This window comes from Spermophilus citellus (assembly GCF_964194105.1).
Source record: "Spermophilus citellus genome assembly, chromosome: 15".
Lineage (NCBI taxonomy): Eukaryota > Metazoa > Chordata > Mammalia > Rodentia > Sciuridae > Spermophilus > Spermophilus citellus.
In genome coordinates this window covers 19021121-19284796 of record NC_138195.1, presented here as the reverse complement: position 1 = coordinate 19284796, position 263676 = coordinate 19021121, and the positions used below count along the sequence as shown (strand labels likewise).

Genomic DNA, 263676 nt, shown 5'->3' with positions numbered 1-263676 from the left:
TAGCTACAGCCCAGATCTCCAATTCCAGTTCCATATTTTTGACACCTCCCACCCCTGCAAACTGTCTTCTCTCACAATCATATGGAGCTCCTTGTAGGATCCTTGCCACACTGTCTCATCCTCCTTCTACTCTGTGCTTGAGATACCCACACAGCATAGTTTCCTTTCTCCATTTGATTAATATCTACTCATGCTTTAATAAATGGCTTTAGTGCTTTAGCCAGTAGCATGGTTATTATCCATAGTCCAAAAGGATTTAAAGATAAGGAGTCCAGGAGTAGAATATCCCTTTGAAAAGAGTAATTGGAATGCCATGGCATTTCTCCTTCTACATCTGTTTCCTCTCCTTGAGGAGGAGAGGGGAATAAGGTATTTCTGTTTCATCTCTAGCCATGTGAGAAAGACTTTGAGAAAATAATGTATAAGGCTTGACATGTATTTTCTGCAAGGACTTGGCGTTTGGCATGTTGCCTGAGTAACCTAATGGTGAGAGGTGATGGCTGAAACCATGGGTCTGGTGGGAGAGCAAAGAAAAGGAGAACAGCCCCAGGACACTGCCAGTCTCCAGTTCTGGACAAGGGTGCAGAAGTCCTTCTTAGTTTATTCCTGCTGCTGTGAAAATATACATTAGACAAAGAATTCATAAACAACAGAAATTTATTTTTTCACAGTTCTGGAAGCTGGGAAGTCTAAGAGGAGAGTTGGTGTCTGCTCAGGGCCTGTTTCTTATTGATGGCATCTTTTATGTGTCTTCACATGGTGGAAAGCATGAACATGGTGACATCACATGGCAGAAGAAGGAAACAGTTCCCAACTACATATATATATATATATGTATATACATACATATATATGTATAATACATATACATATATATACACACATGTGTATATATATATATATATATATATATATATATACACATATATTTATATTTAAGGAAATAGAAGACTTTAAAAAAATCTTTTATTTTTGTTGTTGTCAATGGACCTTTATTTTATATTTATTTTATTTATTTATATGAGGTGCTGAGAATTGAACCCAGTACCTCATACATGCCTCTGAGCCACAACCCCAGCCCCCCCCTACATGTTTAATAAGGTCACTAATTCCTTTCTTGAGGGCTCTGCCATCATGACTTAATTATTCCTGAAAGCCCCGTCTCTTAAAACACACTGGGGTGACATGCACCAAAATTGGAGAGAGAGCCAGATCCCCAGTTCTTACAGTGGATGCTCTGGTGAAGGTCACAAAAGGCACCTTCCTGTGACTCACAAATTACACAAAGGTGTCCCTTTCTCCCCTTGAGCTGCCCTCATTGGGCACAAAGCTATGCCCATAGTTCAGCCTCCAGTTACCCATTTGATGGTACAATGGCATCATTCATAACACTTTGATAGCCCTGGAAGGGTGAGGAGAAGGGTTTTAAGCAGCTGTCCAGAGATAGGATGGCCCCAATGGAGTTGTACTTGGAGATTTCCTTCAGGGGAATTCCTGAGAAACTACAAGAGTGTCTTTCAGGAGAAACAGTTCAAAACATCTGCCCAGAGCCCATTGTGGATTATTCAAGCTGCAGATGTGTCAGATCCTGAGTCGGGAGAGTGGATATGAAGTTGGGTGAGAAAGGAGAAGACCATGGTGACCTTTTCCCAGGTTTGGAAGCCAAGGAAGCATAGAAATTAGATGAACCAGAGGGAGTCTTACATTGAAATGAGACTGTTCTGGCTGCTCGATGTGATAGACCAGTCCAAGATTTTGCATGCAAAGGCTCAGGTGATAAAATACTATAGGCAGTAAGTTCAAATGACATAAGAAGCAGACAAAGAAGTTGACTTTTGCATGCACTCTATTAAGTCCAGTTAATAAGATATAATAGCATGGCAGCATATGTATTCTTGCTATAAAGCACAAGGCTTGGCAACACCAAACAGTAATACGTAAGCATTTAAAGCATAAATTCAGCTCTCTCTAGAATTTGGCAGTATTTGTACTTTGCTTTCTGCCACATCATTATTTTACAGTTAATAAGTAGAACTGGAAGTGGAAGACAGGGCATTTATGTGTAAGAGTTTATGGCAGACTCTCTTGCCAACTTAGCAACTCTCTCCAGTGAAAGCCTATGGATCCTCTCTTCTTATGATATATGTAAACAGACTGATAGACGGGTTGAAGCTACAAATGGGCGAGTGGCCAACTAACGGATCAATCAATTCATATTTGTTGGGCATTAGACATGCAAGAGACTCAGGAACTAGGAAGCCAGAAATTCACAATGAGATAAATGTATGTCGTCGTCTTCGTCGTCCTCCTCCACCTCCCACCTCCCACCTCCCCCTCCCCCTCCCCTCCTCCTCCTCCTCCTCCTCCTCCTCCTCCTCCTCCTCCTCCTCCTCCTCCTCCTCCTCCTCCTCTTCTTCTTCTTCTTCTTCTTCTTCTTCTTCTTCTTCTTCTCTCTTAATATTTTTTTTAGTTGTAAATAAACACACAATATCTTTATTTATTTTTATGTGGTGCGAGGATTAAACACATGTAAGGCAAGCACTTTACCACTGAGCTACAGCCCCAGCCTCCTTCTTCTCTTAAATAAAATTATTTTCAGACTCCACTGGGATTTTTTTTGGCATTGGGATTTGCACAACTTATTTTTATAGAGTCTTTTATGGAAAGTGTCTTAAAGTTGGGTAGTAGGAAAGAAACCTACAGAGAGGCTGCACAGCTTACTCCAAATTCACAGTCCTCATATACTCATACTTAGGGCTGGGAGTGAAGAACTCCATCCCAAAACAACCAGGGAAACCAAGCAGAGCTCTTTACCAGGGGGTGCTGTGGAAGGGTAATGTCGCTGAAGTGATCGTTTTTCTTTGTCAATGGTTCTTGTTCTTTGTTATCTGCTCTTTCTAGATTCCACGACTGGATTAGAAAACTGAACTTGAGCATGGGCTTTGGGGACTGTGAAGAAACAACTTAGGCTCCTGAAGTCCCAGGTCCAAGCTGCCCAGTGAGGTCCTCATTGACTGTGTCTAGAGACCCATGTCTTGGGATGAGAGGCCATTGTGGCAACCAGTTCTTGCACTTGTAAGAGGTAGATGGGTCCCACTTCAGTAAAGAGCAGACATTTTCTTGGACTTCAGTGTCCATTCCCAAGGGATTTTGCATCCCAAAACCAGAGGCAGAGACTACAAAGATTGTGAGTCTACAGAACCAGCATTACTTCTCTGAAATGGTCACTAATGCTCCCCCAGCTGAGTTTCTCTGGTGCTATGATTTAAATGCCTGACCCTTCCAGATAATATGTTAAAATTTAGTTGACATCGTGGCTATATTAGGAGTTAGGGCTTCCAGGAGGTGATAGAGCCATGAGTGTTCTGTCCTCATGGGTTGAATCAATGCTGCTATCAAAGGGGCAGTTTGGCTTCCTTTCCCTCTTTGCTCTTCTGCTCTCTGCCATGTGAGAACACAGTGTTATTCTCTTCTGGAGGAATGCAGCAAGAAGGACCCTGCTAGATACTGGTACTTTGATTTTGGGCTTCCAAGTCTTTAGAACTATTAGAAAATAAATTTACATTCTTCATAAATTATATTATTTTCCCTATCCATAGTTTTGGTTTCTGCAGTTTTAGTTACTTATGGTCAATCAAAATCCAAAAATATTTAATGGAAAATGCCAGAAATGAATAATTTGCAAGTTTAAAATTATAGTTCTGAGTAGTGTAATGAAGTCTCAAGCTGTCCCTCTCTGTGCTGCCTAGGATATAAACCATCTTTTTGTTCAGTGTTTCTATGTGGTATATGCTACTCACCCATTAGTCACTTAATAACTTTCTTGGTTATTAAATCGACTGCCATGATATTCCAGTGCTTGTGTTCAAATAACCCATATTTTACTTAATAATGGGCTCAAAGTTCAAGAGTAGTGATTATTACAGTATATTGTTATAATGGACAATTTCATTAATCTCTTACTGTGCCTTATTTATAAATTAAATTTTATCATAGGTATGTATGTATAAGAAAAAGTGTATATACAAAGTTTGTCAGTATCTCTGGTTTCAGGCATCCACAGGGGGCCTTGGAACACTGCATCCCTACAGACAGGGAGACTACTATACTCAGTCTTAAAATGGACCAGAACACCCAGGAATCACCAGGTGGTATCTGGAGACAGCAGAGAGGGGTAAGCCAAGAGACTCCTCAGTCAGGCTAGAAAGGGGACCTGGGGGGAGGGACTAGGAGAACAACTAGGAATAGGTTGGTGGAACTGGTAGTGGGACTGATACTGGTCTTGGAAATCAGGATTGGGTCTTTGTTCCCTTGGTGTTGAATGCTGAGGCAAGCATAGAAAACATGTTTTATTTAAGAGACAGAACAGAGATAGTAGACTTCTCTGGAAAGGAGTTAGAACCCACAGCTGGTGCTCATTGGAGTGGGGTTATCTTCCCTTTTTTACTAACCCCCACTTCCCTTCTTTCCTGTGGGTATGCCCAAAAGCAGGAAAAGACCAGCCCCAGTGGGTAATTGCTTGTGTTGAAAGTGCATCCTAACCCTCTCCTGGAAGTGTTAAAAGTGTTGAGAGGGGAAGTGCTATCTGGATATTAGCAGTTAGCAACCCATTTCCTTTTCTTTGAATAATTAACTATCTGTACTTTCCTCCATCTCAGGAACTGCATGGAGGAGTGAGGGTCTGGGACTATAGCGGTAAGCCCAGTGAGCTTGATTCCTGGGGCCATGAACAGAGAGAATATTAGCAACAATGTCTTGGGCCTATGATTTTAGAATTACTGTCTGGTGTTTAAATGTGTTTGGCTAGTAGGAATCCAGCATTACTCCCAACAGGACAGAGAAGGAGATTGTGCAGGGTCCCTTGCTCAGAAATAGAGAGGATGGGCACAGAAACCCTGGGAGGGTGTCTACCCTAGAGAAGTGTAAGAATCAAACTTCCTGGGAAAGGAAAGCAGTATTTACTGCCAGGCATAGTACAGGATGTTTCCATCCTCTGTCTTATTAAACATTCACAATCCTATGTTCTCTTTTTAAGAAAAGGAAAATTAAGACAGAGGTCAGGAAATAGCTTACTTGAAATTACCAGTTATTTAGTAGTAAAGCAGGGACTTATGGCCAGGCCTACACTAATGGTAACTGGCAAAGGACAAGAGTTTTAAAAGGTCTCAGATGAATGGTAGTAATTGTGAAGGACACCTAAACTATATAGTTCTTGGAATCTTCACTGGTTAAAAAAAAGTAGAAAGCCAAGAAGAGCCTTCTGGGTCAGTGGCCTCTGGGGCTAATGTGTGGTCTCACAGGTAGTGTTGGAGAGATGGGATGAAACCTTAGAGTTGTACCCAGGGTTCATTTAGTCGCCATTCAGGGATTTTCTGATGCTATAAGAGGAAATACTTCCCTTCATGTGTCCCTGCAGCAGCTGTGTATATAGGAACACCTCCATCTATAACATTTTGATTTGTTCATGTTACTCATTTTGTCAAATGTGCAGAATCCTAATGTTATGAACTATGAGGAAACATAGGACCATTACACATGCGGGCCATCTTTAAAAAACTTATTGATGCATTACAATTATACATCATAGTGGGTTTCATTGTGACATAGTCCTCTATGCACATAATGTAATTTTATCAATTTAATTCCCCAGTACCTCCTCTTGCCCTTCCCTTCCCTCCCACTCCCTGCTACTCTACTGGTTGGTCTCCTTCTATTTTCATGAGATGCCCCCCTTTTTTTCCTGCTTGTTTGTTTGTTTATTTATTTATCTATCTAGTGTCCACATAGGAATGAGAGAAAACAGAACACTGGGGACATTTTTAAGGGGGGGATCCTATCCTGGCAACAGCATAGCTCTTCTGCAGGGAGCCCTGGTTGTGGCAGGCAGAGAGGCCTAGGATGGAGAGAAATTATCTACCATAGTGAGTTCGGGAACTCTTAAGAAGCTGGCTGCTCTGTACCTGGACAGAGGGTGGCCATTGCTACTCCAGTTCAGCTTGAGCCTGTGGCTCTCTGCTTGAACCAGTATAGAAGGCGGCCACTAACTGCAGCACATCTTGTCATATCTTCAAGGGAACTGGACCCCAAACATGGCATGATCAGGAACAAATGAATAGAGAGGTGTGTTCATCAAAATAAAAGATTCTGTCTTCACGTTTTTCAGCAATGTCTACACCTTGAATTTCCTGTACTCTGACCACTCTAACTTGAAACCATCTCAAGTTGCATTGTAGTCAAATGACTTCATATTTTGGCACAGGTTAGTGACTCCTTTTGCAACAGTCTGCCCTGCTCTGATACTGCAAAGGGACTCTCCACCCCAGTCCCTCAGGGACTCAGTAGGCATTTGGGTGACTATCCTTGGATAACAAAGTTCTCAGTGCTTGGGGTGGCGGGAACGCCTCACAGAGCCATTAGTCTTTTGAGTCCAGCCTGGGTCCCAGGGCATGCGCAGTGTGCACTGCTTGGTGGGTGCTGCGTGGCCTCGGAGGACCAGCAGGGGGAAGCCCTGACTGCGCAGGCTCCGGGGCTTCGCCCGGATTGGACGTCGTGCCTGGAACTGTGCCGGCCATCGTAACTGTCGGTGCCTCAGGCCCAGGTGAGGGGCGATGGCTGGGGCAGGAGGGCGGAGAACAACCTGTGAGGCTGGAGGGCGGACTTGAGCTCCTCTCACGCTGCACAAGGGACTTAAGTATGTGGTCTGGGCCCCGGGAGGCCTGCATATGGGTTCGGTGCACCATGGCAGAGAGAGGCCAGAGCCTGTGTCTTCCTGCTGCCAGGGGAGGACTCACCTCTGCAGCGTGAGGCCTGGCCGCGCCATCTGGTCGAGTGTTGTGTGGGACAGGTTTGGGACAGCAAACACGCTGGCTCTGTGGTAGAGAAAGGTTCCGGACTCTGGCCCAGGAGGAACGTGGATCTGATTAGACTGCTAAGAAACCCTAGTTTCTCCTCTGAGCAGAGGCCGGGGTTGGTTTGCAGGCGGAGGGCTCCATTTTGACTCTAGTGCCAGTAAGGAGCATGACTTAATCAGTTGAGTCAGCAACAATTTTTGAACATCTCTTGTGTGCCAGGCACTGTTCTAGAAGCTGGGAATATCGAGAGACAGGCAAGGGCCCCTGCCTTCGTGGAGTTACAGTCCAAGTGGGAGATACCCAGGCAAGGATGAGCCCTTGACCCAAGGAAAACTACAGAGATAGGTTTCAATTTTGGAAGTTATGATATTTTGATATTTTGAATGTTAGGTTTGACATACCTGTTAGGTGGTTTTAAAATATGCAGAAGAGTCTTACTGTCAACTCTGTACACCCACCACCTAGAGCCTACCATTTAGCTGCACTTGCTTTTTCACATTTTCTGTTTCTCTCTCCATCTTTGAATCACATGGTAGATCTATTTGTGTGTGTGTGTGTGTGTGTGTGTGTGTGTGTGGTAAAATACACACAAATCATCTAGCAGTTTTTTAAATTGAAATGACAGATAGGGTTTAGTAATCTGAATCTGAAGTCCTGGATGGGAGTGTTGGGCAGTAGTGGATATAACTAGAGTTAACTTTTGAAATCATCACCATATCTTCTCCATTGCCATTCATTTACCTGAAAATGCCATGGTTTTATTCTCTTTTATTGCTGAGTAAAATTCCATTGTGTATATATGCCACATTTTTTATATCCATTCATCCACTGAAGGGCATCTAGTTTGGCTCCACAGTTTAACTATTGTGAATTGTGCTGTTATTAACATTGATGTGGCTGTGTGGCTGTAGTATGCTGTTTTTAAGTCTTTAGGGTATAGTCTGAGGAGAGGGATAGCTTGGTCAAATTGTGGTTCCATTCCCAGATTCCCACTCCATTCTGCTTTTTATATTGGCTGCACCAATTTGCAGTCCCACCAGCAATGTATGAGTGTACCTTTTCCCCCACATCCTCGCTAATCCTTATTGTTGTTTATCTTCATAATAGCTGCCATTCTGACTGGAGTGAGATGGTATCTTAAGTGAAGTTAGCCAATCCCCCCAAAACAAATGGTGAATATTTTCTCTGATATAAGGAGACTGACTCATAGTGGGGTAGGGAGGGGGAGCATGGGAGGAATTGATGAATTCCAGATAGGGCAGAGGGATGGGAGGGAAAGAAATTGGGCAGGGGATTAGCAAGGATGGTGGAATGTGATGGACATCATCATCCAAAGTACATGTGTGAAGACATGAATTGGTGTCAACATACTTATATACAATCAGAGATATGAAAAATTGTGCTGTATACATGTAATAAGAATTGTAATGCATTCCACTGTCATTTTTTAAAAATCATTTAAAAATTCAATAAAAAAGAAATCATCACCATATAGATAGTATTGAAACTTAGGGACTGGATGAAACTGTCTGAGAGATCCATAAAGAGGAGTAGCAGAAAAAAAAAAAAAGGAAGGGGAAAGTGTGGTGGTCACCTGGACGGAACACTACTGTATAAAATGTTTTGACAATTTGGAGGATTTTAATCAGTTTAATAAGAATGATTTTAGTGGAAGAGGGGCCTTTAGGAAATTGTATTTTTTTAAACAGGAGAAACTAGAATATGTTTGTATGCCAATATGATAGAACTATAGGAAGAGGAAAATGATGCAGATGAAAGAGGGGAACATTTATCTTTGAACATTTGAGAGGGGAAAAGACCTCAGAACCATTGGGTCCTTGATTTTGAATTGTTTGGGACACATTCTGTTTAGATAGAGAGAAGCCCAGACAACAGTTGTGAGTCAGGTGGGTGGTAGAGGGAGGTCTTTCTGTGGGGAGTCCTAGATTATGAGTGAGGGATAACATGGGACAGGAGAAGTGTTGCTGGAGGAGAGACCAGTAATGTAATCCTTTTGGAGAGTGGGAAAATTAACTAGGGAAATGGAATTTTGTGTGTGTGTGTGTGTGTGTGTGTGTGTGTGTGTATGTTTATATATATATATGAAGAGACAGGAAGAAACCCTTTCTAGAACCTTCAGAGAGAGCATGGCTCCTCTGTTGCCATGATTTAAGACTTATAGCTTCCAGAATGGTGAGAGAATACATTTCTTTTAAGCCACCCATCTATGGTACTGTAGCAGTCTGTGGATACTGATATAGTTATATTTTTTAAAAGTTTTATAATAAGTTTTTGTGCTACACCTTTAGGTCTGTGATCCATTTTGAGTTAGTTTTTTTTTATAAGAAATATGATGAGAGTCTGCGGCGCGCGCTGGGAAGCGGCGAGGTGCTGGAGCGGGAGTGCAGCGATGTGGATTCTGGGGGCTCCTGCCAGTGGTGCAATGGCCGTGCTTAGTGCTGAGCTGCAGCTTTGAGACAGAAGAGAGAAGCGGTCCAGTTCGATTCTCGACACCGGTCGGACCACGGAGGAGGACAGCAGCCGCCATCTTGGAGAGCTGATGTAACCATCCCTGTTTTCTACTGATCTCAGCTCATTCAGCTACAGAACAGGTGATTTCAGGCTGGTACTTGCCTGCGTCTTGCAGACAGATCGCTCAGGCTCGGGGCTGGAGAACCTGTGGAGAATACTCCTTGGGGCTCGCTCCTGGCAAGGCATGCACCGGGCTTTGAGCGGCCGGATTCTGGTTCCCTGGGCTGCTTTGGCCCAGGGCTGGGGAACCTGCGGAGACTGCGTGTTGAGGCCAGCTCCAAGTGGAGCGTGCGCTGAGCTCGGGGCGGCTGGGCTCTGACTCCCGGAACAGTTTTGGCCCGGGGTTGGGGAGCCCGCGGGGATTGCGTCTTTGAGCCTGCTCCCAGCAGAGCGTGCACCGGGCTCTGGCTCCCGGGGCTGCTTTGGCCTGGGGATGGGGAACCCGCGGGGGTCGCTCCGTGGAGCCTGCTCCTAGAGGAGCATGGCCGGGATCAGAGAGGCCGGGTTCCGGCTCCCGAAGCTGCTTTGGCCCAGGGCTGGGGAACCTGCGGTGACTGCTTCTCGGTCCGGGTCCTGCTGGGTGCTGTGGGGGCCAGGGGGGCAGAGTGGAGCTGCCGCCTGAGCCCAGAGCAGGCCAAGTGACCCGCCGGCGTGGTATCACGACACCCCAACTGCAGCTGGGGCCGAAGAGAGTAGCCGCCCACTCCTAGAACAGGACCAGCGACCCGACAGCGCGGTAGCCAAGTCACCCCATTTGGAGTAGGGGCTGTGCAGAGCCGCCGTCTGAGCCTGCTGGGTAGGCAGACCTGCGACCCACTGGCAGGACAGGCCTGGTAGCCTTCCAGCGTGGTGGACAGGTAGCACCGAGGCAGTCACGTCACACTGGTTGGAGTGGGGGTGGAGCAGAGCCGGCGCCCGTGTCCGGAAAAGGCCCAGCGACCCGTTGGAGAGGCAGTCAGGTAACCCCACTGGGAGTGGGGGCTGAGCAGAACTGCCGCCCGAGCCCGCAAGGTAGGCAGACCTGCGACCCACCGGCGGAACAGGCCTAGAGGCCTGCCAGCGTGGTAGACACGTCACACCAATTGGAGTAGGGGCCGAGCAGACCGCCGCCCACATCCGGATCAGGACCAACGACCCGAGGGCATGGTAGTTAGGTCACCACAATTGGAGTGGGGGCAGAGCAGAGCCGCCACCCACGCCCGCAGGGTGGGCAGACCTGCGACCAACCAGCGTGGTAGACAGATCACCCTAATTAGAGGAGGAGCACAGCCACTACCCGCCCTGCAAGGGAGATTTCCCAACTATACAAGAGCAATATAAATAAATAGGGGGAAAATTTCAAAAACACAACAGTTTCACCAAGCAGAAAGAAACGCGAACAGTATGAAAAGACAAGGAAAGAAAGGACCACAAGCAATGCAGGTCAACTCAACTTTAGAAGAGGTAATAGCTGCAACAGATGGAATGTCTGATAAAGAGTTCAGGATATACATGCTTCAGATGATCTGGAGTCTCAAGGAAGACATGAGACAGCAAAACCAGACAATGAAAGATCACTTTGACAAGGAACTACATAAACAAATCCAGGAAGTAAAAGACCAATTTCACAGGGAGATAGAGGTAATAAAAAACAAACAAATAGAAATCCCAGAAATGCAGGAAGCAATAAACCAACTTAAAACCTCAATTGACAATACTACCAGCAGAGTAGATCACTTAGAAGATAGAACATCAGACAATGAAGACAAAGTATTTCAACTTGAAAAGAACATAGACAGCTCAGCAAGTCTGCTAAGAAACCATGAGCAGAACATCCAAGAAATATGGGATAACATTAAAAGACCAAACTTAAGAGTCATTGGGATACAGGAAGGCACAGAGCTCCAAACCAAAGGAATAAACAATCTATTCAACGAAATAATATGAGAAAACTTCCCAGACTTGAAGAATGAAACAGAATCCCAAATCCTAGAAGCCTACAGGACGCCGAATGTGCAAAATCATAAGAGATCCACACCTAGACACATTATAATGAAGATGTCCAACATACAGAATAAAGAGAGAATTTTAAAAGCTACAAGAGAAAGCAGATTACATTTAGGGGTAAACCAATCAGGGTAACAGCTGATCTCTCAACACAGACTCTGAAAGCTAGAAGATCCTGGAATAATATATTTCAAACACTGAAAGAAAATGGGTTCCAACCAAGAATCGTGTATCTGGCGAAATTAAGCTTCAGGATGGAAGATGAAATTAAAACCTTCCATGTTAAACAAAAGTTAAAAGAATTCGCAGCTAAAAAACCATCTCTTCAAAAAATCCTTGGCAAAACATTACAGGAAGAGGAAATGGAAAATACCATTGAAAACCAACAGTGGGAGGTAGGACAGTAAAGGGGGGAAAGTAATCAAAGAGGAAAACAAATCAGGTTTAGTAACATTAATAAACAAATATGGCTGGAAGAACAAACCATATCTCAATAATAACCCTAAATGTTAATGGCTTAAACTCACCAATTAAGAGACACAGGCTAGTTGAATGGATCACAAAACAAGACCCAACAATATGCTGCCTACAGGAGACGCATTTGATAGGAAAAGATATACATAGACTGAAGGTGAAAGGCTGGGAAAAATCATACCACTCATATGGACTGCGGAAACAAGCAGGAGTGTCCATACTCATATCTAATAAAATAGATTTCAAGCCAAAGTTAATCAAAAGGGATAAAGAGGGACACTACATACTGCTCAAGGGAACCATACACCAACAAGACATAACAATCATAAATATATATGCCCCAAACAATGGTGCAGCTATGTTCATCAAGCAAACTCTTCCCAAGTTCAAGAGTCTAATAGACCACCATACAATAATCATGGGAGACTTCAACACACCTCTCTCACCACTGGACAGATCTTCCAAACAAAAGTTAAATAAGGAAACTATAGAACTCAATAACACAATTAACAACCTAGACTTAATTGACATATATAGAATATACCACCCAACATCAAGTAGTTACACTTTTTTCTCAGCAGCACATGGATCCTTCTCAAAAATAGATCATATATTATGTCACAGGGCAACTCTTAGACAATATAAAGGAGTAGAGATAATACCATGCATCTTATCTGATCATAATGGAATGAAACTGAAAATCAACGATAAAAGAAGGAAGGAAAAATCATGCATCACTTGGAGAATGAACAATAGGTTACTGAATGATCAATGGGTTTTAGAAGACATCAAGGAGGAATTTAAAAACTTCTTAGAGTTAAATGAAAACACAGACACAACATATCGGAATCTATGGGACACATTGAAAGCAGTTCTAAGAGGAAAATTCATTGCTTGGAGCTCATTCCTTAAAAAAAGAAAAAACCAACAAATAAATGATCTTATACTTCATCTCAAAATCCTAGAAAAAGAAGAGCAAAACAATAGCAAAAGAAGTAGAAGGCAAGAAATAATTAAAATCAGAGTGGAAATTAATGAAATCGAAACAAAAGAAACAATTGAAAAAATTGACAAAACTAAAAGTTGGTTCTTTGAAAAAATAAATAAAATTGACAGACCCTTAGCCATGCTAACGAAGAGAAGAAGAGAGAGAACCCAAATTACTAGCATATGGGATGAAGAAGGCAATATCACAACAGACACTTCAGAAATGCAGAAGATAATCAGAAATTATTTTGAATCCTTATACTCCAATAAAATAGAAGATAGTGAAGGCATAGATAAATTTCTTAAGTCATATGATCTGCCCAGATTGAGTCAGGAGGATATAGACAACCTAAACAGACCAATAACAATAGAGGAAATAGAAGAAACCATCAAAAGACTACCAACTAAGAAAAGCCCAGGACTGGATGGGTATACAGCAGAGTTTTACAAAACCTTTAAAGAGGAACTACCACCAATACTTTTCAAGCTATTTCAGGAAATAGAAAAAGGGAGAACTTCCAAATACATTCTACGAGGCCAACATCACCCTGATGCCTAAACCAGACAGAGACACTTCAAAGAAAGAAAACTACAGACCAATATCTCTAATGCACCTAGATGCAAAAATCCTCAATAAAATTGTGGCGAATCGGATTTAAAAACATATCAAAAAAATTATACACCATGATCAAGTAGGATTCATCCCTGGGATGCAAGGCTGGTTCAATATACGGAAATCAATAAATGTTATTCACCACATCAATAGACTTAAAAATAAGAACCATATGATCATCTCGATAGATGCAGAAAAAGCATTCGACGAAGTACAGCATCCCTTTATGTTCAAAACTCTAGAAAAATTAGGGATAACAGGATCATACCTCAACATTGTAAAAGCAATCTATGATAAGCCACAGGCCAGCATCATTCTGAATGGAGAAAAATTGAAGGCATTCCCTCTAAGATCTGGTACAAGACAGGGATGCCCTCTCTCACCACTTCTGTTCAACAGAGTCCTCAAACACTGGCCAGAGCAATTAGACAGAGGAAAGAAATTAAAGGCATAAAAATAGGAAAAGAAGAACTTAAATTATCACTACTTGCAGATGACATGATTCTATACCTAGCAGACCCAAAAGGGTCTACAAAGAAACTATTAGAGCTAATAAATGAATTCAGCAAAGTGGCAGGATATAAAATCAACACGCATGAATCAAATGCATTCCTGTATTTCAGCGACAAATCCTCTGAAACGGAAATGAGGACAACTACTCCATTCACAATATCCCCCCAAAAAATAAAATACTTGGGAATCAACCTAACAAAAGAGGTGAAAGACTTATACAATGAAAACTACAGAACCCTAAAGAGAGATATAGAAGAAGACCTCAGAAGATGGCAAAATATACCCTGTTCATGGATAGGCAGAACTAACATTATCAAAATGGCGATATTACCAAAAGTTCTCTATAAGTTCAATGCAATGCCAATCAAAATCCCAAGAGCATTTCTTGTTGAAATAGATAAAACAATCATGAAATTCATATGGAATAATAAAAGACCCAGAATAGCAAAAACAATGCTAAGCAGGAAGTGTGAATCAGGCGGTATAGCGATACCAGACTTCAAACTATACTACAGAGCAATAGTAACAAAAACAGCATGGTACTGGTACCAAAACAGGCGGGTGGACCAATGGTATAGAATAGAGGACACAGTAACCAATCCACAAAACTACAACTATCTTTTATTTGATAAAGGGGCTAAAAGCATGCAATGGAGGAAGGATAGCATCTTCAACAAATGGTGCTGGGAAAACTGGAAATCCATTTGCATCAAAATGAAACTGAATCCCTTTCTCTCGCCATGAACAAAAGTTAACTCAAAATGGATCAAGGAGCTTGATATTATATCAGAGACACGGCGTCTGATAGAAGAAAAAGTTGGCTATGATCTACATACTGTGGGGTCGGGCTCCAAATTCCTCAATAGGACACCCATAGCACAAGAGTTAACAACTAGAATCAACAAATGGGACTTACTCAAACTAAAAAGTTTTTTCTCAGCAAAAGAAACAATAAGAGAGATAAACAGGGAGCCTACATCCTGGGAACAAATCTTTACTCCACACACTTCAGATAGAGCCCTAATATGCAGAGTATACAAAGAACTCAAAAAATTAGACAATAAGATAACAAATAACCCAATCAACAAATAGGCCAAGGACCTGAACAGACACTTCTCAGAGGAGGACATGCAATCAATCAACAAGTACATGAAAAAATGCTCACCATCTCTAGCAGTCAGAGAAATGCAAATCAAAACCACCCTAAGATACCATCTCACTCCAGTAAGATTGGCAGCCATTATGAAGTCCAACAACAACAAGTGCTGGAGAGGATGCGGGGAAAAGGGTACACTTGTTCATTGTTGGTGGGACTGAAAATTGGTGCAGCCAATTTGGAAAGCAGTGTGGAGATTTCTTGGAAAGCTGGGAATGGAACCACCATTTGACCCAGCTATTCCCCTTCTCTGTCTATTCCCTAAAGACCTAATAAGAGCATGCTACAGGGACACTGCTACATCGATGTTCATAGCAGCACAATTCACGATAGCAAGATTGTGGAACCAACCTAGATGCCCTTCAATTGATGAATGGATAAAAAAAATGTGGCATTTATACACAATGGAGTATTACTCTGCATTAAAAAAGGACAAAATCATAGAATTTGGAGGGAAATGGATGGCATTAGAGCAGATTATGCTAAGTGAAGCTAGCCAATCCTTAAAAAACAAATGCCAAATGACTTCTTTGATATAAGGGGAGTAACCAAGGACAGGGTAGGGACGAAGAGCTTGAGAAGAAGATTAACATTAAACAGGGATGAGAGGTGGGAGGGAAAGGGAGTGAGAAGGGAAATCGCATGGAAATGGAAGGTGATCCTCAGGGTTATACAAAATTACATATAAGGAAAGGAGGGGTAAGAGAAGAATAATACAAGTGGAAGAAATGATTTACAGTAGAGGGGGTAGAGAGAGAAAAGGGGAGGGGAGGGGAGGGGGGGATAGTAGAGAATAGGATAGACAGCAGAATACATCAGACACTAGAATGGCAATATGTAAATCAATGGAAGTGTAACTGATGTGATACAGCAATCTGTATACGGGGTAAAAATGGGAGTTCATAACCCACTTGAATCAAACTGTGAAATATGATATATTAAGAACTATGTAATGTTTTGAACAACCAACAATAAAAAAAAAGAAATATGATGATTTTTTTTGCAAGTAGATGTCTAATTATTCCACTACTATTTGTTGGAAAGGAATATTCACTCCCCTTTGAATTGCTTTGCTTCCTTATTAAAGATCAGTTGACCATGTTTGTGAAAGTTTCTTAAGGGCCTCTATAATTCTGTTCCATTGATCTGTCTATTTTTTCAATTGTAATATGTGGTCTTTATTATTGTAACTTTATAGTAAGTATTGAAATCATATTATAGTAAGTATTGAAAACAGTCTTACATTTTTTTTTTGTTTTGTATTTTGTTGGTTCTGGGTCTTTTACGTTTCCTTATAAACTTTTGAATGAGTTTGTGATATCTATGAGAGAACTAGCTAGGGTGTTTGGGAGGATTGCATTGACTCTATAGATCACATTGAAAAGAATTGAGATCTTAATTATTTTGAATGTCTATCCATGAATATGATATAGTATCCCTGATATCCATCTACTTTGCTTTTTCTTCATCATTAGAGTTTCCCATATAGATCCTGTATATATGTTACATATTTAGCTATGCATTTCATTTTAGGGGAAGCTAATGTAAGTGATATTTTGTTTTTAATTTCCAAAGTTAGTTAATTACTGTTTTATAGGAAAGGAATTAACTTTTATTTATTAACTTTGTATTCTAAAGCCTTATTACCATTGGTTAGTAGTTACAGGAGTTTTTATTGTTGCTTATTCTTTGGGACATTTTATACAAATAATCAAGTCATGTGAGAAATAAGATAGTTTCCTTTTTTCCTTCCAGATCCATATTATTTTCTTTTTCTTGTTTTATTGCAATATCTAGAACTTCTAATATGATGTTGAACAGGAGTAGTAAGAGAGAGGACATCCTTGCCTTAAACTCTAGTTTCCCCTCTATTCGTTTACTTTTTTTTTTTTTTTTAGATATTCTTTAATAAGTTGAGGAGATTCCCCTTTAGTCCAGTTTTTTGAGCTTTTTTTTAATAAAGAATGGGATTTGTCAAATGCTTTTCTCTGCATCTGTTGATATTATACGAATCATTAAGAATCAGTGAGCTGCTTTGCCACGTATCCATGAAACAGAGATCCTTGGAGGCAAAGGATATTGCATTCATCTCTGTGTCTTCATCTCTAACACAAAGCTGGCTAAATTGATGTAAGATTTTACTGTTCATAGCTAAGAGCTGTGATCACACTTCTGAAAGACATATATTGTAACTCAGTGCATGGAAGGTGCTAGGCAACTATGTTCATCCTTGGTTGTTGGTGACTGAATAAAATATTGGGATTGGAAGCCATTATCTTTGAGACTTCCTAATTACTTTTTAAGAACTATCTGATTGAGGCTGATGCTTGCCTCCTCATCTTCATCTTTGATGTTTTTTTCCTTTTCTTTGTCTCTGATTTAGTCACTGGGCAACTTTAGTCACTTCCTAATAATGCAAGACACCCCAAAGTGTGAGTTCATTTGTCATCTTTTAAAGAAACAGCTTTGTTTTAAGAAGTGGGAGGCTGAGCCATCACTACCTCATCATAGGGCAGCAGTTTTCCATTTTTGACCTCATACCTGACTATGAGAGACCACAGAGGAGGGAGGAGGTGGGAAGAGGAGCTAGAGAGGGAACAGTTTAAAATATGAAGAATTTTCTTTCTTGACTAGTCTGCATAAGCTCAGAGTTTAAACCATTAGTTATGTTGAAAGCCATCTTGGGTCTCTCTTTTCCCTGTGAACTTCTTACAAAAAGATGTCTAATAAGGATAGGGGAGTAGAAACGTGCCTTTTTTTTCCTCTTTTTGTGTCAGAGATTATTTTTTTTAAAGAAATTTTTTAGTTGTAGATGGGCACAATACTTTTATTTTATTTATTTATTTATTTTATGTGGTACTCAAGATTGAACCAGTGCCTCACACATGCTAGGCAAGTGCTCTTCCACTGAGCCACAACCCCAGCCCTTGAGTCAGAGCTTTTTAAAGGAGCTGACTATAGTTATCATTTCAGAGAAGAGCATTATAACTACAGCAAGTGATCTTTGGTGTTTTAAGGAGATGGCTTAAAAATTTCCTATCTGAAAAAGATCCACTTTGTTAATAGTCCTGTTTTAAATATTTTATTTTACATATTAGGTGACTAAAGAAAAAGGTGAATTTTTTTTAATCTGTTGGAGGAAATATGCTAACGCAATTTATGTCATGAATGGAACAGACAATAGAAGATTACTTACCTTGCCACCTAAATAAAAGAAGCCTCCAGATTATGAGGTCACTTTAAAAGATGTTTAATGTGATTAGTTAGTTTCTTTACTTTTATAGTCTAGTAAGTCCTACTTTTAAGAATATCTGGATGTCATATGAGTGAGGTCCTTTATGGGATTACTGTGAGCAGGTTTATATCTCAGAGGAGTCAGAGTCTTGGGGGAATAAGCAGTATAGGCATGGTGGAAAGAGATAAGTCTCAGGTAAAAGAGACAATGATGCTTTACTTGGGGTCTGCCCTGACTTATGATCTTTTATTGAGTCTTTTATTTTATACCTTAATTACATATACTGATTGGTTGTACAACATGGGGTATATGACTGGAGTTCCTCTCTTCATAATAGCAGAATAAGTTGAATTTTGTTGGAAATTTTTATATAAAGAAAATATTAGCTTTTTACTTCTTAAAACATTTTTTTTCATAAAAGTGGTTAGTGTAGTCAGGTTTTTTTGCAAAATTATTACGAACATTTTTTTTTTTTTGCAGAGATAGTTGTTCTGTAATGGCTCAGGGATGATGTGCAGGCAATGCTGTGCAGGCTTTTTATCCTCTGGGAAGAATGAGATAACTAAGTACAGTCTGTTCATGAAGATATCCTCTCCTCTGAGAGGTGAAAACTTACTCTGTCAAGGCTCTCTAGGACAATCCCAGTTTCAGTGATTGGCTAGGAATACTCATTGAACTCACCATACAGTTCTTTTCATGGCTAAGATTTATTATAGTAAAAGGTTAAGCAAAGTCAGCAAAGGGAAACCAGACACAAGATTTCCAGGGTCTTTTCTTGGTGGGGTCATTTGTGACTCAATAAATTCCCCTAGCAACAAGCTGTGGAAACTTATGTGAAGTGTTGTCTGCCAAGGAATATCACTTGAGCCTGGGAGTCCAGGGTTAAAATCAGAGGTTAGTCATGTAAGCATAGAGTGCTAGTGTAACTGAGATTTTGCATACTCAGAAGAAAAGCAGGTGTTTAGCATAAACCACATTGTTTATAGAGTCTAGGCACAGTGACCAACTCCTAACATTTTGAGAAAGTTTTATATCAGGATAGGTGACTGGTTCCTGGCTGTCAACCAAGGGCTCTATTTGCAAGTGGGCCTTTATAAAGAGAACAATAATTGTCCTGTTATGTGTACTTTTTAAAAAAATAAATTTATTTATTTTACTTAGATATATATGACAGCAGAAATGCATTTTGATCCATTGTACACAATTACAGCACAACTTTTCATTTCTCTGATTGTACACAATGTAGCTGTAGCATTGCACTATATGTGCAGTCATACATGTACCTAGGGTAATAATGTCCATTGCATTCCACCATCTTTTCTGCCCACATACCTGTCTGTTATGTGTACTTTTGTCTGCACATGTGATACTTGTACATTCCTGACTGACATGATCTCAGTTACAGGAATGGTTTAGCTGTACCTTATAAATCAGTAGTTCTTTGGGTTATGAAGTCAAGGTCTACTGATTGGATGTATACACTGTGTATTTTGAAATTAAGCCCTTATGTAATTACTGGCATACTTCTGTAGGAGAGAGAAATATAGTGAGGGAGGGAAGAAAGGCCTTAGGGACAGACAGAGAAATTAAGAGACGGAGATGGACTTGAGATTCAGGTGGTTGGAGGGACTATGCCAAATATACTAAAATTATATCATGCATTAAATGAACAGTAGAAGATTATTTGTCGGCACTTAAATTCCAGATTATGGAATCACTTTAAAAATATGTTTTAATTGATTTTTTTAAAAGTATTTTCTCAGAGTGTGTCTCATAGTAACTGTGTCAGTCCCTGGATTGTAAGTTGACTAAGCATTGTTGATATGAGGTTCTGATGCTTTTGGAACCTTAGATCATCTACTGTTCAAAAGGATGGTTATAGCAATCCTTGCTGCTAATACATGAGGAGTAGCAGGTTGCTCTCATCTTTGATTTGTGGGTACAACTAATTAATTTTGAAACTTTCATTAATAACTCATTGTTGATTTTATACCACTTTTTCTGTGTATTTAATTTTACTGAAGTTTATTTTTTATGGCTTAAAAATCAACTGTATTGAGTTTTTCTTGTATTATTCCTAATCCCTTTATTTCTTTTTCTTTTTACCTGATTGTATTGCACAGAACTGTCAGTGGCTTTGGAGGTAGCATCTCAACCCTTTACTCCCCTGAATTCCTTGGCAACCCCAACCTTCTTGCATCCATTGTTACAGAGAATGATTAATAAACAACTGAATAAAATTTACTAATGATAACTTTACTTTTACTATAGATATTGATTATCTTTATAATTGGAAAAAGCAACATTATTCTTTTTAAAAACCAACTAAACTATAAGCAATTCTTAAAAAGCATAATATATGCCAAATAATTAATATAGTCCAAGAAGCTTGTACTGGGAGTTTGGTCATAGAAATATAGATTTTACAAGAAGAAACCCTAGTGTGACTGCAGGTAAGGCAGCAGGATATCATTTTTAAACATTTGGGGCTTCTTGCATTCTTTTCTTTCTAGGCGGGTATACATCTCTGAGAATTGGTCAGGATAGCATTTTCACAAGTACTTGAAGTAGTCTTAGTCCTGGAGATAAGAATTGCCAGGGCAAGGGGCTGAGTGAGTCATTTTCAATTCAATGTTTTGGCATCTTATACTCAAAAACTAAAGTCCACTATGATGAGTTAGTCTTTGTTAGCATTTGCTTTAGTTTTGAGAGAGGGAAACGGACTGAAAATGGCACCCCAGCTGAGAATCTGCAAATATGTATAGTATCCATTAATTCTTTTTTAAGGCATTCTAACTCTTTTATTTTATTTTTTAATTCTTACATACATGACAATAGTGGAGTACATTACAATCATAATTGCATTCTAACTCTTGAAAAAAATATTTTTCTTTTGTTGCCTGTACAAACTAAACACTTGTGTTTTTGTCCTTCTAATCAATTGGGATCACTGTGTGCCTTGTTGGAGCTTTTTTTCCCTTATCCTGAGCTGTATCATAGAACAAGTATCATGTATGTGTGTGTGTGTGTGTGTATGTGTGTGTGTGTGTGCGTATGTGTGTGTGTGTGCGTATGTGTGTGTGTGTGTGTGTGTGTGTGTGTGTGTTTATGGGCATACATACACATTTTTTAAAGTTTTACTTTTCTTACAGTTAATTCCTTAATTTTCTGTGCCATATCATCTTCCCTAGGAGTTGGAGGAAAACTTTTGTCTTAAGGACTTGATCACAGGTCTCCAAATGTCATTTATAATCTTTCCCTCAGGGACCAAGTTCATATCATGTAACTAATACTCATGTGACTTCCCAGTCTTGATAATAGGTGTGAAGATTACCTGGTGATGTCTACATATTTTTCATGGAATTAATGAATTAATCAACCTGTTAAACATTTCTTGAATGTCTTCTATTATTCACTATAGATATAAAAGCGAAAGAGTAATGTCTTCAAAATGCTTATGGTCCCACTTAAGAGTCCAGAGATCATATAAAACATGGACATTATAGGGGAATCACTTATGGATGTTTATTTAGTCAAGCTTGGAGGGAGGTGGGAAAAAGTTTTTACTTTATTTCCTGAAAAGTTTTATCTTGCTTCATAATAAATGAAGATGTTTTTATTGTATATTTTACTTTTGTAGACTTTATAGACACTGAGGCTTTCAGTACATAAATACTTATGGTGAATTGTGTGATTGTATATAGCTTCAACCCCAAAATTGAATTAATTGTTAATCAGCTTAACATTGATTTTTTGATCTATTTTAAGATATACTTAATAATAAAGGAAGAGAAATTCATCCAGTTCAATTCTTGTGTTTCTGTAGGGTTATCTCTGACTCACTGCACTGCTGTTTGTGAAAATGCCATAAATGTGCATATATTTCTGATCAAAGCTGTTTGCTCTGGAAGTGTTGCTGACTTTTATGGAAGATTTGAAACTGGCCTCTGTTGGTACGGATTGATAAGAATTTAAGTCTATTCAACTATGTGCTACAGAAATCTTATTAATGTGTGTGTATGTATGTGTATATTTATATAAAAAGTACAAATCATTAGAATCAGGGGTCATTCACATATTTATTTAGTGGAAGGCAGGTATTGCATATTTAAACCTTGGTATTTCTGTAAATAAGCATATCTCCAGTCTTGAAGGAGTATCTTAAAATTATTTGATGGAATTTCAAAATCTTTTTGCCTTACTTTCATATTTTAAGTAAATTTTCTTAATATCCTATTTCTGCAAGTTTTAAAATATACCTATTTTAAGACATTAACTTTAGATTCAGTTTGTAGTAATCCCACTTCATTTTTAGGTGGCTAATGAAAAGGTCTTTAGACAAAAATATTTTGAATTTTACAAGAGCAATGTAACATGTTCTATTATAAGCCAATTATGGCAAATATTAGAAAATAAAACTCCTTAGCCTATGTGAGGATTGAATGAACATGAATTCCTTGAAGACAGGCTTTGCAAGTAATTTTTATTTATTCAGTATTGAATTTTCAGCATCTAATTCAGCATAGATAGGTGTGACATTTAAAGAATTGAGTGCCCGTTGAATGACATTGACTGAATTAATGGGTAATAATATGTCAAAGCCGTGAAAATTCCAGTTGTGTAATAGAAAATCCTTTGTTTTGTGTATTTGATCAGGTGAACAACAATTGTGTGCTGGCCCCTGGATGCTAATTAGACGTTCTGCCTGATTCACAGGACACTTAAGGCTCAGTATCTACATAAGCCTTTTACCTATCTTGTTTGGGCTGTGGTGACATGTCTTCACCAACCGAGGTTAGAAAAAAATCTGGTAGGTTCTGATGCATCATCTACTTTGGGGGATATAGGAATAGAAGGAGCTGGATCAGTGCCTCTCAGATTGTAGCTGTGTAGGACCAGGCTTTGTTAACTAGCCCAAGACTGCATTTCTAATAAGCTGTCAAATGTAGAGCACCAAGGATTAGTAGTCTTTGACTACTGTTTTTAAGTAACATTTTTTTCCTGATTATAGTAGTAATATAGGTTCATTTTGAAGAATTTGGGAAGTACAATAAAAACACAAAGAGGACAATAAGATTTGTAATCTGCCACAACGCTCTGATTATTTCTGTAATTTTCATAGGTATGAACTGAGGGCACAGAGATTTCTAAGGCTTTTGGTTCATAATACAAATGGAGTACTTAGTTACAATAAAGCTGTCCTTCAAATGACCTAAGTTGTCATTGTGTTGTTCCAAACATTAGTAGCTTGAAATCATTTTTCAATATTCCTTTCTTTATTCCTTCCATGTCCACTTAGGAGTTTTCTTTTCTACTCCATCTCCTTGTTATCAATGCTGCTCTCTCTCCGTGGAAGTAATCCCCCCCCCCCCCCCGCCAGCTTTATTGAAGATGTACAACTTGATGTTTTCTTATTTATTCTAATTTGTTATATATGACAGCAGAATGCATTATAATTCATATTATACATATAGAGCACAAATTTCATATCTCTGGTTGTACACAAAGTAGAGTCACATCCTTCGTGTCTTCATACATTTTCTTAGGGTAATGATGTCCATCTCATTCCACCCTCATTTCTACCCCTTGTGCCCCTCCCTTTCCCTCCTACCTCTTTGTCCTATCTAGAGTTCATCTAATTCTCCATGCTCCCCATCCCACTATGAATCAGCCTCCTTATATCAGAGAACACATTTGGCATTTGTTTTTTTGGGATTGGCTTATTTCACTTAGCATTCAATTCTCCAACTCCATTCATTTATCTGCAAATGCCATGACTTTATTTTCTTTTAATGCTGAGTAATATTCCATTATATGTATATGTGCCACATTTTCTTTATCCATTCATTTACTGAGGGGCATCTCAGTTGGTTCCACAGTTTAGCTGTTTTGAATTGGGCTGCTATAAACATCGATGTGGCTCCACGTAGTATGTCGTTTTTAAGTCCTTTGGGTATAAACCAAGGAATGGGATAGCTGGGTCCAATGGTGGTTCCATTACCATTTTTCCAAGGAATCTCCATACTGCTTTCCAAATTGGCTGCACCAATTTTCAGTCCCACCAGCAATGTGTGAAGATGCCTTTTCCCCCCACATCCTTGCCAAAACTTATTGTTGTTTGTATCCTTAACAGCTGCCATTCTGACTGGAGTGAGATGAAATCTTAGAGTAGTTTTAATTTGCATCTCTCCAATTTCTAGAGATGCTGAATATTTTTTAATATATTTGTTGATTGATTGTATATCCTCTTCTGAGAAGTGTCTGTTAAGTTCCTTGGTCCCATTTATTGATTGGGTTATTTGTTTTTTGGGTGTTAAGATTTTTGAGTTCTTTATATATCCTAGAGATTAGTGCTCTATCTGATGTGTATATAGTAAAATTTGCTCCCATTCTGTAGGCTCTCTGTTCACTTCACTAATTGTTTCTTTTGCTAAGAAGAAGCTTTTTAGTTTGAATCCATCCCATTTATTGATTTTTGATTTTAATTCTTACACTAAAGGAGTCCTATTAAGGAAGTCAGAGCCTAAACTGACATGATGGAGATTTGGGCCTACTTTTTCTTTTATTAGGTATGGTGTCTTTGATTTAGGTCCTTAATCCACTAGGTCCTTAATCCACTTTGAGTTGAGTTTTGTATATGGTGAGAGATAGGGGTTTAATTTCATTTTTTTTGCATATGGATTTCTAGTTTTCCAAGCACCATTTGTTGAAGATGCTATCTTTTCTCCGCTGTATATTTTTGATGCTTTTGCCTAATGTAAGATAATTGTAATAATGTAGGTTAGTCTCTGTGTACTCTATTCTGTACCATTGGTCTATAAGTCTGTTTTGGTGCCAATACCATGCTGTTTTTATTACTATTGCTCTTTAATATAGTTTAAGGTCTGGTATAGTGATGTTATCGCTTTACTCTTTTTGCTAAGGATTGCTTTAGCTATTCTGAGTCTCTTATTTTTCCAGATGAATTTCATGACTGCTTTTTCTATTTCTATGAGGAATGCCATTGGGATTTTGATTGGAATTGCTTTAAATCTGTATAGGGAGTTTGGTAGTATGGTCATTTTGATAATATTTATTCTTCCTATCCAAGAACAAGGTAGATCTTTCCATTTTCTAAGATCCTTTTTAATAATTTTTATCTTTAGTGTTCTGTGTTTCATTGTAGAGGTCTTTCACCTCTTTCTTTTAGTTGATTCCAGAGTACTTTATTTCTTTATTTTTTTAGGCTATTGTAAATAGGGTAGTTTTCCTCGTTTCCTTTTCAGAGGATTTGTCAGTGATATACAGAAATGCCTTTGATTTGTGGTTGTTAATTTTATGTCTTTCTACTTTGCTAAAATTAATTTATTAGTTCTAGAAGTTTTCTGGTGGAATTTTTTGGGTCTTCTAGGTATAGAATCATATCCTTGGCAAATAATGCTAATTTGAGTTCTTCTTTTCCTATCTGTATCCGTTTAACTTTTTTGTCTAATTGCTCTGGCCAGTGTTGCAAGAACTATGTTAAATAGAAGTGGTGAAAGAGGGCATCCCTGTTTTGTTCCAGTTTTTAGAGGGAATGCTTTCAGGTTTTTCTCCATTTAGAATGATGTTGGCCTGGGGCTTAGCATAGATAGCTTTGATAACATTGAGATATGCTTCTGTTATCTCAAGTTTTTCTAATGTTTTGAACATGAAAGTGTGCTATATTTTGTTGAATGCTTTTTCTGCATCTGTTGAGATGATTGTATGATTCTCATCTTTAAGTTTATTGATGTGATGAATTGCATTTATTGATTTCTATATGTTGAACCAGCCTTGCATCCTTTGGGATGAACCCCACTTGATTGTGGTGCACTGTTTTTGGTATGTTTTTGTATTTGATTTGCCAGAATTTTATTGAGGATTTTTGCATCTAGGTTCATTAGAGATATTGGTCTGAAGTTTTCTTTCTTTGATGTGTCTTTGCCTGATTTTTGAATCAGGGTGATATTGGCCTCATGAAATGAATTTGGAAGTGCTCCCTCTTTTTCTACTCATGACCTGATTTGAAGAATATTGGTATTAGTTCTTTTTAAAGGTCTTGTAGAATTTAGCTGTGTATCCATCTGGTCCTGGGCTTTTCTTGGTTGGTAGGCTTATGATGGCCTCTTCTGTTTCATTGCTTAAAATTGATCTGTTTAAATTGTGTATATCATTCTGATTCAGTTTGGGCAAATCATATAACTCTAAAAATTTGTTGATGCCTTCAATATTTTCTATTTTATTGGAGTACAAATTTCCAAAATAATTTCTAATTATCTCCTGTATTTCTGTAGCGTCTGTTGTGATATTTCCTTTTTTTCATGGATTTTAGTAATTTGAGTTTTCTCTCTCCTTCTCTTCATTAGCATGGCTAAGGGTTTATAAATTTTATTTATTTTTTTCAAAGAACCAACATTTTGTTTTGTCAATTTTTTCAATTGTTTCTTTTGTTTCAATTTCATTGAATTCAGCTCTGATTTTAATTATTTCTTCTACTGCTTTTGGTGTTGATTTGCTCTTCTTTTTCTAGGGCTTTGAGATGTAATGTTAGTTCATTTATTTGTTGACTTTTTCTTCTTTTAAATAATAAAATCCATGCAGTGAACTTTCCTCTTAGTACTGCCACAATAGTGTCCAGAGATTTTGATATGTTGTATTAGTGTTCTCATTTACCTCTAAGAATTTTTTAATCTCCTCCTTGATGTGTTTTGCAACCCATTGTTCATTCAGTAGCATATTATTAGGCTTCAGGCGTTGAAGTAGCTTTTATTTTATTTTTAATTTTTTTTGTCTAAGAATTTTATTATCTTAAATCTCTTTTTGTTCTTCTTCAACCTCTTATACAAGGGATCTATTTACAACACTCAGGCTTATAACAGAAAAATTCAGACATGCCGATCTCAGTCTCAGACAGGTACTTCCCAGTCTCTGGTTGAGCTGGTTTCTCTTCCCATAGAGAATGGTTTGCTAATCCACCATTATCAGCCTTATCTCTTGGGTGGATGCATCCCAGAAGAAGCTATGGGGCGATGCCCATTTGTACTCCTCCTTTGTAAACCCCAGTCATAAAATCAGAGGAAACTGGAAACAGCACATCTGCCACTCATTCATTTACACTCCAAATTTTTAAACCTGAAGATGCTACAAGAAACATAAAGGCAATGAAAACCCTACGTGTGTTTATATGACTATTTCCCCGGAATTGAAAGTGCTGGCCTTTGTGAATCTGAGGATTGTTTTTTAAATATCATATTCTTTTAATTTAATCACTAAACACTTACTGAACTCCTTCCATGAGCAAACACAGTAGCCTTTTTTCATGTCTCCAAAATAGAAAGCAAAGGAGGTCTTTATGCTGTGGGCTACAGCCACAGATGGGCATGACAATTTACACTTGAGTTTTTAACTCAGTTTTAAAGTAATATGTTCCACAGAAGAGAAAATGACAGAAAGTTGGGAAGGGAGGGGAGACAGGAGTCAGCACCTACTTCATGCCAGTCCTGGACCAAGAACTACAAGTGGGTATAAGCCGTAGAGGTCTTGAGCCTCTTAAGAACTGTAGGAGGCACTGTATTTATCTCTCCCATTTTATGAACAAGGGAAAAGAAGCTTTAGTAATGTCCTCACCATTCAAGATCCTTTCCCAAGCTACACTACAGCTTAGGCTCTTAACAGGTTCATCATGGGAAAACACCATTAGGAAAACTCTAGAATCTGAACTGAGATCTGAGTAACTCCAAAGTGAAAACTCAATGCCTCCTGTGTTCACATCACAGCTGCAACATGCAGGAGATTTCTCTAGACTGAGAAAAAACCTGAGTTCTCTGAATGGAGAAACTACTTTTGCTGCTATACATCCAGTTTTCCCAAGATTATTGGTTCAGCTCTCCCTCTGGTGAGGAAAGAGCCCTTAAACATATGTGTCCCTATACCAAGAAATATTTTTTTTAAAAATTTATTTTTATTTCTTGTATACATGACAATAGTGGAATGCATTACAATCATGATTTTCCATTCACAGCACAATTTTTCATAACTCTGTATATAAAGTATGTTCACCCCAAATTATGCCATTTTACATGAGCATTACAATTCTTAATACACCTTTATACCACAATTTATCATATCTCTATTTGTATATAAGGTATGTTGACACCAAATTCACATCTTCATACATGTATTTTGTATAATGATGTGGGTCTCCTTCCACCATCCATGCTATTCCCCTTCTCTCTCCCTTTCCCTCCCATTCCTATTCCCTATCTAGAGGTAATCTTCCTCCCATGCTCTCCCTCCCTACCCTACTTTGAATCACCCCCCTTATATCAGAGAAGACATTCAGCATTTGTTTTTTTGGGATTGGCTAACTTCACTTAGCACAATCTTCTCTAATGCCATCCATTTCCCTGCAAATGCCATAATCTTATTCTTTTTTAGTGCTGAGTAATATTCCATTATGTATAAATGCCACATTTTTTAATTCATTCATCCACTGAAGGACATCTAGGTTGGCTCCACAGTTTAGCTATTGTGAATTGTGCTGCTATAAACATTGATGTGGCCGTGTCCCTGTAGCATGCTGTTTTTGGGTCCTTTGGGTATAGTCCAAGAAGAGAAATAGCTGGGTCAAATGGTGGTTCCATTCCCAGATTTCCAAGGAATATCCATACTACCTTCAAAATTGGCTGCACCAATTTGCAGTCCTACCAGCAGTGTGTGAGCGTACCTTTTTCCCCAGCATTTGTTATTTGTCTTCCTATATGCTAGGCATATATGTTGTTATTTGTCTTCATGTATGCTAGGCATTTTCATTCTAATGGCCTTGGTGTGGATCTGTTGTGATTTTGTACATTTGGTGTTCTGTAACCCTCTTGTATTTGGTTTTCCAATTCATTCTTCATGTTTGGAAAATTTTCTGATATTATGTCATTGAATAGATTGTTCATTCCTTTGGTTTGGAACTCTGTGTCTTCCTCTACCCAAACTCTTAAATTTGGTCTTTTTATGCTATCCCATATTTCTTGAATGTTCTGATCATGGTTTCTTACCATCTTCACTGTGTGGTCTACATTATTTCCAAGATTGTATATTATGTTTTCATTGTCTGAGGTCCTGTCTTCCAAGTGGTCTAATCTGTTAGTGATGTTTTCAGTTGAACTTTTAATTTGGTTCATTGTTTCTTTCACTTGAAGGATTTTTTTAAGAACCTCTATCTCCCTATTGAAGTAATCTTTTGCTTCTTGTATTTGCTTATGTAGCTCTTTATCAAATGATCTTTTGCTCCCTGTATTTGCTCTCTTATATCATCCTTTAATTCACATAACATTTTAATTATATTCATCCTGAACTCCTTCTCTGTAATTTCTTCTGCTGTGCTGGCCATGGATTCTAATAATGTAGTATCTTGATTTGTTTGGGGCACTTTATTCCCTTGTCTTTTTATGTTATTTGTGTGTCTTCCTTTCTAGCTCTATGGATCTTAGGCATTACCGTTTTACCCTATAGGCTTATAGTGCCCCTGCAGGGTTCCAATACATCTCCTTTGAGGGGAAGGACAATGTTAACAGATCCCAATACAAACAATATACAACCTTAAACCAAATAGTTGCTATTGAGACATTTACAGTTTGGTCACAATATATAGAAATGGTGAGTTCAATTATTATCTATAATATAAACACTAGGTTTGCAAAAGGGTTTACAGTTTCTGATATGGACAAAGAACCAGGGGTTAGGTGTAGGATGAAATGATTAATGGGTAGGAGGTGAGGATATAGAGTTATTATATCTTAGGAAGTGTGAAAGAGGAATCCAAAGAAGAAGGTTAGTAGCAGAAAAGAGCGGTAGTAATTTTGGGAAGACAAGTAAGTGGGAAGAACATAGGGTAGATAACACATAAATACTAAGAAAAAAGAAAAAAAATGTTAAAATAGGATATAGAAGAATATACAAAACAACTGTAATATACTATTCAGATATCCCAGTCCTCAGTATCCTAAATCATGGAAAATACTTGGTTTCATATATGTTGGGGATATGAGGGCAAGAGAATGGAGAGGGAGAAGAAAACAAAATCTTGAAGGAAGAAACAAGGATTGTTTTGGTTGGGAATCAGTATTTTTCCTGCTTCCCTTCTCATCCAACAGGTGGAGTTGTCTGTTATTAGCTGGTATCTCCACCCTCAGGAATGGTGAAGGTTACCAGGGTAGGAGGGTTGGGCTTGGGTGCAAGGCATCTGGAAGTGGGGTATGGCATCTGCTGTCCCTGATGGAGACTACACCCCAAGGATCTCCTTTGGGGCCTGTTTGTAAGATGTGAGCACCTTGTCTTACCACCTTATCTCGCTTGTAGACCTCACAGTTCCTGGTCTCTAAATTAGTCTCTAAACTGGATCTCACTCATCCTCTCTCTTTATATTACCTAATCAGGGACTTTGGGGACTGCGCATCTATCTTGGAGAGCTGTTTTATATTGGACAGTCACTGTGCTGTGTTAGTGGCTGTTGTGGAGAGGGGGAAGTTGGGAACTATGGTACCTGCCAAGCCAGTGTTCCAAACTGGGAGTTGCCTCAACTAAAGATGGAGATGAAGGTGATTCAAAGTGGAAGAGACTTCTCTCAGCAGTGGGGTCTTGGGTCAGGTGGGGTAGCTGGGCGATGGCATTGGGTGATATGTTTAGAGATGAGTCTGTGACATGCAGTGTTGTGGCTGTTGGCTGTCTTCAGAGCCTGTTCAACATTCCCCAGTGCAAGCAGGCTACCGTGTGTAGGGAACTATGGCAGTAGCTGCAGAGTCCCAAGATGGAGGCAATTTTTGGGAGCTCCACATTAGTAGGTGGGGGTCCACACAGGACTGGTGGCCGGAGTTCCTGTGTATGGGTAGCAGCTGGGTATCCTGTGTGGGAGTGGCATCCAGGACTTCTGCACAGGTGGGTGGTCAGGAGCACTGTGCAGGTGCTGATGCCAGTGGTCCTGCTTGGGTATCTGGGAGTCCTGTGTGGGTAAGTAGTCAGGAGTCCTGTTCTGATGCTGAGGCCTGGAGCCCTGCACAGGCACAGTGGTTGTGATTTCTGTGTGGGAGCAGCTGTAGGGGGTGGTCCTCTATCACTCACAGCGAAGCAGTATTTCCACTACTTGAGTCCCCAGTCAGTAATGACACAGAATGCTGCCTCCCTCTGGCCTGCCATCTTGGATCCCTACGACTTGATGTTTTCATATGCCTATACATTATGAAATGATCACTACAGTCAAGCTAATTAACATATTTAACACCTCACACAGTTACCATTTTATTTTTTTCATTTTTTATGATGAGAACACTTAAGATCTACACTTTTAGCAAAATTTAATCATACCAATAACAGTATTATTAACTAAGTATCATGCTGTATTATCAGAGCTTTAGAATTTAATTCATCTGTATAACTGATACTTTGTATCATTTGACCAACAACTCCCCATATCCCCCTCACCATGGCAATCACCATTCTACAGTGCTTGTATGAGCTTGATTATTTTATTTTTTGGGTACTGGGGATTGAACTCAGGGGCATTTGACTACTGAGCCACATACCCAGCCCTATTTTGTATTTTATTTAGAGACAGGGTCTCAGTGAGTTGCTTATCACCTCACTTTTGTTGAGGCTGGCTTTGAACCCATGATCCTGCCTCAGCCTCCTAAGACACTGGGATTACAGGCATGCACCACCATGCCTGGCTAGTTTGATTATTTTAAATTCCACATATAATCGAAATCTTTCTGGGTATAGATTATTTCATTTAACATAAAGTCCTCTAGGTTCATCCATATTATAATAAATTGCAGGATTTTATTCTTTTATGTGACTGAATACTATTCCATTGAATACATGTACAACAGATTTTTTTTCATTTGCTCATTGACAGATATTTAGGTTGATTCCATATTCTGGCTATTTCATAATAACATGAGAGTATAGATACCTCTTTGGGACATTCATTTCATTTCCTTTGGATATATACCCAGAAGTGGGTATATAAAAATTCTGTTTTAAATTTTTTGAGGAAATTCTTTCTTATTTAAATTCTTTATTATTTACCATAATGGTTGTACCAGTGTATGTCCCCACCAACAGGTGCAAGTCTTCCATTTTCTCAACATCTTTGTCAACCACTATACTATATTTTCTATATTTAATACCATATTTTATAAGGGTTTGAGATGATAAGCCCATGTTTTTGATTTGCATTTTCCTGAAGATTATTGATGTTAGCACCTTTTCATATACCTGGTGGCTATTTGTCTTCTTTGAAGAATGTCTATTTAGGTTATTTATTTTACTTGCTTTGGATTTGAATATTTCCTTATATATTTTGAATATTCATTTCTTATCAGATAGATGGCTTGGAAATGTTTCCTCCCATCCTATAGGTTTTGTTTTCATCCTGTTGTTTCCTTTGCTGTTCAGAGTGGCTTTATTGTTTGATGCAATCTGTTGATTATTTATTTTTACTTTTGTTTCTTGTGCATTTATTCCTTTCTGCTTTTTTCATGTACAAAAAAATCATTACCCAGGCCAATTCTAAGAAACTTTCCCTGTTTTATTCTAGTAGTGTTATAGTTTTATATCTTATGTTTAATACATTTTGACTTGATTTTTTCTTATTGTATGAGGTAAGGGCCATATTTATTCTGCATGTGGATATCCAGTTTTTATGATACCATTTATTAAAGAGAGTGTCCTTCCTTCATTTGTGTATTCTTGGAATCTTGTTGAAGATCAGTATACAGTAAATATGTGGATTTTTTTGGGGAGGTTCTCTATTCTCTTCTGTTGGTTTATGCATGTGTTTCTATTGCTAGTACCAAACCATTTTGATTACTGTGGCTTTGTAATATAGTTTGAAATTAGAAATGTTATACCTCCAGCTTTAATCTCCTTGCTCAAGATAGCCTTGACTACTCTACTTTTTGTGGTTCCTGTTCCAGAATTATAAGCCAGGTTTTCTGTGGAGCAGGGATTTCTTGACCTTGCAGCTCTGACTACAGAAGTCCTCTTAGTCTTTTTAAAGTCTTTCTACACTTTAAAACTTTTTAAGATAAGAGGCAGCTTTTTTTCTCATTGTGATATTACTTATCCATAGCAATATGTTGTTCCCAGTTTTTTCTTTTTGTTGTTGATACATTATTGACCGTAAATTAATAATTATAGCCTCTATTTTTTGGCTGAATAATTTTATTCCTTAATTAAATAAATTCTCTGGATTGGGATAATTGAAGTAATGGGTCTGAATTTTGCTTTTTTCTTTGTATGTCATATCATTTTCCCAAAGAGGTTAAGCACCTTACCCAAAGTATACCACTTACACTGTAACCTACCAGCATTTGTATTATCATACCAAAAAGAAATGTTACTAATTTAATTGTCATGAAATGATGTTTGAACTTTTTTGATTTTCATTTCTCAGATTACTATCCAAGATTATTTATCTCCTTTTGTTATAGTTTTGTTATAGATTATTTATCTCCTTTTGTTATAGTTTATACCACTTAATATTTTTTTTCTTTTTGAGTTAAGTTTCATCAATTAATGGTTGATCTATTCTGTTTTGTTCAAGACTCTGATGAAATGATCAGATTTTCTAGAATCTTTTAAATGTAATTTTGAGTCAATTTCTTTTTGATTTTACATGTTAACACTTCTTGCCTATGTTTTAGATTCCTTAAAAGGGACAAAAGAAGCAATAGTTGAATAATTGAGGTACCTGCTTATTTAAAACATTTGCAAATTAATGTCACCAGCCCAACTGGGTAGATTTCTTGATAGGAGAAATTCTGATGATATTCTGTTGGAAGAAATTTTAAGATTATAATTACATTTTTACATTAAAAAGTATTGTATTATATAATGGTGATTTTAAAAAATTGTTTATTACTACCTGGTAATGGTATCTTTTCTCAATGAAAGAAATGGTTTGGAAAATTGAAAGGTTGAATGTATAAATGAATTTGAAGTCCAAAATGAGAACACAAAGTTACTTTATTATTATTATTATTATTTTTAAGATGGCATCTTAACATTCAAGGCCCAGATTGGACTTGAACTCATGATTCTGCTGCCTCAGCCTTCTGAATAGCTGAGATGATATGTGCATGTCACAATACCCAGCTGAAAAACATTTTTTTTTTTTGCAGTGCTTGAGATTGAACCCTTGAAGATGCTAGGCAAATGTTCTTCCACTGATTTACAAGTTTCTTTATAATTCTTAACCTGACACAAGTTCCAAAATTACTTATTAAAACTATTGATGATATTAGTACGATTTGTATTCTTTCTGTGTTCTCATAGGTTTTATTTATATCCCTATTAAGGGATATATTGTTTTATTGTCAAATATTATAGATATTTTCCTATTTCTCTACTGAAGTGTTTAAGTTCCCTGTGGATAAAATTTGAGTCTTTTTCTTCTTTGCTTAAGCAAACTCAGTATTTTGTATATTTTAGGTGTTTAATAAATGTTTGTTGAATTGAATATTACGTTAGAACTGCTCTTGAATATAGAATAAAGCAGAGAACAAAAGAGGTGCTTCTTACTAATTATAATTTCTGTACTATGATGCCCCTTAAGAAATGACAGTTTAGCCATCTTGATTTATGTTATGTTTCTATTAACAAATAGATGGTTTGTGAGCCCTTAAGAAAGAAAGGAGTGATCTTTAGGAACTGATTTTCACTAAGAACAAGGCAGGTTAAACCAGATTTTAATGAGAGTAGTGTAGGGCACCCCTGAATCAAAAGCTTAATCAAGGGGAAGCTCTTCTGATGCTGATGAGGTAAATGCTTTTCCCCACTCCTCCCCACCCCTGTCACTTGTAATAGTTCTATGATTAGATGACTCAAACTGCCAAACCCCAGGAAATTTGCTTGGGGTATTAGTAATCCTAATCCTGGCTTTCTGTTTTAAGACTAGATAAATAAATGCTTGAGTCTACCAATACTTGTACAATAAAAAGTCATCCTTTATGATATGGACAAATGATAGAATGCACATATTTATTTAGTATTTATTTGCTTTGATGATCCATTGGTAAAATCTATGTAAGGATCCTCAGCCTTCTTCGTGTTTTATAATCCCTCAAAACCTAACTATGATGACCTAAGATTTCTGGTGATTTTTCCCATCAGGTCAATATTCTAAAGTATGCAGAACCATGTACATATGGCCCATGTCAACTGGCCCAGGGTTTACGCTTCTCACTTTCCATTCCTGATTGTCCTGGAAGAGTAATCCTGTAACTGTTACATAATTCTTGTGGTGGTAAATATTTTTGCCAAAACAGACCACTTTTTTCTTTGTGCTGGTTCATCTTTGGTGCTTTATATTTGCTTAAGAGGCAATTCTTTTTGGCCTTCCCACTTGTGTATTTGAGAGAGGGTCACATTTGTATCTTGTACTTTGTAAGACCCTCCAAATTCATGTCTACCTGTTAATAAACTTAATGTAGTCACTAGAGGTATTTGAAGGAGTCTTTGGGAAGTCTGTTTTGTACCATGTCTTGTGTGAATAAAATGACAAGCTACATAGCTCCCAAATGCTATATTACTATCCAACAAGTAGTTACATCATTGCATACATCTTTCATAGTAATTATATCTCTTACTCCTTATGCTATATAAATCTGTGTAGAGCCATTCCAACTCTTACTTTTTGCCAGGGAGTCAGAGTCTTCCTGATTCTGGTCATTGCTCAAGTCATCTTAGTCCACAAGAAGGATTTATATGGGACCACACCAATGAATACTACTACTACTTCAAATGATACAGCATGGCTCATGAAGATATTCTTTTGTATTTTACTCTAAAACTTTATTGCATAATCTTTCAATTTTAAATCTATGATCCTTCTAGAGTTGAATTTTGAATATGGATATCCAATTGAATTAGCATCAAGAATTAAAAGATTGCTTTTTTGATATGTTTATGAAGGATATTGATATGCTTTTCTTGTATTATTTTTGTATGTTTTTTGATAACAGGGTAATTTTGATGTCATAAAATGTTTTGAGAAGTTCTCCATCTTTCTTTATTTTCTAAAACAGTTTGTGTAGAATTGGTATTATTTGTTTCCAAAATGTTTAGTAGAAGTGAAGTCGTACAGGCCTGAGGTGGTTTGACTTTCTTTTACAAGGTTTTTAAAATGCAAATTCAATCTGTTGTTCAGATTTTCTATTTTTATTGTGTCTGGGTTTGTAATTTATTTTAAAAGAAATGTATTTTCCTAAATGATCAATTCCATTAACATAAAGTTTTAATAATATTTTCTTATCTGCTTATGTCTTTAGGATATATAGTGATATACCATCTTTTATCAACCACCAGGCAGGCAATGCAGGCCTCAGTACCTTTTACTTTATTTTCTTTGCCCATTCTTCCAACTTACATGCCATGTACATATCCTATTTTAATTCCATATACTTCTTATCATCATATTATCATTAATTTAGATAGTAATTAGTTTTATCTATGTCTTTACAATTTCTTTCATATACATTTACTGTTTCTTTCATGTACAAGCCTTTTCACATCTTTGTTCATGTGAGATTTTTTTCCTTTTATTTGAAAATAGCCTTTAGTATTTATATTAGAGCACATCTGCTACATATGGGTTTTTCAGTTTTGATAGATCTTCAAATATATATGTTTTAATCTTTGTTCTTGTAAGACATTTTCCCTGGCACAAATTCTAATTTGGCAGTTACTTTATTTCAACAGTGTTTTTATTCTTGCTGTTGAGAAGTTAGCTTTAGCCTGATTATTGCTTCTTTAAAGATGATTTGTCTTTTTACAATCGTGTTATTTGTTTCTCATTGTTTCTCCCCTCTCCTTCTAATATTCCAGTGTTACCTAGTTAGACCTTTCCTCTCCATCTTTCCCTCTCTTCTGTATTTTTCATTTCTCACTCCATGTTTCTTCTGACTTTTTCTAGTTCATTAATTCTCTCTTTAGTTATATCTGTTCTGCTTTTAAGCACACAATTTATATCTTAGTTTCAATTGTTACATTGTTTAGTATTAGTCTTTCTATTGGATTCCTTTCAACCACTGAACTTTCATTCTGTTCCTTTATAACATTTTCATTTTGTCTTTTATGTCTTAAGTAAAATTAAAAAATCTTTTAATATTTAGAATTCTTTTCTATTTCTTCTGTCTCTTCTTTCTCTACCTCTCTGTTGATAATATATTGAATGGATAGCAAGAGTACAAATAGAGAGGCTTGTTAAGAGACTGTGGCATTAATCAAAGGACAAATGTTGGATAGTAGTAGGAACATTAAGAGTGAAAATGATATTTAGGAGGTCAAAACAAGATCAGGGGCAGATTGCACATTGGAGTTAAATTATATGTGTTAAGGATTTCTAAGTTCTTAAGTTGTATAACTTGATGCATACTGGCATATCTTTCATTGAGGAAAAAACAATGGAAAGGTTAGTTGTTGGTGCTGATGGTTATTGTGTGGTAGAAATCGTTAGTTCAGATTTAGACATATCAATTTGATGTTTATGAGACATCTAAGTGGAGCAATGTAGTAAGGAGTTTTCTATGCAGAAGATAGTTGACATGTCTGTTCCAGAGATAGAATTTGTGATTCATGTAATTATGTCAGTATAATTAAAGATGAGTAAAGATCAAACAGACCATCCAAGGAGATACTGAACAACTTGAGATGAGAGGAGTTCTTAGAATTACATCTTTTAATGCCTAGGTAGAAGAAAATATGGCAAAGGTGATAGACAATGAGCTATAGTGGGATGACAGGAAAATCAGATGTGGTATTCCACAAAAGCCAAGGTAAGATATATTTTAATAGGGAGGTATTGTTCAACAATTTGATATACTGCTGAGAATACTTTAAAAAGCCATTTGTTCAAAAATTTTGAAGCAAGATAGTAACATAACTGAGATTATTGGTAACTTAACAGAGAACTATTTTAGTAGTATATTTAGACTGAATGTAGGTTACAGTGGGATGAGGACTAAGTGGGAGGTGATAAAATAAATAGTTGAGACAACTCTCAGGAAATGAGGGGGGGAGAGAGAGCGAGAGGGAGAGGGAGAGGAAGAGGGAGAGAGAAGAAATGGGTTGATATCTAGAGGATGTTGTGGGGTTGAAGGAACATTTTTTGTGAGAAGGAGAGTTTATGTAGGAAGAAATGAAAAAGGCAGAATATGGAGAGGGATCTGAATCCCAGATTGGAGGAGTGGTTGTTGTGTTATTTTATTAGAAAAGGAAGATAAGGTGTTTGCAGAGATGGTGGATTGGTCTGTTGTGTAGCAATAAATAAGGGAATAGCTTTATTTAATTTGTAAAGTATAGACGAATCATCTGCTGATAATGAGGAGGAGATATGGGGGTGTTTAAAGGCTTAGGCAAGTAGGAAAGAGTTGAAATTATTTTCAAAAGTAGGAGAATAAATTAATTTCTGAAATCCTCTAGACCACTTTGAAAGCCCATTGGAAGTGTGTGTGTGTGTGTGTGTGTGTGTGTGTGTGTGGTGTGTTGGGATTAAATACAGGTGTGAATAGTAGAACTAAAATATTAGTGGCTTTATAGAATGTTAAGTTTATTCATTTCCCACATAGAAGCTTCAGGTAGGTAGAACAAGCCTAGAATGCTGGTTTTGCTCCAAGAAGTATAGGGACACAGGCTGTGTCTGGCTTTCTACTTTCTTGTTTTAGTTAGCTGTTTAGGCCAAAAGACAATATTACAAGTAAAGTTTATTTGGTGCTCATGGTTTCAGAGGTCTCAGTCCATAAATAGCTGACTCCCTTGCTGTAGGCCCAAGGTGAGGCAGAACATCATGGTGGAAGGGTGAGGAGAGACTCTGTACACTAGGATACCAGGAAGGAGAGAGAGACTTTGTACCAGACACAGAGAGAAACTCTGTAGATAAGGGACAAAATATAAACCCCAAAGGTATATATATTTTATATATGCATACATATATAAACAAACCCTAATGGCTCACTTCCTTTAGCCACACCCTACCTACCTAGTTACCACCCAATTAAACCCCATTCAAATAGCTTAATGCACTGATTAGGTTAAGGCTCTCCCAACTCAATCATTTCACCTCTGAACTTGAATTATGCGTTTCACACATGGACTTTTGAGGTACACCTCATATCTCAGCCATAACATTTGTATATTTATTTACTTGTTCATAATGCTTATAATTTCTTTCTTTTTTAACTTTTAATTTGCCTTATTAGCATTTGTAGCTTCTTTATAGGGTTACAGGATCTCCCATCCTCTTAATTTTGGCATGAAGCAATAGTGGTAAATGACCTTCAATGTCAAGAGCTATGAAGGGTAACTTGCAGTTTTAGTGCCCAGCATCAGGGATGTTAGATGTGTACTTGAAACATTCAAAAGATCCACGTCTTATTTCTCAGCCTTTTTGAGGTTATGGGAGCTGCCCAGGGGACATGTGGTAAATTGTATTCATTCTCAAATTGGCAAAAGTTGTTTTTTATAACTTGCAGTTAAGATGATAACCAATTTTATGACCTTTGATCATTTTTTTGTATTGGCTTGTTTGAAGTTTAAGATTTTTAAAAGATATATTCCATTGTTTATTCTATTACTTTTTCATGGTGATTTAAAAAAAATTATTGATAGGTTGGATACAGTGGTGCACTCCTGCAATCCCAGTTACTCTGTAATCCCAGCTCTACTGGGCAAGCTGAGGCAGAAGGCACACAAGGTTGAGGCCTGGACAATTTAGTGATATCCTGTCTCAGAGTAAAAATGAAAAAGGGTTAGGGATGTATCTTAGTGGTAGAGCACTTGCTCAGCAAGTGTAAAACCCTGGGTTCAATCCCTAGTAACACCCCCACAAAAAAATTGTTGGTGTTTTTTGAATGTTCACATTTATCAGTATTTTCTTGTGTAAGTAATACTTTCATAACTCTGAATTCATTCCTACATTGAGATATTAAAATGGTTTCTTTTATTTTAATATTTTGATCTTGTTATACATGAATTAGGGATAAATTTGTGTGGAGGGTAGGAGAACCAATCATCCTACTCCCATTTATTTTGTATTTTCCCTATTGATGTGCAGTGCCACCTCTATAATATGGCAAGTGCCTTATGTGCTTGAGTCTGTTTTTGTATTGCTTTCCTCTTTAGTTATCTGTCTATCCTATGCAAGTTCACATGGTTTGATTAATTTAAATATAATACACATTGCTGTTTGGTAGAGAAAATGCCCTCAGCCAGTTTTTCTTTTATAAAATTATCTTTATTATTCTCAGATTTGTATTTTCTAGATTTTCAACATACACATATGTATACTCAACATATACATACACATATCCTTCTCCAATTTTATTGGATTTGTGCTAAATTTGTGGATTGACTTGAAAGATAGTTGCCATTAGTATGACATTGAGCTTTCTCCTATAAGAATATGGGTTCTTTAAGTTTTATATTCTTCAATAAGATTGTACAATTTTCACTATATAGTGAAATATATAAAAATGTATTTTTGATTCAATTTATTTCAGGATTCCTTTTCTGTTGATATTATGAATGACATCTTTCCTTCTTTTGCAATGTCCAGTTGGTTGTTGTTGATATATGGAATATGGAATTTATTGATGCTTATATTAGCTTTCCTATTATACTATTATTTGTAATAGTTTAACTGTAGTTTGATTTTTCTATACAGACAATTACAATATTGTAAATAATAGTTTACTTTCTTTGTTACCAATCCTAGGGTTTTTTTTCTCCTTTTTCTCTATTACTTAGATGCTATATCATATATGTTAGATAAGAATAGAGATAGCACGCATTCTTTTATTTTGCTTAAATAATGAGACAATATTTAAAGTCTTACCATTATGTATAATGTTAGCTTGATATTTTGGATAAACTTTATTATAAATTAAAGCAGTTTCTTCCTTTTATTTCCAGTTTGATAGACTATTGAATTTTTAAAATGATTTTAAGTGTTTAGAAGATAATATTATTTGTCCTTTATTTTGTTAACATTTGTTAACATGCTAAGTTCATAGAAATAGATTTTTTTTTCTGACATTGAGCGTACTTTGAATTCTTGAGATAGATCCACTTAATCTGGACGCATTTTTCCCCATTGCAGCACTTAGTATTGTTTTATTTAGGTATTTTGAATCTGTTTGTTATTGAGTTTGGTTTATCATTTTTCTTACATGTATTTTATATTTTGTTTTCATGTCAGGATTTTATTAACTTAATATAAGTTAATAAACTTTTAAAGAAAAATTCTCTAAATCAATTTGCATAACAAAAGGGTTTTGTTCATTAAAAGTGTGGTAAAATTTTATGTGGAAACCTGTTTGGGCCCAGATGCTTTTTCCCTTGGAATTGATATTTTTGATTATTGTTTTAACTTTTTAAGTGGTTATTATACTAGTTAGCCTTTCTGCATCTTCTTGAGTAAATTTTTATAATTACAATTCTTTTATAAAGGTTTCTATTTCATCAAAATTGTTTAAAGTACTGATAGTATTTGCTTATTGCTTTTTAAAAAATTATAGTTGCATTTTTAGCTGTGTTTCTTTTTCTTTTTGATATTATTTATTTTCTACCCATGGATTAGTAGTGAAAGAAGTTTGTATATTTTTAATTCCTTTTCAAATAAATAATTTTATTTAGTTGATTATTCCTTTTTTACCTTATTTTTTATTTATTATTTTTATTTATGGCTTGTTCTTTTCTACTTACTTTGAGTTTCCTGAAATTTTATGTTTGTTTGGATCTGTGACTAAATGTGAATCTAAGTTTTGTCAGTATTTTCTGTCTTTTTTTATAAATGCATTTAAAACCTACCTAAACACTGCTTTGGCTATTTCATGTAAGTTTTGATCTGTTGTCCTTTCATTGGTATTTAATATTCTATATTTATTTTCAAAAATTAACTCATGTTATAATAGTTCTTAATTTCTTTTCTTTTTTCTTTTTAACACATTCAGTGATTCACTTTTTAGTTTCCAAAGTACTAGCTCACTATATTTTTACTTAGTTTTAAATATGCTATATCACAAAATTTCTAAATCATTTTTAAGGCTATCATGATATGGGAAACAGTCCCTTGAGTGCTTCATTCTGAGATCAGAGAATAATTTCTACTTTGGCTTCTTATCTGAAAGGTTCTGTGCAGTGAAATTAACAAAGCAATTAGCAATAATCATAGAATAAATTCAGGAGTGAGTTTTCTTAAGATGATTCATATTTTGTTCGGTCAATAAATCCTGAAACAACAATGAACATATAACTGATTTTTGAATCATAAATACTACAAGGTGTTAAGGTGAGAAGAATTGTGTTCACAATGCACAGGTTCTGCGAGTTGCATAATTTATAATTTACCAGAATAGTACTTTCTTGGATATTTTGGTAATTAGGAACAAAGGAACTGGTCAAAAATCAACTCTTTGGGTATGAAAAGATGCAGGTTCTTCTTTGCTACTGTTTTTTTCAAAGCAGGAGGAAAAGAGATTATTAATATAGGAGATAAAGATGAGGTGATTTGAAAAATAGAAAATGTAGGTGAAAACCACTCCCCTCATATAGCTAGATTTTTTTGCACTAAGACTTCAGCTTCTGTGTAGTGGTTTACATTTGATTGATTCTTTTCTTTTCTTGTTCAGGAAATGGTAAGGAAGAAAATGAGCCTGATTCAGAACAACTGAATTTTGGTAAGAATTTGCCTTCATCAAGTACGAGAAAGACAACTAGATCAAAGGTAAAATCTAAAAGGAGATAACTGTCAGCTAATTGATGGTAGCTTATAATGAAATCATTGACTTCACTCTCTAGGGAATTGATATCTATTTTATTGTTCTCACCACAATGATCTCTCTCTCTCTCTCTCTCTCTCTCTCTCTCTCTCTCTCTCTCTCAGTACTGGGGATTGAACTCAAGGGCACTTAACCACTGAGCAACATCCCTGGCCCTTTTTGTATTATATTTAGAAACAGGGTCTCGCTGAGCATTGAGTTGCATAGGGCCTTGATAAGTTGTTGAGGCTGGCTTTGAACTTGAGATTCTCCTGCCTCAGCCTCCTGAGCTGCTTGGATTACATGAGTGCACCACCACACCCGGCACCAGAATGATTTCTTAGTTTTTTTGTCACTCTGATGTTGAAGGTGACCAAAGTAGGGATTTGAAAGAGTGAGGCTTTTTGAAACTCTGAAGAAAACTCCTTTTAATGCTGCTCTGTGAAAGTGTTGTGCACGCTGTTCCACTCCACCCTACTCCCATTTTGGGTGGGAGGCAGGGCATTTCCATCTACAGAGTTTACTCTGCTGGTCCCCACTTCAAAACCATTCTCTATGATGCTGTAAACTGCTATCTCTAGGGTAGATGTAGGTGTAGAGACTTAATTGTTTCTTAAGCTGTTAGCTTAGACATGAACTTTGCAAAAATGATTGCCACCACAATTCTCTGCCAGTAGATTGAAAAAACTGGAGCCTTTATCATTGACCAGGTGGTTTTGTACCTTCAGTCCAGCTTAACTTATCTTTTCTTCTGTTTTTTTGAAGTAAGCTTGATAGGACGGTTTGCTAATTTAATGGTACTGGGTATAATTTATTATTTCAGCAGGGAAAATAAAACTTATTGTCATCTGAAAGTAAAAGTTAACAAAACATTTTTTGTCTTTTTGAGAAAATAATTTTGTGCTAGTTTTATAACCCCCCATTTCCTTAGAACCAGATGAAAATAGAATATCAACTGTGTTGCCAGGCAGTATTAGTTATGGTAAAATGACTCTTGTACTGGAAGGATTGTGACAAGGGATGATAAGTGTCTTCTTCAAAGTACAGATGGGCTCTTGCCTGAATGTGGGCAGGTAATACTGGTTTTTTTGTAACATGAGGCTTCTAAGCCAAGGTGACTCTTGTATTCATCCATATAATCTCACTGTCTGACACCAAAATGAAACTAGATTACTCTTAGGACATTTGATGCTTCTGCCTAAGACTGTCCATGGTTCCTTTCCTGTGCCCTGCAAAGATCCCCTGGTACTTTGAGTGGACTTTCAGATCTTGTGAATGTCCAGGTGAATGGAAGATAACTATTGGTGATTTAGCAGGGTGGGAAAATTATACTGTACCCTGAAATTTATTCAAGGTGGATTAAATCCCCAAATGTGAAAAACAAAACTTAGAAAAATATATAGTAGAATAGTATTTTTCTTAATTAGCTAAGGAAGCATTTTTAAAAATTTGCATTCTATGTATTATTCAAACTGGCAATTACTCAGTGTATTAGAATTTAATAAATCTATAATGGTCATGTTATTGCTAAAATATATATTTATATGTCAGGAAATGTTTCTTCATGTTAGGATGAAAACTCAATTTATATATTTTAACCTGTTCAACAAAATTAATATATTTGATAAAAGTGCCAGATGGTTGTTTACATGTATTAATGTCTTATTTTTAAAAATAATTGTTTTGGGGGTCAGTGTTCTGGAATGATGACTGTATTAATGTCTTCTAGGATTAGGACACATACATACAACACACACTATCAGGAGAGGAAAAAATTAATAAAGTTTACAAATAAAAATTATGAAAGATATTTACAAAAAGATGAAAAGAAAACCCAGATTGTAACTGGAGATATTGTATGAGAAATAGGCATGAATTAAAGAGTAGAAAATTAGGCAGAAGCCAGAGGTATTTGTGTATGTGCACATGTGTATGTTTTTCCTCAGAGTGCTTTCTTGTTCCTTTGTTCAGCCTCTTCTTTTTCATTTTTTATATATACAACAGTTACCTGTTACCATACTCTGTTACTATATTAACACAACATTGGCTACAATTATTTTTATGTCTACTTGTTTTGTATCTGTCCATGAGAATATACCCTTCATAATGTCAGAACATATGCTTCTCTTGTTCACCATCTGTCCTATCAGGACATGTTTTTCTTGTTCACTGTTTTGTTCTAACACTTATAATAGTATCTGTACATACTGTGTCCCCCCAAAAGAATTGTCAAATTAATAAATTTTGAGCTTTAGGGAGGGGAAAGGAGGGGGTAGGAATGATGGTAGAATGAGTTAGACATCATTACCCTAAGTAAATGTATGAAGACACGAATGTTGTGAAAATACTTTGTGTACAATCAGTGACTTGAGAAATTGTGCCCTATATGTGTAATATGAAATGAATTGCATTCTGCCATCATGTATAACAAATTAGAATAAATAATAATTTAATAAAAAAATAAATAAAAATTAAAACAAAACAAAAAAATTAAGAAATGAAGCAAGGGCTGGGGCTGTAGCTGAGGGGTAGGGCATTTGAGACACTGGATTACATCCTTAGCACCGCATAAAAATAAACAAATAAAACAAAGACATTCTGTCCATATACAAGTACAAAAAATTTTTAAAAAAAGAAATGAGGCAGAGTCAAGGCCTAAAATGCTAATTACTGAATCTCTATTTTTTAAATAATTTATTTGTTTTTATTTTAATTTAACTCATGGATGCTTTACTACTGAACCCCAGACCCTTTTATATTTTATTTTTGAGACAAGGTCTCACTAAGTTGCTGAGGCTGGTCTTGAACTTGTGATTATCCTGCCTCAGGCTTCCAAGTTGCCCAGTCTCTGAATATTTATTTTAATGTGATTTTCTTCCTCTAATTAAATTTGATGTAGTCTACCATAGAGCCAGGTACTATGGAAAATGTTTAGTCAAAGAGGACTAAAATCTTTCCATTGGATATTACAAAATCTTGTGGGAAGGACATATGTAGAATTACTGGATTAGATGTTGCAAATACTGAAGTAAAGATAATCTAGTGTTAAGGATTTTATTTTCATAGTAAATTAAATGTCATAAGAACTTATAGTAATCTATTCCGGGCTGCAATAAAAAGCAATCTGTTTCAAATTAAGTTTTTTTATTAATGAGTAACTCAATATGAATCACTTGTATTTACATAAAGTACTCTATGCTTTGTTTTGACCCATTGGAAAATATTAACTAGGTAGATATACATTTCAAGAGATTTTCTAGGAGTATAAATAACATCATTATTATGTTTTAATTCCATCATAGAAAATCTTAAGAAGCTATAGAAATCATATTTCATTTAACTATATTTCTTAAAATCACAAGGTTTGTTTTCTTTCTCATGCCTATAGGTTTTACAAAATAAAGTTAACTCAGAGAAGATGAAACCTTCTAAGAAATTCTCACTCAGAAGTAGTGCTGCTGAGGATCTTTTTCAAGAGCCTTCAGAAAGGTATAACTAATGTACTTATTTAGTGAATTTTGTTTATCCTATTCATATTCACACTTTATTCATATCCCTTCATCTGAATGGGAACAGTGAATAATGACCCTCAAATGTTGGGTTATTTACATTTCTTTGTAAGGCTGATTTAGTTTTCTTGGAAATATGTTGCATTTAGGATCTCATAAATACAATATTAACACAAGGAAAAGATATTATCAAAGATTCAACTTCTCTATCTTTTCAATAGTTACACAGCCTCCAAGCCTTTGGAAATGTGCCTGGAACTGTTAGAGGTGACAGTGTACTGAAGGTAGCATAAAACTCAGGATAGCTTTAAATTTTACTGGGAATTCAATCTTTCCAGAAAGAAAATTATGTACTAAAAACAATAAAACTGTTAATGTGGTGAATTCTCTGGTCTATATATGAAATAAAAATTTAAAGAAACAAGAAAGCAAATTTTTATAAGGAAAATGAAAGAAACAATAGTTGTTATGTTTATAAAATGTTCAAATTTAGGCATTACATGTAAAAAAGCGATTAATAAGGAAACATTTTGTAAAATCATGTTTCCTTAGAAATTTGTTAGTAATAGTTATAGTCACTGAAATAGTACTGCATAATAATGTGCATATTGTTTATATTGTATGTATTGTGTTTATATACATACATATATGTATACATATATCTGTATATATGTATATGTATGTAGGTTGCCCTTTAAGAAGCTCATTAAATGAACAAATAATAGTAATTCCAAGGCATTTTGAGATTATATACTAAGCACTGTACTCAAATACAAAATATCACAGTTTGCTCTTTGAATCACAATTTAATTGGGAAATAGATATGTAAGAGAAATTTAAATACAATGGTATAAGCATTGTTATAGAATCAAAATCCAAAGATTTGGGTATAGAAGACAGAATATTTGCCAGAGAAGTTTATCACAGCCTTTTTTGACGTAAAGATATTTTGGTTGGGTTTAGAATTTAAATAAATAGAAACCTAGCAGATGAAAAGGGAGGGAAGAAAATTTTAGGCTGAGGGAAGAAGTTTGAGCAAAGGTAAGGACTTGTGGAAATACCTCATTGGTGGTGAGAAATAAGTGTCAAAGATGATAGGAATTGGAGAAGATATCATTTGGGCCTGTTGTGTGAAGGAACTCAATATAAGTAAAGCCAAGTATACATTTTATTAGTTTATTGACTTGAAAATGAAGCATAGGTAGGGTCTGTCTATATTTCTAGAACTAGGATTTCTGTTAACAAAGGCAGGATAAAAGTGGTAGGAAATGAATGTCAAGTAGATGATTGCAGTAGTCAAATAATAGTGAGGAGAAAAGAGAAAGAAATGTAAGATTATTCACAGAATAAAAATAAAAAGGTAATTATTTTTGCATAAAGTGCATGTAGGAAATTAGTAGAGATGAGATGAAAAAGTAGGCAGGGGCTTGTTTGCCAGCATCCTTAAAAGGAGCCTTAATTTATTCCAAAGTTGACTTGCAGTTATAATTAAATTTGTGTTTTAGGAATAATTTTATCTAGACATTGGTTATTAGATCCAGAAATCAAATTAGGAGACTTTTGCTAAGTGAAGTTGAAATAAAAGTACAAGAGCCTAGCAGATAGAAGAGGTGAGTAAATTGAACAGTGAGAGGTTGGAAAAGAAACAGAAAGTGAATATGGTTAGTGTTTAAAAAATCTTTTAGCAATTATTAGCATGACAGAGGTAGTTTAAAGGGTTTCCTGTATTTATTGGTATGTTATAATTATGCATAATACGGGATTCATTATATTATATTCATACATGTACATAATTTGATCAGTCTTATTCCCCAGTGCCTTTCTGTCCCTCCCCTTTTTCTTCCCCTGGTAAGCTTACTCTACTGATCCTCCTCCTCATTATTATCATCATTATTTTATTATAATTTTGTTTGTAAACATATACATGGGACTCATTGTGGTATGTTTATTCATAGATGTAGCATAATTTGGTAGATTTTGCCAATGTCTTGGCTGGGCACAAGATCACGAGCCACTCACAGCTTTGTCGATTCAAACAGCAATTCTTTATTCCTGAACTCACACCGGCCTCTACACACGAACTGGGCAATCCCAGTTCTCCTCCGCCAAATTCACCTACTCCACGAGGCTTTTTTCCAAAAACTTTCTGAATCTCACGAGAACTCAACGGGAGCTCAGGCAGCAGGAACGCCCTAATCCCAGCAGCAATAATCTTCAACCTCCAACTTCCCTAAAACCCCTATTGTCTAAAACCAGGAACGCCCTAAACCCAAGGACCGGGATACTTCCTCAAACCTGATCAGCTCTAAACCCGGATCCGCCTTGGTCCTTGAGCAAGGTCACCTTACATGCAATGTCAACAGCGAAATCCATTTAACATGGGGTATGCTAGCAAGGAAATTTTGATGCGTCATTCCTACTTGGCAATGGCCCTCAGCAAGATTTCATTTCCCAATACTTCCCCATTTTTAAGATGAGAGAAAGTTGAATTTTTTTATGTGAAATAATCTATAGATAATAAGAAAAGATGAGTTGTAAGAAAAAATTTTTTCAAATGTATGGGATTAAGAAAGTGGAAGGATTAATTCTAAACAGGGAAAAAGTAAAGAGTAATGAAGAATGTTGATGCGTTTGAGTGTATGTTTTAAAATAGTGAATTTTGTCTTGCATTGTCTAGGAGGGACTACTTTTTTACTAAGGCAGAGGATTAAGATAAGGACCATGTGAGGGTAGAGGCTTGGAGATAGCTGCAGTGGACAAATTTTAGAGGAAATTGACCAGAGGCATACCAGTGTTTTCCAAGTGGCTCTTTGCTAGTGTCAGAAATCCCAGTGACTCCAGTATTTCTCTTTCACTGCCAAGGTAAGGAGGAGAGAAGGTGAGTAGATATAGATTGAGACAAGATGATTAGTTTGCAAGCCAGGTAAAAGTGATAGGAGATGAAGTTTGTAATCAGACATACAATTTTAAAATTATCTCAGAAGGCATCAGTCCAGTTGATGACAATGGAGCAGGTGGTTGAACTGAAATAGATGTGACTCTTTATTGAATAATGAATATAGATATTAGAGATACATATATTAGACATAATGTGTGTATATATTCTTTGAACCACATACACATTTTTTTTTCTAGTGAGAGTGATCACAATGTGTGGAATGCCAGTGCCGCCTTAAAAAGAGACAGGTGGAACAGTGATGATGAAGAGTCTGCAGGGACATCAAAGACTGACTCTCCTGAATTTGCTGGTATGATGTAATACTATTTGTAGTAATAAGCTCTGGAAGGGGCTCTACTTCAGACCAATTGGAGGTCTGTGAGATTGTGTCTGTGAGTATGTGTCAACTTTCTTTGTGTCTTGGGGTTATGTACTGTTGTACTGACCTACATTTTCTTTTAGCAATATGTTGCTTATGTCTAAATACTTTTTTAGCACTTGTGCTGTTCCTGACACCTCTTTCTGTCATTGACTACAAGTGAGCCAGTGTTATGTGCTGTCACTCTTTAAATGGACCTGTTCTTACCTTAGATTTCAGACTATTTGGTTACCTTCTAATCTCAGCTCTCTAATGTGTTCAACAAAATCATAGCTTAGTATTTTTTTCAACTTGGATGTAGGTAGTGGTGCTCATACTAGGTTTGTACATGTTAGGCAGAAATGGCATTTTTAATCTAGATACATTTTGAAAATAAGAACACATTCCTTTATAAATATGTCTTTTTAACAAATGTACATTTACCCTATAACTTTTAAAAGCCAAATGTAATGCTCAATTGTATGACTGTACCATAATGTGTATATGTGATCTTGTTGGACATGTAGATGTTATATTAAAACTTCCATGGAGTCACGTCTTTGGGAGTATTATTAGCTTGAGTTGAAAAAAAGAAGGAAGCTTTATTTACATTGCTACCACTGCAGCAACAACAGGAAATCCCGAGCTCTCAGATCAATTCCTAGCCAAGCAGATGGGTTTTAAAGGAAAAAGGGTTGTGTTCTGAGCCATAGAAGAACTAGTAACTCACAGTCAGTATTTTTGGAGTTGTTCTTAGTTCTGCCAATGTTCAGACATGATGACTAGATGGTTTGTTTTTGTTTCACTTTATGATGGTCTCTATGAGCAACAAATAATGTTGGTGCTATATGAAGTTTGTTTATTTTCAATAGTGAGTACTATGACCTAGCTGTTAGAGTAGTGCATTTCTCAGGGAAAGACAATCCTTTCTCAATACTCTCCTTTTCAGTTTCAGTTTAGGACTAAAGTTAGACTCCTCTTGGGATCTGTTATTTAAGTCTATAATAGCAAAATATTAATACCCAGAAAATATAAAACTGCATTTTGTTAAAATAAAAGAACCAAATAGAAAAATGATCAAAAGCCATTAACAGGTACTTCACAGAAGAAGTATAAAAACGTGTTTCAACTTAAGTTTGAATCAGATAATGAAAAATCAAATCACAGTGAGATAACAATATACACTGATTAGATTGTTTAAAAAGTATTATAGTCAATATTGGTGAGTTTTTGGCATGATGGAAACCATTTTCTGTTACACACAGGGTAGTCCTATTCCTTCCCTAAAAGAGGATATAACATCTTTGTGTTTTTCTTTTTTTCTGTCTTCTCCAACTTTTTCCCTTTAATATTTTACAAAAGAAAACAAATGTTTAGTTAATTTATTATATCAAATGTTCATATCAAAAAAAGAAGAATCCTGCATTTGGATTTGATACAAATTCTTGATTTGTATCAAGTATGTTTTTGTGATATTTTATAAAAATGGAACTTATGAAAATATTTTAACTCCATTGTTGTTAATATGTAAACATATAATTGATTTTTGTATATTGTCCTTGTATCTTATTTATTTATTTATTTATTTATTTATTTGGTACCAGGAAATGAACTCAGGGGCACTCAACCACTGAGCCACATCCTTAGCCCTGTTTTGTATTTTATTTAGAGACAGGGTCTCACTGAGTTACTTAGTGACTTGCTAAGTTGCTGAGGCTGGCCTTGAACTCAGGATCCTCCTGTCTCAGCCTTCCGAGCCTCTGGGATTAGAAGTGTGTGCCAGCATGCCTGGCTGTCCTTGTATCTTTCAAAAACCTTCTTGAACTTATTAATTGAGAAGCTCTTTTCAATGTAAATATTTTTGTTGTCAGACAGTTTTATTTTTTTTACCTTTCCCTGTGTGTTTACCTATTGCATCTTTTACTTGACCTAATGTACTAGCTTGGAACTTTGTTACGATGTTAAAGCCATTTATTAGGTTGAGGAAGTGCCTTCTAATTCAAGTTTGCTGAAGAGTTATCATGAATGGCTTTTGAATTTTGTTATATGAATTGAGATGATCATGTAATTTTTCAGAATGAGATACCTATGTGATTTTTAAAATGTTGAGCCTGTTTTACGTTCCTAGGAGAGGTCCAACTAGGTCTTGGTGTATTATTGTTTTTTATGCTATTTGATTTGCTAGTATTTTCCTGAGGATATTCATTTGTTGTTGTTGTTGTTGTTGTTGTTGTGTGTGTGTGTGTGTGTGTGTGATATTTCCCTGGTTTTAGTGTCAGGTTTTATTGCCGACCCTACATATTCAGATGGGAAGTATTCTCTACTCTCTATGTTCTGGAAGATTTTACATAAAATCGATATTATTGCTTCTTCATATGTTTGGTAGAATTCATTTAAGCCATCTGGGACTGGAATTTATTTGCTTGTGATGTTTTAAAATACATAGTTTTAGATTTCTAGGGTTTTCATAGAAAAATATCCCAGACTAGGTGGCTTGAACAACAGAAATTTATTTTCTGACAGTTCTGGAGGCTGGAAGTTAAGGTGTCATAAGGGTTGGTTTCTCCTGAGGCCCTGTCTGTGGCTTGTAGAGGTTGCCTTCCTTCTGACTTCACATTATCTTCCACTTATGTATGTCCGATTCTTGTTATCTTCCTTTAAGGACCTTATTTTCACTTAGTTACATCTTCAGAGATCCTATCTCCAAATAAAGTAACATTTTGAATTACTGGAGATTAGAACTTCAACATGAATTAGGGAGGGGGCAGACATAATTCAGTCCATAACAACATTCTGTTTCTTTGTTACAGTACAGTATAGTTTTAGGTTCTCTTTCTTGCTTTAATGAGGCTTTACAGTTTGAATTTGTTCCACGTTCAATGAATTTGTTCCATCCATGTAAATTGCTTAATTTATGGTAATAGAGTTGTTCATAATATTACCATATTAGTTTTTTAATATCTGTAATGTCTTACTTGATCACTGTTTTAGTCAGCTCTTTCACTGCTGTGACTAAAAGGCCCATTCAGAACAGCTGTAGAGGAGGAAAAGTTTATTTGAGAGCTCATGGTTTCAGCTTTATTCCCTGGGGCTTGAGGTGAGGCAGAACATCATGGTGGGAGAGTGTGGCGGAGGAAAGGAGAGAGAGAAAGTCTCCACTTGCTTTAATCTGTGGAGTTAGGAGAAATTGATCCTGGGTGAGGCTTTGTACCTTTCCTGTAGAAGCTGCTACATCCTAATGCACTCATGTACTATGAGGGAGAATATTTTTAGTTCCTAATTCTGTCTCTAGTTGTTCTCCTAAGCCTCTCATTAGGTCCTCGTAAAGTATTTTTCTGTTTTTTCCCCTTTCTATTAATTTATGTACACATGCATCTGTCCCATCAATAAGTTTATTTTTAGCCATCTGCTTTGTTTCTTGAAGTGTTTAATTATAAATTAATTTAGCAACAGTTTCTCTTTAGGTGAGCAGACTATTGCTCACCTCATGATATTGTTTTATTATCTTATTTTAAACTCTTTTAAAAAAGTAATTCATTTTTTTTTCTTTTCTTTTTTTTATGGGGTATGAATTCTTATTTTTCCCACGTGTACAGACTGCAGGATCACATTGGTTATACGGCCACATTTATACATACTGCCATACTAGTGTCTGTTGTATTCTGCTGCCCTTCCTATCCCCTTCCTATCCTCTCCCTCCCCTCTCCTCCCCTCCTATCACCTCTCTCTACCCCATCTACTGTAACACATTTCCCTCTCTTTTTTCCCCCTTCTTCCTCACACTATCTTATATGTAATTTTGTATAGCAATGAGGGTCTCCTTCCGTCTTCCCTGCAATTCCCCTTCTCTCTCCCATTCCCTCCCACCTCTTGTCCCTGTTTAATGGTAATCTTCTTCTCATGCTCTTCCTCCCTGCTCTGTTTTGAGTCGCCCCCCCCCTTATATCAAAGAAGACATTCGGCCTTTGTTTTTTAGGGATTGGCTAACTTCACTTAGCATAATCTGCTCTAATGCTATCCATTTCCCTGAAAATGCCATGATTTTGTTATTTTTTAGTGCTGAGTAATATTCCATTGTGTATAAATGCCACATTTTTTTATCCATTCATCTATTGAAGGGCATCTAGGTTGATTCCACAGTCTAGCTATTGTGAATTGTGCTGCTATGAACATTGTTGTAGCTGTATCCCTGTAGTATGCTCTTTTTAGGTCTTTTGGGAATAGTCAGAGAAGGGAAATAGCTGGGTCGAATGGTGGTTCCATTCCCAGCTTTCCCAGGAATCTCCATACTGCTTTCCAAATTGGCCCCACCAATTTGCAGTCCCACCAGCAATGTACAAGTGTACCATTTCCCCCACATCCTCGCGAGCACTTGTTGTTGTTTGACTTCATAATGGCTGCCATTCTTACTGGAGTGAGATGGTATCTTAGAGTGGTTTTAATTTGCATTTCTGTGATTGATAGAGATGGTGAGCATTTTTTTGTGTACTTGTTGATTGATTGTATGTCCTCCTCTGGGAAGTATCTTTTCAGGTCCTTGGCCCATTTGTTGATTGGATTATTTGTTTTCTTTTTTTTTTGTAAAGCAAAAAGCTTATTTAGCTAACAGTTTTTTTTAATCGGTTGTTCACAACATTACAAAGCTCTTGACATATCATATTTCATACATTAGATTGAAGTGGGTTATGAACTCCCAATTTTACCCCAAATGCAGATTGCAGAATCACGTCGGTTACACATCCACAATTTTACATAATGCCCTATTAGTAACTGTTGTATTCTGCTACCTTTCCTATCCCCTACTATCCCCCCTCCCCTTCCCTCCCATCTTCTCTCTCTACCCCATCTACTATAATTCATTTCTCTCCTTGTTTATTTTCCCATTCCCCTCACAACCTCTTATATGTAATTTTGTATAGCAATGAGGGTCTCCCTTCATTTCCATGCAATTTCCCTTTTCTCTCTCTTTCCCTCCCATCTCATGTCTCTGTTTAAAGTTAATCTTTTCTTCGTGCTCTTCCTCCCTACTCTGTTCATAGTTGCTCTCATTATATCAAAGAAGACATTTGGTATTTGTTTTTTAGGGATTGGCTAGCTTCACTAAGCATAATCTGCTCTAGTGCCATCCATTTCCCTGCAAATTCCATGATTTTGTCATTTTTTAGTGCTGCGTAATATTCCATGGTGTATAAATGCCACATTTTTTTTTATCCATTCATCTATTGAAGGGCATCTGGGTTGGTTCCACAGTCTAGCTATTGTGAATTGTGCTGCTATGAACATTGTTGTAGCTGTATCCCTGTAGTATGCTCTTTTTAGGTCTTTTGGGAATAGTCAGAGAAGGGAAATAGCTGGGTCGAATGGTGGTTCCATTCCCAGCTTTCCCAGGAATCTCCATACTGCTTTCCAAATTGGCCCCACCAATTTGCAGTCCCACCAGCAATGTACAAGTGTACCCTTTTCTCCACATCCTCGCCAGCACTTGTTGTTGTTTGACTTCATAGTGGCTGCCAATCTTACTGGAGTGAGATGGTATCTTAGGGTGGTTTTGATTTGCATGTCTCTGACTGCTAGAGATGGTGAGCATTTTTTCATGTACTTGTTGATTGATTGTATGTCCTCCTCTGAGAAGTGTCTGTTCAGGTCCGTGGCCCTTTTGTTGATTGGGTTATTTGTTATCTTATTGTCTAATTTTTTGAGTTCTTTGTATACTCTGGATATTAGGGCTCTATCTGAAGTGTGAGGAGTAAAAATTTGTTCCCAGGATGTAGGCTCCCTATTTACCTCTCTTATTGTTTCTCTTGCTGAGAAAAAACTTTTTAGTTTAAGTAAGTCCCATTTGTTGATTCTTGTTATTAACTCTTGTGCTATGGGTGTCCTATTAAGGAATTTGAAGCCCGACCCCACAATATGTAGATCTGAGCCGACTTTTTCTTCTATCAGACGCAGAGTCTCTGATTTGATATCAAGCTCCTTGATCCATTTTGAGTTAACTTTTGTGCATGGCAAGAGAAAGGGATTCAGTTTCATTTTGTTGCATATGGATTTCCAGTTTTCCCAACACCATTTGTTGAAGATGCTATCCTTCCTCCATTGCATGCTTTTAGCCCCTTTATCAAATATAAGATAGTTGTAACTTTGTGGATTAGTCTCTGTGTCCTCTATTCTATACCATTGGTCCACCCGCCTGTTTTGGTACCAGTACCATGCTGTTTTTGTCACTATTGCTCTGTAATATAGTTTGAAATCTGGTATCGCTATACCGCCTGATTCACACTTCCTGCTTAGAATTGCTTTTGCTATTCTGGGTCTTTTATTTTTCCATATGAATTTCATGATTGCTTTATCTATTTCTACAAGAAATGCCGTTGGGATTTTGATTGGCATTGCATTAAACCTATAGAGAACTTTTGGTAATATCGCCATTTTGATAATGTTAGTTCTGCCTATCCGTGAACAGGGTATATTTTTCCATCTTCTAAGATCTTCTTCTACTTCTCTCTTTAGGGTTCTGTAGTTTTCATTGTATAAATCTTTCACCTCTTTTGTTAGGTTGATTCCCAAGTATTTTATTGTTTTTGAGGATATTGTGAATAGAGTGTTTTTCCTCATTTCCTTTTCAGAAGTTTTGTCGCTGATATACAGAAATGCCTTTGATTTATGCGTGTTGATTTTATATCCTGCCACTTTGCTGAATTCATTTATTAGTTCTAGTAGTTTCTTTGTAGATCCTTTTGGGTCTTCTAGGTATAGAATCATGTCGTCCGCAAATAGTGATAATTTAAGTTCTTCTTTTCCTGTTTTTATGCCTTTAATTTCTTTTGTCTGTCTAATTGCTCTGGCCAGTGTTTCGAGAACTATGTTGAACAGAAGTGGTGAGAGAGGGCATCCCTGTCTTGTTCCAGATTTTAGAGGGAATGCCTTCAACTTTTGTCCATTCAGAATGATGCTAGCCTGAGGCTTAGCATAGATAGCTTTTACAATGTCAAGGTAACTTCCTGTTATCCCTAGTTTTTCTAATGTTTTGAACATAAAGGGATGCTCTACTCTGTCGAATGCTTTCTCTGCATCTATCAAGATAATCATATGGTTCTTATCTTTAAGTCTATTGATGTGGTGAATAACATTTATTGATTTCCGTATATTGAACCATCCTTGCATCCCAGGGATGAATCCTACTTGATCATGGTGCACAATTTTTTTGATGTGTTTTTGTATTCGATCCGCCAGAATTTTATTGAGGATTTTTGCATCTAGGTTCATTATAGATATTGGTCTGTAGTTTTCTTTCTTTGAGGTGTCTTTGTCTGGTTTCGGAATTAGGGTGATGTTGGCCTCATAGAATGAATTTGGAAGAGCTCCCTCTTTTTCTATTTCCTGAAATAACTTGAAAAGTATTGGTACTAATTCTTCTTTAAAGGTTTTGTAAAACTCTTAGATAAGATGCATGGTATTATCTCTACTCCTTTATAATTTCTAAGAGTTGCCCTATGGCATAATATATGGCCTATTTTTGAGAAGGATTCCATGTGCTGCTGAGAAAAAAGTATATCTAGTTGATGATGGTTGATATATTCTATATATGTCAGTTAAGTATAGGTTATTAATTGTGTTATTGAGTTCTATAGTTTCTTTACTCCACTTTTGTTTGGAAGATCTGTCCAATGGTGAGAGAGGTGTCTTGAAGTCATCCATAATTATTGTGTTGTGTTGTATTTGTCTCTTGAACTTGAGGAAGCTTTGTTTTATGAATGTAGCAGCACCATTGTTTGGGGCATAAATATTGATAATTGTTATGTCTTATTGGTGAATGGTTCCCTTTAACAGTATATAGTGTCCTTCTTTATCCCTTTTGATTTACTTAGGCTTGAAGTCGATTTTATTTGATATGAGTATGGCCACTCCTGCTTGCTTCAGAGGACCATGTGAGAGGTATGATTTTTCCCAACCTTTCACCTTCAGCTTGTATATGTCTTTTCCTATCAGATGAGTCTGCTGAATGAAGCATATTGTTAGATCTTTTTTTTTTTAAATCCAGGTTACCAGCCTATGTTGCTTAATTGGTGAGTTTAAGCCATTAATGTTTAGGGTTACTATTGATATATAATTTGTACTTCCGGTCATGTTTGTTTGTTTGTTTGTTTGTTTGTTTATTTATTTATTTTTAATTTGGTTTGTTTTTCCCTCTTTGATTAGTTTTTTCCACCCCTTTACTGAGGTACTTCCCACTTTTGGTTTTGTTTGTTGTTTTTCATTTCCTCTTCATGTAGTGTTTTGCCCAAAATGCTTTGCAGTGCCGGTTTTCTGGCTGTGAATTCTTTTAACTTTTATTTATAGTGAAAGATTTTTATTTCGTTGTCAAACCTGAAGCTTAATTTTGCTGGATACAATATTCTTGGTTGGCACCCGTTATCTTTCAGTGTTTGAAATACATTGTTCTAGGATCTTCTTGCTTTCAGCGTCTGTGATGAAAAATCAGCCTTTAACCTAATTGGTTTACTCTTGAATGTAATCTGCCTCCTTTGTCTTGTACCTTTTAATATTCTATCCTTGTTCTGTATGTTGGATATCTTCATAATAATGTGTCTTGGAGTTGGTGTATTGTGATTTTGTAAGTTTGGCATCCTGTAGGCTTGTAGGATTTGGACATCCGTTTCATTTTTCATGTCTGGAAAGTTTTCTAAAATTATTTCATTTAACAGATTGCTCATTCCTTTGGTTTGGACCTCTATACCTTCCTCTAACCCTCCGTGTGCAAGGTGGCCTGGATTCGAGCACACTGCAGCCTTTGAGAAGCTCAAACTCCTCCCTTAGGTTTCATCTCAGCCCAACTTTGCTGGATGTTCCTGACCAGACAGCATCCAGTTGTTCTGAAGTCACTGAATGCCAGCGTAGCGGAGTAGGTTATGGGAGTGCTACCTCCTCACCCGCGGCCATGTTCTGAACCCAAATTCATTTTCTTATTAGTTCTCTCTATAGCTGATGCACATGTGATGCATTTTATTTATTTGATTATCTTCCATTTCAGAATAGATTTTTAAAAAATTTTGTGTGCTGTATTGCATTACTAATTTTCTTCTCCATTTTAATTTCTACCTTGTCCATGAACATATATAGCTCTAGATGTCTCTTACTGATTAAGCATGAATGAGTTCTTCTTGATTTCCATTCTATTTTATTTGAATCTTATTATCATTCACTGCAAACTACACTTTATTTTAAAGCCTGCATTTTGCTTGAGAATAATGCCAAGTATTCTGATGGGATAAGGAGAATGAACAGAAATCTGAAAGAGTATGGAAAAAACAATATATGGCTGATATAAAGACATCTTTCTCAGCACTGATCATATTCTTCTTCTGGTGTACCTTCCTATGACCTAGGAAGGAAAACTAAAAATTACATTTCCAAGACTTCCTCCTATTCATTGTGATTGGCTTGACTTATTATATTTACTCAATCAAGACATAAATGTTCAATGAGTCATTCACCCGACAGAAGGCATGGCACTCCTGGTCCTTATTATATCTCAGGTGATATATTACTAGAGCCAACAGTTTTGGTGATGACTTTATAATTCCTTCACTGTTGCTTAGGTGGCATTATCTGGGAACTAGTAGTTAGAATACTGGTCTCCATCTTCTTCAGTTTATCATTGTGGCAAAGACAGCACTTCTCTTGGCAGGTCACTCTATGGTATTCTTGAATCATACTGAGGAAAGCACCTGCTCTTCAAGTTACTCAACCATGATGCCAGCACCAAATACCTAAGTCAAGTCCCTTTCTATAAGCTGACTGGATGGTTGACATTATTTATAGCCAAAGCATGACCTATATACTTTGATAGAAATTCTTGGACCAGACTGCAAGAAAAAGAAACAAAATTTAAAATGATGTTAATGATTAAATACATTTCAAGTCCAAAGGTTGAAAGGATTCCAGGTTTGATATGATTAGCTACATAGTAATATCATTCAGAACATGATTCTTTTTACATTTTTCATTTCTGCTTTATGCAACTCTTTTTTTATGGTTTCCTGAGGATTACCTGTGATAATTAGGACCTTATGCTTCTTTATGTCTGGACAGTAGGATGGGGTGGGAGATAGCCTTACTTTTCTTACCTATAAGACCTGAATAAACGTCTCCTTGCTTGTCCTTGCCCAAATCACTACATGCCTATTTCTGAATTATTTACTGACAAGCATGTTAGTGCGGAATAAACATGAGTGGCTTTAACTAACAATTAGGGTAGAATCAGTGTTGGGGAGTTGACAGCAGTGTCCTACCTCCTCCTTTCTTTGTGTATTTCTCTCAGCTTTTTTTCCCCAGCAAAACTGGAACCCTTTGGAAGCTTTAAGGGTTTTGTTTTATTTTGGTTTGGGGGCTCAAAGATGATTGAAATAGCTTCTACTCTTGTGGTAATTTTATGAATTTAATCTTCCCTTATGGACTGCTTAGAATTTGTCTCACACTAAGGCTAGAAATATTTATGAGGATTTAGAATTTTTGTGACTATTGGTCCCAGTCAACAGTTCTTATCCTATCCTTACAAAGGGCTTCTGGATATAGTGTGGTTGTAAGACAAGATGAGATGCCTGGTGCTGTGCAGATTCTTATAGATACGGATACCTTTTTCTTTGTTTCATTAATTGTTGTTGTATATTTTTGCTGATGTTAACATGATATTTTTGGCTCACATTATTTATCATTGGAAAGAAATTTTTGAGAACTGGCTTCATGTAAAATATTTTACCTCAAAATTCTGAATCTTTTAAGGCATTATTTTATTATTGGTTTCTGGATTACTGCATTTTGACCTGGGGATGCGCTGTGTAAGATTTCAGATATTTGGAGCCTAGATTACCAATATGACCTAAAAGATCATCATGAAACAAAAATTCTGCATGTGTAATTTAGTAGAATGTATTCACTTATCATTGGTTAAAAGCATTAATATGTATATATCATTTAGTCTTGTTAATTGCATAGAATAGATCTTGTCTATCCTTGAAGGGGAGTGTGTGTGTGTGTGTGTGTGTGTGTGTGTGTGTGTGTGTGTTTGTGAATATTAGACCTGTTTTAGTAGAATATAACATGTGTTGGACTCTCCATATCTTCTCATCTCAAACTCCACGAACTTCTGAATACTTGGTTCCAGGAAGGCAAAACATTATTTTTTTATTAATCCAAAGTCTTATATATTCTTTCCTTGACATAATTGTCAATCCTATACCCTATTCACATTGTAAAACAGAATACTTTCTGTTATGTTTACAACTGAATGGTTTTCTCCAAGAAAAAGGAATTTTATGTAATTTCAAGATACATAGCATGTTTTTTTCAAAACAAAGGTAGTCTCTTTCAAGGCGATAGGCCCTTTGCCTTTTGGAAGAATTAATTTTCATTGACCCTTAATTTCAATGGAAATTAATTTTCCCTTCATACACATATAAGGAACTTAGATGTGAACTTCCCTTGATACACATATAAGGAACTTACAAATGTGAAATTTTTCCTTTTTTAGATACAACAGACATTGTTTCTGAAGAAGAGCTAGCTCAGTTGGCTCAAATTCAACCACTGATATTCAATTTTAACGAGCGATTAGCCATCAAAAATTGTTTGAAAATGCTTGCAAATAAAGTAGCAGAAAATGGTACCACTGAGGAATTTATGGTAAATATTTTTTTATTAACAAAAGTCTATGTTTAATATTTTTTTTTGTATTATAACCAGAGATTTTTCTTTACTTTTCTTCTGCCTTTTTTTTAATTGAGTACAGTATATTGAGTACATTGTTTTTATTTTTAAATACTACATTTTAAAAAGTAAAATATGTACATGGTAAAAAATGTCAAATAGCATAAAAGAGTATAAAATATGTAGAAAGTTTTGCTGCCTCTGTGTCTCTATCAATTACCTAGGGCCCTCTTCTACTATTAAGATTGTCATGTAAACTTTCAGAAAATTTTTTGGCATGTACTTTATTCATGATACCAGCCTTTAATTTTTTTTCCATAAAACAAAATTTTCAGACATATTGTCAGCATATATAGCTTATCTTTTAAGTATTGTATGGCAGTTAATGATATGGATAAATATCTTATTTTCTTTAAAAAGTTGCATATGTTGGGCATTTATTTTATTTTAATATGTTAGTTCATTTTTTTAAATTGATTTAAAAAAAATGACAGTGGAATGCATTACAATTCTTAGTACATGTATACAGCACAATTTTTCATATCTCTGGTTGTATATAAAGTATGCTAACACCAATTCGTGTCTTCATACATGTACTTTGGATAATGATGTCTATCACATTCCACCATCATTGCTAATCTCCTGCCCCCTCCCTTTCCCTCCCACCCCTCCACCTAACTAGAATTTATCTATTCCTCCTATGCTCCCCCTCCCTACCCTACTATGAGTCAGCCTCCTTTTTACAGAGAAAATATTCAGCATTTTTTGGGGGGTAATGGCTAACTTCACTTAGCATTATCTTCTCCAATGCCATCCATTTACCTGCAAATGCCATGATTTTATTCTCTTTTATTGCTGAGTAAAATTCCATTGTGTATATATGCCACATTTTTTATATCCATTCATCCACTGAAGGGCATCTAGGTTGGCTTCACAGTTTAACTATTGTGAATTGTGCTGCTATAAACATTGATGTGGCTGTGTCCCTGTAATATGCTGTTTTTAAGTCCTTTGAGTATAGTCCCAGGAGAGGGATAGCTGGGTCAGATGGTGGTTCCATTTCCAGATTTTCAAGGAACCTCCATACTGCTTTCCATAATGGCTGTACCAATTTGCAGTCCCATCAGCAAAGTTTGAGTATACATTTCCCCCCACATCCTTGCCAACACTTATTGTTGTTTGTCTTCATAATCGCTGCCATTCTGACTGGAGTGAGATGATATATTAGACTAGTTTTGATTTGCATTTCTCTAATTGCTAGAGATGATGAACATTGTTTCATATATTTGTTGTTGGATTGTATATTCGTTTCTTTTTTTAAATATTTATTTCTTTATTTATTTTAGTTTTCGGTGGACACAACATCTTTATTTGTATGTGGTGCTGAGGATGGAACCCAGCACTGCACGCATGCCAGGCGAGCGTGCTACTGCTTGAGCCACATCCCTAGCTCTGTATATTCGTTTCTGAGAAGTGTCTGTTTAGGTCCCTGGCCCATTTATTGATTGGGTTATTTGTATTTTTAGTTGCTTAGCTTTTTGAGTTCTTTATATACCCTAGAGATTAGTTCTCTATCTGATGTGTGAGGGGTAAAAATTTGCTTCCAGGATGTAGGCTCTCTGTTCACCTCACAGATTATTTCTTTTGCTGAGAAGAAACTTTTCAGTTTGAATCCATCCTATTTATTGATTCTTGGTTTTAATTATTAAACTCTAGGAGTCTTATTAAGGAAGTTGGGGCCTAATCCCACATGATGAAGATTAGGGCCTACTTTTTTTTCTATTAGATACAGAGTCTCTGGTTTAATTCCTAGGTCCTTGATCCACTTTGAGTTGAGTTTTGTGCATGGTGAGAGATAGGGGTTTAATTTCATTTTGTTGCATATGGATTTCCAGTTTTCCCAGCACTATTTGTTGAAGAGGCTATCTTTTCTCTATTGCATATTTTAGGCACCTTTGTCAAATATAAGATAATTGTAGTTTTGTGGATTAGTCTCTGTGTCCTCTGTTCTGTACCATTGGTCTACCAGTCTGTTTTTGTACCAATACCATGCTGTTTTTTTACTATTGCTCTGTAGTACAGTTTAAGGTCTCGTGTAGTGATGCTACCTGCTTCACTCTTCCTGCTAAGGATTGCTTTAGCTAATCTGGACCTCTTATTTTTCCAGATGAATTTCATGATTGCTTTTTCTATCTCTATGAGGAATGCCATATCATTAATGCAATAATCGGATTTGCATTAAATCTGTATAGTGCTTTTGGTAGTATGGTCATTTTGATAATATTAATTCTGCCTATCCAAGATCAAGGTAAATTGTTCTTGGCTTTGCTATTATAAACAGCAATCGTCCTTCTTCATATACCTGTGTATATGTGTCATTTTTAGAACAAATTTTTAGAAAGACAGTCTGTATTTTGGGTTATCAAAGGGTTAATTCTTTGCCCATCTCTAAATGACAAATGTTTTTTGTTGATGATATAAATGTCTTTACTTTATTTAATAACAAAGGAGTATCTATCTTTCCATATGTTTTTGAACATTTTGTGTTCATTTTCAGTGAACTGCTACTTCCAATTATTTGCCAAAATTTTCATTGTTTTTAGTACCAGAAATTGAACCCATAGTTTCTTAACCATAACCCCAGCCCTTTTTATTTTTTATTTTGAGACAGTCTTGCTAAGTTGCTGAGGCTGGCTCTGCGCTTGTGATCCTCCTGCCTCAACTTCCTGAGCAACTGGAATTATAGGCATGTGCCACTGTGTCCTGCCTATTTATTCTTTAACAATTCTTTGTATAATGAAGAAATTATCTCCATGTGTGTATTACCTATGTTAATAATCTCTGCTGTTCATGTTATACAAGTGCACATACACCTATTTATCACGAAGAAAGAGCTCATTTTTAATAAGCTATTAATACTCAATATGTTAATCTTAGGGCTTCTGACTTTTCATGTTCTTTAGCAAAACCCCTTTCAGTCCCACATCAGAATATTTACTTCATGCTTTTTTCTAATGCTTTTTTGAATTTTTTTTAGCATTTTAATCTTAAATCAAGCTAGAATTTACCTTGAGTTATTTGATAATGACTACCATTGTGTATCTCTTCAGTTCTCTAAAGACTCTCCAGAGACTTTGATATAAGATTGGGCTTTTTTTTTCTTTCTTTCTTTCTTTTATTTTTTTTTGGTACTGGGGACTGAACTGAGAGGTATTTTACTACAAAGCTATATCCCCAGCCCCTTTTATTTAGAGACAGGGACTCACTGAGTTGCTTAGTGCCTCGCCATTGCTGAGGCTGGCTTTGAACTCTCAATTCTCCTGTCTCAGCCTACTGAGCCGCTGGGATTACAGGCATGTGCTACTGTGCCTGGCAAACTGAAGAACTTTTAAAAAAGTATAGTGTCAGGCTGGAGTTGTAGCTTGGTGGTAGAGCACTTACCTAGCATGTGTGAGGCACTGGGTTCGATCCCTAGCATCACATAAAAATTAAAAGTATAGTCTCAGACTTTGTCCACTAATATTCTAATTGTGTCAGATTTGATAACTCCCAATTTCTTTTTTGTTTTTGTTTCTTTCAAGATTTTGGACAGCCATCCTTAGTTTATTTCACAAACCAGGATATAGCTACTCACAAATATAGTCAGAATATGTTCTTAGGTTATATGAGGCAGATCTTATATTTTTTTCATTCATTAAATTTTTTATTGTATATTATTTATAGAGAATGGTGGATTTCATGGAAGGTTATTATTGTGTACATAAAAACATAATTCCTGTTTCTTTTTTATAGTTGACTGTGGTGGGTTCCTCATTCATGTATTCAACCAACTACAGATCAAAAGTATTAGAAAATGTACATCTCTACTAAATATGTACAGACTTTTTTCCTGTCATTATTCCTTAAGCAGTACAATATAATAACTATATAGCATTTACATTATGTTAGGTGTAAGTAATGTACAGATGATTTAAAGTACATGAGATGATGCACATAGATTATATATAAACACTACACCGTTTTATATAAGGAACTTGAGAATTCACAAATTTTGATATCCATGTGCATCCATGGGGGTTTCCAGAACTGATTTTAGTAGATACTGAGGAGTGACTGTGTATAGAACAAGGTTTTTCCTACTTTTAGTCTACCTCTGTCAAAGACCATCTGCTCTGTGCTCTTGTTACTATGGTGTTTATTCTTTCCCCAAGGGGATATATATGTCTTCATGGCTTCTACCTGAAATGACATCCCTTCACTATCCTTCTTTGCTTCCACACACTCACTGACTTTAATATGGCTGACTTTTGATGACTCACTCAGGTCCAATTCAAGTTATATGAAGAAGTTCAGGCATAAATCTGATGCTGTCATTAGTACTATTGGTTCTGTATACTGGTCCTATGTATTTGATTTATGTGTTCTCTGCCTACATATTCTCTCTTCAAGGTTGAAGCCATTTTCTGCTTCATGATTGAATTCCAATATCTAAATCAGTGCCAGAAGCATACTAAATACTTGATAAATGTTTGTGGAATTTACACTTGGTGAAGTAATTTTTTTGAAATAAGACTATTTGAATTATTGTCCAAGCTTCAAGAAATAAATTTTAAGACTTTATATCTTAAGAGCAGATATTTTGTTATTTGTTTATGAAATAATAGATTTATGGTTAAGCCCTAAGAAATTAACATTTAATGTTTCCTTGGGTTATGAAAAAGGAAAACCATGAAGTTCAGGGAGAAAGTATATTAAAAAAATGTAACTTTTTTTTTTTTATCAAGGAACTCATTGGTTAGCATCTCCAACTTAGGATATTATATAGAGTACTTTTTAAATTAGGTTCTAATTTATCTGCTTTATTAAATAATGAATTACATAGCAAGTCATATCATAAAAGGGTTAAAGGATCACAAACACTAAACAAAGATGATATTTTTTCTTTTTTTTGTTATAGTAAATCAAGACTTTCTCTTGTTTTACTTTTAAAGGATTTGGAACTTAAGAATCTACCTGGTGAGTTCAACTATGGGAATGAACCATTGAACAGAGAAAAAAACAGATACAGAGATATTCTTCCATGTAAGCTAAAAATGTTTTGATTGCTTTCCTGTTTACCTTGGAAAAGGTTACGAGGGTTGGATGACTTTCTATATGAGTGAGTTTGATCTGTGACCATGACAAAGAGCTCTAGTAGCTAGCAGCATTTTACCTGGCCATATTCTAGGAAAAATGCTAGAAATTGGTGAGAATAAAAGCCTCTATTTCTGGTATGCTTTCTAGCCACTGTCAAAAGGTTATTTATCACAATTGTGGCCTTACTCTCCTGAATTGCTACTTCTCAGTTCATGAGCCATTGAACTTCTCAGTTCAAAGATCTGAGACATCTGCCACCTTGGGTAACATTTGAATTTGGATCACTTTTCTTGACCATTTTATTTAGACACACATATGTAATGGGGACTATTTATATACTTGTTCCTGGAAAAAACCTATCTATTTATCTACCTTCCAATAGCTGCCCCTTTAAAAAATTTTTATTGGTGCATTATAATTATACATAATAATAAGATTCATTATGCCATATCCGGGTGTGCATATAACATAATTTGATCATTCTTATTCTCTAGTATTGGCTGCTTTTTGATTGTTTCCAACTGACCTACTAATTCCTTCCCTGTGTTGGGTGGACTGTAGTACCATCCTCTGTCTTCTAGCCCAATCCCAGTTTTACTTATAGGATTTATCTGTCTCGGACATCCAAAGGGGAGAAACACAAATAAAACAACACAGTTTTAATCTTAGGCAATAAATATCATTCCATGACTCACATCCCTTTAAAAAATTTTTTTTGACTAAATTTACCCTTTTTCTTCTAAATTTACCCTCTCCCTTGTATCCTATTTCTTAATTAATGTAGTCCTCTGTTAACAGTTTAAATATGAGGTGTCCCTAAACGTTCATGTGAGACAATGCAAGAAATTTAGAGGTAAAGTGATTGGGTTTTGAAAGCCTAAACCTACTCAGTTCATTAATCCTCTGGTAGAGGATTAACTGGGTGGTAACTGTAGGCAGGTAGGGTATGGTTGGAAGAGGTATTTCATTAAGGATGTCCCTTTGGGTCTTATGTCCTGGTGAGGACAGCCACCGTTCTCTGCTTCCTGGTACCATGTCCTGAGCTGCTTTTCTCCACCACACTCTTCTGCCATGATTTTCGGTCTCATTTCACTCCCCAACAAATGGAACTAGACATTTGTGGACTAAGGTCTCTGAGACTGTGAACTCAAAAATAAAATTTTTCTCCTCTAAAATTGTTCTTGTCAGGTCTTTTAGTCACAGTGAAAAAGTTGACTAACTTATAAATTGATACTGAGAAGTGGGGTAATTAGTGTGATTAACCTGACCATGTGGTTCTGAAGCCTTTAGAGCTTTTTGGAATTTGTGGGAGGAATTTTTGGAAAGTTTAGCTATGTAAGCTTGAAAAACTTTAGAATGTTGTAAGCAGAGCTTAAGGTTTGATTCTGATGGACGCGCAGAAGACCAGAGTGCTTATCTGACTGTGGAAAGTAAAGAGTGGGCTCATGAGATTTCAGAGTGTGAGAAATAGAAAGTCTGATGGCCCATTTTCAGAATATAGTATTTATCTTTAATTGGGGTGTAAGATCCAATTGTAGCCATTTTAACTATAGCCCTTCCCATTGCGTTCCCCAATTTTAAATGAGCCAGTTGCATAGATTGTGACCTTAAAAGCTCCTCCTATCAGAGAAAGGGGCAGTGCTGTGTTAGGGTTATCCCCAACACAGAATGGGCAGACTGCCTGCCCAAGGGTGCTTATTTGCCAGAATTTGTTCAGTAACACCATGTTTGCAGAAGTAAAGTTTGTCTTGCTGAGCTACTTCTGAGCACATTTGATTTCCTTGTGGCACCTTGGTATTTCTAGCAATTTTGGCACTTAACATGAGGCTATGTGTCATCTAAGGGGTTTTGAGGACTCCCTCTGAGGAGGGAGTCCTCAAAACTTGTTGTGCCTTGTTGTGGTGGCTTAAGAATGAGGGAGGAAACTTGCTATCCTTGAGACCAAAAACAGACCCAAAATCAAAAGTGGATTGGCAACATGGGGAAAGCTCAGTGGCAACCAGGTAACTTTGTGCACAGACCAATGTAGGAGAATTTATTCTTGAGAAAGAAGTACTTCCTTGGTAGTTTTGTGTGACTGAGAATCTCTATTCAGAAACACAAGACCACACTCATGGTGGGTGTGAAAGAAATACTGAATAAGGGGAGTTGAGCACATGAAGAACCCAGGGTGTATAAGAAACCTCCAATATGGGGATAAATAAGTATTCATAAATTTAATGAATGGATCCAAATGCATTTCAATTCATGTGGCTTAAATAAAACTTTAACAAAAAGGGTCAATCTAAATTGGTAAGACTAAATGTGCTTTTGAAATTTTTAACCGCATGATTTTCTAGGTGACCTGCCAATCAAAAATCAGACTCTTGTTTTCTATAAAACATTTAAAGTGTAATTTCCATTGCTTCTAAAGATTTTTCTTTGGCACAAATAACTGACTTAAAGTAATAACTAGACTTATTTGATATCTTGGTTTTCATGAACCTAGGTTAGAAATGGGTAAATTGGTTTTAACATTAATCTTCATAAATGTGTTGTTAGAAGAGACATCTGATTAATTTGCAAAATTAAAATACTAAAAAAGTCAGCTAGGATGAATTCAAATACTCGTAGCTCCTTGAATTCTATGAGGTAACATATATTTGGGTCTAATAAATATGTCTTTATACATTAATAAATGAAAAAAGGAAAAGATTTAATTTCCTTAAACTCAGTATCAGGAGTCCCAGCACTCTTTCTCAGCCTGGCCCCATGCAATTGCAAATCATCTCGCTATGGGGCCAGGGATACCATCCCTGGGCTGGGGAAAAAAGTTCCATGAAGGTTTCCTGGGCTATAAAGAAATGGGCAAAGAAGATCCAGTCTTGGCTCTGCCTTCCAGCCCCTTTTTGAGAAGGGTTGTCAGTTCACCACTTTTGCTGGTGGGTGGGGTCCACATGGGCTGTAAGCTTCATTGATTTCTTTCTGGGTTCCTGACTCATGGGTTCATCCACAGATGCTAGCAGAGGACAAAAATGAAAGGAGTAAGATTTATTTGAATGAGAGAAGATAGAGATCCTGTGATGTGAGAGGGATCATACAGAGGGCTGTGTCTACTGGTATACTAGTCTCAGGTCTTATGGCTTCTGGATAATGCTAAATAGATATTGAAAAAAATATTGAGGCTATAAATATACAGGCATTGGGAGGTACCAAGGCTATTGGCTTGGCCCATGACTTTCTAATTGATTACTCCCTTTTAGTCTTTGAATTTGAATTTTTCTGTAACCTGCATTTGGGTCCACCCCCACTTCCATTTCCCTTTGCTGCTCTGGGACAAAGGAGTTGACTAGAATGTTTAACCTCTAGGGGTGGTCTTTACATTTGAAAAAAGCCTTAATAGGGGACCTTGAGTGCCTGGTGGTTAACTCTTCTATCTCATTCAGGGGGTGAAAGCTGCCAGTCATAAAGGATATAAAGGATATAGCAGTGGGTTCCAGTGCTATTAGATTATAACCTGGGGACAAACATGGTCTGCCCTTTTAATTCCTAATAGGGTACCCATTTGGTCAGGGGATACCCTTGGATGGAATCCTGCCTGTTGTCTGCAAGATAAAATGGGCCTCCTGGAGTTTGGCTTGGACATTACAATTTCTGTATAGAGAGGTCCCTAACAGTCTCTACAGACAATGTGACTTTCAATGGACAGAGGGAGGAAACTGACACAAACCCTCACAACTAGTTGATAGTGCATTTATGATGTATAAAGCCTTGGAAGAACAGAAACAAAGACCAAACTATGTTTTGTTGACAGCCTACATAAAGGGATCTTTAAGGAAACCTAAAGAAAGGAATGGAAAGGGCCTCCTCCACTGAGTATCAATATGCTTAGTGTAAGAAAAAGAGTCAAAAAAGACCTTCTGGATATAGTTGACAGGGAGAACTCACTTAAAGTTGATGGCATTATGATAATAATAAGGAATGCAGGTCAGGCTCAATAATATCCTGTGCTCCAACCCCTTGAATGCAACCTGGTAGGGAAAAGATTAAGGCACAGTATCTTTTTTATATATGCCAGATTGTTCAATCCCTCTCCTGAGATAAAATTTGTTGTGGTAAGTGTACAGATAACATTCCCACCCCAAAGGTAACAACTTCATTTGCAAGTTCCTCCCAGGAAAAGGAAACAAAGCCTGCTTTATGGAGTACTGGAGATTTACTAAAAGTGAGTAAGGCCATTTGGACCAAAGGGACCTTGAGAACAGTGGTCAGTGTTATTTTGACCAAGATTTTGTTTAAGGAGGAAAAAAAAAAGGGAAGCATTAGTGGGGATTCATTCTCTTCTGGACAAATTTATTATTATTATTATTATTATTATTATTATTTTAATTTTTTATCTGTTTTAATTAGTTATAAATGACACTAGAATATATTTATGCACTTTGATATATCATACATAGATGGGATATAAATTCTCATTTTTCTGAGTATACAGTTGTAGAATCACATTGGTCATGTAGTCTGTCTATATATATATAGTCTGTTTCATTCTGCTATCCTTCCTATTTCTACATCCCGTCCCCTGCCCTCCCTTCACTTCCCTCTACTTAATCTAAGGTGATACTATTCTTCTCTAGTGGCCCCCCATCTTATTGTGAATTAGCATCCGAATATTAGAGAAAACATTCAGCCTTTGGTTTTTTTGAATTGGCTTATTTTTCTTAGCATGATATTCTACATCTCTATCAATTTACTGACAAATGCCATAATTTCATTTTCTTTAAAGCTGAGTAGTATTACTATATATATCTCTCACATTTTCTTTATCCATTCATCTATTGAAGGACACCTAGATTGGTTCCATGTTTAGCTATTGTGAATTGAGCTGCTATAAACATTGATGTGGCTGCATCACTGTAGTATGCTGATTTGAAGTCCTCTGGGTATAAACTGAGGAGTGGGATAACTGGGTCAAATGGTGGTTCCATTCCCAATGTTTTGATGAATCTCCATACTGCTTTCCTTAGTGCTTGCACCAGTTTGCAGTCCTGTCAGCAATGTGTGAGTGTACCTTTTCCCCCAAATCTTGACCAACATTTATTGTTGTCTGTATTCTTGATGGTTACCATTCTGACTGGAGTGAGATGAAATCTCAGTATAGTTTTGGACAGATTTTTAAAACATGAATTGAGTCAGCTTTGCTAGACACCCTGAATATATGTGACTAGAGAAATGTGTACATTATATATATATCTGAAAGCTTAGGAGAACAGTTTACCAACCTGGTGTTCTCAAAACTAAACTTGTCTTTAGTGGTAATCTCTTTTAGACTTATATAAAAATGGCAAATTTAATTAATTGGTGATTTATGTATATTATTATGTTCTATATTTGGATAAATCTGACCTTTATCAATAAGCTCTATATAGAATTATCTCTTTACACTAGAATTGGAAGTTAAATGTATTTTGTGTATCAGGAGTGCTTATAAATATCACAAAAGTCTGTCACACGTTTGTTTTGAGTCAATTTGAGATCCATATTTCTTCCCCACCCCCCTCCCTTCTGGCATGATTACTCTGAGCCGTTGTTCAGACTCCTATTCTGGAGTTTTCAGTTCTTCACTTGCAGCCTGGCAACTTGATTTTAATCAAGACCTGGAAAGAAGGAAAGCTTCAGCTGAACTGGAAAGGACCTTACCAAGTGGTCCTAATCACTGGGATGGCGATCGATTGTAAATGGGGAGAACTCATTACCATGGGTTCCACCTCAAAAAGTTAATGTATCTAGGATGGTTGGAAATACCAAAGCATACAAGAACAAAAATGAAAATGACATAAAAATGTATAAAAAGAAAAGGGCAGGATTACTGAGAAATAGAAAGCCTGATGGTCCATTTTAGAAAATAGTATTTTGCCTTAATTGAGATATAAGATCCAATCGTAGCCACTTTCCCTTTGCTCTCACCAGTTTTAAAATTAGCCAGTTGGACCCTGAGCTCCTCCTATCAGATCAGTGCTGATTTAGGGATTAAAAACAGGTGGACTGCCTGCCCAAATGTGCTTGCTTATCAGACTTTGTTCAGTAGCACACATTTCTACAGAAATAAAGTTTTCCTTGCTGAGCTACTTCTGAACACATGTTTGATTCTTTGTGGTACCCTGGTATTGATAGACCCAACCTGATCTTTTCTTAAAATTGGGAGCCATCTCGCCACAAAGCCATGAAAAGCTAATTTCGGCTTTACTATAAATTACTGCAAATTCTGAACCTGCTTGGAATGCCTGCCGTGCCTTGAACTCACCCATGCTGGCTCTCTGACCAGATAGCAGCCCTCTCTGAAACCTTAGTGACACCCCACAAATCTTGGCCTTCCCTGGCCAGACAATGACCTCTCTGAGGCTCTAATGACCTTCATAAATTCTGATGTCGGGGCCAGCAAAAATGTAAACTACCATTAGTGTGATGCTCGTCAGAGTTCTGTCATCTGTAACCCCCCTTTGTGTAACTTTCTGGGCTATAAACTGGGCTGCAGGAAAGCTGCTGCTGCTGTCTTGTTCCCGCGGTTTTGGGAGGGAGAGGCAGCCCGGCCGGTTGGAATAATAAGCTTGCTTTAATTTGATTTTAATTGGAGTCAGTGGCTTTTCTTGCGTCCTGGTCTAACAGTATTTCTAACAAGAGGAGGAAGACTCTGTTGGAAATTGGACTAGAGGCCATTCGTGCTATAGTCTGGCCAAGAAGTTGTCTACATTTTGCCCATGTCTTGAGACTTTCAGTGAAGTTGAATTTAAAGGTGTTGAACTTCTTAATCTGGTAGAAGAAATTTCTAGGCAGCGTAGCATTCAGGCAGTGTCATGGGTATTGCTGCAGTTTAGCCGTTTATTGTGAAAATTGTGAACAAGAACCAAAGCAGAAAGATTTGAAAAATTAACAGTTTGGCCAGAAAACTATGAGTATGTTTGGGGCTAAGGAAGGTTGGTTGTTAAAACAATACAGCCATGAAAGACATGCTAAATACTTTCAACAGAGACAATAGGAAAGATAGCTTGAGGGCATCTCAGGAATTGGCAAGACCACTCCCACTTTAGGATTTAGGGTATAAAAGTAAAAATTTTCTTGAGAAGAGTTCAGTGGGATGTTCTGCTTGCATAGGGCACCTCAGAAGTTGTTTCACCATGCTTAGCCACCCAGGCACTCAAAGGCTGCTGGAGGCTTGATTACTTCTTGAGATGGGTGCAGACCTTGGCATCAAAAACCAGGTGCTAGTTCTGCAGGAATGCAATCCTTTTGGGCAATCCAGGAACTATTAAGACTATGGGGACTTGAGAGCCACAGCCAAAGGGGCCCCAGCAAACTTCCAGCTGCCAGCAAACTTCCAGCTGCCAGCTGATGATTGGCTCACAGCAGCCCCAGCAACATCTAGCTGATTGGCTCCTCTGCAGTGATGTTCATTGGGCTGTTTCCCTGCCCTTCAGACTGCCAGCTGATGATTGGCTCACAGCGGCCCCAGCAACATCTAGCTGATTGGCTCCTCCACGGAGCTGCTCATTGGGGGACTTCTTTGGCTCTGCCCTCACGACCCAGCCAATCAGCTTCAAGAGCAGGAGGATTGTGGGAGGTGGTGAGGTTTGTGTGGGGGTGAGAGGCTTGTGGGAAGCCGGTGGTGGCAGTTGGGCTCTGAGGGTTTTTTCCTGAGGAGCTGTTTTGTTTGGCATTTGTAGTTCTAAAAATAAAGTTAGTTTCTTTTGACAAGTGGCTCCTGAATTGTGCCCAGCCAGACAGCGGCAGGGACTCTTGGAAATGAACTAAATGTATTTTGCATGTGAGATAATCCTGAGCTTTTGGGGGCTAGGGGCAGATTGTTATGGTTGAGATATGAGGTGTCCCCAAGTAGATCATGTGTGAGATAGTGCAAGAAAGTTTAGAGGTGAAATGAACAGGTTATGAGAGCCTTAACCTAATTAATGTATTAATCCTCTGATAGGGATTAACTGGGTGGTAACTATAAGTAGGTAAGTCCGATGTGGCTGGAGGAAGTGTGTCATTGGGGGCATCGCTTTGGGTTTATATTCTGTCCTGGTGAGGAGAGCTCCCTCTGTCTGTTTGCTGGTGCCATATCCTGAGCTACTTTCATATACCACATTCTTCTGCCATATGTTCTGCTTCATTTTGGGCCTCAAACAGTGGAGTTGGCTATCTATGAATTAAGACCTCTGAAACCATGTGCTCTAAATTTTTCTTCTAAAATTGTTCTTGTCAGATCTTTTGGTCACAGCAGTGAAAAATCTGACTAAAACATCTATTTGTTCAAGCCAGAAAACTTAAGTCACCTGTAATAACCAAAAAGTTGTTGCAAATTCCTTTGATTTTACTTCCTTAAGACCTCTATATTCTGCCTCTATCTCTTGATTCCAATTGCTGGCAATTTTAGATTGAGCCCATTTTTATCTGTCAGCTGCTTGTTTTACTGCCTCCCTTTCCCATCCGTTCACAGTAGCTACTGAAGACTTTTCTCCAATGCAAATCAGAGTATGCTGCTCTTCTCATAAAGCTTTTTCTTGGCTCTTTGTTATTGTCATGGTAATGTTCTTTTGCATGGCACAATAATTTTAATTCTCATTGCCTCTGTAACCACTGCAATTCTTCAGAACTTCTTTTGGTTTCTGAAATTTATTTTTTTCTTTTTCTTACCTCCATATTTTTGAACCCATGGTTCATGCAAGAACCACCCATCCTCCCTTCTTTGCTGTGGTAATTCTTTCTTTCATAGCCTCTTCTTCTTGCCCCCCTTTTTTTTCCTCAGCTAAGTTTTGTGTTTTTCCAAGTTTCGAAGTATCTTGTAACCGCCCCCCTCTAATTACCAAACTCTATTTTGATTTTTTTGTGTATGTGTTTTGCCCACTAGACTTGAGGTAGTTGTGTGGAACACAATGACCACCATCATTTGATAACTTCATATTTAGTTGGTTCATTCAGATTAAAAATAGATTATGATTATAAAAATGAAGAGTACCTTCCCAGGATAGTTAATTTATTCTGCTACAATCAATGGGAGAGTGTGAAAAAGTGCATTGATGAGTAAAAATCTGGGTAATAAACCATTATGAGATATTGTAATAGTTAATGCCAACAATTTGGTACTCTTCTGAGAAGCAAAAGGTCTTTTGTTCAATTATATAATTTCTATTCCTATGTGTGGTGGCTTGAACTCTATTCTGGTACAAAGAATGAAGAGTAAAGAGATGTGAATATACAAAAATGTGAAATTAGTTTATTGAAACTAAGGGAAATCAGGAAAAAATTTGAACCAAATTGTTTTAAGGGTCACTAATTTATCTTCTTAGTAACATAAAATAATCTATCCTGAAAATCTTTTTACTTAATGGAAATCATCGAAAATTTTTTGATTTCTTCACACATTTTTTGGATTTATAGAGGTTCCTGAAGATTCCATCAAGGAAGCCAGAGAACTGGGCATAGTGACACATGCTTATAAGCAACTCAGGAGGCTGAGGCAGGAGGATTGCAAATTCAAGGTCAACCTTAGCCACTTAGTGAGACCCTCAGCAGGTTAGCAAGACCTTGTCTCAAAATAAAATAAATAAATAAATAAAAAGGGCTGGGAATGTAGCTCAGTAGTAAAGTGCCTTGGATTCAATTCCTAGTACCACAAATAAAAATAATAAAAGGAAAGAAAAGAAAGAAAGCCAGAAAAATAATTTATTTGCCCTCAACACATAGAGTCTTCACTTTGTGTGGCACAATATGGACAAATATATTGGTTACTGTATTCAATTAAAGAAACAGCCATACTGCTTTAATTATCATGATATATTAAATAATTAGTTGCATAAAATAACAAACATCTTTGCTAGCCCCTTAGTCCACAAATCACTATTTAAATAAGAGATTTGCATCGTGACCAGGGACTAATCATGTCCTTTCTTTCACAATCTATTGCCAGTTGGCCACCGTGTGTCTGTTATTCCATTTATGCACAGACAGCAAAGTGTATAGTTGTGTTACTTCCTTTTCTTTCAGTGATAAATCCACATAACATTTTGTAAAAATGTGTCATCAAAAGTTAATTTACTGACAAAGATGAAGCTATAGTAAGGGCATGAAAATTGATAATTTTTGGAATGAAATTCATATTGCACATAAATGGAGTTATAGAAGAAATGGCTGATGAGGAACATGTAACACTGCCACTATTCAAGAGACCTTAGAGGCACAGTCAGAGGAAGTTTTTAAAGGAAGAATTATTAACATTAATGTCATAGAAAGTGTGAAAACCCTGTAGGGAAAGCAATGCCAGCAAAAACTTTTATATTAAAGGGACGTAGCAGCTTTTTTACAAAAATGAAAGTACAAAGTCCAAAACAATAGAGAGTGATCCAAATTTAGAAGGGAGTATGACAACCAAAACATAGAAAAAATGCTCATTCTGTAAGTTATATGATGAAAGGAGAAAGCAAATACTGTTTCAGCTACTCAATGATAATTTAACAAATTAAATGCTTTAATTCTAAAGTTTTATAGTGTTTGAGGTAAATATTAATATTACTACTTTTTACTTTTCTCTATGTTTATAATCAGAAATAAAGGGGTTTTAAGTGTTTTGACAACAATTTTAGGCCTATGAAACAATCATAGGTTTTCCTACTGATTATTAAATATTAAATGTTAAAGTATTTTTGCATAGATTGAATTTGCACACTCATATTTATGGCTCTGTACTACCAAATCAAGAAAGGCTTTTGTTAAATAGCTCAGCTATTTTCAGGACTACAGAAAGACAGGATTTTACATTTATTTAGCATTTTTTCAACCAACAAAGCATTTTAAAAGCTAATAAGGGAGTTAGATACCCTATATGTAAGATCTTTGGCTTTTAGCATGATACAATGTTTTGTTACTTGTCTCTGGATCAGGATCTACTAAACCAATAATTGTGGTGACTTAGATTTCTGTGATTGCTCTCTATAATATGAGGAGGGCAGGGAAGATGATGATATCTGAATTTACTGATGCAGGAAAATGAGGAAAGAATAATCTTTTAACAAATGGTTTGAACAATTGCATGTTTTTATACTAAAAATTAACTTTGATTCTTACCTTAAACCTTCTATAAAAATTTACTCAAAATGGATCATAGAGAAAAGATGGCGGCGATGGGAGTGCATCACCCCAGTGCACCGCGTCACTGTACAGGAGAAAGACGAGGTGAAACGGCTGAAGGCTACCTTGTTGGGAATTTCCAGTGAAATCGAGGTGCTCCAGAATCTAAAGGACGGATTTCCAGTGTGCGGGATTCGACTGCGGGGGCTCGCTCGCGGGCAATTTCTCCGCACGGAGGGTAGCAGAACCTGCTCGGCGGACCGCCCCGCGGATGGAGTCTGGGGCGCGCGCTGAGTAGCGGCGAGGTACCGAAGCGGGAGTACAGCGATGCGGATTCTGGGGGCTCCTGCCAGCGGTGCACTGGCCGTGCTTAGTGCTGAGTTCCGGCTTTGAGACAGAGGAGAGAAGCGGTCCAGTTCGATTCTCGACACCGGTCGGACCACGGAGGAGGACAGCAGCCGCCATCTTGGAGAGCTGGTGTAATGATCCCTGTTTTCTACTGATCTCAGCTCATTCAACTACGGAACAGGTGATTCCAGGCTGGTATTTGCCTGCGTCTCGCAGACAGATCGCTCAGGCTCAGGACAGGAGAACCTGAGGAGAATACTCTTCGGGGCTCGCTCTTGGCAAGGCGGGCGCCAGACTTTGAGCGGCCGGATTCTGGTTCCCCGGGCTGCTTTAGCCCAGGGTGGGGGAACCTGCAGGGACTGCGTGCCGACGCCAGCTCCAAGTGGAACGTGCGCTGAGGGGCAGCGGGGCTCTGACTCCCGGAACAGTTTTGGCCCGGGGCTGGGGAGCCCGCGGGGACTGCGTCTTTGACCCTGCTCCTAGCGGAGCGTGCACCGAGCTGGGAGAGTTTGGAGCGACCGGGCTCGGTCTCCCGGGGCTGCTTTGGCCTGGGGCTTGGGAATCCGTGGCGGTTGCTCTGTGGAGCCTGCTCCTAGAAGAGCGTGGCTGGGATCGGAGAGGCAGGTTTCTGGCTCCCGAAACTGCTTTAGCCCAGGGCTAGGGAACCTGCGGGGACTGCGAGCTGACGCCAGCTCCAGGTGGAACGTGCGCTGAGGGGCGGCGGTGCTCTGACTCCCGGAACAGTTTTGGCCCGGGGCTGGGGAGCCCGCGGGGACTGCGTCTTTGACCCTGCTCCTAGTGGAGCGTGTACCGAGCCGGGAGAGTTTGGAGCGACCGGGCTCGGTCTCCCGGGGCTGCTTTGGCCTGGGGCTTGGGAATCCGTGGCGGATGCTCTGTGGAGCCTGCTCCTAGCAGAGCGTGGCTGGGGTCGGAAAGGCCGGGTTCTGGCTCCCGAAGCTGCTTTGGCCCAGGGCTGGGGAACCTACAGGGTCTGCTTCTCGGTCCGGGTCCTGCTGGGTGCTGTGGAGGCCTGGGGGGCAGAGTGGAACTGCCACCTGCGCCCAGAGCAGGCCAAGTGACCCGCCGGCGTGGTATCATGACACCCCAACTGCAGCTGGGGCCGAGGAGAGTAGCCGCCCACGCCTGGAACAGGACCAGCGACCCGACTGCGCGGTAGCCAAGTCACCCCATTTGGAGTGGGGGCTGTGCAGAGCCGCCGTCTGAGCCTGCAAGGTAAGCAAACCTGCGACCCACTGGCAGGACAGGCCCGGCAGCCTGCCAGTGTGGTGGACAAGTAGCATCGAGGCAGTCACATCACACTGGTTGGAGTGGGAGTTGAGCAGAGCCGCCGTCCGTATCCGGAAAAGGCCCAGCGACCCATTGGAGAGGCAGTTAGGTACCCCCACTGGGAGTGGGGGTTGAGCAGAACTGCCGCCCGAGCCCGCAAGGTAGGCAGATCTGCGACCCACCGGCGGAACAGGCTTAGAGGCCGACCAGCGTGGTAGACACGTCACACCAATTGGAGTAGGGGCGGAGCAGAGCTGCCGCCCACATCCAGATCAGGTCCAACGACCCGAGGGCGTGGTAGTTAGGTCACCACAATTGGAGTGGGGGCAAAGTAGAGCCGCCACCCGCGCCCGCAGGATGGGCAGACCTGCGACCAACCAGCGTGGTAGATAGATCACCCTAATTAGAGGAGGAGCATAGCCAACTACCCGCCCTGCAAGAGAGATCTCCCAACTATACAAGAGCAATATAAATAAATAGGGGGAAAATTTCAAAAACACAACAGTTTCACCAAGCAGAAAGAAACGCGAACAGTATGAAACGACAAGGAAAGAAAGGACCACAAGCAATGCAGGTCAACTCAACTCTAGAAGAGGTAATAGCTGCAACAGATGGAATGTCTGATAAAGAGTTCAGGATATACATGCTTCAGATGATCTGGAGTCTCAAGGAAGACATGAGACAGCAAAACCAGACAATGAAAGATCACTTTGACAAGGAACTACATAAACAAATCCAGGAAGTAAAAGACCAATTTCACAGGGAGATAGAGGTAATAAAAAACAAACAAATAGAAATCCCAGAAATGCAGGAAGCAATAAACCAACTTAAAACCTCAATTGACAATACTACCAGCAGAGTAGATCACTTAGAAGATAGAACATCAGACAATGAAGACAAAGTATTTCAACTTGAAAAGAACATAGACAGCTCAGCAAGTCTGCTAAGAAACCATGAGCAGAACATCCAAGAAATATGGGATAACATTAAAAGACCAAACTTAAGAGTGATTGGGATACAGGAAGGCACAGAGCTCCAAACCAAAGGAATAAACAATCTATTCAATGAAATAATACGAGAAAACTTCCCAGACTTGAAGAATGAAACAGAATCCCAAATCCTAGAAGCCTACAGGACGCCAAAAGTGCAAAATCATAAGAGATCCACACCTAGACACATTATAATGAAGATGTCCAACATACAGAATAAGGAGAGAATTTTAAAAGCTACAAGAGAAAGCAGATTACATTTAGGGGTAAACCAATCAGGATAACAGCTGATCTCTCAACACAGACTCTGAAAGCAAGAAGATCCTGGAATAACATATTTCAAACACTGAAAGAAAATGGGTTCCAACCAAGAATCATGTATCCGGCGAAATTAAGCTTCAGGATGGAAGATGAAATTAAAACCTTCCACGATAAACAAAAGTTAAAAGAATTCGCAGCTAGAAAACCATCTCTTCAAAAAATCCTTGGCAAAACATTACAGGAAGAGGAAATCGAAAACAACATTGAAAACCATCAGTGGGAGGTAGGACAGTAAAGGGGGGAAAGTAATCAAAGAGGAAAACAAATCAGGTTTAGTAACATTAATAAACAAATATGGCTGGAGGAACAAACCATATCTCAATAATAACCCTAAATGTTAATGGCTTAAACTCACCAATTAAGAGACACAGGCTAGTTGAATGGATCACAAAACAAGACCCAACAATATGTTGCCTACAGGAGACACATTTGATAGGAAAAGATATACATAGACTGAAGGTGAAAGGCTGGGAAAAATCATTCCACTCATATGGACTGCGGAAACAAGCAGGAGTGTCCATACTCATATCAAACAAAATAGATTTCAAGCCAAAGTTAATCAAAAGGGATAAAGAAGGACACTGCATACTGCTCAAGGGAACCATACACCAACAAGACATAACAATCATAAATATATATGCCCCAAACAATGGTGCAGCTATGTTCATCAAGCAAACTCTTCTCAAGTTCAAGAGTCTAATAGACCACCATACAATAATCATGGGAGACTTCAACACACCTCTCTCACCACTGGACAGATCTTCCAAACAAAAGTTAAATAAGGAAACTATAGAACTCAATAACACAATTAACAACCTAGACTTAATTGACATATATAGAATATACCACCCAACATCAAGTAGTTACACTTTTTTCTCAGCAGCACATGGATCCTTCTCAAAAATAGATCATATATTATGTCACAGGGCAACTCTTAGACAATATAAAGGAGTAGAGATAATACCATGCATCTTATTTGATCATAATGGAATGAAACTGAAAATCAACGATAAAAGAAGGAAGGAAAAATCATGCATCACTTGGAGAATGAACAATAGGTTACTGAGTGATCAATGGGTTATAGAAGACATCAAGGAGGAAATTAAAAACTTCTTAGAGTTAAATGAAAACACAGACACAACATATCGGAATCTATGGGACATATTGAAAGCAGTTCTAAGAGGAAAATTCATTGCTTGGAGCTCATTCCTTAAAAAAAGAAAAAACCAACAAATAAATGATCTTATACTTCATCTCAAAATCCTAGAAAAAGAAGAGCAAAACAATAGCAAAAGAAGTAGAAGGCAAGAAATAATTAAAATCAGAGCGGAAATTAATGAGATCGAAATGAAAGAAACAATTGAAAAAATTGACAAAACCAAAAGTTGGTTCTTTGAAAAAATAAATAAAATCGATAGACCCTTAGCCATGCTAACGAAGAGAAGAAGAGAGAGAACCCAAATTACTAGCATATGGGATGAAAAAGGCAATATCACAACAGACACTTCAGAAATACAGAAGATAATCAGAAATTATTTTGAGTCCTTATACTCCAATAAAATAGAAGATAGTGAAGGCATAGATAAATTTCTTAAGTCATATGATCTGCCCAGATTGAGTCAGGAAGATATAGACGACCTAACAGACCAATAACAATAGAGGAAATAGAAGAAACCATCAAAAGACTACCAACTAAGAAAAGCCCAGGACCGGATGGGTATACAGCAGAGTTTTACAAAACCTTTAAAGAGGAACTAACACCAATACTTTTCAAGCTATTCCAGGAAGTAGAAAAAGAGGGAGAACTTCCAAATACATTCTAAGAGGCCAACATCACCCTGATGCCTAAACCAGACAGAGACACTTCAAAGAAAGAAAACTACAGACCAATAATCTCTAATGAACCTAGATGCAAAAATCCTCAATAAAATTCTGGCGAATCGGATTCAAAATCATTTCAAAAAAATTATACACCATGATCAAGTAGGATTCATCCCTGGGATGCAAGGCTGGTTCAATATATGGAAATCAATAAATGTTATCCACCACATCAATAGACTTAAAAATAAGAACCATATGATCATCTCGATAGATGCAGAAAAAGCATTCGACAAAGTACAGCATCCCTTTATGTTCAAAACTCTAGAAAAATTAGGGATAACAGGATCATACCTCAACATTGTTAAAGCAATCTATGATAAGCCACAGGCCAGCATCATTCTGAATGGAGAAAAATTGAAGGCATTCCCTCTAAGATCTGGTACAAGACAGGGATGCCCTCTCTCACCACTTCTGTTCAACATAGTCCTCGAAACACTGGCCAGAGCAATTAGACAGAGGAAAGAAATTAAAGGCATAAAAATAGGAAAAGAAGAACTTAAATTATCACTATTTGCAGATGATATGATTCTATACCTAAAAGACCCAAAAGAGTCTACAAAGAAACTATTAGAGCTAATAAATGAATTTAGCAAAGTGGCAGGATATAAAATCAACACGCATAAATCAAATGCATTCTTGTATATTAGCGACAAATCCTCTGAAATGGAAATGAGGACAACTACCCCATTCACAATATCCCCCCCAAAAATAAAATACTTGGGAATTAACCTAACAAAAGAGGTGAAAAACGTATACAATGAAAACTACAGAACCCTAAAGAGAGATATAGAAGAAGACCTCAGAATATGGAAAAATATTCCTTGTTCATGGATAGGCAGAACTAACATCATCAAAATGGCGATATTACCAAAAGTTCTCTATAAGTTCAATGCTATCCCAGTCAAAATCCCAACAGCATTTCTTGTAGAAATAGATAAAACAATCATGAAATTCATATGGAATAATAAAAGACCTAGAATAGCAAAAACAATGCTAAGCAGGAAGTGTGAATCAGGCGGTATAGCGATACCAGACTTCAAACTATCCTACAGAGCAGTAGTAACAAAAACAGCATGGTACTGGTACCAAAACAGGCGGGTGGACCAATGGTATAGAATAGAGGACACAGTAACCAATCCACAGAACTACAACTATCTTATATTTGATAAAGGGGCTAAAAGCATGCAATGGAGGAAAGATAGCATCTTCAACAAATGGTGCTGGGAAAACTGGAAATCCATTTGCATCAAAATGAAACTGAATCCCTTTCTCTTGCCATGCACAAAAGTTAACTCAAAATGGATTAAGGAGCTCGATATTAAATCAGAGACACGGCGTCTGATAGAAGAAAAAGTTGGGTATGATCTACATACTGTGGGGTCGGGCTCCAAATTCCTCAATAGGACACCCATAGCGCAAGAGTTAACAACTAGAATCAATAAATGGGACTTACTCAAACTAAAAAGTTTTTTCTCAGCAAAAGAAACAATAAGAGGGATAAACAGGGAGCCTACATCCTGGGAGCAAATCTTTACTCCACACACTTCAGATAGAGCCCTAATATCCAGAGTATACAAGGAACTCAAAAAATTAGATAATAAGATAACAAACAACCCAATCAACAAATGGGCCAAGGACCTGAACAGACACTTCTCAGAGGAGGACATACAATCAATTAACAAGTACATGAAAAAATGCTCACCATCGCTAGCAGTCAGAGAAATGCAAATCAAAACCACCCTAAGATACCATCTCACTCCAGTAAGATTGGCAGCCATTAGGAAGTCCAACAACAACAAGTGCTGGAGAGGATGCGGGGAAAAGGGTACACTTGTTCATTGTTGGTGGGACTGCAAATTGGTGCGGCCAATTTGGAAAGCAGTATGGAGATTTCTTGGAAAGCTGGGAATGGATCTACCATTTGACCCAGCTATTCCCCTTCTCGGTCTATTCCCTAAAGACCTAATAAGAGCATGCTACAGGGACACTGCTACATCGATGTTCATAGCAGCACAATTCACGATAGCAAGATTGTGGAACCAACCTAGATGCCCTTCAATAGATGAATGGATAAAAAAATGTGGCATTTATACACAATGGAGTATTACTCTGCATTAAGAAATGACAAAATCATAGAATTTGGAGGGAAATGGATGGCATTAAAGCAGATTATGCTAAGCGAAGCTAGCCAATCCTTAAAAAACAAATGCCAAATGACTGCTTTGATATAAGGGGAGTAACCAAGGACAGGGTAGGGACAAAGAGCTTGAGAAGAAGATTAACATTAAACAGGGATGATAGGTGGGAGGGAAAGGGAGAGAGAAGGGAAATTGCATGGAATTGGAAGGTGAGCCTCAGGGTCATACTCAATTACATATAAGAGGAAAGGAGGGGTAAGAGAAAAATAATACAAGTGAAGAAATGATTTACAGTAGAGGGGGTAGAGAGAGTAAAGGGGAGGGGAGGGGGGGGAAGGGGGACAGTAGAGAATAGGATAAACAGCAGAATACATCAGTCACTAGAATGGCAATATGTAAATCAACGGAAGTGTAACTGATGTGATACAGCAATCGGTATACGGGGTAAAAATGGGAGTTCATAACCCACTTGAATCAAATTGTGAAATATGATATATTAAGAACTTTGTAATGTTTTGAATGACCAACAATAAATTAAAAAAAAACCAAAATGGATCATAGACAAAAATATAAAAACTTCTGGAAGAAAATCTAAGAAAAAATTATAGCTTCATTGAGTTTTGCAAAGTTTTTCCCAATACACATGAAAGTTTTACTTTTAAAGTGCTAATTAAGATAAAACAAGATTCTTTGTATATGCCCTTATCCAATTCATCTGGTGTCCGTATAAGAAAATGACAATAAAACACAAAGAGATACTAGGAATTCAAAAGCACAGAGAAAAGACCATGTGAGGGTACAGCAAGAAAGTAGCTATCTGCCAGCCACAAAGAGTGACCTCAGAAGAAATCAAACCTGCTGCCATCTTTATCTTAGACTTTTAGTATTCCAGAACTATGAGAATAAATTTGCCTTATTTAAGCCACCCAGTTGATTCATTTTATCATACCATAATTAGAATACAAATAGCACTATGTGCTTCAATGTATATAAAATTTTAGCTAATCTGCATTGACATAAAGTATATGAGTGGTTGCCTTGTGACAGGATTGGAGTAAGAAGGCTAGATTATAATATGAGATTTTTTTGTAGTGATGGAAATATTCAATTATCTTTATTGTTGTGGTGAGTTCATGGGTGTACATGTATGACAATTATATCTCATTAAACTGTTAAAAAGTTGATTTGGAACTCAGTGCAAAAGGTATATTACACTTTTATAAATACTTTGTACAGTTTTCTACTATAGTTTAGATAGCTGGAAAAGCATTAGCTTTTTAAGACAGAGATTAAACTAGCATTTATACCTTAGTGTGGACACTGTATGTTTATTTCCATTACTAGCACTAGTAATATTAATAATAATAGCAGTATAGCTATGGTAGCAATACAGTTACTACTATTTTCTCTTACTGATATAAGTCCATCATATGATGTTGCTACTGTTGATATCCTTGTTTTACAAAAAGGCTAAAAAAGATTAAGTAAATTTTCTGTTGTCACATTGCAAATAGAAGACAGAGCTGGGATTCAAACTGAAGCTTAATGACCACTCTATCTTAGCATTTATCTTATTTCTTTTTCCAGACCATTCATAAGCTTTCCTGAATGATATATTTCCTTTTCCAGGAAATAATTTTTATCATTAAAAATGATAGATACTCCATCACTTTTTATTTTGCCAGATGTGTTGCTCTGTTATTTCATTTTTTTCTTTCTTAATTTAAGATCTCCATCCTAATTCATTAAAACTTCATAATAGTTTGGTTAGGTAGGTTATAAGCAATTGGATTTAAATAATCTCAAACTATACCTTCTGCAAAAGTGTCTTCTCTTATCCTTATAAATGAATTAATTTTAGGATTCTGGGATTTCATTCCTTTTCTCTAAGTTTTCTTTGAGTGTTATTTCACTGACCCTAACTTCCTGGGTTTTAGATGAGAAATATGCTGGTCATATAACTCTTTTTCTTTATAAGAAATCTTTTTTTTTACCTTAGAATTCAGGAATGTTGTCAGAGAACCTGTTAGTAGGTCTTTCTTTAGCTGTAAGAAGCTTTTCATTTGTTAGTAATGGCTCTTTCTCAATGTTTCTTGTCCCTTTTTCTGGAGCTCTTATGATTTGTAGAGTTGTACATGTATGACACGTACATGTATGATTTGTACATGTATGACAATTATACCCCAATAAACTGTTAAAAAGTTGATTTGGGGTTTTTATCTTTCTTCTGATTATTTTTACCTCTGTAGTTTTTTTTATATGTGCTTTCTTTTTTCCTGTTTATGTGCTTTTTATCTTCTTGTTTCTTTCTTTCACTTGTATTATAGGGAATGTATTTAGTTTCAATAAAGACTTTCCTCCTTCATCTTGTCTACTAAAATTTTAGTTTTGTAATGGTTAATTTTATGTATCAAATTGGCTAGGCATGGTATCCAAGTAATTTGGTCAAATACTACCTAGATGTAGCTAGCTATGAAGACATTTTTTAAAGGTATTTTAGATCAGTAGACTTTGAGCAAAGTGGATTATTCCCTACAATGTGATCCTCATCCAATCAGCTGAAGGCATTGAGAGGGGAAAAAGCAGGACTGAAGTCCACTGAGCAAGAAGTATTTCTCCCTCCAAATGGCTTTTGGATGCAAGGCTGCATATCAACTTTTCTCTCCAGATTTTGGATTTGCCAGCCCTGTCAATCACATGATCCAGTTCCCTTCAAACAAATCTCTCTTGCTGTATGTATAAACAGCTTATTGATTCTATTTCTCTATTTATAGAATTTCATACTAAGAATGGTTCTAGAAGAACACAATCTTAAGCATTAGTTTCATATAAATTGGTCTCTAATCTGATAATATTTAAAGGCATTATTGACTTTCCTAATAGTAAATAGAATCCTGATAATCCATGGTATGATATGGCAATGGAAATACATAAAATATCACCATTGTTTACTCTTATTCAAATGTTTACTTGTAAGAATCAAGGTTCTGAGTGACTCTTTGATAAGTTAGAACATTTTTATTAAACTAATGAGTAGAATGATATTGGCTAGTTATTCCTAACTGTACTATACAAAATAGGAAAAGAAAAAGATGGTCTCTGGAATTCCTTTGCCAGCTCATATTGCACACAAATAATCTGCGGGTTTTATGTGGTCCCAAAGAAGCCATTTATGTCCTGTAATCATAAAGCTGAGATTGCTGAAAACCAAACTCAGCATCTCATTCTTCAGATGGCTGAATTACAATGTAAACTGAATTCCCAACCTTGCAGGTGTCTGCCGTTAAAGTGAGTGCACTGACTGAGAAGGAATGGGATCCTGAAAATTGGGTTGGGGACTTATGAGAAGAGCCTGATGAAGCTGGGCACATCAAGCCCTTTGACTCCAATGAGGCTTCTTTGCCAGTAGATGCACCCTTCCCACCACAAGTCTAAGGAAATTAACCCTACTTTGCCTGCGGAAACTTTTATGACCTCCTCCAAGATTGTTGCCTTGCAAGACAAAATTGATTCTCAGGACTCCAGACAACCACCTCTTCATTGCTTATAGATCTATAACTGGTCTTAAGTAGACCCTGAAAAGTAATGTGAAAAGTGTGACTCATAAGGAGGTATACTATACTCCAAAGGAGCTATGTAATTTTTCCAATTTATACATATAGAAATTAGGGGAATATTTGTGGGAATAGAGATTGAGGGTGTAGACAATGATAGAAGGGACATAAAGTTGGGTGAGGCTGAATTTATTTTCTGAGTCCACTAAGAAGAGATTCTGAATTTAGTGTTGTACTAGTTTAGAGGATTAGAAAGGATTCTAACAGTTTATTTGGTTGGTGGTCTACTTTAATTGAGTTCTAAATACCAGTACATCCTTAATATAATACGGAGGAAGGTGTCCAAAGGCTCAGAGAGATAGGAATGTTAGAGTGGATTTATCATGGGAGACATGCTTCACCTACTGTAGGAGGGCCTAGAGGACATACCTTTCTCATTACTGTGAGAAATGTATTTGTAAGGCGAATTCTGCTATTACTCTTCTCTGTAGGTCAGAAATCACAGTAGAAATTGATGCCACTGCATTGGGAAACCTAAATACAGTGGGTATAATTGGATTCCAGACAGAATTACAGACCCTTAATCATTTCCCAGACTTGAGCCAGGACTCATTTAATGAATTGGAGGTCAGGATAGGTCTGTAAGGAGAGATGCCAGTATGTTATCAAAATTATACTGTTAACCTTTCTTCCAACCTCTGAAAGGAACATATAACCTTTTACTAAGGTGACTGTGCATTGGGAAAACGCAAATGATTAGACCTTTTGGAGACTACTGAACTGACACTAATTCCGGGAGACCTAACACATTACTGTGATCTATGAGTCACAATAGGGTATTATGGAAATCTGTGTTCAATGATGTTTTAGTTTAGGTTCATTTCACAGTGGATTCAGTAGGACTTTGAATTCCTATTTTGGTTATTTCATGATATATAATCCAAGTATTTGTTCTCTGACCTGTGGAGTGAGGGCTATTATAGTGGGAAAGACTTTTATAGTGAAAGAGTAAATTAAAACAATATTCCTAGAAAGGTCGTAGATATTAGTGTCACCATCAAGGACCTAAAGGGTAAAGTGGTGGTGATTTCTACCACATCCCAATTTAACCCCACCCATTAGGCCTATACTAAAAACAGATAAATTTTGGAGAATGACAATGGGTTACTATACGCCTTATCAGATAGTGATTCTGGTTGCAATTGCCATACAAGTTGTAGTCTCATTACTTTTAAAAATTGGCATTATCCTCTTATATCTGGTATGATCTGTCAAGTGCCCTTACCTGCATAGTAGTAAAGAGCATCAGAAATAGTTTGCTTTCAGCTAGAAAAGTCACAATTCACATTTACCATCACATTTGTATGTTAGAGGGTGGGAAGTAAACCCAACTGAAATCCAAAGATCTTATACCTCAGTGAAATTTCTAGGGATGCACTTGTGTAGGAAATGTTGAGATAATCCCTTCTTAGGTGAATGATTGTATTGGTGAATTGCTATATCTGGCTTCTACAATGAAAAGGGAGGCACAATTCCTAGTGGACCTCTGAATTTTGAGGCAATGTATCACTCATTTTGGATGTGTTTCTCTGGCCCATTTACTAAGTCAATAGAAAATAGCTAGTTTTGAGGAGGTCCTAGAACAAGAGAAGGCTCCGATGAACAAGTCTAGTATGCTGTGCAAGCTGCACTGCATAGGACCCAGCAGATTCATCATGCCTGAAGTGTCAGTGGCAGGTGGTAGTGTATCCAGATCCTTTAACAGACCTCTATAGTTGTATCATAGCACAAGTCTTAGAATTTTGGAGAAAAGTCCTGCCATCTTTTGTGGGTAATTACTCTTCTTTTGAAAAACGGCTTTTAGCCTGCTATTGGGCCTTTGTAGAGACTGCTTAATAGAGAACTAAGTTCCCCACTAAGTGAGGATTGCTTAATCATGACTTACCAAGCTATAAAGTTGGTTACACGCACAATAGCACTTAACCATTAAATTAAGTTGGTAAATGTGAGATTTGGTTCACACAGGACCTGAAAGGCCCAAAAAAGTAAGTTATGTGAAGAAGCTACCTGAAAACCTATTGTCCCCATTCCTGCTACACTCTTTTCTCTCTGCCAGGGTGTGCCTATGGCCTCATGGAAAGTTCTGTATGATCAATTGACAGAGGAAGTGAAGACATACACTGATTTTAAGATGGTTCTATATGATATGCAGGCACCACAAGAAATGGAAAGCTGCAGCATCACAGCTCCTGTTTTGCAAAATATCTGAAGGATAATGGTGAAGGGAAATACTCCCAGTGGGCAGATCTTTGAGCAATGTAATTTGTTATTTATTTCAGAGAAATGGCCAGAAGTATAAGTCTATCACTATTCATAGGGTATGGCCAATACCTTACCTAGATGATCAGGGAATTTGAAGGAACATGACTAGAAAATTGGTGACAAGAAGGTCTGGGAAAGGTATGTAGAAAGACCTCTCTGGGCAAAAAACACAAAGCTATTTGTGTCTTCTGTGAATGCAAAAGTAAGAGAACTTTAATAATCAAGTATGGTATTTGTTCTGTGGGTATTGATAGTCAGACTGTTTCCCTAGCAACCCTGTCATTGGACAATGGACTCATAAACAAAGCAGGCTTGTCAGCAGGGATGAAGGTTATATATGCACTCAGCAATGTGTAGTTCCATTCACCAAGGCCAACCTGGCTATAGCCACTGTTGAGTTCCCAGTCTGCAAGCAACAGAGACCAACACTGAGTCTCCAGTATGGCACCATTCCCAGGGGTGATCAGCCAACTGCCTAGTGGCAGTTTGATTACAATGGGCTGCTTTTATTATGGAAGAAACAGTGCTTTTTTGCTTTTTTTCTTATTAAATAGAAAATTACTCTGGATATATATCTGTCTTCCCTGGACACAGTGCTTCAGTGCTTCTGGCAAATTTACCATCCATAGACCTACAGAATACCTTACATGATATTCCACACAGATTGCTTCTGTTTAGGGAACACATTTTGTGGCAAATGGTTTGTAGCAGTGGGTTCATGCTCATGAAATTCACTAGTGTTATATCCCCCACTATCTTTCAGCTAGCTTGACAGAATGTTGTCCTTTTGAAGACTCAATCACAGTGCCATATTTATGGAAATACTTTGCTGGAATGGGGCTGTGTTCCCCAGGAAGCAGAATATGCCCCCAGATTAGTACAATGCTGTTTCTGTCATAACTAGTATTCAAGAATCAAGGAGTGGACACAGGAGTGGCACCACTCACCATTATCCTTAGTGATCCATCCACTAGCATAATTTTTGTTTCCTATCTCTGAGATCTTACACTCTGCTGACCTAGAATCTTAGAAACTCTCTTCATTAATGTTGCCTGACACTCAGTGAGGTCTTTTCTTTCTGCATACTTGAGTCTTCCTTGAGAGTTAGAAAAGAGTGGAATTATTTTGAGACTGTGGATTCTAATAGAATTGCTGCACAACATGGAACAAACTACTTAGAGTAGGTTCTTTATCTGAAAATCAAGAATGATAATAGCTTTTCCTCAAAGGATTATTTGAAATTTATAAGGTAATATGTACAGCATAACTTCCTACTCATACCCACTCAGCATGTTTCTACTATATTCTGTTTAGGGGACTTTTCTATGATCAGTTGGTTTATTTCCTACTGTGTCTTATAAAATTTTGTTTCTGAAATTTCTTTTATATATTCCCTTTGTTTGCTTGATGTCCTTTTAGCATATTAGTCATTATTGTCATCTTTATCACTTTTTTCTTCAAGCAAATTTTCTAAATTTCTTAATTTGTTTGCTGTTAAAATATAACTTATAAGCTTGAGTTATCATGTTTTTATCTAAAAGCAAGCTTTTAATATTTTAGATTGTTTAATTTCAAACATATAATCTCCCTTTTTAAAATTATAAAAATGCATTCATACTATGAGTACATACTCTATATTTGGATGATAAAATAACTACAGGTATTTTGATTTAATACTTGCCAGACTTCTCATTACATATGCATCATGCATACATACACATATACATATACACTATGATAAAAGATTTTATATAATGTTGTTACCTGCTATATGATATAATGTAACATTTGTTATTAAACATAGATGTATTTTATCCTTTTAAATAATAAGATAATGTACTCTTGAATTCCATTTGAAAAATAGTAACTTTTTTGAAAGAAGATTATTTACAGGGATTTCATAGAATGGTCTCTTTTTAAAAATACTGTCTATCCAGCAATTGTTTTTCCTATATATACATATTTATAAAAGAAGGATTCTGTGTGTTATGTTGCAGTTTGAGAATAGTTCTGTCAGAAATCATGTTAAGTCCCTGTTCAGTTATTGTTGTCATTGCAATATTTGCTAGATCAATAGTCCACATCATTCTGAGGTGATTAGTGAAAGCTCTGCATATAAGGAAGGGGCTTTGGTATTATGTACATTTCTACTTCTGTGCTGGAGCAGTAGTGGAATAAGAACTCCAAGTGTCTATGTCAAGTGAAGGAAGAGCTCTTGGGACAATTAAGTTTTATTAATGGGCCAAGCAACTAGGTTTTTCTTTTCATATTTCCTATAAAAGACATGTTAGACAAGTCCCATGTTACTTGGAGCAAATGCTACAACATCCTTTTGCCACAGAAAGCTTTGATTAGCATGTTACTTTACCAGTTGAAGACTGAGGATGAATATAAAAGCTGGCTGCCTTTAGTGGAGGGCACAGTGGAATTCCATTAATCCTGTGATTATCTTAAGTCACCTGTCATATTTTCTGGCTCCTGCTGCTCTAGGTTTTCAGGGTTCCCAGATTTGTAGGAGAATGTCATTCATTTACTGCTTCAGAGGGCTCCTCCTTTGTTGTGTTCAATTGCAAGCTAGTATATATTTTCTTTGGTCTGATCCTATCTTTACTATATCTAAGAGGAGTTTTTCAAAGTGTCTAGATGCTGTAGACATTCTTCTTTGTATATTAAAAACTTAATAAATAAAACTCCACTAATTGTATGTTTTCTTAGGTCATGCCAGTGTGTTTTATGGGGTAAAGAAAAGTTATGAACTCAACCCCTTTGAGAAGAATCTTCTAGGCCATCTTCTCTGTTGGTTGAAGAGATACATGTGTGAAATGCTTTCATGAAGTCTGGGTGTATTGCATCTCCCACTTTTCCTTTATTTACCAAATGTTTCTCTTTCTGTAATAGATGATTCAACACGTGTTCCTCTTGGAGAAAGCATGGACTACATCAATGCTAGTTATATTAGAATAGTCAATCATGGAGAAGAGAATTTTTATATTGCTACCCAAGGACCATTGCCACACACTACAAATGACTTCTGGCAAATGGTTTTGGAAAATAATTCTAATGTTATTGCCATGATAACCAGAGATGTGGAGGATGGAGTTACGAAATGCCACAATTACTGGCCCATTTCACTGAAGACGCCTTTGGAGTTGAAACACCTTCGTATCTTCCAGGAGAAATACCAGATACTTAAATATTTCATCATTCGAATATTTCAAATTGTGGAGAAGTCTGTAAGTTTTTAAAAATAAATATGAAGTGTATGTTGTACTATACTACACAAGCAGGTATATTAGGACTAAAAATTAGGATTAAGATGTAATATAGACTGAATAAATACTTTGATAAGTAACCTTTTACTTCCCTTTTATAGAAGAAACTAACTACCATCACTTTTACTTCTGTATTAACCAAACTTTGAAAAGAAAAGAAAGTTGGAGAGGTGGGATGGAGAGAGTGAGTATTAGAAGTTGTCTGATCCTGGATATTCTTTGGCTGCTTCTGCTGAATGTGGCAGATATGTATTGAGTTCTTGAAGTGCTAACCACTCTGCCAGGCACTACTGAAACTTATTAAATAGCACAAGATTAATATACTCACTGATTCTTGAATTATTATCTTCAGTGGTAATATCAAGATCTGTATGGAGGGTCAGAAAGAAGTGCTTAGATTTTCTTGAGGTTTAAGGGAAGATTTACTGGAGTAGGTGACATCTGGACGGAGAATTACCCATGATAAAGATAGAGGAAATAAATGACTCACATATAAAACTGCATGAGATGTGTATATAGAAATATAAATAGTTAAGTATTTCTGTAATGTAAGAGTTCAATTTCAGGAAATAATGAAAGATAAAATGAAGAGATAGAAAGTAAGCAGGGACTATCCATCTAAAGCATGAAATGTCTTTTTTCACCAAAAGAGTTTGAACTTTGTAATAAAAAAAAAAAACAGTTGGGAGACATTGAAGAATTTTAGTGAGTTGCATGGTCAAATAATGCAGTTGAGTTGAATTGGTAGACTTAAGTGATTTACGACTTGTGGCTTATAAATGATAAAAGGAAGGATTAGAAGTTAGATTGTTCAACATTGTAGACTGACTATTTAAGTTTAAATTTATATAAAATGACAAATTCAGTTCCTCATTTGCAGTAGTTACATTTCTAGTGCTTGTTAGTCACGTTACTAGTAGCTACTATATGGGGCAGCACAGAAGTAGAACATTTGCATTGTTATAGAATGTTCTGTTAAGAAACAATGGTATTGGGCTGGGGATGTGGCTCAAGCCGTAATGCGCTCACCTGGCATGCACGGGGTTCTGGGTTCTATCCTCAGCACCACATAAAAAATTGTAGAGGTCAGGCGAGCGTCGGAGGAAGAGACCACCAAGAGACTGTCTCATGCAACAGCAAAGGGTTTATTGGGGGTCCAGCATGCTGGGGCTCAGAGCTCACTTGAATAGAGCAAAAAGCCTTGAGAACAGCTTAAGCAGAGCTTATATACTTTCCTTGGAGAGGGCAGGGAGGGAAATTACATTCTGCAGTTGGGGACAGCACATTCTGGGAACAAGATTAGCAAACAGTTCTTAAGATTTCAACAGTGTTTTGTTAAGCATACAGAAAAACAGAGTGACAAGTACCTATTTTATTAACCTTTCAAAATAAAGATGTTGTATCCACCAAAAACTAAAAAAGAAAAATAAATAGATATTAAAAAATTATCTCTCTCGCTCTTTAAAAAAATTAAAGAAACAATGGTGTAGAGTAATTCATGCTTTAATAGATTTGGAAAATAGAAATGGAATGGAGAAAGTGGTAAGTTACATTACTCAAATGGGTTGGATTAACAGGTTAGTGATGGTGTGTTCATCAGGAGTGAAAAGAAGTTGGAGTTGAACAGGAATCTTGAAAAGAACTGTTGAGATTTGGAGTCATCACCAAATAAGTTGATTGAAACAGAGACAATGACCAAGAAAGGGTTGATAATGAGTGATGCTAGTGGGTGGACCCATAAATTTACACAAGCAACAAAACATGCAACTGTGTGATTATTTTCTTCTTAGCTGCATAACTTTGGGATCCCTGAACACAGACTATAGGACTAATTCAGGATGGAATGCTATCTAGTACATGTGGGAAGATTCAAAGAATCAAAGAATTGACAGTTTGGTAAGAGATGATTCAGATAATCCACTGTGAAGTGTAAGTTGCTTAGTGATATATGAGGGTTAATAAACAAGGAGTAAATGGAGGACATGAAGACCTCCATTTGGTCATTCAACATTGGAGTTGAAGTGAAGCATATTGAGATAGTAGTGTAGGAGCTTCTGGCCACAACTTGATGTTGGAATTGTAGAACTGCAAATATTCTATACCAGACATTATAGTTTTGGTGGTCATCAATGGGAGTAGAAGAAAGGAAGTGGTCTCCCCTGAAAGACAGAAATAAAAATATTGTGAGGTTATTATGTTTGTTGTGAAGTTTAGAAATGAATTTACTCTGAATGATGATAGAAGTTCTAGAAGGGATAAGATTAGGATTTTCAGTGAATGTGCAAGATTGTGAAATTAAGTCACTGGGTGATAACAATGAGAAGATAAAGCCAATATGTGTGAAACTCAAAAGGAAACACATTTTATACAAGGAGAAGGAATAAGGAATTGAGAAAAGAAGTGGACAGCAAGAATTGTTGTAAACACTTTTCCAACTTTCCTGGATATAGAAGAGAGACACAGTCTTTATTCTTGGAACTTTTATAGTCTAGTGAGGAAGACACTAACAAATCAGTTCCAAATGGTGTATGTGCTTAGAGAAGATAGATCAAAATTCCAATGGGTATATATGCCAATTTTTTTTATCTATTCATTTACTGAAGGGCGTCTAGATTGTCTCCACAATTTAGTTATTGTGAATTGTGCTGCTATAAACATTGATGTGGCTGTGTCTCTGTAGTATGCTGTTTTTAAGTCCTTTGGGTATAGACCGAGGAGAGGGATAGCTGGGTCAGATGGTGATTCCATTCCCAAATTTCCTTAGGAATCTCCATACTGCTTTCCATAATGGCTGTACCAATTTGCAGTCCCACCAACAAAGTTTGAATATACATTTCCCCCCACATCCTTGCCAACACTTATTGTTGTTTGTCTTCATAATCGCTGCCATTCTGACTGGAGTGAGATGATATATTAGAGTAGTTTTGATTTGCATTTTTCTAATTGCTAGAGATGATGAACATTGTTTCATATATTTGTTGATTGATTGTATATCCGTTTCTGAGAAGTGTCTCTTCAGATCCTTGGCCCATTTATTGATTGGGTTATTTTTTTTTGTTGTTGTTGTTGCTTAGCTTTTTGAGTTCTTTATATACCCTAGAGATTAGTGCTCTATCTGATGTGTGAGGGGTAAAAATTTGCTTCCAGGATGTAGGCTCTCTGTTCACCTCACAGATTATTTCTTTTGCTGAGAAGAAATTTTTTAGTTGGATTCTTGGTTTTAATTATTAAACTCTAGGAGTCTTATTAAGGAAGTTGGGGCCTAATCCCACATGATGAAGATTAGGGCCTACTTTTTCTTTTATTAGATACAGAGTCTCTGGTTTAATTCCTAGGTCCTTGATCCACTTTGAGTTGAGTTTTGTATCATGGTGAGAGATAGGGGTTTAATTTCATTTTGTTGCATATGGATTTCCAGTTTTCCCAACACCATTTGTTGAAAAGGCTATCTTTTCTCCAGTGCATGTTTTTGGCACCTTTGTCTAATAAAGGATGATTGTAGTTTTGTGGTTTAGTCACTGTGTCCTCTATTCTCTACCATTGGTCTACCAGTCTGTTTTGGCGCCAATACCATGGTGTTTTTGTTACTATTGCTCTGTAGTATAGTTTAAGATCTGGTGTAGTAATGCTACCTGCTTCACTCTTCCTGCTAAGAATTGCTTTAGCTATTCTGAGTCTCTTATTTTTCCAGATGAATTTCATGATTGCTTTTTCTATTTCTATGAGGAATGCCATTGGGATTTTGATCAGATTTGCATTAAATATGTATAGATTTTTTGGTAGTATAGTCATTTTGTTAATATTAATTCTGCCTATCCAAGAGCAAGGTAGATCTTTCCATCTTCTAAGGTCTTCTTTGATTTCTTTCTTTAGGATCCTGTAGTTTTCAAAGATTGCACTATATGTGTTTAATAAGAATTTTAATGCACCTCTTTCGTTGATTCCCAAGTATTTTATTTCATTTTTTGAGGTTATTGTAAAGGTGTAGTTTTTCTCATTTCCTTTTCAGAGGATTTGTCACTGATATACAGAAATGCCTTTGATTTATGGGAGCTAATTTTAAATTCTGCTACTTTGCTGAATTCATTTACTAGTTCTAGAAGTTTTCTGGTGGAGCTTTTTGGGTCTTCTAGGTATAGAATCATATTGTCAGCAAATAGTGCTAATTTAAGTTCTTCTTTTTCTATACATATCCCTTTAATTTCTTTTGTCTGTCTAATTGCTCTGGCCAGTGTTTCAAAAACTATGTTGAATAGAAGTGGTGAAAGAGGGCATCCCTCTTCACAGTTTTTAGAGGGAATGCCTTTAATTTTTCTCCATTTAGAATGATGTTGTCCTGAGGCTTAGCATAGATAGCCTTTAAGATGTTGCGATATGTTCCTGTTATCCCTGAATTTAGTCTTTGTTCTCTAGTTTTTCTAGTGTTTTTAACATGTAAAGGTGCTGTATTTTGTCAAATGCATTTTCTGCATCTATTGAGATGATCTTATGATTCTTATATTTGAGTCTATTGATGTGATGAATTACATTTATTGATTTCTGAATGTTGAACCAACCTTGCATCCCTGGGATGAATCCCTCTTGATCTTGGTACAAGATCTTTTTGATATGTTTTTTTTGAATTTTACTCCGTAATAAAAGAGAATAAAATCATGGCATTTGCAGGTAAATGGATGGCATTGGAGATGATAATGCTCAGTGAAGTTAGCCAATCCCAAAAAAACAAATGTCAAGTGTTTTCTCTGATATAAGGAGGTTGATTCATAGTGGCATAGGGAGGGGGAGCATGGGAGGAATAGACAAACTTTAGATAGGGCAGAGGGGTGGGAAGGAAAAGGGGGGGGGCAAGAGGTTAGCAAGGATGGTGGAATGTGATAGACATCATTACCCAAAGTACATGCATGAAGACACAAATTGATGTCAACATACTTTATATACAACCAGAGATATGAAAGATTGTGCTGTATATGTTTAATAAGAATTGTAATGCATTCTGCTGTCATTTATTTTTCCAAAAAATCAATAAAAAAATAAACTAGTACCTCAAAAAAAAAAAGAAAGAGAGAGAATATCAAGTGGGAGGCACAGAGTAATAGTCCATTGCAAGGATTCAAATGCTAAGGATATCCTATGAAGCCCTGGCAAGGGTGCCAATGCTGGTGGCCTTTAAGTTGAGGCCCATGGTTGGACAGTCTGCATCAGGAGTTCCATCTACATGGCATTGGATCAGGAAATTAGTGAGGTCCACCTTTGTGCAAGTTCTCAATAGTCAGTGGTACAGGAAAGATCTGATAATAGCAACTCTCAATTTGGTGCCTTCACAAGATTTTGAAGTATTGTTTACATCGTTCAGTTTCATACACCAACGATTCAAATGAGTTTTCTATTCAGTATTAAGTTAAAAGTTGCTTTAAATATCATCTCCTCTCACTGTCATTTCCAGATCTCAAGTTATTTCTGACACTATCAAGTGTTATGTAATATAGAACATATTAATAGCCAAAGTGACTTGGAGGTTTTCTAGATTTATGATTTCAGGTATAAAACTATATTAAATACGTTAATATAGAACATATAACACAGCATTCTTATTATAGTTAGGTTTATCTAGAGAAAGGTAGCCAACAGGATTTATGTTTATGGAAAGAGAAAGAAGAGGGAAAAAATATTACTTTTAAGTAATTGGCTTGCATAATTGTGGAGGGTTGACACATCTACATAATGGGACAGTAGACTGGAGACCCAGGAAAGAATTCCAGTTTGAGTCCAAAAGCATCTGCTGGTAGAATTCCTCTTGTTCAGGGGAATTTAGTCTTTGTTCTCTTAATGTATTCAGCTGACTGAGTGAAGCCTACCCATGTTCTAGAGAGTAATCTGCTTTACTCAAAGTCCACTGATTTAAATTATAATATACTATAATACAAAAAAATATCTTCACAGAAATATCTAGAATAATGTTTGACCAAATATCCAGGTACTGTGACCCAGCCAAGTAGACATGAAAATTAACCATCACAAATTAGAAGAGGGGTCTGAACATCTTAGGGTAAACCAAAGAGGAGGAAAATGGGCTGGGGCTGGGGCTCAGTGGCAGAGCACTTGCCTTACATGTGTGAGGCACTGGGTTCAATCCTCAGCATCACATAAAAATAAACAAATAAAATGAAGGCATGCTGTTTATCTACAACTACCAAAAAAAAAAAAAAAAGGGAGGGGGGGGAGAGAAACCCATTCTGAATTTTCCAAGAGGGACCCTGGTGAGGTAAGACAGTTTTCCCACACTGGGGAAAGAGTGATGATTCCTTTGGGTTGAATATGGTAAACTCCAAGTGTTACCTATGTCAATCTTGAGAAGAATTTCATGAGTATACTTCAAGGGTGCTAAGAACAATAGTTGGGACTACAGTCTGCTCTCATGTTCATAAACAACCTGACAACATCACTAGAGAAGTTTGGTTAGGCCCCTGTCAGTTTTTATATTTAGTAATATAAAAGCTAAACTAGATTGCCTTTTATGGTTATATTCCTAATGTATTGGCATGTCTTTTACCCTAAATATTTTGAAATCTTGATTTTTCTGCAACCTCATGCAGAATAAAAATAGCGCATTAGGGTTCAAGAGGCCTATGTTAAAGTCCCAATTTAAACATATGGGTCTTGTGACCTAGTATACACCTCTCAATCCCCCTAATGCTAATCTGTAAAAACAAAGGATAAAGTAGGGCTGACTCACAGGAATGTTGTGAAGATTAAATGGGTTATTTCTTGGGAAGCCCTTGGTAAGCTCAATTTGTGTTGACTGTTAATATTCTTTTTTTTTTGACTGTTAATATTCTTATTTTCATTGTTTTATTGTGTTCTCCTTTGTAAAATTGAGAAAAAAATTCAAACCTGGCGGCAACTTTCAGATTTTTTATAAATCAAAATTAGGTTTGAGTTCTCTTTGAAAGTTTTATATAATATTAGTATAATATGGTATGTCCACTATTATAATGATTGTATTATTATTGGTATATTAGAAATTGAAATTAAATCTCTTGTATAAGAAATCAATAAATCTCTCTCTCCCTCTCTCTCTCTCTCTCTCTCTCTCTCTCTCTCTCTCTCTCTCTCTGACAGACAGGAACTAGCCACTCTGTAAAACACTTGCAGTTCACTAACTGGCCAGACCATGGCACTCCTACTTCAGCAGATGATTTCATAAAATATGTTCGTTATGTAAGGAAGAGCCACCTTACAGGACCTATAGTGGTTCATTGCAGTGCTGGTGTAGGCCGAACAGGGGTATTCATATGTGTGGATGCTGTGTTCTGTGCTATTGAAAAGAACTTTTCAGTAAGTATGTGAATCAAACAGATAAAACAATGCTGTTTATGTAACACTATTTTTAACATCCTGATAATATTGGAAGACTAATATTTGGCCTTCAGGAACAACTTACAAACTGAAAGTACATGAGATTTGGATACCTGCTTCTCACCTAACTTACTGCAGGTTCCGGGGGGAGGTGTGTGATTGTGAGGATCTAAGAAATAATATAAATCAATCACTTAGGAATAGTGTCTGAAAATATAGTAGATACACAGTTAATATGAGTTTATCTTCTTTTATCTTTCCTCTGTAACCCACCATGGTTTTTAGTATCTAGTATCTTGTAAATGAACTATGCCTGTTTTTAGTACATTTGAACACACTGAAAAAAATATAGACTTCAGAGCTAATGAGAGGTCCCTAGGTTTGACTGTCAATTTTACCACATCAGATTTTGGTGACTGTGTAACTTGCTCATTCTCTCTCAAATTCAGTACACTTATATAAAATAAGGGCAATAATATTGTTGGGTTTTAGTCAAGCATTCACAATCCTTTAATCTTCTCCTAAATTTGGAACTAGTAAGAGATAGATACCGGGATCTAATATATGGTGATTAAACTGTTATTGCCTTAACTGATTGGGAATGTGACTGGAGATCTGTGGCTAAAAGGGCTTACTTACTGAACTGTGTTCCTATGCTGCAGGAGTGAAGAGAGGAAGACATCTGTTTCTCATTACCTATTTACTGAGCAAACACTAGGGGGAAAGTGGCTGATAGAATGATCACAAGAAATGTGAAAGTGCATACCTCAGCCATAAGGAAACAGGTTTCTAAACATCTGCCCTGGCAAGCATATTCTGTAAAGTTACGTTTTTGTCAGAACCAGCGTCAAATCCCTGCCCTCTCAGACTTTGCAAAGTCATACTCTAACAGTGAAAGTTCTCCTTGGTAGCAGAAAAATGGCCGTTGTGGTTCCAGCACTCATTCTCAGATAATATCAAATAAGGAGTAAAAATCTAATTCCAATTATTCCTTGGAGGATGGAGGAACATCTGTTTTTCAGAAGTTCAGGCCCAAATCTCCTAGTATGTCCCTTTTCTGACTGAAAATTAGCTTCTTTTATGAAGTAATAACAGAGGGATGTAGTGGTCCATCTACCTCAGTTCATATGGTTGAAAATGAAAGAAATATAGTTTCCCAAAGCAAACTCAGAGTATCATTACCAAAAAGGAGATAGACCCAGGCATATGGTACATACCTGTAATTCTAGCTACTTGGGAGGATCACAAGTTTGAGGCCAGCCTGAGCAATTTATCAAGTCTCTGTCTCAAAATAAAAAAGGGCTCAGTGTAAAGTGCATTTGGGTTCAATCCCTAGTACTAAAAGAAAAGAAAATAATATATACGAGGCGGTCAAAAAATGAAAATGTCCTAAAAATGCTAATATTGTCAGAGTCTGTTATCTTATTTCTATAATTAATATTTTATACTTTTAGTAGAAAATACTTTAGCTATAAATATTATCTTTCATCATCAAGTCTAAGTAGGGATCATTGCTTCCACTCCACATTATAGCTTCTTTAAACTTTAAAACTTTAAATGTATCTTATAATTAATCTCATGTCATTTACTTGTTAGTTTTTTCTTTCTTAGTGATATATAAAATAATGGTGCATCTTACAATTACAGATGCTCTGATCTGATAAAATATATAATGGCTCAAAAATAGGAAATCCATTTATTGTTTCTTTATTGACTTTCCATAGATCATGGCGCTGTCACTTAACATAAATGTTGTTACTGATGACCTCCTCTACTCTCCTCAGAAATTTTATTCATCAGAGCATGTTTGTTATCTGCAGCAAGTTTAGTATGTAAAAATTAGGAGTAAGCATTTAGAAACTTTCAAAGCAGTTTAAGATATTGATGTGACATCCAAGATTGTGATTAGTGTGTTAGATATGTATTAATCTAATGTTCTGTTGATATAATAGAATACCTGAGACATAGGGTATTTTGTAAAACAAAGGTTTATTATATAAAAGTTCATTTTGTATCATACTTCTGGAACCAGAAACGTTCCAGATCAGACAGTGCATCTTGCAAGGGTCTTGTATTGCTTTAACTCATGGTGGAAATAGTAAGAGAAGCAAGTGTGTACAGAAGAGAATAAACATGAGGGGTGGCCTGTCCAGTAGTAACTAATCCAGTCCCATGAGAGCATGAATTTAATCAAGAAAGTTATTAATCTATTCTCTCTGTCTCTTTTTTTGCACCAGAGATTGAACCCAGGGTGCTTAATCACTGAGCAACATCCCCAGCCCATTGTTTTATTTTTTGAGAAAGGTCTTGCTAAGTTGCTACGGCCTTTCTAAATTGATGTAACTGGCTTTGAACTTAGAATCTTCCTGCCTCAGCCTCCTGAGATGCTGGGATTACAGGTGTGTGCCATTGCACGTAGCACAAACTAGTTCTTGACTTGCAGGATTTCAGACATTCTCAGTAGAACTTTTCCCTTCTTTAACCATCTTCAGCATGCAATAATAATTGTTAATTTTCAGCTAACATAGAGAATGATCATGTAATAAGGAGAATAATCCCAAATTTAACACATTGCCCTATATATAATATATATAATAAAATTTTGTACTATGGCACTAAGCACACTTTAGTTCATCTGGCAGGTGTTGGTTTTTGCTTTTGTTTTTTTGTTAGCAAGAATCTTTTTGAAGCAGCCTATTGATTTTTCTTCTGGCACAAATTTCTTCATCTGTGTAACTACCTCAACCAACTACATTTTTTTTTGGTTATTTCAGCTTTCCTATCATAATATCATACTACACAAAAAGCGATCTTCAAGTCACTCAAATTTGTTGAAAATATAGTGCTTTGAATTTTTATAGTTTTAAACTAGTAGAGTTTATCGGTAATCAAGCTGAGAAAAAATCAGTATATGTTCATGTCACACATATACTGAAAGAATCACTATGTTATCCATATCAATGACTTCAAAAAATTTCAATAGTAAATACTTTTCTACTTATTTTTATTCCATAAGTTGGTACCACTCCCTATCATTAGCCAGTCCCCAAATTTATCTAACTCTGTGATATAATAAGAAAATGATATCTTTTTGCCAGGCTTTCCAAGAAAACATCTTTCAAATAGTCACTCACCATTGTTTTGACAAATGTGTGTGTGTATATTAATCTTAGCAATTCAAATTATTCCTTTATATAGAGTCTCTAGAACATTAATATTATGTATGAAACATTCACCATCAGCTTCTGTTAGCTTTTTATCTAATATTCTATAAAATAATTCTTTGTCTTTGGATTCTTTTTTAGTTATTATTATAAATGACAAGTAAGGCTGGGTGTGGTGACACACACTTATAATACCAGCTACTCAGGAGGCTGAGGCAAGAGGATTGCAAATTCAAGGCCAGCCTCAGCAACTTACTGAGACCCTTAGTAATTGAGTGTGACCCTGTCTCAAAAAAAAAAAAAATAGGACTAGGGATGTCACACAGTGGTATAGCACCCTGGTCTGCTCAAACACCAGTACCTAAATAAATAAATAAATAATAAAAATGAATAAAAAGGACAAGTAAATTAATGATTATTTTGTGAAATAGTATAGTTATAGTCAGTATATCTTTGCAAATAAACACATATGGTCTTAGCACTTCACAATTAATTCTACATAATTCAATTCATGAGGAGTCATAATTCAAGATAAAATTAGTATGAAAACTCTTTTGGTGTTAATTTCTTTTCAGTCATCTCTATTGTCATTTATTTTGACCACTATGGCCTCATTGAGAAAGTTGTGTCTTTTCTTGACCAAAATCCATGTTTATTTCATCATCAGTAAATTAAGGTTAAAGACTGATAATACAGATTTATTTCTATAATTTAGAAATATTAATAAATATAATATGAAGTCACAATTTAAAGCTTTCAAAGAAATAAATTTTTCATTTCAATGAGACCTAAAAATTTTCTTTGTGTGTCATGCTTTTGATGTTAAGTCAAAAAAAGTCATTACCTATCTTATTCCCTGTTGTTTTTGAAAAATTCTGTATTTTTATGTTTTAGATTTAAGTCCATTTGAGTTAATTTTTATGTACAGTGTGAGATTTAGGTCAAGGTTCAGTTTTTAACTTTTTAAAAAAATTTTCTATTTTTGCCTGGGTGCAGTGATGCATACCTGTAGTCCCAGAGATTTAGGAGACTGAGGAAGGAGGATCACAAATTCGAGGAGGCCAGCCTCAGCAACTTAGGACCTAAGCAGTTTAGTGAGACTCTATCTCAAAAAGGGCTAGGGATATAACTCAGTAGTAAAGCACCCGTGGGTTTAATCCCCAGTACCAAAAAAAAAAAAAAAAAAAAAAAAAATTCTAGGATTAAAAGCAATACTGTTGTTCCAGCACTATTTGTGGAAAAGGTTGCTCTTCCTCTATTGATTGCTGTTATACTTTTGTCAAAAATTGTTGGGCATATTTATATGGCTCTGTTTATGGTTTTATATTATATTCCTTGGATCTGTATATATGTCCTGCCAATATTACTCTTTGGATTTCTATAGTTATGTACTAAGTTTTAACATCAGATAGAATGATTCCTTCCACTTTTATTATGCGTTTTCAAAGTTGTTTGAGCATTATAGGGTCTGTGTTTTCTGATACAAATTTTAGAATTAGCTGGATATGTTTACAAAAAGAACTTGATGTGATTTTGTTAGAAATTGCCTTAAATTTATAGATTAATTTGGAAGAATTGACATTTTTGCTATGATAAATCATCTAATCCATGAGTGTGGTGATATATCTTTCCTTTCATTTAGGTGGTCTTTGTATTTTTTCATCATTTTGTAATTTTCAGACCCTGTAGATGTTTTGTTAGATTTATCCTATTTCATTTTCTTTAGAGCAAATGTTTTTCTTTCAATTTCCACATTCCTACTGTAATGAACAAGAAATGTAGAAATACAGTTGGTTTTGTATGTTGATCTCGTATCCTGTGACCTTTCTTTTTGAATTTTGAATTCACTTATTAATTCTGAAAGATTTTTATTTATTTTTTGTTTCTTTGAAATTTTCTACATATATGATTTTTGCTGTCTGCAAATAGATTTATCTTTTCCTGGCCTAATTTGTTTTGTAATGTACCCTAATAAGATATGAAAAGACAGGTTAAAAATTGGAAGAACTGTTTGCAAGCCAAGAAAAGTCTTGCATTTAAAATATATAAAGGATCCTCAAAAATCAGTAGTGAAACAACAACAATAAACAAACCAGTTAGAGATGGGTAAAAGATATGACCAGAGTTTTTAGCAGAGTATACAGATGACAAGTACATGAAAAGATTGTCAGCTTCATTATCCCAAAAGGAAGCAAATTAAACCTTGATGTGTGTACTACTGTCAGAATAGCTAATATAAAAATAGTGACACCATAAAATACTGGTGCAGATTTGGAGAAATGCTGGCAAAGATTCAGAGAAACTGGATTACCCTTATATTACCTATACTCATACATTGGGAACTTACAATGGTACAGCTACTCTAAAAAATACTTTTGTAGTTTCCTTAAAGAAACTAAACTTACCATATAATCCATCAGTAGGATTCTTGGGCATTTATCCCATAAATGAAAATTTCATACAAGAATTTGTACAAAGATGTTCCTAGCACATTTATTCATAACACCTCCATACTGGAAACCAGTACACATCCATACCATGGATTACTATTTAGCAATAAAAACAGGAATGAGACCACTAATAAATGGAATAACTTGGATGCATCTCAAGGCAGTTACCCTGAGAGAAAAAAATCAACCTCAAAAAGTTAGATATTGTCATTCAATTCAGTAACTTTCTTGAAATAACACTACTATAAAGATGAAGAAGAGATCACTGGTTGTCAGGGGTTAATGATCGGGTCGCTGGCTGTGAAGGAATAGCACAAGGAAATCTTGTGGTATAAAGGATCAGCTCTGTATTATGATAATGGTTGCGGTTACATGAATCATCATATGTAATAAAATTGTATAGAAATCCACATAAATACACATACATGACTGTAAAAAACTAGTGAAAAAAGAATAAGCTCTGTGAATTGTCCCAATGACAACTTCCTGTTTTTTTATATTGCACTATAATTATGCTGGATAGTAGTACCATTGAGGGAAGTTGGAAGAAAGAAGGACCTTCCTGTACAACTTCCTGTTTACCTTTGTTACAAAAATAAAAAAAAATATTTAGAAAGCCTTAATTAATATTTTTATTATGAAGATGATAAGAATGACATGTTATAAATATAAAGGAATGCCTATTTTTAATATATTTTTTTCAATGTTGGGGATTGAACCAGGGCCTTATATATGCTTGGCAAGTGCTCTGTTCTGCCACTGAGCCACATCCCCTGCACTAAAAAAAAAAAAAAAAACCTTTATATTCTTTTGGATTAAAATATTTCACGTTGACATGGCCTTGCAATACATGACTGTAATGAGCTTTTATCACATAGGACTCTTCAGGCAAGATCAGCAACTCCTGAGGTGGTCTGTGACTTGTTCAGCTGGTCATACTCCTAATGCTGCTCCAAGATTAGATTGCTATAAGTTTCTAATACCTCCCAGAAAGTATCTGCTGTCGTTGTGGACTAGCACCCAATTCTTGCAACCTGCACCCACTCAGTAAACACCCCAGGTTGTACCAGTCTCTGCATAAAGGTGCAGAATCTGGTGTTGAACCAACTTTTGTTCAAGTTTCCATTTGAGTTGACAGGGCTACTTATAGGAGAAACAGTTATGCTACTCTTGAAGGTAGAGAAAATCTTCTGTTTTCCCAGACTTACATTGCTGCTTTCAGTTCTCCCTTTGGATAACACAAAGGTGTATGCCAGGGCAAATATGTTGTTATTTCTTCTGAAGATCATTTGTTTGTTTATTGGAGAACATTTTTTTATAATAAATGACTGCTTCCTGCATTTTCCTGAAAACCTATTATAATAAGTCCTTCTTATTTATTGGAGTAAGTTTAAAAAGGCACATTTTCTAGTGACTGGAAATGAGAAATTTCTGGTTACATGTCGACATCTCTTTTGCTAAAAAGAGGTATGTAGTACTCATTTGACAATCCCTGAGGTTGTGCTTTTCCCCCTGCATGAATAATACAAAATTACTGTCGTCTTATTACAGTTCAGCTTTGAGAATATAGTGACCCAAATGAGACAACAACGTTCTGGCATGATTCAAACTAAGGTAAGTTTTTTGCCATGTAAATTCTAATAAGAATAGTGAACACAAAGATTAACATTGTATAGCACTTGTTAATTTATAAAGCTCTTTTATATACCTGGTATAACTGAATCCTTACTATTTGAGGTAGACATTAGTAAATATCATTTTGCTATGATACTCTTATGAAGAACTTAAGTCAATGAAGCAATGAAGTCTTCTCCACTGGGTCACTCAGATAAGCAAGGGAAGGAGCTGCCAACATGGTAAGTGAAGTCTGATGCCTAAACACATGCCTTTTCCATAATACCATGCTATTTAAGACTAGTATCAAAAGTTATTTGATAATTTCTGGATATCAATTTGAGATACCTACTTGCCAGTAAATATTGTTATTGGCATGTCATAAAAAGAGAAAATTTGATGTCATAGATTAGTCATAGATTCACTAGGAGAAGAGAGTATTTAAAATGAAAATAATTACCCACAAATTTTTATATATATGGAATTTAGATTTTATATATATAAAGATTAATATAAGAGGCTATTTAGAATTTTATATAGGATTAGCTCTGTGGATTATCTCAGTAGCAATTTCCTGGTTTTGATATTGTACTAAAATTATGCAGGGTATTATCATTGGGGGAAGTTGGGAGAAGGACCTTTCTGTACAACTTCCAATTTACTACCTATGCTACAAAATAAAAAGTATTTAAAAAGACAGTTTTTTTCTTGTAAAGATGCAAAAATGACAAGGTATAAAACAAAGAATTGTGTACCTTTATTTTTTTTAATACTTCTTCTGATACCACTCCATTCTCAGAAAGTATTTGTGGGTGCTGGTAGATATCTCAAATTGCTATCCATAAGTTTATTAACAAATACTTTTAAATAAGTCACTTAAACAGCATGGCATTATGGAAAAGCCACGTTTTTAGGCATCAGACTTCAGTTTATAAGAACTTCAGATATAAGGAAAATGAGATAGTTTCCCCTTAGTTTAGTTAAGACTTTAACAAACTACCTCTAGACTGAGAACTGTATTATGATCATTTAACTATCTTCCTCATGTTTTGTTAATTTTTTTTCAATTAGCAATAATTACATCTCAGATCAACCTCATTGATTATGACACTACCACTATGAAAAGCTAACTTCTTCATAGTTTAAAATATATACTTGGATAAAGAGTATACATGTTCTTAAGTTACTTATTTGTAGTTAAGTGTTCTCTCTTTCGGGGACTTATCCTATGTGGTTGAAAAATTACAAATGTGTTCTCCAAAAGTGGCTATTAGTGTTAATTACTTATTATTGTGTTGTTTTTCATATATATGTATATATATAGGAGCAGTATCAATTTTGCCATGTAATTGTGCTTGAAGTTCTTCGGAAACTTCTGAGTTTGAATTGAGAAAGACTTCTGTTCCTCTCACTTGAAATTACCAAGTGTCTTGGAGTTCGAGCTGCAGTGAAGAGAGTTGTTAAACATACAATATGCATTTCTGGTATATCAGTCGATTTTTTTTCATTTCCCAGATCTCCCTGAAGGCAGCATCATTTGTTGTGGGGTTAACAGTGTTTACTCATCGACCTTACTGGACATTATCAGGACGTTCTTCCATGTTTTTCAGTGAAACAAAAGTTACATAAAAACAACTACAGCTTGGCTATTTGGTTGAAGGGATTACAATGCCCAGTAAAAGATAATTAGCCCATATTAATTATGGATTGGTGGGTTTTATTGTATACTATTCAAACATATATAAAAATATAATTTGATTAATTTTGCTCCCCAATTTCAAGACAAATGTGTATCCATATTCTTTAGCTAGAGTCTGTACTTCCAGCTGGTCTTTGAATGACTCAATTTAAAAGGAGTCCAATGAGGATGGATTAACTTTGACATCAATTACTTCCATTTCCTATACTTCTGTTAGGCTCTAGGATTTGAGAAGGCACTGTTTTTCTAGAGCAGCAAGACAAGGCCTTCTTGCTCTGGGAAGCACCTCATAGGTAGGCAGAGTCCCTCTTCTCTATTACATGGATGCCGTGATGAACAGTTCAAATGTAAAATAGATGATTATATAGAAAGCCCAAGAGGAAATGTTTGCCCAGCCCAATTTCTTTCCAATCCCCTTCTAACATTTAACATATTACTCAGGTTGCTTTGTTAAAAAGCAAATCTTACATTTTACTTAGTTCTTACCATTTACTTGACCAACAAACTTTGATATAAGCATCATTATGTAATTCTGAGGCATTCATTATATCTTTTATATAAGATGTATTTTTCAAACTAAGATTTACAATAGTTTTTTTTTTTTTCATTCCAGAGGCCCATTAAGTCATTTCTTTCCATTGTTGCCCTACTCTGCTAAAATATTTAGATATTGGATCTTGGAATTAATTTTGGAAAACCAAATTTATTAATTTTGGAAAACCAAATTTATTTGTGTTCATAAACCAAATTTATGGACAGAAAATATCCACACTCTAGTTTCAAAAATATTCTGGTCATTATTTCATTCACTTTATTATAGGACTTTGCTTTATACAGTTGTAATGATATTTTTTTGGGTCAAGAAGTTTTGGTGACCACAGAACAACTGATAATTGTCTTTGTATAGTATAATTCAGTTGAGATCAAAATATTCTATCATTATATTGAAAAATTTCTAATATTAATCTTTAAGTACTAAATTTCTAAGAGGCTTATTGTTTTGGCCGAATGAAAACAAATTGGCTGGGGGCTGGAGATGTGGCTCAAGTGGTAGCTTGCTCGCCTGGCATACAAATAAAGATGTTGTGTCTGCCGAAAACTAAAAAATAAACATTAAAGAAATTCTCTCTCTCTCTCTCTTAAAAAAAAGAAAACAAATTGGCTGAATTAAAATTTATAATTCTTATTTTAAAAATAATTCTATAGAAATGTATTTGATATTAAATCAAATTGATTATTCTAGCCATCTACATTGTTTATATAAATAAGTCTATGCTCATCATTAATTTCATTTTAAAAATATTTGAATATGTAATAATTATATCTATAATTTCATTTTCATTGTTAACTGTAAAATAATAGGTATAATGTATAACAGTTTCTGAGAAGGACTCTATGCTGTTATTTAAATGAAAATGTTTACTATGTATTGCCTGAAGTATTTTTATTTTATTTATCTCAGCCTTGAAATGTTTTTGTAAAGAAAAATCTTCTCATCTTGATTTTAAACATGTCCCTTCTTTAATATGTGCCTCATAGTTTTACAGCAGGACTATTTTTAGTTTTGCAGGGAAATTTAATAATTAAATATGGAAATACTGATTACATTTGTTTTCATTTCCTTCTTGGAAGGTGAATTCAAATTAAAAAAATTTTGACGAATTGAAATACTAAGTTTTATACTAATAATGAATCATTTTCTGCCTAGGAAATGAATATGAAACTTTCATTGACACCTCTGTGAGTATATGAAAGCCAATTTAAAGGAGGTTTTAAAATATTTAAGTATAAGCATATTATACATTTATTAGCTTTCAACTTGAAATACATATTTTTAATGATGCTTAGGTGTTCAATCAAAGCTTTTCAGAAATGAACATTATAGAATTTACTCTCATATCAGTTTAAATCATTTATTTTTCTTTGGTCCGTTTACTTCTGAATCTTCATAGAATATTATTGAACTTTCAGTAAAGTTTACATTTATTACTCAAAAGTCATTTCAGTGATTTATTTCTATTGAAAAATCTGAAAAGAAAATACCTTGAAAAACTCTAAAACAAGAAAGTTCTGTTTCCTACTTAATTTTTCCAGTCCCTAATAAGAATTAACTTTCTTTTAAGTTGTCTCAAGGTTTGAGTAATTGAACCAGAAGATTTGGAAAGTATCCATTAAGAAAACAGGGCAGTGGAATTCAATGGAGGTGATGGATTGCTTAATGTAGCCCTCATTGGTCTATAGCTATAATCCAAATGTACTAGTAAATGGTGCTTCTATAAATACTGAAATGCATGTATACTATAACTATAATGGGCTAATAAAAACATTTTTAAAAAGTAGTAGTAATTACCTCATCATGAATTACAAAGTATCTTAAAAGATACCTAATATAAGTCAGGCACAGTAGTGCTTGGCTGTAACTCAGAAAGCTGGGGTAGGAGGTCGGCCTCAGTAGTTTAGATGGGACCTAAGCAACTTAGTGAGACCCTATCTCAAAATAAAACATGAAAAAACAACTGGAGATATGGCTCAGTTCCCCCTGTACTAAAAAATAAAACACGATGAAGCACATGTTTTAGAAACCAACCACAACATCAGGTTTGAGGGTACAAAAATACAGCCTTCCGTTTAACAAAACAGTAGCTCCTGTTAGCACTATAGCTGAGGATTGCTCCAAAGTTATTTTACCAATGCAGTAATGGTACAAAAGAGGAATGATTGGGATAAATATTGAAAAAATAGACCAAAATGATCATTTGTTTATTTGTTCACATAATAATAATAGACTACTGCAAAAATTAGAATATTCATTAAGAAGTCAAGATACATGATAACTATTTAAAATTAATCTTTCTGTATATCTGTTAGTCACTCTGTAGTTAGCACACTATGACTTCTTAGCCATATCTGAGCTGCTGCCTTTTTTTTTAAAGTATTTTTTAGAAATTTAAAATTCTTTTTTAGATGTACATGACGGTAAAGTGTTGAATTCATTTTAGCCGATTTTTTTGTGGGGGTAATAAGGGAGGAAAAAATCAGCAAAATAAGATCCCATCTTCTGTTCGTTTAGAAATCAGCATCCAAGGTAAAAGAATTCCCTGTTGGATTTGACATCTCTCTCTCGTCCTCTGATACTCACCTACTTTCTTCTCAAAGAAGTTAATCTTGTCTTCTGTGAAATATTCTCCATAAAGTCAAATGGATTTTCTACTCTGAAAACCTTGTTAAAGCCCAGCTTCATCATAAGCCTGTCTGCCACGAATTCAGTATACTGCTTCATCAAAGTGCAGTTTATCCCAGTGAACTTCACAGGCAAGGCCTCCATGAGGAACTCCTGTTCTAAGCTGACAGCATTGATAAATATTTCTTTTACTCTCTGCTCCAATGGTTTGTGTAGCAGGTGTTTGAACATCAGGCAGGCAGAGTCACAAAGTAAACCCTCATCTCTGCTAATAAGTTCACTGGAAACTTAGGCCAGGCATCAATCCCCGTTTCTTGAACTAGAATATTGATTCAAAAGAAACATAGAAGAAGTTTCCTTCCACAGTGGCAAAGGCTACAACACATTCTCTGTAGGTAGCTTCTTTGTCCCCAATCCAATGCAAGACCTAATTTGCTTTCTTCTTTACATAAGGTATTGTTTCAATGGCATTGAAGAGAAATTCCCTTTCTTTGAAATCTTTAATTGTCAAGAAGGAGACTATACATTTCACAACGTAGTTTTTCATGGCAATTTGGAAATCATAGAAACAGTGAACTTCTGTAATTTGAACTTCCTGGCTTAATCACTCCACCAAATTTTCATTTACTATGCCATCACTTGCTGCAAAGAAATTCATAATTACGAGACATAAAATATCATACCTCAGATTTCAGGGCTTCCTAGTATAGAATGTCCTTGGAAATAGCTACCACCTCTTCTGTCAAAAAGGAACCTTCAGCCTTCTTAGAAATTTGCCAAATATCATGGTATCTGATAGGAAAGAAGACAAAGCAGTGAGCGTTCTCTCTCAGTATAGTGGTTCATCCTCCATGCTGGGTGCGATACTTTAGTTTTCAGCTCCATGGGCTCCTAGAAGATACTCCTTGCAGTCTTACTGATTAGGATTCATGTCCCACTGAGGGTTGGGGGGTATTCTTGTCTGTCAGGCTGAGCCCCTTCAGTGGTAAGAGCTGCAGCTACTGCTGGTCTGAGATTTGGCGAGTGGTGGCAGTTGCAGACATGGAGGTGACAGTGGACAAAGTGGCTAAGTGGGACCTGCAGCACTCGATATCTATAATGTTAATTGTCACAATAAGCAGAAATGATGAGATCAGTTATTGCCCATCATAAAAACTGCACATTTGCAAAAGGGTTTACAATTTCGAATAGTGAACAGGGAAAGAACAGAAGTGATGTATGATTATGAGGCTGGAGGAGAGAAAATAGAAGTAAAAATCAAAGGAAGAGTGAAAGAAAGAACAATAGAGATTGGCTGTTAGCAAAAGAAAAGAGAGAGAATCTAGGAAACAAGTGAAAGAAAAAATATGTATAGTAAAAACAAAAAAAAGAATACAAAAGAAAACTGATATATACTAATAAACATTCTAGTCCTCAAAATACTGATTCATGAAAAATGCTAGAAATGAGAAAAAAAGAAACAAATATGAATATGTATAAGTGTCCAAAAACCATTTAGGTTACAATTAAACAGAGAAAAGAAAAAAAAATTAAAAGGGGAAAAAAAGAGATCTCAATGAAAGTTGAAGAATTGTTTCTGTTGGAGTTCAAAATATTCTTGGCTCCCCTTCTCAGCAGTGTAGGTTGGGTGGACTGGAGTGTGTTATCGGCCCCAACTTCAGGGTGGGGTCACTGGTATATTCTGTGAGTGGAAATCCTGTAGATGGAGCTCCTGGAGGCAGGATTTAGGCTTCGGTATGCTCCAGGTTCCTCATTAAATGGCTGTTGGTCTGAAGATTTTAAATCAGTGCACCTCCAGGGCTTAGCAGTTGCTGGTCCACATTTAGGAGACTCCACCCTAAGGATCTCACCTTGGTTCCACTGTGCAGTGGAAGAGCTAATTCTTAGTTCCCTCTGACACCTACAGACCCTATGTTTTGTGGTCTTTGTGGTTCTTGGGTTCAGTCTCTGAACTTAATCACTCCTGCCCCTGCCCTTTCAAGTTCCCAACAGGGCCTGTCTCTCCCAGTTGGTCATGCAAGTGGCTGGATTGGAGGGGGAGGGAGAAAACCAAGTGGGTTTCCAAGATCTGTATTCCCCTGTGTAAACCGCTCTCTGTGTTTGATTTTCTCCTGGTCACTTAGGCACACTCTATGTTTGGTGTGGGTTTGCCAGGGCTGTATTTCTGGCTAAGTTTGGGTTTGCCAGGAATCAGCTCCCCCCAGCAGCTGGACCCCATGCCAAGGCTGCAGAATGGTTCCTTCCTTTGTACTCTCCAGGGGGAGAGTATCCCACACAAGGATACTGTGCAAAACACCTTTCAGTTTAGTGGAGCCATGTCTTTGATCTCTGATCTCTCAGTACCCAGACATGCCTCAGGCCTCCCAAAAATATGGGTTCCATTAGTTCCCTTATCCCTCCATTTTGCATGGGGGACTACTCTGCCTGCCACCATGGTGGCACTGGGGATTTCTTCCTTATTTTATTATATCCAATCTCCTGTGTCCCGGATCTGCTTTGAATGTCCGGTACTAATTCCCAATAAAGTCCCTTTTTTTTTTCACCCATCTTGCTGAGAAGCTACTTATCTGCTTTCTTGGTTTCATGCCACATAGCAGCCAGGAAAGCAACTTCCTCTATTCTGCCATCTCGAAAAACACCCTTTTTGGTAAAGTTTAATGCCCATTTGCTGACATTTGTTTCTGGCTGTTTTTGTGTTCTGTTACAGCAGTGGCTGAGTTCATTGCATTGTCAGGGATAATATATCCCAGAAAACCTAAAATACTTAACCACCTGACTCACTAAAGAGAAAATCTGCCAACCCCTGCTCTATATCTTCAATAGGAAACTATGTTTGAGCAACAGGGATATATAAAATACATATATTGTACAAAATATATAAAAGACGTAAAATTAAACATAACAAGAATTGACCAATTGATGCTTACATTCTTCATGAACAATAAATGCATTAAAAGTCCAGGAGATTATGCATATACATATATATGGTTAGGGATTGCACCCAGGTGTGCCTAACCACTGAGCAACACCCCCAGTTCTTTTTATTTTTTATTTTAAGCCAGGATCTTGCTAAGTTGCTGAAGCTGGCCTCGAGTTTACAAAAAATGAGCAATAGAAAAGTATACTCAAATCCCATACAAGTTACCACAAGAAAAAATTAAAATTTAGGGAACTTTATAGCATCTCTGTGCACACTGAAGTTACACCAAAAAGATAACACTCAAAAAATAGATAAACTATAACCTACTATTTCAAAGTACATTTAAATACATTAGGAAAGTCAATTGTAAGACATGAAAGAACAGCAATCAAAATTAGAAAAATTCAAAATGGGATGATGAGAAAGAATTAAAAACAAAAAAATTTGAAATGAAAATTATAGAGGGAAAACAAATTCAATAACTGATGAAACACCTTAGGAGGAAGAACTTATAGGAGTTTAGGGTATAAGCATCAAAAATAGGCAAAGTATATAATAGAATTTTTAAAGAAAATCAAAGCAAGTGTTCAGAACAAATAGTAATTCTAGAACAATTTTTAATAATTCAAAGAATATTCCTGAAGTAATTTAAAATTGCATATTGATATAGTATGTCCCTAAGAATTAAATTAGTATGGCTAATACTTATTCTCTAGTAGAGTTATTGAAGTTTGAAGAAAAAAGTACTTCAGGCATTTCTTCAAAAAAGAATATGAGGAAAATAAATTATTAACAGATTTTTTGATGTTAAATACTTTACGACAAAAAAATAGAATAATCTATATATTTACAAAGAAAAATTTTGTGAGCCAAGAATTTTTTATCTAGCAAAACTGACCTTGTTGTACAAAGGGTGCAAATTGAAGAGCTCAGAGAATATTGTTGCCCAAATTGCTCCCTCTGGAAAACTCAACAATGCAGAAAAAATTCTAATCAAATGTGATAGCCATTCTTAATTTTTTGAAAGGAACTGGATATCGAAATGGGGCAAATTATATTCCATGCATCTTTGAACATGTCAAAATGAACCCATTCTTATGTATAGCTATAATGCACTAATAAAAATGTGCTGTACTAGTGTTGAAATATTTATTTACCAGGAATTCTGCCTATCTGAAGCACAACATTAAAGCAATTGGCAACAAAGGGCCACGGCATTCTGAGAGATATGGCATTCTCAGAGTCTAAAGCACTACTGGCCATACAAAGCAAATTGGTGTGGGTTCCCTTAGTGACTGTCCAAGCTAACTGCCACTGAGAATGGAGCCATGTTGGGGCCTACCCAGGCTGTAGAGTGTGCATTGTGGGAGCAGCTTATTTTGATGAGACTTCCAGGGGTCTCTCTGAGAAGACAATGCCTAAGCCTCCTGGCACTGACTGCCATCTCCAGAACCAAGTAGCACCCTACTAGGCCTGACATTTGAGCACAGTGGCCACCAGCTAACATCTCAGGTCAAGTTCTGTTGAGGAGACTGCTCCAAGTGGTGAAGAGAATACCAAGGCTCCTGACAGAGCTAAGGGCCATGAATAAAGACTTTAAAGGCAGGCCCAGTGTTAAGCAGCGTTGCTCATGTTTTTTTTCTGGATCTATACTTTCAAGAAAAAATATGTCAAGGAAGAGTAGATAGGATACTAAGGTGTAAAACAAGTAAAATATGAACTAAGGATATGAGACTGCTGGGGTTCTTTATGTTTTTTGTTTTGTTTTAGAGGTCCTGGGGATGGAACCCATTCCTTGCACATGCTAGGCAAGTACTCTACCATTGAACTATCCCCCAGCCTTCTTCATAGTTTTTAGTGAGAAGAAAAGAAACTCCCACTCATCACTGTGATGAAGAGCAGCACAGGTTTTGTTGCATTGAGGCCAGGACAGGAGCCACACCTACAGCCAGGGGTGTCCTACCTAGGAACCAGAGTGTGAAAACTCCAGAGACCCATCTGTCAAGAGAGAAGCTGCCTTGAGAAGACAAGAGGGAACTTCAGAATGGCTGGGTAACACTGGGACATGGGTTTGGGGGTTGGGGAAGCTCCTGCATGAGAAGGTTGTGTCTCAAGCTCATGATGATTTAGTAAGGGATTTTTTTTCATGATAATGCAAAAACAATACATATTCAGTATAAATCATGAATTTTGAATCTGGATCATTTCTAGAGACTAGAAAAATTCTGTATGATCTTTTCTTGAGATGCTTTGCGGCAGCATCAAGCCACAATTCTCAGTCAGCCCCAGGATTAAGAGGTAAACAGCCATCTATGGTGTACTGTACTGCTAAGCTAGGATGTTCAGTAGATTACATATATCCAATGATTCTTCAACTCAATGATATTTTTAACTTACACTGGGTTGATCAGGTTATAACCTTTTGTAAACAGCTATACCGTGACTTCTAGTACTGGAAAGTCACAAAGGATAGTGCTTTTATTGTTCTCACTTTTTTTTTTTATTGGGGATTGAACCCAGGGGCATTTTACCACTGAGCTACATCCCCAGTGCTGAGTAACTGGGATTACAAGAATGCACCACTGCACCCAGGTCCATGGGCGTTCATGCAGGGATATATCTCCTGGCACTACTTTACTTACCCAGTGACACATGTGTCTTCTAAGCAGGGCAGGTAGTAACATGTCACATTCCAATCATAAGCCCCCTGCATTCAAATGTGAGTACAGTTATGAAATATGTGCAAATTTGGGATGCATCACTTATTTTTTCACTTACCCCTAGAGTCTTACCACGATTCATTTGTACACCTACTGCAGCAAACATGACATTGCATAATTATTGATTTGACTCTCCCATGAGCTCCTCAATAGTTCACCTGTGCTTTATTCTGCTTTGATTCTCTGTTAACTAGCATGATGGCTAAAATAGGGGTTCTCTGTAAATATTAGATGAATGGAGAAATGATAGCTACTTCCCTGTCATATAATGTCACTGTTATGGAATCTTATTCCTAGCATAGTGGTTTATGACATGAGCACCTGATGCTCAACAGCTAATAATAAGGCTCATTTTACAGACTCGGGTCCATGAGATAGTCAATAAGAGAAGTGTTCTATGATCATAGGAGTCTGAGAAATATACATTCCACATGGTTTTCTTGAAGTTGCAGAGTGCTATTAGTCTATTAACACCAGAGGACCCTAGAGGAGAAGAACTTGTAGAGAAAAAGTGCCATCACTCTAGGCCACTGATAGAAAATTATAAGATTAGGAATAAGGATGAGTTAATTAAATAGCTTATGAGTACAATGTAGTGACACACTTGATTTTGTCCCAGTAGCTGGTAAATAGAAATTGTGTTATACAAAACCTGATTGATGCGAGTTCATCCTTAGTAGTTTTTCCAGGCTGTGCTTTCAAGTTGTTCACCTGTATGATGTTTTGGCTCTGTATAAGATTCAGATGTCATTCTTTCCTCACTTGGAGGATTGTTCAGACAATATTTTACTTATTTTCTCTTAAAATTGAGTGCTCTTTTGTAATGTTTCTAGTTAAAACAATTCTCAAACAGGGAGCACATTTCATTGACCAGTTTAACCATGAATGACTAAATCAGCTGGAAGACAAAAGAGCTCCATCAGAGGCATTAAGAAATAAAATTTTCTCCCTAAATCTGTCAACTCACGTTTTAAAAATTTAGAGCTTTATAGTTATACATAGTAGTTGGATTAATCCCATCAAATTCGTACATGCATGGAAATCTATTTAAATTCATGATAACCCATTTTCTCTCCTATTTCCTCTCCTATCCCATTCTCCTTCCTCTATTCTACTAGAGTTCCTTTTGATCATCTATTAATTTGTATTTGATGGGCTTTTTATGTTATCTTATTCTTCCTCCCACTTTCCTTTATTTTAATCTAGCTTCAACATATGAAAAAAATGCAACCTTTGAGTTTCTGAGTTCAACTAATTTCACTTAGCATCATATTCTCCATTTCTATCCATTTGCTGGCAAATGGCATAATTCTGTTTTATGGCTGACTAGAACTCCATTGTGTGTGTGTGTGTGTGTGTGTGTGTGTGTGTGTGTGTGACAGTTTCTTTTATTTATTGTTATTTATTTATATTTATATATAACAGCGGAATGCATCATAATTCTTGTTACATCATATATAGATCTCTAATTTTCATATCTCTGGTTGTATACATAGTATACTCACACCATTTCGTGTCCTCATACATGTACTTTGGATAATAATGATCATTACATCCATCATTAATTACCTCATGCCCCCCTCCTTTACCCTCCCACCACCCCTCTGCCCTATCTATAGAGTTCATCAATTCCTCCCATGCTCCCCCTCCCTATCCCTCTATGAATCAGCTTCCTTATATCAAAGAAAACTTCAGCATATGGTTTTTGGGATTGGCTAACTTCACTTAGCGTTATCTTCTCTAACTCCATCCATTTACCTGCAAATGCCATGATTTTATTCTCTTTTATTGCTAAGTAATATTCCATTGTGTATATATGCCACATTTTTTTATCCATTCATCTATTGAAGGGCATCTAGTTTGGTTCCACAATTTAGCTATTGTGAATTGTGCTACTATAACATTGATGTGGCTGTATCCCTGTAGTATGCTGTTTTTAAGTCCTTTGGGAATAGACCAAGGAGAGGGATACCTGGGTCAAATGGTGGTTCCATTCCCAATTTTCTAAGAAATCTCTATACTGCTTTCCATATTGGCTGCACCAATTTATAGTCCCTCCAGCAATGTATGAGTGTACCTTTTCCCCCACATCCTTGCCAACACTTATTGTTGTTTGTTTTTATAACAGCTGCCATTCTGACTGGAGTGAGGTGAAATCTTAGAGTGGTTTGATTTGCATTTCTCTAATTGCTAGAGATGATGAACATTTTTCATGTGTTTGTTGATTGATTGTACATCATCTTCTGAGAAGTGTCTCTTCAGGTCCTTGGCCCATTTATTGATTGGGTTATTTGTTTTTTTTTTTTTTTTTTTTGTTCTAGCTTTTGAGTTCTTTATATACCCTAGTGATTAGTGCCCTATCTGGGGTAAAGATTTGCTCCCAAGATGTAGGTTGTCTATTTGCCTCACAGATTGTTTCTTTTGCTGAGAAGAAACTTTTTGATTTGAGTCCATCCCATTTATTGATTCTTTATTTTAATCCTTGTGCCACAAGAGTCTTATTAAGGAAGTTGGGGCCTAATCCCACATGATGGAGATTAGGGCCTACTTTTTTTTAGATGTAGGGTCTACAGTTTCTTAATCTATTAATCTATTGACAGGCATCTGGGTTGATCCCATAATTTAGCAAGTGTGAATTTTTCTGCTCTTCACATTGAGGAGGCTATTTAGCTATAGTATGCCAGTTTTAGATCTTTGGGGAAAATACCAAGGGTGGGATAGCTGGGTCATATGGTGGTTTCATTTCTAGTTTTCTGAGGAATCTCTACCCTGCGTTCTAGAGTGTTTGTACGTTTGCAGTCCCACCAACAGTGTACAAGTATTACTTTCCCCCCACAACCTCACCAGCATATATTGTTCATGTTCTTGATCATTGCCATTCTGATTGGAGTGAGATGAAATCAGTGTAGTTTTGATTTTCATTTTCCTGTTAGCTAGAGATGTTGAATATTTTTCATATATTTGTTGGCCATTTGTGTTTCTTCTTTTGAGAAGTTTGTTTAGCTCTTTTGCCCATTTATTGATCGTGTTAGGTTACTTTTTGGTGTTAAGTTTTTGTATATTCTGGATATTAATCCCATATTGGAGAAGTAGTTGGCCAAGATTTTTTCCCATTCTGTAGCTCTCTCTTCATGCTCTTAATTGTTTCTTGGCTGTGCAGAAGCATTTCAGTTTGATGGCATCTGACTTATTGATTCTTGGTTTTATTTCTTGTGCTTTGGGGGCCTTGTAAAGGAATTTGGTGCCCTCAACTATATGATGAGTGTTAATCCTATATGTTTTCTTCTAGCAATTACAAGGTTTCTGGTGTAATTTCTAAGTCTCTGATCCATTTCAATTTGAGTTTTGTGCAGGGCAAGAGGCGTCTAATTTCATTTATATACATACAGCAATCCAGTTTATACAGCACCATTTGTTTAAAAGGGTCCCTTTTCTCCAACATACATTTTTGGTAGCTTTGTAAAATATCAGATATGGTTATAGATATGAGGATTTGTCTCTGTGTCTTCTATTCTGTCCCATTAGTTTTCATGTCTATTTTAATGCCAATACCATGCTCTTTTTTTACTATAAATCTGTAGTATAATTTCAGATCAGGTATCATGATGCCTCTGCTTCACTTTTCGTGCTTAGTATTGATTTGGCTATCTTGGGTCTCTTATCCTTCTAAATGAATTTTTTAAAAAAATTTCTAATTCTGTGAAGAATCATTGGTATTTTGATGGGGATTGCTTTGAATCTGTATATTGCTTTTTGTAGTGTGGCTATTTTGACACTATTAATTCTGCCTATCCAATAACATGGGGTATTTTTCCATCTTCTAGGGTCGTCTTCTATTTCTTTCTTTAATGTTCTATAATTTTCATTGTATAGCTCTTTTATTTCCTTGGTTAGATTAATTACAAAATATTTAATTTTTTTTAGGTTACTGTGAATGGGATGGTTTTGCCGATTGCTTTCTTGGCTGAATCACTGTTGTAGTATAGGAAAGCTATTGATTTCTGGGTGTTGATATTATATTCTGGTACTTCGCTAAACTAATTTATAAGCTTTCTAAAAGTCTTTTGGTGGAGTACTTTGCGTCTCCTAGATAAAGGATCATAGTTGACAAACAGATAGTTTGACTTATTCTTTTCTTATTTGTATCCCTTTGATTTCCTTTTCTTGCCTGATGGCTTTGGCTAATGTTTGAGGACTATTTTGGGTAGGAGTGGTGCGAGTGGACATTCTTGTCTTGTTCCTGAATTTAGAGGAAATGCTTTTAATTTTTCTCCACTTAGTATGATGTTGGCTTTGGGTTTGTCATAAATGGCCTTTATAATGTTGAGGTAAGTTCCTTCAATCTCCACTACTCCAGCATTTTTAACATGCATGTGTGTTGGATTTTATCAGAGGTCTTTTATGAAATTATCATGTGATTTTTGTTCTTAATTTTGTTTAAGTGATGAATTACATTCATTGATTTGCGTTTGTTGAACCAACCTTGTGTTCCTAAAATGAAACCCACTTGATCATGGTGTATTATCTTTTTCATGTGTTTTTGAATGCAGTGTGCTAATATTTTATTAAGGATTTAAATTTACTTTTAAATACCTTTTGTTATACCATAATCCTTTGCTGAGGGCATCTTTCTTCTTTAGGTCTTGTTTTGTGGAACCATAATTTCCATCTAGTAAATATTCTTCATCTACCTTTATTTAATCTGTTTTTCTAGTATCTTTGACTGGCTTCCTCGAATAGCTTTGTTCCTTTAAAAGGCAGCCTTTCTCTCTGTCAGCTATGCTGAAGGGTGGTGTTGAGTTTGGGCCGAGGGCTAGTCAGCAGACAGCTTTGATTTTCTTTTTTTAGTTCTGGAATGGAACCCAGTGCCTGGTGCATGCAAGGCAAGCACTCTATCACCAAGCTATACTCCAACCCAAGTCAGCTTGAATTTTGCTGTTGTCTATAAACGCATCCTCAGCAATATTGCTTTCCTTGGTTTCAATTAATTTGTAGTTTTAACTGAGTGGACGAATCCAAATAGTGTATTTTCACTATTTCTTTTCCTACAGGCTACCACGAATCCACCTTTGCTTTCAGAAAAACTGAGTACCACCCCAAGGGCCAAGAATAAATTGAGTAAACATTGTCATAGACATGCCCCAAAGAGCTTTCTTTTTTTATGCATTGAATAGAGACACATTTGAATTTTCATTATGCAGTGACAACCAGAATGGTTAAATAGATAACATTTGACTGACGGAATGGCACCTTGGGTCCCATTCTCTCAGGCCATTTTTAAAGAGAGGCACACTATCCCTAATGCATAATGGAAGGGGTTACTTTTTGTTTCATGTTGTTGTTTGAAGAAGGAGTTGGGGAAATCTATTAAGCCAATCATTCTGAATTTTGGAATTCTTATTTTGGATTCTTCTGCTGATAGGCAAAAAATTTACTGGTTAAAAATAATTCAAAGTGTACATTAACTCCAGGATGCTGCCCTCTGTGTGTAATGGCTCAAGTATCTTAAAGCCCTCTGTTCTATCTCAGGAAGCTGGAGAAGGTGCCCAAAGATAAAAGATAAGCAGAAACTCAGCCATGTTCACCTTGAAATCTGTCCAGGGACAACCCAATGTTGTCAGGGAACAACCTAAAACAAGAAACTAAAGGAAAAATAAGGAGTGAAAGTGATGATCATTGAATCAAAATAGTATCTTCATACAATGATGTGTTGCTTAAACATGGAGATTTCATCATTGTGAGAACAACAAAAGTTATGTATACCAAAAAAGATTTAAAAAAAGGGGGGGAATAAAAACAAAGGGGGATCTGAGTAAAATAGAAGGGAGACCAATAAAGTAGAGGGAAGGGGATTCAGAAGGAGGGAGGAGGGGAGATCATCGAAAGTATCTGATAACAAAATCTGCCAAATTATGCTGTTCATGTACAAATAGGCCACAAATAATTCCACTTATATACAAAATAATAATAGTGCACTATTTAAAATAATAATAGGAAGGAAATCAGGACAAAATGTGAGTAGATTGGGGAGGGAAGAGAGGGAAAGGGAAAGTACTAGAGAAGGAGACTGAACAAATTGTGTATATATACAAATATGGCATAACAATCCCACTAATATGTATAATTATAATGCTACAATTAAGAAAGGTTACATATAGAAACCCAGATGGTGTAGCCTATATGGTATAGTCTATTGCTCCTAGGCTGCAAACCTATATAACATATTACTATACTGCATACTGTGAGCTACTGTAATACCAATGTAAGTATTTGTGCATCTAAACATAGAAAATGTATAGTAAAAATACTAGGAGATAGGAATTTTTCAGCTCCATTATAATCTTTTAAAAATCTGTTCTTTTTAGATACAGATGACAGTAGAGTGTATTTTGACATATTATACATACATGGTGAATAATTAGGATCCTATTTTTTGCAGCTGTACATGATGAGTTTCACTGGTTGTGTATTCATACATGCACATAGGAAAGTTATGTCTGATTCATTCTACTGTCTTTTCTATCCCCACCCCCACCTTCTCTCCCTGCCCTGACTTCCCCTTTGTCTATTACAATGAACTTCTACTCTTCTGTCCCCCACCCCACCCAACCTTATTGTTTGTCAGCATCCACATATCAGAGAGAACATTCAGCCTTTGGGTTTTGGGGATTGGCTTATGTCACTTAGCACAATAGTCTCCAGTTCCATCCATTTACTGGCAAATGACATAATTTCATTCTTTACCACTGATCCATTGTAACTCTTATGGGACCATCCCATGTGTAGCTCATAGTTGATGAAAATGTTGCAACCTGCCCTTTCCTAGTACTGCTAAGAAATTGGCATTTGACTTGGCATGCTTTTATTGTGGCCTTGCCCCTTCACTATAGCAGGGTCTTCTGTAGCAGGTATGATTTGTAAGTGAGCTCCTCCCATAACAGGAAATAGGATCAGGGGAATTTCCTGAAATACAAGTGGCTATTCATCCTTTCATAGACATTAATAAGAATAAGAGATGATTCATTTAGAAAACATTCTTGTTAGGAGAAAGTCTTAGCTCCCTGGATTATTGGAAGGAAAGGTATAGACACTGGGGGTGGGGGTGGGAGCCTTATTGCTGGGATCCACTATCATTTGCCTTTTTCTTGGTCATATACACACAGTTCCTGACTTACATGGTTGGACTTAAAATTTTTCAACTTTACATTGGTAGAAAAGTACTGGTAATTTTTTCACTTTCAGTACAATACTCAATAAGTTACCTGAGATATTCAATACTTTATTATGTAGTAGGCTTGTGTTAGATGATTTTGTACAATTGTAGGCTAAACAAGTGTTCTGAGCACATTTAATGTGAGCTACACTGAGCTAGATGTTTGGTAGGTCAGGTGTATTAAATGCATTTGTAACTTAGGACATTTCAACTTTTGTTGGGTTTATTGGGATGTGACACCATCATAATTCAAGCATACCTGTATAAGTTTCTTTCCAGTCCACAATTTTTCAGATGAGGGGAAGCCAGCAAGGGACTAAGCAAAGAGCAGGTTATTTTCTCCCCTCAAAACTGTTATTCTCTAATTAACCATGGAGAATTTTCTCTTACAAAAAAAAAAAAAATCCAACCCCTCATGGAAGGTGTGAGGTACCACAATTTTATTGTTTGGTCGATAATTTTAAAGTTTACCTCTGATATTAACCTTGAATCAAATTATTTCAAACTTTGCCATATTCATTTTGTATTTTAAGTACCCAGTGCATTTTTTGGCCCCCAGAAATGTTTGTTAAATAAGTGAATAAATAAATATTATGAATCTGAGCATGGTGACACATGCCTATAATTGGGAGTTTGAGGCAGGAAGATTGCAAATTAGAGGTCACCCTTAGCAACTGAGATCCTGTCTCAAAATAAAAAATAAAAAAAGGATTAGGGATGTAGCTCAGTGATAAAGTACCCCTGGGTTCAATCCTCCAATATATAAAAAAAAAAAAAAACAGAAAATAAGAAATGTGATGAGAATGGGTAGTGAAGTAAGCTCATCCTCCTGGTGGCATACTTGTCCTTGCATGACCTGTCAGGGAGAGCAGTACCAGCCTCATGAGGCAGGAGGGTTTGTGCTTCCCGCAAAAGAAGGGAAGGGGTTTCAGGATCATATCCCCACTCCAAAATTTTCCCAACCATCATCTCTTTGAACTTTCAAAAGAGGTTTGTTGGTCTTTGCTTAGAGATGATGGGGCCCAGGGCCTATGTAATACAGCCTAGAAGGCTTTTCTCTGAGGCCAGCCAGAACCAGGGGGGTTGACATTCTTCATTTTTTCTTCCTGATGCTCAGAGACTAGGCTGTCCCTTTGGGGCTTAGGTTTCCCCTGAGAATGGGTGAGGGGGAGGGCTGTGGGTATGTGGTGTGTGTGTGTAAATCAAAGTGTCCTTGATGGGGTCATTTATTTATTTATTTATTTACCTGGAGTTGGAGTTAAAATGACAGGGACTGGTTATCACGGGCAGGAACATGGCTACCTGATCCTTACTGTGTGTACCTGTTGTTTATCTGCCTACACCACTTGCTGACCATATGGATTCTAGACTGTGACACAGACAGTGGGACTGGAAATCTCAGACTGCCTCAGAGCTCTCTTTGTTCTCACCCTCCCCAGTCAAGAGGGACCAGTTATGGGCATCCTCCAAGGTGAGGGGAGTATGCAGTTGAGCTTTCAGAGGGTGGAATATGCACTAACAAGAAGGAAGGAGGAGGCCCTTTGATCAGGCCTCAGCTGGGTCATTCTGAGCAACTCTAAAGGGCCTTCCTGCCATAGCCCTGGCTACCTCGTTTATTCTCCACTACATTGCTTACTCACGCAGCAGGCATTGTACGTGATCTTCTTCAGAAGGTAATTCTGCCCAACAGGCTGGCATGGCTGACCATCACAGAACCAGGAAGTTGAAGCTGCCTGCCTTCTGTTGAAGGAAGCTGGGGAAGCTGCCCCACATGTAGGTCTGGCAGCTGATGAACAAGACACACAGGCCCTGCTCAGACTGGCCCTACTTACAAAGTTATTGCCCAGGAAACTCCGGGTACCCAGGACTTTCTCTGAAACCTCCCAGTGGATCACATCTCTTATGGTGACTGAACACAGCAGGCCACCAGCTCAAAGGGGACATCTCAAACTGGAAGGCCTCCATGACTGTGGCCCCCCCAGTACCGATGCGGTGCCCTAGCAGGCCCCTCACAGGCCCTCTGGTGAGCCGAGCCACTGCTGGCACTCAGCAGGTCATAAATCACCAAACTGGAACGCCTTCAGCTGGAAGAACTCCACAGCTGGAGGAATTCTTTTCTTCCCCCAAACTTAACACATCATAAAACATAGCCATTTGGGAATGAGAACAACCAGGAGGTGTTTTCTCCTTGAAGCTCTGTTTGGGAAAGCTTGGAAGGTGAAATTTGGAGTGCTACAGTCATACACCCCAGTCAACCTTACCAGCAAATGTGAGACACAGCTATGGCCACATGTCCCCACACTCCTCCTTAACTAGCTGGCTGGCTGCTGTAACCCATACTATTTAAAACCTATCACACAAAAAGGGCTTGGTTCTCTCTCTTTGGCCACCCTGGAATTGGACCTTTGGGTTTACTGTAATCAAGTGTAAGTTTGTCCTGGAATTCAGTGCTGAATCCTCTTGTTCTTATGAGTCTGTCAGCACATGTACCTGGCCCAGGTATGTGTAATGTGCTTCCTGTCTATGACCCACAGGTGTCTTCACTACCTCACAGTGAGCAGAACATCTCCTAGGAGCCCTTTTCCCAATATAGAACCACCAGTGTAGGTAGAAGATGGTCTCCAGAGATGGCTATCATTAATTCCTACCCTCCTGATGCATTACCACTGCTTGCTTTTGAGTTTTTCATGCCCTTTGAATAAGTGCCAGATCTTTGATGTTTCCCAATCAGTAAACTATGACTAAAGTGATGTTTCTGAGCCAGTGTTAGACCTGGCGCTTAGGAAGACTGGAAGCTTCTGCTTTCTGGAAGCCATTGCCATGCTCTAAAGAAGTTTCTACTATAGAAATTCACACTGAGAGATCACATGAAAGAGAAAGGACAGGCCATTTGATGGACAGCTGTGAAACAGGGAACTTGTCAAGAGTGGATGCACCCATATGAATAGAAGACTCAGCATAGAACTAGGCACATAATAGCAACTGAACCAGTGTTCCCTTCCTTACTTCCCCAAGTTCCTTTGCTCATCTGATTCTAGAGAAGCCATCTTTTATTCTGGCAGTCCTAGGTCCAACAGGACAAATTTGTATAAATATACATTTTGCTGTGGCACAGTGTGTGGAATGCTGAGCATTCCTCCTGGCAGAAGCGTTGATAACCACTTCAAATCTTGGCTCTTGTGTAGAACATACTTCACATTGTGAGAATCTCTTTCTGGCCTTTTACAAAAACCCTTTCTTGGAAGGGCTTGAAATCATCTCTAGATGACTTATCATACCTAATACAATGAAAATATCAAGCTTCATATATATGTACATATGTATAAAATATAATATGAAGTTAGGTGATTTGCATTATATATATAAGAGAGAGCAGTCAGCAATGTGAAAAATGTTTAGGAGTGAGAAACAACTTGCTACATTCAGGAAACCACAGCTGATTAGCAGCTGGCTAGAACCAGGGAGAGGGAGAAGGGTTGGCTTAGCTTATATCCCAGGGGTTACCAAAAGAGAAGGAACAGATGGGACATATTAGTTTTGCAGAGCAAAAGTCACCTTAATTGGAGATTTGGGATGACTGCATATCCCTGAAATAGGTCATGGTCTTGTAGAATGCTGTAGGCCTCACAGACTCCTGAAAGTATCTCTCTCAGACTATATTTGTAATTTTCAAAACCATCAGTCCCTTAAGTCAGAAAAAAAGGGTAAGTAAATTACCAAGATAATAATAATAAAACTTCAGATTTTCTTTTGCTCCCCAAAGAATCTTGTCTTTACTAAAAGCTCCCTGGCATCTAAAACTGAGAAGTTTTGCATTTGGCAAACCTGTAACTTCATAAATACAAAGTCAGGCTTGTTTATTCTGCATGATGCCTGTCTGTATCCCAGAAAGCATGCATTCCTTGTAATATGTGGTGGACAACACCAGCATAAGACATCTGAATAGAAGACTCAGCATAGAACTAGGCACATAATAGCAACTGAACCAGTGTTCCCTTCCTTACTTCCCCAAATCCCTTTGCTCATCTGATTCTAGAGAAGCCATCTTTTATTCTGGCAGCCCTAGGTCTTTACTAGGCTTCTGTTCCCATGAAATTTGTTGCCCAGGAGTAATGAACTACACAGTAGCAAACACTCAATTACTCAGGGGGCAAGCAACATCATTTGGTCTAGGAGCCCACTCACCAACAGAAGAAATGGATATGGCTGAAAGGTGGGTTGAGGGTGCCAGGAGGGAGCAAAAATTGATGACAGGATACATCCAGGGGGAGAGTTCCCAAGAAAGATTTCCAGAAACAGCATTTTAGTGGGCCTTGAAAAGTAGTTGGATTTGAGGAAGAAGGTGTTACAGGTAAAGGAGAAATTGGAGTAAATATATAATATGTAGGAGGATAGGGGAAGACTTTGGTCTAGAAATGCCTTGGAGCCTGAAATTAAGACACAGACTGGGACTTGAGGTATTAGAGGTGATGTTGGCATCAGCAGAATCAGCAGTGGGGATGTGAGGTGCAACATGCCAAGCAGGGGTGTTCAGTACCCCCTTTCCTAACATGCACATCAGCAGCTCTGACTTACAGAGGCAGTTGTTCTTCCCTGGGGGAATGAGGGGAGTGGAGAATGTGTTCTCAAAAAGCTTCTTCAGGGACTCAGTCCCTGTATTAATGGTGTTTCATTTTCCATATTCTGATGCTTTGATAACTTGAGGCCTTGCTTTCACTCCCAGGGCTAGCAAATTCCCAGTGATAGTAAACAACTAGCAAAGGCATGATTTTCAAATGCAAACCTACCAGTCCAGGGGGCTCCCATTACTACCTCCTCTATTGGGCCTTTACAAGTTAGGCCACTATCTACCTGCTGAATCCCGGCAGGGTCAGGTACCAGATGGCTGAGGCTGCCCTATGCTCCAGAGTCTTCTGAAGTTGTTCACATTAGCCAATCCTTTGTCTGCTAACCTTGTCTTGCCCATTTCTTCCAATGAAAACCACAATAAAGCCTCTTGCTTACATTTCTCCCTTTTCTGCCTCTTAAATAACTGCAGTGCTTCCCCATGTGGACCTGTGTGTGTGTTGTGCCTTCTGTTTTTATGTATTTGAGTTAAGAAAATTCTTCATGACAGTCATTTCTGTGCCTGCATGTCTTCCTACCCATGATTAAAACAAATCCTAGGTAACCCTATGGATAGGATGACCAGGACAGTCACCCTTGATGCCTTTTGCCAAACTTAAATATTGACACCTCTTTCACTCCATTGAGTGGTTGGTCAGTTATTTGGTTGATAAGTTATACAGGGTATGTCTCCCTGTCAAACATCATAGGTAATGGCAAAAGATATGGGTCAGGGTAGAATTATAGGGATTTCCAGGAAGGAAAATGAGGATCTTTTTTCAATCTCAGTTGAAAAAGAGTTTTCACTTGTCACATCATAGAAACAGACTGGAAAAATCACAAGTGTATACATGATGTTGGAGGCAAACAGAATGGAAGAAATCATTGCACATGGTCTTCAATGGGTGTAAGGGTCGTGGTGACAGGGCCAAGGCAAATAGAAGTGGCAATTGCACAGTTTTAAAATTTAATATCCAAATATATATAAATCTCTTACAACTCAATAGCAAAAATTCAAATAACCCAATTAAAAATGAGCAAAAGCTCCAATAGACATTTTTCCAAAGAAGACATTCAAATGGCTCCAGGCATATGAAGAGATGTACACTGTCACTTATTATGAACATGAAAATCAAAACCATGATGAGATATAACTGTATATCTCTTAGAATGACTAGTAAAAAGTGTTGGAGAGCATGTGGGAAATTGGAGCCCTGGTACTATGTTGTTGGAAAACAGTGTGGAGGTTACTCAAAAAATTAAAAATTGAACTACCATGTGATTCAGTATTTCCACTTCTGGGTATTATCTGGAATGATTGAAGTCAGGACCTTGAAGAGATATGTGCACCCCTATGTGCACTGTAGCATTATTCACAATAGCCAAGATATGGAAACAGCCAGATATCCATCGACAGGTGAATAGATAAAGAACTGTGGTTCTTTATCTCCAATGTCATGAATAAAATAGAATATTATTCATCCTTTAAAAAGAAGAAATCCTGCCCTTTGAACAGTGTAGGTGAAACTAGAGAACATTTTACTAAGTGAAATAAGTCAACCACAGAAGGATTAGTAGTGCATAATTCTCATCTATAAGAGAGATCTGGCTCAGTGATAGAGTGCTCGCCTAGAATGCATGAGGCACTGGGTTCCATCCTCAGAACCACATAAAAATAAAATATATTGTGTCCAATTAAAACTGAAAAATATTTTTAAAAAGTAGTCAACCTTTAGCTGGGCATGGCAGTGTATATTTGTAATCCTAGCAATTCTGGAGGCTGAGGCAAGAGGATCAAAAGTTCAAGCACCAGCCTGGGCGACTTGTGAGACCTTGTATCAAATTCAAAAACAAAAATAAAAAAACAGCAGGGGCCTGTGGATGTAGCTCAATCCCTGGTACTGAAAATAAAAAAGTAGTCAACTTCATAAAAGCAGAGAATAGATTAGAGGTTCTCAGAAGCTTAGGGGGAGGGGAAAATGGGAAATTACTTTCAAATTGATAGTGTTTCTGTTGTGCATGATGAGATACTTTCTGGAGGTAAGCTGTACAACATAGTATCTGTAGTCAACGATATGGTGTTTTGTACTTTAAAATGTGTTCTTGCAAAAAAAAATTAAATGACCCACCAAAGACTACAAAGACATTTTTGGAGGTAATACGCATCTTTAGTGTTTTGGCTGTGGTGATGGCATCATTACCCAAGCTTATCAAGATGTATATATTTAATATGTTCATTTTTTGGTACATCAAGTATACTGTAATATAGCTATAATAATAAAAAGTTTTTTAAAAAAATTTGTAAGACAGAAAAATGAAAAGAGGTCAAGAAGGAATCAGGAAGGTGAGGTATCCAGAGTCCAGGGGGGAAAATTTGTCTTATAAAGAGGAAGGATATTTCTCAGAAAAAGACACACTGGGGGGAGATATAGACATTCCAAGGAGAAAGAGAAAGAAGGTGAGAATGTCATTATTGGATGAAGTTCTCAATAAATTATAAAGTGCATTCATCTGTTAGGAGTTCAGGAAGTGGGGTTGGGCTGTGGATTTGGGAAGAAGAGGAAGATTGGGAACAGCTGCTGGGAAGTCAGCATGGGATGAAGAACTGGACTCTGCAGCAGTGCTGGGGGCAGGTGGAGGTTAGTGAGGACTGGTTTGTCAAGGAGCCAAGGCACACAATTGCACAGCAGCACAAGTCAGGAGGCAGAGAAGGCAGGTGGTGGCTGGTACAGGCTTGAGGTCTGACAAAGTGGGAGTAGAAAAATGACAGGAGGGTCATGAATTCGGGGCAGTGCATGAGGACAGAGTGCAAAATGGTTTCAGGAGGAAGTTGCAGGATTAAAAAATGGGGAAGATTAAATGGGAATGAAAATCAGGTGAACAAGGCCTGAAGAGAGGTGGAAGGGCAGGTAGATTGTGGTCCAAAGGGCAGTATCAGAGGATCTTGGCTTGGGGCTAGAATGATTCTGTAGGCATGAAAAAAACAACTAATGTAAGCTTGTTATCATTGTGTGGCTAGAGAGGGTGGAACCCACAGCCACTAGAGGGGCTGGGAAGCAGAATCAAATAGAGTAATGGCAGGAGGCAGAGGAAAGAGGCTGAGGGGGTCTGGGCACTCATCCTTTGAGAAGGTAGGAAATTTCAGATATGTAGTGGATGGCAGGGAGGCAGGGAGGAGGTGGTGATGTTGGGGCTGGCATTATTTTCCAAATGATGTGGTGAAGACACTGAAGTGACCAGAGAGTGTGTAAAAATGGAAAGGACTATAATTTTAAGACAGGAAGTAGAAGGGTGACATGCTTGATAATTATGTAGCTGTCATCCAGATGGACATATTGAGAGGTCAGGAGTCTGGAGCCTGGCGAGAGTTCAAAACTAGAAATAAAATTTGGCATTGCTGACATCGGGGAAACAGTAAAAGCCACCAGATTAAGAAGATCACCTGGGATAGTGTACACAAGAGGAAAGTTAAAAACCAAGAATGTATAAGGTGACAGTTGGGTATATGATGAAGCACCAGAAAGGAAGTCTAAGCAAAGGTGCCCTGTGTACCATAGGAAAACCAGGAGAGGTCCCATCAGAGGAATGGGTCCCAGGTAAGAAGGAGTAGACAATAGTGCCGGAGGCTTCTGTGAAGAAGAGGAATATAAAGACTAGAAACTGGGAATGGAGAGTAGACTGGAGGGGTAGGGAGAGATAGTCTCAGAACTAAGAATTATGTGAAAGATCTAACATTTCACATCATTGAGTTTCAGAAAGAGAAAGAAGATTGTACTGAAAAAGTATTCCAAGACATAATGGTTGAAAAATTCCCAAATTTGGAAGAAGATAATAAACATACATATTCAAAAGCTAAGCAAACTCTTGATTGTAGTGATGGTCACACAAATCCTCACAAGTGATAAAATGGCAAAGAACCACACACACACCTTGTGTCAATATCAATTTCTGGTTTTGATACTGTACAATAGGTACAGTATCAAACTACTAAGCTACTAAACTACTGGGGCCTAATAGAATCTCTCAGTACTATTTGAAAATGTCTTTGAATCTATGGTTATTTCAAAAATAAAAATAAATAATAACTGAGTAAAACAAATATGATACAACAGGGGAAAAATTACCTTCAAGGGAATGACACAATGACAACAAACTTCCCATCTATAGCAAAAAATGCCAGGAGCAAATGGAGTAACAACTTCAGAATACTGTTGAGAAGAAATTATTTCTTGACTTTCATATCAGGCTATATTGATAAGCAAGAGTAAGAATGTAAAGATGCAGAAACTAAAACTCCCAAAGTTATTTCCCTTCAATCTCAGTAAAAGAGATTACTAAACTATGTAGTACTTAGGAAGTCCCTTGCTTTTCACAGTAGCCTGGGGACTATAAAGATAACTAATTGCAAGATGAAATCATGAAAAGCAATTCTAATCAATGTGATAAGCTGCAAATTTTCAGTAATCTTCAATAATTATTGCCAAGACATTAAATACTCTCCAATGGTTGACTATAAGCATTGAGGAAAACAAAAAGTACAATAAAGCTCATGTGCATTTTGTATATTGTAACTTAAAATACCAGTAACATGGAAAATTAGTTTTATTTCTTTGTAAAGAAACTTGAAAGAGTAGTTTGAATAGTGCCTGCCTATTCAATGTCTTATTGCTTTTTAATTGCTGCATTTTTCATCTTTTCTGAGCTGACCTCCTATTTGTGTAAAATGTCAGTGGGAGACAAGGAGACAACACAACTGCATTCTTGAGGTATGTGTGAACTGAATAACAGATCGTTGGTGCCCAGTCACTGATAGACTTTGAAAAAAGTGATTGATCAATCCCTGATCATGATTTATGGATAAAAGTGTTAGTAGCGGTTTGTATTTTATGCAATACTCACAGTTGTTGTCATGGTAACTGAAATTTGAACCAGTTGTTTGAGGACTGGTGTCATCTAATAAAACTGATAACTAAAATTCATGCAATCAGAATTATGCTAAGCAAGGGCTGCTTGCACTTCCAAAAAAAAAATGGATTGAGAGGAAATTTTTGACCAGCAGAAGCTAAGGTGTACTTGTCATATACTATAAATATTTAATGTAAAATTAAAAGTAATATTTTATATCCAAAGATCAGAAATAAAACTACAAACAAAGCATCATGTTGAGGAAAAGAGATGAAGAGGTAAAGTCTGGAAGAGTCTTTTTTATACAGGGGAAATGTAAATAATGCATTATTGAGGTCTTCTTAGATTAAAAAGGTAAAGTACAGTATGTAGATTTGAAAGGTAAGGGTATCAATTACCAAAAGAGAAAAACATATAACTTCAAAACCATAGGGAAGCAAACATTTATTAAGCAGAAAAAATTAGGGTGAGGGATTGGGGCAAAGAGATAAGACAAAAAACAATTGAAGTAGGTACAAATACATCAGTAATCACAAAAGAAAAGAAATTCACTTGACTACTAATGGATTAAAAACTTGAAAATCCATCTATCTACAGTTTACAGATGACACAGCTAAACAAAAACATAGAAAAATCATAGAGTAGAAAAAATATACCAGGAAAACACAAACTGAAATAGTAATTTTAATAACAGATAAAATAGAATTTAAGACAAATAATGTTTTAAGGGTAATGTGGAACAATACAGTGACTTAAAAAGGACAGACTGCAATTATGGGTTGTATACATCTAACAATGTGGCCCTAGAATACCAAGATCGATATTACCTCAACTTACATAAAGAAAAAACCCACAAATATTATTTAAAAACTTACAAAACTGGATCATAATGGAATCTTTTAATTTACTACTATATAAACTGAAAATCCACACAGTGGATTAGTATGGACCATTGATGAGGAGATAGAGAATCAAAATCACATTTCCCTGCTTGGTCTGATAATAACCATGTAGCATTGCCATTATCAAAGCAGTTTTCTTAATGAAATTTGAACCAGTTGTTGAACCAGTTGTGGGAATGGGTTGTTATAATAGAGGCTGTTGCCTCTTCTAAAGGGGATAGTTTCAGAGGTCATGGAAGACAAAAACTGTCCTTAAAAACCTATAAAGCACTTGTCAAGACATGAAGTGACCAAAAAATGTTCCACGTTATGTAGTAATGGCTAAGGACTCTGGGTTTCATGATTCTCATCCAAGAAAATGGGCATGGGATTTCCTGCATTGTCTGCATGCTAGCAGTATGGCCAGGAGTCAAGGAGGGAAAAGGAGGTGAAAAGGCTCTGGGCGTGTTAAACACCATCTATATACCAGGGTCAGGGCTTGCTACAAGGGTGCAGTTGAGTTTTAGAGGAATTGAGTGAAGGTTGGGACAGATGGGGAACAGATTAAACTGAACAATTGGGGATTGATATTCTTCAGTAGGAAAGGCTGATATGAACAGAGACAGCTTTTATTGTCCTGGAAATGAGGGAATTGGGAATGCCCAGGTCATTAGAGTCCAGCTAATTAAACCTGGGCTTTGTCACCATAATGGGAAGTCTGGAGCTTGATAGTTTTGGAGGCCAATATGGGCTTGATGGGGTCCCCTCAACTCCAAGCTTGGCTGGCACATTATGACTGCCAGGCCTTGGAGGTTCATCCAATGGACACTAAGGCCCATCCTGGGCCCACATTCTGATGCCACAGATGGGCATGACCACTCACTTCCCAGGGAGGCTGTGGATTCCCCACTTCATCCATAACTTTTTACAAAGGCTCTAGCAAAAAAAAAAAAAAAAAGAAAGAAAGAAAGATATTTCTGGGGAAGGAAATCTAGAAACAAGAGAATGGTGTTGTATTAATGTTTCTATTACCCTATTACCGTGCAACAAATTACAAATTTTGCCACAGACCACCCATTTCTCATTTCAAGGATCTGTAAGCCAAAAGTCTTGGGGGCCTCCACGAAGTTGTATTCCTGGGGTCCCCAAGACCTAGAATCAAGGTATGATTGGCCAGGCCCTAGACACTCTGGGGAAACCTACTTCTTAGCTCCATTAGGTTTCTGGCAGAGTTCAGGTCCTTGTGGTTGTGGGCCTGAGGTCCCACTTTCTCGCTGGCTGATTTCTCTACCTCCTTAAGGCATCCAAAGAGCCTGGCCTTGTGGTGTCCTCTATCTCAGAGGAGAATTCTCAGACCCCTACATTTCACATTTCTCTGACTATCTGGTCTCCCATCACCAGAGAAAATGTTCTGCCTTTTAAAGTCTCCTGAGATGAGGTTAGGTCCAACCAGAAAAATCTCCTTATCTTAAGGTCAACTGAGTGTTAACCTTAATAGTATGTTCAAAATCTCTTTGCTAAGTAAGTAACACAATCATGGAGTGATAACCTATCATAGTTCCAGGCTTTACTTACATCGAAGGGAAGAATATTACACAAGGGCAAGGTGTACAATGGTTTTGATGTGGTTTGTCCCCCAAGGGTTCATGCATTGGAGGCTCAGTTCTCAAGGTGATGGTATTAATGGGTGATGGAACCTTTAAGAGGTGGAGCCTAGTGTGAGGTAATTAGGTCATTGCCCTTGGAGGGGATTAATGTGGTTGCCCAGGATGAGTTAGTTCTTGTGGGAATGGGTTGTTATGATAGAGCAATCCTGACCCCTGAATCACTCTGGCCTCTTATCTCACCGTGGGATCTCCCCTTCTTACACAAGCTCTCATCATGATGCCATGTAGCATGTTGTGATAGAGTCAAGGGTGCCCTTACCAGATGCCAAACAGATGGGACTACTCAATCTTGGGCTTTCAGAATCCAAAAACGTTAAATAAATCTCTTTTCTTTATAAAGTATCTATCTCAGGTATTTTGTTATAGCAATAGAAATACAAGAGTTATTAGGCATCATCTTGGAATTCTACCCCTACTACAGTGGTAGAAGATGAAAGGCAGTAAGGATACACCTAAAGGGATTTTTCTGGTGGGGGCTGGCTCTGGTTGGATGAGGAGTTCAATTTAGGGATCTTTTAAAGGCTGGCACCTCTGTATCACCCTTAGTAGGCTTTCCAGGTGAAAGCAAAAAGGATCAGAAGGCAGCTATGACTGGAAATCTAAAATAGCATGGACTTGATGTCAATTGAATGGTGTTCGATACTTTTTGTTCTATTAGTTACTTACCATCACTAAGTGATTGACCATTTAAAAACATTTGAGTGTATTTAAAAAAAAACACATTTATTTAGCTCATGAAACTGCAATGTGAGAAGGGCTTGGGAGGGAAGGCTTGTCATAGCTTCATGACGTATCATTTAGGCAGCCGGACTGGACTTGGGGTGGACAGTTGGCTTCCAAGATAGTGTATCACATGGCCCAGGGTATTAGTTATCTCTCTATGTAACAAATGACCCTGCACTTAGATGTTTAAAACAACATTTATCATCTCGAAGTTTTGGTGGGTCTGGAATCTGGGCCTGGCTCAGGTCTTTTAAGGATGGCATCTAGGTGTGGACTCTGACTGCCCTTATCTCCAGGCTTGTCTGAGAAGGGTCCATTTCCAAGCATGCTTGAGTGGTTACTGGTAAGATTAGAAATTCTCTTATGTGTTGCTGTTGGCTGAATCCTATCTCAGTTCTTTACCACCTGGGTTTCTCCATGCTAGAGCGTGACAGCTGGCTTCCATCAGAAAATTGAGACAGAAAGCAGGAGAGAACACAAGAGAGAAACCAGCATTTTGTCTGTGGCTTAATGTTTGAAGTGACATCCTATGACTTTTGCCATATTCTATTCATTAAAAATGAATTACTAGGAGTGGTCCAGGGTCAAGGTATGAGATTACACACTAACATGCATATCAGGGTGGGATGCCAAGGGCAGAGCTGGAACTTGACCCCATCTCTTTCTGAATGCAGCATCTATGCTGCAACCACACCTACACATGCACACACACCTCACCACACATCACACCCCAACATAACACAAGTACCACACAATATACTACATACCATACCACATACACACCAGACATACGTACCACACACACCACAGCTCACCACACACTCTACAAGGTACCATACCACACACACAACACACCACATACCATATCACACATATATCTCACCATATACATACTACAAAGTATACTACACGTACCACACCATGCCACACACCTATATATACAACTCTACATGCACCATACCACAAATTCATACACACACATATACATACACATACACAACAACATTTACACAAAAGCACCACACCCACATACACCTATACATAATCATATTTACCACACAGTCTATACATATACATACACATTGAGAGGATAGGGGGGCAGAGCAGGTTTGGCACAGCTGTTGAGAATCAGAGTTCTGGTGTCACTTAGAAAATCCTCTTGGGTCATAAATAGAATTACGGTCCAAGTTGATTCCATTTCAAATAAAATCCAGGTTCAAGATGGAAGTTTAAGAATTCATACAAGAACTTTTTACAAATGAAATAATTTGTGGGGCTCTGAGCTGAGTGAGTGGCTGTGCAGCCTGGTGGTTGGGGTCTCTGGCTGGCTGGCTGGGCTTGGGAAAGTGCCTTGACCTGTGAGAGTGACCCTGCCTCATGGCCCAAAGCCTGGCCTGCATTAACTTGTCCTTAGTAAATGTGACCTCACCTCTTTCCCATTCCATCTGGTTGTCCTCACAGGCTCCAAATGAGCTTTTGGAAAGAGGAGTGTGGTTTTATGGCTGCTGATGGTCAGTTCCCAGACGGGTCCCTAAGGGGAGTGGGCTGGAAGATGTTGTGTATGGATGAGGTGTGGGTGGGGACATGTGGTGTGTGTCACAGTGGTATGCATTTATTTGTATGTGTACATCTTTTTTTTTAAATTGCTTTTATTTTTTAAATACACGACAGCAGAATGCATCACAATTCTTATTACACATATAGAACACCATTTTTCATATCTCTGTTTGTATATAAAATATGCTCACACCAATACATGTCTTCATACATGTAAAGCTGCTTTTTCCTTTTTTTTGATAGAATGCTAGAATTCAATCTATATTAAGAAAAATCTGGATTACAGAGGTAACTTTCATCCTCTTAAATCAATAACTTATCATTATTTTTTTTTTGGTCATTCAAAACATTACATAGTTCTTGATATATCATATTTCACATTTTGATTCAAGTGGGTTATGAACTCCCATTTTTACCCCGTATACAGATTGCTGAATCACATCATTTACACTTCCATTGATCTACACATTGCCATTCTAGTGTCTGTTGTATTCTGCTGCCTTTCCTATCCTCTACTATCTCCCCTCCCCTCCCCTCCCCTCTTCTCTCTCTACCCTATCTACTGTAAATCATTTCTTCCACTTGTATTATTCTTCTCTTACCCCTCCTTTCCTCTTATATGTAATTGAGTATGACCCTGAGGCTCACCTTCCATTTCCATACAATTTCCCTTCTCTCTCCCTTTCCCTCCCACCTCTCATCCCTGTTTAATGTTAATCTTCTTCTCATGCTCTTTGTCCCTACTCTGTCCTTAGTTACTCCCCTTATATCAAAGCAGACATTTGGCATTTGTTTTTTAGGGATTGGCTGGTATGTGTACATCTTTGTGATAGGACACCCTTCCTTATCTACCAACATCCAGATTCATCGTGCTAAGTGCATCCACTAGGTGGTGCTGCCTGCCTGGCAGCAGCCACATCTGAGCTGGAGGTGGGTCCTGGAAAGCAGGCTTCCCTGACTCCCCACCCTCACATTTTCAACCTAAAAGAAGCCACATCCCCTGTTCTGCTCTGTGTCAGAAGTTCATGGTCAGCAGATGAACCTCTGCTGGATATTTCTGCCATCAAACCTGAATCCATATTTGATCATGAACTCAATATTACACTGGACTTTGACGTCCTAGTGCAGTATTTGTTAATTTTAGGGAGGAAGGGAATCCTTCATTTGCTCCATGCAAAGCACTTTATATATATTATTCATTTGTATTTTCCCAACCACTTGGTGAGTGAGAAAACTGAGGCTGAGAGAGGTTAAGGAATGGCCCAGGGTCAGGTCACATAGATGGGAGGAAGAAAGAATCTTGCCCGACTTTAGAGCTCACTCTTCTTCCATAGCACCCTGCTTGGGCCCTGCTCCAAGAAGCAGCCTCAGAAACTCAGTGGATAAAGTTATGCTGGACATAGGATAGAAAACTTGTGGGTACCTCAGGAAGCAGGGACAGAGAGAAGACAGGCAAGGGAGGGAAAGCAAAGTGTACCTAGCTCCTTCCCTAGCACTCCCACTGTGCTACTGACATGACTGTAGGGTTTTGCTAACCCAAAGTGTATGAGCTGGAACTGGCCTCCTGTCAGACGCTGTTCACACAAGTTGGCAGCTTGGTAGCCCATATTTGCTGTTTTAGTTAGCTTTTTCTTTGTTGTGATCAAAAGACCTGAGAAGAACAACTTAGAGTTAGAAAAGTTTATTTTAGCTTATGGTTTCAGAAGTTCAGTCTGTGGTTGGATGACTCCATAACTCTGGGCCAAAGATGAGGAAGAAGAACATCATGGCAGAAGGTCTTGGCAGAGGAAAGAAGCTCAGGGCACATAAACTAGGAGAGAGAGGGGGAGAGAGAGAGAGAGAGAGAGAGAGAGAGAGAGAGAGAGAGAGAGAAGAAGAAGAAGAAGAAGAAGAAGAAGGAGGAGGAGGAGGAGGAGGAGGGGGAGGGGGAGGGGGAGGGGGAGGGGGAGGGGGAGGGGGAGGGGGAGGGGGAGGAGGAGGAGGAGGAGGAGAGGAGGGGAGAGGAGAGGAGAAGAGAGGAGAGAGAAAGCTCTGCTCACTAGGGACAAAATAGAAAACCCAAAGGGATGTCCCAAGTGACCTACTTCCTCTAGTCAAACCCTACTGGCCTAGTTATTGCCTATTTAATCCATATCACTGATTGGCCATATTTCATAATTTAATCTTTCACATCTGAAAACTCTTGCATTGTCTTACACGTGAGCTTCTAGGGAATACCTTGTATCTAAATGATAACAGATGCCCATTAATGGCTGCCCCCTACATACACAGCTCATGTTCCTTGGGTAGTGAGAGCCCCCATTGGGCCCTTCAGTTTACTTATCCTTGTCTGGTACTTGTAGATATCTGAATCGGTGACCTATGGACAGATTGGAACTCTGGATCCACCTTCCCTGGGCTGAATCCCTGTAATAAGCTATGGGACAGAAAAGCTGGACTGGGGGGGGGGCACACCAACTTCCTAAGGAGGATCTCAGCCCACTGCCACTCTGCCCACTGCCTGTGGATCAGAAGATCTGGAGCTGGGAAGGACCAGGTACTAGTGGGTTTCTTATGCTCAGACAGGAGCTTCCACAGCAGGGAGACAGAAGGCAGCAAGAGGTAGCCAAAGTTAGACATCTGACAGGTGTCAGCAATCTCTCAGGCCACCTCTGGTTACCATGCCTATCTGTACACAGCTCTGTAGGGCAGCTTGAGAGGGCAGGTACATTCATGTGCTCTGGCCCCATCATACCTGGGTTTAAGCCCTGTTCTACCAGCCATGGGAACTAGGGAACTAACTCATCTCCAAGCTTCTCTTTCCCTTTCCATAAAATAGGGCTCATCAGAGTGCCTACCTCCAGTGATGAGTGTAAAGATTAAGTGGGATTGGATCTGAAAAGCATGCCTGTCAGGGAACACTTATCCCATATTGACTCTCACTTTTCTTACTCCTCACCTCTGAGTCTGGGCCCTTTAGAGCATTCTCCTCTTAGGCCCCAGCTGCTTTATGTCCTGTATCATCCAGACATGTGGAAAAAGCAAGGGATGGCCACTTACCACTCCCTTCTTAGGCTGTCACCTTCCGTGCATTCAGGGTGGGACATTGTTCTTGCTGGACCCTGGACTTCACAGCAGCTCTAAGGAGCAGCTTCCTAGAGCCAGTCAAACACTGGGCAGTTGCCACTCTCTGGGCTCAGAGGGTAGGAGTGGGTGGGGAATGTTGTGGTTTGGATGTGAGATGTCTCCTCAAAATTCCTGTGTTACTGCCATAATGTTCAGAGATGGAATGATTAGATTTTGAGAGCTGTAACCTCGTTACATGCCATAGGGATTATATCTTGACTCTTCCTTTTCTCTTTCTGCTTTCTGATGATTGCCATGAGTTTAACAGTTTTCTTCCATCTTCCTCTTCCACCATGGTGTCTGCCTCACCTTGGGCCCAGAGCAACAGAGTTGGCTGACCGTGAACTGAACCTCTGAAATTATGGGCTAAAAATAAACTTTTCCTCCTCTAAGTTGTCCTTTTTGAGTATTTTGGTCACAGCAAGGAAAAGTTGACTAATATAGGGAGTTAATCTCAGGAGGAGCCATGCTATTCAATGAGCATGTTCCTAGCCCTGAGCTTTCTTCCTTTTCCCTGCTGCAGGGGTTTCTGTGAGCAAATGGGGAGAGGGGAAAGGGAAAAGGAAGACAGTCATATGTACTGAGTGCTGGCTGGTGTCTAGTGTCAGGGCAGACAAAATCCCCCATCTCCTTACTCATCACCCTTCCCACAGAGGTAGATATTAACAGTGTCTTTCTTTGCAGAGAAGGGAACTGGGACCACACAGAGGTCATGGGGTTGGCCTGAGGCTGCCCAATCTAAATCTAAAACTGCCTCTGTGTGTACCCAACAAATACTAACAATTCTCCAGATGCTTTCCTGGGGACAGGCTCTGTAGGAAGGAGCCCCTGGAGGAGGCAGCAGCCTTCCTGAGTGACACACCTGGGCCATCCTTGGAGGCTGAAGCATTGGAACTGGAAGAGATTTAGCTAGTGGAGTTTTATGGGAGATGAAGAAGTGGAGGGCCAGGCTTGTCACTTGCACTTCTGTAAAAATAGAGTAGACCCCTCTGAAGAGCCCAGTAGTCCAGGTCACCATACTCCAGGAAACCAGATGTCCATGGCTCTCAAAGCTGACCCATTGTGGGAGGTACAAGCAGGACCAGGGCAAGGTGGAGGGGTGGAGAAAGGGAGGGAACAACCACAGCACACTTGCCTCAGAGCCACCTGTCTCTTGAGGTCCTGGAGGAAACCTGGTGGTAGCGCCATCTTTGCCCAACAAGGGACAGCACAATGAGAGCAGTGAAGATATGACCAGGCCTACACTGCCAACATTTTGTGGGACACCAAGTCCTAGCTTCTTTTCCTGGGAAGCAGTGCTCCAGGGACAGGGAAAGAGCCTGAGGAGGAATGCACAGGGGCTCCATGGAAGGATTCTACAGCAAGGCCCCAGCATGTCCTCCTCAGCAGCCACAGCATGACTGATCCCAAGTCTGCACCTCTAGGCTTGACTTCTGATATCTGCACAAAGGTGTTGTCCTGTCTGATGGCCCCAACTGCTCAGTCCCCAGTTTTCTCATCCTCAGCATGTCTGCAAGGAAGCTGCCTCTTCTCCCCTCTCCCATGACCTCCTGACCTTCTGCATCCCTAAGGCTGTTCACACAGTCAAGGCAGGAAGCTGGGAGCCTCTTACCTGCCCTCTCATGCCAGTCAGTCAAATAGTTACACCTGGTTTTAGGTCTAAAACACACGAGGTCCTGTTTTTCTGCTCCCTACTTTTCTGCCTGAATGTAGGAAGACACCCACATGACTGTGCCTGCTTCCAGCCTCACCACCCTAGGCTCCATCCGGCTCATTCAAGAAATAGCTTGTGAGAAGCTTTCCCAAGATGGTCACTGTGCTACCATGAGTCTCCATGAGATCACATGGTATTTGTCTCTTGGTGCTGCCACTGTTCCACAGCTCCCCATCACTTGCAAGATAGAGTGGAGGGGCCTTAGCACCGGCTAATGGGCCCTTTCTACCTGTGGAGGCCACAAACCACAGTGGTGGCTCTCTTTCTCTGGGTCAGGACCATTGTTGGCAGTGGGAATAGAGGCAGAAACCTTCAGGTAAGGAGTACCCTCACTCAGGAGCACTGGAAGGAAGATAAGGTGCTTTGGGCTGAATGTTTGTGTCGTCCTACAAATGCATAAGTTGAAATCCTAAGTCCCAAGGGTGACAGTATTACAAGGTGAGGCATTTGGGAGATAATTTAGGTCAAGAGGATGGAACTCTCATGAATGGGATTAGAGTTCTTATGAAAGAAACCCCAGAGACCTCTCCTGTCCTCTTTCTACCATATGAGGACACACCTTCTATGAACCAGTAAGCAGTGCTCACCAGACACGGAAATTACCAGTGCCTTGATCTTGGAATTTCTAGCCTCCAAAACTGTGAGTGATCAATTCCTGCTGTTTTATAAGACACCCAGTCTATGGTACTTTGTTATGGCAGCCCGGGTGGATTAAGACAATGGTGGTCATCAGAAAGACTAAGCACTTAATTAGAGGGTCTAACTTTCTGTTCCACTCACTTTTGGACCACTGGGAAGGAAGTGGGTACCTCTACATATGTCTGTTCATTCTCATCCTTTCTAATAAATTATAATCTTAAATATAGTCTTTTCCTGAACTCAGTGAGTTGTTCTAGAAAATCATCAAACCTGAGGATGGTTGTTTATGGAAATACTCAAATTTGTAGCTGGCCAAGCAGAAGTGCAGGTAGACTGGAGATACCTGAGATTTGAGGTTGGCGTCTGAAGTAGGGACAGTCTTGTAGGACTGAGCCCTTAACTTGTGGTATCTATACTAACTCCCTGGAGTAAGTGTGTTTGAGCTGAATGTGTGTGTCCTCCTAAAAATGCATAAGTTGAAATCCTAAGTCCCAAGGGTGACAGTATTACAAGGCGAGGCATTTGAGAGATGATTTAGGTCAAGAGGATGGAACTCTCATGAATGGGATTAGTCTCTTCTAATTGAATTGAATTATAGGACACCCAACTAGTGTAGAAGAATTGTGTTTAGCTTCCTTCTCTATCCACACCTCCTACATGGTCTGTTTAATAACAAAGTCTCAGTCTCTCTGTTATGAGATACTGGAGCCTACTCTGAGGCCAGGTGACTCCCTGAGCTCTGTGGGAAGAGAAGAAAGTGCAGAGCAATCAGAGATCCTCTGGGGATCCATCGGAGGTCTGCCATCTTAGAAGAATTACCTAAGGGGAAGCACATGGCATTGACCCCCTTGGAGAAGGCTAACACTCAGGCTGATAGAAGGGCTCTTACCGTAATTCTATGAGGCACCCAGGGGGATCAGTGCTGGGTTCACAGCACATCCTCATGGCAGCCTCGGGAAAGGAGCCTGCAGCACTGACATCTTGCTTTGATAATAAGAGTATCGTCGGAAAGACTAGCCTCTATCCCAGGGTTCTTAGTGAGCATATCTGCATTTCAAGAAACTCATAGTGGGGCATGGGAAGTAAGTTCTGGAGAGAGATATATCCCAATGTACCCTGGACTGGAACTGAGGGTCCTATCCAATGGAGGAGTTCAGGCTGTTGGCATAGGTCTCAGGGACACCCCTGACCTCTTGCCCAGAGCCAAGTCATGTTCGGCCTGTGTCCAGCACACAGGACTGCTCTGGCTGATGCTCCTGAGTATCTGTTTAGTTTGCTCAGGCTGCCCTAACAAAGTACTGCAGGATGAAGGCTTAAACCACAAATGTTTATTTTCTCCCAGTTTTGGGGACTGAATGTCTGAGATCAATGCGTTGGCAGGGGTGGTCTCTTCTGGGCTTGTATATGGTATCATCTTCCTGTGTCTTCACATGATCTTCCTTCTCAGTGTGTCTGTGTCCCGGTCTTCTCTTTTTATAAGAACACCAGTTATTAGGAGCCAACCTAATGATCTCATTTTACTCTTAATTACCTCTCTAAAGGTCCTATCTCCAAGGACAGTCACACTCTGAGGTACTGGGAATTAAGACTTCCACATCTGAATTTTAAGGAGAACACAATTCAGCCTATAATAGCATCCCAAGAGAGAAACGGGTTTCAAAGACTTGGGAGGAATTTCCTCTGTAAAGATGTGTTGGAATTCCCCCTTTCAGCCTGATGGGACTATAACAAGAGATTTAGAAGCTGCTTTTGCTAAATGTACTTGCCTGTTCATCTGGGCCTGCAAGATAAAGTTTAGCATCTGTCTTTATTCTTCATTAAGAAGTGTTCATCTAAAAACTAATAATTCAACATTTATTATCCCCAAATTGGCCTAATCTATCTCAACCATGTCAAGGCTGAAGCAAGCTTTGTAGCATCCTCTTTCAGTCCCCTGGAGTGGTACCTAGAAGTTTTTGGTTATTGTCTTACACCTTATAAGAGGCAGGCACATTACACCACAATGAGATTGCTTCTCCTAAGTAGGAGCCATTGTCTCATGGGAACTGACCCGTTTCCTTCCAGGACAACAGGTCTGATAGAAAAATTTTGAGCAGCAAGTAGAAATTGCCCCCTCAAGTGATATGGACTTCTCCAGAGCCACCTCACAGAATCAGGAGTAAAATAATAATCAACCAGAACACAGCTTGACCAAGACTACTTAATTATGAGTATATACTCCTCTTTCCTCCTGCCTCAAGTCTTCTTCTATTTAAACCTAAAGCTCATGTCATTTCATGAAGACAGAGATAACACATGATGTCTCTTTACTGTCCTACTATAACCATGGTGATTAAAGTTTCTTTCCTGCATTTCACCATTATTTTTTCCATTTGGTTTTTGAGGTGGCTGGACCTGATTTTCTTGGACTTCCAGAGTCTTCTGGCCTAGGACTCTGTATGAGGATCCCAAGTGACCATGAGCTCTGTGTTGGATTTGCTCCTGGTCCCCATGGGGGAGGGGCATCTAGTGCAGACAAATTAGAGAATGGAATGATAGGTGTGACACTAGTTAATTCCACTGTTCAAAGATCAGAGTGGACCTACCTGAGGCTCAGGCTTTAAGGTGGCTGAAGTAGAGTGATCATGGGGCTGGCATAGCTGTGCTAGGCACTGCGCTCTTTATGCTGATCACAACTCTGGAAATGAATGGAGTTTCCACAATTGCTACAATGGACCTTCTCTGCCCTCTTAACAGTCTCACAGAATAACATTTTTGGATCTTTTACATCATATTTTTTTTCCTGAAGTTTCCCCTTGAGAAGGAACATACTGTATGTTGGAGTGTGGCTGCTGTGCTTGGTGTTGGCCTGGGAACAGGACGTGGTAGTAGGAATCAGGGTATTGGAAAAATCATAAAAACATGTGTTTTGAGGGTGTTATAAACTCTCCAGTTTATTAAAAAAATTCACATGATGTAACAGGAATGCATCAGAGGACTCAGGCCAGGCCTTTCAATTCCCACCTCTGTGCCTGGGAAAGATATTGACCCCTTAAGATGTAAAGCAGGGCCCCAACCATGGAGAGAAACTCAGATGGGTCCTTGGGACCATGGTTATGCAGGATGTCATTTCATCTCTTTTAACTTATTCAGAAATTCCACCAAGACTGCTCATATGCATGAGGCTGACCAACACAGTCATAAGGACTAGTTGAAAATTTTTGGGGGGATGTATGCGTGTATACCACCTGTTCACTCATTCACTCAACAGACATTTGTCAAATTCTTTCTGAATACTCACTGAAACCTTGTAGCAGTGGTTCTCAAAGTGTGGCCATAAGACCGGGAGTATCAGTGTCATTAAGATTTTTTTCTATTTTTTTCTTTTTAGATATACATGGCAGTAGAGTGCATTTTGACATATTATACATACATGGAGCATAACTTATTCTAATTAGGATCCCATTCTTATGGTTGAACATGATGTGGAGTTACACTGGTCGGGTATTCATATATGAACATAGGAAAGTTATGTCGAGTTCATTTTACTGTCTTCCCTATTTCTATCCTCCCTCCCTTCTCTTCATTTCATTTTGTCTACTTCAATGAACTTCTATTCTTCTCTCCCTTCCCCTTATTGTAGTTGGACATTGGAAATACAAGACCTCAGGTTCCAACCCCTACTCACCTCTGAGGTGTCCCAGCACTCTGTGCTTCAACCAGTCCTTAGAGCCGATTCTGATGCCCTTTCAAGATTGAGAACCACTGCCTAGACACTGTACCACTGCCTATACTGCTCAGGGATGTGGATAGAGGACTAAGTACATAAGTATAAAGGGGGTAATGGAGAAATAAAAGAAGTGTCAAGTATGTAGGAGGGAAAGGTGACCAGATAGGGGAGCAACTTGTGAAGTTCTCAAATACTACAGCATGAAGTTTGATGTTCCTTGAGACTCAAAGGAATCCATTTGTGGATTTAGAACTAGAATTGGACAATATCATCATACCTCTAGCAAGGTCATCATGAAACCGGTATTGGAAGTGAGTTGAAGAGATCTAGCTTAGAAATACAAAGACAAGTTAGGGGGCTGATGTAGTAACAGTCCAGACTAATGATGATGAATTGGAGGAGAACTAATGGTGGTTGGGGAGGGGGTGAGCTGTATTTGAGCAACATTAGGCAAATACAACCCACTGTGCTAACTGGTGGGGTATAGATGAGGGCAAGGGGACACCCTAAATGATTCCCAGGTTTCTGGCATGGGTACTGGGTGGTGGTGATATCATTCTTTGGAGCAGGGAATGCAGTTTGGAGGAATCAATAATGAGTTCAGTTTGGGACATTGTGAGTCTGAACTGCTGGTAGAACTTTCAGATGGAAATGCAGGTCCAGTGCAGGGGAGGCCAGGCTGGAGGCTTAGTGGGAGGTGGGAAGGGCTCCCAAGAGAGCAGCAGGAATAACCAGACTCCAGGTCCTGGCTTGGCCTTATATAAGCACAGCCCTTGGATCATTATACTTCACTGAATTAACTCTGGCTTCAGTACAACCATGGAAGAGAATCAGGGACATTGTGTACGGTGTCCCTCACATGGACAGAGAATTGGGCGGAGAAGGGCTCAGAGTGGCTGTGGCTGCCAGAAGTGTGTTCTCCATGGGGCCCTGATGGTGGGAGCTGAAACAGTCCTGAGCGGGGCGTGAGGACTCCTTCATGCTGCTCAGACCCTAAAATGTCCCTCAGAGAGGATATGTGACTGAGCAGAAGATAAAGGGGCCTTGACTTACGCCCAGAAGGGATCACTCTTCCTAAAAGGAGGTAAAGGGAGCAGGTGCATTGTTCCCAGGATCATACTTCATTGAGTGGTTTCCTCTCTTCACAAGAGAGAGCCAGGGAAGGGAGTGTCTTCAAAGACTAAGAGGGCCTTTCTAACTTCCAGAGCTGCTGCTCATCCAAGAAGCCCCCACTAAGATGACTTAGGGACTACAACTTTGGAGTTCATGCACAAGGGGCCTGTTTTGGTCTGTTTTCTGTTCCTGTAACAGAACACCTAGGGACTGGGTAATTTATAAAGAACAGAGGTTTATTTTGGCTCGTGGTTCTGGAGGCTGGAGAGTCCAGCAGCATGGTGCCAGCATCTGCTTGACTTCTCGTGAGGGCCTCACGGAAGGACAAGTGGGAGTGTGCAGAAGAGACAGAACATGAAGAGTGGCCTCACTCTATAACATCCCATACTTTTTGTGTGCACATATGGTACTGAGGATTGAAGCCAGGGAGCTCTACCATTGAACTACATCTCAAGCTCCATTTATTTCTTATTTCCAGACAGGCCTTGCTAAAGCTGGTCTCAAACTTATGGATCCTGTGCCTCAGCCTCTGGAGTAGCTGAGGTTCAGGCATGTGCCACTGTGCCTGGTGCATTCTTATGTTAACTAATCCAGTCCAGCAAGGATGAGAACTCAGGCACTCCCAGTCCCACAGGAAAGGAACGGATCCTCTTAATGACCTAATCACCCCCAGCACTGACACAGTGGCAGTTCCTTTCCTCATGGGTTTTGGAGAGACAAACCACATTCAACCCGTAGCAGACCCTTCCCATGGGAGCTGAGTCCTACAGGCATCAAGGGTCCCCTCAGAACTGAAGTGGGGTGGTTCCTTGACTCATTCTCCTGGTGATTGTGTCAGGTATTAGCCAGTGAGGGGGACAGGCCATAGCCTATCTTCACCAGACATCACTTTACTGTACAGCGAGCCTGAAAAGGCACTGTGTGCAACCCTCCCTGGATGGTGGGCATGAGGGTTTCAGACTGGATTCTTTTTCTTTCATATTTATGTCATTTTATTAAGTCTCTGGTTCTTTTTTTTGAGGGGGGGGGCGGGGGATATCTGGGATTGAACTCAGGGACACTCGGCTTCTGAGCCACATCCCCAGCCCTATTTTGTATTTTATTTAGAGACAGGGTCTCCCTGAGTTGCTTAGTGTCTGCTTTTACTGAGGCTGGCTTTGAACTTGTGATCCTCCTGCCTCAGCCTCCCAAACCATTGGGATTACAGGCATGTGCCATTCCCCCCACCCCCAGCTAAGGCTCTGGTTCTTGGTGGTGGTAGTGGGGACTTTCATAAGATGAAATCACAAAATGGGACCATTTGGGTGAATAGGAGGGTGAGCACAGTCTGTGTCAGTCACTCATAAGTTTTGAGGGGAATATGTTGATCAGTAACAGTGCATGATACAATGATGACCCAGGGTGAGGCAGACACCTTCCATGGGAGCCTCCTTGGGACAAGTTTGCTGCTGCATGCAGATGCATTTCCTGATGCAGGCAATTCAGAGTCTAGTGGTGATGAAAAGCAGAAGGACATTAATGACAACCTATGGACAGCATGGTGTTAGGAATGTGCTGTGAACATGTTCAGGAGAGCTGTCTGAGGGTCCCCAAATAAAAGATGGAGGAGAGACCCTTCGGTGTGGGGAGTGGAGGGTGTTAAGACTTGGAGGAATCTTCTGGAAAGACTCAAGGAAAGGAGTTTCCTGGGGTTCACCACAATTGGAGCAGTTACATGGAAGCCAGGAGCCATGAGAGACAGGTTAGGGCTAAGCAAGCTGTGGAGACCGGACACAGTCCCCTCAGGGATGTAGCTCTACTTGATAGGGGACAAAAGCCCTGACATCATATGTACTCTAGCAAGATTATTCTAGGATCAGCTGTCTGGATGATACAAGATGGGCTGGGAGAGGAAGGAATGGCCATGGAGGTAGTTCAGCAGGGCTCTGGAGCTGAAAGGGGAAATTGGAGATAAGAAGGGAGGTGGTATCCATCAGGGGCATCTCAGACATTGTTGCAGCTTCTCTGACCATCTTATTTTGAAATCAATGAAAATAAATAAACTTAAAATTTTATTGTATTGTTTTTGAAGAGAGACTTAAGAAATTAAGTCACCATTTTTCAGGCCTCCAGTTGTCTTCAAATTCCTGTTGAAAACTTGGACAGGGGACTTATAACATCCTTGTCGACTGTCCTTATTAACTCAACATTTTATTTAAATTGCACTTAGCACCTGCCTCCAATTATTCGGCTCTGTCAGAGAGCGGAGTTCTGATTAAATGCTTTAGCACAGTGTTACCCCAGGCACAGACCATCATCTGTCTTCATCAAACCAGCGTCCTCAGTGGCCTGACAGCGGCATCTGGGAAGGAGCAGGGATGGTTAGTGCTAAGAGACCGTGCCGCCCAACACAGCCTCCGTGGAGCTCAGAGAACCATTTGTATTCGTTACTGTTCTCCCCAATCATTGTCCCTGGTTTTCATGGGCCACTGGCGAGCAGACACTGACAGCCTGGCCAGGTTGTAAAATGGAGAAAGTGGGGAGGTTAACGAAGGCGATGATGCTGATGACAGTGACCGTGAGCTAAGGCGGCAGCTGCAGCTTCTTGACGCTGATGAGTCCTGCCATTTTGGGAGCACCTGCCATGGTCAGGTACCATACCAACCAAGGACCTAACCCTTCCTGGATATTCTGTGCCCTATAACCACAACCTCTGAGGTCGGTGTACTCAGGGTCTTCTTCCGCTTTATGGATGAGGAGATGGAGACTGGTTCATGACCACTTAACCTGAAAAAACAGGTCTTTCTGCCTTAAAACCACCACATAGCTCTGTTGTCACCTGCAGCCTCTATTCAATGCTTGAGAAAGTGATTCCCCCCACCCTGACCACTGGCTTCCAGGAGACAATCCCTGGCCTGCATGGAAGGGGATTCTGTGCTGGATGACTCTGACATCATGAGTTGTCACCAGTGTTGATTTCATTAGAGATGGGTCTCTAATGGAGGATGTATAGACTGCAGCTGGGGTTCCATGTTTGGGGGGAGGCTATAAAACCCAATGGTTAGAAATGTGACATGGGGAGAACCATGAAATAAATAGGAAACTTCACAATTCCATTGCACAATGAGAAGACTCCCTGGGGCATCAGGTTGAGACTTACCAAATCTGGCTCAGGCCCAAATGAATGATGCTGGATCAAAGAGAGGAGGAAGAGGTGTATTGGTTGATTAACTCTTAGGTTCAAACCCAGGGAGGACAAGAAGGAACTAGTTGTCAGGGTGAATAATTTTGGAAGGTCTTGGGAGGTAACAGAAAAATATGTGATAAGATCGGTGCTAAACATAAGGTTTTGAGAGCCAGGCATATGTGGGTTTGAAGCTTTCATCTTCTCCTAACCAGCTTCAGTGTCTATTTGACGTTGCCAGGTCTTAGCAGCTTCTTTTCAAATAGAAATCAAGGTCTATTGTGGAGGGACATTATGAAAATAAACCAAAAAATTTCTTCAAACCTGATAGGAGACAGGAAACTTTCTCTGTAGAGTCAGATAGTAAATATTTTAGTTTTTTTCAGGCCATAAGGTCTATGTCACAACTATTCAACTCTGCTGTTACAGCCTGAGAGCAGCTACGGATAGTACATGAATAGATGGACATAATTGTGTTCTCATAAATCTTTATTGACAAAAGTAGACAGGAGGCTGGATGAGCAGGGTTACAGGCCTTAGTTCAAAAAGTAGTTGTATAATTACAAAATAGTAGGCGTACCACTAATGTAAGGTCCCCTCTGTCAGAAGCGCTGAGGACTGAGTGGTAGAGAAATTGAGGCATATGTTCAATAATGTAAAGATCAGCAGAGGGACTGGGCAAAAGGAGGGAAGGGCTCCTCAGAGAAGTACTGGACTGCACCATAAAGCATCTGCTGTCACATATGCCACATGGACATGGGCATGTCTGCCCCAAACACCTTGCCCCCTCATCTGAGGGAGGATGGAAGGTATCCTGGGCCACTGGGGGCTCTGGCCACATGAATGCATTGTGTAGGGGTGCTGTACAGTCTTGGAATGTGACTAACCCACACCCCAAACTGCATGGCACCTGACACTAGAGGGGATCCTCACAGTGGCTAGGGAAGGGATCACTGAACCCCTGTAGAACTGCTGGCCCTGACAGTGGCCACACTTGTTGGGGAAGGGGCTGTGAATACCTGATTCCTCTTCCCTGGACTGTGGGAAGCTGTGGGGCCAGTCCCTGGGTGTAGGAGTACCCCAAGTTCAGTCCCCTATGCCAAACTCTCAGTTGGACCTAATTTGCTGTGTCCTGGTCGCACTTCCACAGGCCTTTACTTTGGATTCAGCAGCAGAAGCTCTGAGCCCATCTGTCTAGGGGGAGGCTGTAGGGAAGGCTTCAGCGAGGCTGGGGGAGGAGGGAGCCTGCACTGGGTCCCTGGAGATTGTCATGTCACCTCATGTGCAAAGTGTGAGTTCTGTCCCTCACACAGGGAGCTCTCGGCCCCTACCTGGCACTTGCTCTGCGGAGAGCAAGAGCAGAGAGGATCTTTATGGTGGAGCAAATGCCTTCAGGGAGGCCACAGTCTCCTGGGTTGAGAAGGCTGATAATGACAGAACAACAGTAGAGGCTGTTTGGCATTTACACTTTCTGTTTAGCTATTTTCTAATAGAATTGTCTTGAATTTTAATCTGTTTTAATGATGGCAATATAGACACTCAGAACTGCTCTGAACTTCCTACTAGGTCATAAATATGTGGCCATCAACTTGAGACATCTGCCCATAAACCCATCTCTCCAGCTCCTGTGACTGACCAGCAACCACACCCCCGGAGACAGGGGTGGGTGCAGTCCTGCATCTGCACTTGATTAACAAGACCTGTCACTGTCCCTCCTTTCCACTCTCTCACAGGCTGCTGGCAACACTTGTCAGCCTGCAGCCCACACTGTGCTTTTCATCGTCCCATTAGCAGAGGGATGTTGAGCAGGAAGAGTCTGTGTCCTCTCCCTTGTGCTTGACCCTGGAGTCTCTAATTAGCTCATGACACCAGCAGTCCATAATTTCCGCCCAAGCCCAGCTTTGATTTTTCCAGCACAAACATTGCTTGAGGACCACCGATAAGGCTTGAGAGGACAGCGCAGAGAGCCTGGCAGCTCAGGAGCGCATGTCCAATGTCGCTGATCCCTTAATGAGGAATGGGGGCTTTGAGGGCAGCGGCCAGGGGAAGCAAGGGCTGGAGAAGCCCCAGGAATGCCTTACACTAACAAACCAGCCATCCGGCAGGGCGGCTTCTTCCACCCCATTGCGATATTCTATTCATGGAAACTTGTGCTAATTATGGACCAAGCAATGTGGCTCTGGAAAAGATGTCCCTTTGTAATCTCATGACCTCTGGTGATGATGCTTTAGAGCTGTGACATTAATATAAATGGTCCACGGTAGGTGGGCAGGATAAGAACGTTTCGGTCCCCACAGCGTACCCAGAAGGCATGGTTGCTGGGAGGATGGACCATCCTGTCTTGTACTGTCAATAAGACTGTTCACACCTGTGGCCATTTTCTGTTCACTTGTTGTGGATTGAGGTTTTGATTTCACCATTTAATCAATTCTCACGGTAGCCTTTTGAGGCATAAGTTATAGATCAGGAAGTTTTGCCGAAGGTTATCCAGCTAGTGGAGAAAAAAAAAATGGTAGGACTTAACACCATTTGGTTCCAAACCCTATGTAAAACTCTGTGATGGTGCAGCTTCTTTGAGTCCCAAGAGGTGGCCTCACCAGGGTCAATGGACCAATTTCACGGAGGAATGAGGAAGAAGGAAGGCAAGGGGAAAAGAAGGGAAGAAGAAAGGGCTGTCTCCAAAGGCAGAGGCTACATGCTGTCATTTAGAGGGTCAAGTAAGAATCCACAGACATGGACTGACATCCTGGCTTGGGCAGCCGCTGTCCAGGGCTCACCTGGAACGTGGGAGCCCCTGATGAGTGTTTGCTAAATGAATGAACAAACACCCTGGAGAGGTAGATGCTGTCATTCCCAATCTGCTGAGCAAGATACCAGGTTGCCAGAAGGTTCCCTGAGGATCCCAGGCCCACCTGGTAAACAGACATGGACTTCGCAAGCAAGGGAAGTGCTGTTTTATGCAATCATTACTACATGGTATACTTTAGTTTTTATGAAGATGTTACTTTATTTCTTGTTAACAAGAAGATTAAATGAGACTTTAAAAAGTATATTAAAAATTCCCCATTGCTGAAGCAACACGTTGAGTTCACTGGTAACTGGATGACGTGTGACTTGGAGTTCTTTATGCGTGAATTTACCACTGAGCTTGAAGAAAATTTTTGGAAATGTGTTTATTTTATCTAAAAATGGCAACAGCAGGTTATTTGTTGAAACATATTTTTTCTTATCAAGATACTTTGGTTTTCTCAAGTGGAGTGGACATCGTGTCCAAGCACCAGCTTCCTGATAAAAGAATGTTGTTTTTTCCCACAGAGACAACATCTGGATCTCAAATCCTTTACTAAGATGCGAGTCTCCCTTAGTAAATCCAGACGCCCTCTGGGGACCAGCCGGTGAATTTTCAAAAGGGATTCCTAACAGCCTTTTCGGCTTTAAAATGGATTTTTATACTGAAAAGCATCTTGTGATTTGGAGTGCTGTGTACAAGGCCTGGATTGAAGGTAACTACTGAGAAAGTGGTGAAATAATCAAAACTCTAAGAAGCATGCAAAGATTTTTAAAATGGAGGCTGGATATCTGGCACTGACCTTGTGGCACATGACATAACAGCACCTGGCCTGGGAATCAGCAGACAGGCTTCTGGAGGGACAGGGACGAGGTGGACTTTGAACAGGTGAACTTGCTGCTGCCTCTAGGGCAAAACTGGTGCAGTGACCCAGAAAAAGGCCTAGATGGTAAGACCACTGATGTGCACATGAATTCTCAGGAAGAAACCCTGATACAGAGAGGCTCTGAGCCCTATCCTGTAGATCTAGAGGTATTTGGGGGCTCAGAGAGGTTGGAACACTTGTCTAAATCACACAGTTTTCACATGGGAAAGTGGGATTCAACCCCAGTTTTAGCTATATTTACTCCTGCCAACACATTAAGTTCCTAGTCATAAGACGTTGTCTTCGCAGTGGAATCCCTCTGGAGGTTTCCATACTCTTGACTATGCTGGGAAAAGGAGAGATCTGTGGATGGAAGGACAGAGGGTTACGAAAGCATCTCCAGACAGATGCTCCGATTCTCTGCCTGCTGCTTTACCCAAAGCACGTGCTACCTCACCCAGGGCAGGGGGTGCACTGCTCTCAAGGGACTCAGGGGCTGCCCATACAGCCAGTGGCACCTTTTGAGGATGAACCCCAACATGTATTTAGTGCTTCCATGGTGACAAGGGTTTGTCACTGTACTGTGCGGGTATCGGAGGGTTGTAAACACAATGTAAACACATCAGGGGCCCAGAGAGATGGTCTAAATTCATTTGACAAATGATTATGAAGCCCTCACTCTGCATCACCTGGCTCCTAGGTTACTTAACATTTTGGAAACACTATGACCCTGGGATAAACAGTGCAGACCTGCAGGCAGATGGGGCTGGATTGGGTCCTTGCTCTGCCACTAGCCAGCTGGTGGCTTTGGGCCTACGTTTCCCATCAATCAAATGGATATAATGCTAGTACCTGCCTCATGAGAGGTGCTGAATGAACCAAATGAATTATATATGGAAGGAATTTGTAGCAAAGCCAGACAAGGGAAGCTCTGTGAATACACAATGTTGTCAGCCCAAGGATGGGACAGCATCCACACAAGTGTTTAAACACACGTTGGCTGTGTCATTGATGAGGGGTGCTGTTGAGGAAGTGGAAGAACGGGGAAGGGGACTGGGGCTTTGTCAGGAGAGGTTGTCAGGAGAGGCCTCCATGACCTGTGAGAGGGTCACTCCTGTTAAGACTTGAATAGGGTTTACACGAGAGCATTCTGAGAAACAGGCAAGACAAGGGTCCCTTGAGCTGCCACCTAATGCCATCTGCATCGTGAAGCTTAGCTGGATCATTTTCTTTCTTTTTAGATTCAAAACATTAGAATCTGCTACATGTCCCATGACCCTGAATTCATTCATGTCCCCTCACCTGTGGAGCATGGCTATCTGAGTGCCGCCCCCTCTTGGAGTCTCCCTGACTCAGCCTGGGTCCAGTTTTCTTCCTCTGGCCACTCCCACCCTGCTTCCCTCACTGTTAAGATGGCTAGTGCCTTGGTCACTCTCTTTGAGCAGACAGGCCCAGGTGACCCTCTTCCCCTGTGCCTCTGTGCTTTAGTGGATCTCCATGCAGCTCCTTGTGATTTTCCCCCAAAGGTACCCAGCATGTGGTCCTTCCCTGTGGAACGACATTCAAATGTTGCTCTGTGAAAGGGGGTACAGAGGGCTCATGTGCACTGCATAGATGCCTCGGGCCATGTGGCTGGCTGCTCTGGAGACAGCAGCTCAGCTTTCCCTTTGCCCTAGAACAACTACAGCAGCTTCCAGGCTGGTAGGGGATGCTGTGGGTGTTCACAGTAGGACCTGGGCCTAGAGCCAAGCACCCACTCTTCCCTTGGCCCTGGTCAGGGCCAAGGAGCTTAGGATCTGGGAAAAGGGGCCAGTCCAAATCTTCCTGTCCCACTTCATCATTGCGACTCCATGCCCATGGTGGCCCCCACCTTGTGTGACTTCCAGGGAACCATCCATACTATGGTATCTCCTGTAGTCCACTGCTGCTGGACTTTAGGACCCCAAGCTGCAGTTTTGTTGTTAATTTCAGAGCCTTGCAGGCATTGGCATGTCTCTTTGTCTTGCTCTGCTCCACAAATTAGTGACAGGTGCATCTGAGTGATTCCCCCAGAGCCCATTACAGCATCCTGGGGAAAAAAAAAATTTTGCTCCCCTTTCCCAAAAATTGTGTGTTAAAAAACTAGTCTTGGTCTTCGATGTGAGCCAACTCTCTTCAATTTGATCTGTCTCAAAAGAAGTGAGAAAGTGCAGGGGCTTCCCCCCTGGGTAGGAATGAAGCATGACAGGAGCCTGGAAACTTGGCAGAGATGCCCTGGATTGAGGTTCTGGCTTTGGGCCCACTTGGCAGAAGAACGGGGAGAAGCTTCCAGTTGTCCCAATGCAATTCTCTGGGTTGAGGTGAGGCAGGCACACTTGTGGTTTGCAGTGCTGCATCCTCTGAGCGATGAGAATCAAATCTGCAAGGGACTCTGTGTGTCCCACTGACCTCAAGTCAGTGAACAGTTACTAGTCTTACTTATCACCTACTGTATGCTGGGCACATTTCTGCCCTGGGGGAGGACACAAGAGGCCTTCATGTTCCCAGGGCCAAGATGAAGGTGGGAGCCCCTGGGCCCCCTGATCCTGCCCCATGTGAGTCCTCATCATGGAAATGAGTCCAGATATGCATAGCCACCCGGGAGGGACGTTTCTCACTCTGATAACCTCTGGGACCCATCCCAGTTTAGAATCTAGAATTTCCCACTTGGGAATTTGGGTTCTTTGGACATTAGGAGACATCCAAATGACTGGAGGCAGTGTTTGGCCCAGATGTTTGGCATTAGGGAAGTGTAACACACAGGCCACTTCATACTGTTTGCAGAGAATTGAGATATTATGTTAAATACTTTTCATATTCTTGAGGAAATTGGAATAGATATGAAGGGACTTCATATCCAGGGCCTGAGCTTCCCAGTGCTTTGTGTGGGACAGGGGGAGCCTGGTACAGTGGTAGGGGCTGGAATCCCCAGCAGACTAGCTCCTGCGTGTCTATGCACCTTTTCTGCTGGGTCTGGTCAGGGTGCTCTGTGACAGTGTGGGCCTTAAGCTCACAGTCTTTGTGGCTGAAAGCAGACCCCCAGAGTGAGAGGAAGACAGAGTCTGCCAACCTGGGTACCAGCATCCTGCACATCTAGCTTCCCCTTCTCCTCCAGAACATTTCTCTGTTCAGAACACTGTCCGCCAAGAATTGGGCCCCCAGAGGCCCAAATAGACTCCAGGCAGCCCACCTGAGCAGAAAAGGACAAAGGACCCAATTTAAAATACAGTCTTGGGCAAGCTGACAGTCAAGGCCTCTTTTCCCAATCCCAGACTGGAGTCCAGTGGTTTGGAATAAGGAGGAACCTAAGGTTGAGGGAAGCCCCAGTGAGGAGGAGCCTGGTGACCGTGACTGGCCTTACCACGATCTGCCAGCAGGCGGGTACTGTGCGGGCAGGTAGGCTGGAGTCAGAGGTCCTAGGGAGCAGCCGTGTGTGTGCAGATATGTGAAAATGCACTGAGTATCTGGGCCTGGTAGGAGGGACCCTCAGGAGGGAAGCTTCATCAGGCAATACTGAGCTCTTGGCACCTTGTCCTAAGGCTCTGAGGACTATGGCAGGCATGAATGACAGGGCCTCTATGTGCCCATGGCTCAGGAAGCATGAAGATCATGTGACAGGAAGCCAGGTTATGGCAGGAGTCGTTGACAGTGTGTATGGGGGACAAGAGGGGCAGGCTCCCTCCAACCTATGGAGCAAGAAGCCAGGCTGATAGAGGATCTCCATACTCCCCACAGAGCACCGTAGAGGGGACTTGCAAACTCAGCAGAGAGGTGTGTCATTCCTGGGTCTCAGAGGATGGGAACCTCAGGCCTTCTTAGGGGAGAGTCAGCATAGTTCAGAATATAGCTGTCTCTCTATATCCATGTGTGATTTGTTCCACTCCACCCATTTCTGCAGATGCCAAAACCTATGGATGCTTAATTCCCTTATATGAGACAGTGTAGCATTTGCATATAACTTATGTATATCTTCCTATATCCTTTAAATAACCTCTGTGTTACTTATAATACCTAATGCAATGCAAATAGTTGTTAGACTGTATTGTGTAGGGAATAATGACAAGAAAAATTTCTGTGCATGTTCACCACAGAAGCAATTGTTTTCTGAGTATTTTCAATTCCTCATCTGTGGATGGAGAACCTGTGGTTACAGAGGGCCACAGTCTGCTTAGGAGACACAGGGTAGCATAGTAACTATAGGCCAAGGGAAAGCAATGGGGCTGGGTCAAACATGACCAGAACCCAGAAAGCTTGAATCTGGAGCAAAAGGCCCCTGGGTGAAGGCAGCATATAAGGTTATGTTAAAGGAAACTCACTGGCACCAGAAAATATTTGAGGCCCATATGTAAAATTTTCCCTCCTTTCCCCTACACCAGCACTTCAAGATGAATTTAGCATGGAGGGCATGAAGAATCCAAGGTTCTACCTCTTGCCTGGAGGCATGCAGCTGCCCGGAAAAGGCCCAGTAATATGGACTTGGCTCAAGGGGCCCCCAAACCTGATGTCGTCCATGGCAAGCTCTGGCCTGTGGAAAGAGATGGTCCAAGGACTCAGAGGGCTCAGCAATTCCCACAGGAAGGGCTGCTGCCATCCAGGAGCCTGGGGTAGCCTGTGCATCCTCTCCTTGCCTTGGCCTCCCTCCCCCTTCCTCAGTTTTCCGCCATGGCCTGGACTGAGACACAGTGCCAAGCAAGTGAGGCTATGGTTGCTGTGGAGGCAGGAGAGTCCAGGGCCTGGCTGGAAGGTCATGTGGGAAACTTCTGCTTGAGGAGAGTTGCTCAAATGGGCCATTGGTCCCCGGGATACAAGGCCTTGTTTTCCAGTCACTTCTTCCAATGGAGAAGGGGCCCTGGGGCAGGGTCTGCCTGGCTCCAGCAGCCGAGGCATGAACAATGGTCTTGCTGGCTGCCCTGTCTCACTCCCACAGGATGTGTAGCCCTGGCGGCCGGCTGCTGCCCTCCGGGAAGACCAAAGCTGCCATGTGAATGTGATTCCTTTGAAGGACTCCTCCTGGGAGACAGGGCAGTGGGGCCTGTGGTCTTCCTGCTGCCCTGTTTTCTTTCTTTCTACACAGAGCTCCAGGCTCAGGCATGAGAGTGGGCATCAAAGAGGTTGTCATGGGAGTGGGTAGTTCTAGGTGTGAGGGTCTTCTATGGACAGGTCCATGGTAGAAGTGAGTCCATGTGCAATAGGAGAAGGGAACCAGTGTGTGTGTCCACAGGTATGAGGAGACTCCGTAAGGTGGGGTGCATTTGTGCAAGTGAGGAGATATGAAGCCAGAGGTGAGTGGGGTGTCTGGAAATGGTGCAGGGGTGCAGTGTTTTGCTGAGGGGGAGTGCAAATAAGTTGATATTCCTTGGCTCTGATTAACACTGATGACAGGAAAACCCTCCCTTGCTTGATGCCCCCCTCAACTCATCTTTCAGAACTTTGTTCAGATGCAGGTAGGGCTGTGTACTCAGGTTGGGTCTTATCACCCAAGGCTTTAATTGCCACTGTGAGGAGGCCTGCCTGGTTCTTTCTCTAGGAAAGGAAGGCCCTGGAGTGTGCTTGAACTATTTTGGCAAGAGGATGGAGTCTGGGGTGGTGCAGAATGGATGAATGAAGGAAAGGAGAGTTGCTCATATGGGTGGTACCTGTTTGGACCCTAGGTCATGTGTCCTAGTGGGGGTATGAGGACTCAGGAGAAGAAAGAGGAACAAATGCTGATTCCATAGAGAAGGGGATATAGAAATTGAGACAGAAGAACTCTGACATATTGAACTCAGGGAAAAAGGTCAGTGGGCCACCCAGATGAGAAGATTTGGGACAGTATGACACACAGTTGTTTATGAATTTGTTAACTATGTGACTCGTATTCAGTGTGTACGTGTCAGAAAGAGATAGTGAAGAGAAGAGAAGAGAAGAGAAGAGAAGAGAAGAGAAGAGAAGAGAAGAGAAGAGAAGAGAAGAGAAATGGAGCATGCATGCATATTCCTATCTGGTACCTTATCCAGGTCCCTATTGCAGAGCCTGAATGAAGCTGCATCATCAACATGACCAGCAGGGGGCGCTGTGCTGCCAAGCTAATAGAAATTCCCTTTCAACAGCTGGAATACACATTTGTGCATTTTTGGAGCACGTGCCCATCCCAGGCCTGGCTTAGCTGTTGATCTAGCCCTGGCCCTAGCTGACAAACCGTCCTCACCTCATCACCTCCTGTGCTAATAATACCACAGGGTGTCACAGTGGGTCAGCCCAGGCTCCTGGAGCCCTCAGCTCTCCTTGGTCCCAAGAAAGGCATGCATAGCCTGTGGCAAGAAGGCATCTGGATCCAGGTGTGACAGTAAAGCCGAAGAAAGGGAAGGGGGTCCCAGCTCACCGTCTGGGACCTGTGTCCACACAGGAAGGGCAAAGTGGAACCTGGAATGCCCCCGCAGGGTGTGGTTTGCTTGGGGTTGGGGAATGGAGGCATGTGGTGGCCCTGGAAATGGCTGTGGTACCCTTAGGGTAAGGTGGAAGCCCCAGAGAGGTCGCCTCATCTCTGCTCAGGTATGTCACTCCCTATGCAGTGATCTCATGCCATGTGAGGACAGCTCCATCAAGGCAAAGATGGGTGCTGGAGTGGCCCGGGAGGAAGGTCCGGATCAGATGGAGGGCTAGGGGTTGCTGGGAATAGCCTCCAGGGGCGGGTATACCTGAAGTGGGTTCTGAAAGGTGAGTAGGAGTTGGCTGGGCCAAGGAAGCAGGGGACAAAGGAGGGATTTTCCATGATCAGAGTCCACTGATGTCAATGACAGCTGCCTGCAACAGCAAGGGTCAGGTGGCCCATGTTACATCATCAGAAAGTGGGAGCTGGAAGGAAGGGTCAGGAAGAGGAGCACTTGTGGAAGGCCGCTGGACCACATTTCCAGTAGCAGAGTCTGGGGCAGAGAAATCAGTTCAAGGGCAAGGGAGCTGGATATGGTCACTGTAGCCAGCCAGGGTGATCCCAAATTCTGTCCTCTTGTTTCTAGATTAGACATTAACTCCAACCCAATTTGAATCTGGGCTCAATAGTTCAACATCTTTGGAGCTTGGGATTCTATCTGTGAAGTGGAAAGGGAGTGGAGAGGCAGGCAAGGGGGCTATAATGAGCACCATTATCTAAGTGCCTCTCACACAGAAAGGTTCAAAAACATGTACCCAGAGTTCTGCAGGTCGGGGAAGCTGGGAGGAATTCATGTAATTATCTAATTTTGCTCCTTTTTGTCTAACATGAGGCAGTGTTCCTATTTTATAGATGAAGAAACTAAGGCCTGGAGAGTCAGGTCTCTTGCCCAAGTCCCACAGCTAACCCGTGACTGCCCCAGACATGTCTTCCCCTTGCCTTCTGAAGAGCAACCCCATGTGGGAGTTCTTCAAGAGCTGTGGGACTCATATCCTGACTGGGCTGCCTGGTGGAAGAAAAAAGTAGCTCTGTTTGGACATGGTCCTCAGTAACAACAGAGAAGGGCTGAGAAACCCAAGCAAGCATCTTCCCTGTAGCTCGGCTCTCCTGGAACTGCTGGGACTTGACCCTTCTGATGGCCTCTGACTCATTTGTGATGGATCAATTGTGCAGGTTGACAGGTAGGTGGGTGGTCTGGGATCTGCCAGCCAAGCAGGGCTGGCCAACCTGGAGGCTTCAGACTGCAGTGGGCCCTTCCAGGGAGGTCATCTGAGTGCTGGGGCAGCTCTGGGGACGACAAAGGGGCATGACTGTGGTGGGGGGCAGGTGCAAGAGAGAAGTGTGGAACCTCTGAGGAGAGGCGGCCAGTCAGTCCTCAGGGTGGTCAGGGGTTAGGCGTGGGTGTTGGGATACCAAACAGAGGTCATAATCGTAGTGTGCGGGGCAGGTTGGTCCTGTGGACGTGTTTTATTTGGCTCACAGAGTGCTTCTCACAAAATCTTGAATTATATCTTGACATTTTCATATAAAAGTTCAGATCTGCAATGTCTCTTAAAAATTGAAGGATTTGGCTGCACTGTGTGAAAGGAGAGCAGTTGCCCACTGAGCTGGTGGAAGAGTTACTGCAGACCCCACCGTGCTCCACAAGGATCCCATTGCTTATGTTCCCTGCCTAGACCCCTCTGAGCCCCTCTGTTGTCAGTCCCCTAGCAATGATATGGATGCCCTCCATAGGCCCATGACCCCAGTCTGCCTGTGACCCTCCACTCTGTTCACTTGTCCTAGAGTGGGGAAAGGGGGTCATGACAAGTATCCAAGGCCGTTGGTCTCAAGAGTTTGGAGCTGAATGTGGGGACCAGAAAGAGGCCCCCCTCCCCTATCGTGGGGCCAGTGTTTCAAAGGATTTGGGTAAGTGGCTGCCAAGAGCAGCCATCATGGAGCCAGGGGTTCTGGTGGGGGCAGGGGGTGCTTTCTTCTCCCATTACAGCAGAGAGAAGGCCAGAAATAATTTCCTCAGTGACACTCTTGACATACAAGAAGGTTCTTTCCACTCAGAATGAGATGAAGGGAAAACAGACATGAGGCTCCTGAGACAGACCTTGCTGGACTGACTCCCCAGATAAGGACAGACAGGAGGGCAACTCTTCTCTACCTCAAGCTGAGGGGGCAGGAACAAGGGGCAGGGACAGGAGAGGGTACTGGCTCTGGAAGGAGCAAGGGTGGCTAGCTGGTATCAGAATACACCTGGAGGTAGGGTAGGACGAGTGTGAGGACTGGGTTGGCATTGCTGGGCCAAGGGCAGGACCAGTTCCAACAATCAGGTCCTTGGGCCTAGAGCAACTACTGCCAAAGGAGGAGAACCTGGAGGAGAAGAGGAGAGGAGGGGAGGGAAAGAAGAAGACTGAGAAAGAGAAGGAGAGAGGTTCAGAGGGAGAAGAGAGTGAGGAAGGAAAAGGAGAGAGAGGGAGAGAATGATGGAGAAAAAGCAGCAGAAACAGAGTCAGATACAGAGACAGTGAAAGGGAGAGAGAAGAAGAGAGTAAAAGGGAGAAAGAGAGGGAGATGGAGACAGAGATACAGATAGAGAGCCCAAGAGCAAGAGGGCAAGGAATGCTGAATGGCCAGGAGGAGGCAGCGGGTCCCTGGGGGCTGTGAGTTCTCATCTGGCCTGGAACCAACTGGAGAGTCACTACCTTGTCAAGGCCTCATCTTTTTCCATCTAGGGCCTGCATTTTGAGCCTGTGGGGCACTGGGGGACAGAGTCAGGGAGAGTACCCTGTGCTGACCACACTGACATGCCAGGTGCTCAGGGCCTCTCCTATGTTGCCCAGAAGGGATTCTCTTTTGCTAGGGACAGCATGGCGAGGAAGGCCTTTGCACCTGTGAAGTGCTGAGAGGACCACTGTGGTGGGTGGGCCTTTTGCAGATAACCAGTGAAAGAGGACAGGGAGGATTGTACTTTTCTCAGCAGCAGGTCAGTTCAGGCCCTCTTCTAGCCCAGGCCAGCTTGTGCCCTTGTGCCCTGTGCCTTCACTGAGACAGCCCAGTGTCCATGCCCAGTGCAGGCTTCAGCAAGACATGGAGGAGGGCTTTGGGATGCATTGACGATGAAATCAAAACCACATTTTTCCATGTTGGAAGGTGGAGCCGTGATAAATTTGGAAAGTAATAAATATCAGAGCTTTGCAAACCATTTCCCAGCATCTCACGGCAGACTGGCCTCATGTAGCCGAGTGGCATGCCCCCAAGTGTGTGTGGCCTGGACTTGGGGTCTGCTGTGATTGGTGAAGGTGGAGATTTGGTTGGGAATACTGAATGCATTTCATTAGAGGCTGCTGATGGGGCACTTCCAAGTGGATGGTTTGGAAGCCCAGAAACAGGCCACGAGGGGGGACAGAGCCAAGCCATGGTTATTCACAGTGCACTTTTCTAGCTGTTTCCAAATCTGCCTTTGCCAGCTGGAACTGAGCATGAATTAAACCACCCACCCTTGTCCCACAGGCCTCAAGGCATTGGTCATTCTTCTATGTCCCCTAAATTCTTCAGAGCAAGCTCAAAGGCTACACCCAGAACTGATGGAGGGTCTGTATTAATCAGACGGTTCCTCCAAGTCATAAACTGGTCTGAAGAATGAAAAGGATCAATGACTGAATGGGTTCCCAGATGGGGTCTGCTCTGCCTTATTTCTGTAGTTGTTGGTGGCCTTGGCTGGCTGCATAGACACAGTAAAGCTCCATTGGCACAAAAGCCCAAAGAAAGAAGAGATCAGAAAGTGTCTGGGGACCCTGGGGTCTGTGGGCCTTGCTGTGCTCAGGCACCCAGTTCAGGGGCTGCCTTCCCTACTGGTGGCCACTGAGGCCCCCTGAGCCCATGCTACCATTGTGATATTCTGGCCTGCCCCGGGGCAGCCTTCTGCATCACACACAGATCTAATGTCTAGTTTGATCTTTCCTGGTTTTCCTTTTTTCTCTCTGGTGCCCAATTTTTGTTGGCATCGGTCGCCAGCCCCATCACAATGTAGACTCCCTTATGATACCAAGTCCCAAGTCAAGGTCTCTACATGGAGACAGATTCTGATAAGGGTTACCATAGCTTGAAGACAGGCCATGCAGGTCAGTGTCATCAGCCTGCCTTTGCTCACCTCACCTCCTGGCTGGAACTTGGTGGTGATGGTCAAGTTCATGGGCATGGTCCACAAGTGGACAGGCTGCTGGATTCCACAAAACAGTATAAACCAGGTACCCAGAAGCCACATAGTGTTTTTAGTTCCTTCTCCTTTCCTCATCTCTGTTTTAAAAAATTTAATCCCTGCAAAACACGTGAGTTTATAAATTCACATAACCCCAGTCTTGCTTCCAAAGGGATGCCAGGAGGCCAGAGCAAGTGGTTTGATTTCAGGATCTATCTACAGTGGAGCAGCAGTGATCATACTAGATAGGGTAAACTCCTTGTTTTCACTGTGTCATTCACATGAGGCACCAGGCCAGGCAACTTCTCTTTTCCTAGGAATACTTGTATGGCAGACCTGGGAAGGTCCTTTGGAGCTAGCTCCTCATTTTGCAGAGAGAACACCAAGGAAGACCAGCAAGGTGAGGTGAGTCCATGTGTGTGCACTGCTGTTCTTTTTCTGTTCTGCATCTCTTTCCAAAATCCAAGGGGCCAGAAGACTAGCATTTCCAAGTTATGGCTTCTTGGATATCCTGGCCCATGCATCTCACTGGCTTTTGTAGAAGTGAGATCCCAGAGACTGCTTAAACACTCTCCCCCACCTTTAGAACACAAGGGATCTCTGAAAGGGCAGCTCCACATTTGCAGGTTAGCATGTTGAAGCAGAGGTTCTGGGGATCCTGGAGAAACGAGGTGGGGTCAGGGTTCAGATTTTAATCTGCTGGATTATGGGTGCTAAGACATTTATGTAAGAGTAGACATAGCAGCCTACAGTGCAGGTGTCTTGTTGATTTCCTTCTACTAGTTCATTTCAAAGTGCATTTTCTTCTGATTGTCAGCTGTCTTTGTGCACACATGCATGCATGCATGCAAACACGCACGCACACTCACACACACACAAGAAATTGCACCCTCAGAAGCATTTTAATAAATATCCTGATAAATTTCTTCTGGTTGTAGATACCCAACTGTAAGGGAGATAAATAACAGGATGGTTATTTATTTATTTATTTATTTATTTATTTTTTGGTTAACACTGTTGCTATCCTATCATTGTTGTGTCTTCAGATGCATTGGGGCTTCATTTTGCTTACATGTGTGTCTGCTTTTCAGATCATTTCCATTCATAGATCCCTGGAAGGAGAACCATTGAGCCAAAGGGTATGAGCACTTAGAAAATTTGTTGCCAACTTGTCCTCCTGGAAGGTTTGAGTCACTTATGTGCTCTCAGGGAGGGTGATGGTACCCAGGAACAGTCTTGAAAAAAGAATCAGAGCTGGAAATGACCCAGAAGCTAATCTGGTGATTAGATATTTAATGTCCAGATGCCAGCACACTCCACACTTGAAGTAGAGTCCGCCTGGCATAGATTCCTCCCACTCAGTTAAAGCTTCCAGGACACAGAGCTGCTTCCTGCAGACAAGGCTCATTTCTGCAGGTTGCCAGGTAAGCTCTGAGTCCTGAGGCCACCAGAACATTTCCCACCCAAGGCTGCCTGCAGCAACAGAGGGCTTGCATCAGGCTCACCTTTGGCAGCATGTCAGTCACCCCCCACCTAGATTCTCCTCCTCCATGTTCAATTTGGATGATCTTTTGACCAAAAGAATACTAGGTTGTGAATAAAAATCTAGGTATGAACATGAATACTTACTTAAAATGATACAGGCTCACAATAAATGACAAAATTTTAAAAAGCTGATAAATAACATAAGCTTCACAAATCTCTTCCAAGACATTATTTTTTCCTAACTTCCAGACATACTTTAGTAATACTTTCCTTGTCATATTTTTGGCTGTGTGCCTTGTGTTCTTTTCTTCATGAGACAATGATTTTCTAGAGTCATAATAGAAAAATAATCCAGTCTCTCCTCTGGCAGGGCTGGTCGAACAATTTTAACAACAATTTGTAGTTTAGAAAGTTTTGTTCAACTTCATAAAGAAACAGTAATGTCATATAAACTATAGAATATTATTGATGGATTCTATCATTTTTGAGGCATACAATTTTAGGAGATTTTGAGTTTTCTGCATGGCAATTTACCTTATATGTCCTCTGAGAGATGATATTTACATTTATGTTTATGTTCAAATTTATGAATTTTGTTCTGTGTTATTGTTTGGTTAATTTAGCAAAAATTTTAATGTCTTCCCAGTATCTTCATAGGACTCATTTCTCTAAATTAATTTGATTACCAACCACTCAAAGAACCCATTTATTTATTTTTTTATTAGTGATTCATCTCTTCCTCTTCATGGTAAAATCTTAACATTTAAAATCATAATTTGATTGACAGTCCTTTCTGTTGATTTCATGGCTCATCATTATAACTTACATCCTGTTAATCTTTTTATTTGAAATTGTTCTCAGTTCCTTGATTATAGTTAAGTATGAAAAAATCATATTCCAAAGCGGAATACCATAACTTCTCATTTGTTTTATTGCAACATTTCAAAACATCTTCCCAATGTATGGACTAAATAAAATATTTCCCACTCAACTTCTTACCTGGGTCTCCAAATGCCTGAAGCCCTGCCAGTGCCACCTGATGAGGACAAGGAGTATTATATGAGACAGAAGGGAAGTCCCAGTGCAGTGAGAAGGGTGTGCCTCCTGCATTGCTAAGGCCTCTCCTGGGGCCTTGGAAGGAGTTCCTGTAATGGAGGGCTGGTCCTGAAGCTTGGCTGGCTTCAAGGTAAATCTATGCTTCAAGGTAAGTCTATCTGATATCAGTCATGGATTGTACCCTCCCTCCATCTTCCCCATCTGTGGGGCTCCTCCATCCTCATCCCACCCTGCCGTTCCCTGTGTAGTTTCTGGGTGAGGAGGCCCCCTGATCCAGGATACATCATCAGGCAGCTGCTGGAGGTGAAGCCAACAACTTTTGCATAGTTAGACTTTGGCTCTGAACCATGGCTGCCTGATTTTCCTTTCTTTCCGGATTCCTGGAGATGCCATGCTTGGGCAGGAGCCTTGGACTGGGGCCTTAGTTCAGCTGCCACATCCGGCTCCCAGAGTCCTCGGAAGACTCTGTAGCTCTCATATCATCAGGGGCCCAAGGTTGTTTTGGCTCCCCTCTTGTCCCTCTCTCAGCTTGTCCCTACTCCCCTCAGCAACTTGATTTCCATGTTTCACTTTATTCTTGTCCCGTGATTGCTGACAACTGCAGAGGAGGAAGACTTGCCAAGAGAATCTACTCCTCCTCCCATCATAGACCCCTTCCCTCTCTGCAGGCACACTTTATCTGGGCATATGCTCGGAGCTGGAGGGCCAAGTAACTGGGCTGGCCTTTGGTGACTTGCTCCAACGTGGTGAGTCTCACAGGTCCCCACAATCCCTGGTCTGTGTGATCCAGTTGTCCTCAGCAGGGCCATGAGAAGAAGAAAGAGAAGGAAGGGAAAAGAAAAGAAGACACGTGCTATCTCCTGCACTCTGCTCTGCCGTTGGCTGTGGGGAGAGCCTTCCAGATGTGGACTTGCTTCTTTCTTCTCACCCCAGGCAGGGCATGGATCCTGCAGGTGCAGTCCTGCACACCAGCCCTGAACCAGGGTCTCTAGTACTGAGGTAAGCTCTGGCCCTGGCCTCCCAGTAGGGGCATGGGAGGTTGGATGGGCCCTGTCTTTCTCATGTCCCCACTGTTGCAGTCTTGGGCACACAACAAATAGTGAAATGCACAAGTTTAAAAAAAAAAAAAACAAACAACAACCTGGAACAAAGGAGTATAAAACATAGTGGTCTGGGTCCAAAGCACAAGAACCCACTTTTACTCTGTATATTAAGGGGTGTCAAGGGCCCTGACATGGGCATTCCAACTTGCCACTGTCCCTTATTGGAAGAGGTCTCAGGGGCACCTGCCTTCCTGGCTGCCTCCTCTTGGACATTTCCACTACCAGGGAGCAGAGTTGTCTTTCCTCTGCCCCAGAATGCTCTAAGTGAGTCCCTGCACCTCGCCCAGTAGCTAACCTCATGGTATTGTCCCTTGCTAGGATGACTGAGTGTGGGGATTCCTCTTCTTCCAGACCCTTGCCTTTCACACGGAAGGAGGAGGTCCACCCAGTTGAGTCTCTATTAGAGGGACTTTCTACCCCAAAGTGCTAGTCTAGGCACTGACTTCAAGAAGCAGAGCCAGCCAGGAGACTTGAGGGGAGTGGATGGAGCTTATCAAGACAGGAGTGACAGGCTCAACATGTCGTTGTTGAGCTTCTTCTCTGTGTCGTTCCCAGCAAATCTGCTGCTGTGTGTGGAGGAGGGTCTGTGAAGCTGTGATTGTGAGTTCGTTCTAGATCTAGCAAGGCTGTGGAATCTGTCTTAGAGAAAACGCTTTAAATTAGCTTCATGTTTATTTTTTTCTTTTAAAGTCAATACAATTTGCTGTCATTTAGATGTTGAATGTTCCTTAAAGGCTCATGGGTTAAAAGGTAGGTCTCCAGGGTGCTACTGGGAGTTGGAAGGTACAGGAGGTTGGACCTAGGGGTTGTCACTGAGGATGTGCCCTCAGAGGCAACAGTGGGGCCCTATACCCTTCCTCTTGCTCCTTTTGCTCAAGATGGGGCAGGGGACAGCCCTTCAGGTCCTAGGGTCCCACCCCAGAGAACTGTGTTTCTTTCCAAATGTGTTAGAGAGATTTGAAGGGCACTAAACAAAATGAACAGTTTTGCTTTACATACCCTCCCACCATGATCCACTGCCACAGACTCAAAATAATGGAGTCAGTAGACCATGGACCAGAACTCCAAAGCTGTAAACCAAAACTAACCTTTTCTCTTTATAACTTTGTAAGTGAGTTATATCAGGTATTTTGTTGTAGTGATGAGAGGCTGACTAACACATAAATCAAGAAAATGAGCAGTCAAGCCATAGAATGTGAGATAATTTTGCACAAGACATACCTAATAAAGGACTGCTGTCCAAAATATGAAAAGATTTCTTAACACCTAACAATAAGAGAACAAACAGCCTGACTAAAAACAGGCAATCAATCTGAAAAGTGTAATTAAAACTCTTTGATATTCTGCAAGGTGCAAAACTATGGAGATGGTAAAAAAATAAAAACAAAAACAAAACAAAAAAAAACAATGGTTGCCAGGGATTTCTGGAGTGAATAAGCAGAGCACAGAAGATTTTTAGGGCAATGAAATTATTCTGTGATACTCTGATGCTGGACACATGTCATTATACATTTGTCCAAACCCACAGAATATACATCAAGAATGGACTCTAATGTAAACTATGAACTCTGGGTGGTGGTGATGTGTCCCAGTAGGCTCATCCAATATAATAAATATATCACTGTGGTGGGGAGTGTTTATGGTGGGGAAGGCTGTGCATGTGTGGGGGTAGGGGAGGGGAAGAGGGAACTCGACTTTCTGTTGAATTTTACAATGAAAATAAGAAAGCTACTCTAAAGAATAAATTTTATGAAAAACCTTATATTCAGTAATTTTTGTAGTTACTTCCTTGTGATCCACTTGATTGATATTTATGCACCCTTGGTATATGCTAGAAAAACCCAAGGACCCGAGGATACAGTCAGGAAAGAGGCTGGTGTGGTTCTGGTATTGAAGGTCCATGGCCCCTTGGGGAAGACAGTGGTTACACAAGTGTAAGTGACAAATCAAAATTAAAATCTCAAAACTGCGAATCATTAGAATACAGTCACTCTGTATTCTAATGTAGCAAGGAGTGGAGCTCTCGGGCTAGAGTGGAGGGTGAAGGGGCTTCCCAAGGAGGTGTGCTCTAAGACAGAGGGAAATGGAGTGGGGGAAGAGCCAGGCCGAGGACACATGTGGCAGTCCAGGGTGGGAAGGAGCTTAATAGTGTGAGGAGCTGCAAGGAGACTTCTGTGGCCAAAGAGCACCTCAAGATGGGGCAGGGGCCAGCCCTGCGGGTCCTGGGGGCCCACCCCAGAGAGCTGCATTTCTTTCCAAATGTGTTAGATTTGAAGGATACAAAGCAAAAGAGTGAAATGATCAGCTTTGTGTTTAAAATCTTATATTTTCTGGTAGACAGCATTGATCTTTTTTCTTGCTTTATTATTTTTTATTGGTGTATATTAATGATACAGAAAAGTGAGTTTCATTGTGGCATATTTGCACATACATAAAAACATAAATTTGATCAATTTCACTTCCCAATACCTACCCCATCTTTCCTTTTCCCTCCCCCCATCCTCTTTCTCTACCCTACTGGTCTCCATTCAAATTTTATGGAGTCCCTTGTATATTTTGTTTTGTTTTCCTTCTGACTTCCACATATGAGAAGAAACTTGATACTTTTCTCTCTGAGTCTAATTTTGCTCAAAATCATGGTCTCCAATTCTACCCATTTCTTGCAAGGGACATAATTTCATTCATCTATATGGCTGAATAAAACTACATTGTATATCTATACCATATTTTCTTTATCCATGCATCTGTTGTTGATGGGCTCGTGGGATGACTCCATAACTTGGCTATTGTGAATCGTGTTGCAACAAACAGGGCTATGCATGTATCTCTAAAATATGCTGGCTAATTATTTTGGATAAGTAATTAGTGGTATAGCTGGAAAGTAGATCTGTTTTTTTTAAGGAATTCTATACTAATTTCCATAGAGATTCCATCTCACTCTGTTAGAATGGCAAGCATCAAGAATACAAATAACAAATGCTTCTGAGGATGTGGGGGGAAATCCTCATTGGGGTAGGGATGTAAATTAGTACAACCACTATGGAAATCAGTATGGACAGAACGGATTTGATGGGAAAAGAAGTGGATATGGGTGACTAGTTAGGGGACCCAGGCAAGAAATCCCATTAGCCTGAGCAAAAGGAGAGATGTGGATGGAGCCAGGAGACTTTCTCAGGCAATCGGACTCAGTGAGGGGTAGATGTGGGGACTGAGAGAGAAGGGGTGGTGGCTGTGGACAGTACAATGTTTTGTCCTGAAACAGTAGACACGGGAGGAGGAGCAGGCCTGGGACAGCAGATGACAACAGGTTAATGGGATCTGCTGAATTTTAGAGGAGAAGGGAGGTGTGCAGGGAGCGGACATATGCATCTGGAGCCCCGGTGCTGCCTGGGCGGGAGACATAAATCTGAGAGGAGAGATCGTAATTGGAGCCATGCGGGCGGATGAAATCATCTAAGGGGAACGTGTGGGCTGAGGAGAGCAGGGAACAGGGCCACGATCCCTGATGCATCTGTGGCCGTGGAGAGACCGGGCCAAGACACTTTGCTGGGATTATCAGCAACGTGATGGACAACAGAATCTAGAGCCCAAGTTTTACTTATGCTTTCCAGCTGGCAAAAGCCCCGCCACCAATGGAGGTCTCAAGGACTCCTCACCCCAAGCCTGAGAGGGAGCACATATTTACCCATTGGGGACTTTACAGTGCAAAGGACAGACACAAGCGTGGGAATCCCAGAGACTACGGCTCAGATTCACAGGGTGATAATCCTAGCCCCAGAGAATTGTGGCTATCAAATGTCATGGCACATTTACCAAGTAACAGGCATGGCGCCTGACACATGGCTGTTGAGGTTTTAAGGGACTCATAAATAACACCCCATTATTCTCCTCCTCTGTTCACATCCAGCTGAGAAACGAGGAGCAGGAGATAACTGGAGAAAGGACCACAGCTTTACTGCCTTCACTGATGATAGAAGAGCAGGCTCAGCTCTGGGGCCATGTGTTGCTCCCTTCCTGCATCCTGCACATCCTTCCCTGTCAGACTTCGGACAGCCCACCTGAGAGAACATTTTGGTTGGTAGATCAAACTTACCTGAAGCAGAGGGGGAAGACCATAAGAAAATGAATCTTGGGGATGGGGGTGGAGTCTCCCTCACACTGGGACCCTTGGTCAGTGCTGTCACCCACCACCAGCTGGGGGCAGGAGGCAGGGAGTTCACTCTGATGGAAGTGTCTCCACATGCGATCATAAAACCTAGGGAGAAAGGATTCACCCTTAACCTACCCCAAATGATAGGAGGCTGCAGATATTGACTCAGTCCCTTGCTTAATATGTAAGGCTTCAGAGACCTAGTCAGTAAGAGAGGCAGGTGACAAACAGCAGAGGGAGAATTTGCACCCAGGGCTTCTAACTCTAGGCCAGTCTATAGATGCATGAGGTATCTGGAGTGGTAGCTGGGTTTGGTGCTCATAGCTGGCTTTGAGGGCTCCACTTCCCTCAACCTGGTCAAGGTTTGGTGGGTCCCAAATGCATCTCTAGCTGGGGTAGTGTGGAGGAGGATGGTATCTGCAGGTTTCTATGCCTACCATAGTTGATTTTCTTTTTGCCTTCAGCTACCGAAAGAGCAGCTCCTGACTACCTCCATGCTGTACTTTAGGCATAGATTTCAGGTTCATGTGGTAGCTCTTTCTGCCCCATTGATCATGTCTTTCAGGTGTGAGTACTGAAGTCTGAGTCATAGCTCTCAGACCCTGCAGACCAGCTTCATTCTACATAGTGTTTGGGCCACAGGAATTTGGCCACAGTGTGTGTGGGATGCACTGACTTGGGGATTCCCAATGTTCATGCTCCCCAGGGAGACAAATAAGGTAGAACCCATCTCCAGCAGGGAGCTCATCTGCCTGCTTTGTTTTTTCTACAGCTCAGCAACACTTGGTGGGGCTATCTGCCTCCTGATGTCAGAGCACCCAAGGACATGTGATATGTCTATCTCCAAAGTCTCTTCCTCTTTTCCTGCCAACTGGGCCTCTGTTCATGGATCTCTCCACCCTTTTCAATCCTCCCAGGGCCACACATCTCAACTTTCATCTCAATTAGTTGTGACAAATGGCTTTGGAATTGGGCATCTAAAACAAGAGAGAAGCAAAACCCCCAAAGAGGTACATGTTCATGTCAGGATGTGGGAATCACAGGGGCTTCCAGTTAGAGTTCCCCATCCCAGGCTGCATCAAGCACAGCCTGAAGCAGGAGCATTCTCATCTGCCTTGATGTCAGGCTAAGCACCTACCTCACCTGAAACACAGGTTTCAGTCATTCAAAACAGCAACAAGAATAGCTTGGGAAGTTAGCATCAGACTTGATTCCCAAACACTAGTTAATTTGTGTTCTTTTGCTTGGCTGGAGAAAGTTCTGTCTCAATAACATTAGAGAATCCCTTTGCATCCTAGGCTTACCAGAGTGTTTGGGTCTTATAAGAGCAGCAGGTGAGGTCCTTCAGCCTACCTGTTAAGGCTGCAATGCAGAGGGCCCAATTGGCAGGTTCTCCTCAAGGCCTGAGGTCATGGCCATCTGTGGAGAGTGAAAAACCCCATGCCTTCCATACAGAGGTCTTGTCACTCCTCTGTGCTGACAGCAAGCCAGGAAGGGTCTCCTGTCCTCTAGGGACCTATGGACCATGACTCCTCCAGTCTGGACCATCTCTCTTCTTTCTTTCATGGCTTCTGTAGCCAGTTTCTAAAGTCTAGAACAAGGTGGGGACACAGAGTGAACTCACAAGAGACATATCTCAATCACTGTCACCTTGCACCTGTCTGTCGCACAGGAGATTTCATTGTTTTCCATTTGTCATCCCCAGGCTTCTTAAACTGGGTCACTGGTTCAGCAGAACTTGGGGGCTTTCAGGCATCAGGATAAAATTTGTATTATCAATCACTACAAAGATACCTACCACAATTGAAAACATTGTCTATCTTTGAAACCTCTTGTACAGAGAAACTCCCGGAAAGTTATTTGCTTTGAATGCAACAGTTACACTGACTGTTGGATTCACAAGGGTAACTGGAGCTAGGGGATGGATTCTGCACTGGGTTCCTCAAAGTTCATTTCATTGCTAAAGTGTACTGAGGTACTAGCCTTTGGCGGTACCTCATGGTCTTCCTGATGCTAAGATCAACATGTTTCTTCCTCTTTGAACTCCCTTCTTTTTCTCCAGTTTTGTCTGCCTTTGGCTTCCCAACAGGAGGGTCACACTCTTGCCTCACACTAGGGGGTCAGTCCTTTGGATTCCCAGTTCTCAACTGAGAGGCACCAGGCCTAGACTCTGGGGTAAGCAGGTTTTTTTGGACATGGAAACTTGCTAGTGCTTGCCTTGAGCAACCGAAAAATAATCCTGTGTTCCACCTTCCCCAGTGAACAATCCTGCAGGTTTCCCCCGGACCTCGCTGTGCTAGGAGAATGTCTTCTGTCATCCCCGGGGGGTGTGTGACTGAAGAAAGAGGAAGAAAAAAAAAAAAAAGAAAAAACCCAACAACAACAACAACAACCAAAACCTTTCTGCCACGTACTATAAAACAAACAGAGATGTATTATTAAGAAGAGTGAAAACTTTTGCATGAGTTTTAAAGATAGATAAGTAGGACTTCAAAGAAATTTCTCAATGGCAGTCCCTCTATGCTCCAAATGTCCCCCGTTACTTATTCACTGGTAGAAGATCAGTTGGTAAGACAGTCAGAGACAGTCTCACTTTACCAACTTAAACTTTTCTTTGTTGTTTCTTTGGTAGTTTTTAAAAAATTTATGTCTATGGAAGTCATACGTGTATGTAGTTTAGAAACACCAATGGTTCTGTGAGGCTTGTAATGAAAAACAGCGATCCCCTTCCCACTCCTGAATCCCACTCCCCAGAGGCAATCACTGTGAATTCTTGCCGTTTCTAAAGTGATTTTCCTCCTTACTTTAAAATAACATGCTTAGATTGCCATTTCTTGATTTTCCAGTTTAAATGTGATTTAATGAATTCCTACAATGGAAGAGGAAGATTTAGCTCTTTAAGCCTCCCTCCCCCTGAGCATATGTGCGTTCTGGTCTCTGCCTCAAACTCGTCATGGTAGTTAAAGTGTAATTTTTGGCCAAATCAATATTCGGTATTTACATAGCTATGACTATGTTTACATTATTCACTGCTAAACCATGTAGTGCACGTTTCCTATTTTGTACAACTTTTTTGTTTTACTTGGAATAAACAGTTGCCAACTTTCCCCTTTGTTTTGTGTTCTATTATTCTTCCTTCCTAGACTTTAGGCTAGAAAGGGGCTCCCCTTGCAGTCTATGCAGATGTATCTGCTGATGGTTAGGCTTTATCCCTCCTGGTGACATCCCTCCTGGGCTTGCCTGTTCCAGTGTGGGCTGGTTGCTCTCTAACTGGCTGGTGTCTGAGGGTCCTAGGGGTCCCCTTGTCTTCCCTGCATTAGCTGCCTATCTGCAGACTTACTGGTCGTCTCTTGGTTTTCCTCCATAGTTTTGGCAAAGCTTCTCCTCCTACAGGTTTCTGTGTGAAGTTTTATGCTAGGAAAATGTTTTGAGAGTACATACGTGCAAAAGTTAATATTCCACCTATACCTTTGATTGGCATTTTGGTTGAAGATTCTTGACCCTCAGACTTGGGGACCGTGGTCCCTACCTTCTGCCTTACAGAGTTCTTATCTAGAGGTTACCGGATGCCATTCTGATCCCTCTTTCTTCATAGAAAGAAACTTCCAAAAGTTTTCAAAATTTTCTTCTTATCTTGGAGTGCTCTGGCCTGGGTCTCATTTCAGGTGGTGGTTCTCAATAGGCCTTTTCAAACTGGAGACTCAGAATCTTTACTATATGGTAAATATTCTTTTATTGTTTTCTTTTATTGCTGATCTCCTTTATATATTTCCCCTGTTCTCTTTTCTAAAACTTTGTTTTTCCATTATGAACCTCCTGGAATGATCCTCTAATTTTCATAACTTTTCTCTCCTATGTCCCATCTCTTTGTTTGTGTTTTATCTTTTGGAAGATTTCCCTTGATCTTTCTGTTGAATTTTCTTTAATCCTATTGTTTTGGATATTTGCCATTTTAATTTCCAAGAGTACTTTTGAAATTCAGAAGAATCCTTTTAACATTTATTTTATTACTATTTTAAAAGCAACCAGTTCTTATTTCATGAATGTAATATCTTCTTATTTCCTGGAGATATCGCTTGCTATTTATTTATTTATCTAACATTTTTTTCTCACTCTTGGAGTTTTCTCTGCTTTCTCCAAATTCTTTTTCTACTCTTTGATAGTTTTCATCTCTGACTCCATGTGAGGAGTGAAGGCTCTAACAAACTCATATACTGGAAATTCTGTGTGCCTGCGAGAACCTTGATTAGGCTGATAATTATCCTGGGGGATTCCTACTGCCCATGTCCATACAAATTCCATTTGGTTAACCAGTGTCCCAGGGAAGAATTATCCAAGATGTGTCTTAAGGATTATGAGCTTGGCTATTGCTTTTCAGGACAAGGGAGATTCAGGGGTTTCATGTCATCTCCATTTTCAGCCTGGTGTCCTCACCTGCGTCTGTGACTCTTGTTCATGAGTCCAGAGTCACCTTGGTTTTTTCTCCCTAGAAAGTAGGGATCTGCCTTCCACCAGGATTGTAGAGAGGTAGTTTCTTTACTGTGTACATTGAGGGACAGGATCAGGGGTCAAAACATCCTCCTGCTAGCTTCCAGCCAACCCTTCATTTTCAGTGACATCCACATACCTCTTGCAGAAATACCTGTTGCTTCTAATTCCTCCCCTGTTCTGGGACGGTAGCATACTTTGGTACGTTTCCAGGCTTCCTGACGCCTGGGGAGACATCGGCCTTTTCTGTTCTGCTACATCGTGACCACTCACCGGCTGCTCCGACCAAGGTTTTGGTACTGTTCTATTTCTCCATTCTCTTTGAGTGTAAAAGGTGTTGCCTATTTTTACCTCCTTTGTGGTCATATGGGAGGGCTTTAAGGAGAGAAGAGAGGTGAACATTCCAAGGGTAGGCAGGCTTCTGGGGAACCCACACACCGGTCTTCTCATCCCAGTTCTCTTGTCCCTTGGCGAGGCCCTGGGGACCCAGCTGCTACTGTGCTTCATGGGCTCTGGCCTCTTTCTCTGAATTTCTCTCTGAGTCTCTCCCCCAGCCTAGCTATGGGCAAAATTTGTTCCCTAGTTCTATCACAGAAAGCCATGTCTCTCCTTCAGAGCTTTCCTTTTGATTGTTGCAGGGACCAAGGGTAGTGACACAGTTTGAAGACTTTCCACATCCTGACAGTTACACCTATGACTGGGCTGTTCTAACCCCTCGAGTGAGGGTAACCAGAAGCATATCCTGAGGATAAGATCACCAATTCCCACCCTTCCCTTCTCCAAGAATACTTCCCTTCCCTGAAGAGGCAACCAAGATGGACCAAGAAGGCCTTTCTCTGAGATTACCCAGATGGGAGATCTGTTTTGTTGATGGTCCAGACTTCAAGAAGACTTCCCTGCCTTTTCTATGGGTGGGAGGTAGGGGATGGGTCAATCCTTTTAGTAAGTCCTGCGTTCAGACTGGGGGCTCCTTGGTACCTACTATAGTTTTCTGGACCTTTGGAGTCTCAGGCAATATAAGGCTAAAAGAGTCCCATTTTGGCACTCAACATTATTGTCCAAATCTTCATGGTCCCTTGCAAGTCTTTGCCCATTTTTCTATTGGATTATTTCCTTTTTTTGTGATTTGTAATATATTTTGGCCTACAAGTTCTTTGTCTATTAGGACATTTCACATTATCTTTTTTAACTTTATTATGTGTTTTGATCTATGGAAGTGTTTAATTTTGATGATGTTAATCTGTCAGTTGTTTCCTTTATGGCTTCTGGGTGTTGAATCTTTCTTCCTTGGGAAGGAAATACCCACCCTACAGTTGTAAAAATAATCTTTTTCCCCCTAACGCTTTTATGGTTTTGTTTTTCACTTAGCTCTTTTAAATCTTTATTTTTATTACAAAAATGCATCCTAAAGTAGCAAAAAAGTCAACACAGAATATGTAACTAAATAAGTTAACAATGTCTTCTCTTTCACCTCCTGGCCAACTTCCTCTGGGAATCAGTTTGAGGTCTACCTATCACACTGCTCTTTATGCACATCCAAATACATTTTCCAGTATATGGGATTTAATTTTGTTTTGTTTTACCAAATAGGAAGGTGATGTTTAAATACTTCTGAAACTATTTTTTACTCTTGTATGGATTTTATTGGAATAAAATATTTTTATTGGAACACAATGTTTTTCACTCACATGTTTATTGAGATAACAGTAGATTAGTTATAAAACAGATGTTGTTGTAAAAAATAGATCTTTTGTATCTTTTTACATAATTTCCTCCAACAGTAACATCTTGCAAAACTATAGTTGTGATAATTCACAACTAGAATAATGACATTGATACAACCCAGTGACCTTATTTCCTATTTTAATTATACTCGTGTGTGTGCTTCTGAATAATTTTATCACATATGTAGGTTCCTGTGTCCACCACCATAGTCAAGAGAGCATGTCCATCACTGTACTGATCCCCTGTTATGCTATTGGAACCACACCCACCTACTTATCCATACTTAAGTCAATCCTTTAGTAAGGCCAGATTTCATCTCACTCCTGTCAGAGAATGGCAATCATCAAGAAAACAGGCAACAATAAATGTTGGTAAGAATGTGATGAAAAAGGTACACTCATACATTGCTGGTGGGTCTGCAAATTGGTGCAATCACTATGGAAAGCAATATGCCCCCTCCCTTATTCATACCTTCCTCCATCTTCTCCCATCCCCAACCTCTGGCAGCCACTAATATGTCCTCTATTTCTATAATTTTGTCATTTGAAAATGTTATATAAATGAGACATATAGTGTTTAAACTCTCAGGACTGGATTTTTTCATTCAGCATAATTCTCTGGTGATTCATTCAGATTATTACATATATCAATACCAGCTTAGGGTTAAAGAGAGAGGAGGAAAAAACTTATCCCTTTTTGGGATTGGACTGGAACTGTAGTGACACTTTCATCAAACTCTATTGGTCAAAACAATTAGAAATCATTCTGCCCTTATTTCTATGCTACTTCTTTTCTTTCTTTCTTTCTTTCTTTCTTTCTTTCTTTCTTTCTTTCTTTCTTTCTTTCTTTGTTTCTTTCTTTCTTTCTTTCTTTCTTTTTACAACAAGTTAACTTTATTCAGTAACATACAAGAACTCTGCTCCTTTAACAGCTCCATCCCCACCCAGTGACTCATGTCACAAAATGACATTTTTATACATTGTATGTATCCAAATATGTAAACTAAAAATTTTTAAAAAATTTTTTAGTTGTTTTAATTAGTTATACATGACAGTAGAATGCATTTATGCACTTTGATATATCATATATAGATGGGATATGATTTCTCATTTTTCTGAGTGTGCATGTTGAAGAATTATATTGGTCAAACAGTCACATATATACATATAGTAATAATGTCTGTCTCATTCTACTATCTTTCCTATCCCCACATCCCCTTTTCTTTCCTCTCATTACTTCCCTCTACCTAATCTAAGGTAATGCTATTCCTTCCTAGTGCCCCCCCCCTGCCCCGCCTTATTGTGAATTAGCATCTGCATATTAGAGAAAACATTTGGCTTTTGGTTTTATGGGATTGGCTTATTTTGCTTAGCATGATATTCTCCAATTGCAACCATTTACTGGCAAATGCCATAATTTTTCTCTTCTTTAAAGCTGAGTAATATTCCATTGAGTATATATACCACATTTTCTTTATCCATTCATCTAATGAGGGACACCTAGGTTGGATCCATTCTCTAGCTATTGATAATTGAGTTGCTATAAACATCAATGTGGCTGCAGCACTATAGTATGCTGATTTTAAGTCCTTGGGGGTATAAACCAAGGACTGGGATAGCTGGGTCAAATGGTGGTTCCATTCCCAATTTTCTGAGGAATCTCCATACTGCTTTCCATAGTGGTTGCACCAATTTGCAGACCCATCAGCAATGTGTAAGTGTGCCTTTTTCACCACATTCTTGCCAACATTTATTGTTGCCTGTTTTCTTGATGACTGCCATTCTGATAGGAGTGAGATGAAATCTGGCCATACTACCAAAAGTGTTATACAAATTTAATGAAATTCCTATTAAAATACCAATGAAACTCTTCATAGAAATAGAAAAAGCAATCATGAAATTTATTTGGAAAAAATAAGAGACCCAGAATAGCTAAAGCAATCCTTAGCAAGAAAAGTGAAGCCGAGCTATAGTAATAAAAGCGGCACGGTATTGGCACCAAAATAGACTTGTAGACCAATGGTTCAGAATAGAGGACACAGAGACAAACCCACATAAATATGGTTATGTCACACTAGACAAAGGGGCCAAAAACATTCACTAGAGAAAAGATAGCTTAGTCAACAAATGATGCTGGCAAAACTGGAAATCCATATGTAGCAAAATGAAATTAAACCTCTCTCTCTCACCTTGCACAAAAATCAACTCAAATGGATCAAAGACTTAGGCACTAGAACAGATAACCTGTGCCTAATAGAAGAAAAAATAGGCCCAAATCTTAACACATTGGCCCAGGATCTGACTTCCTTAACAAGACTCCTAAAGCACAAGAAGTAAAATCAAGAATTAATAAATGGGATGGATTCAAATTAAAAGTTATTTTCTTAGCAAAGGAAACAATTAATAAAGTGAGGAGAGAGCCTACAGATTGGGAGAAAATCTTTACCACATCCAGCTCCAATAAAGCATTAATCTCTGGGATATATAAAGAACTCAAAAAACTTAACACTAAAAAACAAACAACCCAATCAATAAATGGGCTGGGAACTGAACAGACACTTCTCAGAAGAAGAAATACAATTGATCAACAAATATATGAAAAAGTGTTCAACATCTCTAGCAATTAGAGAAATGCACTTCTTTCTTTTTTAACTTGTCCCCGATGTGACTTTCATCTCTACTGCAGCCCAAAGATATGCCACCATTTGCAAAGCTGATCAGTATCTCCAAGAGTCATCCCAGTGCGTGCCCCATCTTCAGCCTGTACCCTCTTTATCACTTTTCCCCCTTTACGACAATAGACCCAAGGTTCTACAGGGTCTGGACCTCAGGAGCTGCTTTTTTTTTTTTTTTTTTTTTTTTTTTTTGGTACCTGGGATTGAACTCATCTCCAACCCTTTTTGTATTTTATTTAGAGACCGGGTCTCACTGAGTTGCTTAGTGCCTCGCTAAATTGCTGAGGCTGGTTTTGAACTCAAGATCCTCCTACTTCAGCCTTCCAAGCCTCTGGGATTACAGATGTGTCCCTCTGTGCTCAGATGAGAGCTGCTTTTTGACAGCAGTGAGCTCTGTTCTCAGGGTGGTGTGGAGGTCACCTACCCATGAAAATGGAAGAGAAGTCCACTGAGAAAGAAGTTTTTTCAGACTTTTATATGAAAAGTCCAAGCTAAAATTGCAAGCCATTGTTTCTTTTCTTCAAAGAACTAGTAATTAGCATTGCTTTGGCTTTGATTTTCCATGTGAAAGAAAAGGGCAGAAACATTCTGTTTGCTCTGAGAACTCCTTTCCACATCCCAGAAACCTGGGGATGGGGATTAGTGGGAAGATTGAAGTGTGGCATTTACCTTTGAGGCTTGGGAAGGCATGGTTTATTTTTATAAATTCATTCAATTGCCAATAGTCCCAGTTGACATAAATTGGTTACTGGTGATAGTTTAACCATAGGATAACCTCAGGCAAAGTTCCCATCTGCTCCTAAGAAGGAGCCTCTCAACAGGACATAGGACATAGTGGAATTTGCCTGTGCAAATGATCTTGAAAGATGAAGGGGAATGAGCTTGCCATTGCCACTGTTTCTAGGAGACAGAAGGGCATGTTACGGTTGCAAACATGGAAAGCAAGTTTCAGCTGCCATCTGTGTAGAACTAAGAGGGCAATAAGTCAAGTCACTCTAGGCCTGTGCTAACTTCCAAGGGGACCAAAAGTTATTGCTTAACTAGTATCAGAAGGAAAGATGTCAAAGTCTGCTGACTGTTGAAGGAGGGGATGAGAAGGTCCTATTCTATTGTGCACACTAAACACTGAGCAAAGACAAAGATGTCCCTGCTTTCAGACTTGGTCTTTCCAGGTGGGAAGATCACATCAACTAAGGCAGCTTGGTAGCCATCATTTGCAAAGCTGATGATTTTTAAATTCAGCTTTTATAAACTGGAGAAAGCAATTCTTACCAAGTTATTATGGCGTTAGAGAGATGAAGAGAGATGCAGGTTAAAGGTGATGGCTCTATTAACCTTTGTAGATGTGGTACAATATGCCAGAGCAGCTATGCAGTAGTGACACAATTGGGTTAAATGGGGCACAAACATTTGTTCCCCATGGCTGTGTGCTGAGCTACAGCAGAGCCAGTAGGGTCCATATCATTACACTTTCCAGGATGTGGCTGTGCCTGCTGCGATGAGCCAGCTCAGTGTTTTAGGGTCATGCCCATGCAGAACCTACTATTGTAGGATAGAGGGGAGATGATAGGTAGTGGGAAATCCAGTTCTGTTAAATCTATTAGACCCCCTACTTACCTCTGTAGCCCCCATACTGGTTCTATCTCCTCTGGTGTGGATTCTCTTGCAAAATTCTGCAATTCTAGATTCCAGGTGCACCCCCACTTCTCTTTTATTTAGGACATCAACATAAACACAGCTCCCTCTCCCTACTATGCTCTGCCGATGTTTGACCTGTTGAATGCTTCCCTCCACATCTCACTACATCTAGTACAAGGTCATGGCTGAAAGGTCCAAGCATGACCTGTATCATTTTTAGTGAGCCTCCCCCATTCTTGTCTCCCTGTTGTCAGTCTCAGACACTTCTTGTGGGATGTTTTCTCCACTCCCCACACCCCACCCACACTCTCCTGTGATTTTAAGACATTGCATTTATGACCATTTTTAATGGTTTGGCTTTAAGGACCATTTAAAAATTTTTTAAATTCTAATTTGCTATAAATGACAGCATAATGCATTACAGTTCATATTACACATATAGCAAACTTTCAGACTGTCAGCTGATGATTGTCTCACAGCGACCCCAGCAACATCTAGCTGATTGGCTCCTCTGCGGTGATGCTCATTGGGATGTTTCCCCTCCCTTTCAGACTGCCAGCTGATGATTGGCTCACAGAGGCCCCAGCAACATCTAGCTGATTGGCTCCTCTGTGGTGGTGCTCATTGGGCTGTTTCCCTGCTCTTTCAGACCACAGAGCTGCTCATTGGGGGACTTTTTTGGCTCCGCCCATGCGACCCAGCCAATCCGCCTCAACAGCAGGAGGATTGTGGGAGGTGGAGAGGCTGGTGGTTGGGGGAGAGGCTTATGGGAAGCCGGTGGTGGCAGTTGGGCTCTGAGGGTTTTTCCTGAGGAGCTGTTTGGTTTGGCCTGTGTGGTTCTAAAAATAAAGTTCATTTCTTGATAATGGAGTACCCTCTATGGTGGTTTGAGAACGGCATTCATTAGCCCAATGTCTCCCTCTATGGCATCGTGGGCAAATACCCGGTATTCTACTCCTTTGATACCTAGTTTGGTTAAACCCTCCTCCTATGGGGCAATTCCTTTTAAAATGTCCTGTTTGATCACAATTGTAGCATGTTCTTGGCCTGGCATCTAAAGCCTGTTTTACTGCAGCTGCCACGACTTGCTCTTGTTCATTAATGTCTCTACATAATTTAATATATGTGTTTAAATCTTCATGTTTCCATGGTCTAATGACTTCTCTGCACCAACAATTCGCTTGCTCATAAGCCAGTTGTTTTAGTAATGGCATTGCTTGTTCTGTATTCCCAAAAACTCTGGTAGCTGTTTGAATAAGCCTATCTACAAATTCAGCATAAGGTTCATTAGCTCCTTGTATTACCTTAGATAATTGACCTTGTAAACCTCCATGTCCTTGTACAGTCTTCCATGCCTTAACTGCATCTACAGCAATTTGTGCATATACACCAGGATCATATGCAATTTGTTGCTGCTGATCCTCATAAGGTCCCTTTCCTAACAACATTTCTAGATTTCTCTGAGGATAACCAGCTGCTGCATTTCACCTAGCCGTCTCCTTGCAAAATTCCTCATTGGCAACCTTCCATAACAGGTATTGTCCTCCATTTAGCACAGCTTTACACATATTAGCCCAATCTGCTGGCGTCATGTTCAAGTTGTTAATGGATTCGACCATGCTTACAGTGAAGGGTGCTTGAGGACCAGAGGTTGTTACAGCCTCTTTTAGCTGCTTCACTGTTTTGAAATTTAAAGCAAGGTGAACTCGCTGCCCTCCTGCCTCAAATACAGGGCATGTTAATATTTAAGATCTTGTCTCAGGATCCCAACTATCAACTGCGGGGGTTGGGGGCCTCCCAGCATATGGAGGTGGCCTTGTTAGTTGGACACTTACGTCGTCTGGTGATAGAAAGGTGTTAGTAGCAGTCTCCTGTAGAGGTGGTGCTGTTGGTTGGACACTTACACCCTCTGGTGATAGAAAGGTGTTAGTAGCAGTCTCCTGTTGTAACTTTCCCCCTGATGGCTTTTTCTGCTTTACACTTTCTTTCTCTGTGTGACTAGCTTGAGAGGCCTTCTTTTTTACTTGAATTTTTTTCTCTGTCTGACTAGCTCAAGAGACCTTCTCTTTTACTTGAATATTTCTACTATAATACAACCCAAGAAGATAACGCCAAACAAAACTGAAACAGAGTGAAACAAAATTGGAACAACAGAAAATCATTATAGCCTTTCTATCCTCCTGAAATGTCCATCCGTCCTTTCTCTCTATCTGTTCCTCAGATGTGAGCGGTTTTTCTTCCGTCTCACTCATCTCCAGGGACAGGCAACTTAAAACAAAAGTGAAGCAAAACAAAAGAGGAATCTTAAAATGGCTACCCATCCTGTCGCCCTGCCCTCAGGGGCGAGCAGTTTACCTTATCACTTACCCTCAGTCGTTCCCGTGCGGCCCACCAAATGCCACAGTCTGGCTGGGCACAATTCAGGAGCCACTTGTCAAAAGAAACAAACTTTATTTTTAGAACCACACATGCCAAACAAAACAGCTCCTCAGGAAAAACCCTCAGAGCCCAACTGCCACCACCGGCTTCCACAAGCCTCTCACCCACACAAGCCTCACCAGCTCCCACAATCCTCCTGCTCTTGAGGCTGATTGGCTGGGTTGCGTGGGCAGAGCCAAAGAAGTCCCCCAATGAGCAGCTCCGTGGAGGAGCCAATCAGCTAGATGTTGCTGGGGCCGCTGTGAGCCAATCATCAGCTGGCAGTCTGAAAGTTTGCTGGGGCCCCTCCGGCTGTGGCTCTCAACAGTTCATATTACACAGTTCAAAATCATATAGCACGATTTTTCATATATCTGGTTGTATACAAAGTATATTCACACCATTTGTGTCTTCATACTTGTACTTAGGATAATGATGTCCATCTCATTCCATCATCTTATTTACACCTCTTGTCCCCTCCCTTCCCCTCCCTCCCCTTTGCCCTATTTATAGTTTGTCTAATCCGGTTGTTCATGGTGAGCATTGTTAGCACAAAAATGATATGTATTTTGTCCACCTCTTTTCTCAGCCCAGAAGCTGTTGCTAGAGTATTCCATCAATGTCAGTTAATTAGTTACTGATGTCTATGCTCTTGAATTGTGTTATGGATTCAAGAATGAAGACTGATGTGTTAATGCCCTTGGGCTGTGTAACCACCACAAATTGGGTGATTTAAAACAGAGGAATTTATTTATTACCAGTTCTGGAGGCCAGAAGTCTGAAATGAAGGTGTAGGCAGCACCATGCTCTCTCTAAAGTCTCTAGGGGAGGGTTCTTCCTTTTCTCTCTCTTAGCTTCTGGTGTTGCGGGACAATCTTTGAATTTCTTTGCTTGTCTGTACTTCAATCCTATCTATGACTCTGTAGTTACCTGGTGGTCCTCTTGTGTGTGTGTGTGTGTGTGTGTGTGTGTGTGTATGTGTGTGTGTCTCTGTGTCTGCCTCTTTCTCATCTCCTTTTCTTAAAAGATCACCAGTTTTATTGGATTAAGCCCCCCTCCATTATTACCTCATCCTAATTAGTTAAACATAACAGTCACTCTATTTACAAACAAGATCACATTGTGAGGTTCCAGGAAGAATATAAATTTTATGTGTGTGTTTGTAGGGATGGGGCGTGGGGGGTGGTTCAGTTCAACCCAGTATAATGGGTGAGTCTCTGTTTTGCCTTTAGCTATTGTTTGGATGATGTTTGGTGCATGACCACCACTATAAGGATGGGTCTGTCTACCATTCCCTGCCTTGGGATCTCTAGTTGAAACCTGTGAGGTGTAGATAAAGTCTGAGGACTCCTGAGACAGGAAGCTCAGCCTTGTGTCATCCATCAAACATAAGCTGTCGTGACATTTGCAGAGGTGGGAAAGCATGGCCTCAGGACCTTGGGGATGACTCTGAGGTCTTCTGTGATCATGAGGGGGCATCTTTGTCATGGGGTTTTGGCACTGCTCCTCTGGTTCTTCCTGAGTCATGTGGTTTGAACGGGAGCTATAGGAGCATGTGACCTTGGGCACAAATGTGTGACCTTGGGAAGAGTACAGTGGGCCAGAGTAATGTGATTGAACCTCAGAACAGATCTTCATATACTTTGCAAGCAGACATATCAGGGAGACTCTGGAAATCCCCAGCCCTAGCCCCTTACCTCATCTTCGCACTGTGCCATTGCCAATAAGGGTTAGAGTGCTCTTGGTTTCCAGGGAACAGAGAATCAATTGAGAAACAGTCATACTAAAGGATACAGGAGGGCCTGAAGGTGGAAAGGGTATTGAGATCTGAGATCTGTTTCCAGTTGGTTCCCAAGCACATAAAACCTATAGCAGGCTGCTGGAGTATCTCTTGACAAAAAAGGTCTGTCAAGTAAAATCACAGGTATCTTTTTTTGGAGAAAATCAGTTTTTAAGATATTAATCATATACCATACAATTCATCCATTTAAAATGTGCACCTCAGTAGGTCTTGGTACACTTAAAGAGTCATGCAACCATCGACTCAGTCAATTTTAGAACATTTTTCATCACCCCAAGAGAAACTCCTACCCCTTAGCTATAATCCCCCAGTGTCCCAGTCATAGGAGACCAGTGATCTATCTTTTTCTGTAGATTTGCCAAATTTGAACATTTCATATAAATGAAACTATTTGATCTATAGATTTTTGTCATGTCTTTCACTTAGCATGATGTTCTCAAGGTCATTCATTTGTAGTAAGTATCAGCACTTCACTCCTTTTCATGGTTGAATAATGTTCTATTGAATGGGTGTGCATTTTGTTTATTCATTCATCTTTTGAGGGCCTTTTGGGTTGTTTCCACTTTTTTTTTTTTTTTGCTATTGTGAATAATGCTGTTAACATTCATGCACAAGTTTTGTGTGGATGTGGTTTTTTTTTTTTCTCTTGAGTATGTGTACCTAGGGGTAGAATGACTGAGTCACATGAGAATTTTGTGTTGAACTTTCTGAGGAAATGTGAGTCTTCGTTCCAAAACCATGCACCATTCTCTATTTTGACCGGTGTGTATGAGGGTTCTGGTAGTGTTGAAACTGTTATTATCAGTCCTTTTGATTATAGCCATCCTAGAGAATGTGAAGTGGTATCTCATAATGATTTCAAATTGCATTGTCCAGATGGCTAACAAAGTTAAGCATTATTTTTCATGTGCCTTTTAAACATTCATGTATCTTCTTAAGAGAAAGAAGAGCTATTTACATCTTTTAACAATATTGAGTTATTTGTATTTTATTATTAAGTTATAATTATTCTTTACATAGTACACAAATCTGTTACAAGATATATGATTTGCAACAATTTTTTCTGTGGGCTGAGTTTTTCATAGCATTGATGCTGTCATTTGATATATAGATTTTAAACATAATGAATTTTAATTTATCTACTTTTTTCTTTTGTACTTTTGGTTTAATCTTATGAATCCTTCTTGAAACTCAAGTTCATGAAGATTTATGCATGTGTTTTCTTCTAAGAGTTCAATGGTTTTAGCTCTTTTATTTAGGGTTTGATGCATTTTGATTTACAAAAACCACAGATATGTTTTAGAACACTAACATATTTTAAAGGAATGCTAAGGACAACTTGTCCAACAACAAATTTATATTATTTAATGGACTTTTGTAAATTTCCTTTCTATGCACACATTTATTTACCCCCTCATAATAATAGCCATACAACCATAATAGCCATTTTGGCAACTTTTAAATGATTCATTAGAAAGTAACAAACCATTAATTGGAAGCATTACTGCCTTTTCTCAAGTTCACCCTACATCTTAAATATCAAAAAGAACTCCCAGATTTTTGATTGACAACATAAAAAACTATGACAGAGAAAATGTAAGCCAAGAAATCTATTTTCTTTATAACTTAGGGAAGCTCAGAAACAAAGAGGGCATGGACCAGCTCTCCATCTGTAGGGGTCTGGGAAGGGCAGTCTTCAAGAAGCATCTGACACTTGACACTGCTAAATTGGAGGGGGCAGTGACAGCCAGGTGGTGGCAGGCAAGATATGTGGGCCAAGTGCTCCTGCAATCTCCCATGTAACTGGGAGAAATCAAGGGAGTTCATAGATTTCCCACAGGACCAGCTAGATTGTCTTCAGGGGCAAAATGAAAATGCAGAGCCTCTTGTTCAGAAAGTAGGAAAAGGACTACTGAAACAAAATGTGAAGCTTTTTCCATTCTTGTATGACCTTGCCCTCCAAATGGTATTTTCCATCTGTTTACCATATTCTTTTTGGTGTAACAGAGCCTCAGGGATTGGGTTCCCTCTCACCAGTCATGATGCACTGTGCACTAGTCAGGGGTGGGACATCCAGTCTGACATCATCCTTCCCCATGAGCTTGCTACCCAACCTACAGTGGATAGGAGATACCAGAGTACCACAGTCTTCACATTGGGACACAATAGTACTACTGGAAGTCAACAAGAGGCTTGCACCCACCTACTGACCATAAATGATGGTTGTGCCAGCCAAAGGTGTGGACAGGCTGGTACGGGGCACCAACAGCTGACCTCCATCCTCCACTTGTCCAAGCTGGGCCTCTGCCTGGCTGCTCATGCTGGGCGGGGGATGGAAAAAGAATATCTGGGTAACATCCAAGTTACTGAGGACAGTCATCAGATGGCCCAGTATCCTGCCTGGGAGGCAGAGGAAGGTTTTGAGAGGTGGCACAGCCTGTGAGCCCAGGTTCTGAGCCCCAGCAAATACTCCACTGTACATCTGACTTCATTAATAAAAACAGGCCAGAAGATTATAATGACTTTGCAAAGTGCAATGAGCACCGGCATGAAAATCCAAGTGTGGACCCATCTGAGAGTAGTAGGTCCTGGGACCACACTGGTTGTTCCCATCCTTACTACCCAGGTCTTGTGTCCCACAAGGTTTGTTGGAGACAGGCTGAAATGCCAGACCAGAGGCCACTTGGAGAGGTGAGGCACACGTACCAACTTCCAGTGGAGAGGAGGGTCACTACAAGACACTCATCATACTACAAACCTGCATGGACAGGGGGTTTTCTGGTCTCCACAAGACCTAACCCCACAAAGTACCCATGTGGAAGCATCTAAGGGGTCAAAAGGAGGTGGGGTCTGGACTCACCTAATTGGAAATGGTCAACCAGACAGAAGTTGACCCCAGTTCCTTTCCCACCAATGGGATGGAAAAAGGGGAGGAAGAAGAAGGAGATGCTTCAGTTTTTACCAAAGACATATTTACTCAAAAGAGTGAAGTTAAAAAATGTGTGTGTGTGTGTGTGTGTGTGTGTGTGTGTATTTATTATTACAGAAACAAACAACAACAAGAAGGACAAAACCAAAACTGGAAGAATCTCAAAGTATTAACGACAGAAGCAGAAGCAGGGCCTTTTTCTGTTTTTTTCATTCCTGGGACCAAGAGAAAAGTTTTAAACTGCAGTGACTAAGTACTAGTCCATTCATTGTACTAGTCCATTCATTGATCGCAAATCTGATCTAAGGGCTCTGTTAAAAGCCATTATACAGAGTAGAACATCTCTGTTTGTTTTTACAACTCAGGTCTGTGGGTTGCTGCAACCACCCTGGCACATGTCAGGGCTGATGCTGAGCCAGGCAGGTTTAACATTGCAGCTACTTACAAGTATTCTAACAACAGCGCCCAGCAAGTACAACTTCGTCACCACTTGTGGAAGCAGAAACCAAGATTCAGGGAGGTGGAATATATGGGCTGAGGTTCTAAGATCTGCAATGGAAATGTGGGGAATTAAACATCAATGGCTCTAACCCCTACCTTGCTGGGCTCCATTTCCTTTTTATTCCTAATTGCGTGTGTGTGTGTGTGTGTGTGTGTGCGCGCACACACACACACACACACACACATGTTCCTGCAGGTGTGTGCACACTGTTTCCACATCTTTAAGGAAACACTTTGAGAATGCTGAAAAAGGAGGGAGGACAGCAAGGGTAGGAGTTTGTGTTGCATGGGGGTGGGGGTGCAGGTAGGAACAGAGACCCTGGAAAAAGTGCCCAAACTGGCCAACTGAGCAAAGGATGGAGAGGAGGGAGATTGTGCTATCCAAGGAGTGAGCTGTGACCCACTTGCCTAAGAAGCAGCCTCAGAGAGGCTTAGGAATCTGTGTCAGGGGGTGGGGCCACCTCTTCAGCAGAGGGCAGAGCAAGACCCAGGGGTCTGGACTTGGAAAGCAGAGAGTAAGTCGTGGAGGGACAAAACTAGCTCATCTGGGAAGCTCTGAGAACTGCATACAGAATAGTGAAAGAGCACAGACTCCTGGTATCTTATGTGTGCAGGGGTTTCTGTTTTTCAAGGATTCTCCAGGTCTGAGTGTGGCCTGTGCCCTTAGTGCTTCTTGGCAGAAGGATAACATTCATTATATCTCCTATCAGAACGCTGTGACAAGAGCACTTGCCCTGTATGTTGTAGTCCCATTCATACTGGGAACAAGACAGTCCACACTCTATGGAATTGATTGCCAGTGTCAGGGCATGACACGGCATGGACACTCAGGTGGAACACGTGTCCTTCATGCGCGCTGCGTACAGACTCTCTCTGGTCTTTCAACCCAGTCTTTCTTGATACATCTGTCCTTATAAAGTTACCGACTTACAACCTGGAGACGTGAAAGCCTTAATTGACATCTATTTCCTAGATATTGCACTTCATAACCTAGTCAAGGTTCATGGATATTTAAATTGACTATAGGCAAATGCTAATGGCTGTCTCAGGGCAGCTATGATCGACATTCAAATACATCTCTTCAAATTAATTGGGTCCAACACTGGGGCAGTTGGTGGTGGGAGGGAAGAGGGAGCTTCCATCATGCAAAGAGGAAAGGAAAAAGGCCTCCCTGGTTTGGGGGTGATAGTGTATGGGAGGATATTCGATTTTCATAGGCTTCTGTCAGCTGTTCCAGTTTGCTTCTGATTTTCAAACACACATACACACTCAAAGTCTCACAGACCCACCTTTCTTACACACAGGGATTTTCTTTCAATCATCCACTCAAAATATTTATGCTTCGGATCTTTCCATGGGTCTGCCTTTGTTTTGTTCCTTTCTTCTTATTCTAAGCCAGGCTGAGATAATAGTGGAAATCTCCAAGCCAATAAAATGCTATTCATCAACTTTAGACATGTTTGTTTTTTTCTTCCAATATTTTTCTGAATATTTCAAACACATGCAAGGTAAGAAGCATAGTACAATGAAACATGTGTATTCTCCACTCAGATTCAACTATTATCTACATTTGGTCCCATTTACGTGTATGTCTCTATCTATTTATTTATTTTGGTGCAACCATTTGAAAGTTGCACAAGCCCCTTTATCCTTAAACACTTCAGTTTGCATTTTCTAAAAATAACATTTTTGTGATATAATTGTCACATCATTATCACATCTTGAAAGTGAAAAATAAATAGCATCACAATATGGTCTCAACTGCAGCTCATTTACAAATATCCCTAGTTATTCCAAAGTGTTTTTTTTTTTGTGGAGTATTTTAAACCAGGACATGATCAAGTTTGCCAAACTGCATTGGCTTCTTATGCCTTGTCAGTCTCTTAAGACTCTGAAGCTGTCTTCCCCTTCCTCCCACCATTTTGCTTTTCTGTGATACTGACTTTAAAATAACGTCCAGGCCAGTTGCTTGAACAACAACAAAGTCCAACAACTAAGTGTCCATATGGTGGACTTGTCTGGAGTGTGCCTGAACTCTGGACCCAAGTCCCCAGCTTTACTCCTGAAATCGCTCCCAGACCTCTTAGGACTGGGCCACCCTTACCAGGCTTGCAGAGAAGAAATATAGGCAACAGTCTTGGTGTCTAAACACACTCTCCTTTTCTGGGTGTTATGGTTTAGATATGAGGTGCCCCCCAAAGCTTGTGTCAGACAATGCAAGAAAGTTTAGAGGTGAAATGCCTGGGTTTGAGAGTCTTAACCTAATCAGTACATTAATCCTCTGATAGGGACTAACTGGGTGGTATGTAGACAGGTAGGATGTGGCTGGAAGAAATGGGTCAATGGGAATGAGCTCTTAGGACTTATATTTTGTCAGTGGTGAGGGGGATTCTCTCTCACTCTCTGCTCCCTGATGTGATGTCCTGAGCTGCTTTTCTCTGTCATGCCCTTCCGCTTAGATGTACTGCCTCACGTTTTGTCCAGAGCAATGGAGCCAGCTGTCAATAGGTTGGAAACTCTGAAACTCTGAACTCCCAAATAAACTTTCTCTCCTCTAATTGTTCTTGTCAGGTCTTTTGGTCATATCAGAAAAAAAAAAAAAAAAAAAAGCTGACTAAAACACTAGTGACTTCCTTTCCCTAGAACCTGTCCCCTTTATCCTGTGTGATTGGACCTTGAACTCTAATGGCAGAGGGCCTAAGTAGAAGGGGAAATAGGGTGGATAAAGGATGCTCTGCCTCTGCCTCTCCACCTCCACACAGTGCATGCTTAGAGTCAGGCCTCGGAGGTGGGGTGGTGGCAAGACGAACTCTCCTTTTTCATGTCACATGCTGGGTTCGCTGAACACATTCCTGAAGCTCCAGGTGGAAGCTGGATTTTAAAGACCAGCTGATCTTAGCCCACCCTACAATCCATTTCAATCTGACCACAGTGCCTCATGGTGGGCCTCGGAGATTCCTAGAGCCACCAGGCAGTTGGGGAGGAGGGCCACCTCTGGATCCCCCACTAACTTTTAGAGGGGGAGGGTTGAGGAGCTTGTCAGGAATGCCAAGGGCTCCGACTCTTACTTAGATCATGCTTCCCTCCTGAGACAAAGCATCTCAGATTTAGTGGATCAAATAGTGGATCAAATCAACAGTCATTTTATTATGCTTTTGGATTCTATGGGTCAGAAATTAGAATCAGCAGGGTTGATGGGTCTCTGTTTTTTGATATCTGGGACATTATCAAGAAGACACAAAAAGCTGGACATGCCTCGAAGGGCTGGGGACCAAACTCATCCCTATATTCTACACCTGGGTTGGGATGACCAGAAAGCTGGGCTTATGGGATTATCAGCAGGAGCAACCCTCCATGGGGCATGGGATCATGGCTGGTGTTCCAGAGGACGTGTCCAGGATGGAGCAGGTAGAAAACCAGCATCCCAAGAGAATCAGGCAGAAGCACATGGCCTCACTGATAGTCCTAGGAGTGTTGTTATTAACAATTATTAACACGTACACGCATCTTATGTGTAATTCACCCAAAGATGGCCTGCACTTTAAACACATGCAGCTAATTCCCAGGTGCTTAGAAGCCTTATAAGGTTTGTGTATCAGAGATGGTGGGTTCTCTACTCTGTTCCAGGAGCCAGGCAGCTTAGTTGCTCAGCAATTTCCTCAAGGCAGTCACAGGTCTTCATCTATTTTGGGTCATAAACCTGTGAGAATCTAATAATTAACACTTTCACTCTTGAACAGAAAGTGTTATAGTTTTGCACATAATTTCAAGGCTTCACATATACCCCATTTAAATTGATCTCACATTTTACTGCATGTCTGGAGGAAGTGGGAGGAATACCTATTCTCATCACATACCTGTTAATTAGAGAGCAAAGGATCTCCACAATCAGGAAGGCTTTGACCTGCGGAGCAAATTTGAGAAGGCTTTTGGAGGTACAATAAGGATGGAGAGATGGCAGGGAATATTCTAGAGGAACTTGGCAGGATCAAGAGCCTGCTTGGGGGGCTTGTGACTTGTGACTTTCTTCACAGTTGAGTGGAGCCTCACCTGGTGGCCCCAGAGGCTGAATTTCCTTGTGACATCAGCACCTATGAGGAAAGAATTCTATGCAGTGACCAGGGTAACCCCAAAGATGTTTGCATTCTGCATATATTTGATTTTCAGTGAGGGAGACCTGGCTTCTCTCCCTATGGGACAGAATGCTGCAGGTTAATTTAAAGAAGGTCCTTGCCCTATTTGTCTAGAGCCAGTGTCCTTGGTGCCTGAATCTGAGGTTTGCATGTGTGAAATTTTACTGAGGATGACTTGAATTGTCCAGAACAATTAATGTGAAAAGCTATGGAAGCAGATTTAGGTAGGGAGAGAGGTGTTAGGCCAGAAGGCAAGAGGTACCTCAGATAATCACACAGAAAAGATAGTGCTGCCCTGTGGATTGAGACAGGGGACCTGGGCATTTGTCCTCTTCCCCGACCACTTGTTGAATATCTCCAGGAAGGTAATGTGGTATCATTTTATTTGAGAGCTGTCAACAGCCAACATTGCCAGCAGTTGAGGGAAGCAGACCACGGGGAGAGGTTGGAACTTAGTCTTGAAGGAATGGCGCCTACCAAACCCTTCTTGTGTGACACTCTGACCTTGGGAAAAGGAACCATGTTTTTCAGCCCAATAAAATGGCATGGCTGTTCTTATGTTTTCAGTATTTTTAATGGTCAGATGGATGCAACTGATGAGTGATACTGGTCTGGAACTCTCCGGGATGTCTGTTGTGATTTCTCCTATTCCCTGACAAGGGAAGACAGTGCCAGAGTCATGCCATCCAGGGAGACCTTCTCACTCTGTAGTCATGGTGGAAATAAGAGCCCTCTATGCTGGTCTTGCTGGGCCATCTGCAGGTGGACAAAGCAGACAGAAGAAGGGATGGGCTCCTTTTTGGTGATCAACAAGCATATGAAGATGAGCCCTGGGCAAGAGCTTTTCCAGGTTGCTAGTGTTGGGGCCAACAGATGCCTGGAGGAGTTGCCACACGTGCACCGTGCTAGGCCAGGCTCTTTTTGGCAGCTCTGCAGGTCCAGAAACTGGACTTCTCACCTGGAACCTACCTGGCATAAGGGATTGACTTGAAATGAAAAAAACTAAGATATTGATAATAAAGACACATTGATGTCAATGATAATAACTAACCTTTATTTTGGAGCTCCTTTGTGCCAGGGTTTGGGTTAAGCATTCTGCAAGGATTATCTCTATTAGTCCTCTTGAGGGCCCCATAAAGTTGAACCTGTTTTTATCTTCATTGTCCAGATAAGAAAACTTCCCATGAAAAAGCTAGTTAGTTGCTCAAGTTCTGTAGCTAATATGTGATGTGGCCAGTCTTATTAGACCCTGAGCTCCTTGCCCAGTCTCCTGTTTCTCATTAATTATTACCATTGTTTTCCCACTTGCTCAGGCCTAATTCCTTAGGAGTCATCCTCTATTTTATTCTCAAACACCCTGCAACTAATTCATCAGTAAATCCCATGACTTTACCATGAAAATTTAAACTCACCATGGTCACTTATTGTCATCTCCCAACCTACCAGTGTAGTCACAATGAGTGACATGATGCCCTGGAGATAAACAGCTCTCAACTCTTAGTGGATTAAAACAGCAAGTTATTCCTGGCTTTTACTACATGTGTATTATAGTTCAATGGGGTTTTCTGCTCCATGTTATCCTTACTCAAGAACTCAATTTGGCAGTTGAAGAATTTATAACGTTACCAAGGTAGAGGAAAGAAAGAGCAAATCATGCTCTAGCATTCAGAAGTTTTCTACTTTTTAATATTTTCTTGACTGACACTAATCATGGCTACATCTAAATCCATTGGGGTAGTAAGTGCAATTCTGTCAAGGACCTGGGGACATCTAAAAACACAGGTGAGTAACCACCTTAGGTCTATTCTCTATCCTTTCTTGCCCACAGAACTTTAACTTTCTTGGATTGGATTCCCTACTTTGTCCTGAAATCTCTTCTCCAGTTAACAGCCAGAATTGATCTTCTAAAACATAAGTCATATCTCTTTACTCCAATGCTTAACATCCTCAAATGATTTCTACCCAATTAACAGTGAAAATAAAAATCCTCACTCTAGTCTACAAAGTTACAAAATAAAGGTCAACAAATTATACTCCTCTGGTCAAATCTGGCCCTCAGCTTATCTTTGCTAATAAAGTTTTATTAGAACATAGTCCCATCCATTCATTTACCTATTGCCCACAGCTGCTTTCATTCTACAATGACAAAGCTGTATAGATATAGCAGACTTTAAAACCACAAATGTTAAATGTACCAACTGGCCATTTACAGAGAAGGTTTACTGATTCCTTCCCTAACCTTCCTAGACTCAGTTTTCCCTCAGACCTACCTCATCTCCCTTCTCATGACCATATCTCATCTTCTCTCTTCTTCCACTTTTCAGTACCACCCATTTCCTCCTGTCTGTCTCCCCTTTTCTCTAAGGACATCTCCTCAGTGGCTTTCCTATCCTTCTACAGTGGCAACCCCTTGGCCTTGTCATTCTAATCTCTTCTCTGTAGCTCTTCCCTTTACTTGAAATTACATGGCAGACTTTATTTGTGTGTCTCCAGTCTTCTCCCATGTTAAGGGCTGAGAGACCTGGAGTGATCTCAGTACATTGACAATCTCTTTTTATAATCTGCCTTTCAGGTCTCTCATTCCAAGTTGATCAGTGCCCTCTTAGGGAGGACAATTTTAGTTTATGACCTCAGCCCTCTAGAAATCATGAGATTTAATAAAATTGCCCCATGTCTGAGGATTTTAATTTTTGCATCTGAGGGTAGAGAACAATTGTGATATTATGCTGTGTGTGTGTGTGTGTGTGTGTGTGTGTTCTGAACACTTCCAACATATTACGGTCATCTCTGGGTGGCAAACTTTGAACATCTCTGCAGTCCCTGAGGAGAACAATCTTCTGTAGCTTTGAAGCCAAATAGGATTTCTGAAAAGGAAGTTCCAGTCAATTGAGAAGTCTCAGTGAAGCATGAAGAGCAGAGGGTTCCCTGTGGCGAGGCTGCAGCTGGGCCTGCCCAGGCTAGAAGGCTGTCCCGACTGCAGCAAGACCGCACAGGCAGCACAGTGGGCAGCAGAGGCTGGCTGGGCGTCAGGCACCGCCCTGCGCTCTGAGACCCCGGTTTGGAAGATGCAGGCACTCTTCTCACCCTTCCTGTGGGCGTGGCCTGTTTCACATGAATTTAGGTGAGTACAGCAGGGAAGACGGGCAGAATGAAATGACAGTGGGATCCCTTGCCTTTTCCTTTTCCTTCTTTAATTATTATTTTTTTAAATTTTGAGACAGAGTCTTGCTAAGTTGCACAGGCTGGCCTTGAACTTGCAGTCCTGCTGCCTCCACCTCCCAAGTTGCTGGGATTACAGGAGTGAGCTATTGGGCCTGGTTTCACTCACCTTTTTCTTAACAGAGATGTTCTGGATCGTGGCAGAAACAAAGGCAAGGCAGAGAGTGGTTGAGGTTAGGTCTCTGGGAGGGTGTGGTCCCAGAGCCCCATGTAGTTGAAGTAATTCCCTGGTTCCTCCCTACCCTGCCTGGCTGTGTGCCAAGAAGGCCTGCTACCCTGTCTGGCTGCTTTGGACTTGGTCATCTGCCACTAGCGCCATTGGTTGCCTGCTGAGGTGCTGCTTCTCTGGGATTTTCCTGAAGTCTCCTGTGCTCTGACCTGCTCCACACCCTTGACCTCCTTCTGTTTCCAGTTGATGAAGTCTCAGCCTTGCTTAGCATTCCAGGGCATTTGTAGTCTATGCTAGGGATCAGCAGCCTTCCCTTCCTACAGAATCCTGCCCTGTATCTAACCAAAGGACATCCAGGTCTTTCTCTAAGTTCAGCACTTTCTGACTCCCAACTTTAGTATATGCTTCCCATCTCATCCTCCCAGGCCTGTTTCCTTGTTATCTCGCCCATAGTGTTCCTTCAAGTCCCTCTGATCAGGCATTAGCATCTCCATGATAAATCACACTTGGAACTGTAGCTGCATGTAGCTTCTCCCTCCCTAGAGGCTCTCTGGGACCAGAGGTGTGGCTTGTTTGTCTATTCCACAGCACTCCACTGGCTGGCTCCAGCACAGTGCCTGGTAACATGGATGGATTAGTGTTTATCAAATGAATAAATGCTCTTAGAACAAAACTGGCACTCTAATTCATGCTGAGATGTAATGACTAATAAGATTTCTTGTAAGGCCTTTCTATAAGGCCAGGTATCACAGAGCTGGAGGTGAAGGTGGTATAGAATAGAATGTGGTGGAAAGAGGTGAGAAATCTAAGCTGGAGAATGTATTCTCATGATGGTTCCTGGGCAAGCTCAACTGAACAGAGTCACTGGGGTTATTGATGGGGGTCACTTATGGGGGTCACTGATTGGAGTTATCTTCCTGAGCTGGGAGACTGGGCAGCTCTTCTGGGCTTGCCCTGTGGGCTGATTGGGGAACCGTGTCTGCTAGTAGCCAAGAACAGCACTCATCCCTGGCAAAGGACTGAGCCACAGAGAGGAGAGAGGAGGGTAGATCTCAGCTCTGGGGTAAGGCAAGTGAAGCCTTTGGAGACGACAAGAGCACCTCCCTATGCCCTGGAGAGTTCTCCTTCTGTCATCCTCTGATAATCTTGGGTGTTCCTGCAGGCCAGTGACTCTGACCTCTCACCTTGGCCACTTGTGCTACATGTGGGAAGTCCATGACCTTGCTGCAGTTTCTGTGACCTTCCTGTGTGACTGTGAAGCATGTTCCTTATCTTGTCAAGTGGGACAGGAGCTGGTCACAGCTCCTTTATGTGTCCTGTTAACTGGGCCCTTGTCCATGCTAGTGCATGCCCAGACCCAGGCCAGTGGGGGGGTCCTCCTCTGCTCCAGCCTCTCTCTTGGGGAAGCTCAAAGCAGAAAACCCCATGGCCTCTGTTTGTTTCCTGGAAAGATTCCTTGGACTTGGTTCTGATGGCAAGCCGGGCCGTTGGCAGGTTGCCTGGCTCCTCTTCCCCATGCAGGCTGCCCCTTTGCCAAGCACCTTGCCCACTGGTGTTTGTAAAGAAAGGCCCAGCAGGTCTCTGGATGCTCTCAAAGACTGCTGTTCCCATCTAATGAATGAACAGAACAGTTTCATCCTTGAAGTTCTATTCAACTTCAGGAGCCAGCTGTGCCAAGGGAAGAAAAGAATTGCCATTAAAATCAGAGGGGGTAGAACAGCAGGGAGGAAGGGATCAGAGGACAGAGAGGAGCCATGGCAACCAGGTGTGGTGTGGGGCAGATCAGGGAGGACTGAGTCCATCGCCCCCACTGATTGGGCCTCAAATAATCAGCTTCCCATCTCAAGAATGCCCAGTGTCCAGTGCTACCCCCAGTCTGCCTCTAAAGTAGGAAAAGAAGGCAAGGAAGAGTAAAGGGCCTGCCAGAGCCGGGTGCATGTGAGAGGAGACAGAAACATCACAACAGGCACAGTCAGCCTTCCCTCTTTCTTTCTTTCTTTCTTTCTTTTTCTTTTCTCTCTTCCTCCTCCTCCTCCTCCTCTTCCTCCTCCTCCTCCTCCTCCTCCTCTTCCTCCTCCTCCTCCTCCTCCTCCTCCTCCTCCTCCTCCTTCGCACTGGGGATTTAACCCAGGGGTGTTTTACCACTGAACCATATACCCAGCCCCTCTCCTTTTTATTTTGAGATGGAGTCTCACTAAGTTGATTAGGGCCTAAGTTGCAGAGGCTGGCTTTGAACTCGTGATGCTCCTGCCTCAGCCTCCTGAGCTGCTGGGATGAGAGGCATGCCCAGCAGCCTTCCCCATTTCTATTAGCAAATGTGCATTTTGGAAACAGTCTTGGTGGGGGGCAGGATGCAGTCATTGTGGAAGAGTGTTCATGGATCCCTAAGAAATGGAGATAAGCCATCTCTTGCTTTCCATTCTTTCTCACTGCTATGGAATTCTGTAGCCACAGCTTGGGGTCCCTCTAAGTTCACCCCAACCCACACAGATGTCAACCTCGCCTCCTGGTGGGTGACTCCTGAGGTCAGCTTTGGTGACTTCTTCTTCTCAGCCCTCTTTGAGTCTCCTCATTTCTCACTACCTCTCTCAAGAGCTTCCCCTGCTTCCTGGCCTTTCCATTTTCCTTCATGAATATATCCCCCCATATGGCTGCCAGCAAGGTTTTAAGGTGGGAATCAACTCACTTCTCTCTCTTCACCATTCACCAGAACTCTTTCACCTCTATGGCAGCAGACTCTAGCCATTAACTGAGTGACCTTATAGCCTCATTCCCATCATACCAAACTCCTCCCCACTCTGGGAACAGACTGCTCTTTCACAACTTTTGTTCATCCTTTGCCTACACTGTTTCTTCTTACTGAAATATACTTTCAATCTTCTGCCTTGGGCCAGGGTTGGGTGTTGGGGATGACATTTGGCTCTTCAGTGAAGGAGTTTGGACTGGATCCTGCTGGCCAGCAATTCTCAGACTTACTTGTATAGCAAAACTTCTGGAAGATATGAGTTCTTTGCAGAATTCCATGGACCACTGGTCAACTTTATTCCATTCTGACAACTGGAACATATTAATTAGATAGTCCTATTTTATACAGGATAGTCAGGTCATGTGCTTGCAGGTCTTGGCACATATAGAATGTTTTAAATAAAATACATTTCCAAGTTTTTCACATAATGTGCTTTTTAAATTCACTATCATTTTAATTAATTTTTTAGAAAATAAATGACAGCAGAATGCATTATAATTCTTATTACATGTATACAGCACAATTTTCCATATCTCTGTTTGTATATAAAGTATGTTGACCCCAATTTGTGTCTTCATACATGTACATCAAACATATCACATTCCACCATCCTTGCTAGTCCCCTGCCCACTCCCTTTCCCTCCCACTCCTCTAGTTTCATAAAGGGTGGTATGTATTTGTATATATCTCTTCATCTTGGTGAGTCCTGAGTTTCTTTTCCTATAAGATAAGGATAGCAACATCAATGACATAAGATTTGAGTGGATTTAAGCCACGGGAACACACAGTAATCCAGCAGTTTCTCTCCTCATCCCTTTCCCATATCCATCCTACTGGAACCCTCCATTTGACATACACTATAGCCCATGGCTCCTAGCTGGGACTCTGGTCTGTTTCCATTGCACATACTGTATTTATTTATTTTTTCTTGCATAGCATTAACTTCCTTTTCCGCCTCAACATCTTCATGGGTAATTCTTCCCTCTGGGTGGAAGCTGGAAGGAGATCAATGCCAGGCATCTGCTTCCCACCAGGGCAATAGCAGAACATTCTACACACTTCCAATTGAGGTTTTTGGGGGAGCCATAGTTATTCCCAAAATTGATATCATAGATGATTCTCAGATGGATTTTCTTCCTTTTCTGTAGGAAAAAAAAAAGTTGTGGCACCAACCGTAGCAATGTGGAAATAGCTGAGAATTGGAAAGTTCTGTGAGTATGTGTTCTCTTGGTCAGCTTGACCCTGCCAAGGAGGTCTTGTAGGAAAGTGGTGGGTGACCTCTGGGTTCTCACAGGTCACTAGGAGGCAGGAAGGTAAAAGGTCTAGAAGGTTTAGCAAACAAGGACTTATTTTGGTCCTGAGTGGCTGGGCTCTTTGCTGTCACTCAGGAAGTAAGCCCACTTCTGTGATCTATGTATAATGCTTCCCTAATGGACATGGATAACAACTTCTATCAAGACAAATAGCCAGCCCTTCAAAAACCACATGCAGAAAGTCCAGAACATGCAGGGCTAGGGCCCTAGAGAGGGACAGCTGCAGTTACATAGGGTAGAGAGAGAACAGGTGACTTGGGAACACTAGTCAATCCACCCATGGGCAAGGTGTGTCACCTGGCTCTACCACCATGTTACAATTTTGATCTTAAATGTCCCCCAAAATTTCATGTGGAAAGTGGTAGAACTTTTAACAGATGAGGCTTAGTTGCAGGAAGTCAGGTGGTTGAGGGTGTGCCTTTGAAGGGGGTATTAAGACCCCACCCCCTTCCTGTCTCTCTCTTTACTTCTTGGATGCCACTAGCTTTGCTCCACTACATGTTCCCACCGTAATGTATTGCCTTACCACAGGTCCCAAAGCAATGGGCCAGCCAACCATGGACTGAGACCTCTGAAACCACAGGCCAGAATAAACCTTTCCTCCTCCTAAGTTAATTATCTCAGATATTTTGTCCCAGTATCAGAACACTGACTAATACACACCACTAAACATGTCTCTGAGCCTCTCCTCTTATCTGGAAAGTGGGCATAATATGCCCCATAGGATTATCAGAGAGATTAAATGAAAGGATGCGAAATATTATATCAGAAGTTCCTGGGATACTGTGAACAGTTGATAAATGGGATCTTCTCATGGCAGATACCAGCAGGGTAAGAGAAAGGAAGGCTCCAGCATGGAGGAGGTTCCTGGTATCTGCCTGACCAGGGAACAGAAATTGTAGCAGAGAGAAAAAGTTTTATGAAAAGGGTTATAATAAGGGCAGTCTACTCAGCAGTAGAAGAACAAGAATTTGAGCCACCACAGAGGACCACAGACACAGGACCCAGGACCAGGTCTGAGCATCTGGTATAGTCCCCGTCTCCATCCCCATCTTAGGGGCTCTGATTCCCACTGAGGATGACTGTGTGTGGGGGATTGTACATGGCGTATGTGTGAAGGTGGATAGTCAAAACAATGTATGCTGGAAAAGTTTTCTGCTTATTAGTTGCTTCTCTGGAACTTAACTGCCCAGAAAATCAAATTTTGAAGTTTCTCCATGGTGTGATTGTGTTATTCTCAAACCATCTCTTTCTGAGCACCCCCATGAAAGAAGTCTAATTGGATACAGTTGTTGACAGCAAGAATGCTCAAAAACAGGTGGAAACTTCTGCTCCCCGATGTGGGCCCTGGCAAAGACGGCCATCCGTGGTAGGTGTAGAGTGCTGTGCCTGCCCCAGGGAGAGGAAGGGCACCTGCCCAGGTCCTGAGGGACCAGGTCCAGATGCCCAAGTTCCAAGGATGCAGTTGGCAGGCCCCTCCTCTTGCTTATGCTCTGCCCTCCTCCTGGGAAGCAGGATGACCCTCAGCAGTCTTTGGCCTCATTTTCTGTATTTCCATTTCTTCTTCTGAATACACAGGCCTAATGTAAAACATAATTGGTGGAACCAAGCTCAGAATGGCTTTCCAGTTCCTGTCTTTCATCAACTATGTGAAGTGCTTCCACATCAGGGGACAATAAGGGGTGCTGGGCTCAGGTAGGGCTGAGTTCTCCACAGGTCAAAGGGGAAGGCTTGGGAGGGAGCATTGATGAATGGTGGGGCTGCTGGAGGAAACTGGAGAGGATGCAACCTTTAACCCTCACGCCTGCCCTCCTTTCCTCTCTCTGATCCCCTTTCTTCCTTCTAGGGCTCCACTTATCTGTCAACACTGAGTGGAAGCCTGGTGGTTTCCAGAATGCCATCCTAGATTAGAGTTGCCATTCAGCTCCAAAGACAGGCTATGGATCCTTTCCACCCACTTGAGAGCCAGTCTTAATCCAGGAGTACAGAAGAGAAGGAGGCTATGAGTATATCAGACTGAAAGAAATACCAATGGAGATCTGCCACAGGTGACACAAACCTGAGCCCAAAGACACACCATCCTCCTTACTTCTTGCAGCTTTTCTACAGAGAGGAATGACCAATCTTGCCAGTGCCCTAGAACCTTGCTGGGAAGAAGGTAGGAAAGGTGAGCCCAAGCAGAGTGTACATAGATACTAATGCTCAATTTCTCTAGCAAAGAAGACAGACTCAGTCAAGGTGATGAGAGAACACTCAGAAGTTGAGCTCCGTAGTGTGGCAGTGAGGGCTGGCAAAGCAGAGAGTAGAACCCATGCCCTGAGTTCTCCATGCACGTCTGCTAAGAACTTGCTGAATTGGGGGAGATGTCTGAGTGAAGTTCAAAGGTCTCCCTACACTGGAGGAGGTGGGGTGAGTCTAGGCTCAATACTCTCAAGAAATCTGTAAGAGAATGACTGGACTAGCTGCAACCCTCACTTTGAAAATCTGTAGAAAATCTAGCCCTCCAAATTTTTAACTCAGAGGAAAAGAAAAGAGGCCTCAAATTATGTTGGGGAAAACCTCAGGGAAGTTTACTTATACTATATCAGGACAAATGGAGGACCATTTATATGAAGCATGTGCAGATTTAAAAAATGGCAAGGTATCCATACTAACATACTTTAGCCAAAAGGATAAAGATGGATGGAAGGGAGGAAAAGAGGGAAGATAGCTTGCAAGAGACAGATGAAAATCATATTTGGAAAGAAAACACAACCCAAGAATAAGAAAGAAATTTTCATCAAACACATTTTAGGTTATTCAGCATCCTATGTACCAGCCTTGTATCTAGGCACTCAAACATTTTACTTCATTTAATTCTCTAAGCATCCCTGCGGAGGTAGATACCATCATAAGCCCCATTTTGTAGATGAGAAAATGGACATAGAAGGTAATTAGCCTGCTTAAGTGGTAGGTCCAGGGTTTGAAACTATAAAATTTGGATCTGCTAGTTTATATTATCTCTTGTTATGTAAATTAATGATAGAAAAATCTAGAGAAAAAAATATATGAATCCATAAATCTACTACCCGGAGGCAACTACTTTTAACATGTTATGTTTTCTTTCAATTGTTTGTATTCTCTACTTAAATTTGTTTTTGTAGCAGTTATTGGTTTATTATAAAGAAGTTTAAAAGAGAAAATTTAAAACAACTCCAAATCATGTGAACCACATTCATTAGTTACGCACATATTTATTTCTATTCTTATTGGGAAAAAGAAAAGAAGCACTATAAGGTTTACAGACACATTAACAGAGATTCAGAAATATATGCACACATTGATATATCCACACAAAGATAGATAAACATAGACACAGATACAAGCAGACATATGTAACACATAGATACAAACATATGCAGAACGCACACACACATAATTACACACATTTACATACTGTTTTAGTTAGCTTTTTTACCGCTGTGACTAAAGACCTTACAAGAATAATTTTAGAGGAGGAAAAGTTTATTTGGGTCTCACAGTTTCAGAGGTATCAGTCCTTAGACAGCTGACTTCATGGCTCCCTCAGGTGTGGCAGAACATCATGGAGGAAGAGTGTGGTGGAGGAAAGTAGCTCAGGACATAGCAACAGGAAGTAGAAAGAAAGTTCTTCATCCGGGACAATATACACACCAAAGACACACCCCCCAATGACTCACTTCCTCCATCCACTACCTGCCCAGTTAATCTCTATCAGAAGATGCAAGCACTGATATGTCAAATGTCTCATAATCCAATCATTACACCTCTAAACTTTCTAGCATTGACTCACACATGAGCTTTTGGGGGATGCCTCACGTTTAAATCATAATACACATAGATGTTGTGTGTATATATATATATATATATATATATATATAATATAAACATTACATATATTAAAAATTTACATATATTTATTATCCACACATATACACAGATATACACAAATGCTTAGTTACATACAAACACAGATATTCACTTTCATATACACGTAGTTTGCTCTACCTAGCTACCTACCTTCCTATTAAACAGTTTAGAAATATAAAACAATAAACGTGAGTATCTCCCCTCCTTTACCTCTAAATTTCTCTTTTTCAAATATCAACACTGTTTTCTGTAATTCCTTTTAGAAAACGTTTAATATCAGCACACATAGTTTTTTATTTTTATTAGATTGCTTGTATGTGTGTTTGCTTATTCTGGTTATTAAGTTTATAACTTTAAAACTTTAATCAATTTGTTATTTCAATGAAATTCCACCTTCAGCAATATCTAGTTATATTCTTGATTTTATATTAATGAAGAGGAAATTAGTTCTTGCTATTTATTCTCATCTTTTATTCTTCCCAAATTTTATCTGATTGTCGTTTTATATTGTCAAAAATTGATACTACTTAATTTCCCACAATTTTTTAGACTTACTTTTGTATTTAGAAGGATATAACATCCACCAAAGAATCCATAGTTTGTGTGTATTTTCTTTCTTTTCTTTTATTTATTTTTCTCCAGGCTGAGAAATTTGGTTCCTTCTTCCTAGAAATGTTTATAAAGATGAGACAGTGACTGTGGAAAATAGCAATAAGAATGACTATTGGAACAGAATAGGGAAAAGCAGGCATCTAATTTGCAGTGATAGGAAATAAACTGGTCAAGCAGGACCATAACCCAGAGGTCCAGATTGACACCAGCAAATCATACATACCGATCCCGCATAAATTATGTCCTAAGGGACACGTCAAATGAAAAATGCTTATGAAGGCAATGATGTGGGCCTTATTGACAGTAGAGGTGAGAGTAGCAAAGAAGGAAGCAACAGTGGATGTGAACTCCAGGTATGGCTAAGCAACTATTAAAAAAAAAAAAAACAACTTTGGAAAAACAAAAGGCATGGCATTTTTAGGAAATGTAAGACTGAGACTGAATTACATAACTAATGTAAAATTAGTTATTAATGAGGAATCTGATACTGATTATAAGATATCAATTATATTTCATGAACCAAGAAATAGATTGGAAAATATAAATTAAAACAAATATGTACATATATAAATATTGAGAACTGAATTTTCACCATAAGAAGGATATATGAATATAAATTAAAATTAAAAATCTTGTTCAATTAAATATGAATTTGACATCTAATTGTAAATTCATAATTTTATGTATATACACTTGTCTATTCATCCATCTTCCCTAACTCTAGCTACTGAAAGGAAAATATGCAACAGCAAATCTATCTAGTGAACCAGCTCTTGGTTTCTAAATAAATAATCTCTGCTGAAATGAACCAGGTATCTTGGAGAATTTTTGATTCCAGGTCTGGAGCAGAGAAATTATAAGATGACTCTGGAACATCTTATTATGTCAAGAAGCTAAGGAGGAAGTCTGGGCACAGTGGCTTTAGCCTGTAATCCTAGTGTCTTGGGAGACTGAGGCAGGAGGATCTCAAGTTTAAAGCAAGCCTCAGCAATTTAGTGAGGCCCTAAGCAACTTAGTGAGGCCCTGTCTCAAAATAAAAATAAATTTTAAAAAGGGGGCTGAAGATGTAACTCTGTGGTTAAGCACCCCTGGGTTCAATCCCTAATATCAAAAATTAAAATGAAAAAAATAAAATAAAAAATAAAATAAAAAAGAAGAAAGAAACTGAGGAAGTGCTTACAGAATAATGGAATAATTGATCCATGTCAGAAGGATACAGGAACTAACTTTCTATTGGCCTTATTGACCATATTTTAAACAATTTCCTATTTTAACAAGTATCAGGAAGTGTAACATATTAAAAAACTAAATCTGAATCTATAGTAATTAGAGAAGTTGCTTATGTCAATAAAAAAAACCCCACAAGAATAGTGCTTTTATGTAATTTTCCCAATCTGGAAATGTTCCCAATATCATTAACAATAGGATGGAAAAATAACAGAAGTATACCCCTATGATGTTTATTTCCCACTGCAGCAGCTCATGGTCTCCTTCCAAGAGTAGCTTCTCGTATCACCAAAGAGGGGTTACCCTCACCTCTAAAACCCCGCCACCTTAGCCAGGCCCTCCTCTCCTGGTGAGTGGATCTCTGCCCTGTACCAGCAATGACAGACCAGATAAAAGATTTTCATAAATAATATGAATCAACCAGGGCTGTGGTCCTTCAGTTTTAGTAGAATTACACTAGTGCTCAGGCATCACCCTCAAGACTCTGATTTAACTTTTAAAAATTGTTCCAAGTGAGTCTAGGGTTCAGCCAGAATGAATAAGAAAGAAGGTGACAAAGTCTGAGATAGAGAGTTTGATTTGTCCAGTGTTAATAGACAATGTCTTACCGAACATGGCATTATTTAATCTTGGATTCAGTGGAGAGGAAAAATTAACCAGGGCAACTTGGAATCCAAAAAGGACCTTTCACCAATTTCAGTTAAACTTTCCATAATAACTACAATTTGTTAATGTTGCTTGTTCAATGACAATATCAATCAACAGTCGGCATTTATTGAGTGTTTGCGATGTGTTAGCCACTGTTTAGATATTTTACATGTATTTACTCCTCATGTCCAAACCAGTTTCAGATGAAGCCAGCCTCAGTAATATCTAACATTTGTGCTAGGTCAAATCATATGAAATTGCTGCCACTTGACCATTTTTGTCCTACAAAATAGCAATTTCACATGGTTCAATCCAATATCACATTGCATGGTCAGTGCCAGTCTTGCTGGTGGGCGCCCAGAGCCTGGAAGGAGGCCCAGTGGTCACAGACAGGGGAACGTTTTGGACCCAACCTACAACTTGAGAGCATAATCTACTAAAGATAAACATGGAAGTTATATTTTTATTGGTGCATTATAATTACACATAATAGTGAGGTTCATTTTGCCATATTTGTACAGGCCTATAATATAATTTGATCATTCTCATACCCCATAACCTTCCCTTTCCCTCCATCCTCCTTCTCCTGATCTACTTGCTGTACTGATCCCCCTTCGATCATTATTATTATTAAAAATTAGTGCACGGCAATTAATTACAGAAATGGGATTCATTGTGGTATATTAAATTTTTCTGTTTTGATTGGAGTTATCCTGTTTATCCCCTGAGCTTTATATTGAGGGTGCTGGAGAGGGTGACTTTTCTTTGAGCATATAGCTCACCAGGTTTTTGGAGCCACACTGATACCTGAAAGAGTGGGCTATGCATCACAGACATCAGGACTTTAGGTTGGCTGAGGCAAGTGGTGACACTTGGGGGTCAGCATTCTACGACTTGTGCTAGGTCAAATCCTATGAAATTTCTGCCACTTGGCTTTTTAAAAATTGTAAATGCTGGGCAGCTGAAAGGAGAATGGAGACAGAGGCTGCTCTGGGTAGTTTCCTGCCTAGTATGTGTTGCTCCCTCTGGTTCACAGAGAGTATCCCATTTTATTTGGTCAGTGATATGTCCAACGGAGACTCCGTTTTCTTACCTCCTCTGTAAATAGGAGTAGTAAAGAGAACAAAGCATTGGTCATTGCATGGAGCTCACAGTAGAAGGCATACCATGTGTCCTCCCCTTTCCTCTTTACTTAAACCCATGAACCACCCCAAGGACCTTCCTTTTGGGCCACCAAGACACTGGCATTCTGTCACTGAGTCCATGTGTGCCTTCCTCTTCCCCTGAGGCAAGGAGACGATCCTCATCTCGAAGTCCCTAAGCTCTTTGTGATAGAGCCAACTGTCCAGTCGTTCCCTCCATGCAGTATTTTAGCCTGAAATCCTGATTTTACTCAAGTCCTGGTCGTACTCCATTCGTCTCAAGCTGGGGCTCACTGGATAGGGTGTGGACTAACAAAGGATCAAGGTTTTTCCAGGGGGAGGCACTGGGGATTGAACCCAGGGGTGCTTGACCCCTTATCTACATTCCTAGTCCTTTTTATTTTTATTTTGAGACAAGTTCTCACTAAGATGCTGAAGCTGGCCTCAAAGTGGCCATCCTACTGCCTCAGCCTTTCCAGTCACTGGGATTACAGATGTATACCACTGAGCCCAGCTAAAGGAGCAAGTTTGGTTACAGCAAAGCAACCAGCTCAGAATCAAATATCCTCATTACTTGGAAGGTCAAAAGTCCTTTCTTCCTGCTTTGCACCAAGCCTGCCATGGCATTAAGGTCCCTCCCACCTGAGACTCTAGGTTGTAGGAGTGAATATTTTCCTATGAAGTCAAAGACCTGGGTTCTTGGTGGTGGGGGGGGGGGTTGGCCCTTTCATCTGAGAGAGGGAAGAGCCAGTAGCTCATCACTGTGGTGTTTCTCCAATCCTGATTTTGACAGGAGCTGGGAGACAATTTTCTAGGAAATCTCCCCTTCAAATTGCCCTACTTGTTCATTCACTCATTCCTTTACTACAGTAGTTTTTTTTTTTCAAAATGGTCTGTGCTAAGCACCCCAACACTCTCTTTTTAGCTGACACTTATAGCTCAGGAAAATAGGACTGTAAGAAAAATGGTTTGTTGATGCTGTTTCAGGGACACCCTGGTTCTTTGGCCTTTCCCTCTGAAGGTGTGGCTCCACTTATTTCGATCCACACTTCTGAAGGGGCAGAAGGGTCTAGACAGAGTCTTATATTCCTCAGCAATTGCACCTGGAACTAAATTACTCCCAAAGAGGCAAAGCCACTGCCCAGAGATACCTGAGGCTCCACCCTGAAGGCATGAACTTCTTGGCAGGGCAGAGGTGTCACATACTCTCCCACAGCCCTTGGTTGCTGTGGTCCCTACCAGTTGCTTCATCCTCGTAGGGATTATCCCTGAGCTCCCTCCTACTTGCAATCTCCTACCTGCCATGATCTGAATTTATGTCCCTGCTTAATTCAGATGATGAAATCCCCTATGTGGTAGTTTGAGGAAGTGGGGCCTTTGGATAGTGATTTTGTCATAAGGTTGGAATCATCATAAGTGGCATTAGTGCATAAGAGAAGACTTTGGGAGCCTATTGTTCTCTTCTGCCATGTGAGGATGCAGAGAGATGCCACGCTCTATGAGGAACAGCCCTCACCAGACACTGGATATGCCAAGGCCTTGGTCTTGGACTTCCCAGCCTCTACAATGGTAAGAAATACGTGTCTGTTCCTTCTAAGCCAACTAGTTGGTGGTATTTTGTTATAACAGCCTGAATTAAGACCAGGTCCTTGCCAAAAGTCCACTGCTGAAATATCTACCTCTATAGGCTGAAAGCTTTTGGGATAATAACCAACCAACTTCTTGTTTCTTATTTTTAGTTCTCATTTTGTCTCTTTCAAAGATAAATAAGTTTCACAGTGAGCAGACATCCTCCAGTTCTAAATGTTTCTTCTCTATTGTATTTATTTATTTTAAAATTATTTTTATTATCACATTAATTGTACATACTAATGAGATTCAGTGTGATGTTTCCATATATGCATACAATGTGCATCGGTCATATCCAACTAATTTTCTTTTATCCTACTCTTCACTTCCCACACCTCCCCATTCTCTACTAATTATTATTCTATTTTCAGGTCAATCTTTTTAAATTTGCATATATGAAAGAGAACATGCAGTACTTGTCTTTATGTGCTTGGCTTGATTCACTTAAATGATGACCTTCAGTTCCATCCATTTTTTTCCGAAAGTGATAGGATTTCATTATTCTTTATGGCTGAATAATAATCCATTGTATATTTGTACCACATTTTCTTTATCCATTTGTCTTTTGTTGAGAACCTAGTCTGATTCCATACCTTAGCTATTTTGAATAGTGTCAAAATACAAGAGGGTATGCAGGTATTGTTTTTTCTGTATGCTAATTTCATTTCCTTTGGATATATGCCCAATACTACAGAGCCATAGTGACCCAAACAGCCTGGTATTGGCAAAAGAGCAGACACATGGACCAATGGAAAAGAACAGAGATTCCAGAGAAATGCATATATCTAATAGCCAATTTATTCTCAATGAAGGTACAAAAAAAAAAAAACATGCATTAGAAAACGGACAGATGCTTCCACAAATGGTGCTGGGGAAACTGGATATCCGCATAAGACTGAAACTTGACCCTATCTTCTACCCGTACAAAAATTAGCTAAAGATGGATCAAAGATCCAAATTTATGGTCTTAAACTCTGAAACTACAAGAAGAAAATTTAAAAGAAAAACTTCAAAGACATTGGTATAATCAATAATTTTCTGGATCAGACCACAAAAGTACAGGAAACAAAAACAAGAATTGTCAAATGGCATTACATCAAACTAAAAATTTCTGCACAGTAAAGAAAGCAATCAACAGAGTGAAGAGATTTCCTGTATTCATATCATCAAAGTGCCATTTCCCGTGTAAGGAAGGAAGCTGGAAGGAAGTGCCATGAACCTTCTATTGCTCCATCCAGCTGATGAGGACGTTCTCTGAGACCAGAGATGTGGAGGGAGGGATGAATTTCTGGAGAGTCTTCCTTGAAGATTTGGATTGAAAAACTCTCACAGCTTCATTCCCCAGAATGGTATTTCAGTGAACTCCACAGTTATCCTCTTGGACGGCTGGAAGAAAGGAACCCATCTTTCTATTCATTCTATTCTCTTCCTCTTCTCTATGTGAAGGGAGTGAGTGCATCATGGATGAAAGAGTAAGTTGTAGAACCAGTCATGGAGACCTTGCATCAATTTCCTGTGTCATGCAGAGGTTTCCCAGAGTAGACTCAGAATAGCAAAACCTCTCCCTGTTATGGTGGTCTTGAGGGGCCAAAGAAACTGAATTTTCAATTTTTTGGGGAGGCCAAACCACCATGATGCATTCCTTTCTTTCGGTAATTAACAGCCAATCTTCTGGGCTATGAACATTTCCTTTTAGCAAAAATGATGTATTTACATTTCAGAATTTGTGTTTTTGTTGCTCTAAGAAATGGGTACTCTCTGGTCCATCAAACTGTTTAAAATCTATGCAACTGCATCCTGATATTCTCCTGGCTATAAAATAATTTTAGTACTGCCTCACATGATAATTTTTATTCATGTTTAATAGCTTTTTTAAGGTATGATAGATATATAATAAACTGTACATGTTCAAGTGTATGATTTGAAATAGTTTGATACATATACACACTTGTGAAATCACCACCACATTAAGATAATGACAACATCCATCATTTCCCAAATATTTCTTGAACCCCTTTAAGATGCTTTCCTCACACTCTTCTACCCCCATCCCCAGGCACCCATTGATCTGCTTTCTGTCATTATACATTACTTTGCGTTTCCTAGAGTTTTCTATAAATGGAAGTATGTGTAATCTTTTTGTGTGTGGTTTCTTTCACTCAGTACAATTATTTTAGGATTAAATCACATTGTATGTATCCAAAGTTCATTCTTTTTTAATTGATCTTACATCATACTTGGATACATAAGATCAATGTTACAGAAATACAGCAATTACATTTTTCTAAGAGTGTAATTTATAGAAAATGCTTTGGACATAATTTTAAAAAGTTTTAGTTGGCATGTTCTAACTGTGTAACCATGAACATATCACTAAACCTGGACGGGCCTGTTTTCTCTCCCCAATAGAGGATGGGAGTCATAGTAGTATCTCGTTGGCTGGGTTCAGCAGGGTTTGCTCATGGATTTGACAAGAGTAGCCCCTGAGTCTGTGTCTCTCTGAATGTGGACATGACTTTTGTTGGCTTAGGTCCTTTGGGGAGCTGTGATGACTGAGGTCAGTGAAGGGTCAAGCAGTAATAGATAAGGGAGCAGAGCAGGATGCACTCTGTGATGGGCTGATAGGGGTCAGGTTAAGAAAAGCCCCTTCACTGGGAGGAGAGGCCATTGTGTTGGGAGCAATCTCAGAGCTGGAAAACTGATTGTCAAGTGTCAGGGTGTTTAGTGGAGGTGGGGATGAAGTAATTCTAAAAGGAAGCTTCCCTCCTGATTCTCAGCAGGAATGAATTTGGGAAAATACATGAAAGCTGTTTAGATCCCTCTGGGAGGTTAGGGAAGGTATTGTGGATTTAGCCAGATAGGTTCTTACTTCCATCAAATCAGAGAAGTGTGAAGAAGAGGGCTGGCCCTGATAATGGGAAGACTCTCCTCTGAGCTAAGGGTGGAACCTAAAGCAGACTATATATTACCAAAATGGCCATGGTTCTATCTTTTGTCCTGGGAAGTTATCATGCCCTTCATCAAGAAATGGCTTCTATGACCTTGCTTTTTGATCCAAGCCTCAACCAATAGAATACAAAGTAAGTGACACTTTATGACATCTAAGACTAGGTTTTAACAATGTCATGCCCTTCTGCCTGGTTCTTTGGGAACACTGACCTTTGGAATCTAATCACCATGCTGTGAGGAAGCCCAGGCACCATGTGGAGAGGCCCACATGAAGAAGAACCAATCCAAGGATGCTACAGTTTGGATCTGGAATGTTCTCAGATGTCCATGTGATAAAGGCTTGTTTCCCAGGTTCTTGTTATTGGGAGCTGGTGGAACCTTTGGGAAATGACACCTACTGGAATGTATTTAGATGACTGGGGGCATGCCCTTGAAGGGGACTATGGGACTTCAGACTCTTTCCTCTTCCCCTTTGGCTTCCTGGCCATGAGGTAAGTGGCGTGGGTCTGCTAAAAGCTCTTTCTATGATGTGTCTCCTCATCTTTAGGCCCAAAGTCACAGAACTAATCAATCTTGTACTTAAATCTCCATTGTGAGTAAAATAACTCTTTTTATAAGTTAATCACCTTTCTATAACTACTTAATTGCAGTGATAGAAAGCTGACTAACACACAGTCCCACTGCCTTAGCTGAACTCCTGGCCAATAGAAAGTGCCAACCTGCCAGACATGTGAGCCATCTTAGAAGTGGACCCTCCAACCCTGTTTTAGGCTACATAGGTCGGTGATGAGATATACTGCCCAACTTGCAGATTTATGAACAAAAAAAATTTGGTGGTTACTGGTTTAGGCCACTGAAGTTGGGGGACACTTTGCTATGAAGCAATGGATAATTTGTACGAAACTCAAAGGAGAAAGGTTAAAGTAAAAATAGCCTTCAGCAGCAGATTAGTTAGTACATGGAGATGCCAGCCCCAGTCCTTATTGTCACATGAAAGCCTTCAATGTTGTGTAAGACTCATCATTGTGGGACTTAAAGGACAATAATAAGAACTGCCTGTACACTGTTTGATACTCAAGTTAAAAAATATATATTATTGACACTCTGGTCACAGCGTGAACATTGCTAGAATGGCTTATAAACTGTTTTTGTTATGATATTATTTTTGAATTATGACATTCACTGATTTTAAACAGGGGATTCACCCTCTGCAAATATCAAGGATCTGTTTTATCATTTGGGTTTACAAACCTCTTTCTATATATACAGTTTACAGGACTCATCAGCTATAGAGGATTTTAACTAGAGCATATGGTGTTTACAAGAACCTGTGTGTTAGTTTGTTGCATGTCATAAAGGAAGAGACTGAGGGTCCGTGGAACCAACAACTGGGTGAGCAAGATGAGAAGCAAGGTCTGTCTGTCTCAGAGATCAATGCTGTTTATGAATTTGATGAGGAGCTTTGACCTTAAATTGGGGATTTAGATCTTTTCACTTGAGAAATCAGAATAAGAACATTTATCTTTACCTTTGTTCTTTCTTACTCTCTCCTTTTTTCTATCTCTCTTCATCTTAGTGTATTATAAACAGCTATTTATTTTTCCCTCACTTTTAAATTGTAGAATTGACCATCCTGGCCACTTCTGTATGCAGTTTGGTGGTGGTAAGTGCATCCACACTGCAGTGCAGCCCCTGCTACCATCCTGGTCCAGAGCATTTTCATCTCTGTGTCCATCACACACTGATTTCCATTCCCTCTCTCCTCCATGGCAACCACCATTTTTCTGTCTCTATAAATCTGACTACTTGAATGCCTCCTGTAAGTGATACCACACCATATTTGTCCCTTTGTAACTGCCTTATTTCACTTAGCAAAATGTCCTTAAGGTCCACTCATGCTGCAGGCTTTCTTTTAAAGATAACCACTTCTTTTTTTTTTTTTTCTTAAGGAACAAATAGATTTATTTTCATTTTTATTGTTTTTACAATGATCTTGGCAATTCATACATTTGAATTATTGAGGTATAATTTCTCATTTTTCTAATTGTACAGATTGCAGAATCACACTGGTCAAGACAACCACTTCTTTTTGCCCAGATACAATATTTTGCCACCTTCTGTGCTTAAAACCTTCAACAATATGGAGTTTCTCCTTATTCTCTGCTTGATATCCACAGTTGGGATTTTCTTAGCTAGAAACTGGGGTCGGGGAACAGGCACATGGCCACCAGTGGTGCCCCCAGGTATTTCAGCTCCATTCCCAGCCCGGGAAGATCACACCCCATCTTCATCACTGGAACCTCCTCTCAACTGAGTTAGATTAGGAGCTTATTCTCCAGGGAACTGGGTGTTTCCTTCATCCTACCCAGCATCACTTTCCATCATTGATTGTATCTTTTTTTTTCTGGTTTTATACAAAGTATATTCACACCAATTCCTGTCTTCATACATGTACCATCATTGCTAACCCAATGTTCCCTCCGCTCCCCTCCCACCCCTCTGCCCTATCTAAAGTTTGTCTATCTTGAAGGTAAAGATGGTGTTCTAATTGAGTGCTAGGAGCCTACACTTAGTAGGTGCCCTGCAATTGTTCCTGAAGGGATGGACAAGGGAATGAATACAAGCATTGAGAATGCATTATTTAGTACAATGCCTGGGCAGTTCAGTCACTTCAAGAGAGATTGGGCAAATTTAAAAGAATACAACATTAAAAAAATGAACCCTTACTGAACTCAGAGCAGGGATTATAAAATCTTTTTAAAGAACCGCAGACTGGTACTCACAAGTCTAAGCAAATTGTATATGTCAGCAAAGTGAATGCCCAGCAAATATTGTGGCTGTGCTGACCACTTCTTATACTTGCTGTTTCCATTTACAGGTGAGAAAGCTGGTGCATCATGAGGTCAGGCAACCTCTCTGGGGCTCCACTAGACATCTAGAACTTGAATCTATGTATCCAGCTGCATTGGAGAAACTCAGCCAGGGAGGCACTGAGGGAATATGTCCCAGGGGATAAAGTTGTCTTTGTCCTTCCTTGTGCCCCCGGGCAGCACCTCTCAACTTCACTGTGCTCACTCACCTCCTGTAGGTCTGATTCAGTGGCTCTGGGTACATATGGGGATCTGCATATCTAATCAGCCTCAGGCAATGCCCAGGCTGCTGGCCTCTAGGCCACACATGAGTAAGAGCTGGGGAACAAATGGTGCTGATTGCAGGTCATAGCTTGTCGGTATGCTGGGGCAGGTATAATTTCAGACAGATGATCTGGAAGCATAGGGATTTTTTAGCAATATTCTGATTTTGCCTTGATTTCCTGTGTATTTTCTACAGGTGGAACAGGAATTTTTCTGAGAAAGGATTGGTCCTACATCTATTAGCACCAAGGAACCCTTTCTGCCCTACCGATTACCAGATGGGCAAGTTGGATGTATTTGTTTAAGCTGGTGTGTAATACCCCTGAAGCCAGAACTCACTCAACAAGTCTGGCCCTATGTGCTTGGGCTAACCTATGGGGCCTCTCCAGAGACAGACCTGGCCTCCTGTGGTCCCACATATACCCACCTGCTCCATTTTGAGCATGGGCAGGAGGAAAGGCACCCATCTAAATAGGCCAGTTTCCAACCCCTTACTAGCTGTTGATCTCAGGGAAGGCCTGCCTCCCTTTGTACTTGATTTCCCTATTTGAAAAATGGAATAGTAGTACCCACTCAAAGGTTCTTGAAATGAATGATATCTGTAACACAAAATTTCTTAACAAAATGGATAAAAACTGCACATGTCTGTGGAGGGAATTAGATTCCTACTACTTGGAGATTTACACATATGCTCTCATTTAAACAAGCTTTCAAAATAAAAGTACAATGTCTCAGCTAGGTGTGATGGCACATACCTATAATCTCAGTGACTCAGGAGCCTGAGGCAGGAGGATAACAAGTTTGAGGCCAGCTTTAGCAACTTAGTGAAGCCTTAAGCAACTTAGCAAGACCCTGTCTCAAAATAAAGCATAAAAAGGGCAGGGTATATAACTCAGAGGTAAAGCACCCCTGGGTTCAATCCCCAGGTTAAAAAAAAAAAAAACACAACAAAAGTGCAAGTTCTCTGTTATGTTTTGAATGTGCCCCCCAAATTTCCTGTGTTTGAGTACTTAGACCTCAAATTTATATGTCAATGGTATTTGGAGGCAAGGCATTTTGGAAGTAACGAGGACTAGAGGAGATCATGAATGTGTGTCCCCCATGGTGGCATTATTAGCTTTATAAGAAGAGAAAAAGCTGGCATGCTTGCTCTGCCTCACTATGTGATAACTTCTAACATGTTATGAGAGCAAGAAGGCCCCCACCAGATGCTGAGCAGATCCTGCTACCACACTTTTTGACTCTGCAGCTTCCAAAACTACAAAAAAAGTTTTTTTTTTTTCCTTATAAACGACACACTTTTAAGCATTTAGTTATAGCAGCAGAAAACAGACTAGGATAATCTTCTTTGGTTAGAGAAGTGGCTGGTCATGTGATCCTACAGAAGTATAACTTATGAACTGAGAGGTGCAGACGGAACATGCAGCTTTCTCTGCCTAGCACAAAACACTGCTCTATTTCATACTTGTCTGCATAGTGGACTCTGAAACCAAAGTCCACCCTCCCCTCCAAGTTTTATGGACTCCCCTTGCTCTTAAAATTGGCATTATAAAGAAAATATTTTGGGTCCCAAATGTGTCCTTCTCTTGTATCACAATCCCAGCAACTCAGCAGGACATCTGCAAAACCTGGGATCATATGTCATGTTCCCCGATGCTTCCTGTGACCAGCTTCCACCAGGATCTTTGGCCTCTTCTGTGAGTGTCCCAGGCCAAGCTTCTCAGCCCCCACCTCTATGATAACCCCTCCCCCCAAGCCCCTGGCCTCTAATAGGCTCTTTGTCCTGGCCTGAGCCCCCAGGGCTGTGCCTTTTTGGAAGAACAAGAGGTTTGATCACTCCATGGCCTCTGATTTCCAACCCTTTCCCTATTTACACTATTTGAATAGGGGCTGAGCCACAGATTTTGACTTGATGAAGTGTGGTTACTCTTAGTAAGCTTCTCAAATCATGCCTCTTTCATTTCAAAGCACTTTTGTTCAGTATATACAGACTGGTTTATAGAGGTTGTTATCAGTCAAAACTGTATGGTTTTTATATATACTTAACCAGAAGGCTGATGCCACAAGGAAACTGGAAACTGGGTAAAGATTTTGTTTTTCCTACTGCATTAAATATGAAATCAAAGGGATTTAGTTGTTATTTGAACCAGGTGGGAAAGCCTAAGTATGGAGGTTCCCTTGATGGGATGGAGGCTTGAGCAAATGCCCACAACAGGGATGATGGACCCAACTATGACTGAACACTGCTTCATGCTGACCCAGCCTGGATATATCTGCTTCGTCTCTTAATCTTTGCACAAACTCTGTATACATGTCTTCTTTATTCTGAGGAGAAAAAAAGGATTAGAGATGTTGATACAGCACCTAAGGCCATACGTTAGAAGTTGATGGAAATGAAACCCGATCCCCTGAATCTTCTCACTGTGCTCCAGGACTACTGCAGCTCTCACATAAAAAAGTCCTCCTGCTTATGCTCTGAGGCCAGCTGCTTCCCCCTAGACACAGCAGATGTAAATCTAGCTCCAGGACTAATGGACTTTGATAGCAGAGACAGCATTGAGAGGTGAGACCTTTAAGAGGTAATTAGGCCACAACAGTTCTATCCCCGTGACTGGATTAATGTGATTATTCTGGGAGTGGGTTCATTATTACAAGAGTGAGTTTGTTAAAAACAGAATTCATGACCCTTTTCTTCTCTCTTGCTTACTTGTCTTCCTACCTTCTGCCATGAGATGACACAGCAAGAAGGCCCTTGCCAGATGCCAGCTCCTTGATTTTGGATTCCCTATCCTCCAGAATGCAAGAAATAGCTTTCTGTTCTTTATAAACTACTCAGTCTGTGGTATTCTGTTACAATGGAACCAAGTGAACTAAGGCAGAGCTCTTGCGGGCATTAGGGAAATGGTGCATATGCAGCTCAGGGAGTGATTCTGGTTCTGTTCTGAGGTCCAGGCCAAGGGAATCTGACATAGTTGAACAGAGATTCTCCCCCATACCCATACCCAGTGGATATGGATCCTCCAGGGCCACTTCTCTCCTGTGCTTCTCAGGGTTGGTACGTGAAACCAAATGCTTCCAAAGTCATTCTGTGAATTAGTAATTGATTCCAAGAGCAAATTGTAAAATGATGCATTCTTTCTCCCCTTCCTGCAGATTCTAGAGTAATATTGTCTAGATGAAAAATATGGCAAGTGGTATAAATAATATAACTTACAAGCTTGATTTGCTTAAAGTGAAATTAACGAGCTTTAGTTCTTCTGGCTCTGGGCCTGTGGCGCTTTTTAGACTGTTTTGAAAAATGTGATAGATTCAGCAAAACCTTCCCTACACACTTCCTCTTAATTTTTAATCCCTTTTGTACATCAAGGGAAATACAAGCCTCATATTTCCAAACCATGCACCCCTAAGTCACTAAAGTTATTCTGCAAGATTAATTGAATATTCTGATGAGTCCTTTCACAGGAAATTACACTGAACTAAGATGGAGCAAGTTCTGACTTCCCAAGGTTTGAGCCCCAAATTCAGTAGGGTTTTGACAAAAACAAACCCTTGGCTGAGGTGTGCCATTGTTGGCTAATATTTTTGTTATGACTCTTTTAGATCCCATGTTCTTTTGAAGGAACAATTCAGTAAGAGTCATTGATTTCTTTATTCAAAAACACATCTTTAAAGTCCAATTACAAACTTAATTCAACAGTGGTACACAGACATTTTGCAATGAAAGCTGAAGTATAGTAAATTCCCCTGTTTTTATGTTTCTAGGTGGGTTTAAAAGAGGTTTAGTAGTCAGGGCATGGTTGGGAAATGCTTTGACTTTGTCTGTTGCTTCTAAAGTTACAGATGTCTTGGTGATGCTGTGATGATTTTCACTGTAGTTTGAACTACAGTTATCAGATGAATGAGAGAAACTTTCCTAGGAAAGGGACTGGTGTGTAGAAGTGGAGAGGAGTACAATAACACACCAGAGACTTTGGTGAGTTTTGGAGTTAATGGCTGGTGCCTTGATTTTTCTACATGATGGGCTTCAGGCTTGGTTCTGGTTTTATTTCCACATGTGAGCTGAATTTTACTTCTAGTTTACATGATGGGATGAAACCATCTGGTAAATAAGCTCCAGAGGGCTCTGGAGGTGGGGAGGGCTGTCTATATTGTTGCCTCTTTTATCCAACATAAAACCTAGAATATGAATAGTGCTCAGTTAAACATTTGTCCAAAGACAGAATGAATGAATGTTCAATGTACCTTCACTTACTTAATAAAAATTCTCATCTAGTGTGGGCTCAGAATTTCCCTGTTTAAACTTTAGACCACTGTGAACCATTTGTAAATCTCCCATGGATATTGTAATACACTTACTATGTTTGGATTTTTTCCCTTTAAGTGACAGAGATTGAATCCCAGGACTTGGGCATGCCAGGCAACTGGTCTACCACTGAGCTACACCCCAGCTCTGTGTTTGGAATTTTTAGGGACTTATCTAATGACCACTTTGATATTTCCCCATGAACAAAATGGCAAAAATTACTATATTGGCTGGACATGGGGGGATCAACTAAGATAGAAATTCCCCAGATCTGTAATTCAACCTGACAAACATTGTTGGGGAGACAATGAAGGGCTGGAGGTGGGGAAATCTGTTCTAACAGTCAAAAATTGTGTGTAGGTGGCATAGGACAGCTGGCATAGGTAGCATAAAGGCAGGAAATGGGAGCAGTTCTGGCACCTGAAGATGCCAGAGAGTCTAGCCTGTGCATGATGGTTATATACAGGATAGTGGTTATGCACAATATTCAGGTTCTTAGGAAGGCTTTCAGGTGGTAGGTTGTCCCTGACCATCTGGGAAGATTCACTGGAGGTTTCTAGTCATAGGGGAGGGGGCGTCTCACTTGAGGAAAAAAATAGCTCTAGCTCAAGAGGAACAGAGTCCTGTTGAGAGTCATACTTTAGGAATGAAGCAGAAATATAGATACTAGAAGTGAAACTTAGGACTACTAGCAGATATGACCCTAAATTCAATCCAAGTGAAGACTTGGGACTATCTAAATGCCTCTATCTTGAATCAGGACTAAAGTATGGAGAAAGGCAGAGAAAGATTGAGGCAGACCAGGAACCTCACTTCCAGTCTTTCTTCTTACTAGGTATGGCTATTACTTAATGTGCTTTACTACTTGGACACAACATCAGAGCTCATCAGAAGACCACACTTCTTCCTTGTAGGTTAAGTTCTTTCAGGAGAGCAGCACTTTTGAATAGTTTCATGGATTACCTTGTGATGTTTTTGCAGACTTTGGCAATACCTCTCTTGCATTGATAGATCTGATAATTAATAACCTCTGCTCTGACAATAACCACTCCTTCCTACTACTACCACTGTCACCCATAGTTGTGCATGTTTTATAATCTGTGCTATCTTTGGCTTTTTCCATTTAGTGTTCATGAGAACTCTGAGAAGTTAAACCCCATTATTCGCTCATATGAATGGGAAGACAGAGGATCCAGGAGGTTTTGTGATTTGCATAGCAAAATATAATGGTAAAGGTGGGTAAATTTTTATACTACACCACTGAAGCTCCCTTAAATGTGAGAATTAGAAATAGAAGTTAAGAAATATTTCATTGCTAGAGTGAGGATACCCCAGGGGTCCTGAGATCTCTGTGGTCTATTTCTCAGCAGATCAAGGGTAGTGTTTTAGCAAGGCCAGAAAGACACATTATAGGTCCTCTATGGCTATAAGTTTAATAGATAAAGATATAAATATATAAATGAATAAATGAGAGGATATGTGACTGGCCAAAGGCTGAATATTGTGTGTCCTCGCCTATTTCCAATGGTTCAAACCTGATGCTGTTCTTGATGGGAAGACTGAATAAGCTGGGTCCCCATTAGTCTTTGCCACTTGAACTCCTGTCAAGTCCAAACACTCAAACAATGGTTTGAATATGTCCCCCAAGTTTCATGTGTTGAAAATTTAATCCCCAATACAACAGTGTTGGAATGTGGAGCTTAATAAAAGGTGATTAAGTCATCAGAGCTCTATCCTTGCAAATGGGTTGACATTGTTATCTTGGGAGTGGGTTAGTTATCACAAGAATGAGCTTGTTATAAAAGCAAGCCCAATGTTCTCTTGCTCACTCACTCTTGTCCTCTCTTGCCCTTCTGCCTTCTGTCATGGGATGATGTAGCATGAAGGTCCTCACCATATGCCCTTGCCATGCTTGAGAACTTCCCAGCCTCTAGAACTGTAAGCTAAATAAACTTACATTCTTTATAGATTATCCAGCCTTAGGCATTCTGTTATAGCAGCAGAAAGTGGACTAAAAACCTAAGTTCCTATGTCACAGTGGACTCAGTTGTTTCTGCCCCACAGACTACAGAGGGATCTAGGTTGCTGTGGCTGCAGCCATTCCTCCTCAACCTTATGGTTGCTAGTCATGGGTGTCTGATCTCTGTGTGTCCAGGCCTGGCTCCCCCACTACTACTGCCCTTTTGTTGCCTGGGCTTGTTTCATCCATTTCATCAAGGAACTCCATGCAACTGGGAGAAATCCACAGGGAGTAGGATCCTTGCCAGCAGCTGATGCAGGCCATGGATGTCTAAACAAGGGACTCTGCAAGGGATTAAGTGTGCTCAGTGGAACCTCCTAGGCAGCCAAGGAGTTCAGAGCATGCCAAAAAAAAAAAAAAATCACTACATTCTAAGCCTCAAACAATAAAATTGGAAATAACCAGAAAAAAAGCAAGACCTAAAATTACCTAACCACACAGAATCTAAAAATAGTCTCCTAAGTATCAACCAGCCAGGAAGGAAACTCAAAGTAAGTAAGAAAACAATTAAAACGCAGATACTTTAACAAAGTGTGTGGACTCAGGCCAAACCATTCTCAGAGGGAAAGAAATTTATTTAAATGACAATTTTAATAAAACTGCTAAAAGAGCTTTCATGACCTAAAAAAGTTAATAGAGACACAAAGATACTGGCTCACAGAACAAGGATGGAAGAAAGATATACAAACATTGCAGAAAATTAAACTAGAAAGACACAAGAAATGAAGAAATACGGGTTATTTCTTTTAAAAAATCTTTGCCAAATTAACAAGCTATAGGAAACATGTTTAACAAGAAAAGAGAGAAAGTAGAAGCTTACAAACTTAGATATGAAAAAGATTGATTGATGATCATTGAGGACAATCGAAACAGTTGAGGCCGCTGCGCAACTTTGAGAAAATTAATGGGCTACTGGTGGGCTTAGGAACAAGGGTCCTGGAATTGCACCTCACTTGGGTTTGATTTCATTTCACTAAGTTCTGTTTCCACAAGTTCCTTAAGTGCATGTGTACTCCTGTAAAATGGTAAGAAGAAGAATAACCTGCCTCTTAAGGCTTTTACACAGTCTGAGCGAGCTAATCTGTGTAACTTGTGGGAAAATGGTAGATGCTCAGGCAGGGAGAGAAGTTGGCCTCCCAGCCCTACACAGTGCTAGTCATGAGAGGTCATGGCAGCCTCGGAGGCAAAGACCATTCTAACCCCCGTTGTACACAGGAAGAAACCAGAGTGAAGAAGATTGTTCAGTCATCCAGCTTTCTCAGAAAGATTTTCTACACTGGTGGAGGACCACAGAGCTGTCATGTGGTTGTAGGAGCTATGTCCCTAAAGCAGAGACAACTTGGAAGTCCATGACCTAAGTTCCCCAGGCCAGAGATGACACTCATGGTTGGAGGCTGAAGAAACATTCAATTCAATATGAGTCTTGTGGTATAATGGTATAATGGCCCATTCATCCATTTTTTTCTATTTGCTTGAATATTTTCCCCTTTCCCTCTCAGTTTTCAAGTTTGGGAGTTGCTATGGCTTGAATATGGCTTGTCTTCACCAAACCTCACCTCAATGCAGCATTTTGGAGAGGTAGATCCAGGAAGGGTATTTGGGTCACGGAGCCAGAGCTTCATGAATAGATTAATGTTTTTCTCCTGGGAATTGGTTAGCTGTTGTGGTGGTCCATTCTCTTTCCAGTCTTCTGCACACACCCATCTGCTCTTCTTCTTTGTACTATTAGTTGAAACAGCACACGACCCTCACAAGAAGCCAAGCAGTTGCTTGTGCCATGCTTTTTGACTTCCCAGTCTCCTGAACCATGAGCTCATCCAACTTTAATTCTTTTTTTTTTTTAAAGAGAGAGTGAGATAGAAGAGAGAGAGAGAGAGAGAGAATTTTTAATATTTATTTTTTAGTTCTCCGCGGACACAACATCTTTGTTTGTATGTGGTGCTGAGAATTGAACCCGGGCCGCACGCATGCCAGACGAGCGCGCTACCGCCTGAGCCACATTCCCAGCCCCCAACTTTAATTCTTTATAAATTATCTGGTTTGAGGTGTTCTGTTATAGCAACAGTAAGCACACTTGAAAAGGAGTAATGGCAAAATAGTCTCTCCTGATTTTTTTTTATTTCTAGAAACATTAGCTTATTATGAGATAAATTCCTATATTCTGATATAAAGATCATTACCACCAAGGAAGAAAAGAACTTCCTGGAACTAGAAAAATTTGTGTTGGTAAGGTAGGTGAGGGACATATGTACAGGAGGGACCTACCTGGTGAGAATGGAAATACCCATGTCTTGGGGAGGGACTGGTGAGCCTCAAGGAGGCAGGGAGGCCTTGGGGAATAAGTCACTGCATGGGGACACCACCAGGAGTCTCTCCAAACATCTTGTGGCCCAGCATGCTCCTCAGGGGTATAGCCAGGCTCCTGTGAACCTCTCCAAAGATGACACAGGTGGGCTGACGCCACCCAGAAACATGCAGGCCACAGAAAATAGGAATGAGGGGTCTTCAGGGAAAGACCTCTGAAGACCCAAAGTCAAGGACCAGATGATACTGTGTTCATCTTGACAGACAGTGGAGTGGGCGGAGAACTCAAGGATCAGGTGCTGCCTCTACCTAAGCCCTGCAGGGCATAATCATACCATGGGAGAAAAAGAGGGGATTCCAATGGTTTGAATTTAATTTCTTCCTATCTTCAATTGCATGACGTTTTCATATAGAAATTAAATAGAATTGGGTGTGTAGATTGAAAGTCTGTCTCTGTGTTAGGGAGCTTTGGCCCCCTACTAGATAGAGGAAGTAAATGTAGATGGTCCCCTCTCACGTAGTGTTCCAGCAGGGACAGTATAAACCTTTGGTGAAGATACTTCATTGTACTTCATTGAAATGCCAATGGACTGGCTAGAGATTGGGTAACTTAGACACTCTGATCACATGAGCCCAGACAAGTGGAGAGATGACAGCTGGCAGAGGGTTTCAGGGGAAAAGTACAATGTTTCCTTCTACAACCTGAACTTCATGGCTGTTGGCTGATCCCTGAGGGGAAGAAGCTGTAGGACATTTGAGGTTGGTTGGTGGGAGACAGGATTGGGTTAAAGTCAGAAGATGGTGACATCATGTAGGTGAGTGAGGTGGGAAGCTAGTAGTGGGGCAGTCCCACGGTTTGTGTGACCGAGTGGGGTCTCACCATGTAGGGGACTCTGTGGCGGGTGAGAACAGGTGTACTGTGGGAGCATGAAGGCAGGGGGCATGCATGATGGCACAGGGTGCAAAGGAAACAGGTGATTGTAGGGAGGAGATGACGACAGGGGTGCCTCCTGGAGAAGGGGACAGGGATGTGCAGCTCAGGAGCAATTGTGTAGACCACGAGGCATAGAATTTTAGGATGTTTAGTGGGTTTGAGGAGAAATTTTATGGGGGTACACCTCATCCTTCCAGGAATATTTAGAAGCGTACTAGGTAATTTATTTTTTTTAAAAAAATGGTAAATTAATCGCATTCTATGAGCTTTTCAAAACTTAAAACATTTGTCTTCTTCAATTCTGGAAAATTATCCTACACTACTTCTTTAAATATCTTCTCTCTCTCTTTAATTTCTTTATTGACCCTAGTTAGATATGTGTTGAATATTCTTAATCTATTCTCCCTATTAACTTTTTAAAAATATTTTTCTTGTCTTTGTTGCCCTCTTTATTAACTAGATTATAAAAGATTTTCCAGTGTGGTTTTCTAGATCATTGCTTCTCCTTGGCTCCTGTTTATTCCTTCTATCATTTTTGCTTTTGCTTAAAAAGAATCATCTTTTTTTAGTTTCATATGCTCCTATTTTGGTTCATAATTCCTGATATTTGATTCATGGTCTCATATTCTTATTCTATAGATGTATTTCTTCCTCTGTCTTCTTAGGAATTTTAAAATGACCAATTTTAAAGTTGTTTTCAGATGACTTTGTTATTTTCACTTCTTCTGGAGGTGAATTCTCTCATTTATTACATTTGGGAACTGTCATTCATAGTGTTACACTTTTTTGTTTGTTTCATACTTTTGGTTTTTCAGCTCATCTTGCCACAGGCTTTATTTCTGTGGTTGTTATTCCAAACATTTTCTTTGCGAATTCTTGTGTTATTGTAAGGTGGTTTTCCAGATCCTGCCAGGCTCCCTGTGGTTTGCATCTCAGAAGGAAGTATTATGAAAGGGATCAGAGATTTTGCTCTTTGGGGACTTTCAGTTTTAGTCCCTGAACCTACTGTTGGCAGAAGCACCAAGTCACACAATCCCAAGGCCACCACTTACATGAAATGCCATGTTGACAGGGCCTCCTAGAATTGTACAAAAAGGTAGATGTGATGGGTGGTGCATTTCCAGCCTGGAACTTTCTGTTCTATTGTCTTCCATCCCTGAAGGACCACTATCTGAGGCTCAGAGAATATAGATCCCTTGTTGAAGGAAATTCACCAGAGAACGGTCCAAAGCCCATGCATTTTCCTGTTACATTATGCTGCAACCCAGAGCTGTTAAAGAATGCTATTGAAAACAAATGACCCCTCGAAGTCTGGCATTGGAGGCATTTCTAGGATCAACTGAAGATAGATTCCTCACATTTTTCCATGTGCAAACGAATGTTTGTGGGGAGATAGGGCAATGAGAATAGACTAGTTAGGGCTTTATTGCCTCCAGATTGCCCCAGTCAGTTACAATAGTTGGACCAACTAAGTCCTGAGAGGACACTGGAGCTGGACTCTATGTAGACAAAGAAAATGATCTGATCCTTGCAATTCCTTTCACCATGACAGAGATTGAGGGTCTATTCTCCTTCAATTACAACTCTCTTTGGATTTCAAATAGCTCCAGGGTTGTGTTACACTATTATTGGATATGATTTTCCAAAACCATGTTTCACTTTGAGTTTTCATCACTGACAGGCAGGCTTCTCTACAACAACAGAGGGAAAGGATGGATCCCAGCTGAAGACTTAATAAGCGCACATACACCTTTGCACATCTCCTCTCTGAGATCACCTCATGGGTTCAGTAATCCTGGAAATATTTAATCTTGGTGCTGCACGTTCCCAGGGCCATTGGTTTAAAGTTTTTTCTGCTCAATCCCCATCACCAAAGAAAAGATCTCAAGGCTTCCGTGGGAACTGAATGACTGTTCATCCATTCAGACATTTAGGAAGAGGGTTCAGATCTTCTCTTTTAGCTAAACCTGTCCTATACAGTGTGAGGCCTGCCCAGTTTGTTTACCCTTGGCCTAGCACAGTGGCTGCTTAGCAACTAAGAGGGAAACACTTTACTCATAATAATTTGTCCCTATTCAAGAATAGCGAAGAGATGAAAAGTAAAACGATTTGTCTCTAGTGGATCTAATTCCAAAAGATGATAATCTGCATGCACTCTGGGTTTTGAAAGTAGGTGGAACTACTATTCTAAATGTTTTAGGTCTGGAAAACTTCAAAGGTACTTGGCTAAGCAAGGCTTCTCTTAATTTTTAAATCCTGGTCTATTTTAAGAGAAACATAAGCCGCCTGTTTCTGATTCACTTATACTTGATTTGTCAAAACACTCTTTTGCAAAATGTTTGTTGTTCAAAAATCCATGTGACCTCATTAGAAGTATTATATCCTGAGGCAGGGAATTGGTTCTGGTCAATTGTCTCCAGTCCCACCCCTGATTTCACCTCCATTTTTCATCTTCTTGAAGGCTTCTGACATCCTAAACAGGGCTGTGTGTTTCCCCCTTTTTTTGGGAACAAGACAGGGACTTTAAATGAAGAAGCCGTGGTTGGTTGGTCTTAGATCCCCAACCAAGTCTTAGAGGTTTGGCTAAACTCTTGAACACCCTTCCCAGAGGAGAGTAAATAGAGCCTTGTGAAATACAACATTTGTGTTGCTTTGACTCTATGAAGTCTATGTACTTAAGTGTAGCATGATAAATGAATGTGTTTTTCTGTGGAGACTTTTATTTGGTTTACTGTAGAAGAGTCTGAATTCATTTTCTTGATGTTTCTTTGATGACAAATTGTCTTTGAAAACACATTTTAAAATTGAGGGATAATTACGTGTAGTGAAATGTATGGATTTTAAGTATATAAACTGAAGAATCTTGACCAATGTACACATCTACATACTCATGAACTGAATCGAGATATGAATATTTTTATCACCTGTAAAATTTGCTTGTGTCCCTTAGAGTCAATTCCCATATCCAGAAACAACTGCTGTGATGATATCTGTCACTATAGTGGGCAGCTTCTAAGTGGGGTCTCATGATCTCTGCCTTGATATCATGCCCTTATGTGATGCCCTCCACTGGAGTGTTGGCTAGGCCAAGGAACATTCTGACCCTTCTGAAGTTATGTTGCAATGACACTGTTACTTCTATGTTCCTTATCATCTGTTACATTCTTTTCTGCAACCCCAGCTTTTGGGGCAGCCAAATGCCATGTGTGAGGCCTATGAGGTAAAGAAATCATGTCTCAGGTCAATAGCTACCAAGCACATGGCCCACCAACAATACTGTGAATAAGCTTGGAAGAAGAAGGCTCCTGGTCAAGCCTTGGGATGATACCATACTGGCCAACTCCTTGAAGTAGTTTTGTGGGAAACTCTGAAGCAATTCATCTAACTAGTCTGTGCCTGGATAATTCGTGCTTGCTATTTTAAGCTGGTGAGTTTTGGCAAGACTTGTTATGCAACAATAAAGATATAATATAATCACCATGGATTAATTTTGTTCTTGAACTTCAGAATAATGAAATCATACAGTATATATTCTTTTGAATTGACTTCATTTATTTTACAGCATGTCCACAAGATTCATTTATGTTCTGTGTAGATCAGTACTGTTCATTGTGTGACTATATGGCAATGTATGCATTCTCCTCTGGATAAACATTTGGGTTGTTTCCAGTTTTATGATTTTTTTTGAATAAAATTGAATAAAAATATTGTGAACATTCTGATACAAATATCTCTATGAACAGAATTTATTTTTTCTTAAGTAAATACTTAAGAGCATAATGCTGGGTCATTATTATGTTAATTTTGGAGGAAACTTCAAAATAGATTCCAAAATGGCTGTACTATTTTGAATTTATTTTGTGAGGCTTATATTCAAAATTTCCTTTTCCTTTTACTTCCTTTCCACATTTCTTTAGGTAAACTTGTATTATTGATGTATAAAGCCTCCATTTTACTACTATAAACAAAGCTATAAGTTACTACATACTGATTCATTGCATTTCACAATTTTTGATATGTTGTATGTTTAACATGTTTTCTCAACTCTACACTTTCTTCCTCAGTGACTGATTATTTTTAAGTGTAGTATTTAATTCTTCAGATATTTAAATACTTCAGATATTTGTAATTACTTTTTTAAAGGATGTGAATTTTTTAATGTATTTTTTTAGTTGAAGATGGTCAAAATACCTTTGTTTTTAATGTGGTGCTGAGGATCAAACCCAGTGCCTCACACATGCTCTGCAGGCACTCTGCCACTGAGCTACAATCTAGCCTTTGTAATTACTCTTATTGATTTCACTATATTCAGAGAATATACCTTGTTATATTTTAATCCTTTAAAATTTTTGAAGCATTTTACGGCCCAGCATATAATCAGTCTTCTAAATATTCTAAGTCTACATTAAAACAGTGTATATTCTGGAGCTCTTTGGTATATTGTTTTATAGATATCTACTAAGCCAAGTTGGTTCTGAATTTTGTTTAAACCTTCTACCTTCCTGTTTTTGTTTTTATTTTGGTCTGTGTTCATATATGTGTGGGATTACTCAGAAAGGGATGTTAAAACCTTCAACTATTATATAGTTTTTTATTTCTTTATTTGTCAACTTTTTATGTATTTTGAATTGTTACAAAATACATATATTTCCTCAAATATATGTCATTTATGTTACTCTTCATTCCCAAATAGAAGTTTCTGCCTTATATCATTTCCCTTCAGCTGAAGAATTTCCCATAGCAATTATTATAGGGAAGCTCTGCTTAGTGCATATTCTCTCAGCTTTCACTTATATGAAAATATCTTTATTTCACCCATGTATTTAAAAGATTGCCTTAATGGGCATAGAAGTGTGGATTGACACTTTCTCTTTTTTTAACCAACATTTTACAAGATGTCTCATTGTCTTCTGGTTTTCATAGCTTTAACAATAAGTTAGCCATCATTTGAAACACTGTTCTCTATAGTTAGGTGTCTTTTTTTCTTTTTTTTTTTTTTAGAATTTTAATATTTATTTTTTAGTTATCAGCGGACACAACATCTTTGTTTGTATGTGGTGCTGAGGATCGAACCCGGGCCGCACGCATGCCAGGCGAGCGCGCTACCGCTTGAGCCACATCCCCAGCCCTAGGTGTCTTTTTTCTTTAGGTGCTTTTAAGATTTTCACATTGTCTTCAGCAGTTTGACTACATATGCAGTTTTCTTTGAATTTATCTTGCTTATGATTTGCTAAACTTCCTGAATCTATGTAGTCATTTTTTTTTCACTAAATTTGGGGAAATGGGGGGGATTAGTTCTTCAAATAGTTTTTCTGACCTATTCTGTCTTATTTTTCTGGGACTTAAATTATAATGATATACTACTTGATTTTATTGCACTGGTAACTGAGACTTTGCTGTTATTTTTCAATCTTCTTAAATTTTGCTTTGTATTTGAAAGTGTCGAGTGACTTACATCATATTCACTATCATACTTCAGCAGCCCTTTTATGTTCTGTTATTCCTTTAAGGGAATTTCACTTTATAGATATTTTGATGTTAATTTCTAAATTCTCATTTATTTTAATATGATCATATTTTCCTTTAAGTGTTTCAGCATATTCATAACAGTTAAATTAATAACTTCTTATTCCATATCTGAAGCATCCCTGGTTCCATTTCTATTGACCCTTTCCTGACTCTATTATGGATCTTATTTCCCTTCTTGTTTGATAATGGGTCCTATTTTTCCAAGCCTCTTCACATATTTATTTATTTATTTTTTACTGGGTATATACACTATAGATGACATATTATTAAAGTTGGAGTTGTATTATTCTCAATCATAAGGAGTTGAGTTTTGTTTGACAGGCAATTGTGTTACCATTCAATCGGGCATGGTTTCAGCCTCTGTTAGGAAGGGCTTAAATGTAGTTTGTTTTTGCCTGTTGGTTTTGATTTCAAATCTAGTTCCTTAATTTGCTCCTAAGGCAAGTCCTTTACTCTAGGACGTGATCTTTCCTCCTAGCCATGGGCTTTTTAGGGTCTTAGGTGAATCTCTGAGGCAATCAGAGTTCTCTCTGTACTCTGGCTTGCCTGGAACTCAGAAGGCTTCCCTCAGTGCATAACCTTGGTATTTTTATTAAGCTTTCATTATCATAATACTCTCTTCTTTCCTATGTGCAGCCCAGCCCTCATAAAAGCCCTACTGGGAGTCTCTGTGCAGACTTCTGGGGTTCACTGGGAAACTCCTTTTGCTCTCTTATTCTGTCCTACAAATACTAGCCAGTTTTGCAGCCTATTTCTCTTGCATTTCTGATTTTACCTCCTCAGATCAGTGAAATATTCTCTGCCTTAACTTTACTTCCACTACATTGACAGGCACCTGGAAGTCCCCTCTAGGCAGAAAATCAGGGTAGACATGTAGCACCCTTGATGTGACTCCCTTCTCTTCATGTTCACTTGGTTTTACTTGGTTAAATACTTGAAAAGATTCCTCATTTATTTTGTTCAGTTTTGTAGTTATTTTCAGCAGAAGGAGAATCCACAATAATTTTTTGATCCAACCATTTCCACTTGCTTTTCAATTTGGCTCCTTGACATTAGTTTTTTGTTTTGTTTTATTTGTTTTGGTAGAAAAGTCACTCTCTAGCTTAGACATGAGTTACAAGGAGGTAGATGCTACTATGGAAAGAACATTTGGGTTGAACACGACTTCAAGTCTTATGTCAGACACTTAAAAGTCTTATGACTTTGGAACAATTAACTAATCATTCTGAGTTCCAGTTTCCTCAGCTAAAAATGGAGATGATAATAATAATAATAATAATAATAATAATAATAATAATAATACTGAGAGAGAATATTGATGGAATGCTGACCCCATGCCAGGAATTCTTCTAAATGTTCCAAACTTGCAAGTTTTTGATGAGTGTATCAATAATAATGTGTGTGATGGTCAAGTGGTTCTGAAAAGTAAAATTAAGAAAAGAAAATTTAAAGATTCTAGGACCCTGTGAAGCCTGGTGGTCCCACTAACTGATCCTTGCTTGGGTGTTATCATTTCATGTTCAGTCCTCTTCCTGGAGGTCTCATTTCCCCCTATCTCCCATAGTAACAACAGGGAGTTAATAAGCCTCCTAAAAGGATGGGTGACTGAGTGACTCCTAGATGTGGGGAACCTAATGACTATGGGTATTACTTGATAGATTTTTACTTGAATATATTGGTCATGGCATTAGACTCATCACACATTCTTAGTAATATTTGTAGAATGATTAAATGTTTGATTAAAATTTAAGCAATAAAGAAATGATCAAGGGGCTGGAGTTGTGGCTCAGCGGTAGAGTGCTCACCTAGCATGTGTGAAGCCCTGGGATCGATCATCAGCACCACATAAAAAAATAAATAAAATAAAGGTTAAAAAAATGATCAAGGGAAGGCCTTAATTAATTAATGGTTTCTTGGGACATCAAATTTTGTTTTCTTGGTAATCTTCAAAGAAAAGCAGTTTTTAAAATCAAAGATGTTGAATAAATCTTAAACCTTGTATCAGTCAGTATTGTCTTGGTTATTTCAGTAACAATCTGTTCATCTCAGAGATTTGATACAACTGCTGTGGACTGGATAATTATGCCTGCCCCAATTCATCTGATGAAATCCTAACTCCTAAATTGATGGTATCAAGAGGGTAAACCTTTGGCAGGCAATGAGGTCATGAGGAAAGAACCCTCATGAATGGTATTCATGCCCTTGTGAAAGACACCAGTGAATTTACAACCCATTTCCATCACGTGAGGTTATAGTGAAAAGATAGCTATCAATGAGCTATGAAGCAGGCCTTTTACCACATACGAATCTGCCAGCAACTTGATTTTTACTTCCTAGCCTACAGAAATGTGAGAAATAAATATTCATTGTTTATAAGCCACATAATTTATGACATCTTGTTATGGCAGCCTATTATAGTTTGAATTTGCATTATCCCTAAAAGGCTTATGTGTTGAGGGCTTGGTGCCCCCCTGATGGTGACATTGGGAGGTGATGGAAACTTTAGGAGTTGGAAGAGGTGGGTCTCTGTGGCCTTTGAAGGGTATATTTTGTCCTTGGACTCTCTTGTCTCCCTCTCTCCCCTGTCTTTTCTTCTTTGCTTTCTGCCATAGGTGAGCAGCTTTGTTCTGCAGTACCCTCCCCATCATGATGCTCTGCCTCACTGCAGCCCCAGAAACAATGGAGCCAAAAGACCATGGACTAAAACCTCTGACACTGTGAGCCAAAATAAATCTTTCTACTGGGAGTGGTGGTGCATGCCTGCAATCTCAGCAGCTCAGAAAGCTCAGGCAGGAGTTGCGAGTTCAAAGTCAGCCTAAGCAATTTAGCAAGACTCTTGCTAAAATAAAATAAAAAAAGTGTGGAGGGGGGTGGTATGGATGTGGCTTGGTGATTAAGCACCCCTGGGTTCAATCCTGGTATGACAAAAAAGAAAACAGAATTGTTCCTCCTGTAAATCGGTTGTTTGGTAAGGAAGGAGATCAGTCAGCAGGAGCTATTTTTCAAGATAATGAAAAAAATGCACAGGAGGAGCTTCTGGTCCCTGTGACACCTCAGTGTCCTGCTCAGTGCTGCGTCACCTCTGAAGCTCCCCTCCTCCCATTCTTCTCACACTCTGGAACTGCACTCCTTGGCTGGCTGGATGGCCCTAGTGTGATGTAGGCTGTACCCAGTACACAAGTGCATGTTGTCACCAATATTTGAAAGAACAGGGCCTCTTTGCAGAGTCTCAGGCTCAGGAACCCAGCCCCTAGAGAACCACAGAGCCTAGGCAGAAAAGTGCCACAGAAAAGGAGCCCAGCAACAGCTGACAATGGGGTGGGGCTGCCATGGATGGTGGAGGCCATCCATGAAGGTGGGCTCCCCAGAGCCTTGGGGTCCACATCTGCCCAACAAAGCTGCAGTAGCAGGTCCCCTTGTGGGTCTAGAAGTGGGACCTCTGCTGCAGTGGGCCTAAAGGGCAGAGAATCAAGCCAAAGATAGTTGTCTTTGAACCTTAAGCTCAATGAATTTGTCTCATTGACTTCTGTACTTAAGATCCATACTCCTCCATTGTGTATAGATGCCACATTTTTTTTATCCATTCATCTATTGAAGGGCATCTAGGTTGGTTCCACAGTCTAGCTATCATGAATTGTGCTGCTATGAACATCGATGTAGCAGTGTCCCTGTAGCATGCTCTTATTAGGTCTTTAGGGAATAGACCGAGAAGGGGAATAGCTGGGTCAAATGGTGGTTCCATTCCCAGCTTTCCAAGAAATCTCCATACTGCTTTCCAAGTTGGCTGCACCAATTTGCAGTCCCACCAACAATGAACAAGTGTACCCTTTTCCCCGCATCCTCGCCAGCACTTGTTGTTGTTGGACTTCATAATGGCTGCCAATCTTACTGGAGTGAGATGGTATCTTAGGGTGGTTTTGATTTGCATTTCTCTGACTGCTAGAGATGGTGAGCATTTTTTCATGTACTTGTTGATTGATTGTATGTCCTCCTCTGAGAAGTGTCTGTTCAGGTCCTTGGCCCATTTGTTGATTGGGTTGTTTGTTATCTTATTATCTAATTTTTTGAGTTCTTTGTATACTCTGGATATTAGGGCTCTATCTGAAGTGTGTGGAGTAAAGATTTGTTCCCAGGATGTAGGCTCCCTTTTTCCTTATCTCCTCACCTTTGATTTTTAGTGGGAATTCCTATCCTATATGTGTCTCACTATTGTATTTTGGAAGAATACATTGTGTTTGGTTTAAAATGTTCATAGCTAGAGAACACTTTGCTCATAATGGATCATATGTGGAGCTCACCCATATCTGCTTTAAATGATATTTATATGAGACTTTGGACTTTAGATTTTGAGATGATGCTGGAATAAGTTAAGATTTTGAGGACTACTGGGATGATGTAAATGTATTTTGCGTGTGATAAGAATGTATATTTTGCAAGGCTAGGGGCAAAATGCTATGGTATGAATGTTGTGTCCCTCCAAAAATTTATATGTGGAAATCCTAAACCCCAGGGTTGGGGGAGATGATTAAGTCATGAGGACAGAGAACTTATAAAAGTGACCTGAGAGAACTCCTTCATTCTTCTACCATCAGAGGTGTTAGCAAGAAAGCTGCCTACAAACCAGGTGGTGGGCCCGCACCAGACAGCAAATCTGCTCGTGCCTTGACCTTGTACGTCCAGCCTCCAGACCTGTGAGAAATGCCTGTTGTTTATTTAATACCCAGCATACAGTAACCTGAGATAGCAGCCCAATGGACTAAGACAAGAACCTGAGTTCATTTCTAATTCATTCAACACAAGTTTGTCAAACTAAGGGGCAAGGACTTTTTCAGGGATGTAAGTTTATTACTCTTCTCTGCATGGACTTTCATGATCACCAACACAGGGGAAAAGAACAAAGTGCTCTGCTGGCTCTTAGAGATTTTGCACGTTCATTGGTCAAGAGAATCATTTAACTGCATATAACTTTAAAGGAGCAAGGAAGCAAATAGAATATGCTTGGATGTGGGGTTGGAATATTTGTGAATAGCCCTCATGACTACCCTGCCTTTTTTATGAGTTTCACCAAACCAGCTTAAGACATTTTAGCCACACTTTTATTTGTCAACACCTAATATTTTGCCAAGCACTGCCATACCTTTAAATTGTCCATGTGTCTCTTAGACATGTGGTCCATGTTTTCTCCTTAAAACTCTCATAACTAATAAAAAGATATTTCAGACAGAGCTTATGCTCAACTCCATCTTTTCTAACAAAGATTTTATTTTTAAAACTATGAAGTGACATTTAGCCAATGTAAAAACATACAGCACATATAAAAAGTTTAAACTCTTTTTTTTGTCAGAAAAAAATCAAGACTGTGCTTTCATTGACTTCTCATTACTATTATAACTTTAAAAAATTAACTAATGATTATAATTCCACATAAACTTTAATTCTTTCATATATTATTTAAGGAATTTTTTATATTACCAGTAATTATCTTAAAATTGTCTCACATTGCTCATGTAACAGAAGATTACTTAAAGGTTAAATCTACTGATATATGAGATATACAATATGGTCATAAATTGGTGAGTAAGTTTTTCCACCAAAAAGAGCCAGAGTATACTGTAAACCACACAGTGAGAAATGAACTGATTTGAAGGTGTTTGGAAAATGAATCTCAAATGTTAGCTTTAGTTTAATTATTTTAGTAGTACTGTTCACAAAGATCCCAGTTCCTGACTTTAAAAGCATGAATTTCCTGGACATGTCCCTGCCTAGCACTCCTGGAATATCTTTTACTTGGGATAAGCATTGTTTTGTCAGTCTCACATTATCTTGTTGTAATACAACATTATAAAAAAGAGATATATTTATATAGAAAGAGATTTACTCATAGAAAAAAGTGTACGATAACCATGAAATCTGTAAAATTTTATGTCAAGGCTAAAGTGTACTTAAATTCCTTTTCTCAATAGTTTTAGGCATATTTTAATAAACTCTCAGACAGCATAATGAGTAGGAAAATTTGAAGGTTGTTACAGGATTCCAAAGCCAGTTCTTCTGGGCCTCTGGTTGTTCATACTTATTAGTTAATATCATTTCAAACGCCACCAAAGTCACCATATTTCTTCTTCATTATTATGATTTATTCAGCAAAAATACAATTCCAGCCTCACAAATGCTTTCATCTTTCATATCACCACAACAATCTTCTGTCTATTTTCCTTCTCCACTATTGCAACTTTTGAGGGTGGGTGTCATAAACTTTCTATGTACTTGCTGGTTTTCCTTTCATTTCTATTAGTAAGGAAAGCTACTCATGGGCTTGATATCATTTTCCTGACTCTACGCAAGTTCTTTCACGGAAAGGAAATTAAGCTAAAACTCAACAACAAAAAGAAAACTGGAGACTTTTGGCCTGGACAGTATAGCATAGATCAGCATAGATCTGTTTCTCCTGTTCCTCCCCAGCAATTGCAGTGATAAACCATGAAAATAGTGCATATAAAACCAAAGGAGAAGGGTGAGAAAGGGAAAGTAAACTGGGGGAACAGCATAGAGGCAGATAGAAGAGGGGATTTGGATCCCAGTATTCCCAAACCTTCAAACAAGCAACAGTCCAGATAGGATCATATCAGACTGGATGCAATCTTGGAGGCATTGGGCAAGGGGGAATCAATCAGGCACTAAAAGTGACTAAGGAAAGCCTGCTCCTTGCCTATTGAACATGAAACTCTCGATTTACTAGAATCCCCAGAAAACCAGGTAGTCCTGGCAGAGAGGTCCCACCAAGACACACTCCCAGCTTAGGAAGACTCTTTGTTCCCTCAAGCCCCAGACCCCTCTTCCCTAATAACACAGAACAGCACCAGTAGTAAGATCCAGTCACAACAGGTGCCCAACCAGGAAGAGCTCTACATCTCTCCAAAAACAAGCAAGATCCTGTGCAAATACAGTACAAATACTCCCCTTTCTCTTCCAGTGGTACCTGTGGCCCAACCTGGGGAAATTTCTTCTGAAGCACCATTGAGAAGAGTGGGACTACTTTGAGATAAAGCAAGCAGATCAAAGTAACACCAGAAAGGCCCTGAAAATTATTATTGTTAGGATGAGAACTGGCAAAAGTAGGCCAGACCAATATGCTCAATCTAAACATGGCTCCTAACTGATAAAATCAATTATTCAAATAGAAGCTTGAATGTTAGAACAGCCAAAATTTCCAGAATATAATCAAAATCATCTATCACACCAAGAACCCGGAAAATAACAACTGGACTGAAAAACTGCCAACTTACCCCAAACAATGAAATGAATCAGAGTTGGGATATCTGACAAGGGTCTTAAAGCAACCATTATAAAAATGTTTCAACAACGAATTATGAATTTTCCTAAAACAAACTGAATAATAGAATATCTCACAAAAGCAAAAGAAATTACTAAAAAGAACCAAATTAAAATTATGGAGCTGAAAGATATAACAGAAATAAAAATTTTATTGGATGTGTTCAGTGGTGGAGTGAACATGACAGGATAGCAGCTCAATAGAATTCCCTCACCCTGAAAAAAAAAGAGATAAAATAGACTGAAAAAGAGAATGAACAGAGCCTCAGAGACTTATGGGACAATAGCAAAGGTCCAATGTTCATATCATGGAAGTTCGAGAAGGGAAGGAGAAATGAAATATAATCTGAAAGAGTAAAGAGATAATGGCTGAAAAGTTTCCAAATTTAGCAGATTAGAGAAGCTAGCAACTCAAACTATGATAAATTAACAAAAAATATTCATTCCAAGATACATCATAATTCAAATTTGGAAAAGGGAAGGGAAAATCTTGAAATCAGACAGTGAGAAACAACACAGGACCTGTAGGGAATCATCAAGTTCAGTAACAGTGGGATTCTCGTTTGGAGCAATGGATCCAGAGGGAAGTGACATATCGCTGCTGCTTAAGCACAGGAAGAAAAGAGCTGTCAACTGTGAATTCCATATCCAGAGAAAGTATCCTTTAAGAAAGAAGAGGAAATGAAGATTTTTCACAAAGAAAATCTTAAGTTTGTCTTCAGTAGTTCTACCTTAAAAGAATGGCTGAGGAAATTCTTCAAACAGAAAGCATTCGATAAAGAAAGGCATTCTGGAACAGAAACATAGGTATATCTAGTAGATTTGCCTTCGCATAAGTTTTATAAATTGTATTCAATGACTAAAATAAAAGCCATAACATTATCTGGTGCTCAAGACAATGATATTTAAAAGTGAGGAAAGTAAAATCATGTAATAGAAGGTTTCAATGCAGTATTTAATGTGGTAAAATATTGAAACCAGTAGATTACAATAAAATACATAAGTATATAGTAATATCCTAGGCAATTATTAAGAAAACTATAGAAAGAGATGCACTTGAAAGGCATAAATTAAGATGGAATCATAAAAAATGTTCAAGTGGTCCACCAGAATGAGAAAAGGACAAAACAAATAACAAAACAGCAGATATAATAATTACATGAAGCATAAGTAAGTTACAATATGTCTTATGAGCAAATGGATTGATAATGTGAATTAAAAACATAACTATATGCTTTCCATAAGAAACTCCCTTCAAATTCAATGACTTAGGTAGGTTGAAAGTGAAGAATGGAGGAAGATATGCTCAGCAAATAATTGGAAAAAAAAAGCAGGAGTGGCTATATTAATATCGACTACAGTAAACTTCAGACAAAGAAAATTACCAGAAACCAAGAGAAACATGACATCATGATAAAAATGAGATTGGATTTCAGAGATACAAAGAAAACACTGAGTCCCAAAAGACAAATGCCCATGCACTGCTGGAATTTAGAACAAGCACCTGTGAGCAACCCAGCCTCTGTCCTCACTCTCTCATCCTTGCTCATGGATTGCCAGTTGGCTAAAAAAGCAACAGAATCACAACCTAAGGCATCTGGAGGAACTGCTCCTTTAGGAAGTATATTTATTAAAGAGTGTTGACTGAGAAATTACACTAACTTTATTATAATAGGAAGATACACGCACCCCTAGGTAGAGCTTTAAGATGCTAAAGAGTCATATAATGTAGGAAGCACCATGATAAGAATATGTAAAGGCAAGAAACACTGGTGTGAAATCATGCTAGCCTGCCACAACTCCACCTTTAGTCCAGCTCCCTAGCTGCTTTATAAATATTAGAACTCCAGACTAATTTGGTGGCAGGGGGAACATCACTCTCTTGGTGATCATGTGCACTTCCATTCTCAAGTATGTTCTTTCTTTTAAATCTCTTGTTCTATTACTCACACCTGACTTGTCCTTAAATTCTTTTCCGTGATGAGTCAAGGACATGGAAGGTCCTAGTGGATGTCTCCTCCACTTCTTAGGACATATTAGAACTCCCACACAGTGGCAAAAGATCAATTCAGGAGGACAATTCTGTATCTATATATACCAAACAACAGAGCTTCAAAATACATGAATCAAATGTTGATAGAGGTGAAAGAAGAAATAGAGAAATTTACAGTTATAATTGAAGACTATAACATCTCCAATTAAGCAAATATGAAGTCAGAAAATCGATGAAGACATGGAAGATCACAATCAGCCAGTAATGTCTAATTGACAAAGAACACTTCCCCAACAGCAGCAGAAGACACCCTTTGTCCCCCTAAGCACAATACTCATAGAGAATTCACTGAGATAGACCATTCTGTGAGCCATAAACGATCCTCAACAAATATAAAAGAATTGAAATCATACAGAATATGTTCTTCGATTACATTAAAATTTACATGGCATTTGCATGTAAATGGATGGCATTGGAGAAGATTATGCTAAGTTAGCCAATCCCCCAGAAAACAAATGCCTAATGTTTTCTCTGATATAAGGAGCTGACTCATAGTGCGGTAGGGAGGGGGAACATGGGAGGAATAGATGAATTCTAGCTAAGGAAGAGGGGTGGGAAGGAAAGGGAGAGGGCAGGGGATTAGCAAGGATGGTGGAATGTGATACACATTCAAAGTACATGTATGAAAACACGAAATTGGTGAAAACATAGTTTATATACAACCAGATTATGAAAAATTGTGCTGTATAATGTTTAATTGTAATGCATTCTGCATTTTGCCATTCTGCTGTCATTTATTTTTTAAAAACAATAAATAATAGAAAATAAAAAATTCAAAAAAAATTCATTTCCCAGTACCAAAGTAAAAATAAATAAATAAATAAATAAATAAATAGATAAATAAATAAATAAATAAAATCAACTAGAAATCAGAACAGAAAGAAAAGGAAAAGTCTCTAAAAATTTGGAAATTAAATAATCCATGGGTCAAAGGGAAAAATCTCAAAGGAAACGAAAAGGATACATAGGAATGAATGAACATAAAAATGTAATATATTAAAATTTGTGGAACACGGGTAAAGCAATGCTAAGAGGCAATCTAAGAGCACCAGGTCTTACTGGGAAAAAAGAAAGGTCTCAAGTCAATAGTCTAAGTTCCTACCTCAAGGAACAAGAAAAGGATAAAAATAAACTCACAACAAGCTGAAGAAAGGAAATATTAAAGAGCAGAAATCAGGTGACACTGAGAACAGAAGACCAGTGGATGACTATCAATGAAATAAAAAGCTGGTTCTTTGAGAAAGATCAATAAAATTGATAAGCTTCACATAGGAAAGAAAACATAAATCACCAAAAATCAGGATTGAAATCAGGGATAACACTACAGGCTTTTCAGCCATTAAAAGAGTAATGAAGAAATATTCTAAACAACTTTACCCTGATGAATTTCATAACTTAGAAGAATAAATGGTTTCTCAAAAAGCACAAACTGCCAAAACACAACAGATATGAAGCATTTAATCTGAATAGTTATAACCATTAAGGAAACTGGCAAAATCCTTGAAAAGAAAGGAAACTGAGAAGTTTGGATAGGGCAGGGGCAGAATCCTCATAGACCAGAACTTGGCGTCTGTATCCTGAGTCTGAATTGGTGGCCCTTCAGCACCCTCAGCAGGCCTGTTGCGTTGACCATTGCTCTCTGCTGCATGTCAGGGGTCATGTCCCCAGGGATTGTATATGGATAAGAATCTAAAAAATTAAATGAGACAAATGATAAGAAAGCATTTATTATTATTATTATTATTATTATTATTATTATTATTATTAGTTTGGTACTAGGGATTAAATCTAGGGTTTCACTTCTGAGTCACATCCCCAGCTTTTTTCACATTTTATTTAGAGACAAGATCTTGCTGAATTACTTAGGGCCTCGATAAATTGCTAAGGCTGGCCTTGAACTCTTAATCCTCCTGCCTCAGAAGAAAGCATGCATTTAAATCCTTGTGTTAACCCTTTGAAGTTCCTTATGTGTAAGACCACTGACCAATTGGTAATCATGGTAATATTTTGTGAGATTTTTAAATTTTCTTGAAAGAGTCTGTCATGTCAGATTTCTCATCTTAATTCAATGTTACATTTGATACAATTAAATGTCTGGGGAAATTTAGTTTGTTAAATGTTGTCATATGATGTGATCTGTATACTCAGAGGAATGTTTATTTAATATTCAAAAGAATACTAATTGTTTGATGCCTTCCTACAATAAATAAAGTGAGCATCATTGAAGTAAAAATTATAGGAATATCATTTCCATGCATTAAATATCAAAGGATTTATCAATAAGGAGAAAACAAATAATTATAATTATTTACCATTACTGAGCATTTCTTTTGTATCTAGTGACAACACATTTAATTCCCTTCCAGAGCAGGAGTGATCAGTGTACAAGACCTGCTAGCAGGGGCCACACTGGCAGGCAGCTCTTCCACCCTGTCTGCATGTTAGCATCACCTGGGGCACTTTGACAAAATACATCAGTTTGAGTTTTTCTAGGGTGAGGGCTGTGCATCACTAGTATAAAATACTCCTGAGGGGTTTCTAGTGGATGTGGGCTATTAGAAGGTAGGCTGAGGCACAATAAATACTTAAAGAGTTTATTTGAGCCATTTATGAACCAAAGAGTTTATGTGAGCAATTTATGAACCAGGAATCATCAAAACAAAGGTGATTTGGACTTCACCAAGTGACCTCAAGGCGAAAGCTTCATAGGTGGACACAGAAGGAGAGCACTGAAAGGGTCTGATTGGCTTCAGTTATACAGTGGCTTTATTTGATCTATCTTACTAGAAAGTTTCTAGTTATATAAGTTAGATGGCAGCTTTTGATTGGTTCTACCTAGGTTTCATTTTTCTTTAAGAGAGACATTTGTAAGTTTCACTCATATTTGCAAATCAAGCAATATGGACTATTTGAATTTATTCAGGGACTCTTCAGGCCTAGTCTCCAATTTAATTTATCAGGCTGACAGCCTCTGACTCACAATTAAAAGAGGCAGATAGAAGGAGACTAAAGACAGATGTCTAGGAAGATGGCCATTTGTTATAGTTTAGATTAGGTGTCCCCCAAAAACTCATGTGTGAGACAATGCAAAAAGGTTTAGAGGTGGAAGAACTGGGTTATGAGAGCCTTAACCCAATCAGTGAATTTGTCCCCTGATAGGGATTAACTGGGTGGAAATTGTAGGCAGGGAGGGTGTGGCTGGAGAAAGTAGGTCATTGGGGTCCTGCCTTGGGGTTTTATATTTTGTCTGTGTGGGGAATGCATGCCCCCTCTCTCTCTCCTTCCTGATTATCATGCCCATAGCCACTTTTCTCCATCACACTCTCCCACCATGATGTTCTGCCTCATCAAAGCCCTTAGGAATGGAGTCAGCCATCGATGAAACCGTGAGCCCCAAATAAATGCCTCTAACTTTTCTTGTGGTCATTTGGTCACAGAAGCAAAGAGCTGACTAAAACACCATTATAGTAGGAGGAGGTTGGAGCAAGGCCCTCTGCCATATGTATTGCCTCACCTCAGTTTCAGAGCAATAGGGTTGTACAACCATGCACCAAAGTTCTGAAACTGTGAGACAAATAAACTTTTCTTTCTCTAAGTTGTTCTTGTCAGGTATTTTAGTCACAGTGACATAAACCTAACTAATACAGGACTTACCTGGATGACCACTTTTTCAAAATTGTGCATGGAGGTAGCCAAGTGCTATATTTGAAGAAAAGGATAAGCAATTTCCATAGTTTTTCTTGAGCCAGTAAGCAGATGTTACCCTCACTAGTAGAGTTACTTTCTGGGGTTCCTGATGTAGGTTTTTGAGGATTTTTTTCTAGAAGCAACTCAGATCTCTCAAACAGGAGAGAGTCTCAGGGACTGACTAGGGTCCAGCCTGTTGAATCACCTGGCACTTTCCAGGAGAAAAAGAGCCAGCTTACCTACTAAATGGGTTAAGGAAGCCTGGATTCTTGGGCATTCCATCCAGGCTGCCATCTGGACACTCCACATCCAGGCTCTCACACCCACATTTTTGAGTCTAGAACATGGGGCTGCACTTTGCACTCCTCTGGGCTGAGACTAGCAGTGAGGGCTAGCCAAGATGCCTTGCTCACTCCCTGACCTCACTTTTAGAATCTCTCTCTCTTTTTCACCCCCTATGACCTCTTCAGAGAATCATCATATCTCCCAGGGCAAAATCTAAGAAGTGAAATTCATAGTGATTTCTAGGCTAGTTTAAAGGAAAATATCATCTCCCAAACTCTTCCCCCATGCCCCTCAATCCTCTATAGATTGGTTTCCCCCTGACCAGGGCACTGGGTTTGCTCTAGACTGGGCTCAGAAGGCAGAGGCTGGAGCTCACCAGGTCTGACTGTACCTTTATAACTGCACCTGGCTCTCATCCTTATGTCTCCCATTCATAGACTCCCCAATCTGCAAAGGACTCTCAGGGTTGTCTAACCAAATTGCAACATCCCAACTGAGTGGTTTCTGGGACTTTCTTGGATGGGACTGGTGAGGGAAGAGCCCATCCAGAAGTCGTCCATCAGATCTTAAGATAGCTAAGTGTAGCTACTCCCCTGGCTGCTGTCTTTCTGTTGCAGTCAGGAGAAAGAAGGGGTTCCTGGGGACTCAGAGGCAGGAACCTTGCTGTGATGGCTTCATGAGGCAGCAGCTTGGCTGAACTGGGCTATATTTCACAGAGCTCCTGGTCAGCTGTTTCTGGTTGAGGTGAGTCATAAGGAAGATACTTGGGAGATCAGGAAGGTCAAAGGGGAAGTAGCAGCATATACCTATTTTAGATGCCTGTTGATCTATCTTGATAGCATGAAGTCACAGCTAGGCTACCTCCTCTGACTCATGTGTGTGCATGTGTGTGTGTGTGTGTGTGTGTGTGTGTGTGTGTGTGTGTGTTTAACCATGGGATGGAGGGCCCCTGCTTCTACAGACACTCTCAATACCCTGGACAGAGGTAACAATAATACATATGGTTTCAGCCATCCCTTCTGCTTATAGTTTTAGCCTGCTCATGTCCTTCCCTCCTTAATAACCTGTCCTGTGAACTTTAATCTTTAGCATCCACTGTGGGGACCACAGCCTTGTAGAGGCTGCTTAACCAAACCACCTCTCACAACTGAATTAGACCCATGCCCTAGAACAAATCTTGTATCTCTGACTGCTTCTGCATCTCTGAATGAAACTTGACTGATGCACTTAGATTATGCTAAAATTGCACTCCCTTGGCTTGCCCTTGCAGATCCCCACTGAAGCTTTGGGTATCATAAGGACAGGCTTTCCTCCCTTCTCTATTTCAAACCTTCAGAATACTCCAGTGGCAGTCACCTTTCACTGTATTTGCTCTTCTCCAGGTCAGAGAACCTTGTGACCTTTGAGTGATCAGGAGAGGTGTGAACCCTCATCATAGCTGGCAATCTCACATCCAATCCTGACATCACAGAAACCAGGAGTAGGCTTGATGGCCCAGCTGAAGCCATTGCTTTCTGAAGTGTTCATTGAAGACCTTGCCTGCAGGGCTCAGGCATGATAGGTAGCAGTCCCTCCTGTTTCTACCTCTAAGTCCTCAGGAACCCTTTCTTTCTCTTGGCTAAAACAGAGAGACAGCAGCCAGGGGAGAAACCAACATACTTTGGATTTGTTTTGTTTTCCTCGTTGGAGACTAAATGGTCCTCCTCTGTTTCACGGACACTTAAAAGTCATCTCAGGTTTGGTGGGCTATCTTCTGTCCTCAGCATTTTGGCTTCCATGGGCTTTTGTGGCAAGGGGGATGAAAGGGCCTGGCAATGCCACTACTTCACCTAAGCAGTCCCCTCACCCCCAGCCTCCCGCTCAAGGTGGACAGAGTGGAGCCACATCAGATGATTGAGGTTTTTACCTGATTATCTGGAGTTTAGTAGCTTATAAAGTCACTGGACCTTCCAGGACCTTTTCCTTCTCTCTTGTCCTATTGTTCAGGGCTCTAACAAGTAAAGAAAGGACTAGAAATTACCTCTCTTTGGTCTGTTTCTTCACTACTGTCACCCAGGACTTGGGGTTCTGCCCTGTTGCATCACCTAACTTTCCAAAGTGTGCTGAGGGGGTTGGTCATATATCTTTCTCCTTCCAGAAAGGCCCAGGCTGGGGAACGGGGACAGGAGAGGTGATGGGAAAGAAGTGGAATCAGAGCTACTATCCTGCAGAGCTTAGGGGCCCAGAGATGGCTGGCTGGCAGTGATGATTTGAGAAGTGAAGCCCCTCCTCCCTGCCTGTAGTCTCAGATTGGCTTGGAAAGTCTTCAGCATGTGTCATGAAAGGCCAAGAAATAGAGTGCTTCCACCCCTTCAGCTGAAGCCACCTACTTTTCGGGGTAACTGTCCTTACCAAAGGTTGAGCATCTGGGTTCTAGGATGCTGCCACATTATCATCCCCTGGCATTCGTCCTAGCTTCTCCTTAAATCTGCCTAGTGCTGAAAGAATTGGGATGGAAACAGGTAAGAGGTAGGACTTCACTTCTCAAATCATCACTGCCACACCATCTCTGGGCCCCTAAGCTCTGCAGGATAGTCGCTCTGATTCCACTTCTTCCCCATCACCTCTCCTGTCCCTGTTCCCCAGCCTGGGCCTTTCTGGAAGGATAGAGGAGTATGACCAGCCCCCTCACCACACTTGATTTGTCCTTTCATTTGTTCAGAAAAAGAATTTCTTCTCCACTTAATTTTCTGTCTCCCGCATCAACCAGTGTAACCTTCTTCCCAAGGGCGCTGTTTTGGGAGCAGATACAGGGTTGAATTCAGGTTAACGAGTCTGCTAATGGGGTGCCTTTGGCAAGCAAATGACATCTTTGTACCCAAATTAAACGGAGGGTAGTGATCAAGGACACTACCTACTGAATGCCCTCCTCAGGAGACCACCAAAAGAAGGAACACAGGTCTAAAGTAGTTCTCTCATGGGAAGCTGTAGTTTCAGAACAATTTATCACCATGTCATAGAAAGGTTCACTCGTAATCAAAGTTTAAGTAACACAACAGCCTCTTCTGCCTCATGCTGATGTTGCTTATGATAATAACAAATTAACATATTGTATTAAAACATTTATGTTTCCGGAAAGAGAGAGAGAGATTGACAAGGGGAAGGAGGTAGGGAGGAAGAAGGAGGGAGAGAGGGAGAGAGAGAGAGATGGATTTTTATCCTTGTCAGGGGAAAGCTTGTGACCATGTTTCTCCTTCACTCAGCAGGATTTCTGGGTCATGGAGTCTGTGGTCAGAGGGCAGACAGCCTCTGCAGGGAGGTTAGGTAATTTCCAGTGCCCTTGACTTCAGTGAGAAAGAAAAAATACAGTGAGGATTGCTATGGTTTGGATCTTAAATGGCCCCCAAAGGCCCGTGTGTTTAAGGCCTGGTCCCCAACCCGTGGCCCTGTTGAGAGGTGGTGGGAACCCATAGGAAGTGGAGCCTAATGGGAGTTCATTGTGGGGATAGGATCTTGAATGAGGATATGGAAACCCTGGCCTCTTCCTGTCTTTCCCTTTTGCTTCGTGGCTGCCATGAGGTAAGCGGCTCCCTCTGCCAGGATGTGTTGTGAGGCCACAGGCCCAAAGCAGCAGGACCAAGACTCATGACGGAAACCTCTGCAACTATGAGCCTCAGCAAACCTTCCTTCCTTTAAGGTGTTCATCTTAGGTATTTGTCAGAGTGACACAAAGCTGACTAACTCAAGGACCAAGAAAAGACTTGGATGGACAGATGCAGACCCTGGACGCTGACCAAGTGTCTCCAACGAGAGAGACCTGGTACTGAGCACTGAGGCCTGGGATCCACCAAGTCCTGTAGCTGACAAACGTGTGGCTGGGAACATGTGACACACTTCTACAGCAGGTCTGTCATGAGGAGCTTCCAGAAACAACTTACTGCATCCCGTAGAAAGGTTTATTCTGTGCTCAACCCCAGAGGGGTTGTTTCTATAGTTCCAGTGAAATCTGAGAGCCACTATCTGTGGCTTTTTCTTCCTTTGTTATATGAGGAAGGCAAGGGCCAACTTGCTGTCCCTGCCTTTGCTTCTTTTTAATGTGCCCTGCCCCCAGGTGAGAACCAGAACATCCCTGCAGAATGAGTCAGAACGAGGACAGAATGTAAATTACATCCTGCCCAGGCCCAACACTTGGAAGGTGTTTAGTTTTCTTTCCGCTGTGACTGAAAGATCTGACCAGAACACTGTAGAGGAGGAAAAGTTTATCTGGGGGCTCACAGTTTCAGAGGTCTCAGTCCATAGACAGCTGACTCCATTCCTTGGTGCTCAAGATGAGGCTGAACATATAGCAGAAGAGTACGGCAGAGGGAATCAGCTTACATGATGATCAGGAAGCAGAGAGAGACAGACAGAGATCCCTATTTGCCAAATACAAATATATACCCCAAAGACACGCCTCTTCCCAGTGCCCAATCTCCTCCTGCCACACCCCACCTGCCTTCATTTACCACTCAATTAACCCCATCAGGTAATTTATTCATTGATCGGGGTAAGGCTCTCGTAACCCAATCATTTCTCCTCTGAACTTTCTTGCATTGTCTCACACGTGAGGTTTTGGGGGACACCTCAGATCCAAACCATAACAGATAGTGCTTGAGAAATGTTCATGACAATAGCAACTCATATATGTTTGGTGCCAGCTCCTCCCAGACTGTTCTTACTGCCCTGTAGATACCAACTCATTTCTTGGTCATCTCCATTTGACAGATGAGATAACTGGGCCCTAGAGAGACTGGTGGGCTAGAATTGCAATGTCTCTCTTCAGAGTCCACACTCTGGCTGCTGAGTCAAGTGACATCTCAGTCTTGTCATTCTCTTCCTGTCATTCTCTGCCTGGTGTCAGAGTGGAGGAAAACCCAGAGCCTTGCAGATTTTATAAAAAGGTCATGCAGGGTAAAGATTTCATAGACTGTGGGAGGAACCGGAGGTGGGAGGATGTGGAGCCTTTACACCTGACATATTTTATGTTTAAATTCTCCCCTGACGCTTTCCAGATGCAGAAAGCAGTTAAAGTGAACATTATTCAAAAGCCATCCCAGGTGAATAATGAGACAATCAGACAGAAGTGAACAAAAGTTAAGTGCTTGGGGACATTTATCTGCAGTGCGAGGGCCAAGCTGAGCGTGGAGTATCCTTCACCAGGAATTCAGAAATGACCTTCTGGGGTTTGCTGCTGGCCATATGCACTTACCAGACAATTTAAGACAGAAAAGGCCAAGGGACAGAATCCACCATAGAACAATATATAGAATATACCTCTGATGGTGTCTTATCAGAGGAATATTTTCTGTACCATGTCCACAAATAATAATTCCACTTTCAATTCTCAATCAACAAGAATCCCAAATTGGCTTGGTCCTTTGGCCTAGGATCCCAAGCTACTCAGTCGGACTCACTAAGGCCTGAGCATGTGTAAAGGTCAAAGTGCCACATCCAACTACCAGACTCAAGTCAATTAGAGACTAGAGCCTAGTCAGTAGGTTTGGGGGTCTGCACCTGTATTTTAAGTGTAAGGAACCAAGGAGTTCCCCATTCCTTTTGGGGCAATGTAATTGTTTGTGAGGTGTCCCCCAAAAGTTCATGTGAGAAAATGCAGGAAGGCTTGGAGAAGAAGTAATTGGGCTACAAGGGCCTTAACCCAATCAGTGAATTAATCACCTGATCGGATTAATTGAGTGGTAATTGAAGGCAGGTGGAGTGTGTCTGGAGGAGATCAGGCACCAGTGGAGCATGTCTTTGGGGTCTATAATTGTATTTGGCAGGTGGAGAGAGACTGCTCTGCTTCCTGATCATCACATGAGCCGCTTCCCTCTGCCACATTCTTCTGCCAGTTGTTCTGGTTGGGTTTTTAAGTCATAGCAGTGAAAAATCTGACTTAAACAGTCAGAGTACTTTGGAGCAGGAGCTCTGGAGTTCCTGTTCCTTAGCCTGGGATAAAACCATAACATTTCTCATCCTCAGTCTCCTCATTAGTCAAACAGGGACAGTGGTGCCTCCACATGAAGCTGTTCTGGGAGAAGGGATTGGCCATGGGCTGGAAGAGGAAGCAGGTGACCAGGTGGTAGGTATCTTGGGGGAGAAGGAGGCACTGGCCGAGGAGGGAAGCAAGAGATAGAAGACAGGTTCTCCACCAGGATGTAGGAATCTTTTCTGTTGACCTAGATTGGGGAAGTAGCCATCCAGTGTCTTTAGAGGCATCACCCCCTAAAAATCCTCCAAACCCATTCCCTCCCTCCATGCTCACCACCTCCATTCTTGCCCAAATCTATCCTCTGTCTTGGGTCTGCATCCCCTCCCCACACACTGACCACATGTCCATTTAAGTGGACTGTTTCTTGCTCCACTTTTTCTGGGTTCATTGATGCTCGTAGGAATGGAGACAAATTCTGAACAAGCTGTGTGTGGACTGCCTTGTCCTCCTCTCCCATCTTCTTTGCCTCTCAAGCCCCTCTCCTCCTGTAGTATCTCCTTCATGTTTCTGCCTGCCCCAGATCTTTTTCATATGCTGTTGCTGCCCCTCAGTTCCTCCTCCCTCCCCTCTTCACATGGTCTCCTATCTCATCCTTCAGAGTCTTGGCCTTCCTGACTAGGAAAGAGGTATAAGTGTGTTGGTGCAAGAGGTATAAGTGTGTTGGTGCAAGAGGTATAAGTGTGTTGGTGCAAGAGGTATAAGTGTGTTGGTGCAAGAGGTATAAGTGTGTTGGTGCAAGAGGTATAAGTGTGTTGGTGCAAGAGGTATAAGTGTGTTGGTGCAAGAGGTATAAGTGTGTTGGTGCCCACGTTTTCCATCACAGATGTATTTTCCTTACTTTGGGAGGGGCATTTTGTTGAATTCATGTGTGTTTCCCTGTATACTAGATGAGGCAGGCACCCCTTTACCTCAGGGAGGGGCTAAGCTGAGGAATATCAGGCCCATGGTGGCTTATATAAGCACTTAGATTCTAGATCTTTCTGTCATCTGAGGAAAGTGGGTTTTGCGTCCACCATAACTGCTACATTTCAGTGAAATGCCATGTACAGAGTCAGCACCTCTTTATTTTTCCTCCAGGTTGCATTCTAAATTCTTGGCATCCTGAGAAGATGTGGCAGGAGGCTTCCTCATTTGTGTCAGGAACAGCAAGAGGAAAGGAACAAGGCTGTCCTGGTCAGGGTACCATGGAATGCACCCTTGGACTCTGGGTACAGCTGGGATCACACACACTTATCAAAAAAATGTGTATGGAGCGCACACATTTGTGACAGTATAAATTATGGCCACTACAGCTCCTCCTTGAAGTAGGTCCTTAATTTTAACCTAAAGCTCAGATTTCAAAGCTTAGGTACTATGGTAGACCAATATAACTCTGCCCATTTGACCTAGTGAACAAAGAAGATGAGGTAGTGACCACAATCAGCTCCACAAGGAGAAAAGGGGTAGCTTGGGCAAGAACCTTAAGATGATGTTGGAGCCCTCTCTTAACACAGGTGTGTCCAGAGGGGCTTTTGAGAAGAGGCACAGGTCTGTGGAAGTGTGGCTAGCAGATATGACATATTCAATATGTGGCCACCTGTGCCCTACAGGAAAGGGATAAAAGAAAGGGCTCAGACTGCAGGGTGGGAGCTCAGTGTGAGGCACTGAAAGATTTTTGACTGGACTCCACTGTAAGGAAGGCAACCTTGGAAGCCATAGGAGCTCTCCCAGAAGGTGGAGGGGAAGCTTGGGGCTGGGAGGTGGAAATAGCTGAGGTCGCACCAGCTCTAAGAGGGGAGGCCTGGGTGAAGGAGGGCAATTGGCGAGTATCAGAGATGGATGGATGGATGAATGAGAACCCAGTCTGTCCTCAGATACAGGACAGAAAAACAGTCCAAAGATACTCAGGGATTAGCTCATCCAATGAAAGGGCCTGCAATGGTCACAAATAGCCATGGACCCACCAACTCTGGTTCTATCCATTGACCCCAGTCTCTGGAGGATGGCGATAGGAAGGTCATCCTTATGATAGGGAGAAAGTGCTGTCGGTGATGGGAACTATGTGGCCGCGAGTGCTTCAGTAACACCCTGGATACTCCCTCTGGGATCCTTCTGTCCTCTGTGTACATGGCACCATCCATGTACAGGGCTCCTTCATTTACTGTTACAGATGCTTGTCAAGGGTACACTGGTGCTGAGTTTTGGGTGCTGTCCCCAAATGAATGAGATTTTTGTCCATGTCCTAAGGAATTTACAAGCCAGGGGTTCTGGGAGGTAGAATAGTGAATTTGCACTGAAAAACATGGTTACATACTGAAAAGTGTACCAGAAAAGAGAAGAAAGTGTCTTGAGAGAGACAGGGGCTGGAAGCTCTTACTAAGATTGAAAGTGACAGAAGGACTCTCTGAGGAGGTGAATTTTAAGCTGTCTCCTGAGAAACCATTGGGAGTTGGGCAGATACAGAGTGAGGGAAGGTCCTCTGTGTGCATGGAAATCCCAGGCCAAGCCTTTGAGGAGTTAAAGCGAATGTGACCCAGGAAATGAGGAGCAGTGCAGAGGGACTGAGTCTGGCACTGAGCATCGGCAGGAGTGGAGGCTGAGGAGCAGCAAGGTGAGGCCCTGCTGGGTCCTGTGAGGCATGGTGATTCTGAGTGCCTGAAGCTGAGGCCATGTCTAGGGCTCAGTGTCTCTGGGTCAGGTCCCGGTCCCAACACAGAGCAGACACTTAATAATTGGCCTTGCACAGGAATGATGTCTCTTCCTGGGGGCTGGGAAGGTACACCCTGGGAAGGGCAGTCTCACCTGGACTCCAGCTGGCTGTACCCTCCTGGCTCAGGCCTGTCTGAAGGAAGAGGACCCCTGGCAGCCAACACAAGCCTTTTGTTAATTACTGCCTGACAGTTTAATGTTCACATTTAATTACCTTCTCCATCACTTGGTGCAAAAAAACAAAAACACATGAAGCCTTAGAGACCTATAAGCCAAATAAGAGGGCTTTTGTAAAGTCCTTTGGAGTCCCTGCTGAGCCCCAAATGTGTTTTTCCTCTTTGAATGTACCGTTTGTGTGATGGGGTGTTTGAAATCAGGAAAGCCGACAGGGTCTGGGGGCACGTTCACACTAACCCCCTGACACATATAACACAGGGAGAGACTGGAGACACCCATAAACCTGCCGCCACCTTCCCTACCCCAGCCAAGCACTTGGCTTCTCTTCTGGGAAGCAACTGCAGCCCACCAGAACAGCGTCTCCTGTGAGTTGAGGGATGCCAGTCCACAGTCCAGCTCTGCCATCCCTCACATGTAACCTGAATGGGTGACAATGTCTTCATGCCCTCATCAATGGGCTAGGGGTGATGTTCACGAATGAGCATCCTGCATAGTTGTTCCTGCTGTGTGACACCATTTGATCCATGCTGGGAACTGTTTAAGTAAGGCACTTGTTACATGTGTGTCAAGTTACGAGTTGACTTTGTTGTGTGTGTGTGTGTGTGTGTGTGTGTACCAGGGATTGAACTCAGGAGATACTGGGCCACATTCCCAGCCCTATTTTGTATTTTATTTAGAGACAGGGTCTCACTGAGTTGCTTAGCACCTCACTTTTGCTGAGACTGGCTTTGAACTCCAGATCCTCCTGCCTCACTGCTGAAGCCACTGGGATTATAGGCTTGCACCACGGCACCCAGCTGTGAGTTGACTTTATACATTTAAATGATTTCCCATGAGAATGAATTCACCTTCCAGAGCAGTCTTCCCTGGATGGTCTTGCCATTTGTTCTGCTCTAACAGAATACCTGAAACTGGACAATCAATAATGGAAAAAAAAAATGTATTGACTGGAGGCTGGGAGTCTAAGATCAGTGGGCTGGGCTGACATCTGACAAGGGACTTCTTGCTGCATCATCCTGTGACAGAAGGTCAGAGAGCATGAGAGAGAGACAGCGCAAGACATGGCACTTGCAACTTCAAGCCCTTTTTAATCAGCATTAAGCCTTTGATGAGGGCAGAGCCCTAGTGACCTAAATACTTTCCACGAGACCCCCATCTCCCAACACTGTGACAATGGAGATTAAGGACACAGGCTTCTGGGAGGATACATTCAGAACATAGCAGTCATGGTGCCTTTGGACACTCCAGCATTACAGAACACTTTTGAAGGATTTGGGTGGAGCAACCACTCTGTGAGGCTTTTGCATAACTGGCTTTCCTTAACTGTGTAGTGACAGCAGATGTGTGGGTTGGGGGTTTCGGGGGTGGAACCCAGGGCCTCCCGCATGCTAGACAAGCCCTCTACGACTGAGACACACCTGCCAGTTCCCCCTTTTTTCCTTCAATTTTATCTTGTGATAGATTCTTACTAAGTTTCCCAGGCTGGCTCTCAATTTATTGTCCTCCTGCCTTGGCCTTCTGAGTAGCTGGGATTACAGGTGTGTACCACAATGTCTGACTCCAATGACAGTTTTTTTCTTTTTTTCGTGATACTTTTAACATTGATGGCAAGGTCCTTCCGAGATTGGTCCACAGCTCACACCAGCCAGGCTCTCTTCTCCCCCTTCATGTTCTTTCACAGTTGCTTTGGAAGCAGAAGGGAGTGGGCCAATGTAGTCAAGTGCATTTCCTAAAGATTACCACAGTAACATCTCCTAGCTCACAGGCTTTTCTGCAAAAAGAATTTACCAAGTTCCCATCAGGTGGTAGAGGCCAAGACATCCTCCCCTCTGAGTCCAGATAGGATATATTGATTCCCTTGTCATCAACAGAAGTCAGTGGAAATGATGCTGCATGGCTCTAAGACCCTCTCAGTCCCCATTGCTCCCTAATTTCTCTGGGAATCCAGCTGCTCCACCATGAGAAGACCTAAGCCAGCTGAGGGGCACCTGCCAATTCCCGGAGAGACTCAGACTTGCAGTCAGATCAGCTGAAGCACCAACCAGATGAGCAGGGGCTTCTCCTAGTGATTTCATTCTCCAGTTGAGCCAGGTATCAGGAAACGGAGACAAACCACCCTCGATGCTCCATTCAATTCCTGCTCACAACATCCATGAGTTTACCAAATGGCTTTTGTGGTATACCATTAAGTTGAGGATGGTTTATTAAACAGGAAACAAAGAAACAGCCATTAGAGTATCCATGTAATGTATATCCATGTATCTGTATCTAGAAAACACATTGCTGGAGATCATACTGGGAAATGGCTGATGGGTAGTACAACCAAATAATTTATTATTAAGCTTGAAAAGAGAAAAGAAGGAAGAAGATGGAAAGGGAGGAAGGGGAAAGGGGAGGAGGAGAAGATGGGAGGAGAGAAAAAAGATGAAGAGGTAAGAGGAGAGATGAGGGGGAGAGATACAGATATTTAAGTATCTATGTCCCTATCTCAGTATTGATAGATTTATAGATAAGGTAGATCAGAATAACAGATGCATCCTGCAGTACTGGATTCCTGACCAGCCTGCTTATGGTCCTACCCATCACTGATTCTCTTTCTTTGTCTTCTAACACTGGAAGGGGAAAGCCTGGGCTTGGCTTCAGACCTCAAGTTTTGTCCCTGTTGGGTCATTTTACCAGCTGAGTGACATATATGTAACCTAGATAATATTTTCAGAGCTCAGTTTCCTAGACTGTAAAATGAAAATAATAAATTCCTTCTTTATTCAGACTTCAAGAACATAGCAATGAAGCTTCGTCCCCTACAATGTCACAAAAATTGTCCTTAGAGGAGTTTTCAGTGACTTGTCCATGCCCAATCCTGAATGTTCTGTTCTTGTCTCATCTTGCATGACCCCTCTGCTCTGTCCAGCCACTTGCAGACATACTCTTGCAATGCCTTCCTTCTGGTTTCTGCAGCCCCTCTTTTATTTCTTTTGTTATAGTTTCTCAGTCTCCTTTATGCTGTTTATCCTTTTGCCCACAGCTTAATAATCAGCTATCCTGAGGGATCTCCCTGGACTCAGTCTGAACAAAATAGATAAAATAGACTGAATAAAAATAACAGACCAAGGGTCTTGTGGGACTGTAACAAAAGATTTTACATTTGTGTCATTGGAGTCCCAGAAGAAAAGGAGAATGGGGGTGGGTAGGTAGAGGGGTCAGCTGGGAAAGTATTCAAAGTGATAATGTCTCCAAACTTCCCACATTTTATAAAAAAAGACAGAAATCTATAGATTGATGAAACCGAATGACCTTGATAATATAAAACAAAAAATTCTCACATCAAAGCATCAGAGTCAAATTTCTGAAGACCAAAGCAGCCAAAAAGAGGTGATACCTTACCTACAGGGGAGAAGAGGATGGCCCTTGATTTCTCAGCCAGAAACTACAGAGACTTGAAAGAAGTGTTGTAACATTTTGCAAGTGTCAAAAGAAAACATTGACAACATAGAATTCTACATCTAAGCAAGAATATTCTTCAAAAGTGGAGTGGAATAAAGATATTCTCAGATGAAGGATAAATGGAGAACTTGTTACCAGCAGATGTACCCTGAAAGAATAATTAAAGGAAGTTCTCTAAACAGAAAAAGAAAAAAAAAACACTAATAAAAGGAGGAAGTTTGGAACATCATAAGAAAGAACATGTTAAGTAAAAATATGGGCAAATGCAACTGATTTTCTTTTTCCTTTGGAGTTCTCCAATTAGGTTAGTAGATTGAAGCAAAAATTATATAGCACTTTCTGATGTGGCTCTAAACGTTTGCAGAGGAACTATTGAAGATAACTGCATTATGGAAAGGAAAGGGTAAGGAGGCATAAAAGAAGATAATTGTTATGTACTTTATGTAAATTGGTAAAATGACATATAAAATATATATAAATAAAATCTGTTTATTCATATGTGTGTATTTAAGTGTGCTTGTGCATGTGTGTGCATATATATGTATATATAAACAACTCTAAAAAGCTCCATAAAGATATACCAAGTAATAAGACTACAGATAAATCAAAGTTAACTCTAAAATTGCTTATGTAACCCATAGGTAGGCAGACAAACAGAAACCCCAGAATGAAAATCAGGAAAAAAATAAAAGGCAGATGTAAAGCCCTAACATTATCAATCATTGTATTAAGTGTAAGTGGGTCTAAATACACCAATTAAAACACAGTTGTTTTCAACTTTTCTCCATTTAGAATAATGCTGGCCTTGGGTTTAGCATATATAGCTTTTACAATGTTGAGGTATGTTCCTACTAGCCCTAGTTTTTCTAGCATTTTGAACATGAAGGGGTGTTGTATTTTGTCAAATGCTTTTTCTGCATCTATTGAGATGATCTTATGATTCTTACCTTTAAGTATTGATGTGATCAATTACATTTATTGATTTCCATCTGTTGAACCAACCTTTCATCTCTGGGATGAATCTCACTTGATTGTGGTGCAGTATCTTTTCTATGTTTTTGTACGCAATTTACCAGAATCTTATTGAGAATTTTTGCATCTGTGTTCATCACCCCATGAGAATAGCCCAATGTACCCTGGAGAGCAGCAGAGCATCTGTATATGACATAGGCCTCCCCCCTTAAAATATTTACCCTTCATGTACCTTAGCTGAGCTGAAAACTCATTCAGTTCATTAAGTAGTGGTCATTTAGCTAAGTCTTCATTGTATGCAAAGAACTGGAGTTAAGTAAGGGACCAAAGCTAGCCTCGGCACAAGGTTTCCCCTTCTCCCTGTGTCTGGACATCCTTTTCATAAAAGGATACAGCACTTCACATGTGAATTCTTTATATGTGCCGCAAGCAATCCAAGCATCTGACTTCGATTCACCTCTCACAGCTGGGAGCAAGTGCTAGAAATCAGTGGAAAGTTGGAGGTTTGTTAACAGGGGTTTATTTTGGCACTCAGCTGCAATTAAATCCAGCAGGTTAAAAGCTTCTGAATGCATTACCCTCTTTTAAACATTGCACTTTCAGAAAGTGTTTCCACAATGAACAATATTCATCACCAATGTTATATACCATTGCCTTTTACCTCAAACAATGCTTTCTTTCCTTGGAAGGAAAAGCTACTTTCCCATCATCAAAATTAAACCCAAACATCTGTCACCCACAAAGGCATGGTTTTAGAGGTTGGCTAATGGATATCTGGCTCAGAGAGAACA

The 263676-nt window shown here is 40.0% G+C and overlaps 1 protein-coding gene and 1 pseudogene across 2 annotated transcripts; one reads left to right on the top strand and one right to left on the bottom strand.

Annotated features, from left to right (window-relative positions):
• Nucleotides 1-43026: 43026 nt before the first annotated feature.
• On the top strand, nt 43027-110286 carry PTPN20 (protein tyrosine phosphatase non-receptor type 20). The gene is made up of 9 exons (XM_081268364.1): nt 43027-43119; nt 46542-46642; nt 49798-49910; nt 61486-61637; nt 66653-66743; nt 93636-93970; nt 101129-101344; nt 108531-108593; nt 110109-110286. Exons 2-9 carry the CDS (start codon nt 46572-46574, stop codon nt 110220-110222), a joined length of 1155 nt encoding a protein of 384 aa, XP_081124490.1. The 5' UTR covers nt 43027-43119; nt 46542-46571; the 3' UTR covers nt 110223-110286.
• A 3072-nt stretch (nt 110287-113358) lies between these two features.
• Nucleotides 113359-168376, bottom strand: LOC308634082 (ribonucleoside-diphosphate reductase subunit M2-like; annotated as a pseudogene). Its single transcript has 3 exons — nt 168329-168376; nt 160849-160968; nt 113359-114471 (listed from the first exon to the last, which is right to left on the bottom strand). The product of its transcript is annotated as a ribonucleoside-diphosphate reductase subunit M2-like (transcript).
• Between the last annotated feature and the right edge of the window lie 95300 nt (nt 168377-263676).

Bases quoted from the DNA above. Each gene is read 5' to 3' on its own strand.
- PTPN20 (XM_081268364.1), top strand. From the start codon at position 46,572: ATGAAACCTTCTAAGAAATTCTCACTCAGAAGTAGTGCTGCTGAGGAT. The intron at 93,971-101,128 runs GTAAGTTTTTAA...TCTCTCTGACAG, and splicing joins TTCAAATTGTGGAGAAGTCT to ACAGGAACTAGCCACTCTGT. The intron at 101,345-108,530 runs GTAAGTATGTGA...GTCTTATTACAG, and splicing joins CTATTGAAAAGAACTTTTCA to TTCAGCTTTGAGAATATAGT.